This window comes from Pelodiscus sinensis, chromosome 5, assembly GCF_052426305.1.
Source record: "Pelodiscus sinensis isolate ZL-2025 chromosome 5, ASM5242630v1, whole genome shotgun sequence".
In the NCBI taxonomy this organism is placed as follows: domain Eukaryota; kingdom Metazoa; phylum Chordata; order Testudines; family Trionychidae; genus Pelodiscus; species Pelodiscus sinensis.
This window is the reverse complement of record NC_143056.1, coordinates 119,591,995-119,858,983: the sequence shown is the minus strand read 5'-3', so window position 1 is coordinate 119,858,983 and position 266,989 is coordinate 119,591,995. Positions and strand designations below refer to the sequence as shown.

At 43.0% G+C, this 266,989-nt stretch overlaps 2 protein-coding genes across 9 annotated transcripts; one reads left to right on the top strand and one right to left on the bottom strand.

Moving 5' to 3' along the window:
- Positions 1–13,988: 13,988 nt before the first annotated feature.
- AP2A2 (adaptor related protein complex 2 subunit alpha 2) lies at positions 13,989–120,987 on the top strand. Of its 8 annotated transcripts, XM_089778686.1 has the most exons (24): positions 13,990–14,169; positions 45,342–45,410; positions 70,923–71,065; positions 75,139–75,332; positions 78,175–78,304; positions 79,492–79,593; positions 82,187–82,295; positions 82,521–82,671; positions 84,966–85,134; positions 88,971–89,108; positions 91,527–91,709; positions 94,634–94,731; positions 94,939–95,170; positions 98,935–99,108; positions 100,837–100,962; positions 102,547–102,710; positions 105,082–105,159; positions 105,656–105,738; positions 106,810–106,899; positions 110,668–110,791; positions 115,235–115,351; positions 115,596–115,665; positions 117,333–117,467; positions 118,596–120,987. In XM_089778686.1, the coding sequence occupies exons 1-24, from the start codon at positions 14,103–14,105 to the stop codon at positions 118,671–118,673; spliced, it is 3,024 nt and encodes a 1,007-aa protein (XP_089634812.1). In that variant the 5' UTR covers positions 13,990–14,102; the 3' UTR covers positions 118,674–120,987. The 8 variants fall into 8 exon arrangements, with proteins under 8 accessions (XP_089634810.1, XP_089634812.1, XP_089634813.1 ...); XM_089778687.1 differs by lacking the exon at positions 100,837–100,962 and having other exon boundaries at positions 82,524–82,671; XM_075928223.2 differs by lacking the exon at positions 100,837–100,962.
- A 7,782-nt stretch (positions 120,988–128,769) lies between these two features.
- LOC102443629 (uncharacterized) lies at positions 128,770–247,874 on the bottom strand. Its single transcript, XM_089778837.1, has 71 exons — positions 247,748–247,874; positions 243,479–243,541; positions 240,545–240,574; positions 238,040–238,093; positions 234,689–234,923; positions 232,420–232,546; positions 230,073–230,160; positions 228,123–228,232; positions 225,191–225,398; positions 220,958–221,080; positions 219,244–219,364; positions 217,510–217,648; positions 214,926–215,030; positions 212,548–212,617; positions 212,208–212,345; positions 210,831–210,992; positions 210,316–210,410; positions 209,674–209,806; positions 207,787–208,036; positions 207,246–207,298; positions 206,733–206,842; positions 205,624–205,775; positions 204,365–204,506; positions 202,873–202,983; positions 200,622–200,807; positions 199,830–200,069; positions 199,236–199,392; positions 197,386–197,532; positions 195,934–195,996; positions 193,312–194,601; positions 192,323–192,361; positions 190,425–191,366; positions 189,436–189,474; positions 187,538–188,479; positions 186,549–186,587; positions 184,650–185,591; positions 183,661–183,699; positions 181,762–182,703; positions 180,773–180,811; positions 178,874–179,815; positions 177,885–177,923; positions 175,986–176,927; positions 174,997–175,035; positions 173,098–174,039; positions 172,109–172,147; positions 170,210–171,151; positions 169,221–169,259; positions 167,322–168,263; positions 166,333–166,371; positions 164,434–165,375; positions 163,445–163,483; positions 161,753–162,487; positions 160,558–160,596; positions 159,094–159,600; positions 158,669–158,998; positions 157,680–157,718; positions 155,790–156,722; positions 154,801–154,839; positions 152,911–153,843; positions 151,922–151,960; positions 150,023–150,964; positions 149,034–149,072; positions 147,147–148,076; positions 146,131–146,169; positions 145,065–145,547; positions 140,768–141,316; positions 138,287–138,805; positions 137,658–138,023; positions 135,610–135,639; positions 134,322–134,424; positions 128,770–129,010 (listed from the first exon to the last, which is right to left on the bottom strand). Exons 1-71 carry the CDS (start codon positions 247,797–247,799, stop codon positions 128,833–128,835), a joined length of 22,575 nt encoding a protein of 7,524 aa, XP_089634963.1. The 5' UTR covers positions 247,800–247,874; the 3' UTR covers positions 128,770–128,832.
- Positions 247,875–266,989: the final 19,115 nt, after the last annotated feature.

The following is a 266,989-nucleotide window of genomic DNA, read 5'->3' as shown; positions in this document are numbered from 1 at the left end:
TGTACTGTCTTCATATGAAATCCCTCGCATCACCGACCTGTAAAGTGGCCTACACTGGGATTGTGTTGTGTACAAGGCACTCCATGCTGTGGTACAAGATTTTCCTACACCACCCTATACTAGCTAGTTTCAGTTTGAGGGTAAAAAGAAGCCATAACAGGGCTGGGGAATCTGGCTGTTTCCACCACATGCCATCCAGTCAATAACTGTTTGAATACAAACAAAAGATTTAAGATTACTCATTTCAAACATTTGCCTTTCTGTGTCTTGTTTGGCTAGATTTTCCCTTTGAGTTGTTTCCCTGTATTATAGGGGTTTGTGGTCGTTAGAAATATTCCAGATTTTGAGACTTTTAGACTGCACTTACATGAGGTGGTTTAAAATGATTGTAAGTCCTTTGGAGCTTGGACTTTTTTCATGTATTTGTACACTGCCTGCCACAATGGTGTGCTGGACACCATGGCAACACAAATATATAACATAGTGGGAAGGTTTTAAGAGAGCAAAATTAAGTATTTTAATTTTTTGAACTCTGATTCACAATAGTACATCAAAATACAGAGGCTGATTCTCCATGGTCTTGCACTGTGTAGTCCAGTGGTCCCCGACGCGGTGCCCGCGGGCGCCATGGCGCCCGCCGGGGCATTTGTGTGCACCCGCCGACAACCTGGGCCGGCCCTGGCGTGCGGCGCACAAGGCGCTCGGGCGGCCCCAGGACGTGCGGCCCCACCCCCCGGGCGCCCGGCGCATGAGTGGCCCCACCCCCCGGGCGCCCGGCGCATGAGTGGCCCCACCCCAGGCGCCCGGGAGCCTCTAAAGGTTGAGGACCACTGGTGTAGTCAATTACATGTGTGCAAAATGAACACAATTCTGTTTCACAGCATTTCACACCCACTTCTCATTAATCCTTGTGAACACAGTGCAAGAAACTGTAAAGTCATGTTGGTTCACTACCCCAGCTAATTGCCACTTTCCTTGTTCTGATTTTATACACTGGGTACAATATGCAAGAGTCAAATTCAATCTGCAAACACAGATATAGAACTTCCATTGACTAGAATTATACTAGTGTAACAAATTAGAAATTCATCCTGAAGAAGCAGCAGAAAGTGTCATTTTGAAAAAGACAGAAGGCGTAATGTCACAAGCACTAGAGGTCTGAATTGCCAAGGATAATAATTTGGTGTTACTTTGATGCATGGAAGGTATCAGTTCATCTTTTTTAGAGATTGTATCCTTACTTGTCCTATTTAGTATTAAATCTGTCTGGGTAAAAGCCTGCTTGCAATGCTTCAAAGTTAATGCAATTCTAGCTAAGACAGAAATTTCCATTTATTACTCAGAACTACAAACTAATTCAGACCAGCCTTAAAGTCTGCACATAGCACTGACTATGATTATTATGAAGGAGGAAGGGAATTTATCTGGGTGAAGCCTGGGATTATGTTAATAACATACATTATAGTACCAGTTTATTCTCCAATGCTACAGGTTTTGCCGAACAAGGCAATGCAAATAAAGCGCAGATTAGCATTTTCTCGCACTACATTTGCATAAGAGGTTTTTGCGCAAAAACAAGCAGTGTGGATGTTTCATTTTTGCATAAAAATGCCTTCTTGCACAAGATCTTTATGCCTCTTGGCTATGTCTACACTAGAAACTTTTTGCAGAAGAGATTATGCAAATGAAGCATGAGAAAATGCTAATGAGTGCTTCATTTGCATTGTCTCTTCTGCAAAAAGTTTGTGGTGTAGACATAGCCAAGAGATATAAGTATCTTGCACAAGAAGGGTTTTTTGCGCAAAAAGGAAACGTCCACACTGCTTGTTTTCACGCAAAAACCTCTTGCGCAAAAAGCGATCGGAAGAGATTATGCAAATGAGGTGCGAGAAAATGCTAATCCTCGCTTCATTTGAATTGCCTCTTCTGGCAAAACCCATTGGCTGTGTCTACACTGGGCCACTTATTCCGGAAAATCAGCCGCTTTTCCGGAATAAGCTGCGAGCTGTCTACACTGGCCCTTGAATTTCCGGAAAAGCAACGATGCTGTACTGTACAAAATCAGCCGCTATTCCGGAAAAACTATTCTGCTCCCGCTCGGGCATAAGTCCTTATTCCGGAACACTGTTCCAGAAAAGGGCCAGTGTAGACAGCCCAGTAGTCTTTTCCGGAAAAAAGCCCTGATCGCGAAAATGGCGATCGGGGCTCTTTTCTGGAAAAGCGCGTCTACATTGGCCACAGACGCTTTTCTGGAAAAAGGGCTTTTCCGGAAAAGCAGCCTGCCAATGTAGACACTCCTTTTCCGGAAAAACTGAAAACGGAATAGTATTCCGTTTTAAGCAGTTCCGGAAATTCATGCCAGTGTAGACACAGACATAGTGTAGACGTAGCCCAAGGGAAATGTGACCCAAAAGCAGTAAAGAAATTTAATACAAAAAACTCACGCAGGGATGGTGCATTTGGCCACCAGGTGACACTGTCTTCTTAGGAGTGAAAATTAGATCATGAAATCATTTTGGCCATTCTGTTTAAAATATGGAGTTTGTTTTTTGTGTAACTAGAAATTAAGTACCTTAATCATAAGTCTGAAGCTTCAAAGGGAATTTGACCTTTTGTCAAGTGTCAATGTCTGATTTTAAATAAAATAGTCTTTGATCTATGCAAAAGGATAGTTTCTTCTCTCTGCTTAAGTTTGCAGGTAAGGAGAAACCAAACTGACTAAGAGACTGTCTTGATGTGATAATATGGAATATAAAATACAGCCTTTTGAAGTAGATTATGTTGATTAGCATTTCAGAGGATCTCAGAAGAGGGAGCACTGGAAAATTCAGATTTCATATGGCTTGCTAAAAAATATGAAATAATGGTTTTCTCACTAGTCTAGAATCTTAACATCTTCTATTAAATATTTTAGAGTGTTTGTGTGTCTGTCTGTATGTCCATTCATCTGTCTATGAGTCCATTTGTTCAGGAACTTCTGCTAAACAATAAGAGCTAAGACCACCACATTCAGTACACATCTTCCTCTTATAACTTAAAGCAAGTTCAGGATTTGGTTCTGCAAGGGTAATAGGATGTGCATGGAATCTGATTGTTTTGCACCAAATGGAAAGGGAAGGATGTGATCATGGGGGCAGTTACATTCATGAATGACCACAGGAGAACAGCAAGCATCCTAGCCCTGGGAGTAGCCGCTGACTGGCAGAACAGCCCCCACCACTCCAGGCTGCTCCCTCCACCAACAGTGCTGTGTGGTTTCTGCTGCCCCAAGCTGCCCCCAGGGAGAAGATGGTGGGCAGCTTGCATGGCCTCCGCTGGCCACCCATGGCTGGCCCCAGGGAGAAGCCTGTGGGCTGTGTGGCCCCCGCCACCCCTGGCCAGACCCAGACCCGAGCAACTCGGGTAAGTCTCCTGTTCCTCTATGCTTTAATTTAGCTCTTGACTCAAGGAGGATTAAATACATGGAGAAGCAGAAAGTCTTAACAAATTTGGTGAAATTGATATTACCTGGAAACAGTTTTGAGTCTGGCAAAGAAGATTCAATGAGCTAGTAAGAGAAACATGGAAGCACCACAGAAAAGTTTTAGATTTCTAAAAGGGTTGGGTTAGTTATATTCTATCTTCGACTTATCCTATTAGATCAGACAGGCCACTGACCAAATAAACTTAGGTCAGATTTTGAAAAGTCTTACATGAATGCACAGGAGAAGAGCATAAATTCAGTCCCAGTTTGTGCCAACGTTGCTTCTCTGTCCATTCCTTTAGGGCAGTGGTTCTCAAACTTTTTGTCCTATGGACCACTTGGCTCAATGCAAACTTTTCCATGGGTCACCAGTTGCCAATGGAAACTCACATGTACTGAGACCCCCACAATTCACTCACAAAACTCCCACAGTTACCTCTCCCCCAACATGTCACATAGAGATCCCCATAGCTACCCCCTCACCTACTGAGCGGCCCCACAGATAAACCCCCTCACTCACCATGATCCCCTGCCTTGTCCATGTCCCTGTGCTGAGCAGACACAGCCCAGCTCCCTTCTGTCTGTCTCCCAGCCACGTGCGGAGGCGGGGCAGGCAGGGTCTGTGCAAACACAAGCAGGGTACAGGTCTCTGCACTTTTAAGCCATCCCAGCAGAAAGCCCTACATTCCCCGAGCTCCTACCTTTGCATGAGATGGGACCTGGGGGGGGGGGGAGGGGCGAAGGGATTTAAGTGAATGGGCCAGTCCTGGGCACAGGAGGCATCAGGGGCCTGCTGGTGTGTCTAGGAAGGGGGGCAATTTCAGTAGCTCCTGGGGAAGCTAGGACAAGCCTCCGGCCAAGCAGAGAGGGGGAGGCTCTGTGCTAGGAATCTCCATCACCTCGAAATCCCTGTGCATCCTACTTTCACATTTCCAGGTGGAGTGGACAGAGAAGCGGTGAGAAATCCACATCCCACCCCTGCTGCCTGGTGGCCACGCTTCTCTGCACGCCCCCTCAGCCCCTCCAGGGAAACAGCCCTGCGGCCGGGTTTCCCCTCTGCACACGTCTACTTACAAGCCTCTGTTGGCAATAGGAAAATTCCTGGGAGCTGGAGTTTCTCTCCATGAGCTGGATCTGGCAGGGAAGATTGGGGCTTTCTTCACACCTTGCACCTACACTTTCCTAGCTGGAAGCTGGAGCTGCTGCTGCAGCCTCATGGCTGCGTAGAGGAGAAGGGAGACTGAGCTTGAGCTGCCGATCACCTGAGAGGTGGCCGTGGACCACTAGTGGTCCACCGACCCCACTTTGAGAACCACTGCTTTAGGGGCACTGTTCTAAATGAAGTGACATAGCCCATCAGAATGTTTTGCCAACCCATAAGGAAGTGGTGTTGACTTAACAATTTTGCCATCCTCATGACTCTCTGGAGATTGCACCAACCTCAGTTATAGTTCAGGGTTTAATAAATTCACTGGAGTCCTTTTTGCTGTCACAACTGTATATAATGAAGCATGTTGCTAGTTCTATTGGTTCAATGGGCTCTGTGAAGCAAAATTGTTATTTCACTCTGGGCAGCTGTAGAGGCAATTGTAAAATCAGTACAATGGACATTGTTAGCCTTGTCTGTGGTCTCAGCAGAGAAACCAAGGAGTGACGTGTCTGGCAAGACTGAATTATTCTTTCATCTCTATGGGTGGTCTGTCCATTTCAAGGTTGATTTGGGAAAGGTTATGTAGAAGATACTCCCTCTTCTCTGTGTGCTATGGCTGCATATAGGACTTCAGTCTGCAGCGTAGTCACACTGGTCAGCAAACAGATATTTAACTTAAAAAGGCTTACCTGTTTTCTTTAAAGTTAGTCAAGAAATGTAAAAGCGATGAGGAGTCCTGTGGTACCTTAAAGACTAACAGATTTATTGGTTTTGTGGGCAAAGACCCACTTCATCAGATACATGCAGTGGAAATTCCAGAGGCAGGTATAAATATACAGGCATAAGAAAAGAGTGCAGTCAAGAATAAGGCTAGAACTAAAGAGGTCAATTCAGTCAGGGAGGATGAGGCCCACTTCTAGCAGCTGATGTGGAGGTATGAATACCAAGAGAGGAGAAACTACTTTTGTAGTTGGCTAGCCATTCAGTCTTTGTTTAATCCTAAAATGATGGTATCATATTTGCAGATGAACTGTAGCTCAGCAGTTTCTCTTTGAAGTCTGTTCTTGAAGTTTTTTTATTACAGGATGGCTACCTTTAAATCTGCTACTGTGTGTCCAGGGAGATTGAAGTGTTCTCCTACGAGTTTTTGTATATTACCATTTCTGATATCTGATTTGTGTCCATTTATTTTTTTCAAGAAATGTAGGTTGCTGTTTCCTTTACCCTGTGACATTAATCTGCAGATAGGATGAGCCAAAGCCAGAGGAAGGATCTAGCTGTCAAAGGAGAAAGAAGTGTAAATCATTTCAGTTGCTTTCATTTGCTGTTTGAGTTTGACCTGGAATCAGAACTGATTTAAAGTGCAGCTCAAAGGAAGCCATTCAGTGCACAACCATAAGTATTTGTAATTAGAGATGTTAAATATCGGTTAATTGAATAGTCAATTAACCTCATGAATTCTTATCAGTTACTTGATTTTCTATAGTCTGTGGGGGTGAAGCTGGCAGCCAGTGCACTCTGGCCCCACTCCTAAGGAGTCCCTTGCCACTCTGTGCTATTGCCCATTTATTTAAAAAACAGCTCTCCTAGTGGACCAGCAGCCTGTCACCCTGTACTGCTGCCTCTGATAAAGAGGCAGCAGTGCGGGGTGGCAGCAGCCCCTATCTAGGGATGGGTCTGAACTCCCAGACCCAGCACAAGCCAGAACTGAGCCAGTTTGCCTGCCTGCTCAGCTCCTAATACACTTTAAATGCAGAGCTGCAACAGGGGTAGGTCTCTGAGCCATGTTGCTGGCCATCCTGCTAAAAAATTAACTGGCAAAGGGGGTGGAGAAATGCATGTAGTCTATAGCATTAACCTATAAGCTTTTGCTTATTGGTTAATCGGTTAATCAACTACACTATTACATCCTTATTTATAATGGGTGTACATATCCCAAGAATTATGCTACATGTTATTGAACACCATCTATTGCTTTATCTATTACATTCAGTAAAATCTCTGTTATCCGTCATGTTGGGAGAATGAGGTGCTGGTTAATTGACTACTCTGGTTAACTGAGAGTTATATTTTTAACAATGGAATCGAATTAGGAAAAAAGTAATAAAGTATAAAATCATATACAGTTGCTCACCAATATATTTGTAGTACTGCACTGCAGGCATGGCTGGATTAACTGTTCTGGGGGCTCAGGTCCACTAGATTTTGTGGGACCCCCAGGTTCTTAAGTGTGCTAAAAATAAGGGGGGGGTCAGTGTTCAGGAGGGGACTGCAGGCTTTTGGGTGGGAGGGAGATGAGGCATTGGGACTGCAGGAGGGCACTTGAGGGGTTTGGAGAGCAAGAGGTTGGAGTGGATGTTTGGGGTCTAGGTAGGAGATAGGGAGCAGAAGGGGGCTTAAAGTTGGGGAGGAGGGTCTAGGAGGAGCTAGGTTGCAGGAGAGGACCCACCTTAACCTTGGCCCTGGGCTGCAGCCCCTTAAGCCCCCTTTTTAATCTAATTCTGATTATCTTATATCACTATATATCCGTATTTCTGAAACTTTTTAAGACTGAGGAACACTAAACAATTTTTTTTTGGGGGGGGGACACCAAAAAAACAGCCCCCAGGAAAAATCTGTTGAGCAAAACAAACCCACAAAAAAAACTGGACCAGGAGAGAGGGCAGAGGAGGGTCTCGGGGCAGGGTGTCTGGCCAGGAGGAGGGTAGAAGAGGGGACTTGGGGCAGGGTGTCAGAATAATCTGGGAATGTGGGGTCTTGGCAGCGGGAGAGGAGTGAGGGGGGTTTGAGTGCGGGGTCTGGGCATGAAGCGGGACGCTTACCTGGCATGGCACCCTGCTGCAGCAGGGAAAGCCTCATGGGAGCATGCTCTTGTTCCTCAGAGGTGCGTGTGGGGTGGGGGGGGGGGGCGTGGATATATGCTGCTATATATCATTATGGGTAGGGTATGGAGTATACCCAAATCACTAAAAATACAATTAATACTAAAATTATACTGAACATAATTTAATCTTCTTTTAATTCAGAAGGCACTTCAGGATCTAGTAGTGCTGCAGGCTCATAATTATTAACATCAATTATCACTATAGACTGGGCTGGCCCAAGGGTTTTTGGCATCGAAGGAGAACAATGACTTTGGCGCCCCCCTCCACATTTATATAGAGAAAAATGAAAAGTCTAGAATAAATTTTACCTTTACTTATTTGGCATTTGAAGTGAGCAATGTAAAAATAAAAAAATGATAGAATTATTTTTATAGAACCCAATTATACTATATAGGGTAAAGTGTCCAGTTATATATCAAGTTGCAACTGACTTCCTTACAAAGGAACTGATTTTTGAGAAGCTATGAAAATCTTTATTCCTTGGTATTGAATGAAGTCTGTTTTTTAGTTGAAACCCTTTTGCACTGGGCCATCGATTTGTGTAAACATTTAGAACTTTGCTTTTCGTGCTTTGCTTTCACAAATCGGGCCATAATTCGTTTGAGACAGTTTTGAAGCTAGTTTGTGTTCTATCAAGATGGTGGACAGTCCAGCAAGCCTCTCTTTCAGTGTGGAAGAATGAAGATATGTCTTTATCAATTTTAACTTTGAAAAGCTACATTCCCCACTAGCAACAGAAACTGGAAGAGTCAAGAAAATTCGAAGAACAATGAAGATGTTGGAAAAGCTGTCTGTAAGTCTGTGTTCAGAAATAAACTTCAGTACATCTTGAGGCATAAGACATCTTGGAAGTTGTCGTGAAATAGCCTTCAATTTACTGCACGAATCTACTGCATCAATATATTTTGAATTTCCATGTTGTAATGCTGACTCTAGCTTTAAGCAATGTTCTAATATCTGTTTTGAAGTCTTATTTTGCAAACTCTGCTCATCATTGAGGTAACCAGATGTTGACTCAAGATGTTGTATCTGCTCAAATTCTTTAACTGACTGCTGCTAACTACTGACTGCAGTATCTAGGACACAGCGTCTTCGGGATCACGGCTCATAACACAGCAGAGTAGCTGTTACAGGTCACTGACTGGACTTCACTAAGCGGCAAGCAACACTTACTCATTTGTATTACTGTCCAATGCTGGGCTACTGAAAATGTTTGAACTGCCCCTAGGCAGCAAACCCAAGCATGCTCTTTTGAAGCTTTGCCGTGATACATTTTAACTGTATTTACATTTACAGCCGAGCTCCACAATGTGAAATAAATAATACAATTCAGCTTCTAATATGGCAGTGATGCACTAGAATCATAGAGCTGGAAAATACCTCAGGAGGTCATCAAGTCCAGCGCCCAGCCCAAGGCAGGACCAATCCAAACTAAATCAACCCAGCCAGGGCTTTGTCAAGCCAAGACTTAAAAACCTCTAGGGATGGAGATTCCACCACCTCCCTAGGTAACCATTCCAGTGCGTCACCACCCTCCTAGTGAAATAGTTTTTCCTAATGTCCAACCTAGACCTCTCCCAGGCTGTGTCTAGACTGCATCCCTTTTCCGTAAGAGGGATGCAAATTAGACACATCGCAATTGCAAATGAAGTGGGGATTTAAATCCCCCCGCTTCATTTGCATAAACATGGCTGCCGCTTTTTTCCGGCTTGGAGCTTTGCCGGAAAAAAGCGCCAGTCTAGACGCGGATCTTTCGGAAAATAAACCCTTTTCCGAAAGATCCCTTATTCCTTATTTTAAGAGGAATAAGGGATCTTTCGGAAAAGGCTTTATTTTCCAAAAGATCTGCGTCTAGACTGGCGCTTTTTTCCGGCAAAGCTCCGAGCCGGAAAAAAGCAGCAGCCATGTTTATGCAAATGAAGCGGGGGGGAATTAAATCCCTGCTTCATTTGCAATTGCGATGTGTCTAATTTGAATCCCTTTTACGGAAAGGGGATGCAGTCTAGACACAGCCCCACTGTTTTATGTTAAATATTTGATACCTTCTTTTATAAGAGATATGATATTAATATATGGTTTTCAAAGAGAAAAAAATTCACTTCTATTCGATTGGTGCCTCTTAAAGCCCAGCAACTTAGGTGACCACCTATTTTGCCTGTATGGCTGGGTTGGCCCTAATTGTAGATGTAGAATGTTTAGGAGATTGGGCTGAATCTGTAATGACCCTATGACACACTCCAGAAGCTGCTTTTTAAAATAAAATACCCAATTTCCTTACTTGTCTTTTGCATAAAAGTAGAGTGTAGACAGTGCAACTGCATAATGTGTCCCAGTTATTAGACTGAAGCTGTGTATTGGGAGATATCAGAAATGTCAGTTAATTGAGCTTCCTGATTAATTGAGTGCTGGATAACAGAGCTTTTACTGTATTTGTTTACAGGATTCCCATAACAACCCATGTTTCACCATGGGACACTGGATGCTCTAGTCATTTGGATTATTTCTAAACCTCCACACGTACTTGAATATTTCTCTTTTTTTTTTTTTGTACACCTGACTCTGGAAGGCTTTGACACTTTCAAATTCTGTTTACTTCTGTGGGATTGAGGGCTATTTATTTTGCTGGGTCGGACATTGATGGAATGTTAAGAAAGTTCAAGATCATTCTGATAAGGAATTGTGAAGTTTTAAGGCTTACATGATACGAAACAAATCCCTAGACACGTATTATAAGTGTGAGAAATGCAGTGATATTTTCCCAACTCCAAAGGAGGCTGTTAGAGGGAAAACCAAAAACTACTAAAACCAAGCAAGAAGCCATCTTGATCCAGACCAGTAACCACAGGAGACCAAGCCATTGCTCTTGCAAAAAAGAAAGAGACTATAACACTAAGCTACCCTCTGCTAGGTTCTTGACATATAGGTATACCTTTAACCTTACTCATCTTACTCCAGACCTGCGAAAAATGTTTTTATTACAAACTGCAATACATGGAATTCTAAAAGCTCCAACACTGTTAAAAACAACATAAAAACCCCCACCTTGGTTCCACATATATTCAGTTCGAAGTGTAATTTACATAAGTCTGTTTCCCCAAAGAACCACACAATGACAAAGCCTTTATTCTATTGCCCAGTTCTGTTTCAACTTCCCATTCCCTGCCAGACACACATCCTCTTCTATTCACATTGATTGTGTAGCTGAAGTTGAAGTAACTTAACTCGGCTTTTGGCGCTATCCACACTTCAGGAAGTTGAAGGGAGAACACTAGCCCTTCAACTTCCCTTACTCCTTATGGAAGCAGGACTACCAGCATCAACCAAAGTGCTCCTTTCAGTTTGAATTAGTGTGTCTTCACTAGACCTACTAATTTGAACCCTAGAAGATCGACAGTGGTAGCTGTGATCTTCTCTGTAATGTATGCATGCCCTTACTGACATCTTTCATAGAGTGAGAAAAAAGCAGGCTTTCCTATTGCTTTTTCTGCCACTCCTGAATATCTCTGTAATAAAGCCACACATCTGTGCTACTTTCCCAAGCAAAGGGGTTGTTTTCCTGCCAGCCCAGGAATGAGTCTGACACTTTATCACAAAGCAAATTATGGCTTTTTAATTATAACCACAGCAAATATATTTAACTGAATTAGACTAACAGTAGTAGCATCAATAAGAAAACAAAATAACAGCAGAAATTAATAGGGTTAGAACAGTGAGCAGATCCTTATTTATAAGCAACATATAGGCCATTTCAGTCTTAGATTCAGCCTTCATATTTAATCGCACCTCAACTGAATTCAGCCTGTTGAGTTGAAATCCTGCAACATGATGTGCATGACAGAGCCCTGTTAAAATAAATTGGATTCTGTGCAGGCTTGGGATCCACTTGCATACAACAAATTTCAGGATCATGACTTGGATTCTCTCAGGAACGTAAATTGCCACATACTGTCACCACAGTTTTTAGAGCTCTATACACCACATTTTTGTCTCCAGAAGAAATGTTTCCACTGTAATTTTACAAGATAACTACCATGCTATAGTTATCTCACTGGGAGAAAACCACCTTTTTGGCCATGAAGACAAAACCTTAGGCTCATCCTGATTTTAGGCTAATGCCTCAGATTCAGTGTATTTGGCAACAAGAAAAGCAATGAGTTTAGTCAGTCTTATTATTCCAGTAACACATCAATGCTACAGTTAGAATATGCTCTCTATTATGTAAAACTCCTTAAATCTATTAGGTCTTGGTAATAGATAAGCAAACTGGATTATTTTTCAAATGGAGGAGAAAGAGCAAGTTCTGACCTCTGTCTAGAGGATGTAAATGATGGATCAGGATAGAGCATAATAATTATTATTCTTCCTACTATTCCTAGAGCTAGACCAAATCTCAGGTCTAGACATGTTAATTCAGGTGTATGGATAGGCATAAAGATCATCAGGAGAATCTCATGATTGTCATGCTAGACATGAGATCTTCAGAAGGTGTTTGAGGGATGAATGGCCTGGATATTGCAATGTTCCATGATGGTGGTTTACATGACCAGAACCTTCCTTACCCACCTGCCTCTTTTTATCCATGTTCTGTGGCTCTGCTTCCTCCAGAGACGATTTAGTTAACTTAAAAATGAAAAAGCCTGCCAGGTCTATTAGCAGAACACAGAACCTGTGAAAGAGCCATTCAAGTGGCAATGAAGACTTTTAACAAGCATTTGCCACCCCCGGGTATATACTGCCAGTTTCTGAATTTACTGTGGGCTCATCTAGACTACATTCCTCTGTCAAAAGAGGAATGTAAATGAGCCCGATCGAAAGTGCAAATGAAGCGTGGATTTAAATATCCCACGCTTCATTTGCATATTCGTGTACGATCACTGTTTCACAAAAGGATGTTTCGGAACTGAAACCGCAGTCTAGACACAGGTCTTTTGAAAAACCTCTGTTTTGAAAGAACCGGTACTCCTCATTTTTTCAGGAGTATGGGTTCTTTTGAAAAAGGGTTTGTTTTTTTTGAAAGAACCACGTCTAGACTGTGGTTTCACTTTTGAAACACCCTTTTTCGAAACAGCGATCGGACGCGAATATGCAAAGGAAGTGTGGGATATTTAAATCCATGCTTCATTTGCACTTTTGATTGGGCTCATTTACATTCCTCTTTCGACAGAGGAATGTAGTCTAGACGAGCCCTGTGTTAGGACCTTAGTTTAAATTTTGCTTTAAAATATTTCATTAGTGGATTGCTGAAGATTATAAAATCCCACCTCTAAAAAAATCATCTCCCCCCCTCCCACCCCGGGGCTGCCATTGTGCATAGGGACAACAGTTTAATTGTACTGCATAGGGCAAAATGCATTGATTTTCTTTCAGCTAGCAAGGTTCTGGTCAGATAAACAGATTAATATTTTCAATATTAACAAAATAACAAATGCATTTGATGAGAAGTGGGTTGTTATGATGTTTTTCAAATGTCAGAACTGTGATTTACAGATTTAAAAGGTTTAAGGATTTCTGATACTGTCAAAACCTCAAACTCACTCAGCCTAATCGTCAAATGTATTGTGCCCCTTCATATCCATGGCTTTGGAAGTACAGTATGATGTGTGGGCTGACAGGAATGATTTTTTTGTTTTATTTTGATGAAATTAAAACACCTAATATTCTGCTGTTACAAACTAAATGATGCTATTGTGCTTTTCAGGTGTAGGAACTGAGAGAGCACACAGCAAAACTACAACAGATGATAACAATGAAGAAGGATGACGTTAAAGTTAAGATGCTAAATTGAGCCCTGGAGATTTCAGTTCAATTTCAAGCTTTGTTTCCAACATCTTGAGTGACTTTGGACAAGTCACTTAATCCCTCAGTTCCCTGTCTGTGAAATTGAGACAGTGTTTCTTCCATCTTCTTTTCCTCCACCATTTCCCTGTCTTGTCTGTTTAGATTATAAGCAGCTTGGAGCAGGAACTAACATCTCTTGCTGTGTGCACATAAAATATTGTGACCTGCCTCCCAGCACTGGTTGGGCACTCTAGTTACTGCCATAATGGAAACATGTAATAAATAAATAATAACATAACAGTAATAATAATAAATACTGATGCAAAGGCCAATGTGGACCACACAACGCTGTCCAGCGGGGGGTAGGAAGGTGAATTCCCGGGTCTGGTACCAGCAAGACAAGGTAAGGTAATATCTGTTATGAATTAGAAGACCAGTGATGATGAAAGGGACAAGTTTCCAGCCACAGAGCGCTGCCCTTCAGCGCTGGATACCGCTCGCAGGTGATCAGGTACCGCTGTGGCGCTCCAGTGTCCGGACCTTGCAATAAGCTACCCTCACCTAGAGAGTGGCAGGAGGGGCTGTGGGTATTTAGCCTCCTAACCCGTTTGCCTCCGTGGCTCACCTTCCCCCTCTCTACGCAGCAGGGGGCGCTGCAGCTCCCCTTCTCACTGCCCCCCCCCCTCCCCGTCAGACCTTGTTTTGCCTGCTGGGCGGTCCCGCGCCTGCGCAGCCGGGCGGCGGCTGAAGAGCCGGAGCGCAGAGGCGGCGGCGGTTGTAGCGGTCCCGTGGTGCTGACGGCTCCGGGCTCAGCTGCTGGGCCAAGATGCCGGCCGTGTCGAAGGGAGACGGGATGCGGGGCCTGGCGGTCTTCATCTCCGACATCCGGAACTGTGAGTGCGGCGGGGGGGTTCCGGTGGCTGCTCGGGGGAGGGGCTAGCGGGAGCTGCCCTAGGCGGGGGGGCGATGATTGGGGGAATCTGCCCGGAAGGGGGGGGGGGCGATTGGGGGAGGGGCTGTTGGGGGGGGGGGAGACTAGTAGGGGCCCTGCGGGGGGGGGGGTCATTGGGGGAGGGGCTGCCCTAGGCGGGGGGGGGGGGGTCATTGGGGGAGGGGCTGCCCTAGGCGGGGGGGGGTCACTGGGGGAGGGGCTGCCCTAGGCGGGGGGGGGGGGTCATTGGCGGAGGGGCTGCCCTAGGCGGGGGTATAATGGGTGGGGGCTGTTGGGGGGGGGAAACTAGCGGGAGCTGCCCTGGGAGGGTGATTTGGGAGCTGCCCTAGGCGGGGGTATCATGGGGAGGCTGCTGGGGGGGCACTAGCGGGGGGTCATCTGGGGGGAGTAGGGACTGTCCTAGGTGGGGGGAGGAGGAGAGATTTGGGAGGAGCTTCTGGGGCACTAATGGGAGCTGCCCTAGGAGCAGGGGGTGATCTGGGTGGAGTTGTGGCTGCCTTAGCTAGAGGGGGATTTGGGAGAGGTTGCTGGGGGCACTAGCAGGGGGCTGTCCCATGGGGGGCAGCTGTGCTGAAGAGGGGAGGCAGATTGCAGGGGGTGTTCATGCTGGGAGGGCTTGGCTTGTATGGGGAAGAGTGCTGTGTGGTCAGGGGATAAACTACTCTCTGTCGGTGGGTTTGGAGGGTTTCTATGATGCTAGTGTGTCTATTTCAGTGGGTGTCTGGCCTGTCCTCTCCTCCTCCCTGCCACATGCAGGCTTGTTTTGAGGTCTCCAAGGTCTGCTATGTCCTCTGACTTCTTTCTTAGTGACTTGTGCTGAGTGTGACAATCTCATTCGGGTGATGGTTAGTACCTGTACTGAGTTATTGGTTGTGTGAGTAAAATGTGGGATTGGGTGGTGGTGGTGGTGGTGGGGGGGGGGGGGGGTCACTTCAGCTCTTATGCTGTCATTCAGCCCATGGAAAGGAGTGTTCAGTGTGTTGTGGAGAGAGGCTTTGGCCTTGTTTGAGAGCAAAGGTTGTGGTAGTGGAATTCAAGTCTATCTTTCATTTGGTTTAAACAGGTACAGCCAAACAGCCTCTGTGGACATATTTAAATCTGTTTTATTTTAATGTTATGCAATTTAGCCTAATTCAGAATATTACTGAATTAAGCTAAATCAAATCAGTTGTAGGCCAGTTTAATTTTGCCTGCAAAGGGTGTTTTTTGCCAGTCTAAATTGATTTAAAAAAAATCTATTTTAGTTAAATGTAACATGCAGGCAGAGCTTTTATCCCTGATCTTTGGGAAGATCCAGGGTGAGGTGAAAAGAGTCATGAAAAGAAAACTGTGCCTTGGGGTGATGGCAAGGGAGGGTGTGAGTGAGTGAGACACACACACATGCACACATACTCTGCTGTGTCTGATAAAGAATTCAGACTTTTCTTTAACATGCACCATCTGCCCCCACCTTTTCCCTTTATGTGACCTTGGGCATTGGATTGAAGCACAGAGGTAACTCTTTTCAGAATGTTTGCAATCAAACATAGCATGTTCATGAGAACTCCTAACTACAAAATTAGTCATTGTTAGTCAGATATCAATCAGTCTTCCAATGTGTTAAGCTGAAGTGTTAATAACTTAGGTAAAACTTTCCTTATAAGAAATTCCCTCACAATGAAAGTGTTACTTTAATATTCCTCCATGATACTGATGAACTAATGGGATCATGGAAGCAGTTTATCTTCTTTTGACTATAGCTAATTTGCTTACAGAAACATTAGGAATTGTGGCTTGTGCTACATATATGCAGACTAGAGGAGAGGCAATATGATATTTCACAATCAGAGCTGCATAAAACCATAATTCCATGACTGGAAGAAATTAAACTTTGCATGTGGTAAGTGAATATGACCAAAACTCTAGGGATCCATGATAACTAAAAAGCTGGTGCTCATTTCTGCAGCTGAAATGATTCTCTTCATGTTCCATATTGATAAACTGAATCTAAAATACTAAGGAAAACCCACCCACTTCATATTTTTGAGACAAAATGCAATGAGTGGTAATGGAGGCAAGGGATGGAAGAATGGCTCAGTTGGAGTGTGGGTAAGATGAAAATAGGAGAAACATGGTCATTAAGTAAGATTGGATGTATAGTAGCAATGTTAGATATTGGGTAATTGAATAGTTGAGTAACCACACAAATTCTTATCAGTTACTTGACTATTCTATAGACCCCAGGGGGCAGGGTCAGCAGCCAGTGTTCTCTGGCCTCACTCCCAGGGAGCACCCTGCTGCTGCCTACCTATCAGAGGCAGTAGCATGGGGTTCCAGGCAGGAACTGGTCCGCGAGGAGAGCCACTTTAAAAACTAGCTCCCTGCCACCCTGTGCTGCTGCCTCTGACTCCGAGGCAGTAGCATGTCTATGGGGGGTCCGAGCTCCCCTTGGACAGAGGTTGCTCTGTCTCCCACGGAGCAGCCTCTGTTCATGGTGAGCCTGGGCCCATCGCAGGCAGAGGCTGCTCTGGCACCAGCCCCTGTCCATGGGGAGCTTGGGCCCGCCATGGACAGAGGCTGCTTTGTGGCAGCCTCTTCCCCTCCCCCCTGCACTGCTGCTTCTGACATGCAGTAACGTGGGTTAGGGCAGGTGGCACTGCAGAGCTGGTGCTGGGAGAACCAGCTTTTAAACCGGCTCTCCCCCCTCTTGCTGCCTCAGAGGTTGCAAGGGCAGGGGCAAATGCATGTAGTCAACAAGATTAACCAATAAGCCTAGGCTTATTGGTTAATCATATAGTTGACTACACATTGACATCTCTAATGTAGAGCTAATATATAAACAAAATAACAAGCTATTTGTTGTATAGTGATGACACTTAGGATGTCTAGCTTGCAACTGGAGAAGAAAGATGGTCTAGTGGTTATCAAACTAGCCTGCGACTTGGGGTAAATGCAGGTTCAATTACCATTCCTGCCCCAAGATTCCTATATGACATGGGGAAAATCCATATAATCCTTCTGCGTCCTCTTTTCATCTGTAAAATGGGGTTATTAGTACTTCCTTACCTTGCAGGTTGATATGAACATAAGTACATTGAGTAACCACGATACACTCAGATAATGTGGTAATGGATGTTAAGCAACTAGGAGAGCAGAGTCTAAGATGAGTTGTAAACAGATTTTCAAATATTTCATTGAGTATATTGTGCACCCTTTTCAACTGTACGTTAAAGATTTCCTGGGAAATTTAAGAGTCCCATATAAATTAGGTTTGTAATAATGTAGTTGATTAACTGGTTAATCAATAAGCAAAAGTTTATAGGTTAATACTATGGACTACATGCATTTACCTCCCTCACCCTTGCCAGTAATTTTTCTTAGTAGGTGGGCCAGCAGCCCAGCTCAGTTCTGGCTCATGCTAGGTTTAGAACCTACCCCTGCTGTGGCTTTTCATTTAAAGTATATTAAGAGCCAGGTGAGCGGGCAGACAGCCCAGCTCAATTCCAGCTTGCACCGGGTCCAGGAGCGCAGACTCCCCCTTAGGCAGGGGCTGCTGCCACCCTGTGCTGTTGCTTCTTTATCAGAGGCGGCAGCATGGGGCAACAGGCAGCTGGTCCACAAGGGGGAGCTGGTTTTTAAACTGTCTCCCCTCGTGAATCAGCCCCTGCCTGGCAGCCCCTGGTGGATCAGCCCCTGCCTGGCAGCCCACGCTGCCTCTGATACAGTGGTTGCCGGCCCCACCCCGGGGGACTATAGAATAGTCAACTAACCAATAAAATTTCAGGAGGTTACTTGATTATTCAATTAACTGATATTTAATATCCCTAATATAAATGTCACTGAATTCCCACAGTTTAACACCAAATATAACTGCTATCATTCTTAATACTGAGGTCTCTGTATTATTAAAATTGATTATTTTCAGGTAATTGTCCAATGGTGCTACTATTCTGTTCTTCATAAAGATTTGTTATGATAGGCCATATTCTGAGAACAGGTAACATTTTCCTTTTTATCTGGGTGCATTTAGTGGACCACAAGAAAAGTCAAGCTGGTGATAATGGAACCCAGAACAGATGAAACATAGAAGAGAAAATTAATGGTCTCACTAAGTTTTCTATATAAGCTAATATGATTTAGCCCTGTTAGTTTTGCACAAAGACTTGAATTTAAATGTATAAACGTCTTTGTAATATTATGAATCGTTTCTAGACTCTGTGCCAAGACAGTGTTATGATGCTAATAGACAGACATCCTCACTGTCATCAACCTCACTGGCACCAAGTTGAAGAGAAATAAAAAGGCCTCACGTATATTTGCTGCATGTACTAGATTGCAACATGTAAGTTTGTAGTAAAATCAATAAAATTCACCCTCTTGCTCTTCAGACAGGTTTTTACTTACTGTACAGATGCTGCTTTAAATTAATGAAGACTGAGCTTACTATTTATACCTTATTCATAGCTGCAATAGTGTTTCTATATGAAGGCTCTAGTGATATACAGTACTAGATGTTTTTCCTAGTATTAAATGTTGAATACTGTATCATTCTGCTTGCTATTAGTAAGCAAAATGTAATACAGAAGTGCATAATTCAAATGAAGATTGCCTTGACAAATAAAGCAGTAATGGTCACTTTAAGTATTTCACTTACCACTGTTGAATAAAATAGAAGTTGGTGCAATATAAGATACTGTCTCACCTACCTTGTCTGTTACTTATCGCTGTCAGTTATAGTAATGTTTGCTTAGAGTTCTCCACAGTGGACTTTGTTCGTCACATCTCTGGGGTTTTCCAGCTTTGAATACATTTTTCCCTTGTAATACTCATCTTTTGTGGCTATGACTGTAAAAAGATGGCCTTACAATGTGTTCTGAAAACAGCAAAACTCATGTTCAGCCCTGTCTTCTGGAAGGCACTTCTTCTGAAGTGGAGAAGCAGACTAGATTGAGTACTTTTCTCTGGATATTGGAAATGTCGATATGAAAAATGTAAGCATTGTTCCTCGGGAGTGTAGCTGTGTTTGGCTGCAAATTAAACTTTGGTTATGAATTAAACTTGGTGTTTAGGCCTTCAATTGGCAGGGCCTTAAAAGATTAAAATCAGGGGTTTGAATTCCTGTTGAAAGTGAACTGGGTTTCTGTAATGGGGGCACAATACGATTGTAATATTTTTCACAGGCCTTTCTTGTTAAGGATGCTAAAGTCCGCATGTATTTTTTTTCATTGCCTGTACCCTTGACCACAAATACAGTGAATTGTAATAATCTGATCCAGAGCTGATTAACACAAGTCAGTATGGTTAGAACTTCATCCTAGAAGAAAGAACATAATTCCATAAGAATGTTATAATTTCTGCCTGGATATTCATAATTAGTGATGAGTCCAGTAGGATCTTGGGGGCTTGTACTATATTCACAAATATAGATCAGAACTCGTGGTAGAAATGACATTGTCTTGTAGTTTCTGTATGCATTTTCCTTTTTCATTATTGCAAGTTCTATCTTGCTTACATTCTGTTTGTCAGTTCTTCATTCAGTTACTGATAAGCATCACAGTGTCTTGAAGGTCAGTTATTTCTTCTGCTAGAAGTTGAGATAAAGCTGATGCCATGAGTGTGTTGTTGGCAATGGCACTAGTTTCATTGCCAACATCTTGTAACCTCTGCCAGTAGTCAGAGTATACTAAGCTGTCACATCCTAAATTTAACTCTGATTTCAAGGGTATATGATGATAGTGGATGTCAGCATTGTTGGAATTTGGTTGATTGCCCTGGTAATCCTTGTCAAGGAAAAAGACTGGAAATGGGGTGGCAACTGAAGAAACTTTACACAATGAAGGAGAGTTTCTTCAGCTATCTAGTGACTATTGCATTTTTAGGAAGTTTTAAGTGTTGTCAATTCGTTGGCTCATCTACTTTTTGAGTAAAACTTTCAAGAGTGCCTATAACTTTTTTTTAAAGGGATCTGTTTATGCAAGGATTGGCACAGTCATTACTTTTTCATAATTAGGTGTTTTCTCTTTTACTTTATGCCATCTGTTTTCCCTGTTTTTTTTTAATTGGGAGAGGGAATAGCTTTTTTCCTTAATGTTGTCATTAACATACAAAATGGCAGAAAAGTCTCTGCTCTCAGACACAATATGAAATGTGTATCAAGAGTGCAAAACTGATGCAGTAACTAGGGTATGTCTAGACTACAGGTTTTTTTCGAAAAAAGTTTTTCTGACTGTGGAAAACCTCATTTTACGAGGAAGAACGCCTTTATTTGAAAGTGCTCTTTTGAAAAAAGGCGCTATGTAATACAACCTGTGCTTTTTTCAAAAGAGAGCATCCAGACTGCCTGGGTGCTCTCTCTTTCGAAAGTACTGGTTGTGATCTAGATGCTCTTTTTCGAAAATGGCTTGAAGTCTTGATGTAGCCTTAGTGGAGGCACAGACACTAGCTCTTAAGCTTTTATATTACACTATTACATTCCTACCTCAAACACTAACTTTTTTCTCTTGGGCTAAGTAATCCTTGATATTGCCGCCAAAAAAAAAATTAATCTTCTGTTAACGATGTAATAGTCCCCTTCAGCATTCCCCAATTGTATGGTGACAACTTAGACTATTTTTTCCCCCATTTTGTTTTCTTGAAACACTATTTTAAAAAGATCAAGAATATCTCTTACACATTGTAATACTTCAGACCATGGCTTCATATTAGAATAACTTGGAATCTCAAGCATTATAAGCAACTAAAAATAGTTCTTAAAACTTCCTAATTTTTTAAAATTAATTAGGTTCAAATTTTCCATGCAGGATGACTTGAGGATGAATTTAAGGAAATATTTTTGCCAATATTAAATTTAAATACTGCTGAGAAATTCTAGTGCCTTTGATTGAGGGATCGACACTGACTTCAGATATGCTATATATTGTCTCTGGAGTCCATTCAAACTTGACATCAGCCTCTGAAAATTGAGGTTTACTGGTTTTCTTGCTGCTGGGATCATTGTGGTCTGAGTTTCCCTTGCTGCTGGAATGGAGGGGTAAGCTGCGGAGGCAGAAGGGATGGCCTGCATACTGTTTGCCTACTTCTGAGTGCATTCCTCCAGAACCTGATACTGAACCTAGGATTCCTTAGCCCTAGCCTTCCAAAGCTGTTAGCAAATAGCTTGAACCCTCCCGTGGAAGTGTCTCACCTCTCTAGAGGCTGATCCATGAAGGATAATAGTCTGCTAGTGCTGCCTGTCCTTAATAGGTGCAGGTTTGTACTATGGCTCTAAAGGTGCTAATCTTGCTATTGACTTTTGGAAGGTTCCAGTATGATTCCATATGATATTTTGTATTTTCACTTTGCTTTTTAAAACTTTGAAAGAAATGCATACCAACAAACTACAACATTGAGGTAGGAAAATCAGGCACTCGAGATTAGAAAAGTATTAAGGTTGTCTGCAGCCTTAATTTACCTCCATATGAATATGTATGATGGCATATTTAACTGTGATTGCATACTATTTTTTTCAATGGATTCCTGCCTCACTTAGCAACCAGGACAGATGGTACTTGTTGAATAGCTAGCTATTCAGTATTTTCTAGACTTAATAAAACTCAAATTCTAGGCAAACTCCTAATGCATGAAACACTGAATATTACATTAAGAAGCTTGTTTACTATATCTGTTAAATGTGTTCTGTGCACAATATCAGATCACAACATTTCTTGCAAAACTAGAGATTTACTGAAGTAGGTTGGCAGACATTAAAAATTAGTTCAAGAAAATATTCAGTTAATGTACTTCTGATAACTTACTATGTCAAATCTTTGTGTGAACTGAGTACCTTAAACCCTATCTCTGAAGAAATTTCAGGTAATATCCCACTGGTCTAGCATGAGCACATCTTGATCAGTTATACCAATAGCAGATATATTGTTGTAGACCTCAGACAAGCATTTTTGTCTTTGTTTAGAGACTACAAATGTCCATGGCTGCTCTGTATTAACTCTAGTAACAGTGGACCGACAATAGTGGAAGGATTCTTTAAAATTATAGATCCAGCCTTATCAAAAAGTATTTAGTTAGGTACTTATGGGCCCATGGCACTATATTAGCCAAACACTTCAAAAATTAACCCTAAGAAAATCCCTGTAAAACAGGAGAATATCTCTATTTTATATTTTGTAAAGCATGGCACAGCTTCATTCCTAAGGTCATAGTTTTTGGCTTAGCTATGCATTGTACTCCTCTTCTGAGCTGAGGTCTGATACCTTGACCCCAAGAGCATCTTACCACAATTAGTTTTTCTGTATCCTGCCATCTTCACTTTAGTTACTATAATCTGGAGTCCTCCAATTGTTCTTGCATAATGTGGGGCTTCTCACTCTGTTAACTTGTTCTGTACCTTACTCTCCAGAGGAGATGCTGAATCTCTCCTGTTATCCTAGCAACAGGTTTGAGGCTAGGATAGCTATTCAAAGAGGAGCTCAGTCTTTTCCCAGGAAATTAGTGTATGTGGAACTGTCAAATGAAAAATAGAGCTTTTCTACACAATTTTCTGAGGATCCATTTTCAGCATGATTGTATGCTGTCAGTGTACAAATACAGTTTTGTGAGGTGGGCTGTTAAGCATAGGGAGACATTTTGTAGTTTGAGAAGAGGCTCTTAATATGGAGTTAATGTGTTTGAATCCTAATTGTTTAAATGATAATGATCCTTTACAAATGATTAATGTGACGTATAGAATTTTAATTTTTTCCCCCATAACATTCTGGAGAATCAGAAATTGAGTCTGAAATGAATTTTGGACTTGCATGAGATACTAAACATAGGATTGCCAAATCTGTTGACAATGGAGTCTTCTAAATGAATAATTAAGAACAGTTCGTTTACTCGTTAAATGTATTAAATTCTGAGTAGTAAAATACATATATTGGCATAAAAGATCTGTTAGAGAAGGATTACTGAATTTTACATGTGATAAGTCCAGGAACAGTTTAATCATATGATTGTGAGCAGTTGCTAAAGTTTGGAGTATGAAGGTGAACTTTGTCTCGTTAAAATTACTTGCTGCACTTAAAACTCAGCTCTTGCTAGAGCATGGTATAATGCAGTCAAGCGGTATACAAGCATCCCCTGATATACTTCTGACATAAAGCATGCTTAACTCCTCTTGATTTGGCCAGTTGGTTTAAAGTTAAATTTGACACATGGGCCCATCAAATGTGCTTAAGTTGTGACTTGATTCAAATTCAGACTTTGGGCTTCCAGCTGTGAAGGTAGTGTGTCAAACAAGAAGTTACAACACTTCCAAAAATATAAATATTTACCTTTTTTCTTTAAAAATGGTAAAATTGGAAACTCACATTATTCAAGTTATCCATGCTGTCTCTTATCATTGTCCCCTGCGATATGTTTAACAGTGCTATTTTAAATGTTAACTCTTGTTTAGACACAAATTATAGTAGCAATGTTCTGATGGCAACTTTGAAGAAAATTCAGATACCTTGCTTAATATACTGACTCATACCTAGTCACTCTATAATACCAGGCTTATAATTAATCTCTGTAGTTGTACATTAGGGGAGGGCTCTTAAGGGGGTTTGTCTCCCAGGAGAGGGCTATTGCTGGTGTGGGAGGCCAGCAATACCAACTGCCAGGAACTGCAGACTGACTGCTGTCTGGAGGTTGCTGAAGCAGTGGCTACTTTGGCTAGCTGCGGACTGCTGCCTGGAAGCCTGCCAAAGTGGTGACTGATCTGACTACCTGGAGACTACTTCAGCAGGGCTACCTGAGCAGCTGGCCACTGCAAATCTGACAGACACGGAGCAGCTAGCCATGAATCCTCACCCTCTTGATTGCTGATGGAAAAATGAAAGTTCAAGGCAGCAAGTACCTGTGAAAGAAAACAAAGCCATTACAAACAACTTATTGCATAGAACATGTTCTAAAATGCCCCTACTATTGTCCTTTGTCTGATAGGTCTTATGGAATCTATTTTTACTTCTGGACTAGAGAAGTTAACTAGTAGTTAATTAGCTAATCGAGTAGTTGATGGATCTACTCGATTAGCCAATAAGGGGAGTGCTTGCTATCCCTGCTGCAGCTCTGCGGTTTAAATGCAGTAGGAACTGGATATGTAGGCAGCCTGGCTCTTACTACATTTAAACTGCAGAGCTGCTTTGGGGTTAGGTGGTGGTGTGGGTGGCATGAGTTGGGCTTGTACTGGCTCCAGGAACACTCCAGCCTTGCTTCCCCTGCCCCCCTCTCCTGCACTGCATAGACAGTGCTAGGGGCAGACTGGCTTTTAAGCCAGCTCATAGAGAGGCAGGGTGTGGGGGGAATGAGGGAGGGAAGAGAGGAGCAAGTAGTCGAGTAGTGACTTGACTACCCGATAAGCCTAAGCGTATCAGATAGTCGACTGCTCGAATAGTTGCTTACATCCCTATTCTGGGCATGAGAGGTGATGCAAGGTAGTTAGTAAAAAGCTCTGAATGGAACAGCTTCATTTCATTACAGATCTGATAACAGTAGACAACAGAGTATACTATATCTAAGGAATCTAGCTTTAGATCACAAGTATTTACTTAGTTTTGGACCACTTTATGGAGACCTACATTTCCTGTTCAAATGGAAATAACCCATCAGATTTCAGAATTGTGGGATAATGTAGTCCTCCTTCTGACTCCAAATACTTTCAGGTGTTTAAGGGCTTGTCTAGACTGGGGGAGGGAGTAAATGCACTGTACGGAAGGGTGATTTCTAAAGCACAATAATGAGCTGTGTTATACTTGGTCAAGTAGACTCTGCTGGAGTGCACGAATGTTCTCTAGTGAGTGCTAGTGATGCAACTAGTTGCTTCCCCCCCTTGCTGCCTCTGCTAGAGGCAGCAAGGGGAGTGGGGAGCAGGAACTGGGGCTCTTGTACCTTTCAAAGGCTCAGGCACCGCAGGGAGCACAGGACCAGTCCCCAGCACGGGACCACTCCCTATGGGGCTTCTGCTTTTAAACTGTAGCAGTAGCCCGGTAGGGCTCTTGCTACAGTTTAAAGGCAGAGGCACCCTTATAGACTAATTGATTAGTCCATGGAAATCCCATTGACTATTGGGTTAGTACACACTAGGGAAGTTAAATTTAGACAGAGCACTGTATTACAGTAGGGTGTCAAAGTCTGTGTGGACCAATTAATGCACAGCATATTGGTGTAATTAGGAGGTCACCTCCCTGTCTCCTCCACTGTAGTGCATTATGTAGACAAGCTCCAACTCTAAAATGTTACTGTAACACTGCACTCTTGTTGCAGCTATCCTTGCATAGGCTTGCTAGTCTTGTGTTTTTGAAATGCAGACTTTGTCTTCCTATGGTACTGTGATTCTATTGCTCAGTTATCAGAAATTGGAGAGAGTGGCATTTCAGTTACTTAATCCTGACAACTGGTTCTGACATGCTTCTCCAGTAAAAGCAACATTCCATCTGTTTGCTAGGGTGCTATAGTAAACGGTGAATAGTGATGCTGAGGAGCTGCTGAAGGGTTTTACCTTAACTAATCTGAATAACTTAGGTAAAATTGTTTGTTAAATTTCTCTTGTCTTAGACCTGTTGGGCTTCGGCAACATATGGCCACACAGGCCAATGCCTTAGAAATAGCTGTCAGTATTTTAAAGGCACTCGGAGGAGAGGGGGCAGTCTTACAAGACTAGCTTCATGTTTCTAATCAGCAACATAGGTTTCTTAAGCTTAATTTTTTCTCAATGTGATTAGCAACACTTATCTCCCTGTCTCACAACTCTTCCAAATAGAGGCATGAAGTAATATTTTTAAAAAATACTATGTCCGCCCTGAAAGTGAAGACTGTGAACAGCCATATTTTTAGTATGGAAGCTTGTATTACATTGTACTACTTTAAAGTGCACACCGACTCTAACCGTAACCCTAACCAACTACAGTATCATCTTGATGGAATGTAGCTAGACAAGACAGCCAAAGCTGCTGCTAGAAACACAGGAAATATGGGATTTCCCTTGTCATGTAATCACACATATGAAGTGCCTATTATTATAGTAACTTTTACATTAAACACAGTCAGCAACTGGTGTAACTATGCTACCTATGAATGCTACCTGACCACAGGAGGCACCAGGTGCTCATCTACTTATTGTGTTTTTAGACTCGCAATTCCCATCCACTCCCATTGCTCCTGTAGCTGTAATAGTCATGCTCCCTAGGGAGGCAGTCTCATTCTGGGGAATGCAGGGGTGGGGTGTGGGTAAAGGGCAAAAGGGTGATGGGTGAAGGCATGGTGAGATCATGGGGTAGGAGGGTGTTGGCATGGGCTGTAGAGGTTAAAGGGTATGAGGGTCAAACATGTTAGGCACTGGGAAGCAAGGGTCTGGGTTGGGGTTAGGCAACCTGTTTGTATATTCATTATTCATATAATGAATATGCCAATACAATGTTGCCAGTCTACCAAAAGTTTATGAATGTGTTTGTAGGTTGGTGGCATAAAAAAGATTGGGAGCCACTGCTTTGGGGCATGTGCCCTATAGGCTTTCAGGAAATGAGGACTTTTTGGGTCGAGTATATTCCCTCCAAAGGTAGGATGTAGTCTAATGATATGGGTCCTAGAAGGACACTTCTGTAACATAGTATTTATAAAAAGTCACTTGCAGTGCATAACTTTGTATCGGGGTGGGGGGAGGAGGGAGGCTAAGTGGAGCTGTGGGGTTTGTTTTAGTTTTTTTGCATGGATGCTTGCTACATTGTGTAGCTGTCCTTGTTGATTTGACACTGCCTAACATGTGGTAGACCTTAATATAGAATTAGCCCATGTCTTCACTCAGCAGAAGATCAACACTTTCACGATTGATCTTCTGGAGTTCGATTTAGCAGGTCTAGTTCAGACCTGCTAAATCAAACTAAGAGGGCACCCCTGTTGACGGCCAGTACTCCAGATCCTGAAAGGAGTAAAGGAAGCCAACAGGAGTGTTTGCTGTCATCAGCCTTCCGCTGTAAGGATGGTGAGGAAACTCAGATCAAGGTGCATCGACTCCAGGTATGTAATTAACATAGCTGGAGTGCCGTATCTTGATTTGATCTTCCTCCTCAGTGGGATGTCGAATTTTGGTTAATCAGCTATTTGAGTAGTCAATAAGGGGTGTGTGTGCACACTATCCCTGCTACTCTTCTGCCTTTGAAATGTAGCGAGAGCACTGTTTCCCTGCTGTGCCTCTGCCTCTCCTGCCCCAACCCAACCCAACCCGCTGCAGAGACGGTGCCGGGTGGGGGTGGCAATTAGCTGTTAAGCCAGGTCCCCCCCAGCACTGGCTCCTGCTCACCACACTCCCCTTACTGCCTCTGATACAAAGGCAACAAGGAAGAGGGAAGTTGAGTAGTGAATTAACTACCCCATAAGCTTGTGTTTATCTCTATTAGACATTAAGAGATCTCGTACCAGTTTGAATTCATGTGAAGGGAAGAGTGCATTGGGATGCTTGCCCGTACTGTTACTGACCCAATCAACCATCACAGATAATCAGTGGGATGCACCCATAGTTTGCACTTATAGAACCTAAAGTAAGGCATGCTACAAAGAAGATAAACACCATGCAGGCAGTTGCCTTAGGGGTTCTACAGGTCTGTGTGGTCTGCTATTTTTTTTTCTTGCTGCTGTGCCAGATAACCAGCTGCATGTCAGATTAGGGAAAGGAGCGGGTGGAGTTGGCATCATACTTCATGAAGCTAATAACTTGCTCTCTGTGGAGGGGCTAATCCTTACTGTAGTTTTGGCATTAGTGTTATTCCATTGCTGATTAGAAAGAATAGTTTTCAGTGTCATGGTGCCAGAATTTTAAAGATAACTGTTCAGAATAGCATCAGAGAGGTAGCCGAGTTAGTCTGTAACTGGAAAAACTTAAACAAAGAATGGTCTAGCAGCACCTTAAAGACTAACAAAACATGTAGATGGTTTCATGAGCTTTTGTGGGTACAACCCTCTTCCAAGAAGAAATAAGAGAAGGTGGGGAGGTGGTGGTGGTAAAGAGAGAAAAAATAGTGAATTGGATTGTTGAAGTTACAAGAGGCTGATAAGAACAATTTGCACCTCCTATAAGTACCCATTGTTTGGTTGGTTGGTTAAGGCATTACAATGTGGAAGGTAGTGTATGAGCCAGTCAGTATCTTTATTCATTCCTCTCTGATACAAGTTGGATTTCTAAATGAAGTTGGGTTCCAACCAATTAGAGGCTTGTGGAATTGGCCTGGAACAACACAATGACTTTGAGATCCATTAATGAGTTCCCTGGGCAGGTTAAAGTGTTCTTCAACAGGTTTCTGTATGTTGCCTTTTTGAATATCTGATTCGTGTCCATTAATTCTTTACTGTAGAGACTGTCCTGTTTGGCCAATATACATGGCAGTGGGGCATTGCTGGCATTTGATAGCATAGATCACATTAGTGGATATGCAGTTAAATGAGCCCCTGATGTAGTGGCTGATGTGGTTAGGTTCAGTTATGAAATTGCTTGTGTAGATGTGTGGACAGAGTTGGCACTGGGGCTGATTGCAGGGGTGAGTTCCTGGGTGATTATGATGGAGGAGTGTTGCGAAGTTACTGGAGGTTAGGTGGTTGTCTGTAGGTGAGGATTGGCCTTTTCCCCCAAGGCCTGTGAGAGTGAGGGGTCACTTTCCAGGATAGTTGTAGTTTGTTGATAGTGCATTGGAGGGGTTTAAGTTGTGGGCTTTAAGTGATGACAAGTGGAATTCTTTTTTCTTTCCTTGGCCTGTCTTGAAGTAGTTCATGTCTGGCTACTCTTCGGCTACATCGACACTGGCATGATTTTGCACAAGATCGCACCAATGTAGACACAGCCTTCTGGCTCTTATCAATCTGTTTTCACTTCTCTGGGTAGGTATTTCAGTTTTCAGAATGCTCTATATAAATAGATCCTGTAGGTGTTTGTCTCTTTCTGTGGGACTGGCGCAAATCTGGTTTTGTTAGAGCTTGGCTATAAATAATAGATTAAGAAATGTGCCTTGGATGGAAGCTAGAGGTATTATGGTAAGTGTAGTGGTCTGTAGGTTTCCGGTATAAGGTGGTAGAAATGTGTCCGTCATGTAACTGTACTGTAGTATCAAGGAAGTGGATCTCTGATGTGGACTGATCCAGGCTGAGGTTGATGGTGGGTGGAAATTGTTGAAATCCCTGTGAAATTCTTCAAGGGTCTCCTTCTCATGGGTCCATATGATGATGTCATTGATGTAGCATAACTGGGGTGAGAGCTGAGGATACGTTGTTCAAGGTCAGCCATAAAGACGTTGGCATTTTGTGTTGCATAATCAGAATAGCAATTCAGCAGAGCATACATGGATACTTTAACTGCACATTTACACAAACGTTTGCAAAGTGCAAAGTTGCTGCTCAACGGCAGGTGAGGTGAGTAAAAAAACATTCTATGTATTTCAGTAAAACAAAGTTATCTTTTAATCTCTAACCTGGCTGACATCAAAGATCTGTTACTGCAGGGGAATTTTTAAAGCTTGTGTTCACTGTCAGTGGACAAGAGGAATTCCAGACTTCCTGTTCTCAAACCTATGTTTGGTCTACTTTTCCTTTGGCCAAAAAAATCACATTAGCTGGTCTTCTAGTTGGTGGCAGTTTTGATGATCTAATTTCATTGGAAATGGGCCTCACTGGATATCATTTGAAATTCCTTTCTAACATGAGCACAGGGGTACCAAACAAAACAGATCAGGAACCATTATGTAGCTAAATATTTGAGAAAATGTTCAATTTTGAATGTCTTTTATTTATACTTTATCAAACACAAAACCGAGAAGAGGTGAATCTGTGGTTTTATTTATCACTTTACTATGTTGAGTTGTAATGATGCACTAGGTAAGATGTCCGCACTCAGCCAGAAATTTGTGGAATCCATGTGAAAATGGTATGCCTGTACATAACATACATTGTTACATAATCACAATCCCTAAGTAATTTATAATAAAATTATTGTGCTTGCTTTGGTCTTGGTCATTTTAACGTATCAGTAGGGAGACAAAGGATTTAGCTGGTTCTTTGGTTGGTGCTGAAGAAGCCTGGTTGAACACAGCACTCAGTGAGATCTCATGTGCACCCATAAACTTTGAATTTGGCAAGGTTGGAGAGGAAGTACAAAAGTGCCAGTGGTGGGAAGACATGTCTTGTGCAATGTCCCGTTGCACGCATTATGAGAAGAACACTTGCTTCTTTTAGGGTAAACTGTGGAAGTCCAAAAGCATCCATTAAGAATGGTTTCAACACAAGACAGGTGAGAATCTGTATGGTGCAAACGTGCTTAAAAAGAATAGGTTAAGTGGGTACAATGACCAATGTCACCTCTAACTTTTTTCAACCATATGTGGATTTTTCCATCCATGTGCAAAATAATTTATATACATTGAGGAATGGGCATCACAAGTAGAAACAAAACCTACCTGTGGGTACTCTACTAATCAGCTGGGTGGCATTTGACTTTCTTTTGAGCAGTCGCATAAACGAACAGCTTATACCCATGAATATCGTATCAGTTGCTCCTGAATTTTTACTTCAGATAAGACTCAGAATTCAGAAATGCCTTGAGGAGGCTTTAGTAGATGGAAAAGTGGTGGAGATGGCTAATGTGGAGGCTAAGTACTAAGAGGGAAAGTGGTGGAGATGGCTAATGTGGAGGCTAAGTACTAAGAGGTAAAAACGATGTGCTTTGAATGGAATTGAAATGGAAAAAATATTCAAATCAGACAGAACAAGGCATATAAGCACAGCAAAAAGCAAACTAATGTACATCTTGCCTGCTCTTCTTAAACCATCACCTACTGATAACAATACTAGTACTTTATTCAGATGCACTTTAGCATAAATACAAGATCCTGACAAACTAGAAACTATTAACTCTTGTTGAGATTTGGCTGAACTTTTCATTATAAAGCTACAAAGAACTTAGTGGACCGTTGACAGTGTCAAGATCCTATGGACACACATGCAAAGGAATTGATTATAAATGTTATCAGGGAGAGGAGACGCCATTGTATTGCACCTGTTGAGTACAAAATAGAGTCCACAAACATCTCCAGTATTACAGTGAAGAAGCTGCTGTCTCGTACTTGCAGAAACGATGGGTTAACTATGTACTTTGAAAGAAAAATGATCCAGCATGTGAAGAATTGCTCAAAGAATTTAGTTGTTATATGGTATGATGATGAAACTGTCTTACTATTATTCAGTTGTTTTTTCATAGCTCAGATGAAGAGGCTGACTTTAAAATGATTTTGGATACCATCAGTGCATTCTACTGACTTCCAGATTTTTTGTAGATGAGATAGATGTTCTAGTGCTTTCTGTGAGATGCTATTCAAGATTTCTGTAAGATTGTTTTTGTGCCTTGTGGCTGAGGAACAGAATTGCAGTATGTCTGCAAGGACGAATTCTTTAATTCAGACCATTGAAAATTTCTGAACTACCAGGTTTTGGGGCTTTCAGAATGTGACACTACTGGAGGGTTAAGTTGGAGTGACCAAATTAACTTACTGGAAGGCATGTGATTCAGCCTCTAAAAGACACTCCTAGTTTTAAAGGTGCTTACACTAGCTGAAAGCACTAATGAAGTCATAATTGCACTGGAGAGGTACATACGCTAAGTTTACAGTTTTAAGACCAACAGTGTGATACTTGCAAAGAGAGAATTGGGGCAGATTTTTCAAGAAGTAGACAATGGAGAAAAAACTATACTTGCTATCAAGAGGGCAAATTATCAAGCAATAGAGTGGCTCTGTGATGATCAAGTACATCCAAAACAACCAACATGGATGGGTCTTGGAGGGTGGACTGAGCATACCAGTTATGTGTGAAATACCATATAGTCTATTATCAGTTCTTCAGCTAATCAAATGTTTTTGTGAAGACCAGATGCACACCACCTTTCAAATGTTTGGCCAGCATCTTGCCTTGTACAAAGATGTGTAGAATAAAGACAAGATCAGTGAGAAACATTTGGCAATGATGCTCTAGATGGAGACAACACTCTTGACTTTGAATAAAGGTGTTCAGTCCTGTGTCAACACTAGGGAAGTCAGCCTTATCAAAAATCAATATCCTTTTTTATGTAAGCAGTGCAACCCTGTATTAAAGTAAAGATGTATGGTTAATTATAAACATTTTCTCACAACTGTTCTAAAGTGATTCTTTTTCCATGTTTGGTACCATTGTGATTGTGAGAGTAAGAGCTTTTGGGTGATACCCAACTGCATTCCTTTCCAACAAAATGTATACAGGTTGTACTTGCCTAAATTGGGAGTCTTTGTTCCGGCATCTGGACCACGGATGTTCCTGCACCAGACAGCCCAAGGGCAGGGAGGCCATTGGTGGGCAGGGGGCTCAGGCGATGTGGGGAGCACAGCGCCAGAGGGTTCAGACAGCATGGGGAATCCTGTGATGCTGCCGAGAGCCATGTGACAGGGGGCTCAGGCAGCATAAGGAGCTCTGTGGCAGGGGGTTCGGTGGTCCAGTCAGGAGAACAGCAGGGGCTTAAGGAGAGCAGGAAGTTCCGTGATGCAGCTAGGAAGCCTTCAGAAGGGGGTTCAGGTGGCACAGCGGGGATTCCCAGGGCTGAGGGGCCCAGGTAGGGCTGGCAGCACGGCTGGCTGAAAGTAGTGAGTCAGCTGGGGCCAGAAGCAGGGTTGGACCTGCCCGGTCCTGCAAATTCCCTTGTTTGGTATTGGCCCAGTTCCAAGGGTGCCGGACCATAGAGATCCAACCTGTATTATCAAAATTTCCAGCAACTGAAGGACCTGAGATTGGGAGAACAGCAAGTTGCTCCTGTCATGTAACAGTGACGCCATCAAAACTATGATTATGTAAAAAAAAATGTTTACAGATATTATACTTCACTTTATCTTTCTATTTCTAACTTGCCTGTTGAGTAAGACTTTCGTACAGTACAGTCAGTCCCCGGGTTACGTACAAGATAGGGACTGTAGGTTTGTTCTTAAGTTGAATCTGTATGTAAGTCGGAACTGGCGTCAGCCGCTGCTGAAACTGATCAGTTTCAACCGCGGCTGAATCTGGATGCCAGTTCTGACTTACATACAGAATCAACTTAAGAACCCCAGGCGTCCCCAAGTCAGCTGCTGCTGAAACTGATCAGCAGCTGATTCCAGGAAGCCTGGGGCAGAGCAACTCTGCCTCGGGCTTCCTGTAGTCAGCGCTGGTCAGTTTCAGCAGAAGCTGACTTGGGGACGCCTGGGGCAGAGCAGCTGGGGTGCTGCTGGGTTGCTCCAGTAGCGCCGCTCCTCAGTGCTACTGGACCAACCCAGCAGCACCCCATCTGCTCTGCCCCAGGGTCCAAAACAAAAGCCTGGTCTGCTGGGGGGGGGGCACACTAGCTGCACCCCCCCCCAGCAGACCAGGGACACGGGAGCAGAGCCGCAGCGGCAGCGGGGTGCCGCGCCTCTGAGGCTTTGCTCTGGCAAAGTCTCAGAGGCGCGGGACCTTGCCGCGGCTGCAGCTTCAGTCCCGGTGCCTGTGGTCTGCTGGGGACGGTCCCCAGCAGACCACAGGCACCGGGACTGAAGTGGCAGCAGCGGCGGTTCCCCGCGCTCTGGCAAAGCCTCAGAAGCGCGGGAACCCGCCCGGTGCCCCTGGTCTGCTGGAGACGGTCTCCAGCAGACCAGGGGCACCGGAGCAGCTTACGAATGGGGCTTTCTCGCCCCGGAGCTCGCAGGTAGCAATCCGCCACCTCGACCTCCGGGGCGAGAGCCCCGTTCGTAAGTGCGGATCCGACATAAGTCGGATCCGCGTAAGTCGGGGACTGCCTGTATATTAACCCTGATTTCCCTTCTATCTCGGTCACAAATATGCTTATGAATTTAGCCACAAAAGGGTTTTGTGGCTCAGGTTTTCACTAGGTCTGCCGAAAGCTGTATAAAGTGGACTAGGTAACACATGATCAGGAAGAAAGTGTCATGATTCCCATCTTTTATATTGTCTTCTGTAACAGTTATTTCCTTAAGGAAGAGGCCTGGAAACATCTTTCAAATGAGATGTGAAATTCTTTTGTACAGGTCCCCCCCAAATAGGCTAGATAAGGTTAGATGTCAATGCCATAGAAATATTAATGGAGATTAGGTCCATCAGTGGCTATTAGCCAGGATGGGTAGAAATGGTGTGTCTAGCCTCTGGTTTTTTGGAGGCGAGTGACAGGGGAGGGATCACATGAGGATTACCTGTTGTTCCCTCCCTGTGGGACATCTGGTATTGGCCACTGTCAGCAGAGAGAATACTAGGCTAAATGGACCATTGGTCTGACCCAGTATGGCTGTTATGTTCTTATTTACTGATATCTTTGTCTGGAGTAACCTGAGTGTAATGGTGATTATGAAACCAGAGAATGTCTCTCCATTAAATTTCTGTGCAGTGTGCTGGTTAAGCTATCCAAAATTCAGTTGTGCTATGACAGTTCCTATAGAATAAACATGAGTCTGCTAAAATTCCTAAGCATATTGAACTTGAATACCAATCTGTCTTGCTGGTAATATAGAATAATGTCTTAAGACAGCAAATTATTTTTTGAAATCAAAACCTTTTAGGCTGAGTCAAATATAGAAATATACACTGAAGTGCTCTCTACTGGATTGTGTGAACTCATACTGGACCAATTTATCTAACTATAGCACATCTACACGCTGATAGTTAGAGGGGCAAAACCTACACAATTACAGTTAAGATGGTTATTCATTAAGATGCAAATCAAAGGAAATTGAGCAAAAATTCAAAGGAACTTTACCAGGAATTGTCTAAGTAGTCCAACTGAATGCCAGATATAGAGATGACAAAATAAAAAGCCAAAACAGTATCACAATGAGTAAAAGCAAAGCAAAAAAAAGGTCCTATAGAAATGTCCAAAACATAATCCAATAATAAAGGTTGAATTCTTGCAGTTCCGTATTAGCTTCTGTTTACGTTATACAATCTGTGGAGATCTTAATGACAAAACAACTTCCTAATAGGCCCTGTGTATGTTATAATCATTAATTAAAATTAATGAAGCCTTTACCGTATATAGCATATACTTAAAGCCAAAGCTGCTCCTTGGCACGCCTCTGTCCCGAGCAACCATCTAAAAGCTAGCAAGTTTGAATTGGAATCTCTACCTGCAACATGGGGTCACTTTAAGAAAAAGTACTGGCTTCGATCCCAAGGTCCTTTATCCTTCTCTTCAAAAATGCAAAATGGGTCTCTTTGAGAACTGTAGGATAATAGCTGTTAAATTGTGTAAGCTTCCTAAGACCATTCCATCTTAGCAGAGAATGAGTTGTCAAAGCAGAGTTCAGTGGATGTTTAATGTTGTGTTTCTTTGGAGGGTTCCATGTCTGAAGATATCTTAAGAAAGCTGATTAGGCATCTAATTAGGCAAAATGGTTTACAGTAAAAACTATTGGGTTAGGGCAGTAGTTCTCAATCTTTTTGGCCTGTGGACCATCTGACTCAATGTCCAGGTTTCCATGGACCACCAGTTTCTAATGGAAACACATAATTAATTACATAATTACCCCTGTGCCATTTTGCTAGTGCTACAGCTAGGGAGAGTGGTTTAATTTAAAGTATTAAACAGATTAAGCATTTTAACTTTCTCATGTTTATCAAACTTCATTTTAAATAAAGTAAAATATTAATTTATGTCCAACACACAAGGTGTCAGTGTTTATTTACGGCAGGAGTAGGGAACATTTTTTGACCCCCGGAAAAATCAATTGGGGACCACACAAGTGAAAAGCAAAAAACTCCAGACCTCACTGAGATACCTCATTCCTCTGGCACTCCAGCACTATGTGGCTCGAGGAAGGACTGATGTTCAGGGTTTATTTTTCTGGGGTTCCAGAGTTAGTGGATTTTGTGGATCCCCTTAGGCTCTGGGGTGAGGACAAAAATAAGGGGTTCAGTGTGACAGGACTGCCAGCAAGTGGGATAGAGATGGGGGTGCAGGATCTGGGTGGGAGGTAGGGTGCAGAAGTAGGCTGGAATTAGGGTGTCTGGCCAGGGAGAGGGTGCAGAGTGTGGCCAGGAGGGAGGGGGCCACTGACACAGCTGCTGATCCTCACACAGGGAAAGGGGCACCCCAATGTACTGAGATCCCCACAACTCTCACGCTCCCCAGTTACCTGTCCCCTCCACACTTCTCATAGAGATCCCCACATCTAGCCCCCTCACCTAATGAGACAACTCTGCAGGGGAAAAAAACCCTCACTCACCAAGAACCCCTGCCCTCCCCACATCCCCCTTGCCTGGCAGAGACAGATCAGATCCCTCCTGTCTGTCTCCCAGCCACATGCCGGGGCAGAGCAAGCAAGGTTTGTGCAAACACTGGTAGGGTGCAGGGCTCTGCGCTCCTAAACCATTCCGTTAGAAAGCCCTGTGTTCCTGCAGCTCCCACTTTTGTGTGGTACAGGGGAAGGGAGGTTGAGTGAATTGTCCCATCTGGGTGCAAGAGGCATCAGGGCGTGCTGGGGTGTCTGGGAAGGGTGGCAACTTCAGCAGCTCCCAGGGAAGCTGGGGCGAGTTCCATTTGTTCCCCAGGCTCTGTGAGCCCCCTCAGCAAATTATTAAACCTTCTGTCTCATTTCTGATTTTTGTAATGTAAACACACACCTACCCTACTTCCCTGATCTACAATGTTGAGATTAAATTCTGTGTTTAAAGTGTGACGAGAATCCTAATTTAAAAATGTTACAGAAAGTGTTCATTTTCTTGAATCTGAATTTAAAATATTCTTCTATCAAATCTTTATTTTTCACTTTTAAATAAAAGCATAGTACAGTAACCTACACAAGAACTAGGTATTAATTTTGTTTCCTCTTATAGAAACATCAAGGCTACTTAAATACATAACTGAGTTAAATGTAGTGATCGCTGACTGATGTGTGTGTTCAGTGGTGCCAAGTTATCTAGATGAACTTTCAAAGGAAGTGCAAAATCTCTTGTGACTCTATGATTCAGGTCTTAAAGGTCAGCGTTTCTCTCATCCCTTGGTAAAAGAGAAGTGACGAGCCAGCAGCTTTTGTCAGTAGTTACTGAAACTTACATTAATACTAGCTTTGTTTTAATGTTCTACCCACAATTATGGTCATTTGGAAATAAGTTGGATTGCTAACACCAGAATCCTTCTCTAAAGGAGAATTTTGTACTATGGCAATTTCCACACATTTCATACTTCAATACATTAAACCTTAAAAATATTTATTTTATTTGCCAACACTTACAATGATTTTTAATTCCAATTACTTAAATAATTTTCCTGTCAGGCCATCTTGTCATGATTTTGTTCTTTTGATGAAATCATGATCACAGAATAATTTACATGAGCTGAGGTTATGTCCCTAGATATCTGCCATTTTTTGAAATTGCCTTGGAAGATCAAGTGGCTAGAAAAAATATGCTCTATTGCAGTGATTTGGTCCTTACTGTTGAAATATTGTCCAGTATTCTCTTGAGGACAATGATATGTAGCTAGCTGTTTGAAGGGACACTTAAGACTGAGAAGGCTTAGGTTTAGAAGCCTTATTTAAACTTATTTCTGAGGATATCAGATTTTTAGTCTATTTTCAGCCTTAGCATCAAAATAAATCAATACTTTCCCAGAGCAAATTAGGTTCTCATTCACTAACACTGTGTTGCAATGGTTGGGTTGCCAGAACTACAGGGAACCATTTAAAACTTTGCTGATTACTTTAAAAATGCCTTGTTCATAAATTTGCCTTTATCATGTCTGAGAATACCTTTAAAGTGTTCCTTTAAAAACTTACTGTAGTATAAAATGTCTGTTAAAATAAATTAGCATATTTTTGAATGGCTAGCCGTTCATTATATTGAAACAAAGTTTTGGAGAATGTCTGGGACATCTATGTATATTTAAAAGACTTTGAAGTTTAAGATGTAAATAATTTGTGCATATTCATATTTACTACAAAATAGGAAGTATATGTTGGGAGTCATTCAAATAGCAAACAGTGGAATGACAAATTGAAATAAACTAGTAATCTAAAACCTGTCTAGGGAGTGGATCAGAATCTGCCAAAAATTCTGGAATAAGCGAAAAAATAGCAAAGCAAAAGTATTAAATCCTTTAATTAAAAGGTGGTGAGTCTGATTGTAGAATGAGCTTTGAAAGGTCATATAGAAACATGGAGTTTAAGTGGCAGGAATAGGTCTGAGCTGATTACTAAGAAGCAAAGAAACGTGCTTTGACCTGAGAGCTGTCAGTTCTAGAGTAAATTGGAGGCTTTCCTGCACAATTAAAAAAAGTTTTTGTGTAACCTTTTACATTTTTGGCTTACATTAAATGTGAATGTTCAGGTAAATTTAAAATATCACGAAATAATTTCAGTGTGTATTGATAAAGAACACCCAAGTATTGTATCTTGAGAACCAAGATTGTCTGCTATGGATGAAACGCATGAAAATCCCAGACCTTTCTTAAAGGTAGTGGTTAGGCCAGTGTTCTGGCCTACTTGTCTTGCTGCATTGTTGTACTGTCTAATGGAAGCATTCCCTCCCACAATTTGCCTTGACTTCACCACAATTTTGGTGCATAAATGGGCCTCTGTGTACCTTATTGATAAAGACTCTGGGTCTTACAGCATGAAAAGTCACGTAATAACTCTTGACAGTTACTACTGTCAAAATGATAAACGGAGACCTCATTAGGAATAGTTAGATTACCCCAGTGGCGCTATACTTAGCTTTATGTAATTGTACTTTGTTTCCCTTTGTTGGTACAGATTACAAAAGTACCATTCTGTGCTTTCATTATTCTAATGTAATAGAAGTATTGATGGCAGAACTGAGTGTTTCTTTATTCTTATACTTTCAGGTATTTGCAGAACTTGTAGAAAAGCTATAAACTTTTTTTCAGTTCCTCAAAATTTTATTTCAATACAAGTTTAAAAGTTGGATTGAATTGTATTGGCTCCTAGGATTCCATTAACTCCCAAAGCAGACCATATCGTGAAAACTTTTCCCTTGCTATTGTTCCCTCATCTGCATGGCCAGTTACCCTGTGTAGTGTTTCCTGGCCAACAGTTGTCTGGCTATCTTCTTTTGCATTACTGCCTATTGCCTTCCTTGCTGTTGAGTGATTTTTTTTTTTTTGGTGCTCCATGTAGCTTAACATTAAATTTGTGGCACTTTTGAATTGTGCCATAAATGGTGCAGCAAAGTGGCTGCATAGAGATCATGGGGCCTTGGTTACAGCCTTCTAGCTAAATGCACATGTGTGAGGGCAGAAGTAGTGCTGGCTTCTGCTGCTACCTGAAAATCTAGAGGCAGCTAGAGACCCAAGCTGCCTTCTAAAATGTAGAAATTATTGGCCTACATTTGCAGTCCGAGTTGAAATGGTCTATGCCACTTCTTCCATTTGTTTTCCTTCACCTGCAGGCATTACCTCAAGTCTCATTCTATAGTTAAATCTCAGCCAGTTGCATTATAGGAAGTAACTATAGTTGGCGTGAACACTAAGGATGTTCAATTGTGTTTAATCAGTGGAATTTCCATCAACAAGCTGATGTGGGGGGGAAACTGCAGAGCTGCAGCGGGGTTAGTTCTCAGCGAATGGAGCTAATCCTGCTCTGGCATTGTCTCTCATAAATATAAAGATGTGGAGAAATTGGAGAAAAGAGCAACAAGAATGATTAAAGGTCTAGAGAACATGACCTATGAAGGAAGACTGAAAGAATTGAGCTTGTTTAATTTGGAAAGGAGAAGACTGAGAGGGGACATTGTAGCAGTTTTCAGGTATCTAAAAGGGTGTCACAAGGAGGAGGGAGAAAAATTGTTCTCCTTGGCCTCTGATGATAGGACAAGAAGCAATGGGCTTAAACTGCAGCCAAGGAGGTTTAGGTTGGACATTAGGAAAAAACTTCCTAACTGTAGGATGGTGAAACACTGGAATTAGGTGTGTTTCTAACCTACTCTTAAATATCTCCAGAGATGGAGATTCCACAACCTCCCTAGGCAACTATCAGGGATGGTCTAGATGTTACTGGGTCCTGCCATGAGGGCCGGGGACTGGACTCGATGACTTCTCGAGGTCCCTTCCAGTTCTAGTATTCTATGATAGGTAGAGCCACCCAGCTCTAACTACATATAAGAGGTAGAGGTGCCGTGCCTGGTCCCCACTGCATCTCTGCCTGCCCTGCTGAGAGGGTGCTGGGAGGAACAAGCTTTTAGTCACCTCCTGCTCACCTCCTCTCCCTTGCTGCCTTTGATAGAGGTAGCAAGTTGGAGGTGGCAGGGGAGCAAAGGTGTAGCGTAGGAGGTGGCCAGGGGGGCAGTTGCCCCCGGGCGCCACACTGGGGGGGGGGGCGCCGGGCCGGGGTGAGAGCGAGCGCATACTGCTCAGGCTCGCCTGGCATGGGCAGCGAGTTATATGGCCAACCCTTCTCCCCCTTCCCCCGTGGCCCCGGATCGTTTCTGTCATGTGCAGCCTTCAGTCAGCTCCCCTTGCCTGTGCACGCAGCGTTCCCAGCTGACCGGGGAGATGCCCAGGCGTGATGTGACTTTAAAAGTATTCGGTGCCCAGGACTTTAAAAGTATTTGGTGCCGCATTGCCTAGCTTCCAGTTCGGACTCCGGCCCTGGAAAGTAGAAGGCAGAAGGTACAGCAGAGCAGGGGGAAATCTAGGGGCAAGGAGGACGAGCTTGGGGGGAGGAAAGATACAAATGCCAGGGGGACAAGTGCAGACAATGAGGAAAAGGGCAGGAGGGGATGTGTCGGGGGAGGAGGGACAGGGTGATGCTGTTCGAGGAGAGGGGAAGGGCATTGGGAGCTGGAGGGGGAGGTCCTGGGAGAAGGCTTGAAGAAAGAGGTGGGCACGAGGAAGGTGGGGATGGAACAAGTCATGTGTGAGGGCACAGAGGGGCATGAGGGGAATGGAGGCAGAGAGTGGTGGTGGGGGGCATCAGGAAAAAAGGGGGCGTGGGCAGTGAGGGAAGGGGGAGGCACCAGGAGAGTGCAGGACTAAGGGAAGGTGCAGGTGCCAGGTGATTCTGGGGGTGAAGCAGAAGGGCAGACACCTGCTGGGGAGGGAGCAGCTCCAGAGGAGAAAGGCAGGGCATGTGTAAAGGGAGGTGTTAGGAGAGGGGATGAGGAGGGGTAGCTCACCTGATCAGAGTGGGGCTACTGGAGCAGTGGGTACAAGAGGGAGAGAAGAGCTGGTGAAGCGGGACAGGTCACAGAAGGGCTGAGGGCAGTGAGAAGGGCAGGAGTCAGGACAGCAGAGGAGAGTGAGGAGGTTGGGGGGGGGGGGGGGCGGCAGCAGGCACCAGGGTAAATGATGGAGCAAGGAGAGGAGACATGGCAGCAGAGAGAAAAGGTAAAGGTTTATAAAATATTTATTAATAACTTGGTATGCTGCCCACGGCCGGTTTGTTTGCGCCCCGCTGTGCAATTTGGGTTTATGTGGGGATCAACACATGGCCGGCGAGTGGGAGCCAAAACAGAAAAGCAGTCAGTGTAATGATCTTCTGTTGAGATGTGTTTTAATAGTTAAATTCTTGGACTGTCATTGCTCCTGAAAAGTGCTGTGACATGGGTAGAAATCGGGGAAATGTTGCATTTTATTAATATTAGCGGAGCTGACTTAAATGGGGTCTGTATGTTGCATAGTCTTGCCTTAATCTTTGTATTCATGCCTGTCAGTATGAGAGAAGCTATTTGTATATATTTGCTTGCATATGCAACCACACTTAAGTTGAGGCCCTCAGCATTTTCTGTAAGTATCAGTGTGGCCCTTGGGGCGTCTAAAGTTGAGTTGCCCGAGCTCATCCCTGACAGGTGTTTGTCTAACCTGCTCTTAAATATCTCCAAGGATGGAGATTCCACAATCTCCCTTGGCAATTTATTTCAGTGTTTAACCATCCTGACAGGCAGGAAGTTTTTCCTAATGTCCAACCTAAACCTCCCTTGCTGCAATTTAAGCCATTGCTTCTCATCCTAACCTTAGAGGACAAGGAGAACAATTTTTCTTTCTCGTCCTTATGATACTCTTTTAGATACTTGAAAGATGCTCTCATGTTCCTTTTCAGTCTTCTCTTTTCCAAGGTAAACAAGGCCAATTCCTTCAGCCTTGCCTCATATCTCATGTTCTCTAGACCTTTCATCATTTGTGTTGATCTTCTCTGGACTTTCTCCAGTTTCTCCACGTTTCCTGGAATGTGGCGCCCAGGATTGGACATGATACTCCAGCTGGGGCCTAATGTAGATGGCTCATTCCCTGCCTAGGGGACGTGAGACTGGGCGGGTTAATTTCCAATCCCCCTGTTTGTTCTTTTCCTAAGCCAGGAGGGCACAGTAGTTCTGATGGGGGGGGGGGGGGGACTCTGCAGGAAGGCAACCCGCACTCCCCTCTGCCTGAAACCTTGTGCAGGTGTTAAACAGCTGTCCAGCCCACCCTAGAGGCAACTGCATTTCAGCATGGCTGAAGCAACACAGCACCAACAATGGACAGGAGGAATGGCTCCCGGGCATGGCTTGCTCGTGTCTGCTCCACTGGTTCCCATTGGGTGAGCCTCAGCCTCTTATTTCCCTTCTCCGCTTTGCAATGGGGCTGTAGACTCTGGGGGAAGAGGGGTGGAGGCAAGCAGAGGTGTCTCCCTGCAGCAACTGTAGACACATCTCTGTATTAATCATTCTCTCATTGAAGTTTTTAGCTTTGTATTGAGTCCTTTTACATGGAAACGTTGTATTACGTCTTGGTACAATAGTCCCTAGGACAAGTGAGGCAGAGACTCACTCTGTGGGGTGAACGAGGTGGGAATGTTTAAGACAGAAGGTGAGCACCTCTGCGCAGTTGCAAAGGTTGGAGAGGGGATGGAAGCCAGATCCAAGATCAATGAGCCTTGGGAAGTGGGCCCATTGAAAGGAGGCTGGATCTGTGGATGCTTTGGGGGTCAGAAGTAAGGGCCTGCTTTGGGAAGCCTGCTCGTTGGAGGTGAATGTCACAGCATTGAGTCACCACCCAGAAGCTGGCGCCACAGACAAGTAACTGCAGATTCATGGGTCAGCTCTCATAGATCGTGCACATGCATAAGATGATAGATCTGCAGGAGGGGGGGCAGTGGTGTAGTGAGGGGGCTAGAGGGGTCAGTTGCCCCTGGGCACCATGCTAGGGAGGCTCCAATTTAATCCCATTCTGCTCCCCCCATTATCCCTTGAGCTCACGTGCTCCTAGTCCGCCTGCCACCGGCAGCTGGAGCCTCCTCTCTGCTCCGAGCCCGACCCTGCTCCAATCCCGATCCTCCTCCATCTCCACTGGATGGTTAGTGCATGCGGGAGCCCGGCCCCAAACTGTAGGGGGTGGGGGAAGATGCGGTACAAGTTCCCCCTCAGCTGTGCACCAGGTTTGGGACGTGCCACATGGTGGCTGGGGGAGGGAGGAGGGCACAAATTTTTCCTTTGCCCCTGGGCGCATAACACCCTCACTACACCTCTGCGGGGGAAGAGGGAAGAGAAGTGACTAGTCTAGTAATGACTTAACTACCTGCGAAACCTAGGCTTATCAGGTAGTCAACTATTAAACTAGTCACTTACATCTCTAGTGAACACTGTTATAACTCCATATACTTGTTTAATATTCCTGAAACACCAACATCAAACAGTAAACTGATTGTTGTGTAAAGCTGATTGATACATTTGCATTCCCCAAACAAAAATATTCACAAACAATCACCTAAATGTCAAAACACAGACCATTTCTCTGAATGTCTGTGTATTTTTTTTCATCCTCGAATGAGAAAATATTGGATTTACAGTGTGCTTTTAAAAAAAGCTGTACACAGTGAAATCTAAATACTGCTTAACAGCTGTTAGAGTAGCTTTCTAGAAATTAAAGTCCTCCCACGGCCATGCCTTGCTGTTTTTGCAGGCAAGTAGTGTATTCATCAACATGCACATGCCCCTTTAAGTTCTTTGTTCCTATTCTCACTAAGGATATGCCTATACTACAGGACATGATCAAATTAAGATATGCAACTTCAGCTATGTTAATTGTGTAGCTGAAGTTGAAGTACCTTAGCTCGACTTTCCGTGCTGTTCACACTGCAGGAAGTCCAAGTGAGAACACTCTCCCTTTAGTCAGTGCCAGAAATCCTGCTTCCATGAGGAGTAAGGGAAATTGGAATTAGCTGTCTTAACTAGACCCACTAATTTGAACCCTGGAAGATCAAGAGCAGCAGCTTGATTGTTCTCTGTAGTGTAGATGTATACTAAGTGAGTAGATTGAGGCACAATATTTTCTGTTCTGCGAACTCCTGTAATAGCAGAGCAAACTCATGAACTTACAATGGCACTAGACTATAAAGAACTTTAAAGCTTTTTTCAGTTTGTTTGTTTTTGCTATAAATATTTTATTTAAAAAACCAAGTTTATAAAAATATGCAAGTTTAGCAAGAGGGTGCACAGGTGTACTGATCATTAAAGGCCTCTTTAATATCAAGAATTTAAGTTTTTTTTTTTAATGGTTTATTTTTAAGGACTTTGGTATAATGGTAGAAGATTTTGAGACCACAATTACTTGATAACTGAATTGCTCAGGAAGAGTTCAGAGGGCAATATCAAACTCTTGACTGAAATTAAAAAATCAGTTATAAGTTGTATTTAGTTACTACATATATTTGGAAGTTCATGCTCAGATTTGGTTTTTTTTACTATGTTCCTTACATATCTTGTCTCGTATCTCTTTTTGTAAAACATCACACACATGAAAAGCAATATGCAAATAAATTATAGCTCAGCTTTTAGAAAGCAGTGGTGTCTTTCTTTGCAAATTATGCCATGCATGATTTTTCCCTCCCTATGTTGTTGTTTTAAAAATCAGACACTTTGATAAACTTTTGGATGTTTGTCAGATGCTCTGAAACTTTGTTCTCTGGGCATGTTAACATGGGAGTACAGGTTGGTAAGCCTTTTTAGTATTTTTAATTAAAGGCTTTCAATTTTTCCAGAAGGTGCTAATGTATTACACTTGGTGTACATTGTGTTATGGGGAAGAAAGGTACTACCAGTGTCTGTGCTGAAAGAATTGGACAAATTAAATGTTTAAATGCCAAACTTTGATGTAAATTCTCTTAATTTCAGGCAAAAGCAAAGAAGCAGAGATAAAGAGAATAAACAAAGAACTAGCCAACATTCGGTCAAAATTTAAAGGTAAGTGCATTTTAACTACCTTCATATCTTTACCTCTAACTTTTACTTTGATCGCCTCTCGTCATGTGATACTTTTCTTTCATGTCTCCATTTTTTTCTTCCTTGTGAACAAAATGCTAGTGTCATCTATCAAAATATTATACAGGCAGTCCCCGGGTTACGTACAAGATAGGGACTGTAGGTTTGTTTTTAAGTTGAATCTGTATGTAAGTCGGAACTGGCGTCAGCCGCTGCTGAAACTGATCAGTTTCAACCGCGGCTGAATCTGGATGCCAGTTCTGACTTACATACAGATTCAACTTAAGAAACTCAGGCGTCCCCAAGTCAGCAGCTGCTGAAACTGATCAGCGGCTGATTCCAGGAAGCCCGGGGCAGAGCAACTCTGCCCCGGGCTTCCTGTAGTCAGCCACTGATCAGTTTCAGCAGCTGCTGACTTGGGGACGCCTGGGGCAGAGCAGCTGGGGTGCTGCTGGGTTGCTCTAGTAGCGCGGTTCCTCGGCGCTACTGGAGCAACCCAGGAGCACCCCAGCTGCTCTGCCCCAGGCGTCCTGATTCAGCCGCTGCTGAAACTGACCAGCAGCAGCTGAATCAGGACGCCTGGGGCAGAGCAGCTGGGGTGCTGCCGGGTTGGTCTGGAGTGGCGCTGCGGGACCAACCTGGCAGCCCCCAGCTGCTCTACCCCAGGGGTAGGCAAGAAAAGCCTGGTCTGCTGAGGGAGACACTAGCTGCACCCCCCCCCCCCCAGCAGACAAGGGGGACAGGAGCAAAGCCACTGAGCACGCCCGCAGCAGGACAGCCCGGGCACGCTTGGGCTGTCCCGCTGCAGGCGTGCTCTGCGGCTTTGCTCCTGTCCCCCTGGTCTGCTGGGGGGGTCCAGCAATTCTCTGTTCCTACTAGCTGGCAAATCAAGCTAGAGGCCACTATCTTTTACAGGGCTTCTAAAATTAGGTTCAACATAAGCAATCTTACATTTTATTACTGTTTTAAAATTTGAGTAATACTAGGTAGGGATGTAAAAAGTTGTTTAAAAATGTAACCATGTAATCACTAAAAATCCTTCTGGATACACGCACTGTGGGCCCTGCAACGGCTGCCAGCCACATTCCCAGTGAGGGTTCTCTGCAATCTCTGTGGCCAGCCCCACTCCCAGGGAGAGCCAGTGTGTGAGCAGCTCCCTCTCTTACCCCAGCCTGTGATGGGCATGAGGCTTACCAGTTAATCATTTACATCCCTAATGGCGAATTCTTATAAAATACAAAGCCTAGAGAACACTTAAATTCCATACTATTTAGTGTTAAAACTGTACCTTAAGTGTGTATTTTCAATATATTTTGTATACCTATTAATCTCATCCAAGATTCCTAAATTTTCTGGATTTATGTATGTGTTTGGAGTTGCCAGTGCTCTTTTGATTTCCTAATGCAGCACTTCACCAGTGCTGTCTTCACGCAATAAATGTTTATATCGTCTTATTATACGGAACACTGCATATATGATAATGTGTAATAGGGTGAAAGTTATCTGCATTTCAGAATATATTATATAGTAAACCTGTTTTTAATTTTTCTCAAAAGCTCGCCAAATGATTTACACTAGAAACAACACAATTTTTGACAATCAGAACCTTCACTTGTTTACTAACTTTAAATGTGACACTTTGTCTCCTAACGGTACTGAGTAAGGTGCAAACAGAAGATTGCTGAAATGCTAGTGATTTCAAAGGGACAGTACCATAATTTGGTTTAAAATGTTAGTGTAGTCTTAAAAGTGGAAAAAGGTTCCTTTTGGCCTGGGACTGCTAATTAAAGATTTAAAGTAAAAAGTACTAGGTCAGATCTAGGTGGGCCAGTGACTACATTTACCCCAGCAGAGCATTTTCATGTGCCACAGTGAATAGCTAGGAGATCCTGATGTGCACATTTTACTGATCTGCCTGCAATACATTTAAAACTTAGTAGATACGACACTTTGGGTTTCTTGATAACCTCGCAATAGTTCTAAGTTTTAGTTTATTTAAAACTGTAAAAACAGCAGACTTCAAATTTGTTTTAATGGGTTGTTTATTTTCTGAGGCAAGGTCTCTAGACATGAAGCATCTTGTTAATAAAGTATGTTGGGAAGCAAACAGTCTAATTCATATGCTAATTAACAGACTTTTGCACAAACAAATACCTGGGGAAAGTGATGTAGGTGGCTTCTAGTAGAGAAACAAGTTTAATGACTACGTGTAATAGACACCATACAAATGGCTTTTCTTGATAATTGAGTTTAATAGATACAATGCTCCATCAGAGATGTCTTCAAACTGATGGGAATGTTTACTGGTTTTAACTAAAAGATTTAATAAACAGGCAGTGTTTTCACAGTTCTCAGCAGCTGCTGTAACTTAAATTTCTTCTGAATTAGGAGTGTTGTACCCTAAATGTTGTACTTGTTGAACTGGAGCAGAAATTTGTACTGCAGTGACAGTACATCAGTGAAAAAAAATCTTCTTTTAATGAGAAGTGACAATCACAAGATTACATTTTGAGCATCAAACCTTTTTAATGCTAACTATGTAAAATGTTGTGTGCATGCCTGATCTAGACACAGAATATCAATATAATAGGGTTATGTCAATCTCTGAAGTCTTGTCTACAATTGTTGTTGGTGATATTTCTGGAGACTGGGCTATACAGTATTCTGTGTTTTCAGTAGTATACTTTTGCTTTGAACTTTAGCACAGTAATACTACCATTGTTGCCCATGGCACTAGTTACAGTGCTGTTGATGCAGTATAGAATGTGTTCATTATTTTATTTCTCCCCCTTACAAATCCTTCGTGTTGGTGGCTATTGGAGGGACGTATGGCAGTTTTTGCTGCTCTGTTCTCCTTCTCCACCTCTCCTTGTCTGTGCTTTGACGGGACCTCTCAGATTGTGCCACCCCCCTCCTGGATTACCACTCTCTACTGGGAACAGTCTTGGGTAAGGTTCTTTCGAGTGTCGACACTGATGCTGCTTTTTTTTTAATGTTTGCTTTCAACATGTCCTTACATGATTTCATCTGATTCTCCATGCTCCTCCGTCCTTCCTTCAGCTTGGAAAACAGCATCTGTTTTGGGAAGCGCTGATCAGGCACCAGGATCACATGACTAATCCAGCAAAGTTGTTGGTAGTTGACGATAGCTTCAATGCTGGTCATGTTCGACTCTTCCAGGATGCTAGTGTTTATGCGCCTGTCCTCCCAAGGGATATTTAAGATTCTCCTGAGGCAGCATTGGTGATATTGTTCAAGTGTCTTCAGATGATGCTTATATGTTGTCCAGGTTTCACATGCGTAGTACACAAGGTGCTTTGTCTTGGAATTGATGTCCAAGTTCTCAAAGACCCTTCGTCTCAGGAAAAAGCAGAGCTTACACAGCTCAGGCGATGCTGGATTTCTGTGTCTATGTTGACTTTTGCAGAGATGACTTCCAAGGTACAGGACCTGCTCCACGTTTTCCAGAAGTTCTCTGACATCAATAGACGGTACATTAGATTGTGCGGTTGGCGAGGGTTGTTGGAGCTCCTTGGTCTCTGATGTTGAGTGTGAGGCTGAGATTTTCATATGCTTCAGTGAAGGTGCTTAAGATGGGCTAAAGAGCTACAGGGGAAAGAGTAGCGACCATATTGTCATCCGTGTCCTGGAGCTCTGTGATCGAAGTCGCAACAGTCTTGTTTTTGGCCTTCAGTCTCCTGAGATTGTCTACGGAACGAACGGGAAACTTTTCAATCTTCAAACCACCTGGAAGCTTGCCATCAATGAGATGGGGGTCATGGCAATGACAATGCAAACCGGTGCTGGGGCAATGACACAGCCTTGTTTAACTCCTCTTTTGACCTCAAAGGAGTCACTTTGGGATCCGTTGTTGTTCAGCACTGTGGCAGTCATGTTGTCATGAAGCAATGTCAGGATGCTGCTGATTTTTTGTTTGGGGAGAGCAACTGATCTTTGAGAGGATGGTCCACAGGGTACTATGATTGATTGAGTCAAACGCCTTGGTCAGGTTGATGAAACTCATGTATAAGGCTTGATTTTGTTCACAACACTTTTCTTCTAATTGCCAAGCAGTGAAGATCATGTCTACTGTTCATTGGAGTGGTTGGAAGTCACACTGGGATTCTGGAAGAATATCTTCTGAAAGTGGCATGAGTTGATTGGCAAGCATTCGAGCTAAGATTTTTTTTCCCTGCTTTTGCCAGGAGTGGCGATGCCATCCTAGTTTCCACAGTCCCATTTGTCACTCTTCTTGAATAGACTGACGATCAGTGTGTGTCTGATCTCTTGTGGTATCTACTCCCTATTCCAGATCTCGAATCAGCTCTGGCCCACTGCCTTTGAAGACTTTGGTGGGGAGTCCGTCTCGTTCAGTTGCCTTGTTACTCTTTAAGCTGCCATCAAAGCAATGGACCTCATTCAGGGTAGGAAATATTTCAAGATAGTCCATAGGTGGTGGTTGAGGGATTCTGGGACTGTGGTGGAGGGGCGGTTCAGGAGCCCTCCAGCAAGAAGCAATTGCTTCATTATCTTTTTCAAAACTTGGGAACCATCCTTTGATCTCAGGGGATTAATTCCATGTTTCCTTGGTCTGTAAATAGATTTGGTTGCAGGTTTCCAGATGCATTCCTCACATGTGTATGGGCCACCTGAAGAGCCATTGTCTTTGGGTCCCTGCTCATTAGCAGTCATTGACTGAACAATTGTTCTTTGCATCAGGCAGTCCAGGCCATTGCTCTGTCTCGGGCAGAGAACATTCACAGTACCAGTGAAGAGCCCATATTCATAACCCCACATATAGACATCATCAGGGCTCGCCAAGCTGAGGCAAGCCCCGCTTGCCAGCCACGTGGAACTGCACACTGCACATGCACTGACTGCACTGCATGGCGACGCCGGGCTAAAATCTACTCATCACGGGCAAGTAGATTGCCTTAATTGTCAAGTCCTGGACATCATACAAGAACATGAGTAGCGTACATAGAATCAGTAGGACATAAGCTTTCATTTGACACCTCACATGGCCCTCTTTGTATAGACTTCGGGGCAAACACTCTCTTCCCCCCTCGCCCTCCATGGATGCAGCAGCGATCTGTCTGCTGCCCTTAAAATCCAATAACGTGACACCTTGTTTTGCATTGGACTTCTGCCTTGGCATTCACTTCTGTCTTCATTGCACAGTTGATGTCACTTTGTTAGGCCCTGAAGACTTTCCTTTTAGCCTCAATCAGACATTCATTTTCCACATCGTTCTCATCAAACCAGTCCTGATGCTTCTTGGACTAGTAGCCAATGGTTTCTCCGCAAGCACCAATGATGGCATTTTTCAACTGAAACCAGTGTTCTTTCATGGTGTACTGTCGACAGCTTCCTTTGGAGAGCTATCTGGAAGTGACTTCGTCTGATGGGGTCTTTCAAGCCTTGTACGTTGATCTTTCATCAGAACAGTTTCTTCTGAGTTCTCTGTTTGGTGACTATCCTAATTGCCATTGTGGATTGGATGAGGTGGTGATTTGTCCAACAGTCATCAGTGCTTACCATTGCATGCATGAGAAGGACATCGCACTGATCTCGAGTGGACGATGACATGATCTATGAGGTGCCAGTGCTTTGAGGATGTTGCCATGAAGTCTTAAATTTGTTCTTCTGGCGCCTGAGGCTGTTCATGATGACAAGCTCATGACCTGCACATTCTGTAAGGAGTAGTCCTCCATTGGAGTTGCTATTGCTGATTCCTTTTCCAGTGGTAGTCTGCCAGAGGTCCACGACTCTTCTGATTCTGGCATTGAAATCTCCCAAAAGAATAATCTTGTCGTCTTTGGGCATGTCTTTCAAGACTGTGTCCAATTGGGTGTAAAACTTCTCCTTCATATCTTCGACATCTAAAGATGGTGCATAAGCACTCATAACAGTTGCATGTTACTTTTTGGCAAGTTTCAAGCAAAGAATAATGAGATGCTCGTGGATGTCGACAGGGACTTCAGATAGGATCTTTGTCAGTTCATTCTTAATGGCAAATCCTACTCCATGAATTTGTTTTTCTTCCTTTGGGATTCCTTTCCAGAAAAAGTGTACCCTTCACCTTCTTCTCTTAGCTGTCCTTCTTCTGGTCTACATGTTTCTGCCAGGGCAGCTATGCCGATGTTAAATCATCGGTGCTCACAGGCGATAATTGCAAGGCATCTTGTGAGTTGTCCACTGTCTGGATTATCCATTAAAGCCCTAATATTCCAAGTTCCAAAACTTCCCCTTCGATTTTTACCACATAAAGGTGAACCCACTGGATGTGGCTATCCAGTCGGGGGGGGGGGGGATTGAGATTAGACTATGTTCAGGGCACCTTTTTTAGCCCCCTCCCCATACAGGGTGAACAGAGCGAATCCTAAATAGGGCTGCTCAGTCATGGATGCAGCTGCTGGACCGTTCTACCACCTTGGTCCTTGAAACAGAACGACTGATACACACATCCATGGTCTGCATGCTGGTCCATGACTAAAAGCTTCTGGATTTCACAATCCTGCTCCCATTGCTATTTGCTTGGACACTTTTGCTTGTTTACTTAAACCAGTGTTTCTCAACTTTTTTTTATAATGTACCCCTTTTTAAAATAAAAACTACCCGCAGTACCTACAGTTTTCTCTCTCTCTCAATTTTTTTTTTACCATTGCAACACCATTTGTTTAAACAACTTAATCATAGCTGGGCGGGCATTGAAATGTTTAGGTGCAAAAAGTAAAAAAAAAAAAAAAAAAAAAACCTACAATACTTCAAATTTCAGTTCTTGACATACCCCCTCCCCCCCCCAAGACTTCTCTTGAGTACCCCTAAGGGTACTTGTACCACTGGCTGAGAAACACTGACTTAAACTATACACAGAGAGGTAGCCATGTTAGTCTGGTCTTGGTAAAACAAAAAAGCAGTCATGTAGCACTTTAAAGACTAACAAAATAGTTTATTAGGTGATGAGCTTTCATGGGGCAGACACACTTCAGATCTGCCCCACGAAAGCTCATAACTTAATAAATTATCTTTAGTCAGTCTTTAAAGTGCTACATGACTGCTTTTTTTGTTAAACTATGTGGTTAGGCTCCTTTCTAAAATTCCTGCCACACTTGCTGGCAGAAGTACAAAAATTACTCATTAGGTGTATATGTGTGAACATGAGAGGCCATACTGGGTCAGACCAAAGATCCATCTAGGTCAGTATCCTGTTTTTCCCAACAGTGGCCAATGCCAGATGCCACAGGGGGAGTGAACAGAACAGGTAGTCATCCCATGATCCCTCTCCTGTCATCCATTCATAGCCTCTGACAAACAGAAGCTAGGGTTACCATTCCTACCCATCTTGGCTAATAACCATTGATGGACCTAACCTCCAAGAATGTATCTAGTTCTTGTTTGAAGGCCTAGAAGCTACCAAAATTAGATAAGCACTCATATTACAGCATGAAATGTGCTATGCCCAGATTACAGGTTGAACCTCTGTGGTCTGTCATTCTCTGGTCTGGCAACATCTGTGGTCTGGCATGATTTTAATTGGCCATACCCATGGTAAGTGGCTATCTGGTTAAGTTTCTTGCAGTCCCATAAAGTTTGTCCTAGCTCTCGGTGTCCTGTGGTGTTTAACTCTAATTTATCCCTAAGCTTCTTCTGAGAGCCCGGTAAGCAATAAAAGTGGTGGTAATGTTGCTAGACGATATTGATTTCCCGTGGTTTAGCAAAATCTCTGGTTTGGCACCGTCAGATTCCGAGGGTGCTTTACTAGAGAGGTTCAGTTTGTACTTAATCTGCTGGTACAGTGGAATGCTGGAACTAAATCACTGAATTGCTTAAACTGGCAAGCAAAGTTTCTTCCTTGAGTGGTCCCTAAGGGTGCTCCACTGATGCTGTCGGGCTGAAATTGGTCAGAAACCTCACACACACCGATAACCTAAGGATGTCTGGATCCCCAGGTTTTTAAAAAGTGGCCCTGTGTAGAGAACCCATGCCAGCTTCAGATGGGCATTCAGTGTGTATACACTGTTTAGGGGAGGCTCACATCTCCAAAAATGCGGGCATTGCTTGAAACTGACAGCCCATGCCCGCTGGAACAGAGAAATGCACCTGAAAATGCTGCTGTTTGATAAGGCGCTGGACCCACACTCTTTAGCTGCGAAGAAGAGGAAAAGCAGAACCAGGAGAAAAGCAGAAAAGAAGAGTCTTCTCCACCGAGTCCTCTCCACCGAGCCAGCTCCACAAAAGAAAAGAAAGCTGTTCCCTGCATGCTCATTGCCACCTGATCCTACAAATAGGATCAGCGCAGGAGATAAGCCAGGGACCTCCGGCTCTGCCCCTCTGTGCCAGTGCCAGGGTCAGGGGCAAAAATGAGGACGCTGGCCTCGGAGACATTTCTCTCGGCACTGAAGACGGCTTCAGTGCTAACATGCGGCATCTGTGTTTTAAAGCTGCTGGCATCGCACCATTTAACCCCGCATGCGGTGCCGGAGCAACGGCCACTCTCCGCAGCGAGATCGGCACTGAAGGGGACTCCACTGGCACTGACAAGCGGCCTGGCACTGATGCCAGCACTATAGGACGATCCCCCGGCGCAAACAGCAGAGAAAGAAGCAGAGCCGCTAAGCAGGCAGGATCCAGCACCAGTAGAGAAGCTGGAATCAGCACAAACAATGGCACCAGCGAAAGTGACTGGCAAAACAAACAGGGAGTCCCTGTTTCCTGTCTTCAGCATTCTCACCGGGTCCCTCCCCTTTGCCTCTACTATACCGATTGCCACTTCAGCATGTTTACCACCAGGACAGTCCAAGACATCAGTACTATGACAGGTCTCACTACTCGCCATACAAATCTCGCTCTCATTTCCATGATCACTACAGGCGACGATCCTACTCCCTGCCACACAGGCGGTCGCCACTTTACTCTTATTCTCTGCGTCGAACCCTGCATGCCAGTTATGACAGGTGATATCCAAGTTGCAGATCGTCCAGGTACTCGTCATCTCACCCATCTGACCGATACTATGACCACTGTCATGACTCTCCTTATTCTGTATGTCATTACTGTCACCAATCTCCATGCTCTAATCAACCGCCAGCGCAACATACTCCACCGCAGTTACCACATAATCGCCTGCCGACCCCTCCTTTCTGCAGTCCAGGCACAACCACACAGCAGTCTGAGCCTGAAGAGGGCCAATTGTCGGAAGTGGAGGACCAACAGATGGACTTCCCAGTTCCTGACCGTTGGTTTTTCTCTCCTGTTGAGGCGGTGTTCCCGGTGGATATGTCTCTGCCAGACGACTTCAAATGGATGGCCAAGTCCCAGGAGGTGCAATTAACAGAGGTGCAAACAAAGCCGTATCTGTTAGTGAAGAATCTTCACCCAAGACAGAGTGCAAAAATGCCATCCCTATCGACGAAGCCATCACGGAGGCTGCTCAAGTCACTTGGCAGACACCAGCGTTGGTCCCACAGACCTGCAGGAGAGCAGACAAGAAATACTTCGTCCATTCCAAAAATTTGGAGTTCCTGTTTAATTACCCACCGCCAAACTCCTTGGTGGTAGACGCAGCACAACAGAATGCCAGAACACCACAGTACAAGATGACGCCAGATGTGAAAAAATTAAACATATTTGGTAGGAAGGCATATTCTTCTGCAACCATGCTCTTAAGCATAGCAATTATGCTGCCTTGTTATCTAACCACAACTTTGATAACTTGGAGAAGATTGCTCAACTGCTTCAGTATCTACCAGAAACCAAGTATCCACCAGAAACCTCACTTGAAATCCTATGTGCAAGAAGGTTTTGCAGCAGCGCGAGCAAGCTTCCAATGAAATTTGTATGTGGCGCAGACAATGGCCTGCACCACTGCGACAGCAATAGCAATGAGATGCTCATCCTGGCTTACCTCTGCGGCAGGCCCCAAGGAGCTTCAAATGAAAGTAGAAGATCTCTCATTTGACAAACAAACTATTTGGGGGGAGGGGGGAGGGAAACAGATGAGGTCCTCCATTCAGGAAAGAATTCCCATTTAACGCTCCATACTTTGGGGATATATACACCTCCCTTTAGGCACAGAAGATACTATCCCTATCAGAAGAGGTATGACTACCCCTTTCAGAGGCAACAACATCATCAACGTATAGACCACTCACGCTCAAGACAATGCCCACAGCACAGATGACCCCAACCACCCCGGACAGCCAACCATCAAAATTCAAAGGAGCAAGTTTGATGGTTCTGTCGAGGGCATGCAGCAAGTCCTTCCAGTAAAGATGAAACATTAGGTCACCTATCTCTTTCACCATGGACTATGACCTTTTCAAGCTCAATGGGCGTCTATTATATCGGACCGCTGGGTATTACAACTCGTGGTATCCAGGCTCACCATCCCCTTCTCAACCATACCACCGACAAATCCACCAACTCTGTCCCTTTTCAGGGACCCATCTCATGAGATCCTGTTGAATGAAGAGGCCCAGTGTCTGCTGTCCATAGGAGCAATTGAGGCCTTTCCTCCCCATTTCAGAGGAAGAGGGTTCTATTCACAGTATTTTCTTACAGAGGAAAAAAACAGAGGGTGGAGGCTTATCCTCAACCTCAGAAAGTTGAACAAGTACCTCCACCTCAAAATGGTGACCTTTTCCATGATGATACCATCATTGGACAAGGACAGTCAGATGTTTCCTCCGCTTCATCAGTGGCGACTATCATTTTCAATATTGCATTCTACTTTTTGGCCTTGCATCGGTCTCCAGAGTCTTTTTGAAGACTCTGGCACTTGTGGCAGCTCACCTGCGTTGCAGAGGCATGATTATATTTCCATACCTTGATGACTGCCTCATAAAAGGCCAATCGAGGCAAGAGACATTACACATGATCATGGTAGCCAGACAAATCTTCCAATTGCTCGGGCTCATAATCAATGAGCAAAAATCAACTACAGATCCCATGCAGATCCTAGATTTTTATAGGTGCATGACTAGATTCCACCTGTGCTCATGCATCTTACCTTAAGAGAGTTTTCTGATTATATAGGAACTAGCCACAGTCATCATCCATGCCCCTACAGTGACTGTGCTCATGTGCCTCGACCTCATGGGTCATATGGCTGCCACCACCTTTGTGGTTCACTATGCGAGACTCCATTTCCGATGCCTACAGCATTGGTTGGTATCAGTATATACCCCAACAAAACACAGCACTCACAAGGTGATAAATCCAATCGCTGGGTTGGTGGTTGAACCCCCAAAATCTGCTAGCGGGGATTCCATTCCATCAGCAGCCATCAAGCCAACTGACTACAGACGCCTCCCTTGTGTGTGCCCCATCCAACATCAACGGCATGTCCATGCAGGGGAGATGGTCTTCAGCGGAGGCTGTTCTACATATCAGTCTCTTGGAACTAAAAGCCGTTTTCTTCGCTTGCAAAGATTTCTGGACTCACATTACCAGTACGACCATCTGGGTTCTGACTGACAACATAGCCACTATGTATTATATCAACTATCAAGGAAGCGTGCATTCCCGATTGCTCTGCATGCAAACAATTGGCTTATGCAATTTGTGTGTGTGGAACCACATCACCCTGATAGCATCTTACTTACCAGGCACAAACTATGTCATGGCAGACGCGCTCAGCAGACATTTGGCTCATGACCACGAGTGGAAAATCCATCCCGATGTCCTGAACCACATCTTCCATGCTTGGGTATCGTCTCAGAGACCTTTTCGCTACCTACGACAACAGAAAATGTCACCTATACTATCTGAGAGGGAGTATAGGCAAAGGGTCCCTTGGAGATGCACTGCTAGTCTGCTGGGATGGACCTCTGCTTTATGTGTTTCCACTGACGATGCTTATACTGAGGGTGATACAGAAAATCAGAGGCAGTTCAGCTTGAGTTAGTCTTCTAGCACCAGCATGGACGAGACAAGCTTGGTACCCGTTCCTTCACAGAATGTCCCTACAACCACCACGTCCTCTGGCCCACCTCCCAGACCTTCTTTCTCAGGTCCACAGCTCCCTGTTGCATCGGAGACCAGAGACCCTCCATCTGACAGCGTGGCTCCTAGCTGGTCTGACATAGAGGAGTGTCTTTGCTCAGATGGGGTGAAGGCGGTTCTTTTGCACAGTAGAAGGGAATCTACAGGGAAGACTTCCCTGGAAAAATGGAATAGATTCGTGGCTTGGTGTAAGGACAGCAACATCAATCCATACTCTTCACCGATACATAAGATCCTTGATTACGTACTATCTCTCGATCAAACAGGTCTCTCTATCTCTACCCTTAGAGTGCACTTATCTGCAATTAGCGTCTTCCACAGACCCATAGATGGGCATTTGATCTTTGCCCATCCACTGACTGAGACTGCTTAAGAGAATAGCAAATCTCCCCGAAGACCCCAACCCCCCTCTTGGAGCATGGACTTGGTACTATACACCTTGATGTACCTGCCTTTGAGCCTTTAGCCACAACATCACTAACCATGTTCACCATGAAGGTGGTATTTCTATTAGCAATTACGTCCACCCGTAGGGTCAGTGAACTGGCAGCACTAATGGCAACGCCACCCTTGACGGTTTTCAACAGACTCAGTTATGTTGTGCACGCATCCTGCTTTCATCCCTAGGTTTCTGCACAATTTCATGTTAACGAACCTATCGTTCTGCAGGTCTTCTATCCAAAACTGCATGCCTCCGCCAGAGAATCACTACTCCACACCTTAGATGTATGTCGAGCTATAGCTTTTTACATTGATAGAACGCAGACCTGGCGCAAAACGGATTGCCTACTAGTATCCCTAGCGGACCACTCCAAGGGCAACCCGTTATCCTCCCTGCCTGTTTCGAAGATCATAGTTGCTTGCATCACTACCTGCTATTCGATCCGCAACAAGCCCTGTCAGGCTTTAGCTAGAGTAAATTCCACCAGAGCAGTAGCAACATCCACTGCCTTTGTCCCCGGAGTCTCACTGCTGGACATTTGCAGAGCGGCCTTGTGGTCCTTAAATTTGGCATTTATGAACCATTATGCAATAGTTCAGCGGTGGGCAGCGGATTCTACGGTGGCTTCAGCAGTACCTTCAGTCATTAACAGATCCTAACTCCGAAAATGCAACATGGGATATTGCTACATAGTCACCATCAATGGAGCACCTACGATGACCACTCGAAGAAGTTACTCACCTTTGTTCAGTAACAATAGTTCTTCAAGATGGGTCCCCGTGGGTGCTCCATGTCCTGCCCTTCCTCCCCGTTCTAGAGTTGTTTTTTCTCTCTTTCCAGTTATTGAACGGTGAGAGGAACTGAGCGGGGAGCTGGGTACGTGCAACTTTTAAAGGGCACGAACGGCACGAGCTGTTGATCGTTCATGCGCAACCCGGCTGAACACCGCTATTGGAAATCTCCAAGCTGTGGCACTGGGACAAGCCCAACACCATCAGTGGAGCACCCCCAAGGACCCATCTTGAAGAACCATCATTACTCACCTTCATGCAGTAACTTATTCTTTTCACTATCATGTGTGTTTGAATTTATTTTCCCTCTCTTGAATGTAAACCATTATCTGTCTAACAAAAACCTGAAATTATTTACATTTCAATTGGTTACTAGTTCTAAAAAATTAAACCTTACTAATGCCCATATAAGCTGATGGGGTTAGTCAACTGTTACTTACATTTAATTTGTGTATAAACAGTTTATGTAGAATTAAGAGTTATTTTTTCTTAGTGTTCAACAGACCATACATTAAAAACTGCTGTGCAATTGCAGACAATTCAAGATTTCCCCCCCCCCTTTTTTTGTTGTTAGCTCACTTATAAACTGTCTGAATTGCTAGACTCTGCACATCAGACGTTTGTACAGTCTCCTTGTTTAGGTTTCTAGCTTTTGAAGTACTGTAATTATGTTCCTATGTTGTTCTATGTTTGAGACTAGTATGATCCACAATTACAATTTCTGTTGGTATGTGCAAAACTCTAATCTGCTGGTAAAATCTCTGAAGTGGTGGAGGAAAAAACAAGAAGAAATTAGAATAATTTGCCTTATTGTGCAACAGTGAAATTAGCCTTATAAATGGGTAGTAATTCCCTGCAGATGACAAGAACAGCAGCCTTTCCGAGGAAAAAAATTTATTTTTGTCCTGTTTGTTGTAGTCGAAACTGCTGACCAGAATTCTTTAGATCCTTCCTGTTTCTGATGAATTTTAAGCATAAATGTATACAGAAACTCATGTATATATCTTTCATTGAGGAGAACCGATCAGAAGAAAAACATTTCCTGTTGCTTTCTCTTTCCTGTGAGCAACAAAATACGAACTTGCTGTTGGGAGTTAGAGGAAACTATATAATTCTTTGTCACTAGAACATTGTGCAATGAGATTCATCACGAACAAGGGGAGAGTATGCAATTTTAGAGTAAATTGTGCAAAAATTTGGAATAGTGATAAGATGGAGACTTCAGTTGTACAAATTGAGTTTATTCTTGTACCTAGACGTGTGTTTAAAGTTGGGCTGTTCTCACAACATATTTAAAATATCAAAGCTTGTTTAAACTATAGTATGGGTATTTAAACTATACACAGTTTAGTTTAATCTTTGGTATTGGCATTTATATTTTAGTACAGACTGAAACAAACTACTCTACTTCCTTACTTTAGGCATCTCTGCTGCCACCTGTATAGTAGGATAAGTGGATAGTTGCTGCTGCTTTTTAAAAGCCAAGCTAGCTAAAAAAGGGAGTGCCCAATGTGAAATTTTTCTCCCTAATACTTCATTGAACACCATATAGTAGATGGAACATCTGCACTTGTCTTTCAGGACAGCTTTAAAAGCTTTGTTTTCCTGGTCTTGTTTTGAGAAGTTAAAAGTGTCCGGAGAGAGATCACTGGAGTCCTGCATGTATATAAAATTTGTATCCTCTTCTGCATCTGTATTGTAAAAATGAACCTCGTGTATCTGCATCTGCAAATGCGGATACCCACGGGTATAAAATGAATATCCATGGATTTGCAGGGTTCTAGAGGTCACTTTCCTTCCCTACTCAAAGAACAGCAAACTGCAAGGCCTTTGGCTATGTTGACCCATGAGCCTATATCACAAGAGGTTTTGGCTTTTGCTTGTGGCTTTTGGCAGGAGACCAAAATACCAATTCCATCAGACAATGGGGATGACCAATATGCTTCACTGCTATGTGGCTGTACAGTTTCAAGAAAGCCCCTCATCCATCCTAGAGGGCAAGCTGTGATGATCAGGCTCTTTTTCTTCAGACGCTATTGTTCATTTTCTCTGATTGGAAAGGTCTCGTGAAGCACTGACAACCAATATTAAAGGATGACAACAGTCCAGATCCTTAACAGCCAAACAAATCTTAAGGAATCTTTCTGATAGTCTTTTCCTTGTTACATGCCCTTGTTGGTAGATTGGCCTGCCTTCTTAAGCAGTGGAAGCCAACAGTCTAAATCAGTGTTTCTTAAACTTTTTAAGACCGAGGAACACCAAACAATATTTTTATATGAGGAACACCAAAGATTTTTTTTTGTCGTGTGCAAAAAAAGATGGGGGGAGGGAGAAGGGTAAGGTTGGGGGCAAGTTGAGCCAAAAAGTCATCTGCCCCTTTAAGGGCAGTCATTTTGAACTCTGTTGCGCTCTCTGGCACACCTCCAACTGCCTCATGGCACACCGGTGTGCCACAGAACGTGATTTAAGAAACACTGGTCTGAGTTGTAGAGAATACTGTTTCATTCCTTCCCCTTTCTTCCGAGATCATGAAAGCTCTATAGAGACACATACACACAGGTAACGTTATGTTTGCATTTAAAAATTGTTTCAGCATTTAAATATGTATCTCCAGCTCTGGCACATGGGGCAACCGCCTGCCATGTGGCCCTGCCCTGGGAACAGTTGGGCAGCCACCATGCTCCTCTGGCCACAGCTAAAGCCCAGGCAAGTCAGGGACAGTAGAGAGCTGCCCAGCTAAGCCCACCACCACCAGTTAACCTTTCATTGGTAGGATGTTGAGAGCAGGGGTGCAGGCACACTGCTATGAGGCTCTGCTTAGGAAGTGGGCAGCACTAGGTCTGTCTGTGTGCCCATGCAAGCACGCTTCCTAGAAGGAACTTGGGTAGGGGGGAAGAGGGGGAGAGAGTGTCAAATGTACAAGCAGGCATTTCAAATGCCCAAGAAGGAATCAACATTTACCCTACATGTGAAAGTCAATAACGTGGATTACTGTAATTCATTCTATTTAGGCCTATTCTAGAACATAGAATGGAAAAATTCAGTTAGTACACAATAGGGATGTCAGATAATTCAATAGTCATGTAACCGCACAAAATATTGTCAATTACATGATGATTTGATACTTCCGGAGAATGGGGCTGGCAGCCAGTGCGCTCCCAGCCCCATTACTGGGGAGCATCATGCTACCCTGCGCTGCTGCTTATGTAGTAGAGGCAGCAGTGCAGGGTGGCAGGCGGAGCTGGTCTGCAAGGGGAGTCAGTTTAAAAACCAGCACCCCTTGTGGATCATTTGCCTCATATAGAGTCCAACAGTGCAGGGTTGCAGCAGTCCCTGTCTTGGTGGAGGAGGGCGGTTCTGACCTCCCCATGGACAGAGGCTGCCCTGAGGGATATAGAGCAGTTTCTGTCCACAGGGACCTCGGACCCCTTCCTCCCTCCTTCCTCTCCACCCCCTCAAAGCAGCCACACCTGAGGCAGGCCCAGGCTCCCCACAGACGGAGGCTGCTTCACAGACCCCCTCTTCTCTGTGAGGCAGTGGGAAAGCAGCACCATGGAGCTGGTGCTGAGAGGAATTGGCCTTTAAGCTGTCCCTGTTGTCACCCCTGTCCTGCCTCTTTAGGGGGAAGCAGGCAAGTATGTGGAGCTGATAAATGCGGGGAGTATATTTGCTCTAGCCTACCTCCCGCCCCCTCACCTTCTGTGGGGAGGGCCAGGCGGATCCAGTGTTCATGGGGAGCTGGCTTTTCAGTGAGCACCTCACGGGCACCAGCTCTCACTCCTGTGTGACTACACGTTGACAAAGCTTTGGCCAACCTACCTAATGAGTTACATAGCCATGATTCCTTAATGCACCTACGCTCTGAATGGCACTGGGTTCCCATCCGCTTCTTGGTGGAACGGCAATGCATTCTCAGCCCATACAATTTTAAGAGTAGGGATTACCCTAATGAATTATTATGCCATATGAACAAATGTCAGTGCTATTTAAGAACAGTACCAGCCCTTAATTATGAGAATCTCAGACACTGCAGAAATTTAAGTGAACTTTGGGCTTGTCTATACTGCTGCTGTGTGTATACTACAGTTGTTTTTGTGCAAAAACCGGGGGAGCATCCACAAGTGCTTTTTTGCGCCAACAAAAATACAGTACATCAACAGGACTGAGGGCTTTTGCCGGTAGGGTTATTCCTCTCCCCACAAGAATAACTCCTTTTTGCGTTACAGCTCTTGCGGAAAAAGACATGTGTGGATGCTCTGCAGGGGTTTCTTGCACAGAAAAAGCACAGGTACGCTGCCGTTAACAGAATGGCCATCAGAGCTTTCTTGCACAAGAGCATCCATGCAGTGTGGATGCTCTCTCTTTTTGTGCAAAAGCACATCGCTTTTGCAATACGCTTTTGAGGTGTGGATGCGCTTTTGCGCAAGAAGTTTTTGCGGAAGGGCTCTTCCGCAAAAAGCTTCTTGCGCAGATTCCTGTAGTGTAGACACAGCCTTCCAGTGCACCAGGCAGAAACTTTTTCATTCAGAAGTTGGAAAAAATACACACCCTGGCTGTGTCTAGACTGCATCCCTTTTTCGTAACAGGGATGCAAATTAGACATATCGCAATTGCAAATGAAGCGGGGATTTAAATCTCTCTTGCTTCATTAGCATAAAAATGGCTGCCGCTTTTTTCCGGCTCGGAGCTTTGCCGGAAAAAAGTGCCAGTTTAGACGCGGATCTTTTGGAAAATAAAGCCTTTTCTGGAAGATCCCTTACTTTAAGAGGGATAAAGGATTTTTCGGAAAAGGCTTTATTTTCCAAAAGAGCCACGTCTAGACTGGCGCTTTTTCTCCGGCAAAGCTCCGAGCCGGAAAAAAGCGGCAGCCATTTTTATACTAATGAAGCGGGGGAGATTTAAATCCCCTCTTCATTAGCAATTGCGATACGTCTAATTTGCATCCCTTTTACCCAGTATAAACAGGCTTCCAGTGCTGTTAGCTACTTCCTTCATGGAGGAGGTTTACCTCCAGTGTAAAGAGCATGGTGTTATGACCCCAGTTCCATCTTAAAACACTGCAAGGGCCGCACTTTAAAATTAGCGGTGTAGATAAAGCCTCAGGCAGCTTCTACAGTGTATCTAATCACACAAGTTTGAGATGCCCATATCTGATTAAGATGTTTGGTATCAGATTTTCTTAATCCGGGTCTAACCACAGATTAAAGTTGGTTTTGCATCTTTGTCTTCAAGTAATCTAAATTTCCGCTCCCTTCCCGGCCCTTCCACATTGGCTTTTATCAAATAGAAGTATTTTTCTTTTAATTCATAGTGAATTCCATCATGTGTCTAGGTCTTCTGAAGGAAACCTGGAGAAACCTTGCTGGGAGCATTTGTTTTTAAGTAGTGAAACTCATGATTTGCTGATACCTGATTAAAGTTGAAAGCTACTAAATCTTCTCTTCCCTTGATGTGTTTCTTTAGGCTCCCCTTTTCAATGGATTTCAGGGTTCTGATCTGCTCCTGGATGTTCCCATATGTCTAGGGGCTGAAAGACTTTTTAAACTAAACGCTATATATTCTACTAGTGAGGAGATAATGTAGAGTGATAATGTAGAGGGATGTAAGATATTGGGTAATTGAATAGATGTGTAACTGCCTGAAATCTTTGAGGTTGCATGACTATTTGATAGTCCATGGGGGTGAGGCCAGCAGTCAATGTACTCTTGACTCCTCTTGTAGGGAATCTCCTGTCACCCCATGTTGCTGCCTCTATCAGAGGCAGCAGAATGAGGTGGCAGACAGAGCTGATCTGTGAGGGGTGCCAATTGGAAAAACCATCTCTCCATGCAGATGGGCTGCCTGCCATCCTGTGCAGTTGCATCTGATACAGAGGCAACAGCATGGGATGGCAGCAACCCCTCTCTGTGGGGAACTCAGCCTCTCACAGACAGGGGCTGCTTCACAGCAGTCTTCCCTGCCTTCCTCTTGCTGCCTCTCATAGAGGCAGTAGTGTGGGGTGAGGAGGGGAACAGGCAGCACTGTGGAGTAGGTGTTGGAGCGAACCAGCTCCACCTTAGCACTGACTCCTGCTCCCCCTCCTTGCTGCCTCTGATGCAGAGGCAGCAAGGTAGGGAATGTGTGGAGTTGAGAAGATTAACCTTGGTTTATTTGTTAATCATGTAGTTAACTACACGTTGACATCCCTAGTGCTTACTACCACTGTGTCCATCTTCCAGTTTTAAATCCCTCTGTCACAGTTCTCCCTCCTATTCCAGCTTTTTCCACGCATCTTTTCTTCCCACTTGTTCCTCGCTTTTCCATTCTGTTGTCATCTTCCCTATCTTCACTTTTGCTGCCTCTATTTGCTAGCCCTTCCCTGAATGCTCCTGTGCTTCTGTTTCACTAAGTAACATGAGTGTAGTGGATTTTTACTCTATGATATTGCTGAGAGAGTGCTATCTTTTTGCAGAATCAGCGGAGTTGTAGGTATGATTCATTGCTGGGGGGAGGATGAGGAAAGACTTTCTGTGCTCTTTTCATTCCCTTCTTTATAGATTGCCCCATCAGCAAAAGAGTATCCTGTCTGGCTGTACTGCTCTTGCAATACTGCTTCCCTAGCAAGAGCAGCATAGTAAAATGCTGGTATGGCTAGACTACACAGTTTTTCTGGGATACCAGAGGTGTTCCGGAAGAACTGTTCCGTGTTCAGTGAACTCGTTTGTTCTTCTGCTTTTTTTGCGAGGAATAAGGGGGTTCCAAAAAGATGTGGGGTTTTTTGTTTTTTTCTTCAGACATTTGGCCCAATCTAGACGGGCCAAATGTTGGAAAGGCCTCTTCCAACAAAAGAATCGGAAAAGCTATGCAAAATGCGGAGTGCATTTTGCGTAGCCTTTTCCGAAAAACTAGTGTAGTCTAGCCATCCCTTTGTCAGTTGATCAGTTAAATTCTGCACACAATTTAAAATTCTGCATATTTTGTCAAAATAACTCTATATAATGCCGATTTCAGTTATTTTTAGTAATTTATTACAATGTATGTCAGCAAATATGTCTGCAACAATGCAGACAACAAAAAAGTCACCCAGGAATATAGTTAAAGAAGCCACTATGACAATCCAGTGTCCTTTCTCTATTATGTGTGTGTTGGGTGCCTCCGTGTGGTGTATCTCACATGCGAATTGGGCACATCTGGGGGGGATGACTCCTCTGATCTCAGACACCTGCACCACCTATCTTCTCTGCCCCCTCTCTCTTCCCTCCCCCCCACCCTGTCCAGAGATCCAGAGAGAGAAACAGCTTGATGCTATGTCCTGGGCTTTATTGAGTTTCCTGCATGCTGCCACCTTTTTTCAGCACTTGCTGAGAACTGCAGCTTCCTGGAGCTCTCCATCTCTCCCTCCTCCCAGCTCCCCTTCAAAGTGACCAGTATTTGTGATCTGGAGAGCTAGGCTTTGCTGGGTCCAGTGGCCTCTTGTGGCAGCCTACAGCTCTGCAGCATCAATTCTACAAGGTAAAATTAAACTTGGCACAGAACATAATTCTGCATGGTGCAGTAGTGCATAATTTGCCCATGAGTACTGTATCCAGAAGCACAGGCATGGTTCATAGCTAATTTAAATCCTTGATTTAAGTGTTCTGGCACTCATGGTCTCCAAAAGTCAGGGTAGTCTAGTTTGCCTTAAGATAAAGATATCTTTAGACTATATATTGGGATTTTCTTTATGCTGGCTGCCAGGTTGTCATATCTACTCTTGTCTGATATAGGTTAGAAAACAGTGCCTTTCCACTACTGTTTTTTTCACAAATAGTATGATATTTAGTATTTTCTTTGAACCATAGTTTGTCGAGTGATAAATTGAAAATCTTTTTTATAATTTAAAAAAGTTAGCTTTCAAGCTTGTGTAGAAACTTGAAAACTTGGATCCTCAAGTCTGGGGGGGAAACAAGAGAAAGCAAATAACCCCTGCAAACAGTTTTGACTCTTCAGTATCTCATCCAGATTTTTTGAAAGCTTATGATTGGCAAATATTGCAGATGATGCCTACCGGTTGCAGTATGCCAGGTACTCTGCCTATGACTCTTTGTACTGGCGCTGAGCTTGCTATGTCAACTGCTGCTAATTGTATTTATGTAATAGCAGTTCTTAAATTTTTTGAAAATCTTTGTAGACTTGAATGATCAAGTTCCTCAATGTTTAGGCACCAAATAAATGGCTTGATTATCAGCAGATATCAGAGTTGTGGGTACTTGACAACACTTTCCATCCTTGAGCAGAGTGAGTTTGGTCTTGTGTACCAATGTTGAGGTAATTTGCACTTGTTCAGATTTGTGCCACAAAGGTTCTTATTTAAACATGAGTCTTTTTACTTCTGTGAAAATGACATTTTAATACATTTTATTAGCTTCTATTCAGTATGAAACAATTTTCATCCTATCTTACTGAGTTCATTACATATTTTCCTTAATATGGGTGTTTTTCATTAAAGTTCATTTGAAGAATATAGCTGTTAGAAACTTTCACAGTTTAGGAAATATAAAACAAAGAAAAGAACTTTAATCCAAGCCCCAACGTGTCTCACAAATGGCAAGTTTCAGTTTCCTTGCCTCTGTAAGGGGCTTACTTCAATTCTTGTCACTATCAAAATGTTCACAGGAGATCTACAATATGGTCTAGAAATTTACCTTTAGTGCTTTGCATTTTACATAATACAGTTATATAAAACAAATATACAACCATCCCCCCACGGTGATCCAAAAACTCCTCAGATACAATATAAAAATAGGGGGATCAAGAGTTTAGCCTATATAAAACTTTACATAAACCGTCTTGTTCTATCTGGGCATTTGGGTGCTGAGGAAAGTCTGTTTAACTGAGTCTTCCCAGAGCTGATGAGTGAACCATTTAAAAGGCTACACTATTACATCCCTAGCTCCAAGCACCTGAATCTGTCACCTGCATCTACTGGCAGAATTCAATGGTAACAAGAGTCAAGATTGAAAAGTTGAAGGGAAAGTGTTTGAAGTTGTTTGGTAAATTGCTTAATGGCTAGTGAACATTCAGAATAGAGAGTTGCTTTTGTAAAGATTCACCCTTTCATCTGATAAAGGTGTTAATTGTCACAGCTATCCATGATCTTCTAAACCCTTCCATAGATATCAGATGAATGTTTCTAAAAATACTCTAACAGTAGAACCCCTATACACTAAGTTAAGGAGTGGTAGAGAATGTTCTACAGAGTTAAAAGGTAATCTGCCAAAAAAGTTTAAATATTGTCCATCTTTCTCTATAAAGTGAGAGCTCTACAGTTAGATGAAGATGCAACTTCTATATAATTCAGATCAAAGAGAGAGAAACACTACCTTTCAGTCAAGCAGTGTTACATCTTTTGAATTGAGCTGTTTTTAAATATATTAGATCCCTTCTTATCCAAGTTGGGGAGAGGGAGTGGAGATGAACCTTTATCTGGGATTCCATTTCCCAAATTCTCTCTAGCTGGGTTGGATGCTGGTTTACTCTGAGAGCCCGGCCCTTAGGGCCACAGCATAGCACTGCGTACACCCTGGCACACAAGGTAGCTACATATTTTATTCTTGCAAAGGACTTAGGCTCAATGGCTGCAGGTCGTTACGGATGTCTGTTCCAGTCCCATGTCTCCCAAATGTCAAAATATCCCAATTACTGGCAAGCAGACGGCTACACAAAAAGTATATTTTCTTGATCAATAGGTGAACAGGAAGGGGTACCCCAAGCCTGGAGCATCCCAATGGCAGAACAGACCCCCCCCCCCGGGGTTCATTGGCAATTTGCGCTGCAGCTGAATGTCCCATTAGCTCCCCAGAGATCTCCCTCCAGGCTCAGTGTCCCCCATAGGCTGTGGCAGGCCCTGTGTCCCTTCTGGCTCAGTCTCTGGCACAAGTTGCTGCACTGGACCGCATTCTTTTTTCTCCCTGCCAGGTGCTGCTGTTGCTGCTGGGCCCTGGCTTTCCTGTCCATTCCTGCCGGCCCCTTGCCACTTCCCAGCTGCTGCCTGCCCGTGTTTCTTGCCCTTGTTCGCGGCTGCCTCGGCATCCTCCTCATGCAGCTTTTTTTTAACAGCATGGGTCATGTTGATTGGTGGCTTCTTGCTGCTCAGGCCTCGCAGCAGTTCCAGCTGCCGTCTCCTCTTGGCTACCAGGTCACTGGGCAGCAGTTCAAAGTGCCACTTTTTGCTGCCCCAGGGCAGAAGTGCAGCACACTCCTCAGGGAGTCAGGGCTGGAAATGGCCGAGGAGATGGAGAAATAGGCAGGCCGCCATGTGGCCCACAACCCCAGTCCTGGGGAATAACTTGAAGCTAGGGCTAAGCCACCAGCCATATGGCCCCACTCTGGAGTAGCTGCTGAGGAAGTGGACAGGTCTCAAATTTTTGGTGCACGCCCGTGCAGGCATGCACCTTAGGGAGCCCTGCTTGAAACCTCTGAAAATCAGGGCAACTTCTTCAAATACATAAAATGGATTTGTAAACCTAACTTTAGACACACATGTTTGAAAGCATTGGCCTGTTTGGTTAAGTTGCTGTAGATTTAGCTGGTCACTTCTCAGCAGTGAGTTGGAGTTTTGCCTCTTTATTCTTGACAGGAGAAAATTTGACAAAAATGTAACTTTTCATATAAGGCTTTATTTCCTACAGTCCTGTGCTGATTAATGCTGCTCATCAAAAAAGAATGGTCATTGATTTGACAGATGTATCTATCTGTTTCACTCTGAGTAAGGCAAAAAATAGCTGAAGAGTTTTATATAAGCTTCTGGGAAGCAGCTTTTGTTACACTAACAGAAACCCTGGGAATCTGTCTGTCTGATCATCAAATATTCCCTTGTAGGCTTGAATGGAGAGAGGAAGAGGTTGTTGGCCAAAAGCCATGATGTTCATGTTGCTCTACAAGTAAATAATTCCTACAGTGTAACAGATCATCTGCCGGAAACATTGCACTTACAGCCAGATGGCTTTGGCTTTGCTGTTCAGTACATAAAAATGACCATACTGCATAGACCAAAGATCCATTTAGTTCTTCCAACAGCAGCTGGTGCCACATGATTCAGAGGGAATGAATAGACAGGGCAATTTACTGAGGGATCATCCCCTGTTGTCCAGTGCCTTTTTTCTGGCAGTTGAAGGGAGTTGGGAAAGACAGAGCATAGTGTTGTGTGCCTGACCATCTTGGCTAATAGATCCATTGATGGCTGTCTTATGTGAACTTACCTAATTGTTTTTGAACCTAGTTTATACTTTTGGCCTTCACAACATCCCCTAGCAATGAGTTGCATGGGTTGACTGACTGCCAGATGTGAAGAAGTGATTTCTTATGTTGGTTTTAAACCTATTGCCTATTAATTTAATTTGGTGACTCCTGCTGCTTGTTTTATGCCTTCATTTCTTCATACCACTCACGATGCATTAAGATTTTAACGAACATAATGTTAGAAAATAATGCTGATGAGCTTTCAGAAATACATACTTTAGAGTTCTGTATGTAAGCTGTTTTAGAGCACACCCTTTGTTTAAAAAACAAACCTTAACATTATCACTTAAATGATTTTGAAATTTGACTTGTAAAGCTGCCTGATAGCAGGTGTTTAAGGAGAACTTAATTTTTCCTCTGGCCTCTACACATGATAGTCAATTTAATGTTTCAGATTTTAATAAAACATCAACATTTTTTGTCAAAGATTCATCTGCTTTGTGTGTGTGTGTGTGTGTGTGTGTGTGTGTGTGTGTACACACTCTTGTAGAATACTTAAATGCCTTAATCCGAAGTATTGCGGTTTTGCCCTTTCCATAGATTGTGGGGCAAAACTGACATTTTGTTTGTTCAGTTACTGGTGTTAGGGTTTTGTAGAGATATCTGATCACTGTGCTTTCTTTGCAGCTTAGTTCAAGGGTATTGTAAGCCACTTGCAGTTGTTTTAAATCTACATGTATTAATAGATTTTTACAGTCAGAAGGTTCTGTGAGAATATTTAGTCAAGCTACCTAATAACTTTTACATTATGTAATAAACACTTGCATAGATTCTCCGATCAATAGATCAAAAGAGCCTTAAGCATTAACAATGAAGCATGATAGGATAAAACTAGAACTGTTTTGACACAACATTTAGCACATGCTGCAGTACTTACAAGATGTACAATACTGGACTGCTTGCATTGTGGTCATTTCAATATATACAAATGTTGGCCTGTGCTAAATTTTAAATAGTCTTGGTTTTCAAATATGGCTTTTCTTCATTCTTTGCTAGGTGACAAGGCTCTGGATGGTTACAGTAAGAAAAAGTATGTCTGCAAGCTACTCTTCATCTTCCTCCTGGGGCATGACATTGACTTTGGCCACATGGAGGCTGTAAATCTACTGAGTTCTAACAGATACACAGAGAAACAAATTGTAAGTAATCTTTCAACTCTGAAGAAGGAAATATCTATGAAATGTCACACTATCTTGTGTTACCTCACTGTATAGCTTAAATGAATAGTCTTTTTTTTTTTCCCCCCATTGCTTTCTTTCTGCATAGTCTTAGCATGGTTTTAGCTGGGCTGCAGAGTAGCTTTTAGGTGTACAGATGAGTCCTTTACTTGTTTGGTTAAGTAACTTGAAGAATTTTGTTGCCTTTTTTAACCTCTAAAATAAATGCTGCACTAACTGCAACAGAAGTCATGTCACATTTTTAATGTAACAGTACCAAGGTGCGCACACTCCATTATACAAGCTAAGTAGAACATTTAGACATGTTATGGAATCCCACTCTGGAAAAAACCTATGTGAAGGATAACTGACAGGGTACAATCCAAGCTTAAAAAAATTCAGATACTTGAGATCTCTATTAAACCCAACATTTGGGGCTGGTGAGGCGGAAGTAAGAATGAGTTTAGTTAAGTGTCAGAATTGAAAAGATATACTCTGCTTTTTTATATATAAGGTGGTTGCATAACTGTCTGGATAACCATTTTCAGAGAGCAGTTAACGGTTCACAATCAAGCTGGAAGGGCATAATAAGTGGGGTACTTCAGGTCTGTTTTGGGACCGGTTCTGTTTAGGGATGTTAAAGGCTAGTAGATATCCTCCCCTCCTCCCCCTTTGCTGCCTCTAAGTGGTAGCGCCGCACAGCCCAAAGGGCAGCACTACCCTGGAACCCGGGATCAGCTGGGGGAGTCCTGTGCATTTCAAAGCAGGCACACTGCGTTCAGCCCAGAGTCAGCAGACTTCCCAGGAGGGGCTCTTATACATTTCAAAGGAGGAATGCAGAAGTGTATATTGACTAGTTGATTGAAATTCCGTAGACTAGTCAATTAACTGCATTTTAAAATTCTTAGTTCTGTTCAATCTCTTCATCGATTTAGATATTGGCATAGACAGGGCTCGACAAATAATACAATCTTCTCACCCACGGCAAGTAGATTGCAACCCAGAAGAGCCAGGTTTGGGCAATCTGCGCATGCACAGAATCATCTGTGCATGCGCAGATCGCTGGACAGCACGGTTGGCGAGCGGGGCTCGCTGCAGTTCGGCGAGGCCTGGGCCTAGAGTACACTTACTAAGTTGGCAGATGATACTAAGCTGGGAGGGTTTGCACGTGCTTTGGAGGATAGGGTCATAATTCAAAATGATCTGGAGAAATTGTCTGAGGTAAATAGGATGAAGCTTAATAAAGACAAATGCTAAGTACTCCACTTAGGAAGGAACAATCAGTTTCACACAAACAGAATAGGAAGCAACTGTCTAGGAAGGAGTTCTGCAGTAAGTGATCTGGGGTCATAGTGGACCACATGCAACAGTGTCACACCGTTGACTCATTTAGCAAAACACACAAAGATGATTCTGGGATGAATTAACAGGAGTGTTCTGTCAAGACACTAGAAGTGATTCTTCTGCCCTGCTCTACACTGATTAGGTCTCAATTTGGAGTATTGTGTCCTGTTGTGGGCACCATATTTCAAGAAAGATGTGGAGAAGGTCCAAAGAAGAGCAACCAAAAATGATTAAAGCTCTAGAGAACATGAGCCATGAGGGAAGATTGAAAGAATTGTTCTTCTTAGCTGTGTCTAGACTGGACACTTTTTCCAGAAAAGCAGCCGCTTTTCTGGAAAAACTTGCCAGCTGTCTACACTGGCCGCTTGAATTTCTGCAAAAGCACTGACGATCTCATGTAAGGTTGTCAGTGCTTTTGCGGAAATACTATGCTGCTCCCGTTCAGGCACAAGTCTTTTTCCGAAAAACTTTGCTGTCTGCACTGGCCCTTTTGCACAAGAGATTTGTTTTCCGCAAAAAAGCCCCAATCACGAAAATGGCGATCGGGGCTTTTTTGCGGAAAAGCGCATCTAGGTTGGCCACGGACGCTTTTCTGCAAAAAGTGCTTTTGCGGAAAAGCGTCCTGCCAATCTAGACGCACTTTTCTGAAAATGCTTTTAACGGAAAACTTTTCTGTTAAAAGCATTTCCGGAAAATCATGCCAGTGTAGACGTAGCCCTTTAGTTTTGAAAAGAGAAGATGGAAAGGGGACATGATAGTGGTTTTCAAGTACCTAAAAGAGTGTTACAAGGAGGAGGGAGGAAAAATTGTTCTCCTTGACCTGTGACAATAGAACAAGAAGGAATGGGCTTCAGCTGCAGCAAGGGAGGTTTAGGTTGGACATTAGGAAAAACAACCTAACTGTCAGGGTTAAACACTCGAATAAATTGCATAGGGAAGTTATGGAATCTCCATGTCTGCAGATATTTAAGAGCAGGTTAGATAGATAGATACCTTTATCAGGAATGGTCTAGAGCAGGGCTACTCAACATGCAGCCTGTTTGTGTGTGGTCCATTGTGCGTTTTGGGTTTACCCAGGGCTCAACAGGCAGCCTGCGGGTGAAATCCTTTGAACATGGCCTCCACTGGGAACATGCTCCACAACAGCAAGTCATTATAATGGGCTTCTGTTGATATGTGTTTTAGTAGTTAAATTCCTGGACTGTCATTGCTCATTAAAAGTGCTGTCATATTTGTGGAAATGGGATAAATATTGCATTTTATTAATATCAGCAGAACTGACTTAAATGGGGCCTGCGTGTTGCGTAGTCTTGCCTTAGTCTTTGTATTCATGCCCACCAGCGTGAGAGAAGCTATTTGCATACATATTTGCATGTGTACAGGCAGTCCCCGGGTTACGTATAAGATAGGGACTGTAGGTTTATTCTTAAGTTGAATCTGTATGTAAGGCGGAACTGGCGTCCAGATTCAGCCGCTGCTGAAACTGACCAGCGGCTGAGTACAGGAAGCCCGAGGCAGAGTTGCTCTGGCCCAGGCTTCCTGGAATCAGCCGCTGATCAGATTCAGCTTGTTGAAACTGATCAGCAGCTGCTTCCAGGAAGCCCGGGCCAAAGCAACTCTGCCTCGGGCTTCCTGTAGTCAGCGCTGGTCAGTTTCAGCAGCGGCTGACTTGGGGACGCCTGGGGCAGAGCAGCTGGGGTGCTGCCGGGTTGGTCCAGTAGCGCCCAGAGTGGTGCTGCGGGACCAACTGGCAGCGCCCCAGCTGCTCTACCACAGGCGTCCGGAGAAAAGCCTGGTCTGCTGGGGGGAGCGGGGGCATACTAGCTGCGCCCCCCCCCTCCCCCCCCCCCCCCCCCCGCAGCAGACCAGGGAGACGCGGGCGGCGGACCGAGACGCACCGCGGTCCCACTGCCCGGGTCCTCCGTGGCCTTGCTCTGCGTCTCCCTGGTCTGCTGGAGACCAGCAGACCAGGGAGACGCGGAGCAAAGCCTCTGAGGACGCCGGCAGCTGGACAGCCACGGTGCGTCTGGGCTGTCCCGCTGCCCACGTGCTCTGCGGCTTTGCTCCACGTCTCCCTGGTCTGCTGGAGTCCAGCAGACCAGGGAGACGCGGAGCAAACCCCGTTCGTAACTGCGGATCCGACATAAGTCGGATCCGCGTAACTCAGGGACTGCCTGTATATGCAACCACAATTAAGTTGCGGCCCTCTGCATGTGCTGAGAGTATCATTGTAGCCCCCAGGGCTTCCAAAGTTGAGTAGCCCTGGTCTAGACAGTGCGTGGTCTTGCTGTGAGGGCAGAGGACTGGACTTGATCTCTTGAGATCCCTTCCAGGTCTTTTGTTCTATGATTAATGTCCCTAATGGGAGAACATGCATTTACTAGATGTATGTGATGTGATGGTGTGTGAAAAGAATAGAATAGCGCTCAGGCCTTTTAGGAGTAAATACATTATTTAGGTGGCATGTACACGTGATTTTTTTTTTTTTTAAGACATTGCTGTATTCAGTTTTAGACCTTTTCTGTTATTGGACTGAAATTTCATGGACTTATTTACACAACTCCTAGGAGAGCTGTAAGGATAAGTATTGCATGAGGGGATGGCATGAAACCCTAGAATACTCTACAATATTAGCAAAAGACATAAAATTAGTTTTAATTGGCTTGATTTATCAGAAATAATACTTCTCTTGTCCCTTTTCTGACCCACAGGGGTATCTTTTCATCTCCGTACTAGTGAACTCCAACAGCGAGCTGATTCGTTTGATAAACAATGCAATCAAGAATGACCTGGCCAGCCGCAATCCTACCTTCATGGGACTAGCTTTGCATTGTATAGCCAATGTGGGTAGCCGTGAGATGGCAGAAGCATTTGCTGGAGAAATTCCAAAAATACTTGTAGCGGGGTATGTATCTGAAACAATAACGTAACAATAAGTAGTACTAGTGGTTCTCAACATAAAGTTAGGAGTGTAAGGCCCTATTTAGGTACTAAGTGACCTGATGTTTTATATGTGCCAATTGCCATCCGTTCCAAGTGCTCAATACATATGAAAATCAAATTGCTTGCTTCAGTGACTGAACATGAATATTAAAGCTTAACATTTGTTGTCCCAGAAGTGTGATCCCCATATTTTGCTTGGGAAAACACAAGCTGTTCCCTTTTTTCTATTCAGATAAATCATATTAAAAGGCACAGTGAAAGCATATGAAAACGCCAGACTTCAGCTATAGATTTCCTTATTAGAAATGAACTCTACTAAAAGCTTAATATTATTGTGAACTTTTTTTTGCACCATATATTTGAGCTTCCTCCAGAATCTACGTTTCCTTTCTAGGTGAGCATAGGACTATGCCAGGTTTTATATCTACAGAAAGTCATTTGAGTGACAGTTTTCTTTTAAGTTGCCACTAATCTCTTTGCCCTGTTTTGCCCGCCAAGTTCATGGTCGAAACAAAAGCTTTGCAACCATTATCTGACAGGAATTCACCACAATAACTGTGTAATAAGAAATTATGATCATAGGACTAAGCCTGTCAGAATTCTCAGGACTCAAGAGAAATGAAAACATCCAGGTAGTAACTCAATTCTGTTCTACTTTGTTGATTTAGTATTAAGTATTTTGTATGGATCCTTCTCATACATTTTTTTTCCCAAATACAAACTAGATTTTTGACTGTTTCATTGACCTTTCATCATTGTAATAGAAAAATGATTAACTGTTGCATATTCAAAAGATAATCGGATTGTGATGTGAAGCCCTCTAGATGCACTTCTTTGTGCAAAATTAATTTTATTTGTGTACTGGTTGAAACTCTCTTAACCAGGACACACTGGTCCAGCAACATCTGTGGTCCTGTAGGACCATGGGTGTTGCCAGACCAGAGAGGCCCAGTGAAGGGCTAATGCCTGGGAGTCCAGCAAGCTGGCAGGGCTGCAGGAGCCCTGTGCATGCCAGCAGAGCTAGAAGGCAGGCCAGCCAGTAAGAGGGGGGAGCCAGCTTGAGAGGGCAGCGGTCAGGCCAGGGCTGGAGGAGACTGTTGGCAAGGGGTCCAGAAATGACCACCCCTAGTCTGGCAAAATTGGGTGCCGGTCCAGGGAGGTCCAACGTGTACATCCAGTGCAATGAATACACCAAAGAGTCTGTGGAAAAAATTGCATTTGATCTTGTAACTTGAGAAATGTATAATTGCACATATACAATTAAAGTTGCCTGTACATTATGATTCTAACAATTCCGAACTTAAGAGTTTGACTTTTCCACTTTAAAACTCATTCTTACAAAGATTTTTGTATGCAACTTCCTCAGTTGATTTTAATTATTTTTACCTGTTCTCATTGTGTGCAACTAACGATCCCCTATGATGTATCCTGATCCACAAGAATCTCTTCTTCTTCCTGCTCGCTGTCATGGATACTTTGGCATTTTTCAGTTGCTCCTAGTGCCATGTGCCAGTGATACTGTTGCTGTGGCATGGGCCTGGCTTATTAGAATTACAGACTAAAATCTGAGTAACCTGAAATTCCACAACAACAACGAAACCCCAAGGGCTGAACTTCCTTTTGCTGGTCTCATGAACAATTCTGTTCAGATTGGTCTCAGCTCTGCAATGTTAAATCACCAGCGCACATGAGGAAAACCAAAGTAACGGACGTGCACTGGTGATTTAACATTGCAGAGCTGAGACCAATCTGAACAGAATTGTTCATGAGACCAGCAAAAGGTAGTTTAGCCATTGGGGGTGGTGGTTGTTGTGGAGTTTCAGGTTACTCAGATTTTAGTCTGTAATTGTTAAAAATCAGGAGCTGTCCTTTGGCACCTTAGAGACGAAGGGTGTGTCTACATTGCAGAGCTTAACTCGAAATAAGCTATGCAAATTGGGCTATGTCAATTGTGTATCTTATTTTTAAACCGCTTATTTCAAAATAGAGCACTCTTCCTCCGACTTCCCTTATTCCTTGTACATTGAGGGCTATAGGAGTTGAGGAAGAAGTCCTCAAGCTTGACAGTATTTTGACACTATTTAGAAATAACTGCCTGCTGTGTAGATGTGGACTAAGTTATTTTGGATTAGTGCTAGTTATTTTGAAATAGTGTTGCAGTGTAGATGTACCCTAACACACATGTATAATATCATAAACTTTTGTGGGTAAAATCCACTTCATCCGATGAATTGAGGTGGCCCCCAACTTTGATGGTGATCTACAGACAGCATCTTTTGACATTTAATTTCTAGGAAATAAATATTGTAGAATATTTGTAAATCGTTTTTCAACTACAAATATCTATTTTGAGATCTTGGTTTCATGTTGATCCCCTCTCTAACTTCAAGTCATTGTTTTTGCTTTACTCTGACTTATCACATCTCTAACACCAGTGTGTTTCCATCTGTAGAATAGATGTGTATTGTCCCTTTTAGAAGACAAGGGAGTGTTGAGAGTCTCTCTTGGTTTTTATGTTGCCAAGTAGTGTTAAGCAAGGGGTACAAAAGGAATTATGCCCATTAGCATAATTAGCCAACTTTTCAAACCGTTTATCAAAATATTTAACTTCAAATGTAAAGTAGTTGAAAGTAATTTACATAATTAACTAGGGGAATCAAATACTGTTTAATTTTAAAAAAAACTTTCTTGTGCTGGGTTCTATTCTGGTTTCCTTATGGAGAATAGTGTTTAGTGACCTGTGAAAAGCATGAGCACGTGGTCTATTGTGTAGTTCCAAGTCTCTCTCATGTGTTACCTTGCAGAGACACCATGGATAGCGTGAAGCAGAGTGCTGCTTTGTGCTTGCTGCGTTTGTACAGAACTTCTCCTGACTTTGTTCCCATGGGAGACTGGACATCCAGGGTGGTGCATCTCCTCAATGACCAGCACTTGGTAAGCTTATGACAGCATTATTTCTTCTGGGATTCCATTCAGTGATCTAGCCCAATCACTGTAGGGGAAATCCTAGTTTCTGTCAATATGTCAAATGAAGGAAACTGCTTAAATTGCTGGGTGACTAACTCATATCCACTATTTGCATTTTTTTGCATATCTGTTTTTTTTTAATAAAACAGGCTGAACTGTAGTTCTCCTAAAACAGGAGTGGGCAAACTACAGTCTGGGTATTTAATTCTGCCAATGGGATTACCAAACCAGTAGCATAGCAGCCCTGCCTATCCCAGCCATGCCTCACATTGCTCCTAGAAGTGACTGACATGTCCCTGCGGCACCTGGGCACAGGGTGGGATACAGGGGTCTCTGTTAGCTGCTCCTGCCCTCCAGGTACCTTCCCTGGCAGCTTCCAATAGCTAGAAACAGGGTACTGTGGCCAATGGGAACCAGATGGGTGGTGCCTGTGGGTGGCAGCAGCACATGGCACTGCCTCCTCAGCCTCCCAGGAGCTGTTACTGGACATGTCAGCTGCTTCCTGGAATCAAGGGAGGGGCAGAGGTTCAATAGTATACTACAGCAAATGTGACGAAGAGTCCTGTGGCACCTTATAGACTAACTGAAGTGTAGGAGCAAGCTTTCGTGGGCAAAGACCCACTTCGTCAGGTGCCACAGGACTCTTCGTCGCTTTTGCAGATTCAGACTAACACGGCTACCCCTCTGATACTTGTACAGCAAATGTGTCAAGCAGTAGTGCAGTAGCACTGAGCTAACAGTACTTTTCAGCAAACATAAATATCAAACAAAAATCAGTAACCAGTAAACAAAACCCAAAAATCAATAACCATTTCAACTTGGGGCTAAAAGGGAGTGTTAATGGTTCTGGGGCTATGCAGTGGGGAAAGGTGGATGCGGGGGGGAGGGTGAACCAAGAAGTCGCATTACTTTTCCTTTTCCTACCTGGAAAAAAAAATAATACCTTAAAATAAGATATCACTTACAACTGTGGATTAATTCAAACTGGATTTTTCCTTTAGACTTAATAGCATACACAAAAGGAAGATAATAAAATTAAGGTTAAATTTGAGTGCCAGTTACATAATAAATGTCCATTTTTCATTTGAAACTTTTAAACAATTGCAGGTGTTAAGTATATGAACAAAAATATTAGTAATTCTGTTTATTTCCAGGGTGTGGTTACTGCTGCTACCAGTCTTATCACTACCTTGGCACAGAAGAACCCGGAAGAGTTTAAAACTTCAGTCTCTTTGGCTGTCTCTAGATTAAGCAGAGTAAGTGTTTTGTTAAACAGCCATAGTGAAATGTAAGCAGGTCTGTTTAACTTTATAGATCAAATTGATTTCAACTAAGTTAAGAGCTTAGTTAGTCGGCTCTAAAACAGGCTTGCTATATTGCATCTGAAAGTGATTTCAGTTTCTGTTGAATATTAATGTTTGCAAAGTACTTGTATATGTTAATATTTTATTGGTCCATTGCTGATTAACTTAACATCCATAAACATTTCAACTTGTCGCCTGTGTCCTTCAAGGTGAAGAAATCCACTAGCACATAACATAATTGTAAGCAGTGACTTGTTACTAAAAATGTTTCCACCACACGTCCAGCCAACTTGACATTCAGAAACCATTCTCTCTCAGCATGTAGAGATACATAGACTTCTGAGAAGTCTAAGTACTTGCTCCTCTAAAAAAGAATTGCCAGGAATTCTGTGCCTCCAAAGTGACAGACTTCAGAGCTCCATTTATTTAGCCTTTCAGTGGACTTCTAAATATTGCTGGCTGGCTGACTTATTTTTTTTAGGTTTCTTCTGTTCTAATTAAATGTTAATCTCAGTCTCAAACATATAAGAGAGGCACTTGTTGGTTGGTGGCCAAACCCTGACTACAGCGGCACTGAGTGGCAGATACTGCCTCAGGATCAAAGGTCATAGCAGTTTGGAACTCATGGCTTTGGAACTCTGGCTTTGTATAGGAGGTTCACTCTGATAGAGAACTTGCCCTTTGAAGGGCCATACTTTCTTCCAAAATAGATGATCATCTTCATTTGCCAAAGGTGTCACTGACCGCACTTCATTTTGTTGGGTCTAAACTCCAACTGCTAGAAGAAAAATACTTCAAGTATGCTTACATGGTCTGCAGAACAGCCCAGGCACAAGCACGAGACAAACTCACTCAAGACATTTTAGATTGTGGCTACACTTACCCTGGTCCTGTTTGATGCTCAGCAGTACACAAGTGTCAGGTCTTCTGTTTTGTTACCATCTCAGGCTCCAGTTCAGTTGCTTTTTCTAACTGATTATTATGGCACAAGCATCTCAGTTTTTGTAGTACAGGCAGTCCTTGGGTTACGCGGATCCGACTTATGTCGGATCCGCACTTACGAATGGGGCTTTTCTTGCCCCGGAGGACGCGGGCGGCAGGACCGCCCAGACGCGCCGCGGTCCCGCCGCCCGCGTCCTCTGGTGCGAGAAAAGCTGCTCCGTGGTCTCCCTGGTTTGCTGGGGGGGGGGGGGGGGAAGCGCCCCCAGCAGACCAGGGAGACGTGGAGCAAAGCCGCGGAGGACTGGGGCAGTGGGATCGCGGCGAGTCTCGGTCCCACCACCCGCCTCTCCCTGGTCTGCTGGGGGGGCAGGGGGGCGGCGCAGCTGGTGCGCCCCCCCCCAGCAGACCAGGCTTTTTTCAGGACACCTGGGGCAGAGCAGCTGGGGCGCTGCTGGTTGGTCCTGTAGCGCCGCTCTCGGCGCTACTGGACCAACCCGGCAGCACCCCAGCTGCTCTGCCACAGGTGTCCTGATTCAGCCGCTGCCGGTCAGTTTCAGCAGTGGCTGAATCAGGATGCCTGGGGCAGAGCAGCTTGGGTGCTCCTGGGTTGGTCCAGTAGCGCCGAGGAGCGGCGCTACTGGAGCAACCCAGCAGCACCCCAGCTGCACTGCCCCAGGCGTACACAAGTCAGCCACTGCTGAAACTGACCAGCGGCTGACTACAGGACCTGGGGTTCTTAAGTTGAATCTGTATGTAAGTCGGAACTGGCGTCCAGATTGAGCCACTGTTGAAACTCATCAGCGGCTGATTCCAGGAAGCCCGGGGTAGAGCAACTCTGCCTTGGGCTTCCTGTAGTCAGCCGCTGGTCAGTTTCAGCAGCAGCTGAATCTGTACGCCACTTCCGACTTGCGTACAGATTCAACTTAAGAACAAACCTACAGTCCCTATCTTGTACGTAACCCGGGGACTGCCTGTATATGGGTGAGGTCTCAAAAAGCAAATGGTTGATAACCCCTGGAGTAAGGAACATTTCAGGGATCACTCTGTATATAAAGAGCCTTGAAAACCTGAATTTGAATAGCTACAAAAAATTCAAAACTGCCAAAAAAAAAAAAAAACCTCCCAAAATGAAATTAATAAGCCCAGAAAAAGAGAAGCCCTGTTGACTTTTTGCAAAATGAGTTAAAGCGTATGATTCCACACTTTGCGGTCTAGAGCATCTACTGATGGATGGGTGCATGTTTTTTTTTCTCCTGCATCTGTTTTGTTTTTTAATAGACTTTCTAGTCTTCATTAAATTAGGTTTCTTTAATCCTATAAAACCAAATCTAAGCCATTTTAATTGGTGGAGTTATTGATTACTGATATTGGTACAGCTGAAACACTTCAATAGTTTATTTAGGTATATTGATTTTGAAATTTTTGTATTTGCACAATATCCTTTTATGGTAATTATTCAGCCTATTAAAAATGAAAATTTTACTTTGCATTTGTAAGCTATGGAAGAGTGTGTAAATGGATTTTCAGTCAGAAATAAAACATTTTAATAATGTCAGTGATCTTACCAACTTCTGTTGTTGAGATGCTGAATATGTTTCCACAGATTGTGACATCTGCATCAACTGATCTCCAGGATTATACTTATTATTTTGTCCCTGCTCCTTGGTTGTCTGTAAAGCTTTTGAGGCTGTTACAATGCTATCCACCTCCAGGTAATGTAAAGAATTGTGTTAGTTGTCAGCATTGTTCCCTGCAATGTATAAAGACTTCTAATTCCACACTTATGTTCATTGTACTGAATTATTTGGTAAATTTAGTGCTAACACCAACAATTTTCTTCTAAATTGGACAATAACTTAATTTGAAGGTAAGTATGCTCATTTAATCAGTTTAGAGGAAAAAAAAGTTGTCCAACAGTTTGTTTTGTTTTTCCCCAGAAGATGCTGCGGTACGAGGTCGTCTCACAGAATGCCTGGAAACTATCCTTAACAAAGCTCAAGAGCCCCCAAAATCTAAGAAAGTGCAACACTCAAATGCAAAGAATGCTGTGCTATTTGAGGCAATAAGCTTAATTATACACCATGACAGGTGAGTCTACTACTTGTAGTGCAATGTTTAAGGCTAGCATGCTTGACATGTCATTAACATTACTTTTCCATCTAATAAAATGGTTTCATTTTCTATTATCTGGAAATTGCTGCTACTTCTTCAAGAGAGATCCCTGTGAGTGCTTCACATTAGGTCAGTGTGCCGCTGCTGAGCCTCGAAGTGGAGATTTCAGAGCTGTGCTCCTGGGGCCACATATGCGCGCACCAGCAGCTGCTCGCTGGTAGGCTGCAGGCATTGCACATGCGAGAGCCTAACCACGCTCCTCAGTTCCTTCTCTACCGCCTCCAACTTCAGACGGACTCAGCAGTGCTCCCTAGCTTCTTTGCGTCTATATGATTATACTTAAAACCAGTTAAATTCATTGTAGTAGTTGATTAGTGAGTTTTAATAATTAAATAGTTCATGAGTTCAAAAAAACCCCCAAAACCTTGATTAGCATAGGGGTTTTTTGTTCTCCTAGTTAATCCCTTCCTTCAGTCCTCTACTGCTTCCATAGGCATGCCTGGCTCTCTGGGATTTAAGTGCTGCACCTCATGTATAGAGCCTATCCCGATATCGGATGGTCATTCTCAATGCGTCCGCTGGCTCAGAGAGCAGCATAACTCTTAGAAATGCTTTCATTGTGCAAAACTAAAATTGTGGGCACGGAAAGACAGAGACTTCTGCCTCAAGTTATTTTTATTAGAAAACTCTTAGACCAGCGTCTGACCTGGGCCAGCAGCCTGATGAATATAAACAGTGGGGATCCAAAAAGTGAGCCTCCTCAGCACTCCAGGGGGCTACTGCACCAAAACGACCATCTCCCTCACAGCTGGTGCTGACAGCAGCAGCGGCGGCACCGCGCCTCAGCACTTCTGACAATGGCGTTTCTGAAGCCCCCAGCGCAGATAAACAGCAGGCATATGCTAGATCACACTCTGAGGAAACCGGCTTTAAATTGCTTTTCTCATTAGCTGCAGCACTGTCCAGCACTGAAACAATCTTGCCATGCAGCATGGAGCGCGGCGCTGACCATGTTAACGGGTGCCTCAGCTGCTGCTAAGAGGTCCCTGATGCGGTGCAGGTGCCATTGGCACTGAGGCATGACTCAGCACCTCAGATAGTAGGACAAAGGCTATTGAGCATTAGACCTAACAGGGACTTATTATTCTCATCGACTTTTAATTCACCATTTTTAGAACCTGAGCACTCTCCCGTTGTTAACATCACAGAAATCACTCTCTCAGGAAAGATTTTCATCTGAATCTGACGATGACTTCTCTAGGGGTTTTTCATTAGAGAATTCTTCTTACACAGATCAGTGTATTTACTCTTCAAGATTTGAGCTTATGCCTTCATACTATGGCAATCTCTGGGTACCTCCTCCTGAGTCCTACCTTTACTGGCAATACTGGAACAAATGGCAATATCAGAAACACCAGCATGGCCAGTGGCAACACAATGCAATATACCCCCTCCAAACAAATACAAGAAGGAGACCCACTTACACAGGAGGCAACACCCCCTCATGACCAAAATGACACCCCCCCACACAGTGGAGGGAGGCTCTCTGGCCCCTGCTTCAACTACTTCAGATGACACTGCACATTTCCAAGCCCTTTTTAAATGTGTAGCTGCTGAATTAAACATTCCTTTTCAAGAGGTTGTGGAAAATCAGCATGAGCTAACAGATATAGTACACTCAGTAATAACATGAAAAATAGCATTGCCAATTAATCCAGCAATAATGGAACTGGCAAAGATGGTGTGGCAAACTCCGGCGTCAAGTTCTTTTACAGCTAAGAGAACAGATAAGAAATACTATGTCCCACCTAAGGGATCTGAATTTCCTTTTTCTTACCAAGCACCTAATTCCTTCTTGGTGGAAGCTGCACAACAAAAATCCAAGCAGCAACAATACCGGTCTACTCTATCGGACCGTGACAACAAAAGGCTTGACGCATTTGGGCGCAAGAAATATATGTCTTCTGCTTTACAATTTTGCATTTCGAATTATGCAGATTTATTGAGCAAATACGATTACAGAAATTACACCCCCTGCCTCTGTAATTTCCACTCCAACTCATCTGATGAAGTGGATTTTACTCTCAAAAGCTTATGCCCTAACAAATCCCTTGGTCTCTAAGGTGCCATAGGACGACTCATTGTTTTTGTAGATACAGACTTGGTTACTCCTGAGACTTTTTTACTCTAGGTAATTACTCCACAGGTGTTTTATTATTTTTCTAATTTGTTGCTTTTTACCCTCTTTCACTTTCTCTCCTGTTGTGTAGTGAGCCAAACCTGCTAGTCCGGGCCTGTAATCAACTAGGACAGTTCTTGCAGCACCGGGAGACTAATCTGCGTTATCTAGCACTGGAAAGCATGTGCACACTTGCCAGCTCTGAATTTTCCCATGAAGCTGTAAAAACTCATATAGAAACAGTTATCAATGCTTTGAAGGTAAATATCAAGCGTTTAAAAATTCTGGAACATATTCTGCATCAGTTTTGAATCTGTTGCTCTTGTCCGAAGCTCATCAGAGTAGTCATATTGAGTTTTCTTAAGTCACACAAATAATATTCAAATGGCAGGAGACAAGACTTGAAAGGAATGAAGTATTCATCTGTAATGTCCAGTACTGTAGGTTTTTATCAGTGGATAGATGTTGAAATTGCAGTTGTGACTTAAACCTTGAATGGGGTACTATTCTAGGCACAATTGTAATTCAGGTAGCCACTGATTAAATGCCAACTAATGAACTTGCCCTTGTGTTAAGATTCCAAAAACAGCACAGAATTAGTTTTATCAGATATCTTGGTTTCTTCAGTGTTTTGCCCAGCAGCACTTCTGAAGTGTGTTGCATAACAGCAGAAGAATGACCATACTGGGTCAGACCAAAGTTTGGTTTAGCCCAGTATCCTGTCTTCTGACAGTGGCCAGTGCTAGGGATGTTAAAGGATAACTGTTTAACTGGTTATCCTGTAAATATTTAGGCTTACTGGAATGCTTACTGAGTAACTGGTTTCATGGCTAACTACGGCAAGCTGGAGCAGCCCTGGCTGAGTCCAGCTTACCATGGTGTGGGGGCCAGGGGTAAGCAGGCAGGACAACCAGAACCCTGCATGGGATGAGAGGTGGGACACCAGCTTTTCCGACGCAGGATGGGAGCAGCCTGGCAGGACTCCGGCCCTAGCCCTGCAGGCAGTTAAACTGGTGAAATGTTAACATTTTAGTTGAACCAGTTAACTATTTATAAACACTTTTTTACATCCCTACCTGGGGACCCCATTCATTCCCAGATTCTGGCAAACAGAGGCTAGGGACACCATTTCTGTCCATCCTGGCTACTAGCCATTGATGGACCTAGCCATGAATTTATCTAGTTCTTCACTTTTGGCCTTCACGACATCAGATATTTTTCTTCTAAATTTATAAGATGGCCTGCATGCTCTGGTTAGTCACAGCAAGTACCCTTAACACATTTATTTGCAACTTCTATTAATGTTGAATGTCTGATTTTTAAATCTCCCGGACTGACAGAACAAGGGGCAAAAATTAACTATCTGGCCATCTTAGTAATGCTCATAGGGTGGCAAATATTTAATTCTATACAAAGACATAACCGGCTATAAGAGTTAAAAAGTCTAGTAGTATCTCTATATTACATGGTAGTTTATTGATTTGATATTTCTCTTAAATGAAGTACCTTTCTTGTCATCCAGGCATTTGTACACATTTTCAAATATAGCTTAGAAAAACAAAATAAAATAATTGAAATAGCTGAAATTTTTTACACAATAACTTGTGCCCAAAATAAACCATTGAGGCCTCAACTAATCCCTTCCCTAGTTGTGTGATAAATGTGAGAATGAAGCAGCAACTTTGGCAAACACTACTAGATTCTTGGTTGCAGAATGAACTTGTATAATACCTCTGTGTAGGAATAATACAGATAATAACTGTGGCAGTTGTTATAATCAAGGCTTAACAATAATATAAAATACAGGACTATGTAGTACTTTAAAGACTAACAAGATGGTTTATTAGATGATGAGCTTTCGTGGGCCAGACCCACTTCCTCAGATCAAATAGTGGAAGAAAATAGTCACAGCCATATATACCAAAGGATACAATTAAAAAAAAGTAACATATATGAAAAGGACAAATCACATTTCAGAACAGAAGGGGGATGCGGAGGGTGGGGGGGAGAAAAGGAAGATGAATTCCTGTGAGTTAATGATATTAGAGGTGGGGAAGGGTAGTTGTCTGTGAGTTAATAGTATTAGAGGTGATAATTGGGGAAGCTATCTTTGTAATGGATAAGATAGCTGGGGTCTTTGTCAGCCCCCCTGCGGAGAGTGTTGAATTTTAGCATGAATGCCAGTTCAGAGGATTCCCTTTCAAGTGCAGATTTGAATGTCTTCTGAAGTAGGATGCAGGTGAGTAGGTCATTGAGACAGTGTCCTTTCTGGTTGAAATGGCAAGCAACTGTTTTTTCTTTGTGATCCTGTCTAATGTCTGTTTTGTGGGCATTGATTCTTTGGCGAAATGTCTGAGATGTTTGTCCAATGTACATAGCAGACGGACACTTTCGGCACATGATAGCATAGATTATATTTCTGGAGGCGCAGGAATATGTATTCTTGATCTTATAACTCACTTGGTTAGGCCCAATAATGGTGTCAGCAGAGTGAATATGTGGACAAAGCTGGCAGCGGGGTTTGTTGCAAGGGAAAGTACCAGGGTTGGTATTAGTGTGGTATGTCCTGTGGTTGTTGGTAAGAATCATCTTGAGGTTAGGTGGTTGTCTATAGGAGACTATGGGTCTGTCTCCCAGAGCTTCTTGGAGTTTAGTGTCCTGTTCCAGTATAGGCTGTAATTTATTGATAATGTGTTGGACAGGTTTAAGTTGGGAGCTGTAGGTGATGACAAGTGGTGTTCTATTCTTAGTTTTCTTGGGTCTGTCTTGTAGTAGATGGTTTCTAGGTATTCGTTTGGCTCTTTCAATTTGCTTTTTTATTTCTCCAGGTGGGTAGTTGAGGTTTATAAATGCTTGGTAGAGATCCTGAAGTTTCTGGTCTCTGTCAGTGGGATTAGAGCAGATGCAGTTGTATCGAAGGGCTTGGCTATAGATGATGGATCGTATGGTGTGTGCTGGATGGGAGCTGGAAGCATGTAGGTAACTGTATGAGTCAGTGGGTTTTCTGTAGAGGGTGGTGTCTAATTTTCCATTGTTGATTTGTACTGTGGTGTCCAGGAAATGGATCTCTCGTGTGGAATGGTCCAGGCTGAAGTTAATGGTGGGGTGTAGGTTGTTGAAATCTCTGTGGAATGTCTCCAGTGTTTCTTGGCCATGCGTCCAGATCATAAAGATGTCATCGATGTAGCGTAAGTAGAGAAGGGGTAAAAGAAGACGGGAGTTGAGGAAACATTGTTCTAGGTCAGCCATAAAGATATTAGCATACTGTGGGGCCATGCGTGTACCCTTGGCTGTGCCGCTGATCTGGAGGTATAAGTTGTTCTCAAACTGGAAATAATTGTGGGTGAGAACAAAGTTACATAGGTCTGCTATCAGGTTGGCAGTGGTGTCCTCTGGGATAGTGTTTCTAATAGCTTGTAATCCGTCTTCATGTGGGATGTTGGTGTATAGTGCTTACACCATCCTTGCCACCATGGATGTAATATTGGGGAGGTTATTGATGTTTTGTAGTTGCCTTAGGAAGTCACTAGTGTCTTGGAGATAGCTGGGGGTGTTGGTTGCGTAGGGTTTGAGAGAGTCTACATAGCTGGATAGACCAGTAGTGAGTGTGCCAATACCAGAGATGATGGGGTGTCCGGGGTGTCCAGGTTTAGGGATCTTGGGAAGCAGATAGAAAAAAACTCACAGGCATTCACCTCCCATCCCCCCCCGCATCCCCCTTCTGTTCTGAAATGTGATTTGTCCTTTTCATATGTGTTCATTTTTTTTAATTGTATCCTTTGGTATATATGGCTGTGACTATTTTCTTCCACTATTTGATCTGAGGAAGTGGGTCTGGCCCACGAAAGCTCATCATCTAATAAACCATCTTGTTAGTCTTTAAAGTGCTACATAGTCCTGTATTTTGTTTCAGCTACACCAGACTATCACTATTCTAACAATAATATAGTGTTCATTGTGAAAGCTGCATCTTTTCAGTAAATTATCTACATTTTGCAAATGGAGGTGAAGTAATTTTGGATTCTCTTGCCTTTTGCATGATTTTTAGTAGAACTTCTGCTTTGAGTGAGCATTATGGCTGTGGTTTCTCTTACAGACTGAAAGGGATGTGAGCGTAAGACAAAGAGCAGTAGACCTCCTGTATGCCATGTGTGACCGAAGCAATGCCCAGCAGATTGTTGCCGAAATGCTAAATTACTTGGAGACTGCTGATTATTCCATTCGAGAAGAAATTGTGAGTTATTTGTGTCCCTTTCACCAATTTCTGATAACCTGTGTTGGGAAACACAGCATGCAATTGGATGTTGTGTAATCTCTCTCTATTAAAGATATTTTCAAGGTAGCAAAAAATAAAAACATGGGATCTGAAAGGCTGTTGTAGTCTAATAATTTATCCTTCTATTATTAGTGTTCTGACCTTGGGAGGAGTATATTAAAAATTGTCCTGCATTTTGCTTCAAATACCCCAGACTAACACGGCTACATTTCTATCACTATATTAAAAATGAAACTCTTGTTTTCAAATTGTGGATGATGCAGAACTGTATGCTGTACTGTAAAATTTCCTTCACTGACCTGAAGATTTTGTATTAGGTTAGTGTTAAATAGAACAATATGCAACAGAGTTCCAGTTTGTTTATAAACTCAGTGTGATTAAAGCAGTGACAATTTATTTAGTATTAGCGCACATACCTGGCATTTCTCAGGACCTTAAGGAAGGAATCAGGGTAGGGTCCTGGGGCAGTGCAGGAGTCAGAGCTGTGGGGTGAGGAGAAGCTCTAGGCAGAGGACTGAGGGTGTGTGTGTGTGTGTCTGTATAGATGAAAGGGTGGGGGAAAGTCTGAAGCCCCTCCTAGAATCTTATCAGGTTGCTTGTTTTTCCCCTTCCTGTTCCTTTCAGGGACAGCTTATTTGCCCCCTGCACTCCTCATCCAGAGTCACGAATGCAGCAACCTGTGCACTTTCCCCTTGTTCCCTGAGGAAGGGGAACAGCCAGCTATGTCCTCATACAGATCTTGGGGGAATCCTGCTGGGGCTCTTGTACATTTCAAAGGCAGAACATGGAAGTGATTATCGACTAGTTGAGTAATCAATGGAAATTCCATCCACTACTTGACTAGCAGATTAATCACTACTTAACAGCCCTATTTCTGATGGGCAGAGGCTAGCGACACCATTCCTGCCCATGCTTGCTAATAGCCCTTGATGTATCCCTGTTCTTTTAATAGTTCCAAAACATAGAACTGTCTTTCAATCCAGAGCACTTCTTGGAAATCAATACTGTAAATGAGGTTAGAGTTAAAGGAAATAGAAGTACTCATGTATTTTCTTGGCACCCTAAACATACTGGCAAGATTTGAGTGAAGATTAGTAATTGAAATGTCTATTCTGGGCTACCTGCTGTAGTATTAAGTATTGGCCTCCAGAACCCACTGATCGCTATAACCCTTTAAGGCTTTTGCTTGTGTGTATGTTTTTTCTGTGCTGGCAATCTGGAAATATTTTTTTCCCCTCTGTAGAATTGTAGCAAATTGAGTTCTCTGATCAAGCATCCTTAGTTGGCTGGTTTAAATTGATCAAAGATCTCACTTCTTGTACTGTCGTATTAGTCCAGGTTGAGGACAGAGTTTAATTACACACATAAAGGATACGATAGTTTGATACATAATAGTCCAAAAAAGGTATCCGTAATAGCAGTTTTCGAAAAAAGAATAAACAAGTTAAAGCAGACTATCTCCAGGCTGCTGCATGTATGACGAATGCACTCTGACATTCAGATCTATATTTTTCTATGCTGCTTGGCCTGCCTTTATTACAAGCCCAGTTGTGTATTTAGGCAAAACTCCCACTAACATTCTATAAGGCCTTTCTTTATTTGAACAAGGATTTCTGAAAGCTTGCCACTATATACTGTTTTCTACATTACTCATGGACTCCATGCTTATTTGTGAACAACTCTTCACATTAATTTTTTTGTCTTGGATTATACAGTAAATTTCTGATAATCCAGCACCTTTAGGACCCAGGGGGTGTCGGATTATCCGATATGCTGGACTATCGGAAGGGGGGGCTATGAGGCGTCTGGGGTAGGATGGGGGGATGCTACCCCATACCCCTCATAGCCCCCTCCTTCTGATAGTCCGGCTCTGCCCCAGGCGTCCCCGATTCAGCTGCTGCTGGTCAGTTTCAGCAGCGGCTGAATTGGGGACGCCTGGGGCAGAGCAGCTGGGGTGCTGCCTGGTTGGTCCGGTAGCACCACTATTCGGCGCTGCAAGACCAACCCAGCAGCACCTCAGCTGCTCTTGGGGACGCCTGGGACAGAGCAGCTGGGGTGCTGCCGGGTTGGTCCCGCAGCCCTGAGGGGGGCAGCACTATGGGACCAACCCTGCAGCACTCTAGCTGCTCTGCCCCCGGCTTCCCCGATTCAGCTGCTGGTCAGTTTCAGCAGCGGCTGAATCAGGGAAGCCAGGCGTAGAGCAGCTCCAATTGTTCAGCAGCTGGAGCACTTCTGGGTTCCTGATGGTGCCGGACCATCAGAAGTGCATGCCGGAGCATTGGGTGCCGGACCAATGGAGTTTTACTGTACCTTTTAGCTAAGGATACCTTTTCTTTGGAGATTTCTTAATTTACTTCTGTTTCCTGTTTTGGTCAGGTACTGAAGGTTGCAATTTTAGCTGAAAAGTATGCCGTGGATTATACCTGGTATGTGGATACAATCTTGAATTTGATTCGTATTGCTGGGGACTATGTCAGTGAAGAGGTGTGGTACAGAGTTATTCAGATTGTGATTAACCGGGACGATGTGCAAGGATATGCAGCAAAGACAGTCTTTGAGGTAAGTGACGGGTTTTTTTACATTTCTAAGATGAAAAGTCCTATGCTTCTGTATCTGAGTGGAAATTAGACATCATAATATCTAATTGGAAACAATATTCGTGTTCAGAATTCCCAATGAAATGTTGATGGCAATTAAACAGCAGTCCTCGAAAGAGAAGAATGACTTCAGCCATGCACTGTTGAAGCTTTGTGTCTTGAATCTATGGATAGTTTTGTTTTGTACCAGAGACCAAAATTCGTGGGAAACCTCTATTTCTGATTTGGTTTTTCCTTGGTTTTCATAGGAAATGCACAAGACCTGGAGTACTTGTTGTTTATAAAGCTCCTATATTCAGAATGGTTTTACAAACACCTTTCTGGTGGTACTGATAGTGAACACCCTTTAATCCAAGTACATAGTACTTCTGAGGCTATTCCATAATGGCAATATCTAGTAAACGTGAGACTTAAGCAAGCTTAAAACAAGCAGCTGATTTCTTCCATTTTATTAGATGGTATCATCATCTTATCCTTTTTCTACATGGTCATATCACACATACAAAAATATAACCTTGAATTACTTTCTTGTGCTTCAGAAATATTGTGTTCATTGTTGTACCTCGCCTATCAAATTTTCAATAGCAAAGTAAAGGATGTAGCATTATGGTGCTGCCTGCTTGGAAGCAAAGAGAAAGTCCTGAACTTGCACGCAAGATTCCTCCTGCATTTCCTGCTCATCTTGCTGTCTTGTCAGGGCTCTATGGAATTAGGGGAAAAGAAAACAAGGACAAATGCAGCTCGAGACAGCTCCCTGCATGGTGTCAGAACAATCAGCACTAAGAGATGGTGCTCAGTCGGGTACTGTGACTCTCACCTTCTGTTAAGTGTTGAGATGAGATGCTAAAATATCAGTCATGATTTCACTGGCTCTGTAGTGATTCAGTTGCTACTAGACTATAAACCTGGTTATTGATTCTTTTCCTCTGCGTTCTCAGTGGATGTTGCCTGAGATTCTAGACTTGTTCTTTCTGGGCCTGTGTTCTATATCCACCTTAGCCTTTGGTGTGCTTCACACTAGTATCAGATCTGGAAGATATTCATTAGTTGCTCGGATATCAGGAATGTTGCTGTCCAGATTTGGTAACGCCAGTGTCCCGGGACTTCACAGTTGAATTTCAAAAACCATAAGTCATTTAGTGATCCCTAAGCGGGATATGACCCTCATCCTGCAGATGTGTTGAATATCCTGTTTGAGTTCTTAGAGCAGATTCTGTTTCCTTTAGATGATTTACCTTTATTGCTGTAATCCTTGTCCAGATGAGAGAGTTGAACTTTCCTATTTCTTGTTGCCCGCCTTTCTGGAAAGCCAGATTTATTATTTTTTTCCAGCATCCTTGGGGATTTATTCCAGAGAGGAATACTGGATTGCCCCTTCACAAATTTCATGCTTATAACTATGACACAATACTACTCTTGTATGTTGAGGATGTTCTCCAGTCCAGTTCTCAATGGGTACGAAGAAGCTGATCAACTGTTTTACAGCTGTAGCAAGGGAAAGGTTACAGATGAGTTTATTTTTAGGTGGATCTGAGGTCACACTTAGTCTGGTATGCCTCATCCTGAGTTGAGGCCATTTAATTTGGGAAACCTTCACTTCAGAGATGAAAAGCTTCAATGTTTTAACTTCTTCTTTTTCTGTAGTGGTACCATAAAATACTTTCCTAATATTCACTATTGTAGGATGGCAGAATAGGAAAATAACTGTTGCTAGTCAATAACTTTCTCTTTTCCCATTGCCTGTCTTATGCATATTGCTACCTATGCATATTCCACTTTGTATGTATGGGACACAATGTGTTACCTGCAAAAGCGACGAGGAGTCCTGTGGCACCTTATAGACTAACTGAAGTGTAGGAGCATAAGCTTTCGTGGGCAAAGACCCACTTCGTCAGATGCATGTAGTGGAAATTTCCAGAGGCAGGAATAAATATGCAGGCCAGGATCAGGCTGGAGATGACCAGGTGGATCCAATCAAGGAGGATGAGGCCCACTTCTAGCAGCTGATCTGGAGGTGTGAATTCCAAGACAGCAGAAGCTGCTTTTGTAGTTAGCAAGCCATTCACAGTCTTTGTTTAATCCAGAGTTGATTGTGTCAAACTTAAAGATGAACTGTAGCTCAGCAGTTTCTCTTTGAAGTCTGGTCCTGAAGTTTTTTTGCTGCAGGATGGCTACTTTTAGATCTGCAATTGTGTGTCCAGGAAGATTGAAGTGTTCCCCTACAGGTTTTTGTATGTTGCCATTCCTAATATCCGATTTGTGTCCATTGATTCTTTTACGTAGGGACTGTCCTGTTTGGCCGATGTATATAGCAGTGGGGCATTGTTGGCACATGATGGCATATATTACATTGGTGGATGTGCAGGAGAATCTACCAGTGACAGTATGGCTGATCTGGTTAGGTCCTGTGATGGTGTTGCTGGTGTATATATGTGGGCAGAGTTGGCACCGAGGTTTGTTGCAAGGATTGGTTCCTGAGTTCGAGTTATTATGGTGCGGTGTGTAGTTGCTGGTGAGAATATGCTTCAGGTTGGCGGGTTGTCTGTGGGCAAGGACCGGCCTACCTCCCAAGGCCTGTGAAAGCGAGGGATCATTGTCCAGGATGGGTTGAAGATCACTAATGATGCGTTGGAGAGGTTTTAGCTGGGGACTGTAGGTGATGGCCAGTGGTGTTCTGTTGGTTTCAGTGTGTTACCTGGCAGCTCTTTGCAAACATTCAAATGCTTTATGGTTCATGCTTATGAACATTTCTCCTAAAAGTTGCAAAGTAAAATAACATCACTATACTGATTATATAGAGCAACATAATAGTCTGTCTTTTGGTCATATCATTGATCCTTGATTAAATTATTTGTCTAATGGTTTTGACTGAATGCTCTTTTACAGGCCCTTCAGGCACCAGCATGCCATGAAAATCTGGTAAAAGTAGGTGGTTACATCCTGGGAGAATTTGGAAATCTAATAGCTGGTGACCCAAGATCCAGGTACAAATACCACCTTCTAAAACAGACCATTTCATATATTATAATTGTTTATCATGGAATCTTAATGCATTTTTCACAATGAATTCTTCTTCCCCTATCAGGTATTATAGTGATCATACAGCTAAGAGTTGAACTGTTACTTTTAACTAATGCATGTGAGTTATGATCTCTAGAAAACTGAACAAACTATATTTTTTCTTCCTTAAGTCCTCTGATTCAGTTCAACTTGCTGCATTCCAAGTTTCATCTGTGTAGTGTCCCCACCCGTGCACTGCTTCTGTCTACCTACATCAAGTTTGTGAACCTATTTCCAGAAATCAAAACTACCATTCAAGATGTACTGCGCAGTGACAGTCAACTGAAGAATGCTGATGTTGAACTACAACAGAGAGCCGTTGAGTATCTGAGGCTCAGTACCATTGCTAGTACTGATATCTTGGTAGGTAGATCTGTTAAATATGGAAAATTCTTTGCAAGTGGGTGACTATCCAATCCAATTCTAGATCTTCTGCCTGGACAGGATTCTACTTAAATGTTTTAGTGGATGTTGCTCAGTAAATAAACAGCCTAGACCTTTAAGATCAAGTTAAAGTAGCCCAGTATTGTCTTGTGCTTTTCCAGAAGATCGAGTTCTGCAACATTGTAAAGGTAGGATATAAAGCAGATGTAAACTTCTGAAACAGAGTATAGGGATGCATGCTACTCTGGCAACCCAGCCTTAACTCTGCCCTTCGGATCTGGCAGTAGTTACAGGAATGGTTCAATACGTGTGGAGCTATAGTAGGTAAACTTGAAGAGTCTATGGGAAAGTGCTGGCAAGTGTTAATATTGGTTTGCAAGGGTGGTGTATATCTTAACTTGTGTTCTTGTGTTAATTTTCGGAGATTACAGTGTAACTCATCTTGATGATCTGGAGTGGCATGAAGCCTCATCAGGCAACATTAATGCCGTATCAAAGTGTTTTGATCCAATAAAGCCCTTCCCACCTCCATCTTCCTTTTTGTTTCTGCTTTGTTAATATTTTTGAGCTCCTAAAGAGCAATGGTTAGAGGCATGGCAATTTCACTGAAGGATCATAGTAAAAATATTTTTGGAAGGTCAGTTCATTAGTTGTAGCCATTGAATTGGGTTTAAAAATCAGTGTTTGGATCATTCCTTATATTAAGGGTGGTGTGCACAGAAAAGTTACATCAGCATAGTAGGGATGTGAAGGGTTAACCAATGGGTTTCCAGCCCCATGGATCCCATTGCAGGCAGGGGCACTCCAGCCCAGCTGGAGCAGCCCCTCTTCACACTGGGCCTAGCAGTACACTTGCTGGAGCAGCCTCTCTGTCCAGTCCCCCTTTAATCGGTTAACTGTTTAAATATTACGATTAACCAATTAAATGGGATTTTACATCACTATAGCACAGCTATCTTATAGGATGAGGGTTTTTCATGCCAAAGAGATTCTATTAAGCTGATCTAACTCCTTGTGTAGACAGTGCTACGACAATGAAATAATTCTTCCATCAGTCTGGCTACTGCCTTCAGGCAGGTGGATTACCTACAGAAGAGGTTGTCAGACTGAGGACATGAAATATATTAACTGAGTAAGGGATGAGAAGCCACTTAACCTTTAGAGCAGGGAGTCTGGAGAGCAGTGGCTGCTGGATGAGCATGCAGCTTTGAAGGCAGTACTGTCGACCGCAGCACTGAAGTGAAGGTGGCAATGCCATACCAAGCCATCCTTTTCTGTGTTGCTGCTGCTGGCTGTGGCCCTGCCTTTATAGCTGGTCACCTGTGTGGCAGCTACTGCTCTCCACTCTGCCTTCAGAGTTGGACAGCTGTATACATGCTTATATGGGGGGAGGGATGTGGGTGTGTGAAATGCTACAGGAACGAAGAAGGGGAAAATGATCAAATAAGTTTAAGAACAACTGATCCTACAGCAATGGTGGAACCCCTCCCTTTGCTGTAGTGTCTGTTCTCAAGCACTAGTGCAGCACAGCTGTGCCGCTGTAGCACTTGTGCCGATATGACCTAAGGATTTTTTGTTAGTGTGTGCTAGCCCCTCAGTAGTTGTCAGAGCACAGCCCTAGTGGGTGAAGATGAGTAAAAAGGTAGAGACCCTGAATTGCTTCAACAGCTCTTACACATTTCACCTCACAGTTCCAACCCCATTCTCACCCCATTGTACTCCCTTGCCCTACACCAAAAAAAGTTAGGAATGTGAATGTTAGAGTGGCTGTGTATTAGGAATCTGTTGAGCAAATATCAGTGACTGACTTGCCTTTGATTGCACCGGATTGAAGTGTATAAATCATAATGATTACTTTACCTGATCTGCTTACTGTGACGGGGCACCCCCATGCTTTATGAAATTGACTTATGAACACAAATATGCATAGCTCAAATATGCTTTGGACAAAATGCCTCAATAACCTATCAATCTTAATGTCATTAATCTGCTGGAGGTGCATAGCTTATTTTGGCGTATGTATCATTCTCGTTTGGTGTTAGCTATATGGCATATGGAATGCTTTATGGTTTTAAATGTGCAAATGAAAGCCATCAAGGGTGTTTCTGTCATGTCTGCGATCACCTGTAAACGGCTTCTTCTGTCGTTTCAGTCTTAACAGTAGTTGGTCTTCGGCATGTGATCACCTCCAAATGGTAGGGTCTGACCAGGTAATTTACCATAGAAGGTGGGGGAGAACTCCAAGTCTCTGCCCAAAATGGAATCTGTAAAATAATGGGAAGCTAGCTGTCCCTGGGGTCTTTGGCTGGCACGCCGTTTTCCAGAGAATGAACCGGATACCCCAGGGAAAAAGAGCTTTTCTGGCTTGGAGGTTTAGCTGAAATAAGAGCAGTGTTAGGGTAAGTTTGTAGTAAGTGGTAGAACTAGCTATGCATTTTCATCTGAAGAAGTAGACTGTGCCCACGAAAGCTCATACCACCATCTACATTTTTGTTAGTTTCTAAATGCTGCAAGACTATTCATTATTTTTTAAGTTTTATGCATTTCTGTTTTAAATTTGTAATCTGCCTGTAAATTTGCTTTGCTCTGCCTGTTTTCACTTGTAACCACTTAAGTCCTATTGCTTGTATTTAAAAGTAATTTTATTATTTACTATCAAGCCCAGTGTGTACATCCTCCTTTCAGTGTTAAAGGGTGCTTACCTGAATAATTTATTTGAGGTTCTGATTCCATTTGGGGATTGGTTTCTCTGGAAGCTGGGCCCAAAACTGCATTTTCCTTGGAACTGAAGAGTTTCAGTGCCTGTACTGTATTGTTCCTATGGGGCAGTGAGCTCCACTCTGTGCCTTGGCTGGAGGAGACAGGAGACCTGGCCCAAGGAGGACAGGATGGTGAAAAGCCTCAAAGCAAGAGAGGAGAGGCACTCTGTGAAGAACCCCTAAAGGGTCTTCTTTGACTGCACCCTCTAACATTTATTGTATATGACATTAGTGCTTATTTCATTGACTGCTTCTAAAGTAAAATCAGAATCACTTGGATTTTGGAGCACTTTAAATCAGAAGAAAACTTTAAAACAGAGAATGCAGGCAAAGAACTACTAACTTTTATTACACAGATTCTCCAAAACTACCATGAGTGGGACTTGAACTCATAGTTCATGAGGAACATTAGTGTTGCTCAGATGCAGTGTCTGCGTTATGTCACCTTGCACCATCAAGTACTGTGATTAAGATGCACTGCAAACCCTCTGCCTGTGTTGTCAGTTTAGATCAAATTGACCTGAAGGTCTATACTTATTAACTCTCAATACTGCTACCTCAAAGGCACTGAGTGCTCTGGTCTACCTGAGAGAGATCTCAATGGGTGATATCAGTTTGCAGGATGGATCAAAACCAGGTGATACAGTGCCCTTAAAATATATACATGTATAGTATCTCAGAAATTGCTTGCTCAAATGACCCTATATTTGGATCACAAACCCTTCCGTGCATCCCCATCAGAAACAGCAAATCTTAAAACTGTCAGTCAGCATATGGCCTTAAAGCACCTAATTCTTTTAAATGGTAAGCAACTCTCAACTATAGCTATTGCTCTGCTATAATGTAACTCTTGTGTAAGTTTTTTGTACTTTGGAACAAAAAGCAATGCTGTAGTTGTGGATCCCTTAAATGACTGGAATGATCTATCTGTCTGAAGACAAATGTGTTGTACTGAAAACTAATATTATCTTATTTCATGAAAAGGCAACTGTGCTAGAAGAAATGCCTCCATTTCCAGAGAGGGAATCCTCCATTCTGGCTAAGCTGAAGAAGAAGAAAGGCCCTGGCACAGTTACTGATCTAGAAGATATCAAAAAGGAGAGGAATTCTGACATGAATGGAGGCACTGAATCCACCCCTGTTAATGCCAGTACTGCGGTATGTTTCTTTGCTTATCACAAGTGGAATAATTATTTAATGCCAATTATTATGATTTTCTAGGATGGAAATGCACAGATTCTTTACATTTTGCTTGTCCAGTGGCTTGTATTGTGCATTCAGTGTTTGAGCCTGCTGCTGTTTCTATAAAGTAGCTGGAAAACCTATATTTTAATTCCAACAGTGAGGGAAATAGTGTCTACAATTTGTAGACATTGAAATCACTGCGGGGTGGAGTGGAAGGGGGCAAATTAAACAAAGACTGTGTGCTGTTGATTATCTGGGTATAGTTAAATATATTTTAACATTTTGAAAAGAAAATGTCGACATTTTCTCGTTTTTGGGATTGGAAAAACTGGGTTTGAATAATTTATTAGCACTTAGGCTAATTGTCTTAGGTAGTTCTGTGAAACATTTTAAGGCTAGGTGTTCTAATTTTCTCTAATATACATTGACTGTTTTACCTTTTTCTATTTCAGAGCATTCAGGACATTGCAGTACTTCTTTGTACTTATCTAATGTAGATGCTGATTTAACACTTCCTTATATTGGTTTATATGAAGGCATAACTCGTGTGAAACTGGTGCATATTTTAAGTGCAAACATCATCAATTCTGGGATTTCTCTGATCCATAGCTCCTCGTGCAGTGGTCCCCAACCTTTCATGGCTGCCAGGCGCCCGGGGGCGGGGCCACTCACATTCTATGCTTCTGGGGGTGGGGTCACACATGCACTGCGCGCACGGGAGGGGAACCACCCATGCGCCCGGGGCCGGCACCGTGCATCTGCCACGGGCAGGGGCCGCCCATGCACCCTGTTCCCAGGGCCGGCACCGCACATGTGTGGCATGCTGGGGTCAGGGGCTGCCCACACGCCCTGCACAGGGGGCCGGCACCACACATGTGCTGCATGCTGGGAGGGGGAGCGGCCCGGATGTTTCGGCAGGTGCCATGGCGCCCACGGCACCACGTTGAGGACCACTGTCCTAGTGATACTTAATTGCAAGGTGGTTTTGTGATGAAACGCTGTCTACTAACTGAGATTCATTATCGCTTGTGACTAAAAGCAAAACCAAAATCTTTAGCTATTAGGATACCTTTTTTAAGCTGCTTAACATTCCTGGACTATCATACTCTTGTAACACATTGTGTACATCTTTTTAAACACTTCTCCTTTCAGACATAGTGAAGAAATTGTGCTTTACTTATTGAACTCTCATAGCGAATGGTGCAACTCCACTGTCTTTCCTGTTTGAAAGTTAGTGAGTGTCTCAGATTTCCATCCCAAGATGATGATGTCCTCCATTTCTATTGAATGAATTGAGCCAACCTTATTGTATACTGTTGATGCCTCCATGCAGTGTTCCATATTGCATTGTTAGGGAGGCTTCATGGTAGGGAGAGGTTCCAAACATCTTCCTAGTCAACTAACTTCACTTTTATGCCGCTGTATTCATAGAAGAGTTCAACTTTCTTATTGTATGGAAATATAGAATGTGGGGGAGTCTTATCTTCTGAAATACTTGTTTTATTTTAGTGTTCTTTTAGTGAAAATATAAATAAGCGTCTGCTCATAACTTTCAGTGCATAATACCAAATATTGCACCGCTGAGATTTGGATTCATAGGCTGAGGTTAAATACTTCCTTGTTTTGTTATTGATTATTTGATTTTTCTTAATTCCATTTTTGTACATACTGTTGAAAGCCTTGCCTGATCTTCCACTTCAGGGCTCACTGGCTGAACTGGGTACTGGGCCCAGACCTCGCCCTTCTCGACTGAATTCTTCTCATTTAGCCAACCACAATGTGCAGACAGGAGTTCCTTGCTTGCTTAAAGGATTCTTCACTTCTGAGGTCTTTTAATTAGTTCATTTGCAGGCATGACATTTAAAACTTTTTGGCGCTTGCAGTTATTCATGACAAGGCCTGTGCTACACTGGGAAATGGTTTGGCAGTGAATTAACACATGCATGCCTATTTCAGTTTAAATATCCAGTTCTCTTAAACACTGAAAAATAGTGAACTAAGAAATTCAAACTTTTCATGAGTAATCAGAAGTTTATTAGTGTGAATTGTTTCTAAATCCTCCTATTGCTCTTTCTCATTTTCCCCGATCTCCATTATTTGACAGATGTTGTTATACTGTTGTGGGTTTCCCTCATAGCTACTCTGCAAATGCAAGAAATGTCACCAAAGCACTTCTGTCCTCTTGCAGGGAAAAAATTGTGAAATAGTTTAAAGTCTTGTGGCCCTGCTGCATCTGTTAAGTAACTGTAAATTCCTCTTGACATAAGTGCAGTTGGAAATTTCACAATTCCCAGTAAAGCAGGATCTTACTCTACTAATGGGGGAAAAAATGAGAGATCACATACCTAATACTACTTTACAATCACTTACTGCTTTAATTCCTTCAGAAAAGGAAGGAAGGAATATTTCACCTAAGACGATAAATGCTTTGCATGTGTCTTCCCTTTACTAGCATAGCATTGATATTATTTTTTGTTGGTTATGTTAATTCCCTTCAAATTTTAACATTTTTTAGTATTTTAATAGAAGTAAAGTATACATAATTAGAGTAAATTACCCCTATATGTCCTCTTACTAATATCTTGCTTTTTCAGGAGACTGAGGGAAAGGTCATTAACAATATCCTTCCCTTTTTGAGGAAGGGGGAAATTACCTATGAATAGTCCAAGAAACATAAGTTTCTCAAACTTTTAATGCCAGATTCTCCATCCAGTGAAATGCCTCGTTCATCTTACTTCATTTGTGTCTAAGTGTTGTTTATGTCCTTGTTCTAGGAAATATTACGCTAGATTTTATTGCCTTTCTTAACTAATTGTAATTCAGGCCCATTCTAGTTTGACTTACTAGTTTGAGTACTTGCCTTTTGAGTGTGTGCATGATTTCAAGTGTATGAATAAAGCTATATCTATTAAAACGAAAGGGTTTTTAATAATTAGGAAAACTTCAGTTTTTTGGCATCTGCTTATCAGAATATCCCGAAATTTAGTTTACAGAATAATGTGTCAGATTGGAACACAAGTATTTTGGAATAGTCATGTGAAGTCAGAATTTGCAAAATAGTACAGATTAACCTGTGCTACTTTTAATGCTCAAAGGTAAAGGAGGGAGAGGTCTTAACGCAGCCTAGTTCTTCATGGTATCTGGCTTAAAACTGGCTGTATGGGAAGGTACAATCTAATTACAGGAAAACAGCATTTTGGATATGAAACATTTCCTTTCTGAGGCCATTTAGAGATCCAGGTGATTAGCCACATGTGGTAGATGTTTTGTTTGTAGGAAATACTGTTTTTAAAATCTGAGCCAGTTTCAGTTGGGGACAGAGGGACAGATGAGGCACAGTTTTGTTTGGGCTTTGGACTACTATATATGAATTAAATACAACTTGAAACCGTTCCATTTTGTCTTCTACAGTCTACACCTTCTCCATCAGCAGATCTTCTGGGCCTTGGTGCAGCTCCTGTTACCAGCTCTGCTCCTCCACCTTCATCTACTGGCAGTTTGTTGGTGGATGTATTTTCAGACTCTGCTTCCGTGGTTGCACCTCTTGCTCCAGGCTCTGAAGATAATTTTGCAAGGTAATTTTAGAATAATTTGAGTTATAAAATTGAGTTGTAAGTTGGTGGTGCCTGTATCTTCCACCTCTGTACCTTTCATAAAGGTATGGTGGAAAGCAATTGAAAACTAGCCACTCCTTAAGAACAACATAGCTTTGTCAGTCCTACTTCTATGAATAAGTTCCTTAATGTCATTTAAATATTCATGTACTGATATAATCACCCAAAGGCAAGTCTAAATTTTGTTGTTTTATGCTTAATCTCCAGATAATATTGATTACAGTAAGACTTTAAGTGCAATGATATCAGAAGATAGTTTTAGGTCTTGGTGTGAACAATAGTTTTTTTTTATCAGTTTCAGTTTTAGATGCATAAGGTAAGCTGTTATTACAAGCATTTCCGTAGCAGGTTGTAGGTATTAATGTATTAGTTTGTAGACTTGAACTGTTTTACATTTTGTATTATCTATCTTAAATTGCATAGAATTTCTTTCTTACTCCTATGCCATGCAAGACTCTGGCAAGGGTGTCCTTGCATCTATATGAAAACACTATTGGCACAGGGTGGGTAGGTTATTGTTCATTTGTCTCTGAGAGCAGATCTTCTGGAAGCTGTTAAACATAGTCTGTCTTAATGCAATATATCAGTCATAGACCTGAAGGCACATTTAATTTGGCTCTTATTTATGACCTAACTACAGTTCATGGCTTCATTGTGCAAAGTTATTCTTGCTTCTTCACAATGTCCCTTGTAATTAAAAGCACATATTACCCTACATTCCAGTGTGTGTTTTTAATTTAATCATCTTTAACTTTTTATTGTGTAGGCAGCATTTTAGGTGTAGTTCTCAATATAAATCTTTCAGGCACTGATTACAAGACTTTAAATTCTTGGTTGTTAGTTTGAATATCATGAGAAGATCTATCTTACGGCTAACTTTTTTAGTAGAGTTCTAGCGTTAAAGCAGTGCATGCACTATTAAGTAGAATATGTAACCAGAATCTCTTGTATCAATGAACACAGCTGAATACGGTTAAGACTACTGCATAATTAGAATGTTTAAAAAAATCCCACTGTCAGATCTCTGCTTTTAATACCTACTAAACAAGATTTAATACTGTTATGGGCCAAGTCTTTAAGGCTCGCAGTACGCAGCAGTCATACTCTCTGTATTCCTGCTGTCTTGTTGAGTATAGGTGTTATAAGCAGGGCTCACTGAACCACGGCAAGCCCCACTCGCCAGCCGTGCTGTCTGGCGATTTGCGCATGCGCAGATCGCCCGAACCCAGCTCTTCCGGGTTATAATCTACTCGCCACAGGCGAGTAGATTGTATTATTTGTTGAGCCCTGGGTATAAGAATGTACTCGATCACAGCTTCATAAAATTGCCAAGAGAAAGTACCAGCCCAGGCAGGTCAGTCTACTTTCCTGAAGTTTGCTATGGTTGAAAATGTTCATCCTAAAAATTTCTTGCAAAGATAGTAAATTGTATTAAAACATTTAAAGTGTCTTTCTTACATGGTAAGCATTAGCCTGTGGCAGCAAAGTTAAAGATGTTTCAGAGCTGGCATCTGCTGATCCTCTTTTCTGTCCTTTCTCTTCATTTAACATTAGGCTAGTAGTTCAGGAGTCATCTGCAAGGATGAAGCATTAATGCTTTATATGTAGACATTTGCTGCAGGAAAAATGCCTAGCATTGCCAATCCCTAACCTGTTTGTAGTCATTGCATGTGATGAAGTGGTTATCTAAGATAGTAATTGCCTCAGTATTTTTGACAGAAACCTCTGCCACTTTTCCCATAAGTAAGGTGATCTGTTACTTTAAGGGACATTCTGGACAGTCTACCAGTGTATTTACTGCTTCATAATTGTTTTAAAATGTTTTGGCAATACTTGTTCTTTCATTCAAGCAGTGTAATTTTATTCAAGTGTGAGAAAAGCACAACTGTAACTAGAAATACTACCAGTGGCAATGAGGGCCTGACATCCATATGTAGATCAATGAAAGTTAATGGGCATTTTAAAATGTGGACTTAATCCAAAAAAATTGCACAATGGTGCCTGGATTTAGATCCATGGAAAGGATTTTGTTGCCTTCAGTGGTATGATTAAGTACTGAACACTTCCATTCTCATTGAAAACAGTGGGGACTGCAGGTGTTCAGTGCCTCTGGAAAAAATCCAGTTACTTAGATGGCTAAAGTCTTTTAGGTACCTAACTCCTAGGTGCCTTAGTTAAAAAAATGGAGGCCTTCATGTGTCAGATCCCAAAGTGCTGTTCTAAGGGAGGAAATAAAGGAAATTACTAAGCTCTTTTTTTTTTTTTAAACTAACTTATAACTCTTGCCATCTCTATTGCTACATCCTTTCTTCCTTTGTGCTGCTTGAATTAGTTCTGACCTGGCTTCATCTGAGGTAGTTTCTGAGGAACCAGCTGATACTGTGCATGATGCCGATGAGCTTTTTCACAAGTAAGCAATACTAAAATCTTGCAAAGATGGGCAACTTCCAGGGCATTATCACAAAATAATCAGAAATCACAAAACCAGGGATTAAGCTACATATCAACCCACTGTTTTTCAAAATGGAAAGTTTTTTCTAGACATGCAGATAGGTCAAACACACTAGTTCATTAATCCACTAGATTTAATGCTGGATTGGAAAATCTGTTGCCTGGTTCTTATATAGCATGTCCCTATTTTCATTTTAAGCATAAACATTGTTAAATCGTTAAAATAATGATATGTTGCAAGAAATGTGTGGGCTATCATGTAAACTTAATGCAAACGAATTTATAATTTTTCTGTTGTCTGTTCTTCTATACTGTCTGCTTCAAGGCACCTTGTCCCACAATTCTCTATTCTGTCCACAAAACTTTTAATTCCCTGGCTTTGACTGCTTTGTCATAATTTTTCTTTGAGTTAAAATATAAACTCTTATTTTTCAAATGTGTCCCTTCTTCTCTAGGTTTGTATGTAAAAATAATGGAGTTTTGTTTGAAAATCAGCTGCTACAGATTGGACTGAAATCTGAATTTCGACAGAATTTAGGTAAGATCAATAATTGTATGTGATAGATCAAGGTGTTAACATGTCTGTTGTACAATCAGCAATGTTAGCACAACATTGGAAATAAAATAATTTTAACTTTTTGGTGACAGATGTTCAAAACGTCAAAAGTAGATTATATTTGAGGCCTAACCTATGTAAGCAACCCTTTTTGTGTTGATGGTGGAAAATAGTTGTTTTAGGCTGTCTACTCTAAAGCCTGTGTCAGCAAAACTTATGTCGCTTAGGTGTCTGATTATTCCGTCCTCCAAATGACATAAACTACCTAAGTGCGTGTGTTCATTCAACTTTATGTTGGTAAGAGAGCTTCTCCCTCTGACATAGCTTCTGCCTAAGGATGTTAAATATCGACTAATCGAATAGTCAGTGCGTCTTGCATTAACTATTCGATTGGTCAATAGGGTGCCTCCACCTTTGAAGTGCAGCAATAGCCCTACGGCTGTTGCTATACTTCAAAGGCGAACGTGCCCCGTGGAGCTCAGGGACAGCTGGGGACTCCCTGGCTGATTCCGAGCTCCGTGTGGCACTGCCACTTTGAAACGCTGCGGGGAGCCTGGGGACACCCCAGTTGGCCCCCAAGCTGCATGCGGCATTTCAAAGTGGCAGTGCCATGTGGAACCTGGGGTCTGGCCCCAGGTTTCAAGCAGCGCTGCTGCTTTCAAGTACCCCCTCCTCTCTGTCTGCCCTCCCCCTTGCCACTTCTTTCTCAGAGGCAGCAAGTGGGGGCAGGAGGAAGCAACTAGTCAACTATCTTGTTGATCCGATAAGCATTTGCTTATAGAATAGTCAACTAGTCCTTCACATCCCTATTTCTGCCACTTGCAGAGGTGGATGGGTTTTTTATGCTGAAAGGAGAGCTTTCTCCTGTCAGCATAGTGTCTTCCCCAAGTGCACTGCAGTGACCTCCCTGTACCTTTACAGCTGCACTGTAGCAGCCCTGGATATACAGGTATGGGCTTAGACTCTTGCTCCAAATGCAGTCATATTTACATAATGTTTATATACTATACTTGAAGATTTTATAATTAAATGTTTTTACCCATTTCTTTGCAGGTCGGATGTTTATATTTTATGGTAATAAGACTTCTACTCAGTTCTTGAATTTTACTCCAACACTAATCTGTTCAGATGAACTTAAGTCAAATATCCTTGATTTAACTGAGCCACTTGATATGCAAATAGCAGTGTATGCACTAATTACAGTATGTCAAATGCATAAATAAACAGGAATGAAGAAATATTTTGACGAATGCAATAGCTGCTAGATTCAAAGTATTATAATTTTCAATATCTGGAGGTTGTCACCTTTTAGAGTCTTGTAGGAAAAGATTAATTTAGCATAGATTAATTAATCTATGTCTCTAAAGAAAATACTACACATTGAAGAATCATGTGGCATACGTATAGGGATGTCTTCTTGTTGTGAGGTGTTACCAAATACACTTTTGACAAGATGCACAGTATTGCATAGTTACAGTTGCAGACTACTAGCTTTCAGGAGAAGGGTGCATATTAAAAACAGATATTTGATTAATTAACCACAGAGTTATTGTGTATTGCCAGCATCAGTTTAGGTCTCTCTGCTGATACTGAAGTTGAAATAGTTTTTAAGTCTTTGGTCCCTACAGAGTTAATTAGAATTTAATCACAAAATATATTGCGCATTAAAAGGAAGGAGTCAAATTGGACAAATGCAAACCAGATAAGGGTTTGTAAGCTATGCAAGCTGATGTGGAGAGATTATTCTCTTCTTTTAAAAAAATATTTATTGTACTATCAAACACATCACTTTTAAACAATTAGTAAAAGTCTAGTTATGAATTTTGAATATACTTGATATTATGAAAGAAAATAAGGAAGCTTTTTTAAAAATCCATGACTATAAAGTGGTAATCACTTTGCCACATCACAACATTGCTTGGTTAGTTTGCTGAAGTGAACTAGAAAGCTACAAAATATGTAGCTAAGCCTTTGGTTACTAATTAAAGATCTTGATGCTAAAATACATTTTTTTTGGCAAGCAAGCTTTTTAAAAAATTGTTCAGAAATGGTTAGATTAACTTTTTCACTCCTTCCTTGTTTTCTTTGTGAATTGAAAATATTTGTTCTGCTCAGTCTTGCTTCCCTAAGTGGTAATTTCCACTAGGGATGTTAAATATCGGTTAATTGAATAGTCAATTAATCTCATGAATTCTTATCAGTTGCTCAACTATTCTATATACCCAGGAGCAGGGCCAGCAGCCAGTGCACTCAGCCCCACTCCCCAGGAGCTCCCTACCACTCCACACTGCTGCCTGCCTGCTTGGCTTCTAATACACTTTAAATGCAGTACTGCAGAGGTGGTAGGTCCTAGGTCCAGCATGAGCCAGGATTGAGCTGAGCTGCTGACCAGCTTGCTAAAAAATTTATTGGCAGCGAGAAGGAAAATGCTTGTAGTCTGTAGCATTAACCTAAAAGCTTTTGCTAATCAGTTAATCAACTATACTGTTACATCCCTAACTTTCACTGAGACTTGCAATTTGTGTGGGGATGGGAGAGGAGCTTGGCCCCAAACCTGTCAGACCGAGCCAAATGTTCAGTGAAATTATTTTTCTAAATACTTCATGAGTTATTCAAGACCCAATACAAGGAAAGATTGATAAGAAAGAAGTGAATAACCATACTGCTTCAGACATGGAAAGGACATGGTTAACACTTTTATGAACTTGGATCTTGTATTAGAAAGATCATGTGAAATGGGGATCAAAATATTGTGGTTTGTTAATGATATTCAAAAAGCATCTGTGAGCATCTGTCTGAGTCCCTCTGTCTCAGAGTCCATTTGTTCAAAAACTCTTCCTAAACCATAAGAGCTAGGGCCACCAAATTTGATGTGCAGCTTCCTCATAACCAAAGCCTGACCTTGATTTTAATTAGGATGTGCATAGAAAATGGGAAGTGCCGGGAATATGACTCCTTTCCATGTTATGGGGGGCAGAAAGGGGAGGAATGCGAAAGGGAGGGGCACAGAGAGGAGGGATGCAATACTGAGTGACCACTGGGGACAGCTGCAGTGCAAAGTGGAGTGGCTAGCATGGCTGGGACTTCACTATCTTGTCTGCCATCAGACCAGATGAGTAGCCCCTCTGCCCCAAACCTGAAGCCCTCCCCCACACACTCTGTGGAGAGGCTGCAGGGGGAGGGGCCGCTGCAAGGGATGACCACCAAAGCCTCACTTGTGCCCCCTGCTCTCCCACAATCTGCAGGCTGCAGTTGGGAGCCATTGGAGGAGGGGGCAGCCCCTGAGTTTCTCCTCCCCCCTGACAGCCTGCAGGCTGCAGAGGGGCTGTTAGACACAAAGCCTGGCCTTCCTCCTGACAGCCTGCAGGCTTTGAGGGGAGGGACCTAAATGCTCGGGGCAGCCCACATAGCCTGTCCAGCCCTTTGGAGTGCCCCCCCAAACAGGATGTAGGGAGCTGCTGGAGGCTGGGAGTAGCACTGGAAGCCCGACACCCCCTCCAACAGGGCGCAGCAATCGGGGGGGGGGGGGGGACTAGTGCCCCAATTTAGGCCCCCTCTGTAGCAGCTGTAGGCCAGGGGCAGGAGCAGACTGCAGGCTATCCCCTTAATTCCCAACAGGCTGAAGTCTGGAGAGGGGCATCTGGAGGCTGGGGAGGGCCTGCAGAGCCCCAGCCTCCACCTGACAAGTGCACAGACATGGATCCTCCCTCCTGGGAGATCCAGATGGGGAGCACATCCCTAGCCCCTCAGGAGGAGCCACTGCCACTAGAGCAGTGTCACTCTCGCTGCCCCAATAAGCCTCCCTCACGTCCCAGCCCCCTACACTGAGTCCTGCACCTCCCACTTGACTTGACTACTACACACCTATCTCCTTCCCTCTGAGCCCCCGCACCTGTTTCTCCCTGCCCTAAACCACCCACCTCTGCCTCTTTACCCCTGAACCCTCACTTCAGCCTTCATTTTTCTTGAATTTTTTAAATTCAACCATTGAAATAAAGCACGTACATTTTTCATTTATTTAAAAGAAATTACTTCAGGTAAAGCCCTGAGCAATGCTAGATACATCTGCTAGTTAATATATTAAGATTTATAGGATTGATGGATACAAAATGTGAGTAATATTGCATATTCCTAGCAGCTTAGAATTACTAGCTATAGCACAAGACTTGTTTGGACATCTTATGTTTGCATGCATTTTATGGAGTGTTTAATATTCATTAAGGGTTACTGGCAGAAGTAGTGTGTATCATATTATCATTAAGCTGTATATTGGTACGGTGATTGAGAAATTATCCGTGTACCATCTAACTCAGGGCTACTCAATGCATGGCCCATAGGACACATGCTGTCTGCAGCCTGTTTGTTTTCAGCCTAGGGTTTGCATGGGTCTCAACAAGCGGCCCACGGCGGGGGAGCGAAGACAAAAAAGTAGTCCGTATAATGGTCTTCTGTTGATGTGTCTTAGTAGTTAAATTCCTGGACTGTTGTTGCTCATTGTAAGTGTTGTCATATGGGTGGCAATCAGGTAGATACTGCATTTTATTAATATCAGCAAAAGTGACTTAATTGGGCCTGTGTGTTGTGTAGTCTTGCCTTAATCTTTGTATTCATGCCTGATATATGCAAATAGCTTTTCACACTATATTTGCATGTGTATGTAACCACACTTAAGTTGCAGCCCTCAGCATGTGCTGTGAATATCATTGTGGCCTTCGGGGCTTCCAAAGTTGAGTAGCCCTGATCTAACTGGTATTGTGGTGTTTCATAGGGCCATTTAATTTACTGGTAAGTTATTTTTCCCCCAAAGGACAGTTTAGCCATATGAAGATGTAAATCTATATTTAAATCTAAAGATAATGATTAAAAGCAGTCCATTTTTTCTGTGAATTGGTTTCCTTAACAATTTTTCACGCCTGAACCTGCAAACAAAACCAGTGGACCCCACAGTGGAAGGTGGTGCTCAGGTGCAGCAAGTTGTCAATATTGAGTGCATATCAGACTTTATGGAAGCGCCGATCCTAAACATTCAATTCAGGTAATTTTAATGGAATTTTTTTGGTCTTGGCATAGACTTCTGAATCTGAAAATGAACTGGAAGCACAGAAGAATTAAAACATATTCTGGAGAGAAGATTTGCTTGAGGGCTTGTTCTAAGAAGTTGCTGAAGGCCTTCAATTCAGGCTTTGTCTTCATTTCTAAGTACAGAAGGCATAACTTTAAAGTGTAACTGTGGCCATGGCAGGAGTGCTTGGAGAGAGCCATCTACATGAGGAGTAGCTAGCAACAATAGGAGCCCATTTATGTTGACACTTTGCAGCACTGTAAATTGCTATGCTTTGGATAGTGAGTGTGTTTTCACACCCCTGAGCCAGAAAGTTGCAGTGCAATAAAGTGACAGTGTCGACTTAGCCTAGGGAAGTGATACTTCCTTATTGGCTCATCAGCTGTTGGTGAAAGACAAGCTTTTGAGCTACACAAAGCTCTTTTTCGGGCCTGGAAAAGGCATTCAGTGTCACAGCTAAATACCAGGTGTAACAGTGTTTTAGCATAGAGTTAACATTTCCTTGGACCATTCAGTGTGAAGTGGTTGGGTAACACACCAGAGTTAGACTGTTGTCATAAGCCATGAATCCAGCATCATTAGTAGGAGTATGATTTTTAGTGTGTGGCGGGGTTAAGAAATTAAGCTCCCATGCTCATCTTTTGAATATGTTGCACAGGTTTCCTCTGAAAACAAGGACTGAGGGGTTAGATATGAAAGGATCATTTTGTGAGAAGTTTGCCCACAGATGATATGTCTGTCCTTTATCATTTTTTGAGAGAATCCATTCAAGAGCATAGAGTTAGTCTATCTGGTTTCAGCCTTCTAGTTGCTATTGGAGCACTACATGCGCTGGTGAGCTATAGCAAATATGATAAGCTTGTGTAAGACCTATTGATTTTGAAAGGTGCGTTGGGGTGGGGAGTATTGATCTTGATAGCAGTGGAGATATGTCTACAGGTTTTGCAACTGTTATGGCAGGACATGGAGCCAGTCTGAGTTTATGGGACAACCTTGTAGGTAACTTCTAACTGATCATGTCTAACTTATCTTTCCATTTTATTCAGTAAGTTTGAACTTTAGATTGAAATCTTCCTTTCTGTATTTAATAGCATACATGAAAGATATAGATTAACGTGTCCAGAAATATGTCCATAATACAATGTAATTTTTTTAATTGGTTTTCTACCATGCTTACAGTAATTCATCATTTAATACTATAGATATGTTTCTGAAAATGATCGTGTTAAGTGAAAACGTGTTATGCTGGGTCAGTTTTCCCATTGAAAATAATGGAAAAGGTGGGGGTTGCATTTCAAGCAATGGTGTCTGTGGGGACCGGGACATAAGTTTGAGGGAGAAAAGGGACTGGGTTACAACAAGAAGGGGGAAGGCAAGAGGAAGAGGGGGGAGAGGGATTGGGTTGGGAGTATGCCCCTGTGACAGGTCTGCCAGGACCTGCACTGCGTCCGGCAAAGGGGAGTCACCGGGGAATGGCGCGGCAAGCAGCGAACCGTCCGCTGTTTTGCAGGGAGGTGAGGGAAGCCCCATGCAGCTGCTGGCGACGGGCTGGCTGGGGAAACCCAGCCCTCCGCCTGCAAGTGCGGGCAGAGGAGAGGGGGGGCAAGGAGTCTGGCGAGGGGGAGTCAGTGGGGAATGGCATGGCAAGCGGTGAACCCTCTGCTGCTTTGCAGGGAGGTGGGGGAAGCCCTGCACAGCCGCCAGCAATGGGCCGGCTGGGGAAATCGTGTTATTCCGGGGATGGTCGTGTAATTACAAAAATATTCCCTTAAAAAAAAAAAAACGTGCTATTGCAAAAACGTGTTAAGCAGGCATGTGTTAAATGAGGAATTACTGTACAACCAATACATGTGCTCCCAGGATATTCTAATAACAAATCTAAAAGTGAAACTTTTAGTATAAGCTGCGTGAAATGCAAAACACATGCCCCATGGAGCTGCTCCAGCCCCCACCGGTAACTGGAACTAGTATCCATTATCTGTTAAGGGTGAGGCTTACTAGTTGACCATTCACATCCTTAGCAGACAGCTTCCTATATTTGCCCACACTTCTGCCACAGACAAACTGTCATCTCTTCTGGGTATAAGACACCCCCCATCTGAGAATATTTTGAAGAAATTCATTCTCTGGGTTAAAAAAGGAAAACTTGTCAGTATATGCAGTGTAAGATGATGGAGGGCCTAGTTGCAAGAACGAAACATGATGAGTGAGCTAGTTGTAGAAGTTTTAAAGACACTTTCATGACTTGTATGTTAGAGGTAAAAAAAATTGCCATCAGGAGACAGCTGCAATTGCAAATATGAAAAATGTAATATTTAGTTTAATAAAATATAAGTGCTATTGTGTTTGTGTGACACTTTTAGTTCTGACCATTTCTAATGTATTGAGATTATACACTCCTTTTTGGAGAGGCAGTATGTGGGAGACAGCTTGACACAGATCTTGATTTTATTAATTTAGGAAATAGCATTTAATTTTCGTTATCTAAATAATTACGGAAAGTATGCCCTCTGAGATGGTGTAAAATGCTGTAGTGTGTTGTAAATTAACATGTTTTAGTGATCAGATTTGCACCATTGTTTAAGAAATATGTGAAGAGTATCAATGAAAAACTTGATTTAAATCATTATTTAAATCACTTTGGTTTAAATCAATCCACCCTGGTAGTATTTAAGGAGAATGTTAAAGATGCCTCAAAAAGAAATGTAACTTGGTAACAATGTTTAGGTGGCGCATTGTCCAGATGAGCAATAGACTTTGTTCTGACATGCCTACTTAATTTCAGCATTGATATCATCAGCCTTACACAGGAGAGATGCTAGCTTTGCATTAATTTTATCTAAATAGTGATATTTTGCATTGGTTAATTTATTTCCATAGAAATAAATGTGACCGCCCTCGTGTGGTTACAGTGAGATTGTACCTTGTGAAATGTTTGTATGCATGTTTCTACTAGAGTGTAAACCTGATACATAGTGGTTATTTTCCTACAGGTTTTCTGTTGTTCTAGTCATTCTGTTGCTGTGGATGAAAATTAACATTTGTACATGTAGGAAGCCACAGTTTTAAAATAAGCAGTAATAGAAACTACTAATTGTTTGCAGTTTTTACAGTTAGCCTTAATACAGGGAGACTGTAGTTGGGAGTTATTTCTCATTGTTTATTTGGCTAGCATTATCTAAAATGTCAGCACTTTAAATGTAAATTTATATTCAGCTGAGATTCATTACATTTTTACTAAGGTGCTGATGCGTTTAACTATTTCTGCCTTTACAAGCATCTAAAAATGAGTTATTTGTAAATTTCTCTTCTCATGAGTATGAATACTTACCTTTTCTCCCATACACTGCCCCTCCAAAAGGGAGTTTATAATCAATAGTCTGAGTGTTAAGATTATATTTACTTCCAATTCTTTGTGAAATAGTGAATGGCCCCTTGATATGGCAGTATAATTATGTTGTCTGAAGTGGCTCGTGATTGAGAATGCCGACCTCTGGGCAGACTGTTGAAAGTAGGACAGATACTCCAAATTGGTGGTATATTCTATAATTAGATTGCACCAATTTAGTAACAAATGTTAACTCCTAGATTACTGTAGCATTCTTACAATAAAGTCAGACAGTCTTACAATAAAGACTCTCCAGTCTCTTGCCACCCAGGCAAGCAGAACTTAGTGATAAATAGTCATTTACACCAAAAATCACAAAATATTCTAGTAGCTTCCAGTCCCAATAGACCAGTTACTTACCTCTCGTCAACTTTTACCTACAGTTTAAAACAAGCCACCACATACACACACGAATTAGTTTGTCTGATTCAAAAGGGGGCAGATGTATTAATCTGGCAGCATTTAATGTCGTTTTAGATCTTAATCCAGGATGATCCGGGGGACCTTATGAAAATCTTCATGTCATCTGTTTTTATTTTCCTCTTTCTGTATTCAAACTGGCCTGCACATACTTGTCATGAGTGGATGAGGCAATTAACAAAGCTTTTGTTTAATTTTTGATAGACCTTCTAGTTAGGCAATGGGAGTCATTCACATCCGAATTCACACATTCCCAGCATGAATTTTTATTATTGTAAAATGTTTTACTTTTTACTTTGCAGTATGGAATAAAGACATTACAAGTGAGATTACTGCATAAAGCATCTTTCAGTCCTTTCACAGAATTTGTATACTACTTACAGTTTTGTTCAAAACAGGCTAACATATAGGTGAACTTTTTTGGTTTCCAACTATGAGTTTCAGTTCTTAGCTTATACCTACCTGTAGTTGTGGCCACATTTAGCACTTTGTTTACCAGCATCACAATAATGTGTTTCAGTCTTTCACTTTAAGAGAAAAGTGGTTCTGAAATATAGTCTGTAATTAATCACATCTTGTACCACATTTTCTCTTTGTTCTTCATGCAGATATGGGGGAACATTTCAAAATATTTCAGTAAAACTACCAATCACACTGAACAAATTTTTCCAACCTACAGAGATGGCCTCTCAAGACTTCTTTCAGCGTTGGAAACAACTGAGCAAGTAAGAGTTGAACTAATATTATACATTTCTCAGGATTACATCAGTATGAAACATAAGAGTGCTAATAGTTGTAGAAGTTTAGACACCATACATTTAATGATCTGAGGACAATATCTAGCTTAGTCTTGCTTCACTTTCGATTTTGTGGCTTCAGTATAAGTAAATACTACTCTTGAATTTCGGAATTCTACCAGCCATACTGTTATGTTTTATTGCGTGATGTTGACTTATGTGTTTCTCTCAGTCCTCAGCAAGAAATGCAGAATATCTTTAAAGCAAAGCATCCAATGGATACAGAGATTACAAAGGCAAAGGTAGGTAACAGCATGTTTTAACAGATGAATTTCAGATTTGGAACAGAGGCATTAACAAATGTAGTAATTCTATTGATGCTGACATTTTATTTTGTCCCTGTTTATTCCTACCCTCCCCTGTTTGGGGCATTTGGGTTATAGTGTTTAGGCATGAATTAGTGAGGCAATTGCACTTAACAGCATGGAAATATCTGGAGAATTTATATAGGTTTTAATCCATAATCGTTTATTTCTAAAAATTCTAGGGCTTGTGAAGAACCTTGAACTGATTTATACTGAAATGTGAACTTTATTTCTAAAATTTGAGGGAACTTCAAATCCTACTTTCTACTACAGCTATTAAAAATAGATTTTTTAAAATTGTTTTTCATGTAATTGTTCCCTTTGTTTCAGAATGTTTTGACTAAGTCTAATTGGTGAAAACTTTTCTCTGTTGACATTATGAAATTTGAAAACCTCCAATCCACGACTCCTTTGTAGCATTCAAACCCTTTTTTTATTTCTCAAGTGTTTGCTGTGATATTTGGGTACTTCATGAAATCATATTAGCATGATTAAATATTCCAGTGAAAACTTTATTGCATGCCCTGTAGCAACTGAAGTTTTGTGACTAATACTCAGCTAGGGTGACTATTATCTGTTATCTTGACACGCCTCCCATAATAAAAGGCTAAGGCAGTTTTGGGCAATTCTTGTTTAGTGCCCATTCACAGTACATCCATTTTTATAAAGTTTGAAAGGACAACATAACTGGCTATATTGCTTTTTATCCTTTCCAGACTGAGATTTCTTGTATTAGTTGACGTTCCTTGTTTGAATTCCCTTACTTAATAAAAGCAAGCAAATGTGTGAATGTACAATATTAATTTGCTATTCAATTATCATACCTGCTTGCTCAAAAAGAGACAATATTAGGCTTATCATGCTTCCAAATAAATAGGACTGAAGTATAATTCCAGATGTAGAGTCTTCTCTTTAAACTCTAGAAAGTTATAATTCTGATAATCATGTTTATTGCACTACTGCTTAGGGTCAAGCAAGATCAGGACCCCCACTTTCCTGGGCATTGTACAAAGGATAGCTGACAGTTCCTGCCCTGAAGATCTTAAATTAAACAAAGAAGCCAAAGGGTAGGGGAAAGGGATAGAGCATACAAGCAGAGTGGTCAGTATGACAGGGCAAGTATAATGTTCTCTTGAGTCTTTTATTAACTAAATTCCATTAAGAGGTGATTTCAAATGAACAGTCTGTGGAAGGGGGGAAGGATTAGGGAAATGGAGCAGGTGAGGAGAGAAAAAGGTATGAGGGACATGTGTGGAGAAAAGACTTAAATATCTGACTCCAGAGGACTTGGTATTCTATTATGTCCTTCTCCTATTTATAAGTGTTGTTACTACTTTAACTGGTTGGCATGCCAAACAAGTTTATTTTATAAGCTCAGGCAGTGGTATAGAGATAATGTTAAGATGTCAGAATTCTTATGCTATTGCTGCTTTAACTTATTTTCAGAGTTAAAACATTCTTTGTCCATTTAACTAAATTAGTTACCTGGTGACCACGGTCAGGTAAATTGCTGATTCATGAGCATTCTTGGACACTTTGTATTTTTGGCTTCCTGTCTCTGCAGTGTCTCTAAACATAGTCTCTTTTGGGGTTTTCTTTGACAGATCATTGGATTTGGCTCTGCCCTCCTTGAAGAGGTAGATCCCAACCCTGCAAATTTTGTTGGTGCTGGTATAATACACACAAAAACCACCCAGATTGGATGTTTACTACGTCTTGAACCAAACCTTCAGGCACAGGTACTTGCTTTTTGTATCTGCACGTTAAATATAAGTTCTGGTTTACAGAAACTGAATACAGCTTACCTTACCAGTGCATCTGACTACACATAGCTTACCTTTAGTAATAACTTACAATAGAAGTAGTTATGTGATCTCAGACTCAATTGTCAATGTCAGTAAACATAGGTTAAAAACTGAAGCAGCTGGTTCTGGCTTTGGGTTTCAGCAGGCTACTTTCCAGTGGCATCTGCTGTTTTGCTTGCATGCTCACATGTGTTACTCTGATTTTTATCCTGTCATCAAACTAACTCCCTTAATATGCAAAGGACACTTAATTAATCTCAATAGTTTTTTGTACTTGTTTGAGAGCCTCTTGAAAGTTAAAAGTTTCTTACTACATTTTCCCTTCATCTTAAAAAAAATGAATTTTTTTGCCCCCTCTGTTTCTAAATGAATAAAATATATATCTCTGCTTCACTCTTTGTGAAGCAGCAGAAGAAGAATGCAACTCTGTAGAAATAGTGTTTGCTACTGTTGTAAAGTCAAAGGGACCACATGTGACAGCTGTGTTTTTATATTTCCTGGTGATATATGGGGGAAGGAGGGGATTGAAGAAAATCTGTATTTTGGGAGGTTGTTGATTTTCAGAGGTAATGAAATGTATTGCCTTGAGAATCCATGTTTTGATTACAAATCTCTGCTTCCCGAGTTGGAGGTTAGTGAGAATACCTTGAGGAGATCAAAAGCAATTCCTCCTCTTTCTGCTACTGAGTTACGGGCTTTCAAGAATTCTTTGTTTGTCAACACCAAAGTATGGTAACAGATTTGAAATTTCGTGATAGGTAATAAAAAATTATGTATTTTTAGAGTTAGATCTGGGGAAAGCCTGGGGAAAGCCTGGTGGGAGAGGTATGTTAAACACTTTCAGAGCTCAAAGGACCTTTCCTAGCAGATGTTAAATATTGTTTGTCTGAATGTCAATGTCTCACATGAAAGTTACTAGCCACTGCTCAGAACATGACCCAGTGGCATCTGTACTTTGGCTTTAAGTGCTTTTGTTACTTAATCTGATAAGTCAGTCTTAATGCAGATATGTTTTACTGTTGCCTTTATAATACATAGATTTTTTTATGTGCTCTTTTTCAGATGTATAGACTCACACTACGAACAAGTAAAGAAACCGTATCTCAGAGATTATGTGAACTGCTCTCAGAACAGTTTTAATAGTAGCAAGATCAGTCCAGTTTCTCCATTTCTGCCATAGTTGTCCTCATCCTACTGCAAATAATGTCTTGTACGTCAGTGTCTAAGTACTGCAACATTACCCACCATCAACTCCCTGCCTTAAGTCTTGTCCCTTTCATATGAAATTAAGGATATAAAATGTACGGTATAAAAGGACTTCTAGATCTAAAAAAAATCATGTATTTTTAGCTTATGCCATAGAAAGGATGTGGGAGGTGCCTGAGCTCAATTTTTTTTGAAGTTGGGCTTTTAAAATGTTAACAAAAGGGAAATGGATTATTTTCATTGAAATGCCACTGTATATTGCTGATAGCATGGTGCTTTAGTGCCTTTACTAAATGCACCTTTCTGCTTTGCGCTAAAAGAAACCAAATGTAAAGTTGAGTAAATTTAATACATATGTTAGCTTAAGATCAGATTAAGCAATCTACAAGAAATTGATATGACGCTTCTGTTCTGGATTAAGATCTCCAGAGTGATGTGACTAGTTGACTGAACTTATGAGTGGAGTTTCTTAAAGCTATTGGAACCAAGGTTATGATGGGTAGAGAGGACAGATTCCGAGGTATGTTTTTTTTAAATCTTGTTGTTCAGTCAGAACACTGCCATATCACACAGTAGAATATATTGCTTAGTCAATGTAGTATAAATATTCAGTTGACTTCTACTGCACATGTACATTTTTATAAGAGGAGGGGGATGGAAGAAGTTGAAAATGAATTGAATGGGAAATGTGTTCGAGTCAATATTAGGTTATTCATCTATACCATCTATTTTTTTCACGTTGAGAAAAGCACTACCTTTGTGTTCCTGTTCAGAGTCAAATGGAGCAACCGAGGATAGAAAGGTTGTCCATTTATTTCTATGTTCCCTGTCATATTGTTCCTTTGTAACATTGATGGCATAGTTAACACTGCATTAGTCACGGAGAGCAGGTTATGATCATGCGATACCACAACAAAAGAGAGAGCATAAGGAGAAGTCATCCTATCTGATCTGCAAGTGCATCTGAATTTTAGGAAATGGAAGCACAAGATCTATTTTTAAACAATATTTACTCAGATAACATTTGTTTGCTTGGCGCTGAACAATTAATATCTATATAGTTCCTTCTCTGCAGTGCAGAGAAGCATAGTAGTGGTGAGATGAATCTCCTACAGTCGGTTAGGCATGTCTGTTGGTTTCTTTTGAGGTTGGGAGTAGAAAGGCTACAATCAGCTTTTACAGTGGCTTTCCCAACTGTATGTATTGCTCATTGTTCTACCACAGCAAAGATTTGCATCTTCTCTGAAGAAATCAATTAAGCATAGTTATCCTGTTTATATCCTTCAGACTTAAGTTATCGAAGCAGATTGGGCTCTGTCTGCAGTTGAATTGGCAGCTATCAATAGTAGGAAAGTATGGGACTGATTTTAATGCGAAGGAGCATGTCTATCACCACTGGAGTCACAAGTTACAAGCATCCCCACACACTCAAGCCCTGTAAAATTAATCTTTAAGTCAACATATCACTGTCTTTCGGTGTATACGTTTGTAACCAAGCACCCCATACCATGATGGCTTGAGATGCAGTACTTATCAGATGTTGGAAACGCATATGAAATGAGGCTTCTGTTATCATGCAGCACAGTGTACTTGTGATAAATTGCGTTCTGCATGACTGAACATGCTTGTGACTTCTTACTCAGGCAGTGGAACTGGAAAGGAATGAACTTGGTTTAATCAAGGGCCAATGATATATTTTGAATGCAAGTTAAAAATGAAAGACACAATCCTCCAAAAGCAACTCGAGATTGTGGATGCCACAATTTACGGGAGCCCAAGTTGAGACTGCTTACCAGGGCCAATTTTTCTGGCAGTGTTGAGTACCTTTGCCGAAAATTAGCCCCTTTAGGGTGTCTCCGGTTGGGCACCAAAAAAAACCTTTAATCACTTCTCGTACAAGCAACTTTGTCTAGGTAAACAAGCACACTATGCTAAACTATTTTCTGAATGTCAGTTAAAAATAAAGGACAGTAATTAAGACCAATGAAGTCCCAAATGACCCTTTGTTGAGGGGTGGTGGTCCCAAGAAAGTCCTTTTAATGGGCACATTTTAGTACCCTTGGAACCCTATGCTGTTGTTTGCTCTATTATAAAATTTTGAGATATTAAACCATGCTATGTTAAAGTTAGTGCTGCAGCAGATGCAAGGAAAGAGCTGCTATTTCATTCTTCCAAAACCTATTGTACATCTTTCCCTCTTGAAATACAGATCCTATACTTTCATTAAAGGACACCCTGGGACACTGTTGTTGTTGTGTACTGTTTTAGTTCACTTTGCTTTGGTTCAAGTTGTGGTGAATTCTGTATTAAATGTAGGAAGGAGAAGGATTTATACATATCTTAGAATGCTGGATGTATAAAAAAAATCAAGCTTTATTCAAATGTCCACAATGTGATGGATGAGATGGATCAAGAGTCATACTAGCAGTGTTGTGAACAAAACTAAAGACAAATGTTTGCTTTGTGGAATGATGGCTGGACATACCAAAGTGACTGTGTCCTCTCCCAAGCAGTTTATGCAGTGAAAACAGTATTATTGTTCAGAGTACAGTATTAGGCATTGACATATGAAAGTAACTGAACAGCTAGACAGAGTATTGTGCACTTTTTGATCTACACTCCAGTGTGTAACACGGTGATCATGACATTTGTATAAATCAAAAGAAAATTCTGATGACTTGAAGGATTTTCTTTATTATGACTATATAGACTATTAAAAAAATGCATCAAAAGAATTATCTTGAAATGAAAAATAAATGGTTAGAACAGTAACCATATACATTTATCCTGTCGTCCGTATTACTTTCCTGTTTTACAGGGGAAGGGGGAAATGTTAAAAGGTATTTGGATGTAGTACATCAGTTTATTTTAAAAAAACTGCATTGTACTCTGTCTGCAAAACAAAGGCCTTCTGCTCCTACATATAATGTGGGAAATAATTATATAAATGTTATATATATTTTGAAAAGTGACTTAGGGTTAGACTTAGTGGTAGTAACTTGGGGTTCTATAATAATCTCTTAGAATCCTTTACTTGAAGCCAGACTTGAGGTCTGCTTCTGAATTTCACATGGTGACCAGTTATTACAAATTACTTCATTTGAAACTCTGTATAGGAATTGGAGGAGAGGATCATAAATCAAAATGACCTGGACAAACTGGAGAAATGGTCTCAGGTTAATAGGATGAAGTTTAATAAAGACAAATCCAAAGTACTCCACTTAGAAAGGTACAATCAGTTTCATGCATACAGAATGGGAAGCGACTGTCTAGGAAGGAGTACTGCAGAAAGGGATCTAAGGGTCAGAGTAGACCACAAGCTAAATAAGTCAGACACTTGCCAAAAAAAAAAAACCTCCTCCACATGATTCTGGGATGTATTAATAAGAGTGTGGTATGCAAGACATGAGAAGTGATTCTTCTGCTCTACTCTGCGCTGATTAGGCCCCAGTTGGAGTATTGTGTCCAGTTCTGGGCACCACGTTAAAAGAGATGTGGAGAAATTACCACAGGTCCAGAGAAGAGCAACAGAAATTATTAAAGGTCTAGAGAACGTGAACAATCAGAGAAGACTGAAAGAATTGGGCTTGTTCAGTTTAGAAAAAGAATTCTGAGGGGGGACATAAGTTTTCAGGTATCTAAGAGGGTGTTACAATACAAAAAGGAGGGAAAAAATTGTTCTCCTTGGCCTCTGATGATAGGACAAGAAGCAATGGGCTTAAATTGCAGCAAGGGAGGTTTAAGTTGGACATTAGGAAAAATTTCCTAACTGTCAGGGTGGTTAAACACTGGAATAAATTGCCTAGGGAGATTTTGGAATCTTCATCATTGAAGATATTTAAGAGCAGGTAAGATAGATGTCTAATAGGGGTGATATAATATATATGGTGCTTGGTCCTGCCGTGAGGGCAGGGGACTGGACTTGATGAAGGGAGGTCCCTTCCAGTTCTAGTATTGCATGAGCTCTAAGACAATCGAGCTCACTCTCCCGTGATAGGTCTTCAGTGCCAATACACTACAGGAATAAAGTAATGAAAATATCTCCAAGTAAGCTGATGGAATGCTGAATACACACAAGGGCCAGTCTAAAGTAGTCATTTTTTTGATCCCATCACCACTTCATTTACCTATGTCAAAACTCTTTCACTGTGGTGCAGATTTTCATACTAAGTTTTTTTGCATTATTCTCATCAGTTATGATTTGCCAAGTAAATTGTGCAGAGTTATAAAAAGTTGCACTCCTTTTACACACTGTCACTTACGTGACATTGCAGGTAATTGATTTCGAAGGTCTGTGTTTTTAAGAATTGTTGAGTAGCCTGACCCTAAATCTAATGGAAGCTCCAGATGCTCATCTATTCTAAAAATCAGGCTGTTAATTCAGGTGCTCCCATTCTCTAAAATATTTTGTTCTGTTTACAGTTACCCATAGTAAGTAATAAGGATATGAATGGTTAACTGATAAGTATCATCCTTATTGGGTGATGCTTTCCAGTTATGGTTAACCACTGGAGGCTGCTTCATCCCAACAGGGCCTGTTACAGGCACGGTGCTGCTTCAATGCCACCAGAGCTGCCCCTGTCTGTGGTGGGCCCAGCCCGATGGGAGCAGCACACTGTGGACCCAGCTGGAGTAGCCCCCCACACATGGGTGGAAAGGAGCACCCCCCCTGCCCTTCTTTATGTGGTTGTCTGATAAAACAGAACTTTAAACTGATTAAACAGGATTTTACACTCAAACCAGTGAGATGTCCTGTCACTTTGGCCTTTTGACTGTACAACTATGGGTTACATTCTTGACACCAGTAGCCAAACCACAAGCACAAGTTCTCAGTCTGGCTCTCACCAACGCAGATCCCCGAGCAGTGTGACCTCGTGCCCCTGCAAGTTTTGATTAATCTGAGCCCAAAGGAAGTCTCTCCTTCTTTTACCTACCCACTCCCTCCCATCTTCAGTACTAATATTCCAGCCTGGGTCCTTTAAGACAACAGACCTATATGGATCTCATGTGGAAAGGGATGATAGATTTATGGGGGTCTCCTATCCTGCATATATGCCTTTTGAGGATACCGTGGTTGAATGCCAGCCTATTCATTTCGGTTACATCTACACTTCATAGCTATTAGTTATCCTTCGTCTACACAAGCTGCCCGTTATTTTGAAATATTTTTCAAAATAATGGTCGTGCTATTTCACCATCCCAGTAAACCTCGTTGCACAAGAAGTAAGGGATGGCTTGAAATAGCGTGTTATTTCGAAATGTGGTGCTCTGTAGACATGCCACATTTCAAAATAAGCCGTTTTGAAATAGGTTCGAAATAAAATACGCAATTTGCATAGTGCAAATTGCGTATCTTACTTTGAGGGTAGGGTGCTGTGTTGACACATCCTTAGACACAAGTGGGGCTCGGAACAGGCGAAGATACAGTCACTCCTCCCCCCGACTCAGGAATGTGAGCATAGATACAAGCCAAATGAAAATCAGTGGAGGAAATCAGCCATCTGAATCAGGCTCAAATATTTAAATAAAATGAACTTTTCCACTTAAAATGCTGTTACAGAGCAGTTCTGTTGCTACCCTAAATAAGCTGTAGTTAATTGTCTCTCTTCCCCCTTTCCTGAGAAGGTATGATGTGCATGGCTACAAATTCCTATGCCTAAATTATGAAAACTACTGGGCTTATGTCCTCGGATGCTGCTGTGGCATGACCCTCTCCCAGCTACGTTCTGGAGCAATAGAATTTTCAACTTCTGACCTCAAAATGTGTACAAAGAAGAGAATGTTCTTGGACTTGGCTATGAATCTGGAACAAACCATTCTCCACAGAGAGCCCCTGAATCTCAGTATAATCAAACCCAAACATTAAACTCCCATCAAACTCTTTTTAATTGTACGGAAATAATACAACACTAGCCTCCCCTGCCTGTAGAGGGTGAGAGTGTGTGTGAAAGCACAAAAGATACTAGTAGCGGGAATAAAAGATACATCAGTAAGAGTATGTCTAGAGTGCCCTCTAAAATCGAAATAAGATATGCAATTTGCTATTTTATTTTGAAATTTGTTGCATCTACATGGTGCCAAATTTTGAAATAAAGCACTATTTCAAAACATTCCTTATTCCAGTGGTCCTCAATGCAGTGCCCGTGGGTGCCGTGGCGCCCGCCGGGGCATTTATGTGCGCCCGCCAAGTGCTCGGGGCCAGTCCTGCTCTGGGCACGCGGTGCTGGTCCCGGTCCCGAGTGCATAGGTGGCCCCGCCCCTGGGTACGCAGCGAATGGGCAGGCCCGGGTGCATGGGGAGCACCGGCCCTAGGTCTGTGGCAAATGGGTGGCCCCACCCCCGGGTACGCAGTGCATGGGGAGCGCTGGCCCTGGATGCGTGGCTATGGGGGGGGGCACTAGCCCCGGGCATGCAGTGAATTGGCAGCCCTGCCCCCGGACGCGCAGCACATGGGGTCGCTGGCCCTAGATCTGTGGCGCATGCGTGGCCCCGGCCCTGGGCGCGCAGCACATTAGTGGCCCCACCCCCAGGCACCCGGCAGCTCCAGAAGGTTGGGGACCACTGCCTTATTCCTTGTGCAACGAGGTTTACAGGGATGTCAAAATAGCCTTGCAGCCTAGACGTACCTTAAAAGGACATGTGCTTGTTGCTGTGGCAAATGCCTCCTCTTCTGAGAAACGTGGCTGCTAACCCTTTAAGAGTTGTTGGAGCCTGAATAGGATGGGCAGAGTAACCGAGATCCTGAAGTTAGCAGGTCTGGAGTCCTGGGAAAGGTGGGAGTTAGCTAGTCAGTGTGTCTGCTTTGAGGTGGTGAAGGAAGAAACAAGTCAGTGGAAAAGCCTGCAGACTGAGAGGGGTAAAGGAAATTAAGTTCCATAGATGGAAAGGAAATTAGGATGTAATCAGAAATGGCGAAGTTGCTTGCACAAAGCATGGTTAAGGATGGCATCGCGGCTGCCATAAGAGAACTTGTCAGAACACTTTATTGCATGGATCAGTCTTTACTCCCACTTTCTAATATTTGATTTCTCCCCAATTTTCTTCATTTTCAATTTTGTTCCATTAAATTTATACATGGCCAGGTGGCTTCCTCATTAATTCATTTGTCATGAAACCCAGGTTCAGTAAAAGGATCTTTACTCTGTGCCAAAACGATTGAGTTCAGAAAACTGTGAGGAGAGGCTGACAAAAGTCAGGGCTGAGCTGAAGTGACTGTTGAGTAGAAGAATAGGATTTTATTTGTATGCACTAGGGCTCGGAGAACATAAGAATGGCCATACTGGGTCAGACCAAAAGTCCATCCAGCCCAGTATTGTGTTGACCGACAGTGGTCAATGCCAGATGCCCCGGAGGGAGTGAACCGAACAGGTAAGGATCAAGCCATCTCTCTCCTGCCATCCATCTCCACCCTCTGACAGAGGCTAGGACACCATTTCTTACCCATATTGGCTAATAACCATTAATGGACTTAACCTCCATGAATTTATCTAGTTCTCTTTTAAACCCTATTATAGTCCTAGCCTTCTCAACCTCCTCAGACAAGGAGTTCCACAGGTTGACTGTGTGCTGTGTGAAGAACTTCCTTTTATTGGTTTTAAAAGCGTCACAATGACCCACTGTACCCAAACACACACCCTTGTATTGGGAGTAACATGACTTTGGCCTCTCAGGGACAGAAGAATTTGTAGTCTTCACCCTATTTTTAGATGTGCCTTTTCCCATTGATTGGCTGCCTTCCCCAATTGGTCCTCTTTGGGCTGAGAACAGCCAATCAAAGCTGCTGCAGGAAACAGAGTGCTTTTGCTGCCCTATTCTTCCTTAGAAGCAGACACACGTTGGCAGGGGAGAGGAAGCAGCAGATACTGTTTACTTAAGAGGCAGCAAGGATACAGCACTCAGGGCAGCCTTGCAATTTCCCTCTGCGCTACTGTGGGGAAAAAAAGAGTGAACTCCCCCTCCCCACCCTGCTACTCAACAGTTGCCCTAGGTCTGACGTGGAAGGTAAAGTAAAGAGTTTCCACAGTTGAGGGAAGAGTCAGGGTTTAAGGGACAAGCTCATAGATTCCAAGATCAGAAGGGACCATTGTGATAATCTAGTCTGGTCTGCTGTGTAACACACAAATAAAACTTCCCCAAAACCATTCCTAGCACAGATCTTGTAGAAAATCATCCAATCTTGAATAAAAACTTGTCAGTGATGGAAACTCCACCATAATCCCTCAATTTCCAGCCGCTGGGTGAAGTTATGCCTTTCTCTGCTAGACTGCACAGCCCATGGCTAAGTAGTTGTTCCCCATGCATATATTTATAGCATGTAATCCATCTAGTCACCCGTTAACCTTCTCTTTATTAAACTAAATAAACTGAGCTCTTTGAGTCTAGTCACATCAGGGCATGTTTACTAATCCTTCAGTCATTCTTGTGTCTCTTCACTGAAAGGTGTGGTTGAGGGGGCAGAGTTCAGGTAGTTCTGGGAACTGGGACAGATATCAGGTCTGGAGGTACAAAATTGTGAGAATGGGACTGCATGCTTCTGGGGCTGGGGGAGAAAGAAATTTTGCTATACTTTGTTGCTCTAGGTTGTGAACATTGTTTTAAATGAGAAATGGAACAGGAAACTATTGAAGGATTACACAGATGACACCACTGCTGTGCTAGCTTTTTATTAGCAATTTATTGAACATAATTTGAAAATGCATCTCTAACCCATAAAACTGCAAGTGAGAGTGCATGTCTTGATAAAAGGCACTGAACAGCTATGGACAAATTGTGTTAACAGATCCCTCTGCTCTCTTCAGTTCTGGCTCCTCCAGGCATGCCTATACTAGGGAATTATTTTGAAATAACTCCCAAAATAACAATTTTAAAATATGCTTATTCCTCTTCCCAAGCAGGAGTTATTTTGAAATAAGCCCTTTATTTCCAAATAATGGGCTTGGTAGTGTGGACGCTCGCCTGTTATTGCACAATAACTCCATAGTGTAGACATGCCCTCCTACAAAAATGCCTCAACCGACTTCAACTGTCCATCCTGCCAAACTGTCCTGCAACTCCCAAGCAAATTACTGAAACCTCTACCTGTCTGACAAGAGAATCCCCACGCTTTTCTAGCTGTTAAATTTTCCTGTAATAGCTCCCATTGGCACTCACGCGCCCCGGAGATATGCCTTAATCCAACCCTCCCCTCTCTTCAGAATGCCTGCCTCCCAGTTTGCTATGTAGTTGTCGACAAACCCCTTTAATATCCATCTACTAACTCACTTTAAGACACAGTGAGCACACTGGACTCTCCTGAAATCCCCTCACTACAGAGCACCCCACATGTGCCAGCTTTTCCTTTTTTAGCAGAATATTTTTCAGTTGTTGCTCATCCAAACAGTTCCCCCAGCCTGCTATTTCACTGCCATGTATAACGTTTGTGTCTTTCTATAGTATTCATGTGTTGGCAGATATGTTGTCTTCATCTGTGACACTCTCAGCAGACCATCAACACTCATAAGTAAGCATGATGACCTCTCTCCTGGATATCATACCATTCTCTCACTCCCTGGCCAGCCCCTTGCTTCTCTATTCTCTTCTCTCCCAGCTATTCTTTGTAGATGTCATCCACTTAAGACATTGGCTAGCATTCTATGGATTAACAGATCATTTTGTGAATTTACAGGAACACTTCAGCTGTTTACAATAGAAAGTGCATTCTCACCCAATTGCCACTTGAACATAGAGGTAAAGAATTAGCAGTTCATCACATATTATTTGAAAGCACAAACCCTTCATTAGTATATAGTACACAATCAGTCAGGCCAGCCTTCAGCATTTGCTTAAATAATGCCCTGTGCAAGCCAGACACCTCTGGATCCTCCCCTTCAGCCCAAAAATTTAGAAATAAATTATTCACATCATTCTAACCCTATAGTTATCTGTACTCCAAATAGCTGCCCTGGTCGTGTCCCAGAAAGCTGGCCCATGTAATCAGCAGAAGTAGATATGAGAGGTCATGGTAACGAACAGTCATTGTTTGCAATGTTGTAAATTGTTATAGTATAATTTTATTAAAAACAAATCTGGTTTGATACTGCTTGGAAAGGCCGGGCTAGTGTGTGCAAACATCATAGTTACATTTGCAGCCACCAAATATGATTATCTCCATAATGAGCCTATTTTCAGGGTGATCTGGGTCTTGGCAAGGCATTTTCAGTTCCTTTTTATGCATTGTGATTGGTGTACAGCAGCCGCATTCCACATCTACCATCATCTTTGCAACATTCAGCCTGTTAAAATGAAGACAAATCAAGAATTTAATTAGATGAAACAGCTGTTTGCAAGCCCTTTGCTCAAGAGATGGGTTTACAGACCATGTTCTATCTTATATGGAAAGTACATCTCAAGAACATGCCTGCAAGTTTGATCCAGCTTGTTCTGAAGGGTTGTGTCATTTGTACTTCTGACAGAATGACATTGTAGGGATTTTGGCTGTAGTATGCTGCTGGGGTGGCAGTTAGAACCACAAATGTTTATGGCATGAGTTAAAACCCTTTGTGCTTCAAACATTTTAAAACATAAAAGGATACATTGAAATAAATATAAAACCCTGGGCCAGATCCTCAGCTGTTTTAAACTGCCAAGTCAGTGATTCATACTGTTTTGAGTATTTGGCTATAAGATTCAAAGATACACATAGATAAGCTTACAAATTAGAGGTGTATATATTTAAAATAATTTGATCATTCCCTCTAGGTAACAGCTGGTATCACAGAGACCTGGTGGGAAAATACACACAATTGGAATATTGGTATAGCAGGGTACAGCTTGCTCAGGAAGGATAGGCAGGGGAAAAAAGGAGGAGGTTTTGCCTTATATATTAAAAATGTACACACTTGTACTGAGAGAGTTGGATGTCGGAGACAGATTTGTTGAGAGTCTCTGGGTTAGGTTAAAAGGGGTAAAAAACAAGGGTGATGTCATGCTAAGGGTCTACTACAGACCACCTACCCAGGCAGAAGAGGTGGATGAGGCTTTTTTTTTTTAAACAACTAACAAAACCGTCCAAAGAGCAGGATTTGGTGGTGATGAGGGACTTCAACTACCCAGACATATGTTGGGAAACTAACACAGGAGGGCACAGATTATCCAATACATTCTTGGACTGCATAGGAGACAATTTTTTATTCCAGAAGGCTGAGAAAGCTACTAGGGGGAAAGCTATTCTAGATTTGATTTTAACAAATAGGGAGGAATTATTTCCTTCCAAACTATTTAGCTTGGGTGAAAGTGATCATGAAATCATAGAGTTCATGATTCTAAAGAATGATAGAAGGGAGAGCAGCAAAATAGAGACAATGGATTTCAGGAGGGCAGATTTTAGTAAACTCAGAAAGCTGGTAGGTAAGGTCTTATGGGAAGCAAGACTAACAGGAAAAACAACTGAAGAGAGTTGGCAGTTTTTAAAGGGGCTTTATTAAGGGCCCAAAAGCAAACTACAATCTCTTCCTGACTTACGAACCGGTTACGGACCAAGAAATTGGTCGTAACTTGGTTTGTTTGTAAGTCGGACCCCATAGAGTTACATGCAACTGCACTGTTTGTAAGTGTGGATCGCGTTCGTAACTCGGGGTCCGCCATTTATGACAGCTTCAGTCGTAACTGTGAATGGTCGTAAGTCGACTGTTCGCAACTTGGGGACCGGCTGTATTCTGCTTCATAAGAAAGATAGAAAGTATGGCAAGAGACCACCTTGGCTCCACCAGGAGATCTTAAATCATCTAAAAATAAAAAAGGAGTCTCATAAAAAGTGGAAACTATGTCAAAGTACAAAGGATGTATATAAGCCAATAACATAAATATGCAAGGGCAAAATTAGAAAAGCGAAGGCACAAAATGAGCTCAATCTAGCTAAGAGTAACAAGAAGACATTCTACAAATATATTAGAAGCAAGAGGAAGACCAAGGACAAGGTAGGTAGGCTTACTGTTCGGTAAAGAGGGAGAAACAATAACAGGAAACATGGAAATGGCAGAGGTGCTTTTTGATCTGAGGAAGTGGGTCTGGCCCACGAAAGCTCATCATCTAATAAACCATCTTGTTAGTCTTTAAAGTGCTACATTGTCCTGCATTGTGCTTAATGACGACTTTGTTTTGGTATTCATCAAGAAGATTGATGGTGACAGGATGCCCAGCACAGTGAATGCTAGTGGAAATGGGGTAGGTTTAGAAGTTAAAATAAAAAAGAACAAGTAAAAAGTTACTTAGAAAAATTAGATGTCTGCAAGTCACCAGGGCCTGATGAAATGCGTCCTAGAATACTCAAGGAGCTGATAGAGGAGGTTATCTGAGCTTTTAACTATCACCTTTGAAAAATCATGGAATATGGGAGAGATTCTAGAAGACTGGAAAATATAGTGCCCATCTATACAAAGGAAAATAAGAACAACCCAGGAACGACAGACCAGTCAGTTTAACTTCTGTGCCAGGGAAGATAATGAAGCAAGTAATAAAGGAGTTAATATGCAAACACCTGGAAGATAATAAGATGACAGCATGGATTTGTAAAGAATAAATCATATCAAGCCAATTGAATAGCTTTCTTTGATAGGATATCAACCCTTGTGGATAAGGGAGAAGCGGTGGATGTGGTATACCTAGTCTTTAGTAAGGCATTTGATACAGTCTTGCATAGCCGCCTTATCAATAAACTAGGGAAATACAACCTACGTCGGTGCATAATTGGCTGGATAACCATTCTCAGAGAGTAGTTATTAATGGTTCACAATCATGCTGGAAGGGCATAACAAGTGGGGTTCATAGAGGGTCTGTTTGGGGCCAGTTCTGTTCAATATCTTCATCAATGATTTAGATATTGACATAGAGAGTACACTTATCAGGTGCGTCTAGACTGGCAAGATTTTGCGCAAAAGCAAGTGCTTTTGCGCAAAAACTTGCCAGCTGTCTACGCTGGCCGCTTGAATTTGCGTAAGTGCACTGACGTTCTAATGTAAGAATTCAGTGCTTCTTGCACAAATAGTTTGACGCTCCCGCTCAGGGATAAGCCCTCTTGCGCAAGAAGGCCAGTGTAGACAGGCACCTTAATTTTTTGTGCAAGAAAGCCTGATGGCTAAAATGGACATCGGAGCTTTTTTCTGCAAAAGCGCGTCTATACTGGGCACGGATGCTTTTGCACAAAAGCACTAGACGCTCTTTTGCGGAAATACTTTTAACGGAAAAACTTTTCCATTAAAAGTATTTCCACAAAATCATGCCAGTCTAGACGCAGCCATTAAGTTTGCAGATAATACCAAACTGGCAAGGGTTGCAAGTGCTTTGGAAGACAGGTAATAATTCAAAATGATTTGGACAAACTGGAGAAATCGTTTGAGGTTAATAGGGTGAATTTTAATTAAGACATTTAGAAAGAAACAATCCATTTCACAAATGCAGAATGGGAAATGACTGTCTAGGAAGGAGTACTGCAGAAAGGGATCTAGGGGTCATAATGAACCACTAAATGTGAGTCAACAGTGTGACACCTGCAAAAAAAAGCAAATATGATTCTGGGATGCATTAATAGGAGTGTTGTGAGCAAGACATGAGAAGTGATTCTTCCTCTCAACTCTGCGCTGATTAGGCCTCAGTTGGAGTATTGTGTACAGTTCTGGACACCACATTTCAAAAAGATGTGGAGAAACTGGAGAAGGTCCAGAGAAGATCAACAAAAATGATTAAAGGTCTAGAAAACCTTTGAGGCAAGGCTGAAATAATTTGACCTGTTTAGCTTAGAAAAGAGAAGACTGAGAAGGGACATGAGAGCTGTTTTCAAGTATCTAAAAGGGTGTCACAAGGAGGAGGGAGGAAAAATTGTTCTCCTTGGCCTCTGAGGATAGGACAAGAAGCAAGGGGCTGAAATTGTAGCAAGGGAGGTTTAGGTTGGACATTAGGAAAAACTTCCTAACGGTCAGGGTGGTTAAACTTGGAAATAAATTGCCTAGGGAAGTTGTGGAATCTCTGTCACTGGAGATATTTAAGAGCAAGTTGGACAGAATCTATCAGGGATGATCTAGAAGGTACTTGTTCCTGCTGTGGGAGCAGGGGACTGGACTCTGACCTCTCAAGGTCCCTTCCAGTTCTAGTCTTATATGATTCTAAGAACTAGGAACACAACTCCAATGAAAATTTGTGGGATTTGATTGCACAGTTTCCCTTGAATTCCTTTAAGCATTCCAACCTAAATATAATTTTTGTACCTTCAAGACTGTCCATTAAATTGTAGTGGGTCTCTGAAATAGCTGTTGTTTACACAGAGGTTATATTATGCATTACCCATTAACAACGTCTTTTAGCACACTTTAGAGGTTTAAATATTTATTTTCCTAACTCCAAGCACCAAAATCTCAGCTAGAAATCTGAGAGTCAAGCTATGTCACTTTCTGGGTCTGATGTCAATAATAGAGTATGAAATAGGAAACTTCCTGTGCTCTAGCTGTACTGATGTTACAGAGCTAATGAGTAAAAATAGTAAAAAATAATTTTAGACACTAAATTAAGCAGGTAAATCTTGTATTCTACCTTGAAGGTGCTATTTCTCATAGTTAATTTTCTGCTTATAGCCAGCTACATTTTAAAGAGCAAATTCTGTCATACTTAATATTTCCAATTAAATTAATGAGGAGGAGAAGCCTATGGTAGAATTTGGCCTAGAGCTCACAATTACATAAGCGTTTCAAATAGAGGAGCTGGAAATGGGTATAAAAACAGTAAAAGGAAAAATATTTTTTCCATGTAAGCTAAAAAGAATGGAACAATCTGCTCAATATACCTTAAATTATCTATGTTTTAGCCTCTCTTTCCTTGGTGATTGTGAATATCCTTGGAAATACAAGTTATATCTCTCAAAAATAGTTCCATACTGTGCACCCTAAAATCTTTCTCCAATCTAAAGGGCTTGTTTGTTTACTACATATGGTATTTGGCTACTAATTTGTATAATTGCTGATGAAGAACTATGCTTGTTTCTAAGAATGAAGTATCTATTCACTGTTTTCTTTTTAATAGCCTTGTTCTGTATGTTGACTACTGTTGGGGATATAATAAACACCTCTATGTTGTTCAGAATTAGTGTACATCACAGTTGGACATCTCCATTCAAGTTAAAGATTCCTAGTTTTATCAGAGCCCTGGACCTTTTGCTCATGTAGTGCTATTTATTCACTGAAGTTGTTTGCTTGGGAAAGCCTTTTCATAACTGTAAATAGCATTGATCCATTCACAGCGTGATATCGTGGAGACTACTGAAATACCTTTATATGTAACATCACTGAATATCACTACGTTGGGAGACATTACGTTGTACAGTATGGTGACCTCCTCTGAACTAAAGAGAAAATCGGCTTGGAATCCTTAGAAGTGATCTATGTCTTGGACATAGATGCCCATACTTTTATTTTAAAGAAGTGGGAAAATATAGTTTTCTGCTTTATGAAGCAGTTCGGCAGACTACTACTTAACAAAGCATGTACTTGTTTAAAAAAAAGATAAAATAAAACTGTGGTTTAGCTTCTCTTTGTGGTGCAGTTTCTCATTGATCCTTACTTTGCTGAAGATGGACACATTCCTTCACAGCGGGTCAAGGTGACATTTGTAGTACACCCTTTGTAAGTCACTTGCTCATCATATTCAACCTCTCTACACATTTCTGTCAAATGTTAAAAAAAAAAAAAAGATAATTATCAGAAATCTAACCAGGAAATACTCGATTAGCTCTGATTGACTGAAGGCATAGAGGTTAAATATTCTGGGAAAAAATTTCAGTTAGACATTTTGAATAGGTTAAAGACAAATGATAAATTACAAGCCAATATAAAACAAGTAATTTTTAACTTAAACACTTAGGTTGAGTCTGATGCTGAAATAAGAAAACACATTTGAGAAAAGGGAAAGCAACTGGAACCACAAATGGACAAAATGGAACTCAATTTTAAACAACAAATTTAAAATGACACCCAATAGGGAAAACACTCAAACTGAATTACTGATGAGAATGAAAGGAAACAAGTAACATAGGCTATCAAACAAGTTCTGGTTAAATAATCTTTGATTTCTTTGCCTTCTAAATATTGTAGAGATTGATGGATTAAAGTACTTATAAAACTGCCTCTTCGATATAACATGTCCAAAAACAAATGGCAATCTGATATACCCAGCACACAGAATGCCAACTAGAGGGCCTGTGCATCAATCAGGCTAATTTTATAAGGATTTACTTCTCGTCTTCCCATTAGACTTGCATTCTACGTGAAACACACAATGTTACTTGTTGCTTAGTGACTATACTCAATAACGTTACTAAGTGAAATATGTTGACATTTTATATCATGAGGTAACTCAGATTAACACTTCACACTGAGCAAATGGACTGAAAGGTCCCATGGCTAGTAATGCTGTGAACATGGATTGCTTTCCCCCCTGGGACTCAGCCCCTCCTAATACGCTTAAGTGAGCATCCCTGATGGGTCCTTAAACTAGTGCTAAGCTCTCATCCAAAAGAAGGATTGCTGGGCTACAGAGCCAGTTAGGCTATCGTATTGACAAAGTCAATTGAATACATTTTTAGCAAACTTAACACCTATTCTATTAGCCACAAGGATGGGACGCCTCCTTCCAACCATTTTATTGGTTGAATCTCAAGAGCAGTATTTGAGCCCTTCACTTTGACTAAAACTTAGCTCTTTGAAAGGCATTGGTAATGTCCTGAAGGTTAGGAACTATATATGAGATACACACATAGGGGATGAACAAGTGTTAGAAGAAAGAAAATAGCAGAAATCACCATGGGAGCCAACACAGTTCAATTACCTTGCCCAGTGGCTGAAGAACTTACCTTTTAAAGGTGCTGTAGGAGGTATTTTGTCTGTGAAAGAGGAATACACAATAAATCATGTGAATAAAAAGAAACAAAGCAGATAACAAAACTTTAAAGATCAAATATCTGAGGAAATATTTTGAGATTTATTTTTTCTCCCATTCCAACAAGGGACTCTCAACCTGTGTGACATCAAAGGAAATACAGGATATTTTAGTTTGCTATAAATAGCAAAATACCATAGCCTTTAATCAGGGGGCCCAATCTTTGCACTGTAAAAATGATATTGGATTTATACAGTCTCTTCCCTACCCAGGCTATCAGAAAACACTTGACAAAATGAGTTATGTAATCCATTTCAAATGATTTTGGATGCATGAAACAAGATATTTTTCTCTTTCATCCAAAAACTAAACAGAGCTCTTAATGCTTTTTCACCTCAGTTACCAAAGGTGGTCAGTACTGCTGTGCAAAAAGAGCATTTGGTTGTCAGACACGTAATATGAGTGACTGCAGAATTGTGGTGGACACTACTGTGTAAGCAAGCAAAGATCTTCAAAATAGAGAGCTACTCTGACTGCAGTTCTCCTTGAGCAGACAGGGTTTTAAAGTACAATTTTCATAGGTTATATTTTGAAAACAATTACTAACATACTTTTGGAAAACATTTTTTCCCTACCTTTTCCAAATATCCTATCAAAGGAAAGATCTGAATGAACAAGTAGTTAACCTTGGAGAGACTGGTGTAGTTATCAAATTCTTAACTGGTATTCTCATGCTACATGCACTAACTCGCAAACAATTGGGAATTTATAACTCAAACACAATATTCCCATGCCCTTCATGCAAAACTGGTGAATAAGAGAAGTTAGGAGAAAAGGAAGACTTGTACAAGTGGACAATTTAAACCTTCCCATCCTATAGTGTCAAGTACCAGTTTCAAAAGTGGTCAGTGGTACTTCTAGCCAATTCTAATACCTTTTCTACATTAAAGGCTGAGAGAGGGGCTGTTTAGTTGTCAAAATTATTTTTATTACAGTGAGTTGAAGATGGTTCTGATGCTGACAGCACAGCAGATTTGTGGCAATCCTATTTTTTCCTCCTCTTATTAAAGGAATTATTTTCACAGTAGGAAAGGATATAAAATTGAAAAAGCATATTAAGTTAAGGTATAGCCAATTAATGTAATAAACATTTAGGATGTTTCTTGGCTGTTTTTACATGAATAGTCTACTTAAAAGTGAAAATTGTGTCCTGGTAGATGGCTATTTTGATTAATCTCTAAGGGTGTGTCTAGATTACCACGTTTTTGTCGACAAAAGTGGACTTTTGTCGATAAAACTATACCTGCGTCTACACTACTGTCGAGTTCTGTCAACCGTAAGTTGACAGAACGCAGCAGTTTTGTTGATGGCAGTAAAACTTATTCTACGAGGAATAATGCCTTTTTTCAACAGAGTTATGTCGAAAAAGGTGCTATTGCATCCATACTGTGCTTTTTCAAAAGAGAGTCTAGACTCTCTCTTGAAAAAGCGGCTTGCTTTGTTGACAGAACTGGCTGTAGTCTAGATGCTCTTTTTTGACAGAGGCTTTGTCGACAAAGCCTCTATTGAAAAAAGCCTGTAGTCTAGATGTACACTTAATGTCAATGTTCTGTTCAGAATATAATGAAAAATAAAAAGGTTTTGAATAGAACACAAATGGCATTATTATATCTTCAAGAAATACTGATGATGGTTGTTACGCATTTAGCGGTGGGATCTTAAAAATGCTGCCTAACTAAATACATTCTAAACCCAATAATATATTACTTCACATAAAGCCCATATTTTTCAGCTGCAGCAGCATGAGTATCAAAAAGGAAAAAGTGGAACGGAGACCATGAATGCAATTAGGGACATTTGTTAATTCTTCATTAGATCTCATCTGGTTTGAGGCTTGTGACTATAAGGTGTACTCTTATGTAAGCACATTTCAAAATGAAGTAAAAGATGTAAAAAGTGATTGCAGTCTATAAAAGTATGAAAAACTATAATTCATTGTATAATAATACATTTAAAACTTACAAGTGGAATGCAATATTGTAGCGATTATGGTAGAAGGAGTAGTTGTTACATTGAATAGCGCTGTGGTTTTTGTTGAGGTTGGTGCTATATATGTAGTTGATTTGCTGATGGCAGTCTCAGCTGATGAACTAGTTGGGGTAGTTGAAAAAGTTGTGGTTTTTGGAGTAGTGGATGTTATCATGGTGTGTGTTGAAGGCGTAGATGTGAGGGTAGTACTTTCCGATATAGTTTTTTTGGTGATTGAGGTAGTGACAGGAGGCAGAGTTGAAAATTCTGTTGAGGTAGAACTTGGAGTAGCTGGTGAAGTGCTCATTGTGGATTTAATAGAAGTACTGGAAGTTGTAATTTTTCTGGTTGGCTCTTTCACTGCAAAGTAAGAGAAAGGGAAAAAGTGAGCGTGTGATGGGGCTAAATGAAGATACCTTCTCAAACTATCAAACAAGCAATTTAAATTCACATATATACAATATTTTGGACCAGTGAGCTTTCTGAGGTGATAAAAAAGGTATCAGAGTAATGATTCCAAAATTCTTGAATAAAGAAACCCATGTAGCGTAAAAACATTTGAAAGACAGATATTGTACCAGTAATTTCCCATGCACAGAATAAAAGCAATGACTAAAATCTACCGGTTGGTGTGGTCCTCGTTGTGGACTTAGTTGAGGTAGCAGTAGAAGAAATTCCAGTCAGTGTTGTGGGTTTTATGGTGCTTGGGGTAATGGGCTCCATCGTTGTCTGTGTGACAGATGTGAGTGTAGTTGGTGTGGTGGTTGTGCTGGATGTGGTAGAGGTAATGGAAGGTATAGGGGTTGTCAGTGATGTGGTTTTTGTGGTGGTAGAGGTGGTGGTTTGCGGGGAAGTGGACTTCGGTATTACGGTCTCTGTTGAACTAGTGGTCAAGGTAGTAGTCGTCAGAGTGACTGTTGTAGGTGTAGCTGGTACGGCAGTTGTGCTGGATTCTGTAGACATAGTAGGAGTACTTGTTGTCAGAGTTGTGGTTATCAGCCTAGTTTTTGGTGAGGAGGTTGGAGTGGACTCTGTAGAAATAGTGGTTTTAGACGTTGTAGAGACAGATGTGGTTGGTGTGGTTTTCGTCGTACTGATGGGGGTAATTCTTTGTGGCGTTGTGACTTCTATGCTTTTTGTTACTGTGAGGAAGAAATGAGTTGATATGGTAAGACTGACAAGAAAATGGTGGATTGCAGAAGAAGAGTTTACTATAAAAATATGAAATAGGTTTTCAGAGGGAGCCCGACTTTGTGTTAGATTAAGCAAAAACATTTTTGGAAATAATTGATAAGTGGCCCTTTCTCATCCTTCATTAAAAAGAAATGGGGAAGCACTTGAATAAGGAAGTCCTGACTTGAGGCAGAATTGTAGGCCAAGATGACTCTTTTCATACAAAGCAAGTATAAAGAAAACAAAAGAAAACAGTTTGAATGCTGTGTGACTAAAGGAAATAGGCCTTCGCTAATCTTCAACCAAGGCTATTACACTGATCTAACTGGAAAATGAAATCTCACTGATGTACTCGTATTCCCAGACAGAAAGTACCCATGTTTTTTTACTCTTCTCTACAACCTTTTTAAAACTCTCTGGGTCTGTTTCCTTTCAATCACATTAATTGGAAATGCTTTTCAAAATGTGTCTTTCTCATGAAGGCAAAGAGACTGCAATTTGGGGTATTGGCCTCTATGTCCAGACCCAATAATTAGTTTGAGTAAAATATCTACACAATTCTAATAACTAAGGCCATGTCTTCACTAGGAAACAATTCCAAAATTACTAAATTTGACTTAAAAACTCCTAATATAACAAATTTGAACTAGCATGTCCTCACTACGGGGCTGCATTAATGTGGACATGCTACCTTGGACTTAAAAGCCCCAGAAAGCACTGGGGAGTAATTAGATTGAATTACTCTGTGGAGAAATTATTTAGAAATAGTGGCATTGGAGTGACCACACTCCTGTAATTTCAAAATAATTATTTTGGAATTAGTGTTACTCCTGATGCAAAGCAGGAGTACAGATTTCAAATTCTGTGACTTGTTATTTCAAAATAACGTACTTGGTAGTGTGGGTGCTCCACTTATAAATTCGGGAGGTTATTTTGAAACAGACTCCTAGTGTAGACCAGGGCTAAGAGTCTAAAAAGGAGGGGGACAATGGAGGAAGAGTAAGCTTTGCACAGTGAGTAAAAGCAAGTAAGAGACTAGGAAAGAATGCTATTTTTGCCATGTACTTCCCATATGAATGACATTCAGGGTACGTCTAAACTACATGCCTCCGTCGACGGAGGCATGTAGATTAGACAGATCGGCAGAGGGAAATGAAGCTGCGATTAAAATAATCGTGGCTTCATTTAAATTTAAATGGCTGCCCCGCTCTGCTGATCAGCTGTCTGTCAGCAGATCGGGGCAGTCTGGACGCGCCGCGTCGACAAAGAAGCCTTTCTTGATTGGCACAGGTAAACCTGGTTTCACGAGGCATACCTGTGCCGATCAAGAAAGGCTTCTTTGTCGACGCGGCGCGTCCAGACTGCCCCGATCTGCCGACAAACAGCTGATCGGCAGAGCGGGGCACCCATTTAAATTTAAATGAAGCCGCGATTATTTTAATCGCGGCTTCATTTCTCTCTGCCGATCTGTCTAATCTACATGCCTCCGTCGACGGAGGCATGTAGTCTAGACACACCCTCAATGTCCTATGCTGGAGCTTTGTGATAGGGGCTACTTTCCTCTCAAAGTCCCACTTCTCTATAAGATTCCAATTATCCAGTATCCTGCAACCTGTTTCCTCCACTTCCTGGCAACAAGCACCACAGCAAGGAGACTTGGCTTTGCCTCCAAAGGGGGAGATTGGGCTCCCTGGCTGTGCCAGATAGGAGTGATTGCAAGGTGACTTTTTCCAATTGACCTAAACAGGCCTATATGAGAGAGCAGAAAGCAAGGCCAGTTAATAAAAATGTTGCAATCATTTTCATAGGTGCAGGTGCCAAAAAGTAATGGTCACAATTTTTTTATTAAAAAGCCTAGGTAGCTTAAAAGCAATTGAAATACATTATCATGCCAATAGTTACCCATGCACATAATGAAACCAATGACTTACATGTACCAGTTGGTGGTGGTGATGTCCTGATTCTGAAGGTAGTTGGAATAGCAGTAGAAGAAATTTCTGTCATTGTTGTGGCTTTTATTGTGCTCAGGGTGGTGGACTCTGATTTCGTGCTCTCTGCAGAAGCATTGGTCGGGGCTGTTGTTATCGGAGTAATGGTTGTCTGTGTAGTTGGTGTGGTGGTTTTGCTTGTAGAAGTAAGGGCAGGAGTTGGGGATGTCAGCATTGTGGTTTTTGTGGTGGAAGAAGTTGTGGTTTGGGTGGAGGTGGAGATCTTCGTTGAACTAGTGGTCAAAGTAGTTGTCGTCAGAGTGACAGTTGTGAATCCAATTGGTGTGGCAGTTGAGCTGGACTCATTAGATGTAGTGAAGGGAGTAGTTGTTGTCAGAGTTGTGGTTATCAACCTGGTTTTTGGTATGGAGGTTGAGGTAGATTCTGATACAGTGGTTTTGGATGTTGTAGAGACAGATGTCGTTGGTGATGTTTTTGTTGTACTTATGGGGACAGTTCTTTGTGATACTGTGGTTTGTATGGACTTTGTTTCTGTGAGAGAAAAATGTGAGTTGATATGGTGAGATTGACGAGAAAATGATGGATTGCACAAACAAAATATAGAATGAACATATAATAGCCTAAATATGAACAGGCTTTTCAGAGAGCCCTTTGTGCTAACTTGGTGCTAGATTAAACAAGAAAAATGTTGGAAGTAATTGACAAATGGCCCTCTCTCATCCATAGTAATGAAGAAACTGGGTAGCACTTGAAATAAGTAACATTTCTGCCTATCCTGTTTAAAAAAAATATGCAAGCCTACGTACAGACTTGAGAAAGGAACACAGTGTGTGCCAGAGTGTGAGTGAGCTGGAGTTACTTACTTCCTATTGATGGAACATATATAAGGAGGGAAGAAAATCTGTCTCACTCTTTTGAGTTAGTGTAGGAAGGTTTTGTGTTACATATGTTCCTGCCTTAATGTCCATTGCCCCAATCCATTTGGGGTTGAATAGTTTTCTATGGGGAAATGAACTCTAGTCTCCTTGAAACCTAATAATTTTTATAAGATTCCACTTGCACACATGTGTCAACCCACTGCAAATGAACACAACATTATTTTAGTTTGCAAGTGTCTACCGCTATCCTTCGGAGAAGTTGAATGATTTCTGTTCTAACACTTGCCTCTGGTGGCAGGAGTTGGGGGCTCAGGGGAAAGATCAGCATGGGGTGGGAGCTTGGAGAGAATATGTAGCATTCAGGCAGAGGGCAGGAGGAAAGGGGCAGTGCTGGGGACGGGAGAGGTGGGGAGAGCGGCATTGGGAGAAAGGGCAGTATATGGACAGACCTCAGTAAGAAGTAGATGTGCAGGGACAGGATCTCAGGAACTAAAAGGAGTGGAAGGGTAGTTTGTTGAGGTAAGTGGCAGCATGGGATCGGTGGGGAAAAAGTCCAGACTGCAGTGGTCCCGTCTTGTACAATGTTTCCACTTGGCATGTAAAATCCAGTTGAAATGTTAATCGGGTAAACGATATGTTTAACTGGTTAGCTGGCCCATGGCATGGTGGCCCCTGCAAACAGGGACTGCTCCGGCCAGGCCAGGCCGGGCGGGGCCCATTGCATTGTACCATTAGTGGGGGAGGGCAGGCTGCTTCAGCTCGGCCGAGTACCAGTTACCCCGGTAAACATGTTAGGTAATGGGGTTAACCAGTTACCCATTTACATCTCTAGACTCCACTGTCACTGACTTATAGAGACCAGGGATCTGCTGCTTAAGCCCAGTAAGCATACTGTATTTTGAGGACACTATATCAGCTGTAAGAAGTTATTTTGCATCTATTGTTTAGGATCCAGATCTCAAGGGAATCAATTTAAGAAACGAAAACCAAAACAGACCAAAAGAATTTGATAAAGCAAAACTTAAGCAAGGCTGAACCACAATAGGGATGTTAGCTATTGACTAATTTAGTTATCGTGTAACCACATGAACTTTTAGCAATTGCACAATTATTTGATAGTCAATGGGGGCAGGGCCAGTAGCCAATGCACTCCCAGCCCAACCCCCAGGGAGCCCCCTGACACACCATGCTGCTGCCTCTGTTTCAGAGGTAGCAGCACGGGGTGGCAGGTAGAGCCAGTCCATAAGGGGAGCTGCTTTAAAAGTGTGTGTGGGTGGGGGATTCCCCCCAAGCTGCTATCTCAGTCAGGGGCATCAGCATGAAGAGAGAAGGGGAGGCTGCTGTGGAGCAGCCTTTGTCCGTGGTGGGCCCGGGCTCACAGCAGACAGAGGCTGCACCAGCATCACCACTCAGCAAGGGGAGGAGCAGGTGGCTCAGCAGGAGATGATAAATGTGCACAGGCAGACGGCTTAAAAGCCAGCTTCCTGTTTGTACCTGCTCCCCTCACCCTCTGCGCTGCTGCTTCTCTATCAGAGGTAGCAGCATGGGGATGAGGGAGGGGCAGATGGCTCCATGGGAACTGGCACCAGCTCCCGCCTTCCCCTCTTGCTGCCTCTAATGCAGAGGCAGTGGGGGGGCAGTGCGTGTAGTTGATAGGATTAACCGATAAGCCTAGGCTTATTGGTTAATCATGTAGTCGGTTACACGCTGCCATCCCTAATCCACAACTCTCATTTTACTCACTTGAATCTGGAATTTTCACCTTGAGATAGAAGTAGTAAATATAGGGACTCTTTTCATGCAAAGCAAAAGTATAAAGAAAAGAAAAAAATCCTATATTCTTCTGTGTGAGACTAAATTAAGTAGGCCTTTCCAAAACATCCACCAAGGCTATTATAGTGGCATGAATCGAGAAAGCACCCACATTGTTTGACTTTATCTAGAGTTCCTTTAAAAATGTCTGGATCTGTGTCCTTTCAGTCAAAATGACAGGAAATGGTTTTTGGTCTGTGCCATTCTAAGGAAGGTCGACTGGATTACACTGGAATGAAACTAATTTATTAACCTGTGTTCGTATTCAGGAACTAAGTTGAGTGAAATATCTATGAGGATGTATGCACATCTAATGAGTAAGCATCTGAAAAAGAGGTGGAATATACTGGAACAGTGAGATTGCATTATGAGAAAAAGCAAAGAAGAATGACTCAGAAAATTGCTGTGTTTACCCCACGCTTCCCAGAAGAGTGGCTTTTAATTTTCTATGATGGAGCCTTGTGTCAGGACCTGCTCTTTTCTCAAGTCTTTCATACAAGATTCCACTTTCCCCCAATCCTATAACCTCTTTCCTAACTTTCCTTGGCAACAGGAACCACAGCAAGAAGACATGGCTTTGCCTGATAGAGGTAAGATTGGGCTCCCAGGCTCTGCAGTACTGGAGTGACTCCATGTGTCTGTGGAAAGGGACTTTTGCCAATGGGTCTAAATAGAGGAATGTCAAGAAGAGGAGGGAGTGGGAGGTAAATAAAAATGCCAATGAATAGAAATGATGCTATGGCCTTCCTATTAGGCAAATATGAAAAAATAATGGTTCACAAGTTTGGATAAAGAGGCCTATGTAATGTACAGGTTGAACCTCCCAAATCCAGGTCTCTCTAGTTGGGCAACATCCGTGGTCTGGTCTGCAGTAACTAGGTCAGGTGGTAGCTGGGGAACCCCAGCCCAGCTGTGGAGCCCCTGGCATCACTGGAGCCAGGCGGGAGTGAGGAGCTCTACCCTGGCCAAAGAAACCCTGGCATTTAGCAGGACCAGGTAGCAAATGGGGCTGCCCAGCTGGGGAACTCCCAAGCATTATCTGGGCCAGGGAACCCCAGGAATATCTGTTGGCAGTGGAAGTAGGGTGGCTGGAGAACTCCTAGTGGCAGCAGGCCAGGTGGCCCTGGCTGGGGATCTCCCCGGCATCATCGGAGCTATGGGGAACTGGGGAGCCCTAGCTGGAGAATCCAATCCCCAGTGACAGTGGGGCTGGTTGCCTAGGTGGACCTGGCCAGAGAACCTGGTGTCAATGGGGCCAGGTTGCAGCAGGGAAGTCTTAGCCAGGAATCCCCAGTGGCAGCTGGGAAAATGGCTTCTGAGCAGGGCTGGTGGCAGCCGCTTAGCCCAAGGAACCCTGGGGAACAATGGCAGCAATGGGGCCAGCAGCAGGGTGGGAGCCCCAGCCTTTGGAACTTGGAGGTGGGGCAGCCAGTAGGGGAGCACTGACTTCTCCTGGTCCAGCAAATTCTCTGATTCGGGACCCCTCAGATCCTGAAGGTGCCAGACCAGGGAAATCCAACCGGTAGAAGCAGGAGCACATATACCAGTAATAGTCCAAGCCAAGAAAGAAAGCAATAACTAAAATATACCTGTTGGTTTTGCCCTTCGTGTGGATTTAGTTGACCTAGCAGTTGAAGAAACAGTTGTTAGTGTAGTTTTTAAGGTGCTTTGGGTTGTGGATGCTGATTTGGTGCTCTCTGTTGATGTACTGGTCGGGGCTGTTGTTGTCAGAATGACAGTTGTGAGCGTAGTTGGTGTGGTGGTTGTGGTGGGCATTTTAAATGTAGTGGAAATGGTAGCAGTTGCCTTTGATGTTGTGGTCTCCATTGAGCTGGTGGACAAGGTAGCTGTGGTCAGAGTGACTGTGGGAGTAGTTGGTGTGGCAGTTGTGCTGCTTTCTGTAGACGTAGTGGAAGATGTTGTCATTGTCAAAGTTGTTCCCGATAGACTGGTTTTTTCTGACGTGGTAGGGACAGACTCTGTTGATGCAGTGGTTTTGGACATTGTGGAGACAGGTATGGTAGGTGTTGTTTTGCTCGTACTTCGTGATGTACTTTTGATGATCTTAGTTACTGGGAGGGAAAAATGTGAGTTGATAAGGTGACATTGATAAGAAAATGGTGGATTACACAAATATTATTTATAAATCATTAGATAAACATGCAAAAGATGATTAGAATGAGAACCATTTTCTGCTATATTAAGAGACAAAATTGGACAAAAAATTGACAAGTAGCCCTCACACATCTTTAGTAAAAAAGTAATGGAGCAACATAAGCAATAGCTAATTTAACTGACAATCTTGTAAAACAAACAAAATTGTATAAATTCAAGTGCATGTACTGTTTTATAAACAAGACTAGATGTTTTGGGAAAGGAAAAGGTTGTGGTCTGTTTCAGAGGTTTAATCCTCCTGATTCAAGATTTATAGGGCATGAATAGACAATATTTGACAGTTCTCAGGCAGTATATGTGATCATGGAAGGTTTTCTTATGTTTGTTGCTGCTTTGCCATACATTCATCTCATACTTTCTTGGACACACCATACCTCTGGAGAAATGTACTGTGCCATCTAATCTTGAGGGTCTCAAATCAAAGGAGATGAGCAATATTCATCTTTACCTCTTACTTTACAAACTGGCTGTCTGACTCACCAGGTGAGGTTGGAGTAGTAGGTTTAGTTGGCTCTTTTCCTGCAAAGGAATAGTGTAAAGAAAAGTAAAATGGTTGGATCCTGTCAATGTGACAAAATGAAGACGGCCTTCCTAAACAATCAATCACTGCAATTTCATTTGCCTCACTGGAAACTGAAATGTGCAGCTAAAAGTGATGAGAGGCAATGAGGGAGACAGTAGTCCATATTTTGATTCTTACACTCAACACATTTTTTAAACTCTTTGGATGTGTTTCACTCCAGCCACCTTGTGAGGAAAGAGTTTTCAGTGTGTGCCTTTCTCAGGAAAGCATTGAAACTGCAGTGCACTGGAATGATTAGGGTATGTAGGTGTCTGTGTTGTGAGCATAGCAAGCTAGAAAGAACAGAAAAAAAGCTGTTGACACCATACACTTCCCACTAGAATGGCATTCATTCTCTTATGGTGGAGATTTGACACAGTGACTGCCCTTTTCTCAAAGTCTCTCTTCCTTACCAGATGCCAATTTTGTAACCTCTTTCCTCACTTTCATAGGCAGCGCGCCCCAGAGCAAGGAGACTCTGTTTGCCAGCGCTCCCTCTTTCTGATGGATTGGAGTGACTGAAAGGCACCGTAGAAAGGGGCCTTTGCCACATTGTCTAAATAAAAAAGTCTCAGGAAAAGATGTGGATCAGGACTACAGAGCAGAATTTTTTGTAAGCTAAGCACTAATGCAGACACTCAAATAGCAGCCACAGTTAAATATTTGTATGAATGCACAGTCTCACATGCCTACATACAAAAAAATGTATTCTGCATGCAATGGTAGGAAATAATTGACCCGTGGATGGAAAACCTTACAAGAAAAACTGGTAGACCAAAGACAAGGACGAGAATGAATAGAAATATTGCTGAAGCATTCCTTTGCAAGGTACCAAAGCAAAACTGTTCAAAAGGTTTTGGATAAAGATGCCAAAGAGGGGTAGAACTCGGAGAAATTTCCGAAGCCCAGAATAAAAGCAATGACAAAAAAGTACCTGTAGCTGTTGCCATTGGTGTGAACTTTGTTGATGTAGCACTTGAAAAAACAGTTGTGATTGTAGTTTCTAAGGTACTTGAAGTGGTGGTCTCTGAAATACTGGTCAGGGTACTTCTGGTCAGAGTGAGAGTTGTGGGTGTAGTTGGTGTGGTGGTTGTGGAGCGTGTGGTAAAGGTAGTGGAAACAGTAGGCGTTGACTTGTATGTTGTGGTCTCAGTTGAGCGAGTGGGCAAAGGAGATGTGGAGAGAGAGTGGGTTGTGGGTGTAGTGGGAGTGGTGGGTGAGGTAGATGCAGTAAAGCTTGTGGAAACAGTAGGAGTTGATTTGGATGTTGTGGTTTCGGTTGAGCTAGTGGGCAAGGTGGTCGTGGTGACAGTGAGAGTTGTGGACGTAATTGGAGTGGTGCTTGTGCGGGGTGTGGTAATGGTAGTGGAAACGGAAGTAGTTGGCTTGGGTGTTGTGGTCTCAGTTGAACTAGCGGGCAAGGTAGATGTAGTAAGAGAGAGGGTGGTGGGTGTGGTGGATGAAGTGGATGTAGTAAAGGTTGTGGAAACAGTTGGCATTGACTTGGTTGTTGTGGGTTCTGTTGAGCTAGTGGGCAAGGTGGTCTGAGTGACGGTTGTGAGCGTAGTTGGTGTGGTGGGTGTGATAATGGTACTGGAAACAGTAGGAGTTGACTTGGATGTCGTGGATGAGGTGGTAGCGATCACTGTGAGCGTTGTGGGAGTGGTCGTTGTGGTAGTTGTGCTGGTTTCCGTAGAACTTGTGGAAAGTGTGGTCGTTGACAGAGGTGTACTTGTTGATTTGATTTTTACTGAGGGGGAGCTGGACTCTGTAGACGCAGTGGTTCTGGACGTTGTGGAGACAGGCGTGCTGGGAGTTGTTTTGCTGGTACTTGGTGGTGGTGTACTTTCTACCATCTTTGTTACTGCAAGGGAGAAATGTGAGTTGAGAGGGCGAAATTGACAGGAAAGATTTAGATTACCGAGAAAACATTTGCAATTCCTTAATCATTTGGTAAACATGCCAAAGATGTTTTAGAGTGAGTGCCACTGTCTGCTCGATTGGGAGAGACCAATTAAGTAAAAAACTGACAGGTGGTCCCCTCACACAAATTAGTAAAAATGTAATGGGGCACCACTTGTGATAATTCCTTCAACTGCCAAGCTTGTGAAAGGAACACAATTGCGTAAATGCAAGTGCATTCACAGTTTTGTAAAGGAAACCAGATGTTTCTGGAAAGGAGTGGGCTGTGGGCTGCTTAGGGGCGGGGGGTTAAATCCTCCTGACAGAAGATGTGGGGCGGATAAGCAGGCCACCTTTGACTGTTGTCGGGCAGTATAACGCTTCTTGGAATGTTTTGTGTAATGTCTGTTGCTGCTTTGCCTTGTGCGCATTTAATACTTTCTTGGTCACACCATAGGTCTAGGGAAACCTCCTTTCTTCGCTATGCCACGTAACCTTTCTGAGACAGACTATGCATGCAAATATTGACCAAGCCATTGAAAATGAAGGCTGGCTTATTTTGTCTTGCAAGCATGGGTCCCTATTCCTGGAAAATGTTGAATGCCTTCTGCTGCCTTTTGTGGGCCCTGAGGATGGGAGCTGGGATCTCTTCCCCTCACAGGGTAGTTCCTCCATGCTTTGTTAATGTTTCCCCTCCATGTAGCTCTTCTGCTCAGAATACAGCAACATGTGTGGAACACAGTGTCTGCTTCCTAGCCTCGGAAAAGATGCAGGGAGCGATTCTAGCTTTCAGAGGGCACCTTGCCCCTCCTGTCTTTGCAACCTGATCTGGCGGGGATCAATGTGAGGGTCTCAAATCAAAGGAGATGAGCAATCCTCATCAGCATCTCTTATTTTAGAGACTGGCTGTCGGACTCACCAGGTGAGGTTGGAGAAGTAGGTTTAGTTGGCTCTTTTCCTGCAAAGGAAGAGAGTAAGGAAAAGTAAAATGATTGGATCCCGTGAATGAGAGAAAACGAAGATGGTCTTCCTAAGCCATCAATCAATGCAATTTCATTCGCCTCACTGGAAAACTTGACGTGCGGCGAAGAGTGCATCGACGGGAGAGACAAAACCCCATTTTTTGATTCTGATATTCAACCCGTTTTTCAACTCTCTGAGTTTGTTTCATTCGAGCCACAGTGCAAGGAAATAGTTTTCGGTGTGTGCCTTTCTTAGGAAGGCATAGAGACTGTAGCACAACAGAATGGATGCGGCGTATGGGCCTCCGTGTCTGTATCGGGAGATTAGTCCTAGAAGAATATGTACAGGAATCTCTGGAAGTCCCAGGGGCTAAGAATTAGGAACGGAGGTGAGATACGACGGAAGAGCGAGGTTTGCGTTGTGAACAAAGCAAGCTAGAGATAACAGGAAACGTACACTTTATCCCCACGCACTGTCCACAAGAGTGGCCTTCAGTCGTCTACAGGGAAGCTTTGTGAGAGGGACTGCCGTTTTCTAAAAGACGCTCTCTTTTACAAGATTTCAATTTCCCCCTTCCCACAACTTGTATTTACCGTTTCTTAGGCAGTGAGCATCACAGCAAGGACACTTGGCTTTGCCGGGTAGGAGTAAGGCTAGGCTCCCTGGGTATGTCGTGTAGGACTGACTTTAAGGCACTGTGGAAATGGACCTTGGCAATTGATTGAAACACAGAAATGTCAGAGGGAGCTGAAGGGTGGGTTGGGAGTAGAGAGAAAGGCCGATGAATAGAAATGTTGCCGTGGCCTTCCGATGGCTTGGCGCCAAAGCCAACCAGCGTAGACATTCTTGGATAAAGAAGCCTACGTCGCGAAGGAGCAATTGAAAGAGAGCTGTTACACCGGTCGTTGCCTAAAGACCCGAAGGAAAGCAGCGACTGCAATTTACCTGTTGGTGTGGTCTCAGTTGATGTAGCAGTGGAGGAAACAGTTGTCAGCGTGGTTTTTACGGTGCTTGGAGTGGTGGTCTCTGATGTGGAGCTTTCCATGGAAGTAGTAGTCGGGGTTGTTGTGGTCGGAGTGAGGGTTGTGAGCGTAGTTGGTGTGGTGGTTGTGGTGGGTGTGGTAATGGTAGTGGAAACAGTAGGCGTTGACTTGGATGTTGTGGTCTCAGTTGAGCTAGTGGGCAAGGTAGATGTGGTGAGAGAGTGGGTTGTGGACATAGTTGGTGTGGCGGTTGTGGGGGGTGTGGTAATGGTAACGGAAACGGTAGGAATTGGCTTGGGTGTTGTGGTCTCAGTTGAACTAGCGGGCAAAGTAGATGTGGTAAGAGAGTGGGTTGTGGGTGTAGTGGGTGACGTGGATGTAGTAAAGCTTGTGGAAATAGTAGGAGTTGATTTGGATGTTGTGGTTTCTGTTGAGCTAGTGGGCAAGGTAGATGTGGAGAGAGAGTGGGTTGTGGGTGTGGTGGGTGAGGTGGATGTAGTAAAGGTTGTGGAAACAGTAGGCCTTGTTGTGATTTCAGTTGTGCTAGTAGGCAAGGTGGTTGTGGTCAGAGTGAGGGTTGTGAGCGTAGTTGGTGTGGTGGGTGTGGTAACGGCAGTAGAAACGGTAGGAGTTGGCTTGGATGTCATGCTCTTCGTTGAACTGGTGGACGAGGTGGTAGCGGTCACCGTGAGCGTTGTGGGAGTGGTCGTTGTGGTAGTTGTGCTGGTTTCCGTAGAACTTGTGGAAAGTGTGGTCGTTGGCAGAGGTGTACTTGTTGATTTGATTTTTACTGAGGGGGAGCTGGACTCTGTAGACGCAGTGGTTCTGGACGTTGTGGAGACAGGCGTGCTGGGAGTTGTTTTGCTGGTACTTGGTGGTGGTGTACTTTCTACCATCTTTGTTACTGCAAGGGAGAAATGTGAGTTGAGAGGGCGAAATTGACAGGAAAGATTTAGATTACCGAGAAAACATTTGCAATTCCTTAATCATTTGGTAAACATGCCAAAGATGTTTTAGAGTGAGTGCCACTGTCTGCTCGATTGGGAGAGACCAATTAAGTAAAAAACTGACAGGTGGTCCCCTCACACAAATTAGTAAAAATGTAATGGGGCACCACTTGTGATAATTCCTTCAACTGCCAAGCTTGTGAAAGGAACACAATTGCGTAAATGCAAGTGCATTCACAGTTTTGTAAAGGAAACCAGATGTTTCTGGAAAGGAGTGGGCTGTGGGCTGCTTAGGGGCGGGGGGTTAAATCCTCCTGACAGAAGATGTGGGGCTGATAAGCAGGCCACCTTTGACTGTTGTCGGGCAGTATAACGCTTCTTGGAATGTTTTGTGTAATGTCTGTTGCTGCTTTGCCTTGTGCGCATCTAATACTTTCTTGGTCACACCATAGGTCTAGGGAAACCTCCTTTCTTCGCTATGCCACGTAACCTTTCTGAGACAGAATGTGCATGCAAATATTGACCAAGCCATTGAAAATGAAGGCTGGCTTATTTTGTCTTGCAAGCATGGGTCCCTATTCCTGGAAGATGTTGAATGCCTTCTGCTGCCTTTTGTGGGCCCTGAGGATGGGAGCTGGGATCTCTTCCCCTCACAGGGTAGTTCCTCCATGCTTTGTTAATGTTTCCCCTCCGTGTAGCTCTTCTGCTCAGAATACAGCAACATGTGTGGAACACAGTGTCTGCTTCCTAGCCCCGGAAAAGATGCAGGGAGCGATTCTAGCTTTCAGAGGGCACCTTGCCCCTCCTGTCTTTGCAACCTGATCTGGCGGGGATCAATGTGAGGGTCTCAAATCAAAGGAGATGAGCAATCCTCATCAGCATCTCTTATTTTAGAGACTGGCTGTCGGACTCACCAGGTGAGGTTGGAGAAGTAGGTTTAGTTGGCTCTTTTCCTGCAAAGGAAGAGAGTAAGGAAAAGTAAAATGATTGGATCCCATGAATGAGAGAAAACGAAGATGGTCTTCCTAAGCCATCAATCAATGCAATTTCATTCGCCTCACTGGAAAACTTGACGTGCGGCGAAGAGTGCATCGACGGGAGAGACAAAACCCCATTTTTTGATTCTGATGTTCAATCCGTATTTCAACTCTCTGAGTTTGTTTCATTCGAGCCACAGTGCAAGGAAATAGTTTTCGGTGTGTGCCTTTCTTAGGAAGGCATAGAGACTGTAGCACAACAGAATGGATGCGGCGTATGGGCCTCCGTGTCTGTATCGGGAGATTAGTCCTAGAAGAATATGTACAGGAATCTCTGGAAGTCCCAGGGGCTAAGAATTAGGAACGGAGGTGGGATACGCATGAAGAGCGAGGTTTGCGTTGTGAACAAAGCAAGCTAGAGATAACAGGAAACGTACACTTTATCCCCACGCACTGTCCACAAGAGTGGCCTTCAGTCGTCTATGGGGAAGCTTTGTGAGAGGGACTGCCGTTTTCTAAAAGACGCTCTCTTTTACAAGATTTCAATTTCCCCCTTCCCACAACTTGTATTCACCTTTTCTTAGGCAGTGAGCATCACAGCAAGGACACTTGGCTTTGCCGGGTAGGAGTAAGGCTAGGCTCCCTGGGTATGTCGTGTAGGACTGACTTTAAGGCACTGTGGAAATGGACCTTGGCAATTGATTGAAACACAGAAATGTCAGAGGGAGCTGAAGGGTGGGTTGGGGGTAGAGAGAAAGGCCGATGAATAGAAATGTTGCCGTGGCCTTCCGATGGCTTGGCGCCAAAGCCAACCAGCGTAGACATTCTTGGATAAAGAAGCCTACGTCGCGTAGGAGCAATTGAAAGAGAGCTGTTACACCGGTCGTTGCCTAAAGACCCGAAGGAAAGCAGCGACTGCAATTTACCTGTTGGTGTGGTCTCAGTTGATGTAGCAGTGGAGGAAACAGTTGTCAGCGTGGTTTTTACGGTGCTTGGAGTGGTGGTCTCTGATGTGGAGCTTTCCATGGAAGTAGTAGTCGGGGTTGTTGTGGTCGGAGTGAGGGTTGTGAGCGTAGTTGGTGTGGTGGTTGTGGTGGGTGTGGTAATGGTAGTGGAAACAGTAGGCGTTGACTTGGATGTTGTGGTCTCAGTTGAGCTAGTGGGCAAGGTAGATGTGGTGAGAGAGTGGGTTGTGGACATAGTTGGTGTGGCGGTTGTGGAGGGTGTGGTAATGGTAACGGAAACGGTAGGAATTGGCTTGGGTGTTGTGGTCTCAGTTGAACTAGCGGGCAAGGTAGATGTTGTAAGAGAGTGGGTTGTGGGTGTAGTGGGTGATGTGGATGTAGTAAAGCTTGTGGAAATAGTAGGAGTTGATTTGGATGTTGTGGTTTCTGTTGAGCTAGTGGGCAAGGTAGATGTGGAGAGAGAGTGGGTTGTGGGTGTGGTGGGTGAGGTGGATGTAGTAAAGGTTGTGGAAACAGTAGGCCTTGTTGTGATTTCAGTTGTGCTAGTAGGCAAGGTGGTTGTGGTCAGAATGAGGGTTGTGAGCGTAGTTGGTGTGGTAACGGCAGTAGAAACGGTAGGAGTTGGCTTGGATGTCGTGCTCTCCGTTGAACTGGTGGACGAGGTGGTAGCGGTCACCGTGAGCGTTGTGGGAGTGGTCGTTGTGGTAGTTGTGCTGGTTTCCGTAGAACTTGTGGAAAGTGTGGTCGTTGGCAGAGGTGTACTTGTTGATTTGATTTTTACTGAGGGGGAGCTGGACTCTGTAGACGCAGTGGTTCTGGACGTTGTGGAGACAGGCGTGCTGGGAGTTGTTTTGCTGGTACTTGGTGGTGGTGTACTTTCTACCATCTTTGTTACTGCAAGGGAGAAATGTGAGTTGAGAGGGCGAAATTGACAGGAAAGATTTAGATTACCGAGAAAACATTTGCAATTCCTTAATCATTTGGTAAACATGCCGAAGATGTTTTAGAGTGAGTGCCACTGTCTGCTCGATTGGGAGAGACCAATTAAGTAAAAAACTGACAGGTGGTCCCCTCACACAAATTAGTAAAAATGTAATGGGGCACCACTTGTGATAATTCCTTCAACTGCCAAGCTTGTGAAAGGAACACAATTGCGTAAATGCAAGTGCATTCACAGTTTTGTAAAGGAAACCAGATGTTTCTGGAAAGGAGTGGGCTGTGGGCTGCTTAGGGGCGGGGGGTTAAATCCTCCTGACAGAAGATGTGGGGCTGATAAGCAGGCCACCTTTGACTGTTGTCGGGCAGTATAACGCTTCTTGGAATGTTTTGTGTAATGTCTGTTGCTGCTTTGCCTTGTGCGCATCTAATACTTTCTTGGTCACACCATAGGTCTAGGGAAACCTCCTTTCTTCGCTATGCCACGTAACCTTTCTGAGACAGAATGTGCATGCAAATATTGACCAAGCCATTGAAAATGAAGGCTGGCTTATTTTGTCTTGCAAGCATGGGTCCCTATTCCTGGAAGATGTTGAATGCCTTCTGCTGCCTTTTGTGGGCCCTGAGGATGGGAGCTGGGATCTCTTCCCCTCACAGGGTAGTTCCTCCATGCTTTGTTAATGTTTCCCCTCCGTGTAGCTCTTCTGCTCAGAATACAGCAACATGTGTGGAACACAGTGTCTGCTTCCTAGCCCCGGAAAAGATGCAGGGAGCGATTCTAGCTTTCAGAGGGCACCTTGCCCCTCCTGTCTTTGCAACCTGATCTGGCGGGGATCAATGTGAGGGTCTCAAATCAAAGGAGATGAGCAATCCTCATCAGCATCTCTTATTTTAGAGACTGGCTGTCGGACTCACCAGGTGAGGTTGGAGAAGTAGGTTTAGTTGGCTCTTTTCCTGCAAAGGAAGAGAGTAAGGAAAAGTAAAATGATTGGATCCCATGAATGAGAGAAAACGAAGATGGTCTTCCTAAGCCATCAATCAATGCAATTTCATTCGCCTCACTGGAAAACTTGACGTGCGGCGAAGAGTGCATCGACGGGAGAGACAAAACCCCATTTTTTGATTCTGATGTTCAATCCGTATTTCAACTCTCTGAGTTTGTTTCATTCGAGCCACAGTGCAAGGAAATAGTTTTCGGTGTGTGCCTTTCTTAGGAAGGCATAGAGACTGTAGCACAACAGAATGGATGCGGCGTATGGGCCTCCGTGTCTGTATCGGGAGATTAGTCCTAGAAGAATATGTACAGGAATCTCTGGAAGTCCCAGGGGCTAAGAATTAGGAACGGAGGTGGGATACGCATGAAGAGCGAGGTTTGCGTTGTGAACAAAGCAAGCTAGAGATAACAGGAAACGTACACTTTATCCCCACGCACTGTCCACAAGAGTGGCCTTCAGTCGTCTATGGGGAAGCTTTGTGAGAGGGACTGCCGTTTTCTAAAAGACGCTCTCTTTTACAAGATTTCAATTTCCCCCTTCCCACAACTTGTATTCACCTTTTCTTAGGCAGTGAGCATCACAGCAAGGACACTTGGCTTTGCCGGGTAGGAGTAAGGCTAGGCTCCCTGGGTATGTCGTGTAGGACTGACTTTAAGGCACTGTGGAAATGGACCTTGGCAATTGATTGAAACACAGAAATGTCAGAGGGAGCTGAAGGGTGGGTTGGGGGTAGAGAGAAAGGCCGATGAATAGAAATGTTGCCGTGGCCTTCCGATGGCTTGGCGCCAAAGCCAACCAGCGTAGACATTCTTGGATAAAGAAGCCTACGTCGCGTAGGAGCAATTGAAAGAGAGCTGTTACACCGGTCGTTGCCTAAAGACCCGAAGGAAAGCAGCGACTGCAATTTACCTGTTGGTGTGGTCTCAGTTGATGTAGCAGTGGAGGAAACAGTTGTCAGCGTGGTTTTTACGGTGCTTGGAGTGGTGGTCTCTGATGTGGAGCTTTCCATGGAAGTAGTAGTCGGGGTTGTTGTGGTCGGAGTGAGGGTTGTGAGCGTAGTTGGTGTGGTGGTTGTGGTGGGTGTGGTAATGGTAGTGGAAACAGTAGGCGTTGACTTGGATGTTGTGGTCTCAGTTGAGCTAGTGGGCAAGGTAGATGTGGTGAGAGAGTGGGTTGTGGACATAGTTGGTGTGGCGGTTGTGGAGGGTGTGGTAATGGTAACGGAAACGGTAGGAATTGGCTTGGGTGTTGTGGTCTCAGTTGAACTAGCGGGCAAGGTAGATGTTGTAAGAGAGTGGGTTGTGGGTGTAGTGGGTGATGTGGATGTAGTAAAGCTTGTGGAAATAGTAGGAGTTGATTTGGATGTTGTGGTTTCTGTTGAGCTAGTGGGCAAGGTAGATGTGGAGAGAGAGTGGGTTGTGGGTGTGGTGGGTGAGGTGGATGTAGTAAAGGTTGTGGAAACAGTAGGCCTTGTTGTGATTTCAGTTGTGCTAGTAGGCAAGGTGGTTGTGGTCAGAATGAGGGTTGTGAGCGTAGTTGGTGTGGTAACGGCAGTAGAAACGGTAGGAGTTGGCTTGGATGTCGTGCTCTCCGTTGAACTGGTGGACGAGGTGGTAGCGGTCACCGTGAGCGTTGTGGGAGTGGTCGTTGTGGTAGTTGTGCTGGTTTCCGTAGAACTTGTGGAAAGTGTGGTCGTTGGCAGAGGTGTACTTGTTGATTTGATTTTTACTGAGGGGGAGCTGGACTCTGTAGACGCAGTGGTTCTGGACGTTGTGGAGACAGGCGTGCTGGGAGTTGTTTTGCTGGTACTTGGTGGTGGTGTACTTTCTACCATCTTTGTTACTGCAAGGGAGAAATGTGAGTTGAGAGGGCGAAATTGACAGGAAAGATTTAGATTACCGAGAAAACATTTGCAATTCCTTAATCATTTGGTAAACATGCCGAAGATGTTTTAGAGTGAGTGCCACTGTCTGCTCGATTGGGAGAGACCAATTAAGTAAAAAACTGACAGGTGGTCCCCTCACACAAATTAGTAAAAATGTAATGGGGCACCACTTGTGATAATTCCTTCAACTGCCAAGCTTGTGAAAGGAACACAATTGCGTAAATGCAAGTGCATTCACAGTTTTGTAAAGGAAACCAGATGTTTCTGGAAAGGAGTGGGCTGTGGGCTGCTTAGGGGCGGGGGGTTAAATCCTCCTGACAGAAGATGTGGGGCTGATAAGCAGGCCACCTTTGACTGTTGTCGGGCAGTATAACGCTTCTTGGAATGTTTTGTGTAATGTCTGTTGCTGCTTTGCCTTGTGCGCATCTAATACTTTCTTGGTCACACCATAGGTCTAGGGAAACCTCCTTTCTTCGCTATGCCACGTAACCTTTCTGAGACAGAATGTGCATGCAAATATTGACCAAGCCATTGAAAATGAAGGCTGGCTTATTTTGTCTTGCAAGCATGGGTCCCTATTCCTGGAAGATGTTGAATGCCTTCTGCTGCCTTTTGTGGGCCCTGAGGATGGGAGCTGGGATCTCTTCCCCTCACAGGGTAGTTCCTCCATGCTTTGTTAATGTTTCCCCTCCGTGTAGCTCTTCTGCTCAGAATACAGCAACATGTGTGGAACACAGTGTCTGCTTCCTAGCCCCGGAAAAGATGCAGGGAGCGATTCTAGCTTTCAGAGGGCACCTTGCCCCTCCTGTCTTTGCAACCTGATCTGGCGGGGATCAATGTGAGGGTCTCAAATCAAAGGAGATGAGCAATCCTCATCAGCATCTCTTATTTTAGAGACTGGCTGTCGGACTCACCAGGTGAGGTTGGAGAAGTAGGTTTAGTTGGCTCTTTTCCTGCAAAGGAAGAGAGTAAGGAAAAGTAAAATGATTGGATCCCGTGAATGAGAGAAAACGAAGATGGTCTTCCTAAGCCATCAATCAATGCAATTTCATTCGCCTCACTGGAAAACTTGACGTGCGGCGAAGAGTGCATCGACGGGAGAGACAGAACCCCATTTTTTGATTCTGATGTTCAACCCGTTTATCAACTCTCTGAGTTTGTTTCATTCGAGCCACAGTGCAAGGAAATAGTTTTCGGTGTGTGCCTTTCTTAGGAAGGCATAGAGACTGTAGCACAACAGAATGGATGCGGCGTATGGGCCTCCGTGTCTGTATCGGGAGATTAGTCCTAGAAGAATATGTACAGGAATCTCTGGAAGTCCCAGGGGCTAAGAATTAGGAACGGAGGTGGGATACACATGAAGAGCGAGGTTTGCGTTGTGAACAAAGCAAGCTAGAGATAACAGGAAACGTACACTTTATCCCCACGCACTGTCCACAAGAGTGGCCTTCAGTCGTCTACGGGGAAGCTTTGTGAGAGAGACTGCCGTTTTCTAAAAGATGCTCTCTTTTACAAGATTTCAATTTCCCCCTTCCCACAACTTGTATTCACCTTTTCTTAGGCAGTGAGCATCACAGCAAGGACACTTGGCTTTGCCGGGTAGGAGTAAGGCTAGGCTCCCTGGGTATGTCGTGTAGGACTGACTTTAAGGCACTGTGGAAATGGACCTTGGCAATTGATTGAAACACAGAAATGTCAGAGGGAGCTGAAGGGTGGGTTGGGGGTAGAGAGAAAGGCCGATGAATAGAAATGTTGCCGTGGCCTTCCGATGGCTTGGCGCCAAAGCCAACCAGCGTAGACATTCTTGGATAAAGAAGCCTACGTCGCGTAGGAGCAATTGAAAGAGAGCTGTTACACCGGTCGTTGCCTAAAGACCCGAAGGAAAGCAGCGACTGCAATTTACCTGTTGGTGTGGTCTCAGTTGATGTAGCAGTGGAGGAAACAGTTGTCAGCGTGGTTTTTACGGTGCTTGGAGTGGTGGTCTCTGATGTGGAGCTTTCCATGGAAGTAGTAGTCGGGGTTGTTGTGGTCGGAGTGAGGGTTGTGAGCGTAGTTGGTGTGGTGGTTGTGGTGGGTGTGGTAATGGTAGTGGAAACAGTAGGCGTTGACTTGGATGTTGTGGTCTCAGTTGAGCTAGTGGGCAAGGTAGATGTGGTGAGAGAGTGGGTTGTGGACATAGTTGGTGTGGCGGTTGTGGGGGTGTGGTAATGGTAACGGAAACGGTAGGAATTGGCTTGGGTGTTGTGGTCTCAGTTGAACTAGCGGGCAAGGTAGATGTTGTAAGAGAGTGGGTTGTGGGTGTAGTGGGTGATGTGGATGTAGTAAAGCTTGTGGAAATAGTAGGAGTTGATTTGGATGTTGTGGTTTCTGTTGAGCTAGTGGGCAAGGTAGATGTGGAGAGAGAGTGGGTTGTGGGTGTGGTGGGTGAGGTGGATGTAGTAAAGGTTGTGGAAACAGTAGGCCTTGTTGTGATTTCAGTTGTGCTAGTAGGCAAGGTGGTTGTGGTCAGAATGAGGGTTGTGAGCGTAGTTGGTGTGGTAACGGCAGTAGAAACGGTAGGAGTTGGCTTGGATGTCGTGCTCTCCGTTGAACTGGTGGACGAGGTGGTAGCGGTCACCGTGAGCGTTGTGGGAGTGGTCGTTGTGGTAGTTGTGCTGGTTTCCGTAGAACTTGTGGAAAGTGTGGTCGTTGGCAGAGGTGTACTTGTTGATTTGATTTTTACTGAGGGGGAGCTGGACTCTGTAGACGCAGTGGTTCTGGACGTTGTGGAGACAGGCGTGCTGGGAGTTGTTTTGCTGGTACTTGGTGGTGGTGTACTTTCTACCATCTTTGTTACTGCAAGGGAGAAATGTGAGTTGAGAGGGCGAAATTGACAGGAAAGATTTAGATTACCGAGAAAACATTTGCAATTCCTTAATCATTTGGTAAACATGCCGAAGATGTTTTAGAGTGAGTGCCACTGTCTGCTCGATTGGGAGAGACCAATTAAGTAAAAAACTGACAGGTGGTCCCCTCACACAAATTAGTAAAAATGTAATGGGGCACCACTTGTGATAATTCCTTCAACTGCCAAGCTTGTGAAAGGAACACAATTGCGTAAATGCAAGTGCATTCACAGTTTTGTAAAGGAAACCAGATGTTTCTGGAAAGGAGTGGGCTGTGGGCTGCTTAGGGGCGGGGGGTTAAATCCTCCTGACAGAAGATGTGGGGCTGATAAGCAGGCCACCTTTGACTGTTGTCGGGCAGTATAACGCTTCTTGGAATGTTTTGTGTAATGTCTGTTGCTGCTTTGCCTTGTGCGCATCTAATACTTTCTTGGTCACACCATAGGTCTAGGGAAACCTCCTTTCTTCGCTATGCCACGTAACCTTTCTGAGACAGAATGTGCATGCAAATATTGACCAAGCCATTGAAAATGAAGGCTGGCTTATTTTGTCTTGCAAGCATGGGTCCCTATTCCTGGAAGATGTTGAATGCCTTCTGCTGCCTTTTGTGGGCCCTGAGGATGGGAGCTGGGATCTCTTCCCCTCACAGGGTAGTTCCTCCATGCTTTGTTAATGTTTCCCCTCCGTGTAGCTCTTCTGCTCAGAATACAGCAACATGTGTGGAACACAGTGTCTGCTTCCTAGCCCCGGAAAAGATGCAGGGAGCGATTCTAGCTTTCAGAGGGCACCTTGCCCCTCCTGTCTTTGCAACCTGATCTGGCGGGGATCAATGTGAGGGTCTCAAATCAAAGGAGATGAGCAATCCTCATCAGCATCTCTTATTTTAGAGACTGGCTGTCGGACTCACCAGGTGAGGTTGGAGAAGTAGGTTTAGTTGGCTCTTTTCCTGCAAAGGAAGAGAGTAAGGAAAAGTAAAATGATTGGATCCCGTGAATGAGAGAAAACGAAGATGGTCTTCCTAAGCCATCAATCAATGCAATTTCATTCGCCTCACTGGAAAACTTGACGTGCGGCGAAGAGTGCATCGACGGGAGAGACAGAACCCCATTTTTTGATTCTGATGTTCAACCCGTTTATCAACTCTCTGAGTTTGTTTCATTCGAGCCACAGTGCAAGGAAATAGTTTTCGGTGTGTGCCTTTCTTAGGAAGGCATAGAGACTGTAGCACAACAGAATGGATGCGGCGTATGGGCCTCCGTGTCTGTATCGGGAGATTAGTCCTAGAAGAATATGTACAGGAATCTCTGGAAGTCCCAGGGGCTAAGAATTAGGAACGGAGGTGGGATACACATGAAGAGCGAGGTTTGCCTTGTGAACAAAGCAAGCTAGAGATAACAGGAAACGTACACTTTATCCCCACGCACTGTCCACAAGAGTGGCCTTCAGTCGTCTACGGGGAAGCTTTGTGAGAGGGACTGCCGTTTTCTAAAAGATGCTCTCTTTTACAAGATTTCAATTTCCCCCTTCCCACAACTTGTATTCACCTTTTCTTAGGCAGTGAGCATCACAGCAAGGACACTTGGCTTTGCCGGGTAGGAGTAAGGCTAGGCTCCCTGGGTATGTCGTGTAGGACTGACTTTAAGGCACTGTGGAAATGGACCTTGGCAATTGATTGAAACACAGAAATGTCAGAGGGAGCTGAAGGGTGGGTTGGGGGTAGAGAGAAAGGCCGATGAATAGAAATGTTGCCGTGGCCTTCCGATGGCTTGGCGCCAAAGCCAACCAGCGTAGACATTCTTGGATAAAGAAGCCTACGTCGCGTAGGAGCAATTGAAAGAGAGCTGTTACACCGGTCGTTGCCTAAAGACCCGAAGGAAAGCAGCGACTGCAATTTACCTGTTGGTGTGGTCTCAGTTGATGTAGCAGTGGAGGAAACAGTTGTCAGCGTGGTTTTTACGGTGCTTGGAGTGGTGGTCTCTGATGTGGAGCTTTCCATTGAAGTAGTAGTCGGGGTTGTTGTGGTCGGAGTGAGGGTTGTGAGCGTAGTTGGTGTGGTGGTTGTGGTGGGTGTGGTAATGGTAGTGGAAACAGTAGGCGTTGACTTGGATGTTGTGGTCTCAGTTGAGCTAGTGGGCAAGGTAGATGTGGTGAGAGAGTGGGTTGTGGACATAGTTGGTGTGGCGGTTGTGGGGGTGTGGTAATGGTAACGGAAACGGTAGGAATTGGCTTGGGTGTTGTGGTCTCAGTTGAACTAGCGGGCAAGGTAGATGTGGTAAGAGAGTGGGTTGTGGGTGTAGTGGGTGACGTGGATGTAGTAAAGCTTGTGGAAATAGTAGGAGTTGATTTGGATGTTGTGGTTTCTGTTGAGCTAGTGGGCAAGGTAGATGTGGAGAGAGAGTGGGTTGTGGGTGTCGTGGGTGAGGTGGATGTAGTAAAGGTTGTGGAAACAGTAGGCCTTGTTGTGATTTCAGTTGTGCTAGTAGGCAAGGTGGTTGTGGTCAGAGTGAGGGTTGTGAGCGTAGTTGGTGTGGTGGGTGTGGTAACGGTAGTAGAAACGGTAGGAGTTGGCTTGGATGTCGTGCTCTCCGTTGAACTGGTGGACGAGGTGGTAGCGGTCACCGTGAGCGTTGTGGGAGTGGTCGTTGTGGTAGTTGTGCTGGTTTCCGTAGAACTTGTGGAAAGTGTGGTCGTTGGCAGAGGTGTACTTGTTGATTTGATTTTTACTGAGGGGGAGCTGGACTCTGTAGACGCAGTGGTTCTGGACGTTGTGGAGACAGGCGTGCTGGGAGTTGTTTTGCTGGTACTTGGTGGTGGTGTACTTTCTACCATCTTTGTTACTGCAAGGGAGAAATGTGAGTTGAGAGGGCGAAATTGACAGGAAAGATTTAGATTACCGAGAAAACATTTGCAATTCCTTAATCATTTGGTAAACATGCCAAAGATGTTTTAGAGTGAGTGCCACTGTCTGCTCGATTGGGAGAGACCAATTAAGTAAAAAACTGACAGGTGGTCCCCTCACACAAATTAGTAAAAATGTAATGGGGCACCACTTGTGATAATTCCTTCAACTGCCAAGCTTGTGAAAGGAACACAATTGCGTAAATGCAAGTGCATTCACAGTTTTGTAAAGGAAACCAGATGTTTCTGGAAAGGAGTGGGCTGTGGGCTGCTTAGGGGCGGGGGGTTAAATCCTCCTGACAGAAGATGTGGGGCTGATAAGCAGGCCACCTTTGACTGTTGTCGGGCAGTATAACGCTTCTTGGAATGTTTTGTGTAATGTCTGTTGCTGCTTTGCCTTGTGCGCATCTAATACTTTCTTGGTCACACCATAGGTCTAGGGAAACCTCCTTTCTTCGCTATGCCACGTAACCTTTCTGAGACAGAATGTGCATGCAAATATTGACCAAGCCATTGAAAATGAAGGCTGGCTTATTTTGTCTTGCAAGCATGGGTCCCTATTCCTGGAAGATGTTGAATGCCTTCTGCTGCCTTTTGTGGGCCCTGAGGATGGGAGCTGGGATCTCTTCCCCTCACAGGGTAGTTCCTCCATGCTTTGTTAATGTTTCCCCTCCGTGTAGCTCTTCTGCTCAGAATACAGCAACATGTGTGGAACACAGTGTCTGCTTCCTAGCCCCGGAAAAGATGCAGGGAGCGATTCTAGCTTTCAGAGGGCACCTTGCCCCTCCTGTCTTTGCAACCTGATCTGGCGGGGATCAATGTGAGGGTCTCAAATCAAAGGAGATGAGCAATCCTCATCAGCATCTCTTATTTTAGAGACTGGCTGTCGGACTCACCAGGTGAGGTTGGAGAAGTAGGTTTAGTTGGCTCTTTTCCTGCAAAGGAAGAGAGTAAGGAAAAGTAAAATGATTGGATCCCGTGAATGAGAGAAAACGAAGATGGTCTTCCTAAGCCATCAATCAATGCAATTTCATTCGCCTCACTGGAAAACTTGACGTGCGGCGAAGAGTGCATCGACGGGAGAGACAGAACCCCATTTTTTGATTCTGATGTTCAATCCGTATTTCAACTCTCTGAGTTTGTTTCATTCAAGCCACAGTGCAAGGAAATAGTTTTCGGTGTGTGCCTTTCTTAGGAAGGCATAGAGACTGTAGCACAACAGAATGGATGCGGCGTATGGGCCTCCGTGTCTGTATCGGGAGATTAGTCCTAGAAGAATATGTACAGGAATCTCTGGAAGTCCCAGGGGCTAAGAATTAGGAACGGAGGTGGGATACGCATGAAGAGCGAGGTTTGCGTTGTGAACAAAGCAAGCTAGAGATAACAGGAAACGTACACTTTATCCCCACGCACTGTCCACAAGAGTGGCCTTCAGTCGTCTATGGGGAAGCTTTGTGAGAGGGACTGCCGTTTTCTAAAAGACACTCTCTTTTACAAGATTTCAATTTCCCCCTTCCCACAACTTGTATTCACCTTTTCTTAGGCAGTGAGCATCACAGCAAGGACACTTGGCTTTGCCGGGTAGGAGTAAGGCTAGGCTCCCTGGGTATGTCGTGTAGGACTGACTTTAAGGCACTGTGGAAATGGACCTTGGCAATTGATTGAAACACAGAAATGTCAGAGGGAGCTGAAGGGTGGGTTGGGGGTAGAGAGAAAGGCCGATGAATAGAAATGTTGCCGTGGCCTTCCGATGGCTTGGCGCCAAAGCCAACCAGCGTAGACATTCTTGGATAAAGAAGCCTACGTCGCGTAGGAGCAATTGAAAGAGAGCTGTTACACCGGTCGTTGCCTAAAGACCCGAAGGAAAGCAGCGACTGCAATTTACCTGTTGGTGTGGTCTCAGTTGATGTAGCAGTGGAGGAAACAGTTGTCAGCGTGGTTTTTACGGTGCTTGGAGTGGTGGTCTCTGATGTGGAGCTTTCCATTGAAGTAGTAGTCGGGGTTGTTGTGGTCGGAGTGAGGGTTGTGAGCGTAGTTGGTGTGGTGGTTGTGGTGGGTGTGGTAATGGTAGTGGAAACAGTAGGCGTTGACTTGGATGTTGTGGTCTCAGTTGAGCTAGTGGGCAAGGTAGATGTGGTGAGAGAGTGGGTTGTGGACATAGTTGGTGTGGCGGTTGTGGGGGGTGTGGTAATGGTAACGGAAACGGTAGGAATTGGCTTGGGTGTTGTGGTCTCAGTTGAACTAGCGGGCAAGGTAGATGTGGTAAGAGAGTGGGTTGTGGGTGTAGTGGGTGACGTGGATGTAGTAAAGCTTGTGGAAATAGTAGGAGTTGATTTGGATGTTGTGGTTTCTGTTGAGCTAGTGGGCAAGGTAGATGTGGAGAGAGAGTGGGTTGTGGGTGTCGTGGGTGAGGTGGATGTAGTAAAGGTTGTGGAAACAGTAGGCCTTGTTGTGATTTCAGTTGTGCTAGTAGGCAAGGTGGTTGTGGTCAGAGTGAGGGTTGTGAGCGTAGTTGGTGTGGTGGGTGTGGTAACGGTAGTAGAAACGGTAGGAGTTGGCTTGGATGTCGTGCTCTCCGTTGAACTGGTGGACGAGGTGGTAGCGGTCACCGTGAGCGTTGTGGGAGTGGTCGTTGTGGTAGTTGTGCTGGTTTCCGTAGAACTTGTGGAAAGTGTGGTCGTTGGCAGAGGTGTACTTGTTGATTTGATTTTTACTGAGGGGGAGCTGGACTCTGTAGACGCAGTGGTTCTGGACGTTGTGGAGACAGGCGTGCTGGGAGTTGTTTTGCTGGTACTTGGTGGTGGTGTACTTTCTACCATCTTTGTTACTGCAAGGGAGAAATGTGAGTTGAGAGGGCGAAATTGACAGGAAAGATTTAGATTACCGAGAAAACATTTGCAATTCCTTAATCATTTGGTAAACATGCCAAAGATGTTTTAGAGGGAGTGCCACTGTCTGCTCGATTGGGAGAGACCAATTAAGTAAAAAACTGACAGGTGGTCCCCTCACACAAATTAGTAAAAATGTAATGGGGCACCACTTGTGATAATTCCTTCAACTGCCAAGCTTGTGAAAGGAACACAATTGCGTAAATGCAAGTGCATTCACAGTTTTGTAAAGGAAACCAGATGTTTCTGGAAAGGAGTGGGCTGTGGGCTGCTTAGGAGCGGGGGGTTAAATCCTCCTGACAGAAGATGTGGGGCTGATAAGCAGGCCACCTTTGACTGTTGTCGGGCAGTATAACGCTTCTTGGAATGTTTTGTGTAATGTCTGTTGCTGCTTTGCCTTGTGCGCATCTAATACTTTCTTGGTCACACCATAGGTCTAGGGAAACCTCCTTTCTTCGCTATGCCACGTAACCTTTCTGAGACAGAATGTGCATGCAAATATTGACCAAGCCATTGAAAATGAAGGCTGGCTTATTTTGTCTTGCAAGCATGGGTCCCTATTCCTGGAAGATGTTGAATGCCTTCTGCTGCCTTTTGTGGGCCCTGAGGATGGGAGCTGGGATCTCTTCCCCTCACAGGGTAGTTCCTCCATGCTTTGTTAATGTTTCCCCTCCGTGTAGCTCTTCTGCTCAGAATACAGCAACATGTGTGGAACACAGTGTCTGCTTCCTAGCCCCGGAAAAGATGCAGGGAGCGATTCTAGCTTTCAGAGGGCACCTTGCCCCTCCTGTCTTTGCAACCTGATCTGGCGGGGATCAATGTGAGGGTCTCAAATCAAAGGAGATGAGCAATCCTCATCAGCATCTCTTATTTTAGAGACTGGCTGTCGGACTCACCAGGTGAGGTTGGAGAAGTAGGTTTAGTTGGCTCTTTTCCTGCAAAGGAAGAGAGTAAGGAAAAGTAAAATGATTGGATCCCGTGAATGAGAGAAAACGAAGATGGTCTTCCTAAGCCATCAATCAATGCAATTTCATTCGCCTCACTGGAAAACTTGACGTGCGGCGAAGAGTGCATCGACGGGAGAGACAGAACCCCATTTTTTGATTCTGATGTTCAATCCGTATTTCAACTCTCTGAGTTTGTTTCATTCAAGCCACAGTGCAAGGAAATAGTTTTCGGTGTGTGCCTTTCTTAGGAAGGCATAGAGACTGTAGCACAACAGAATGGATGCGGCGTATGGGCCTCCGTGTCTGTATCGGGAGATTAGTCCTAGAAGAATATGTACAGGAATCTCTGGAAGTCCCAGGGGCTAAGAATTAGGAACGGAGGTGGGATACGCATGAAGAGCGAGGTTTGCGTTGTGAACAAAGCAAGCTAGAGATAACAGGAAACGTACACTTTATCCCCACGCACTGTCCACAAGAGTGGCCTTCAGTCGTCTATGGGGAAGCTTTGTGAGAGGGACTGCCGTTTTCTAAAAGACACTCTCTTTTACAAGATTTCAATTTCCCCCTTCCCACAACTTGTATTCACCTTTTCTTAGGCAGTGAGCATCACAGCAAGGACACTTGGCTTTGCCGGGTAGGAGTAAGGCTAGGCTCCCTGGGTATGTCGTGTAGGACTGACTTTAAGGCACTGTGGAAATGGACCTTGGCAATTGATTGAAACACAGAAATGTCAGAGGGAGCTGAAGGGTGGGTTGGGGGTAGAGAGAAAGGCCGATGAATAGAAATGTTGCCGTGGCCTTCCGATGGCTTGGCGCCAAAGCCAACCAGCGTAGACATTCTTGGATAAAGAAGCCTACGTCGCGTAGGAGCAATTGAAAGAGAGCTGTTACACCGGTCGTTGCCTAAAGACCCGAAGGAAAGCAGCGACTGCAATTTACCTGTTGGTGTGGTCTCAGTTGATGTAGCAGTGGAGGAAACAGTTGTCAGCGTGGTTTTTACGGTGCTTGGAGTGGTGGTCTCTGATGTGGAGCTTTCCATTGAAGTAGTAGTCGGGGTTGTTGTGGTCGGAGTGAGGGTTGTGAGCGTAGTTGGTGTGGTGGTTGTGGTGGGTGTGGTAATGGTAGTGGAAACAGTAGGCGTTGACTTGGATGTTGTGGTCTCAGTTGAGCTAGTGGGCAAGGTAGATGTGGTGAGAGAGTGGGTTGTGGACATAGTTGGTGTGGCGGTTGTGGGGGGTGTGGTAATGGTAACGGAAACGGTAGGAATTGGCTTGGGTGTTGTGGTCTCAGTTGAACTAGCGGGCAAGGTAGATGTGGTAAGAGAGTGGGTTGTGGGTGTAGTGGGTGACGTGGATGTAGTAAAGCTTGTGGAAATAGTAGGAGTTGATTTGGATGTTGTGGTTTCTGTTGAGCTAGTGGGCAAGGTAGATGTGGAGAGAGAGTGGGTTGTGGGTGTCGTGGGTGAGGTGGATGTAGTAAAGGTTGTGGAAACAGTAGGCCTTGTTGTGATTTCAGTTGTGCTAGTAGGCAAGGTGGTTGTGGTCAGAGTGAGGGTTGTGAGCGTAGTTGGTGTGGTGGGTGTGGTAACGGTAGTAGAAACGGTAGGAGTTGGCTTGGATGTCGTGCTCTCCGTTGAACTGGTGGACGAGGTGGTAGCGGTCACCGTGAGCGTTGTGGGAGTGGTCGTTGTGGTAGTTGTGCTGGTTTCCGTAGAACTTGTGGAAAGTGTGGTCGTTGGCAGAGGTGTACTTGTTGATTTGATTTTTACTGAGGGGGAGCTGGACTCTGTAGACGCAGTGGTTCTGGACGTTGTGGAGACAGGCGTGCTGGGAGTTGTTTTGCTGGTACTTGGTGGTGGTGTACTTTCTACCATCTTTGTTACTGCAAGGGAGAAATGTGAGTTGAGAGGGCGAAATTGACAGGAAAGATTTAGATTACCGAGAAAACATTTGCAATTCCTTAATCATTTGGTAAACATGCCAAAGATGTTTTAGAGGGAGTGCCACTGTCTGCTCGATTGGGAGAGACCAATTAAGTAAAAAACTGACAGGTGGTCCCCTCACACAAATTAGTAAAAATGTAATGGGGCACCACTTGTGATAATTCCTTCAACTGCCAAGCTTGTGAAAGGAACACAATTGCGTAAATGCAAGTGCATTCACAGTTTTGTAAAGGAAACCAGATGTTTCTGGAAAGGAGTGGGCTGTGGGCTGCTTAGGAGCGGGGGGTTAAATCCTCCTGACAGAAGATGTGGGGCTGATAAGCAGGCCACCTTTGACTGTTGTCGGGCAGTATAACGCTTCTTGGAATGTTTTGTGTAATGTCTGTTGCTGCTTTGCCTTGTGCGCATCTAATACTTTCTTGGTCACACCATAGGTCTAGGGAAACCTCCTTTCTTCGCTATGCCACGTAACCTTTCTGAGACAGAATGTGCATGCAAATATTGACCAAGCCATTGAAAATGAAGGCTGGCTTATTTTGTCTTGCAAGCATGGGTCCCTATTCCTGGAAGATGTTGAATGCCTTCTGCTGCCTTTTGTGGGCCCTGAGGATGGGAGCTGGGATCTCTTCCCCTCACAGGGTAGTTCCTCCATGCTTTGTTAATGTTTCCCCTCCGTGTAGCTCTTCTGCTCAGAATACAGCAACATGTGTGGAACACAGTGTCTGCTTCCTAGCCCCGGAAAAGATGCAGGGAGCGATTCTAGCTTTCAGAGGGCACCTTGCCCCTCCTGTCTTTGCAACCTGATCTGGCGGGGATCAATGTGAGGGTCTCAAATCAAAGGAGATGAGCAATCCTCATCAGCATCTCTTATTTTAGAGACTGGCTGTCGGACTCACCAGGTGAGGTTGGAGAAGTAGGTTTAGTTGGCTCTTTTCCTGCAAAGGAAGAGAGTAAGGAAAAGTAAAATGATTGGATCCCGTGAATGAGAGAAAACGAAGATGGTCTTCCTAAGCCATCAATCAATGCAATTTCATTCGCCTCACTGGAAAACTTGACGTGCGGCGAAGAGTGCATCGACGGGAGAGACAAAACCCCATTTTTTGATTCTGATGTTCAATCCGTATTTCAACTCTCTGAGTTTGTTTCATTCAAGCCACAGTGCAAGGAAATAGTTTTCGGTGTGTGCCTTTCTTAGGAAGGCATAGAGACTGTAGCACAACAGAATGGATGCGGCGTATGGGCCTCCGTGTCTGTATCGGGAGATTAGTCCTAGAAGAATATGTACAGGAATCTCTGGAAGTCCCAGGGGCTAAGAATTAGGAACGGAGGTGGGATACGCATGAAGAGCGAGGTTTGCGTTGTGAACAAAGCAAGCTAGAGATAACAGGAAACGTACACTTTATCCCCACGCACTGTCCACAAGAGTGGCCTTCAGTCGTCTATGGGGAAGCTTTGTGAGAGGGACTGCCGTTTTCTAAAAGACACTCTCTTTTACAAGATTTCAATTTCCCCCTTCCCACAACTTGTATTCACCTTTTCTTAGGCAGTGAGCATCACAGCAAGGACACTTGGCTTTGCCGGGTAGGAGTAAGGCTAGGCTCCCTGGGTATGTCGTGTAGGACTGACTTTAAGGCACTGTGGAAATGGACCTTGGCAATTGATTGAAACACAGAAATGTCAGAGGGAGCTGAAGGGTGGGTTGGGAGTAGAGAGAAAGGCCGATGAATAGAAATGTTGCCGTGGCCTTCCGATGGCTTGGCGCCAAAGCCAACCAGCGTAGACATTCTTGGATAAAGAAGCCTACGTCGCGTAGGAGCAATTGAAAGAGAGCTGTTACACCGGTCGTTGCCTAAAGACCCGAAGGAAAGCAGCGACTGCAATTTACCTGTTGGTGTGGTCTCAGTTGATGTAGCAGTGGAGGAAACAGTTGTCAGCGTGGTTTTTACGGTGCTTGGAGTGGTGGTCTCTGATGTGGAGCTTTCCATGGAAGTAGTAGTCGGGGTTGTTGTGGTCGGAGTGAGGGTTGTGAGCGTAGTTGGTGTGGTGGTTGTGGTGGGTGTGGTAATGGTAGTGGAAACAGTAGGCGTTGACTTGGATGTTGTGGTCTCAGTTGAGCTGGTGGGCAAGGTAGATGTGGTGAGAGAGTGGGTTGTGGACATAGTTGGTGTGGCGGTTGTGGGGGGTGTGGTAATGGTAACGGAAACGGTAGGAATTGGCTTGGGTGTTGTGGTCTCAGTTGAACTAGCGGGCAAGGTAGATGTGGTAAGAGAGTGGGTTGTGGGTGTAGTGGGTGACGTGGATGTAGTAAAGCTTGTGGAAATAGTAGGAGTTGATTTGGATGTTGTGGTTTCTGTTGAGCTAGTGGGCAAGGTAGATGTGGAGAGAGAGTGGGTTGTGGGTGTCGTGGGTGAGGTGGATGTGGTAAAGGTTGTGGAAACAGTAGGCCTTGTTGTGATTTCAGTTGTGCTAGTAGGCAAGGTGGTTGTGGTCAGAGTGAGGGTTGTGAGCGTAGTTGGTGTGGTGGGTGTGGTAACGGTAGTAGAAACGGTAGGAGTTGGCTTGGATGTCGTGCTCTCCGTTGAACTGGTGGACAAGGTGGTAGCGGTCACTGTGAGCGTTGTGGGAGTGGTCGTTGTGGTAGTTGTGCTGGTTTCCGTAGAACTTGTGGAAAGTGTGGTCGTTGGCAGAGGTGTACTTGTTGATTTGATTTTTACTGAGGGGGAGCTGGATTCTGTAGACGCAGTGGTTCTGGACGTTGTGGAGACAGGCGTGCTGGGAGTTGTTTTGCTGGTACTTGGTGGTGGTGTACTTTCTACCATCTTTGTTACTGCAAGGGAGAAATGTGAGTTGAGAGGGCGAAATTGACAGGAAAGATATAGATTACCGAGAAAACATTTGCAATTCCTTAATCATTTGGTAAACATGCCAAAGATGTTTTAGAGTGAGTGCCACTGTCTGCTCGATCGGGAGAGACCAATTAAATAAAAAACTGACAGGTGGTCCCCTCACACAAATTAGTAAAAATGTAATGGGGCACCACTTGTGATAATTCCTTCAACTGCCAAGCTTGTGAAAGGAACACAATTGCGTAAATGCAAGTGCATTCATAGTTTTGTAAAGGAAACCAGATGTTTCTGGAAAGGAGTGGGCTGTGGGCTGCTTAGGGGCGGGGGGATAAATTCTCCTGACAGAAGATGTGGGGCGGATAAGCAGGCCACCTTTGACTGTTGTCGGGCAGTATAACGCTTCTTGGAATGTTTTGTGTAATGTCTGTTGCTGCTTTGCCTTGTGCGCATCTAATATTTTCTTGGTCACACCATAGGTCTAGGGAAACCTCCTTTCTTCGCTATGCCACGTAACCTTTCTGAGACAGAATGTGCATGCAAATATTGACCAAGCCATTGAAAATGAAGGCTGGCTTATTTTGTCTTGCAAGCATGGGTCCCTATTCCTGGAAGATGTTGAATGCCTTCTGCTGCCTTTTGTGGGCCCTGAGGATGGGAGCTGGGATCTCTTCCCCTCACAGGGTAGTTCCTCCATGCTTTGTTAATGTTTCCCCTCCGTGTAGCTCTTCTGCTCAGAATACAGCAACATGTGTGGAACACAGTGTCTGCTTCCTAGCCCCGGAAAAGATGCAGGGAGCGATTCTAGCTTTCAGAGGGCACCTTGCCCCTCCTGTCTTTGCAACCTGATCTGGCGGGGATCAATGTGAGGGTCTCAAATCAAAGGAGATGAGCAATCCTCATCAGCATCTCTTATTTTAGAGACTGGCTGTCGGACTCACCAGGTGAGGTTGGAGAAGTAGGTTTAGTTGGCTCTTTTCCTGCAAAGGAAGAGAGTAAGGAAAAGTAAAATGATTGGATCCCGTGAATGAGAGAAAACGAAGATGGTCTTCCTAAGCCATCAATCAATGCAATTTCATTCGCCTCACTGGAAAACTTGACGTGCGGCGAAGAGTGCATCGACGGGAGAGACAAAACCCCATTTTTTGATTCTGATGTTCAATCCGTATTTCAACTCTCTGAGTTTGTTTCATTCGAGCCACAGTGCAAGGAAATAGTTTTCGGTGTGTGCCTTTCTTAGGAAGGCATAGAGACTGTAGCACAACAGAATGGATGCGGCGTATGGGCCTCCATGTCTGTATCGGGAGATTAGTCCTAGAAGAATATGTACAGGAATCTCTGGAAGTCCCAGGAGCTAAGAATTAGGAACGGAGGTGGGATACGCATGAAGAGCGAGGTTTGCGTTGTGAACAAAGCAAGCTAGAGATAACAGGAAACGTACACTTTATCCCCACGCACTGTCCACAAGAGTGGCCTTCAGTCGTCTATGGGGAAGCTTTGTGAGAGGGACTGCCGTTTTCTAAAAGACACTCTCTTTTACAAGATTTCAATTTCCCCCTTCCCACAACTTGTATTCACCTTTTCTTAGGCAGTGAGCATCACAGCAAGGACACTTGGCTTTGCCGGGTAGGAGTAAGGCTAGGCTCCCTGGGTATGTCGTGTAGGACTGACTTTAAGGCACTGTGGAAATGGACCTTGGCAATTGATTGAAACACAGAAATGTCAGAGGGAGCTGAAGGGTGGGTTGGGAGTAGAGAGAAAGGCCGATGAATAGAAATGTTGCCGTGGCCTTCCGATGGCTTGGCGCCAAAGCCAACCAGCGTAGACATTCTTGGATAAAGAAGCCTACGTCGCGTAGGAGCAATTGAAAGAGAGCTGTTACACCGGTCGTTGCCTAAAGACCCGAAGGAAAGCAGCGACTGCAATTTACCTGTTGGTGTGGTCTCAGTTGATGTAGCAGTGGAGGAAACAGTTGTCAGCGTGGTTTTTACGGTGCTTGGAGTGGTGGTCTCTGATGTGGAGCTTTCCATGGAAGTAGTAGTCGGGGTTGTTGTGGTCGGAGTGAGGGTTGTGAGCGTAGTTGGTGTGGTGGTTGTGGTGGGTGTGGTAATGGTAGTGGAAACAGTAGGCGTTGACTTGGATGTTGTGGTCTCAGTTGAGCTAGTGGGCAAGGTAGATGTGGTGAGAGAGTGGGTTGTGGACATAGTTGGTGTGGCGGTTGTGGGGGGTGTGGTAATGGTAACGGAAACGGTAGGAATTGGCTTGGGTGTTGTGGTCTCAGTTGAACTAGCGGGCAAGGTAGATGTGGTAAGAGAGTGGGTTGTGGGTGTAGTGGGTGACGTGGATGTAGTAAAGCTTGTGGAAATAGTAGGAGTTGATTTGGATGTTGTGGTTTCTGTTGAGCTAGTGGGCAAGGTAGATGTGGAGAGAGAGTGGGTTGTGGGTGTGGTGGGTGAGGTGGATGTAGTAAAGGTTGTGGAAACAGTAGGCCTTGTTGTGATTTCAGTTGTGCTAGTAGGCAAGGTGGTTGTGGTCAGAGTGAGGGTTGTGAGCGTAGTTGGTGTGGTGGGTGTGGTAACGGCAGTAGAAACGGTAGGAGTTGGCTTGGATGTCGTACTCTCCGTTGAACTGGTGGACGAGGTGGTAGCGGTCACTGTGAGCGTTGTGGGAGTGGTCGTTGTGGTAGTTGTGCTGGTTTCCGTAGAACTTGTGGAAAGTGTGGTCGTTGACAGAGGTGTACTTGTTGATTTGATTTTTACTGAGGGGGAGCTGGACTCTGTAGACGCAGTGGTTCTGGACGTTGTGGAGACAGGCGTGCTGGGAGTTGTTTTGCTGGTACTTGGTGGTGGTGTACTTTCTACCATCTTTGTTACTGCAAGGGAGAAATGTGAGTTGAGAGGGCGAAATTGACAGGAAAGATATAGATTACCGAGAAAACATTTGCAATTCCTTAATCATTTGGTAAACATGCCAAAGATGTTTTAGAGTGAGTGCCACTGTCTGCTCGATTGGGAGAGACCAATTAAGTAAAAAACTGACAGGTGGTCCCCTCACACAAATTAGTAAAAATGTAATGGGGCACCATTTGTGATAATTCCTTCAACTGCCAAGCTTGTGAAAGGAACACAATTGCGTAAATGCAAGTGCATTCACAGTTTTGTAAAGGAAACCAGATGTTTCTGGAAAGGAGTGGGCTGTGGGCTGCTTAGGGGCGGGGGGTTAAATCCTCCTGACAGAAGATGTGGGGCTGATAAGCAGGCCACCTTTGACTGTTGTCGGGCAGTATAACGCTTCTTGGAATGTTTTGTGTAATGTCTGTTGCTGCTTTGCCTTGTGCGCATCTAATACTTTCTTGGTCACACCATAGGTCTAGGGAAACCTCCTTTCTTCGCTATGCCACGTAACCTTTCTGAGACAGAATGTGCATGCAAATATTGACCAAGCCATTGAAAATGAAGGCTGGCTTATTTTGTCTTGCAAGCATGGGTCCCTATTCCTGGAAGATGTTGAATGCCTTCTGCTGCCTTTTGTGGGCCCTGAGGATGGGAGCTGGGATCTCTTCCCCTCACAGGGTAGTTCCTCCATGCTTTGTTAATGTTTCCCCTCCGTGTAGCTCTTCTGCTCAGAATACAGCAACATGTGTGGAACACAGTGTCTGCTTCCTAGCCCCGGAAAAGATGCAGGGAGCGATTCTAGCTTTCAGAGGGCACCTTGCCCCTCCTGTCTTTGCAACCTGATCTGGCGGGGATCAATGTGAGGGTCTCAAATCAAAGGAGATGAGCAATCCTCATCAGCATCTCTTATTTTAGAGACTGGCTGTCGGACTCACCAGGTGAGGTTGGAGAAGTAGGTTTAGTTGGCTCTTTTCCTGCAAAGGAAGAGAGTAAGGAAAAGTAAAATGATTGGATCCCGTGAATGAGAGAAAACGAAGATGGTCTTCCTAAGCCATCAATCAATGCAATTTCATTCGCCTCACTGGAAAACTTGACGTGCGGCGAAGAGTGCATCGACGGGAGAGACAAAACCCCATTTTTTGATTCTGATGTTCAATCCGTATTTCAACTCTCTGAGTTTGTTTCATTCGAGCCACAGTGCAAGGAAATAGTTTTCGGTGTGTGCCTTTCTTAGGAAGGCATAGAGACTGTAGCACAACAGAATGGATGCGGCGTATGGGCCTCCGTGTCTGTATCGGGAGATTAGTCCTAGAAGAATATGTACAGGAATCTCTGGAAGTCCCAGGGGCTAAGAATTAGGAACGGAGGTGGGATACGCATGAAGAGCGAGGTTTGCGTTGTGAACAAAGCAAGCTAGAGATAACAGGAAACGTACACTTTATCCCCACGCACTGTCCACAAGAGTGGCCTTCAGTCGTCTATGGGGAAGCTTTGTGAGAGGGACTGCCGTTTTCTAAAAGACACTCTCTTTTACAAGATTTCAATTTCCCCCTTCCCACAACTTGTATTCACCTTTTCTTAGGCAGTGAGCATCACAGCAAGGACACTTGGCTTTGCCGGGTAGGAGTAAGGCTAGGCTCCCTGGGTATGTCGTGTAGGACTGACTTTAAGGCACTGTGGAAATGGACCTTGGCAATTGATTGAAACACAGAAATGTCAGAGGGAGCTGAAGGGTGGGTTGGGAGTAGAGAGAAAGGCCGATGAATAGAAATGTTGCCGTGGCCTTCCGATGGCTTGGCGCCAAAGCCAACCAGCGTAGACATTCTTGGATAAAGAAGCCTACGTCGCGTAGGAGCAATTGAAAGAGAGCTGTTACACCGGTCGTTGCCTAAAGACCCGAAGGAAAGCAGCGACTGCAATTTACCTGTTGGTGTGGTCTCAGTTGATGTAGCAGTGGAGGAAACAGTTGTCAGCGTGGTTTTTACGGTGCTTGGAGTGGTGGTCTCTGATGTGGAGCTTTCCATGGAAGTAGTAGTCGGGGTTGTTGTGGTCGGAGTGAGGGTTGTGAGCGTAGTTGGTGTGGTGGTTGTGGTGGGTGTGGTAATGGTAGTGGAAACAGTAGGCGTTGACTTGGATGTTGTGGTCTCAGTTGAGCTGGTGGGCAAGGTAGATGTGGTGAGAGAGTGGGTTGTGGACATAGTTGGTGTGGCGGTTGTGGGGGGTGTGGTAATGGTAACGGAAACGGTAGGAATTGGCTTGGGTGTTGTGGTCTCAGTTGAACTAGCGGGCAAGGTAGATGTGGTAAGAGAGTGGGTTGTGGGTGTAGTGGGTGACGTGGATGTAGTAAAGCTTGTGGAAATAGTAGGAGTTGATTTGGATGTTGTGGTTTCTGTTGAGCTAGTGGGCAAGGTAGATGTGGAGAGAGAGTGGGTTGTGGGTGTGGTGGGTGAGGTGGATGTAGTAAAGGTTGTGGAAACAGTAGGCCTTGTTGTGATTTCAGTTGTGCTAGTAGGCAAGGTGGTTGTGGTCAGAGTGAGGGTTGTGAGCGTAGTTGGTGTGGTGGGTGTGGTAACGGCAGTAGAAACGGTAGGAGTTGGCTTGGATGTCGTACTCTCCGTTGAACTGGTGGACGAGGTGGTAGCGGTCACTGTGAGCGTTGTGGGAGTGGTCGTTGTGGTAGTTGTGCTGGTTTCCGTAGAACTTGTGGAAAGTGTGGTCGTTGACAGAGGTGTACTTGTTGATTTGATTTTTACTGAGGGGGAGCTGGACTCTGTAGACGCAGTGGTTCTGGACGTTGTGGAGACAGGCGTGCTGGGAGTTGTTTTGCTGGTACTTGGTGGTGGTGTACTTTCTACCATCTTTGTTACTGCAAGGGAGAAATGTGAGTTGAGAGGGCGAAATTGACAGGAAAGATATAGATTACCGAGAAAACATTTGCAATTCCTTAATCATTTGGTAAACATGCCAAAGATGTTTTAGAGTGAGTGCCACTGTCTGCTCGATTGGGAGAGACCAATTAAGTAAAAAACTGACAGGTGGTCCCCTCACACAAATTAGTAAAAATGTAATGGGGCACCATTTGTGATAATTCCTTCAACTGCCAAGCTTGTGAAAGGAACACAATTGCGTAAATGCAAGTGCATTCACAGTTTTGTAAAGGAAACCAGATGTTTCTGGAAAGGAGTGGGCTGTGGGCTGCTTAGGGGCGGGGGGTTAAATCCTCCTGACAGAAGATGTGGGGCTGATAAGCAGGCCACCTTTGACTGTTGTCGGGCAGTATAACGCTTCTTGGAATGTTTTGTGTAATGTCTGTTGCTGCTTTGCCTTGTGCGCATCTAATACTTTCTTGGTCACACCATAGGTCTAGGGAAACCTCCTTTCTTCGCTATGCCACGTAACCTTTCTGAGACAGAATGTGCATGCAAATATTGACCAAGCCATTGAAAATGAAGGCTGGCTTATTTTGTCTTGCAAGCATGGGTCCCTATTCCTGGAAGATGTTGAATGCCTTCTGCTGCCTTTTGTGGGCCCTGAGGATGGGAGCTGGGATCTCTTCCCCTCACAGGGTAGTTCCTCCATGCTTTGTTAATGTTTCCCCTCCGTGTAGCTCTTCTGCTCAGAATACAGCAACATGTGTGGAACACAGTGTCTGCTTCCTAGCCCCGGAAAAGATGCAGGGAGCGATTCTAGCTTTCAGAGGGCACCTTGCCCCTCCTGTCTTTGCAACCTGATCTGGCGGGGATCAATGTGAGGGTCTCAAATCAAAGGAGATGAGCAATCCTCATCAGCATCTCTTATTTTAGAGGCTGGCTGTCGGACTCACCAGGTGAGGTTGGAGAAGTAGGTTTAGTTGGCTCTTTTCCTGCAAAGGAAGAGAGTAAGGAAAAGTAAAATGATTGGATCCCGTGAATGAGAGAAAACGAAGATGGTCTTCCTAAGCCATCAATCAATGCAATTTCATTCGCCTCACTGGAAAACTTGACGTGCGGCGAAGAGTGCATCGACGGGAGAGACAAAACCCCATTTTTTGATTCTGATGTTCAATCCGTATTTCAACTCTCTGAGTTTGTTTCATTCGAGCCACAGTGCAAGGAAATAGTTTTCGGTGTGTGCCTTTCTTAGGAAGGCATAGAGACTGTAGCACAACAGAATGGATGCGGCGTATGGGCCTCCATGTCTGTATCGGGAGATTAGTCCTAGAAGAATATGTACAGGAATCTCTGGAAGTCCCAGGAGCTAAGAATTAGGAACGGAGGTGGGATACGCATGAAGAGCGAGGTTTGCGTTGTGAACAAAGCAAGCTAGAGATAACAGGAAACGTACACTTTATCCCCACGCACTGTCCACAAGAGTGGCCTTCAGTCGTCTATGGGGAAGCTTTGTGAGAGGGACTGCTGTTTTCTAAAAGACACTCTCTTTTACAAGATTTCAATTTCCCCCTTCCCACAACTTGTATTCACCTTTTCTTAGGCAGTGAGCATCACAGCAAGGACACTTGGCTTTGCCGGGTAGGAGTAAGGCTAGGCTCCCTGGGTATGTCGTGTAGGACTGACTTTAAGGCACTGTGGAAATGGACCTTGGCAATTGATTGAAACACAGAAATGTCAGAGGGAGCTGAAGGGTGGGTTGGGAGTAGAGAGAAAGGCCGATGAATAGAAATGTTGCCGTGGCCTTCCGATGGCTTGGCGCCAAAGCCAACCAGCGTAGACATTCTTGGATAAAGAAGCCTACGTCGCGTAGGAGCAATTGAAAGAGAGCTGTTACACCGGTCGTTGCCTAAAGACCCGAAGGAAAGCAGCGACTGCAATTTACCTGTTGGTGTGGTCTCAGTTGATGTAGCAGTGGAGGAAACAGTTGTCAGCGTGGTTTTTACGGTGCTTGGAGTGGTGGTCTCTGATGTGGAGCTTTCCATGGAAGTAGTAGTCGGGGTTGTTGTGGTCGGAGTGAGGGTTGTGAGCGTAGTTGGTGTGGTGGTTGTGGTGGGTGTGGTAATGGTAGTGGAAACAGTAGGCGTTGACTTGGATGTTGTGGTCTCAGTTGAGCTAGTGGGCAAGGTAGATGTGGTGAGAGAGTGGGTTGTGGACATAGTTGGTGTGGCGGTTGTGGGGGGTGTGGTAATGGTAACGGAAACGGTAGGAATTGGCTTGGGTGTTGTGGTCTCAGTTGAACTAGCGGGCAAGGTAGATGTGGTAAGAGAGTGGGTTGTGGGTGTAGTGGGTGACGTGGATGTAGTAAAGCTTGTGGAAATAGTAGGAGTTGATTTGGATGTTGTGGTTTCTGTTGAGCTAGTGGGCAAGGTAGATGTGGAGAGAGAGTGGGTTGTGGGTGTGGTGGGTGAGGTGGATGTAGTAAAGGTTGTGGAAACAGTAGGCCTTGTTGTGATTTCAGTTGTGCTAGTAGGCAAGGTGGTTGTGGTCAGAGTGAGGGTTGTGAGCGTAGTTGGTGTGGTGGGTGTGGTAACGGCAGTAGAAACGGTAGGAGTTGGCTTGGATGTCGTACTCTCCGTTGAACTGGTGGACGAGGTGGTAGCGGTCACTGTGAGCGTTGTGGGAGTGGTCGTTGTGGTAGTTGTGCTGGTTTCCGTAGAACTTGTGGAAAGTGTGGTCGTTGACAGAGGTGTACTTGTTGATTTGATTTTTACTGAGGGGGAGCTGGACTCTGTAGACGCAGTGGTTCTGGACGTTGTGGAGACAGGCGTGCTGGGAGTTGTTTTGCTGGTACTTGGTGGTGGTGTACTTTCTACCATCTTTGTTACTGCAAGGGAGAAATGTGAGTTGAGAGGGCGAAATTGACAGGAAAGATATAGATTACCGAGAAAACATTTGCAATTCCTTAATCATTTGGTAAACATGCCAAAGATGTTTTAGAGTGAGTGCCACTGTCTGCTCGATTGGGAGAGACCAATTAAGTAAAAAACTGACAGGTGGTCCCCTCACACAAATTAGTAAAAATGTAATGGGGCACCATTTGTGATAATTCCTTCAACTGCCAAGCTTGTGAAAGGAACACAATTGCGTAAATGCAAGTGCATTCACAGTTTTGTAAAGGAAACCAGATATTTCTGGAAAGGAGTGGGCTGTGGGCTGCTTAGGGGCGGGGGGTTAAATCCTCCTGACAGAAGATGTGGGGCTGATAAGCAGGCCACCTTTGACTGTTGTCGGGCAGTATAACGCTTCTTGGAATGTTTTGTGTAATGTCTGTTGCTGCTTTGCCTTGTGCGCATCTAATACTTTCTTGGTCACACCATAGGTCTAGGGAAACCTCCTTTCTTCGCTATGCCACGTAACCTTTCTGAGACAGAATGTGCATGCAAATATTGACCAAGCCATTGAAAATGAAGGCTGGCTTATTTTGTCTTGCAAGCATGGGTCCCTATTCCTGGAAGATGTTGAATGCCTTCTGCTGCCTTTTGTGGGCCCTGAGGATGGGAGCTGGGATCTCTTCCCCTCACAGGGTAGTTCCTCCATGCTTTGTTAATGTTTCCCCTCCGTGTAGCTCTTCTGCTCAGAATACAGCAACATGTGTGGAACACAGTGTCTGCTTCCTAGCCCCGGAAAAGATGCAGGGAGCGATTCTAGCTTTCAGAGGGCACCTTGCCCCTCCTGTCTTTGCAACCTGATCTGGCGGGGATCAATGTGAGGGTCTCAAATCAAAGGAGATGAGCAATCCTCATCAGCATCTCTTATTTTAGAGACTGGCTGTCGGACTCACCAGGTGAGGTTGGAGAAGTAGGTTTAGTTGGCTCTTTTCCTGCAAAGGAAGAGAGTAAGGAAAAGTAAAATGATTGGATCCCGTGAATGAGAGAAAACGAAGATGGTCTTCCTAAGCCATCAATCAATGCAATTTCATTCGCCTCACTGGAAAACTTGACGTGCGGCGAAGAGTGCATCGACGGGAGAGACAAAACCCCATTTTTTGATTCTGATGTTCAATCCGTATTTCAACTCTCTGAGTTTGTTTCATTCGAGCCACAGTGCAAGGAAATAGTTTTCGGTGTGTGCCTTTCTTAGGAAGGCATAGAGACTGTAGCACAACAGAATGGATGCGGCGTATGGGCCTCCGTGTCTGTATCGGGAGATTAGTCCTAGAAGAATATGTACAGGAATCTCTGGAAGTCCCAGGAGCTAAGAATTAGGAACGGAGGTGGGATACGCATGAAGAGCGAGGTTTGCGTTGTGAACAAAGCAAGCTAGAGATAACAGGAAACGTACACTTTATCCCCACGCACTGTCCACAAGAGTGGCCTTCAGTCGTCTATGGGGAAGCTTTGTGAGAGGGACTGCCGTTTTCTAAAAGATGCTCTCTTTTACAAGATTTCAATTTCCCCCTTCCCACAACTTGTATTCACCTTTTCTTAGGCAGTGAGCATCACAGCAAGGACACTTGGCTTTGCCGGGTAGGAGTAAGGCTAGGCTCCCTGGGTATGTCGTGTAGGACTGACTTTAAGGCACTGTGGAAATGGACCTTGGCAATTGATTGAAACACAGAAATGTCAGAGGGAGCTGAAGGGTGGGTTGGGAGTAGAGAGAAAGGCCGATGAATAGAAATGTTGCCGTGGCCTTCCGATGGCTTGGCGCCAAAGCCAACCAGCGTAGACATTCTTGGATAAAGAAGCCTACGTCGCGTAGGAGCAATTGAAAGAGAGCTGTTACACCGGTCGTTGCCTAAAGACCCGAAGGAAAGCAGCGACTGCAATTTACCTGTTGGTGTGGTCTCAGTTGATGTAGCAGTGGAGGAAACAGTTGTCAGCGTGGTTTTTACGGTGCTTGGAGTGGTGGTCTCTGATGTGGAGCTTTCCATGGAAGTAGTAGTCGGGGTTGTTGTGGTCGGAGTGAGGGTTGTGAGCGTAGTTGGTGTGGTGGTTGTGGTGGGTGTGGTAATGGTAGTGGAAACAGTAGGCGTTGACTTGGATGTTGTGGTCTCAGTTGAGCTGGTGGGCAAGGTAGATGTGGTGAGAGAGTGGGTTGTGGACATAGTTGGTGTGGCGGTTGTGGGGGGTGTGGTAATGGTAACGGAAACGGTAGGAATTGGCTTGGGTGTTGTGGTCTCAGTTGAACTAGCGGGCAAGGTAGATGTGGTAAGAGAGTGGGTTGTGGGTGTAGTGGGTGACGTGGATGTAGTAAAGCTTGTGGAAATAGTAGGAGTTGATTTGGATGTTGTGGTTTCTGTTGAGCTAGTGGGCAAGGTAGATGTGGAGAGAGAGTGGGTTGTGGGTGTGGTGGGTGAGGTGGATGTAGTAAAGGTTGTGGAAACAGTAGGCCTTGTTGTGATTTCAGTTGTGCTAGTAGGCAAGGTGGTTGTGGTCAGAGTGAGGGTTGTGAGCGTAGTTGGTGTGGTGGGTGTGGTAACGGCAGTAGAAACGGTAGGAGTTGGCTTGGATGTCGTACTCTCCGTTGAACTGGTGGACGAGGTGGTAGCGGTCACTGTGAGCGTTGTGGGAGTGGTCGTTGTGGTAGTTGTGCTGGTTTCCGTAGAACTTGTGGAAAGTGTGGTCGTTGACAGAGGTGTACTTGTTGATTTGATTTTTACTGAGGGGGAGCTGGACTCTGTAGACGCAGTGGTTCTGGACGTTGTGGAGACAGGCGTGCTGGGAGTTGTTTTGCTGGTACTTGGTGGTGGTGTACTTTCTACCATCTTTGTTACTGCAAGGGAGAAATGTGAGTTGAGAGGGCGAAATTGACAGGAAAGATATAGATTACCGAGAAAACATTTGCAATTCCTTAATCATTTGGTAAACATGCCAAAGATGTTTTAGAGTGAGTGCCACTGTCTGCTCGATTGGGAGAGACCAATTAAGTAAAAAACTGACAGGTGGTCCCCTCACACAAATTAGTAAAAATGTAATGGGGCACCATTTGTGATAATTCCTTCAACTGCCAAGCTTGTGAAAGGAACACAATTGCGTAAATGCAAGTGCATTCACAGTTTTGTAAAGGAAACCAGATGTTTCTGGAAAGGAGTGGGCTGTGGGCTGCTTAGGGGCGGGGGGTTAAATCCTCCTGACAGAAGATGTGGGGCTGATAAGCAGGCCACCTTTGACTGTTGTCGGGCAGTATAACGCTTCTTGGAATGTTTTGTGTAATGTCTGTTGCTGCTTTGCCTTGTGCGCATCTAATACTTTCTTGGTCACACCATAGGTCTAGGGAAACCTCCTTTCTTCGCTATGCCACGTAACCTTTCTGAGACAGAATGTGCATGCAAATATTGACCAAGCCATTGAAAATGAAGGCTGGCTTATTTTGTCTTGCAAGCATGGGTCCCTATTCCTGGAAGATGTTGAATGCCTTCTGCTGCCTTTTGTGGGCCCTGAGGATGGGAGCTGGGATCTCTTCCCCTCACAGGGTAGTTCCTCCATGCTTTGTTAATGTTTCCCCTCCGTGTAGCTCTTCTGCTCAGAATACAGCAACATGTGTGGAACACAGTGTCTGCTTCCTAGCCCCGGAAAAGATGCAGGGAGCGATTCTAGCTTTCAGAGGGCACCTTGCCCCTCCTGTCTTTGCAACCTGATCTGGCGGGGATCAATGTGAGGGTCTCAAATCAAAGGAGATGAGCAATCCTCATCAGCATCTCTTATTTTAGAGGCTGGCTGTCGGACTCACCAGGTGAGGTTGGAGAAGTAGGTTTAGTTGGCTCTTTTCCTGCAAAGGAAGAGAGTAAGGAAAAGTAAAATGATTGGATCCCGTGAATGAGAGAAAACGAAGATGGTCTTCCTAAGCCATCAATCAATGCAATTTCATTCGCCTCACTGGAAAACTTGACGTGCGGCGAAGAGTGCATCGACGGGAGAGACAAAACCCCATTTTTTGATTCTGATGTTCAATCCGTATTTCAACTCTCTGAGTTTGTTTCATTCGAGCCACAGTGCAAGGAAATAGTTTTCGGTGTGTGCCTTTCTTAGGAAGGCATAGAGACTGTAGCACAACAGAATGGATGCGGCGTATGGGCCTCCGTGTCTGTATCGGGAGATTAGTCCTAGAAGAATATGTACAGGAATCTCTGGAAGTCCCAGGGGCTAAGAATTAGGAACGGAGGTGGGATACGCATGAAGAGCGAGGTTTGCGTTGTGAACAAAGCAAGCTAGAGATAACAGGAAACGTACACTTTATCCCCACGCACTGTCCACAAGAGTGGCCTTCAGTCGTCTATGGGGAAGCTTTGTGAGAGGGACTGCCGTTTTCTAAAAGACGCTCTCTTTTACAAGATTTCAATTTCCCCCTTCCCACAACTTGTATTCACCTTTTCTTAGGCAGTGAGCATCACAGCAAGGACACTTGGCTTTGCCGGGTAGGAGTAAGGCTAGGCTCCCTGGGTATGTCGTGTAGGACTGACTTTAAGGCACTGTGGAAATGGACCTTGGCAATTGATTGAAACACAGAAATATCAGAGGGAGCTGAAGGGTGGGTTGGGAGTAGAGAGAAAGGCCGATGAATAGAAATGTTGCCGTGGCCTTCCGATGGCTTGGCGCCAAAGCCAACCAGCGTAGACATTCTTGGATAAAGAAGCCTACGTCGCGTAGGAGCAATTGAAAGAGAGCTGTTACACCGGTCGTTGCCTAAAGACCCGAAGGAAAGCAGCGACTGCAATTTACCTGTTGGTGTGGTCTCAGTTGATGTAGCAGTGGAGGAAACAGTTGTCAGCGTGGTTTTTACGGTGCTTGGAGTGGTGGTCTCTGATGTGGAGCTTTCCATGGAAGTAGTAGTCGGGGTTGTTGTGGTCGGAGTGAGGGTTGTGAGCGTAGTTGGTGTGGTGGTTGTGGTGGGTGTGGTAATGGTAGTGGAAACAGTAGGCGTTGACTTGGATGTTGTGGTCTCAGTTGAGCTAGTGGGCAAGGTAGATGTGGTGAGAGAGTGGGTTGTGGACATAGTTGGTGTGGCGGTTGTGGGGGGTGTGGTAATGGTAACGGAAACGGTAGGAATTGGCTTGGGTGTTGTGGTCTCAGTTGAACTAGCGGGCAAGGTAGATGTGGTAAGAGAGTGGGTTGTGGGTGTAGTGGGTGACGTGGATGTAGTAAAGCTTGTGGAAATAGTAGGAGTTGATTTGGATGTTGTGGTTTCTGTTGAGCTAGTGGGCAAGGTAGATGTGGAGAGAGAGTGGGTTGTGGGTGTCGTGGGTGAGGTGGATGTAGTAAATGTTGTGGAAACAGTAGGCCTTGTTGTGATTTCAGTTGTGCTAGTAGGCAAGGTGGTTGTGGTCAGAGTGAGGGTTGTGAGCGTAGTTGGTGTGGTGGGTGTGGTAACGGCAGTAGAAACGGTAGGAGTTGGCTTGGATGTCGTACTCTCCGTTGAACTGGTGGACGAGGTGGTAGCGGTCACTGTGAGCGTTGTGGGAGTGGTCGTTGTGGTAGTTGTGCTGGTTTCCGTAGAACTTGTGGAAAGTGTGGTCGTTGACAGAGGTGTACTTGTTGATTTGATTTTTACTGAGGGGGAGCTGGACTCTGTAGACGCAGTGGTTCTGGACGTTGTGGAGACAGGCGTGCTGGGAGTTGTTTTGCTGGTACTTGGTGGTGGTGTACTTTCTACCATCTTTGTTACTGCAAGGGAGAAATGTGAGTTGAGAGGGCGAAATTGACAGGAAAGATATAGATTACCGAGAAAACATTTGCAATTCCTTAATCATTTGGTAAACATGCCAAAGATGTTTTAGAGTGAGTGCCACTGTCTGCTCGATTGGGAGAGACCAATTAAGTAAAAAACTGACAGGTGGTCCCCTCACACAAATTAGTAAAAATGTAATGGGGCACCATTTGTGATAATTCCTTCAACTGCCAAGCTTGTGAAAGGAACACAATTGCGTAAATGCAAGTGCATTCACAGTTTTGTAAAGGAAACCAGATGTTTCTGGAAAGGAGTGGGCTGTGGGCTGCTTAGGGGCGGGGGGTTAAATCCTCCTGACAGAAGATGTGGGGCTGATAAGCAGGCCACCTTTGACTGTTGTCGGGCAGTATAACGCTTCTTGGAATGTTTTGTGTAATGTCTGTTGCTGCTTTGCCTTGTGCGCATCTAATACTTTCTTGGTCTCACCATAGGTCTAGGGAAACCTCCTTTCGTCGCTATGCCACGTAACCTTTCTGAGACAGAATGTGCATGCAAATATTGACCAAGCCATTGAAAATGAAGGCTGGCTTATTTTGTCTTGCAAGCATGGGTCCCTATTCCTGGAAGATGTTGAATGCCTTCTGCTGCCTTTTGTGGGCCCTGAGGATGGGAGCTGGGATCTCTTCCCCTCACAGGGTAGTTCCTCCATGCTTTGTTAATGTTTCCCCTCCGTGTAGCTCTTCTGCTCAGAATACAGCAACATGTGTGGAACACAGTGTCTGCTTCCTAGCCCCGGAAAAGATGCAGGGAGCGATTCTAGCTTTCAGAGGGCACCTTGCCCCTCCTGTCTTTGCAACCTGATCTGGCGGGGATCAATGTGAGGGTCTCAAATCAAAGGAGATGAGCAATCCTCATCAGCATCTCTTATTTTAGAGACTGGCTGTCGGACTCACCAGGTGAGGTTGGAGAAGTAGGTTTAGTTGGCTCTTTTCCTGCAAAGGAAGAGAGTTAGGAAAAGTAAAATGATTGGATCCCGTGAATGAGAGAAAACGAAGATGGTCTTCCTAAGCCATCAATCAATGCAATTTCATTCGCCTCACTGGAAAACTTGACGTGCGGCGAAGAGTGCATCGACGGGGGAGACAAAACCCCATTTTTTGATTCTGATGTTCAATCCGTATTTCAACTCTCTGAGTTTGTTTCATTCGAGCCACAGTGCAAGGAAATAGTTTTCGGTGTGTGCCTTTCTTAGGAAGGCATAGAGACTGTAGCACAACAGAATGGATGCGGCGTATGGGCCTCCGTGTCTGTATCGGGAGATTAGTCCTAGAAGAATATGTACAGGAATCTCTGGAAGTCCCAGGGGCTAAGAATTAGGAACGGAGGTGGGATACGCATGAAGAGCGAGGTTTGCGTTGTGAACAAAGCAAGCTAGAGATAACAGGAAACGTACACTTTATCCCCACGCACTGTCCACAAGAGTGGCCTTCAGTCGTCTATGGGGAAGCTTTGTGAGAGGGACTGCCGTTTTCTAAAAGACGCTCTCTTTTACAAGATTTCAATTTCCCCCTTCCCACAACTTGTATTCACCTTTTCTTAGGCAGTGAGCATCACAGCAAGGACACTTGGCTTTGCCGGGTAGGAGTAAGGCTAGGCTCCCTGGGTATGTCGTGTAGGACTGACTTTAAGGCACTGTGGAAATGGACCTTGGCAATTGATTGAAACACAGAAATGTCAGAGGGAGCTGAAGGGTGGGTTGGGAGTAGAGAGAAAGGCCGATGAATAGAAATGTTGCCGTGGCCTTCCGATGGCTTGGCGCCAAAGCCAACCAGCGTAGACATTCTTGGATAAAGAAGCCTACGTCGCGTAGGAGCAATTGAAAGAGAGCTGTTACACCGGTCGTTGCCTAAAGACCCGAAGGAAAGCAGCGACTGCAATTTACCTGTTGGTGTGGTCTCAGTTGATGTAGCAGTGGAGGAAACAGTTGTCAGCGTGGATTTTACGGTGCTTGGAGTGGTGGTCTCTGATGTGGAGCTTTCCATGGAAGTAGTAGTCGGGGTTGTTGTGGTCGGAGTGAGGGTTGTGAGCGTAGTTGGTGTGGTGGTTGTGGTGGGTGTGGTAATGGTAGTGGAAACAGTAGGCGTTGACTTGGATGTTGTGGTCTCAGTTGAGCTAGTGGGCAAGGTAGATGTGGTGAGAGAGTGGGTTGTGGACATAGTTGGTGTGGCGGTTGTGGGGGGTGTGGTAATGGTAACGGAAACGGTAGGAATTGGCTTGGGTGTTGTGGTCTCAGTTGAACTAGCGGGCAAGGTAGATATGGTAAGAGAGTGGGTTGTGGGTGTAGTGGGTGACGTGGATGTAGTAAAGCTTGTGGAAATAGTAGGAGTTGATTTGGATGTTGTGGTTTCTGTTGAGCTAGTGGGCAAGGTAGATGTGGAGAGAGAGTGGGTTGTGGGTGTCGTGGGTGAGGTGGATGTAGTAAAGGTTGTGGAAACAGTAGGCCTTGTTGTGATTTCAGTTGTGCTAGTAGGCAAGGTGGTTGTGGTCAGAGTGAGGGTTGTGAGCGTAGTTGGTGTGGTGGGTGTGGTAACGGCAGTAGAAACGGTAGGAGTTGGCTTGGATGTCGTGCTCTTCGTTGAACTGGTGGACGAGGTGGTAGCGGTCACTGTGAGCGTTGTGGGAGTGGTCGTTGTGGTAGTTGTGCTGGTTTCCGTAGAACTTGTGGAAAGTGTGGTCGTTGACAGAGGTGTACTTGTTGATTTGATTTTTACTGAGGGGGAGCTGGACTCTGTAGACGCAGTGGTTCTGGACGTTGTGGAGACAGGCGTGCTGGGAGTTGTTTTGCTGGTACTTGGTGGTGGTGTACTTTCTACCATCTTTGTTACTGCAAGGGAGAAATGTGAGTTGAGAGGGCGAAATTGACAGGAAAGATATAGATTACCGAGAAAACATTTGCAATTCCTTAATCATTTGGTAAACATGCCAAAGATGTTTTAGAGTGAGTGCCACTGTCTGCTCGATTGGGAGAGACCAATTAAGTAAAAAACTGACAGGTGGTCCCCTCACACAAATTAGTAAAAATGTAATGGGGCACCACTTGTGATAATTCCTTCAACTGCCAAGCTTGTGAAAGGAACACAATTGCGTAAATGCAAGTGCATTCACAGTTTTGTAAAGGAAACCAGATGTTTCTGGAAAGGAGTGGGCTGTGGGCTGCTTAGGGGCGGGGGTTAAATCCTCCTGACAGAAGATGTGGGGCTGATAAGCAGGCCACCTTTGACTGTTGTCGGGCAGTATAACGCTTCTTGGAATGTTTTGTGTAATGTCTGTTGCTGCTTTGCCTTGTGCGCATCTAATACTTTCTTGGTCACACCATAGGTCTAGGGAAACCTCCTTTCTTCGCTATGCCACGTAACCTTTCTGAGACAGAATGTGCATGCAAATATTGACCAAGCCATTGAAAATGAAGGCTGGCTTATTTTGTCTTGCAAGCATGGGTCCCTATTCCTGGAAGATGTTGAATGCCTTCTGCTGCCTTTTGTGGGCCCTGAGGATGGGAGCTGGGATCTCTTCCCCTCACAGGGTAGTTCCTCCATGCTTTGTTAATGTTTCCCCTCCGTGTAGCTCTTCTGCTCAGAATACAGCAACATGTGTGGAACACAGTGTCTGCTTCCTAGCCCCGGAAAAGATGCAGGGAGCGATTCTAGCTTTCAGAGGGCACCTTGCCCCTCCTGTCTTTGCAACCTGATCTGGCGGGGATCAATGTGAGGGTCTCAAATCAAAGGAGATGAGCAATCCTCATCAGCATCTCTTATTTTAGAGACTGGCTGTCGGACTCACCAGGTGAGGTTGGAGAAGTAGGTTTAGTTGGCTCTTTTCCTGCAAAGGAAGAGAGTAAGGAAAAGTAAAATGATTGGATCCCGTGAATGAGAGAAAACGAAGATGGTCTTCCTAAGCCATCAATCAATGCAATTTCATTCGCCTCACTGGAAAACTTGACGTGCGGCGAAGAGTGCATCGACGGGAGAGACAAAACCCCATTTTTTGATTCTGATGTTCAATCCGTATTTCAACTCTCTGAGTTTGTTTCATTCGAGCCACAGTGCAAGGAAATAGTTTTCGGTGTGTGCCTTTCTTAGGAAGGCATAGAGACTGTAGCACAACAGAATGGATGCGGCGTATGGGCCTCCGTGTCTGTATCGGGAGATTAGTCCTAGAAGAATATGTACAGGAATCTCTGGAAGTCCCAGGGGCTAAGAATTAGGAACGGAGGTGGGATACGCATGAAGAGCGAGGTTTGCGTTGTGAACAAAGCAAGCTAGAGATAACAGGAAACGTACACTTTATCCCCACGCACTGTCCACAAGAGTGGCCTTCAGTCGTCTATGGGGAAGCTTTGTGAGAGGGACTGCCGTTTTCTAAAAGACGCTCTCTTTTACAAGATTTCAATTTCCCCCTTCCCACAACTTGTATTCACCTTTTCTTAGGCAGTGAGCATCACAGCAAGGACACTTGGCTTTGCCGGGTAGGAGTAAGGCTAGGCTCCCTGGGTATGTCGTGTAGGACTGACTTTAAGGCACTGTGGAAATGGACCTTGGCAATTGATTGAAACACAGAAATGTCAGAGGGAGCTGAAGGGTGGGTTGGGAGTAGAGAGAAAGGCCGAGGAATAGAAATGTTGCCGTGGCCTTCCGATGGCTTGGCGCCAAAGCCAACCAGCGTAGACATTCTTGGATAAAGAAGCCTACGTCGCGTAGGAGCAATTGAAAGAGAGCTGTTACACCGGTCGTTGCCTAAAGACCCGAAGGAAAGCAGCGACTGCAATTTACCTGTTGGTGTGGTCTCAGTTGATGTAGCAGTGGAGGAAACAGTTGTCAGCGTGGATTTTACGGTGCTTGGAGTGGTGGTCTCTGATGTGGAGCTTTCCATGGAAGTAGTAGTCGGGGTTGTTGTGGTCGGAGTGAGGGTTGTGAGCGTAGTTGGTGTGGTGGTTGTGGTGGGTGTGGTAATGGTAGTGGAAACAGTAGGCGTTGACTTGGATGTTGTGGTCTCAGTTGAGCTAGTGGGCAAGGTAGATGTGGTGAGAGAGTGGGTTGTGGACATAGTTGGTGTGGCGGTTGTGGGGGGTGTGGTAATGGTAACGGAAACGGTAGGAATTGGCTTGGGTGTTGTGGTCTCAGTTGAACTAGCGGGCAAGGTAGATATGGTAAGAGAGTGGGTTGTGGGTGTAGTGGGTGACGTGGATGTAGTAAAGCTTGTGGAAATAGTAGGAGTTGATTTGGATGTTGTGGTTTCTGTTGAGCTAGTGGGCAAGGTAGATGTGGAGAGAGAGTGGGTTGTGGGTGTCGTGGGTGAGGTGGATGTAGTAAAGGTTGTGGAAACAGTAGGCCTTGTTGTGATTTCAGTTGTGCTAGTAGGCAAGGTGGTTGTGGTCAGAGTGAGGGTTGTGAGCGTAGTTGGTGTGGTGGGTGTGGTAACGGCAGTAGAAACGGTAGGAGTTGGCTTGGATGTCGTGCTCTTCGTTGAACTGGTGGACGAGGTGGTAGCGGTCACTGTGAGCGTTGTGGGAGTGGTCGTTGTGGTAGTTGTGCTGGTTTCCGTAGAACTTGTGGAAAGTGTGGTCGTTGACAGAGGTGTACTTGTTGATTTGATTTTTACTGAGGGGGAGCTGGACTCTGTAGACGCAGTGGTTCTGGACGTTGTGGAGACAGGCGTGCTGGGAGTTGTTTTGCTGGTACTTGGTGGTGGTGTACTTTCTACCATCTTTGTTACTGCAAGGGAGAAATGTGAGTTGAGAGGGCGAAATTGACAGGAAAGATATAGATTACCGAGAAAACATTTGCAATTCCTTAATCATTTGGTAAACATGCCAAAGATGTTTTAGAGTGAGTGCCACTGTCTGCTCGATTGGGAGAGACCAATTAAGTAAAAAACTGACAGGTGGTCCCCTCACACAAATTAGTAAAAATGTAATGGGGCACCACTTGTGATAATTCCTTCAACTGCCAAGCTTGTGAAAGGAACACAATTGCGTAAATGCAAGTGCATTCACAGTTTTGTAAAGGAAACCAGATGTTTCTGGAAAGGAGTGGGCTGTGGGCTGCTTAGGGGCGGGGGTTAAATCCTCCTGACAGAAGATGTGGGGCTGATAAGCAGGCCACCTTTGACTGTTGTCGGGCAGTATAACGCTTCTTGGAATGTTTTGTGTAATGTCTGTTGCTGCTTTGCCTTGTGCGCATCTAATACTTTCTTGGTCACACCATAGGTCTAGGGAAACCTCCTTTCTTCGCTATGCCACGTAACCTTTCTGAGACAGAATGTGCATGCAAATATTGACCAAGCCATTGAAAATGAAGGCTGGCTTATTTTGTCTTGCAAGCATGGGTCCCTATTCCTGGAAGATGTTGAATGCCTTCTGCTGCCTTTTGTGGGCCCTGAGGATGGGAGCTGGGATCTCTTCCCCTCACAGGGTAGTTCCTCCATGCTTTGTTAATGTTTCCCCTCCGTGTAGCTCTTCTGCTCAGAATACAGCAACATGTGTGGAACACAGTGTCTGCTTCCTAGCCCCGGAAAAGATGCAGGGAGCGATTCTAGCTTTCAGAGGGCACCTTGCCCCTCCTGTCTTTGCAACCTGATCTGGCGGGGATCAATGTGAGGGTCTCAAATCAAAGGAGATGAGCAATCCTCATCAGCATCTCTTATTTTAGAGACTGGCTGTCGGACTCACCAGGTGAGGTTGGAGAAGTAGGTTTAGTTGGCTCTTTTCCTGCAAAGGAAGAGAGTAAGGAAAAGTAAAATGATTGGATCCCGTGAATGAGAGAAAACGAAGATGGTCTTCCTAAGCCATCAATCAATGCAATTTCATTCGCCTCACTGGAAAACTTGACGTGCGGCGAAGAGTGCATCGACGGGAGAGACAAAACCCCATTTTTTGATTCTGATGTTCAATCCGTATTTCAACTCTCTGAGTTTGTTTCATTCGAGCCACAGTGCAAGGAAATAGTTTTCGGTGTGTGCCTTTCTTAGGAAGGCATAGAGACTGTAGCACAACAGAATGGATGCGGCGTATGGGCCTCCGTGTCTGTATCGGGAGATTAGTCCTAGAAGAATATGTACAGGAATCTCTGGAAGTCCCAGGGGCTAAGAATTAGGAACGGAGGTGGGATACGCATGAAGAGCGAGGTTTGCGTTGTGAACAAAGCAAGCTAGAGATAACAGGAAACGTACACTTTATCCCCACGCACTGTCCACAAGAGTGGCCTTCAGTCGTCTATGGGGAAGCTTTGTGAGAGGGACTGCCGTTTTCTAAAAGACGCTCTCTTTTACAAGATTTCAATTTCCCCCTTCCCACAACTTGTATTCACCTTTTCTTAGGCAGTGAGCATCACAGCAAGGACACTTGGCTTTGCCGGGTAGGAGTAAGGCTAGGCTCTCTGGGTATGTCGTGTAGGACTGACTTTAAGGCACTGTGGAAATGGACCTTGGCAATTGATTGAAACACAGAAATGTCAGAGGGAGCTGAAGGGTGGGTTGGGAGTAGAGAGAAAGGCCGATGAATAGAAATGTTGCCGTGGCCTTCCGATGGCTTGGCGCCAAAGCCAACCAGCGTAGACATTCTTGGATAAAGAAGCCTACGTCGCGTAGGAGCAATTGAAAGAGAGCTGTTACACCGGTCGTTGCCTAAAGACCCGAAGGAAAGCAGCAACTGCAATTTACCTGTTGGTGTGGTCTCAGTTGATGTAGCAGTGGAGGAAACAGTTGTCAGCGTGGATTTTACGGTGCTTGGAGTGGTGGTCTCTGATGTGGAGCTTTCCATGGAAGTAGTAGTCGGGGTTGTTGTGGTCGGAGTGAGGGTTGTGAGCGTAGTTGGTGTGGTGGTTGTGGTGGGTGTGGTAATGGTAGTGGAAACAGTAGGCGTTGACTTGGATGTTGTGGTCTCAGTTGAGCTAGTGGGCAAGGTAGATGTGGTGAGAGAGTGGGTTGTGGACATAGTTGGTGTGGCGGTTGTGGGGGGTGTGGTAATGGTAACGGAAACGGTAGGAATTGGCTTGGGTGTTGTGGTCTCAGTTGAACTAGCGGGCAAGGAAGATGTGGTAAGAGAGTGGGTTGTGGGTGTAGTGGGTGACGTGGATGTAGTAAAGCTTGTGGAAATAGTAGGAGTTGATTTGGATGTTGTGGTTTCTGTTGAGCTAGTGGGCAAGGTAGATGTGGAGAGAGAGTGGGTTGTGGGTGTGGTGGGTGAGGTGGTTGTAGTAAATGTTGTGGAAACAGTAGGCCTTGTTGTGATTTCAGTTGTGCTAGTAGGCAAGGTGGTTGTGGTCAGAGTGAGGGTTGTGAGCGTAGTTGGTGTTGTGGTTGTGGTGGGTGTGGTAATATGAGTGGAAACAGTAGGAATTGGCTTGGGTGTTGTGGTCTCAATTGAACTAGCGGGCAAGGTAGTTGTGGTAAGAGAGTGGGTTGTGGGTATAATGGGTGGGGTGGATGTAGTAAAGATTGTGGAAACAGTAGTTGATTTGGATGTTGTGGTTTCAGTTGAGCTAGTGGGCAAGGAGGTCATGGTGAGAGTGAGAGTTGTGGACGTAATTGGTGTAGGGGTTGTGGTATTGGTAGTGGAAACAGTAGGCCTTGTTGTGATTTCAGTTGTGCTAGTGGTCAAGGTGGTCATCGTTAGAGTGAGGGTTGTGAGCGTAGTTGGTGTGGTGGGTGTGGTTACGGTAGCAGAAAGTGAAGGAGTTGGCTTGGATGTCGTGCTCTTCGTTGAACTGGTGGACGACGTGGTAGCGGTTACTGTGAGCGTTGTGGGAATGGTCGTTGTGGCAGTTGTGATGGTTTCCGTAGAACTAGTGGAAAGTGTGGTCGTTGACAGAGGTGTACTTGTTGATTTGATTTTTACTGAGGGGGGGCTAGACTCTGTAGATACAGTGGTTCTGGACGTTGTGGAGACAGTTGTGATGGGAGTTGTTTTGCTGATGCGTGGAGGTGGTGTACTTTCTACCATCTTTGTTACTGTAAGGGAGAAATGTGAGTCGAGAGGGCGAAATTGAGAGGAGAGGTGCCTCCAGATTCGATGTGTTTGCAGTTCATAAATCATTTTTAAGAATTTTAACCACTAGAGATTACTCATTTCTAATTTCTTAAAATATTCAATAATCACAATCCCACAGTATCTTTTTTTCGAATGTTTTGTGTCTTACTATGTAATACCAAGGTATTTTTCACCATTGCATCTTAAAGATTTTAGAGGAAGGTGAAATAATCTTACAAGGACAAGAATGTTTTAACTATTGAGAGTGAGAAGACAGTAACTTATATCTTAAAGATAAATGTAACTGTTACATCACATTTATTTCCACTAACTATGGGACTAACACATTTATGGTTTATTAATTGTAGGGGTGATTCTAGTAGGCTCAAGTCCTGCTATGTAAAGATAAAAAAATGTTACATTTGAGTGAAAACAAATTAAGAAGCTATTCCCAATAGAAGAGTTTACAGAATGAGCAAAAATTGAAAAAATTGAAACAATCAGCAAGACATCCCTTAAATGTTGAATTGTTACATTTTTCATTGGCAATCTATTGCTGTAGACAATATTGAGGAAATCAGTACTTTGTTTTAATGGCCATCCTTTTGTAACATTTGTCAGTATGTTCATGTTTAAGGAGAACTTTATTTCTCAGGAATATGTACATATGGATTATCTGCAGATGGTATAGTGCTAATAACGAGGAGCCTGTAATTGTGATTGTTGTTTTATAACTTTGAAATGGTCCAGTAATATCCATCATCTGAATGCATAATAACTTTTTTTGCATGTTTGATCCTATCTCTAATATTAACTTCCTATCTATTTTTTCTCAGCTTGCCCATCACAGTGGTATGATGGGCATCACTTAATAAAGATTTGAAAAATAGTAAAAAGCATGTAGGTGAGGAAAAGGAACTTGTTAGATAAAGTTTAGTTACTGGATTCTATCCAATGCCAGAAGTTAACTCACTGTTGGAAAGAAAAGGTGTCAGGGAGCCAGTTATTTTCAGGAGTACTGAGATACTATAAAATGCTCAAGCTTATACATTTCATCACAACTATTAAAATCAACAAGAGCATTCCAGCTGCTATTTAATTCATAGTGCTTCATAGCCTGATATTTTTTAGTCACCTTTAACTACCCATATGATGTCAAGTTAGCAGTAGAACAACCCAGTTGTTCCAGGGGGGCATTGTGTTTGGATCAATAGTCATTATTAACCAATTGTTATTAAGAAAAAACCTCTCCTTCAAAATATTAGCTTAAACTTTTGCAGAGAAACAGGGTGACTATATGAATTTCTACTTACCGCAAGATTTACATTGTCCTTCCTCATGATCAAAGTATTCATTATGTGAGCAGTTGTAACAGCCTGGAGAGGGGGGGGAGAGAAGTATGTTATTCATTCCTCAGATTATAAGTATTTCCTATAATCTTTCTTCTAAATATGTAGTTACCTGCATATTATAATATGAAGTTAACAGATGATGAAAAGTGGTGTCTGTCATTTTAACCCGTGACAGCTTCAAAATTCCTTAAAGAAATTTCTCTTCATATGGTAAAAATCAGAAGCTTCAAATTTAAAACAGGCTGAGCTCATTAAAGCGCTCAGTATACGATGGATTATGTCAGTTGTTTATCATTGTGATAGTAGTAGTAGAAGGTAAAGATGAACATAATACAGTAAAACTATGTAATCACTGCTTCAGAAATTATGACACTGGAAACATCATTGTCTTAACCACTGGTTAATATAATAAAAACAACTATTCTGTTATTATTTTCAGCTTTGTAAAGTTATTGTGAGAATTACAACCACATACAATATTTTTGGGGACCATGTTATATTAAGTTTATGAATGGCCTATATCCCATTGTAATCTAGGGTTTGTATGTAACTCCAGATGTAACACAGCTCCTTCTCCAGAATCAGAAACAATGAGCTGTGTTTAAGGTGAATCACACAGGTTGTTAAAACCTCCGGAGAGGTACCACACCCAGGTGAACTTTCATATTCGGGTTCAAACTGTGTTTTTCAGAGACTGCTTGACAAAGAAAGGACTTCTGGTATAAAATGTCTGAGTTTAGACTAACACAGGACTGCCTTCTGACTCAGAAAATGGACAGGACCCTTGTGGAAGAGTTGGAAGAATTTTGTCTTACTAGGACCTTGAAGGCTGATGGGTGATGTCCAAGAAGCTTTTAGCATGCATATTGGAACTTTTATTGCTTTATGTGTTTTCTCTGTAATGCTTTTATCCTAAGAACACATTATTTAGCTTTTGTGAAGGCTTAATGGTAATTGGTATATACTCTTGTATCCCCTGGAGCAGTGTTTCTTAAACTTTTTGAGACCATGAAACACCAAAGAATAATATTTTTTTATGTGGAACACCTATGAAAATTGTCTTAAAAAAATTGTTGTCGCACAAAAAAAGACAAAAACAAAGAAGAGGTTGAGGCACACCTGCGAGTTGTTCACGGAACTCCAGTGTTCCGCGGAACATAGTTTAAGAAGCGCTGCCCTAGAGGATCGTTATCCACAGGTACAGGACCCTGGTCTGACCTGATGAGGAAATTGCAGTGAAATGCAAAGGGTCTGCAAGCCTAAACCCCCAGTCTAGCAGGAGACAGACATAGATCTCTACCTGAAAGGTGTGATGACAAGGAGCTTGAAGCCATGAGTGAGTGTCCTTGAGGAAGACTTGGGGTGGGAGTATAGTCAAAACTACAGTTAGCCCTGAAACTGTGAAATAATTACCTTCAATGTTGACATATTTGTAGTTCTGGTTTGGGCAATTACAGGGTCGGTAATGCCAGGTGCAATTTTGTTCATTCCAGTAATTGTAGCTGTAGGTGCCCTCACTGCCTGCCTTTTGGTGTGTGTTGAAGAAGTCACAATAGACAGCTGAAAAAAGCAATAACAAAAGAAAAGGTTGAAATTTTCAATTTCAATTTGAGGAAAATAATTCCGCAAAAGATTCAGAATAGGGGGAAGAAAGTCACTCAGTAGTACTTGGTAACTCATTGTAAACTCCCCGACCTCGACTCTGGGTGAAATGATTTGAATTTGTCTTCTAATAAGATGACTTAATTTCTTCCTTTCATAAGAAAAGGGGTAAAGGTATTTAGATATTTGTAATATATAATATACCAATGTACTGAATAGAAGCTATCAAGAACTATTGCTTTAAAGGTTTGTTTATAATGCTCTGTGAAACCAGTATATAACATTTATTCTAGATAGCAACTATAGATAATTTTTCTTTTTTTATGGAGCCCCAGTCAATATGCTTTCTCTGTTTATTTCTTTGTAATTTCATCTCAACTATGGGAAAAGATTGATGTTGGGTTTTTTTTGTAAACAACTTTGTGTTCCCTCTACTGCAGGGATGGGCAATAAGTGGCTTATGGGCCAGACAAGGTTCTTCAGGGTTAGCCCCTAGAGGGATGCTAATACTTTATTTACTGTGCATCCACAGGTATGGCCACTTGCAGCTCCTATGGATTATGGACACTGTTCCCGGACAATGGAGCTGCAGGAAGCCGTGTTCCAGTCTGCACTGCTTCCTGCAGCTCCCAGTGTCTGGGAAAGAGCGATGTGTAGCCAATAGGAGTTACAAGTGGCTGTACTTGCAGACGCACAGGTGAAGGAAGCATCTGGTTGGCCTACCAGGGACTAAGTGTGGTGAATCACCTCTGGCTTATTGCCCACCCCTGCTCTATTAGTTAGATGGCTGTCAGTTCTGCAGTAGCAACAAGGGAAATATATTGCCAGATTAGTATTTGTGACTGCTTGTTTTTTCTCCATTTCTTTGATGCAGTAATGTGTTTTTAGTGAATTTGGAGCTCATGAAATATGCAAGGTTAACTGTACTAGAGAATGAAACTATACACGTATCTAGAATCAGGGCTGGAGACAGACTTTGCCAGGCCCTAGGCCAGGGGTGGTCAAATAGCAGCCTGCAGGCTGGATTCAGTCTGCCAGGATTGGCCCCAGGCAGGCCCCCACACCGCCATCTTTATCTGCACCTCTGCAAGTACGTGGGATCACAGCTCCCATTGACTGCAGAGAGCCATTCCTGGCCAATGGGAGCTTTGATTGTCTGTACCTGAGACTGGATATGTAAATATATTGGCAGCAGCCCACCAGTAGCTAACCCTGGTGAACTGCTACTGTTTTATTGCCTGCCCCTGCCGTAGGCAATGGGAGGGGGGCAGAGTTAGGGACAGCCAGCACTCAGTGCCACTTGGACTGTTTTGCACAGGGCTCTGTCCACCACTGATGCCATGGTAGTGACAGCAGTGGCCTGGAGCACCAGGCTCTTTTAAACCACTGGACCTTAGGGCAACTTCCTCCTTTGTGTCCACCTTCTCCCATCAGCAGCCCTGTCTAGAGCACAGATACAATATTGGAAAATGGCTATACAAGCAATCCCCCATGCTGCTCCATCAGTGCACCTTGACATAATAATAAATAATAAATAATAATAATAATAAATGTGTCCCTTAAACACCTTTATAGTTGGGCAAAGTATAAAATGAAATGAAAAGAAAAGCTAGAAATAAAAATCACAGATGTTATTTTTTAAAGGTGGTCAAGAAACTTACGACAGAAGTCTGGGGTTCTCCAGTCAATGCAGACACCTACATCTAAGCACGCCTTGGCGTACACTGCAATGGCATCACACATGCATTCACAATCTCCTCCGGTGTCACACCCACAGGAATCTCGGACACAGGCTTCATAATACTGTGCCTGGTATACCTTTGGTGGAGAGAGAAGGAATAAATTAATTAACCAGGAATTTCTTGTATTCATGTGTTGGTCAATAAAGTGTCTTTCTTGTTTCTAGCTGGGCCAAGCCATACAAGTTAGCTCAAGGTGAAAGGAGAACATTCAGAACTCTGCTAAGTTATGAGTATCAATTATTCCTCTACTTGTTGTGTAGTAAAATAAGCACAGCAATCGTACAATTCTGATTCAAATGGTTATCTTTTGTAAAAGCAGAGGCACTGCAAAATATTAATGGAAAATTATGACATTTGAAGGATGTGCACAATATTTATGGTGAGGCAGGTCAAAGAATATATTTCATGCATGTAGCATGAATACATCTTGTGGAAGAGGAAGTGTTGAAGTGTGAGTGGATCATCCTTGGAAGAATATAGAATAAGTATAAACAAGGCCAAAAACTTGCTTACCTTACTGTGACAGGGAGCAAACACCTGGCTGTTGATGATGGAACACTTCCTCTGTGCCCAAGCTTTACGATAAGGGTTCTTGCTACAGGGATCAACTATAAATAACACATCCCCACACAGAGGATTTTCCTTCCACGAATTTACAAACTCCAGTTCATTTGCTGCCACGTATTTGCTTCGGGTTTCAAAGTCATCTTTCATGTTCCCATTGTAATTCCCACACAAACCACAGAGATGATTCTAGCGGAAGAAACGACAGCATTAATATTAGATCATCCCCATTTGCTAATTACAACCAATTGTCCGAATTCTCCTTTTTATCTGCATTACTTCCTCTGAAGTACTGTGCCTGAAGTACTGTGCCTCATAGTTTGTTTCTTATAGATGGGGCCTTTCTCGTTAAATGAACAATGTAAGGAAATAGTGGTGTGCTTCCTCTATAATGTTCACACCCACAGATATTATTTGCTCCTTAAAAGGTCAAAATCAATCAAAATGTCCTGTACAAATTTTCCTGTCATGTTGATTAATGAAAGAATGTGCTGTCATTTGGATAGCATATTAGCTATCAACCCAAAGATTCATGTTGTTGTGAAGTTGGGAATCAGATAAAAGCATCCTTCACTGAAGATCTCAGGAGGAATGGGAGTTATGAGTGACCTTTCTAGAAGACCCCTGCTCCTGAAGAAAATTGCAATTGTTCTTTCATATGCAGTTTGATTTGAATGTGGGGATGAATGTACTTAAAAAAGAAAGTTAAGGAAAGTTTATCAGGAAGTTACTCTGAATTACCTGTGCTTCTCTGAAGATCTTGATGAAAACATTCATGTGCTTGTTCCAGATAAGAGTCATGTTGTATTTTCCTGGGATAATGATATCGAACATCAGGTGAAGGGCATTCTTTTTCACGTGGAATTGTGTCAGAGGATTTTCCCCATATACAGAGTAGGTTTCATCTGCCAGTATAACTGTCATGTTCTGAAAGCAAATTGGCCTGTAAGTTATAATATTGCTCTCAGTATGTCTCAGATTGTTCTATCTTTATGTCATTACTAGGACTCACTAAAGGGTTCTGCTACAGATTGTCTTTTCTCTGTTTAGCTGAATCTGTTGTGGTTAGATCTTGGAGAATTATTTGTCAGGTGAGTCACAGTTCTTAGATGATGAGCATCTCTGCCTGAGATCTGGTCTACACTAGAGACCTATATCAGTATGTGATGACACAGTCGGGGTTCCCCCGATCCTCCACCCCCATAGCAGCAAGAACAGAATCCGCCAGCAGTAGAATAGCGAGGTTTTATTGCTCCTTCAGGATACAGCACAGCATAGACGTGGTGTGTTGACAGGATTCAGGGCCAGAGTGTTTCGGACCCCTTGGCTTAGGGGTCCATTACCCCTAGCCCTCAGCCCCAGCAACCTCAGTCTGTCTCCCTCATGGTTCCAGCCCCAGGCTGACCTTTTCCCCAGCGCACACTTCCTTTGTCCTGTCTCTTCCCTTAACCAGTAGAACCGGTTTGGCCACTGTCCTGAGGTCCCTTTTGCTGGGATGTGCTTATAGACAACCGCCAGTGGGTGTCCTCCACAGCCTACCGCCCAAGCATAGCAACCAGGAAGGTACTCACACTACACCGCACAGTATAACTATATTACTCAGCGGTGTGAAAAATCCACATCCCAAGTGACATATTTAGACTGACCTATCCCCATGTGTAGACAGCGCTGAATCAATGAGACAGCTTTTCCCCTCGACATAGTTACTGCCTCTCAGGGAGATGAATTAACTCCCCTAATGGGAGAGTTCTCTCACATCGGTATAGATCATCTTCATTGAAGCGCTACAGCAGTGCAGATACAGCTATGTCCATATGATGTTTTAAGTGTAGACTTGTCTTCATGAGTGTCTATCTCTCAACATAATTTCTGAGGTGTAAATGTAGTCTGTTATGATTTTGTATGAAAACAAAGTGCATGAATCCAAAACATTATTCTCTTCTTTCATTTGCACCTATCCCATGCAAAGATAAAACCTAGTCTGCCCCCAGCTGCCTGGATTTGTTTTATGAGTATGCAAATTTTGATGAAGAACATGAAGGAAACTCATCACGTTTCGTGGTCAGTTTAGGGTGCAGCAGCTCTTTGTAATGGACTGTTTTGTTGTCTATATCACTGACATCGCCCTTGTATTATTTGTGTGCAGTTAGCTGAAGCACACAGTTTTATTTCCATTATTTTAAATGAGTAGATGCAAAGTCACCTAGAGAAATGGTAGCTCACATTGACTTGATCAGTTCTACTTTTCATTCATCCCTGTACCTTTACTTATTTCCTGAGAGCAGAGGTGCACAACAACAGTTATCTTTGGAAAGCAGTGCTCCTCTGGAGCAAGTAGTTAGGAGTTAGATGCAAAAGAAGCTACTGCTAGCTTCTTCAGTAAAGCCTTGCTGTTGCTCATTAACAAGCTGGCAAGTGTGTACTGTAGGGAGTAATAGTCCCCTGGTCAAGAATGCCACTGTTGTCTGTGGTCCTTGTTTGATTTTCTGTTGAAGCGTGACTCTGGGGTAATCTGATATTGCTGTACTTTTGGCTCCCTCAGGACTCAGAACCAAATGTCAAGAGAGGATGGAACTTCTCAGGTCACAAAGGAAATTTTAGTCACTTTTTCTTGTATACATGTGCATCAACAATGAGTTATTAGAGGAACTAGAGGCAGTTGGAGACTGGATTAGAGTCACATTTCCTGTCCATGATGTGACTTCCTTAATGTCATACAACTGCCTTCTTGGTTTCATTCTATGCCCCATAGTTAATACTCTTCTCCAACGTGAAGACAAATTCCAAGGCTTTACTCTCATGACTTCTAGAGAGGCCATAACTCTGGGGACTGTAAGACTGTGATAGGGATTTCAAACTGAGATATTATGTTTACAAACAACTTCAAAATTCTAGATCATCAAGTAGACTGTCCAATAGGACTTGACCATAGATGCCTACACTGATAATGAAGTTTGACCTGGATGGATAACAGCAGCATTAATGTTCTTACCCCAAGTTGGATCTTGATGGATCTGGAGCAGGTGACTCCTGATTTACCACAGATGACATTCTCAGTCACAATTTTAAAGGTGGAATGAGAGCTATTCATACCACAGCCATCCTAAAGAAGAGAAGTAAGAATTGCTTAACCCTTTGAGAAGTTAAAGTAACAGAGTGAACAAGAAGATGCAGTGTGCTGGGTTATCACTTCAGGGTGTTTGCCTCTCCACATAAAAGTCTCAAACGATATCTCCACTCACTTTGTTACAAGGTCTAATCCTAACTCTGACTGACTTCAAATCCAATTACCAGAGATCAGTGAAATCACTGCAGGGGAATTTATGTACATTCATTCCTCAGCAGCTGGGGTATTCAAACTACTGATTGAGTGTTAAGAATTACATTGCTTTACTAGAAAACACCAGCTCGTTTGTGCAATGTATGTGGATAGGTCATCCACAGACACTCAAGTGTGTTAGATGTTATGAAAGATCCTAAGATTTCTTATACAATAAAACTCCATTGCTCCGGCATCCAATGCTCCGGCACTCCTGATGGTCTGGCACCATAGGGAACCCAGAAGTGCTCCAGGCAGCCGGACAATTGGAGCTGCTCTGCGCCCGGCTTCCCCGATTCAGCCACTGCTGAAACTGACCAGCAGCTGAATCAGGGAAGCCGGGGTGCAGAGCAGCTGGGGTGCTGCCGGGTTGGTCCTATAGCGCTGCCCCTCGGGGCTTCAGGACCAACCTGGCAGCACCCTAGCTGCTCTTGGGGACGCCTGGCAGCTAGGGTGCTGCCAGGTTGGTCCTGAAGCACTCCAGCTGCTCTGCCCCAGGCGTCCCCGATTCAGTGGCTGCTGAAACTGACCAGCAGCTGATTCCAGGAAGCCCGGGGCAGAGCAGCTGGGGTGCTGCCAGGTTGGTCCCACAGTGCCGAGGAGCACCCCAGCTGCTCTGTCCCAGGCGTCCCCAAGAGCAGCTGGGGTGCTGCTGGGTTTGTCTCGCAGCGCCGAGGGGTGGTGCAACCAGACAAACCCAGCAGCACCCCAGCTGCTCTGCCGCAGGTGTCCCTGATTCAGCTGCTGCTGAAACTGACCAGCAGCGGCTGAATCGGGGATGCCTGGGGCAGAGCCGGACTATCGAAAGGAGGGGCTAGGAGGGGTGTGGGGTGGCATCCCTCCACCCCACCCCAGAGCCCTCATAGCCCCCCCTTCCGATAGTCCGGCGTATCTGATAATCCGGCACCCCCTGGGTCCTAAAGGTGCCGGATTATCTGAAGTTTACTGTAACATGTTTGATTGGTGTTTTTGTTGTTGTTGTTTGTTTTTGTATGTGTGACAGCTTTTGAGCTGAGGTATTGAAATGAGCACTAAATATGTCAGAGTTCATATTGTCCTGGTACATATGGTATCTTTTTAGGGTATTTCTATAACCCGCAGTTTAAATCAAGCCATTTCCCGGCTATCAGTACTTTGCCATCAGAAGCAGTAACACTGACATTACCGTAGCAAGGGTGTATTCACAGTTGCCATCAAATACAAAGCGCTGTCCATCAAAAGTGGTGACATGTCCTTCGCCATAGAGGGTACACGTTGAGGAGCATCTAGATTTCTGAACACATTTCCATTTTCCTCTTGCGCAGGTGCTAGTGGTGAGAAGAAAATTCTTGTTAGGAAGATTTCGAAGACATGCTGCTTTAACTCATCTCTGCAGATACATATTTTGTGTACATACTGTATTAACTACATTGACCTAGTTTATATATGCAGTGTGGTCAAATTATGACTAAAATGGCAACTGTAACTTCAAAATTTCTTCACTTTTGTGAAAATTAGTGCACGCTAAAGATGAAGTATATTTTCCCATAATTTACCTTAAAAAGAGAAAAAACATGAGGCAATTACAGGTTACTTTGCCTTGAGTAAACAGCAGACACTAGCTCTTTTTGTTGTCACTAAAGCAGATTTGCTGCCCTTTTTAGGTTATTTTAATAAGAAGGTAGAACTGGAAATGGAGCAACTGCTGTTGCTCATTAACTCATGTTAATGAGTCAGTTGATCTTTCTAGGGAGAGGATGCAGATTGTGCTTGCACCTTCAGTTATGTGGAATTGATCCACTTTTCTAGTATGGCTTATAGTTTGAAGGTGCTCTTGGATCCCCCACTGCTTCTGAAGGTCAGATAGCAGCAACTATCCTTAAAGCTTTATCCTTTTTGTGGCTGATGAGGAGACTACAACGTTTCCTGTCAAATATAGACATTGTCACATTTATCCATGGCTCTATCACCTCCATGTTTTATCACTATGGCAGCATTTATTTAACGCTGACCCTCAACTGCTGCTGATCCTTCTCCTTGAAACCATACTGTTGCACTGTGTAATTGTGCAGGCTAGACAAATAGAAAACTGGCAAAGAGTATGTCTAAACTATGTTCTATTTTGGAAAGAAGATTTTCTTCTGATCTCACTTTCGAAAGCAGAGCTTTTGAAAGTGAAACTAGTCTGGACACGGGTTTTTTTTGGGAAAAAACCCCTTTTTCGAAAAAACCGTGTAAAACTCATTTTTTAAGGAAGAGTGGTTTTTTTTTAAAATTTTTTTTTTTTTTTTTTAAACGTGTCCAGACTAGTTGCACTTTAGAAACCTCCACTTTTGAAAGTAAGATCGGAAGAAGTTATGCAAGTTCCCGCAGAATTTGCATATCCTCTTTTGAAAATAGAGCGTAGTCTAGACATAACGAAAGAGAAAACTTGTAGAGTCTTACCAGCTTTTGCATTCAGTGTGGATTTCTTCTCCTTTTTTATAAGAGATGCCCCCATATTCACAAGGACACTTATCTGGTGGTACACACATTCCATCTAGATTTTCATATAGCCCATCAGCGCAGATACAGCCTGATTCACACTTAGTGGGTACCTGGAGTAGACCAGAAAAGTGCAACATGAGTCATAAAAAATGATGCATGAAGGAAATGAATGTAAAAAGAATGGACTAAAATATTTTGTTTTTGTTTGACCTATAATCTCTCTTCAATTTTGCTCTGTGTGATTTATTTAGTGCCAAGAGTCAGCCAAATCACTTTTACCTGTGCACTAGTTTAACTGCAGCTGTAAAATTTAGCTAATGTCTATGTCAATAAGCTATTTCATGGGTACCAACTTCTCAGACAATTGGAGAATAATATGTGTGTCTTTACAGCCTAGAAATCTGTTAGATTATAATTCTGCTAATTGATCTGTTTCTTTATTTACTAAGAATTCTTTATTACATCATTATATATATAAATTGATATATACTGTGACTTATAATTCTTTTCCTGTAATCAATCAGCATTTGATTCACTCAACATTTTTTAAAAATGGATCTATTTCTTGATATAATCTTTTATTGTTTGTCATGGAAATCTACAGGGTAGATTATTAAATAAGTATTGCAGTTTTCATGAAGATTCACTGTCACACCATTATCAATTGATAGCTCTTATATGGCCTCCAGTACTATGGTATTTGAATACCTATCTGAAATATATTTATCCTCAGAACACTTCTATGACTTAGGCAAGTACTACTACCGAGGAGGAACTGAGAAACAGAGAGCGTGTCAGATTTTTTAAGGCATTTAGGTGCCTTGTGCAATTTTCAAAACTAATTGATTTTAATGGGTATTAGGCTCCTAGATGCTTTTGACAATTCTCTTATGGATCTAAATGTATTTAAAAATCTAGCACTAGGAAACTTGCCCAAGACAGCATAGGAAGTCTGTGACAGAGAAATGAATTGAATGTGGGTCTTCCCAAGCCCCAAAATTGCTTCACCCTTCCTCTCACTGTACGTTTCCATTACAGAGATGTGATCATAGAAATGTGGAACTCACACATTTAATTCCAGTGGCCAGCATCTGACAGGTAGGGGAACAGGCGGCTCCATATTTGTTATCTGAACGCTGTGAACATGACACATATTTTTTAGGAGGCTTGCAGTTTTCTAGTGAGGGAAAAAAAGAGAAACAGGAAGTTATGAGGGGATAATTCTGTAATATGGGAACAGGCCCACCGATGGGAGGAGGCAAAGCAGGCAAATGTCCCAGAGCCCATGGTTCGAAAGAACCACTGCAGCAGCAGCAGTTGGAACTCTGGACCCTTTAAATCACTGCCAGAGACCTGGGTGGCACTAAGGGCTGACTGAATATGGGGACGCAGCATAATCCAGGTGGCACTGAGAGCTGGCTGCCTCCCTTCTGCCTGAGGTGCCTTCTCTTTCAGAAATGTGGAGCAGGACTCCCCCACACACACCTTGCCCAGGAGCCTAGCAATTCTGTCCCCTCCCCTCTTTGCATGGGAATAATAATGCTTTTGAAGGTGAAAGTAAACTGTACCCAAATACATACCTGCAGGGTCTTGAGGTCTGCCAGTGCAACTCAGGTTTCCATTAACACAGTAGCTAGAAAATAAAAGAGAATTTCATGGCTCATCCCTTATGGGACAGTTAACACTCAAGTTGTTCCATGGTTTTAATTTTTTCTTTTTGAATGTGATCTCCTCCTAAGAAAACAATGTTCAAGCTTTTTGTCAAATAACTTCACACTTTTGCAAGAAGCAAACACCAGCTGTGCCTCTTGCTCCTCCCAGTTCCTCCAAAATGAAATACAAGTCAACATGCTTTCTCTTTTGACTGCAAAAATACAATCAACAATGTCAGTTGTGTATGCAATTTATTTAGGTGTTGGCAGAGCACCAACCTAATTCTTATACCTCCTAGTGCTTCTCTAGCAATACCAGAGAAGACTAGATTTTATCTGCCTAATATTGCCAGGGTAAAAGAGAACAAAACAATTTAAAAAACCCACCTTTTCGATCCCTGTTTCCAAACACGTGAACAAACACCCTTCCCTTTGCTTTATGTTCATTTAATTTAACTCTCAAACTTACCAGGTAATACCACCAATTATGGTTGACTGATCAGGCAGAATGAACCTCTTATCTTCTAGGTAGCAGGGACACATGGATTTACGAACACATTCACTTCTGTGGTTCAAGTAGGTACCCTTGGGACAGTTGCAGCCATCAATAGGGATGTCAGTAGGATAACATTCCAAAGCTTGGTTGGAAAGTGACAGGCATGTCCTATCACAGGCTTCAGTGTGGTAGCTGAATGTCTGATTGCCAGTACAGGAAATGGCTGTAAAATGAAGACAAGAACGGGAGTTGTACTTTATTTCCCTGATCTTCCCCAGAGTGGTGCTGGAGCCAGGGGAACGTGCTTCATTATATAAGGCCAACAATTTCATTGTCAACTGTTTTCTCTTGCTTCCCTCTCTGAATGTACAACCAATCAAAGCACAGTTCCTCAGTAAGCTATGCTGCCAGCAGAGTCTCTGGGAGTAGAGTAGTCTCTGCAGCCCATCCTTGTAAAAACCTCAGGATCTGAAGGATTTCCCTGAGATGTAAAACCAGCTGACCTTCTGTGTGATTCGCCAGGATGGTGATTATGGGGTTGTGTGTATTGAAGCACTCATAGTTGTATGAGAGACTTTTGCATCTTTGTGCTTCTTCCTTTTGAGTAGGTGATAACGCTCTGAGAACATGCCACTGTTTTGCATATTTTGCATTTACAGTCCTTCTGAAATCAAGCCACTGCTAAAATGCAAATTCAGTAGAAGTGTGGTGAGGCAGCAGCCCCACATTGACTGGAAAGGGTTAAAGCTGGCTGGAGGGGGGGGGGGCATGCACAGCCCTGGCTAATCAGGGAGAAGTTTTTAAGGAGCCAATCAGGGTGTAGCTTGTTGAGGCAGCCCTGTATAAAAGAAGCTGCTCAGCAGAGAGGGGCAGTTAGGTCCTGACAAGAGAAGGTACAGGACTGGTTTCCTCAGAGAAAGCACCTTTAATAGAGCAGTGCAGAGCAGGCTGAGAGGGGCTCAAGAGAAATGCTCTAGCCTAATACCTGCCAGGCTGCAGGCCTTGCTAGAAGAGTTAGGAGGGTGCAAAAGTCACAGGTAAAGTGGCCTAGGAAAATAGAGGCAGTAGAGGGAGGGCAGGACAAGGCTGCCACTGGAGGGTCCCTGGGTTGAAACGCAGAGTAGCAGGCAGGAGTGGGTTTCCCTTGCCCCCTTGCAGCACACCTTGCTATCAAGGCATGGCCTATACAGACTGTGGTTTGCCCATGAGTTAAGGGGCTGGACATTAGAGTCACAATTGGCCACAGTGGCGGGTAGAACTGAGAACTGCTGATATCACCCTGGGAAGAAGGTGTGGCCTTCACATACAGACTGTGGCTTGCTACTGAGACAGAGGGGATAGTCTTGGAGGCCACAGTTGGCCACAGTGGCAGTAGAGACTCAGGACTGCTGATGCACCCCCAAAAGGGAGATGAGAGAACACTGGAGTATGCACTGCTGGAGGCCAACGTACTGCAGAGGACGCCAGGGTCTGGGAGCGATTCAGGTCTAAGACACAAGTGTGGATCACAGATGGGTGAGAGAATGTCAGAAGGGGACACCCTGCTGAGAAAGGACTAATTCCTCAGAGTTACCAGCATGTGGTGCTGCAATGGTGAGTCCCCGCCCCATGACAAGAAGTATCTACAACAGTGATTTTTTGTGTGCCTGAAACTACTTCATGATGATGACATTTTGGTAGATTACAGAGAATTTTGGAATTGGTCTCAACTCAGGAAAGGTCAGCACAGGCCTATTTTATCCCACATCAAACAATGGAATTTTCCAAATGGAAGTATGGTTTTCTTATTTCTCTAGGTAATGGCAATGGAATATATACATCTGATTACAAACTTTTAAGAGCCAGACGGGGCTCACTTACTGCAGTTGTCCATAGCATCCCTCCAGTTTATGAGGATCAGTCCCATTGAAGCACACACTCTTGCATAAGATCCCAGGGTGGAGCAAATATAAGGAAAGGTCTCCTCATAGTTACAGGCTTGGTAGACGCATCTCTGAAAGCAAACATACAGAGTATTGTTAGGTCAGATGTTTGAAGTGATCAGCATGCTAAGAAATCAGAAATGGAAAATAATATAATTCACAGACTACAAGTAAGAAGTGCAAATGAATATATCTGTCTGATGTACATAAAAATAAACTTAGCACTTTAACTTTTACATTTCTTTTCATCTGTAGATTTCAAAATGTTCACAAAGCTGAACGAGTATCATTACCTCTATTTTACGATAGGAAAACTATGCTCAAAAGGGTTAAGTAACCTCAAATATGTCTGCTTGGGGAAATTTCTTGGGAAATACTCAACTCCTTAGCAGTGTGAAAAAAAACCCCTATCCTCTTGTTCCAGGTACCTAGGAGACAGCAGTCTCTGATCATACCAGACTTTGCCTGTCTAAGGAGAGAGGTGTTTTTAAATGATTCTTGGTCCAAAGCCCCTCTTGTGTTTCCAAACAATGTAGTATTTCTCACTGCCTCACCTCAGGACCTTAGCAGAAGTTCCTACCTTGTAAAAAGGAGCAGGATTCACCACAGAGTGGCATTTCTCAAACACTGTGCCCTTCTTAGTAAGAATGGAGCAATGGGTCTCTGCAGACATTTCTAAATGAGAGAAACAGTCATGGATGTTAAGAAACAGAGGTATAAAGAAGAAAAAGAAGGCAGAATTTGTCTTATTTTAATTTACTGAGAAGGTAATACTGGTTGTCAGTCATATCACTGGAAAGCCAGAGACTTAAGATCTCAAAGGACTTCATGATATCAGGGGAGTACTAATGGAAGTCCTCCAATTTATCAAGGATACTTCAAACCCCCATTCAGATCTTTAGAGAGGGATCTTATAGATTGGTTTAGTAAAATTATAGTCTAGAAATCTACATCTTCCTATAGAAGAAGGAATCAGTGATGTATAGTCTTCTTCTTCTCCCTTAAACTCTATTTCCTTGTGGATGAAGTTTTAGTATTCACTCAGAAAGAGGTAGCCAAATTGGCTGGTCTGATAGGTCTGGGTATCCTACTTACTGTTCAATTGACTCATAGAGCAAGGATCAGTGTCCCTATCTGCTGTGGGGTGACAGTTCCCTGCTCTCCAAGAGTCCACAAACAGTGCTGCTGTTCCTTCAATAATATCCATGCTGGTCATGAAGTCATCTGTAGTGTCCCCATTGTAATTGCCACACAACCCTGATCACATATGGAACACAAGGGATAAGTGAAAAACAAGGAACATTTATACACTTACGATGTGTTATTGCTGAATAGTAATAATAAAATGTCAGTAATTATAACTGGAGTAGTAATGACTATTATAGATTAACTGGGTTAAGCATTTCTGTTATACATTTCTGTTTTCAGTTACTCATAATTTTGCCTCTTTCGCTTGGTAAGTTAAAATTCACGAACTCTGTTCACTTCCCTTAGGTGAATTTGCATGGAAAGGTTTTTTGGAAGAAAATCACTTAGCTCTTTTAAAACATGAAAATAAAATTAGAAAATATTCTCCCAATTAAAAAAAAGTTATGACTTTTAAAAATTGCTGTAACACCAAAGCAATTAGAATATGACATGGAAAATAGGCCTCTCTGAGAAGTGTTATTGATCGTTCCAGTAAAAGTTAGCCTTGATTTGGCTGTGTTATGAGAGCTTGAAGAAATTGATCTTCCAGCACATGAAGTAATCTGGCACTGGTTACAGCACTCTAAACAAAAGGAGGTTGTGCAGAGTATGCGTTTTTGGTTAAACCTGCCAAAACATAGTAAACACATGTATCCCCTAATATGACCGCTAATTAAGAGATTGAATTCTTGTATAATTGATGTGATCTTCGAAGGTGCACATTGAATTAGGTTGGGTTATGTAGGTGCTCTGATTCATCTGATGTGTAGTAAAGTATACAGATAGTCCCTGACTTACGAACGAGTTACATACCGAACACTTGGTCGTAACTTGATCTGTTCGTAAGTCAGACTCCATTCATTTAAACGTGACCATGCTGTTCATGAGTGTGGATCACACGTTCGTAACTCAGGGACTGACTGTAATGTGCTTAATGCGAGTTTGGTCGTAAGTATGAACGGTTGTAAGTCGATGCGTTTGTAACTTGGGGACCACCTGTATGTTGAATGAGGCAGGGCTTTACCGGCCCTCTTGCCTTTTTCAAAGCACACCTTATAGAAGATAGGTTGGGAAAACAATGTTATTACAAAATAGCACAGATGCTATGCCTACTCTGTGATACTTCTAATTCTATCAACTGTTTTTATTAAAGTTGCTGGGGAACAAAATCTTATCAACACACAGTAGCTTGCCATTGTAGCTTTTTAGAATTGACTATTAAAAGGCATAATTTCACTGCTTCCTTCCTTCATAATCAGATGTGGAAGAGACTGGATTTCTTACCTAGGGTTCTGCCTTTGAAGAGAAGTCCAACTTTTATATAGACATGGAACACTGGCCACAGTTGAGCTATTAGCTCCACCCCAAAGGTTGTATACATTTGAATGTGGGTGGAGGACTGTCTGAAAATGGTGATGTCACCTAAAATAAATTAGATGATTTAAAATAATTAATTTGACTTATCTACTTATTTAAAAAAATCTGTTTATGTATATATGTTTCCTTCACATGTGCCACTGCACATTTGGGTAAGTGCATTATGCATTGCCAGAAGAAGGATGCTGGATCAGATGAATTACATTTCTAATCCAATCTTACACATTGTGGTCTCCCTTGCTCTTACCTGAGCTGAAAGGTAGGTGCTTGAGTTCATCATCCATGAGAAGCTCATTTTGAGAAATCATAATTTTGTCCTGTGAAGAAGAGGGCATCAGAGTCAGAGAATCACAGAAAGGTAGGGTTGGAAGGGACCTTGAGAGGTCATTTAGTCCATCCTAACCAGACCATTCAATGCAGGGTTTGTCCACCCCATTCTTTAAAATCTCCAGTTATAGGGGTTTCACAACCTTCTTTGCTAAACTATTCCAGTATTTAACTATTGTTGTATTTAAAGTTTTTCCTAATTATAGATTCATAGAATACTAGAATTAGAAGGGGTCTCAGGAGGTCACTGAGTCCAATCCTCTGTCCTCACAGTTGGACTAAGCACGGCCTAGATCCCTGATAGTTGTCTATTCAACCTGCTCTTAAATATTTCCAGTGCTGAAAATTCCAGTCTCCCTTGGCAATTTATTCCAGTGTTTAACCACACTGACAGGAAGGTTTTCCTAATGTCCAACCTAAACCTCCCTTGCTGCAGTTTAAGCCCATTGCTTTTTGTCCTATCATTGGAAGCCAAGGAGATCAATTTTTCTCCCTTCTCCTTGTAACACTCTTTTAGATATTTGAAAAAAGGTATCATGTGCCTTCTCACGCTTCTCTTTTCTAAACTAAACAAGCCCAGTTCTTTCAGTCTTCCCTCATAGGTCATGTCTTCTTGATTTTTAATTATTTTTGTTGCTCCTCTAAGGACCTTCTCCAATTTCTCCACATCTTTCTTGAAATGTGGTGCTCAAAACTGGACACAAAACTCCAATTGAGGCCTAATCAGCACAGAGTAGAACAGAAGAATGACTTCTCGTGTCTTGCTCACAACACTCCTGTTAATGCATCCCAGAATCACGTTTGCTTTTTTGCAGCAGTGTTACACTGTTGATTCATATTTAGCTTGTAGGTCACTATGACCCCTAAATCCCTTTTAGCAGTACTCCCTCCTACAGAGTTGCTTCCCATTCTGTATGTGTGAAACAGATTGTTCTTTCCTAAGTGGAGTACTTTGCATTTGTCCTTATTAAACTTCATCCTATTTGCCTCAGACCATTTCTCTAGTTTGTCCTGATCATTTTGAATTATGATCCTGTTCTCCAAAGCACTTGCAACCCCTCCCAGTTTGGCATCATCTGCAAACTTAATAATTGTACTCTCTCTGCCATAAACTAAATCATTGATGAAGATATTGAATAGAACTGGTCCCAAAATAGACCCCTTCTAAACTCCACTTGTTATGCCCTTCCAGCATGATTGTGAATCATTAATAACTACTCTCGGAGAATGGTTATCCAGCCCATTATGCACCCACTTTACAGTAGATCCATCTAAGTTGTATTTCCCTAGTTTATTGATAAAAATGTCATGTGAGACCGTGTCAAATGCCTTCCTAAAGTCTAGGCATACCACATCTATCGCTTCTCCCTTATCCACAAGGTTTGATATCAGATCAAAGAAAGCTATCAGATTGGTTTGTCATGATTTGTTAGTTACAAATCCATGCTGGCTGTTACCTATCACCTTATTATCTTCCTGGTGTTTGCAAATTGATTCCTTAATTACTTGCTCCATTATCTTCCCTGACACAGAAGTTAAAGTGACTGGTCTGTAGTTTCCTGGGTCGTCCTTACTTCCCTTTTTATAGATGGGCACTATACTTGCCCTTTTCCAGTCTTCTGAAATCTCTCCCAACTTCCATGATTTTTCAAAGATGATAGCTAAAGGCCCAGATACCTCCTCTATCAGCTAATATTTCACTTATATCTCCCTTGATGCGGATTAAGCTGCTTACTGCTTGTCCTACTTCCAGAGTGCATGGAGAACAATAGATTACAGTCCTCTTTATAACAGCACTTAACATATTTTGAGACTGTTATCAGGATTCTTTTCTCAGTTAATCCTCATTACAAATATCTCAGACTGGACATTGAGTCATTATTGCATAGCTGGGCTGAAAGCCAAGTGCCTCTTATTACTTGAGATCTGCAGGCAATCCCGTGTACCCAAGAAGTGGGAGAGAGTGTTTATATTATCTTTGTTTTAATCAACAATTACTGTCATAATATTTAGTGGGAATAGATTAATTATTTTCCTAGCAGAGCTCCTGCTCTCCCCTTCTGATTTTTCACTTTGTAAAATTGGTCACTGTGTGTTCAGCCATCCCAACTTGCTAAACTGATGTAACATCCTACATTTCTCTGAAGTCATTATTTTATCATTCTGGAATATACTTGCATCGAAGTAGCTACCCTGCCTTCCCCCCAGATTTTCATATGACAATGCCTCCGAATATTAACTTTGACAAACTGGCTACTGGAATGTTGCATAGGACTTGTGAACTGCACTCTTATTTACCTTTGTAGAGAGGTAAATTATTGCACTCAATGATGTTTCAGAATGAGAATAACCAGATTTATCATACACAGCCATCAGGGTTCCATTGTGTGGAAGGCTCGGACTCTGAAGGAAAACAAAAAAAGCATGTTTGTGTATGGAAAAAATAAATTATACCCCAAATCCATTTATCATTGTGAAATCATGTAATTGTTCTTGCTGTTCTACCCTGAACTTGTGCTTTTGGGTGGTGTTTGTATAAGATTCCTTGTAACACTTCTCATTCTCACAAAACATAAGTGAACTTGAAACATTGGAGGCAGAATGTGTTCTGTGATACATTTCCAATATATCTTTAATGTCTTATTTCTAAAGAGTGACTCTTCTTAAAGCCCAGCACATTTCCCAAAGTAAACTAAGATTGGGATTAGCCTGGTCTCTCCAACATCTCTTTAAAAGAGAATATGGTGGACTCACTTTTCGAGCATGGGTTCCTTTAATGCAGGATTTGAACATGTTACGTAAAAGCTCAAAAATTGGCACTTAGGCACAAATATTTAAAGTTTTTAAAATAATTAAAAAGTCAATTTTTTTAGTCATTATCATCTTAGATACTGCAGTTTTATCCTATTCTCCCTAGAGGGAAATACTGTGGTGTCTCAGATACTAGTATGTAACTGTTAGCAATGTTGATTTTAATGATGGCCATTGTAATGTACAGGGAGAAATGCAGAAATTTGAGTTTCTTGTGTAGTTGTTCACATCCAATATCTTATCAACATTTGTGCCAAGGAAGCCTTTTTTTGATTAACCTTGGATTTTGGGTATTTTTAATTTTTCAGTTTGTGTCTTTTACTAGTTACTAAGACAATTTACTGGTAAAATAAATGCCAGAGACAGCTTAAGCCATTCAAGTCCTTGGAGGTCAATTGCTGCTTAAGTCTGCTCCTATAACTAAAACTGTACAGACCATGCAAATCTCCCCTTCTCACCAAGACTTCAACTAAACTATGAGGAGTGTGTTTTCCTCTAACAAGTGGCAGCCCTTTCTAGGACAGATACTCAACTTCTGTTACAGTGGAATTTCATTTCGAGTTCTCTGTTTGTTCCAAGTTGACGAATAGGCTAAGGCATCCTCTACTTGTCCAAGGGTAGGGAGACCCTGCCAATAAATACTGTTTACTTATGGCAATTGTGGGTAAATCTTACAATGAATTACAAAATTTCCATTTTGTAATTATGCCTACTTGCAAGTTGGAGCCATCCAGTGTAAATTGTTGAAATGTTATCAAATAACAACAATAAGGATTTCATTTTACATCTATATAATCTTTCCCTTTGAACCTAGAAGTGACATTGGTAGTAAATTTAAAAAATGAACTTTTGTGTGATACTATCTAGGACAACAGTCTGTGACAGCTTCAACCATGATAAGAAGTTATAACATGAGAGATTTGTCTAACAGTGCGATACTCTAATCAGCATTTGCTTTACAGGGGAAGTTCTTCTTGAATCTTTCATCATGGTAGAAAAAGTCTCACTAAAAAGCATTGAGTTTAGAAAATTAAAAAATTTACTTTGAAATAAAACACGTACCAAAACGCCTATCCTTATAATGATTATACACGTTGAACCTCCCTAGTCCGGCACTCCTGGTTTGGCAACATCTGTGGTCCAGCATCATTTTAGTTAGCCAGATGTCCACTTACCATGGTTGAGGCCAAGTTTCCCGCAGTCCTATAAAGTTTGTTTACAACCACTAGTCCTGGCTGTCAGTGTCCCGTGCTGTAATTTAGCTCTAATTTATCCCTAAATGTCTTCTAAGAGTCCAGTAAACAGTGGAAATTTTGGTAATGCTGCTAGACAATATTGACCTCACATGGTTCAGTAAATTCTCTGATTTGGCACTGGTTAGGTCTTGAGGGTGCTGTACTAGAGAGGTTCAACCTTTAGGCTGTATCTACATTGGCATCCCTTTCCGGAAAAGGGATGCTAATGAGACACTTCGGAATTGCAAATCCGCGGGGGATTTAAATATCCCCCGCGGCATTTGCATTTACATGGCTGCCGCTTTTTTCCGGCTCGGGGTTTTTGCCGGAGAAAAGCGCCAGTGTAGATGCGATTTTCCGGAAAATAAGCCCTTTTCCGGAGGATCCCTTATTCCTACTTGAAAGCTCTTGTGGCGCTTTTCTCCGGCAAAAACCCCGAGCTGGAAAAAAGCGGCAGCCATGTAAATGCAAATGCCGCGGGGGATATTTAAATCCCCCGCGGATTTGCAATTCTGAAGTGTCTCATTAGCATCCCTTTTCCGGAAAGGGATGCCAATGTAGACACAGCCTTAGTGTATTACAAAGTGAACTAATTATCCCAAAGCTGATTGTGCAGGGTATCATTTCTTAATGTTAAGAGTTTGGGGTTTCCTGGCATTGTATTATGCACCAATGCAAAACACTTGGCATCTTTTTCAATAACAACATGCTACTTGGCATTACATATGATATATGGAGGTCACTGGAAGATTTTAGCAGGGGAGCACAAAGGTAGTTTGTAAGTATGACACTTCCTTTCAGCTGATTTTGTGTGGTTCATGATTTCAGCAACTTACCTTCATGAGGATGTATGTGCAAACGCCATGGAATCGGTATGACCTGGAATCAAATGTGGTGACAAAGGAGCCTCCTTCCAGGGAACATCTTCCTGGGCAGGGTAGATCCTTGCAATCCCACTGGCCCATTCTACACTTACTAGGGAAAACAAAAGTGTACATTAAATGACTAATACCAGTCTAGCAGGATTTGGTCCCACCATCTGGCATTTTTGTGATTCGTTGGCTGCCTGACAATGGCATGTCTGTGGACATATCTCCGTGCAGCAGCATGTTGAAGGTGACAGCCCTCGGCTCTTCCACTGTGGAAATCTGAGGATTAGTGAACTGATAACCGTGGATAATGATACATGCCATAATGAGTAGCCAATATGAGATAGTATATTTCATGTTCTAAACTTACATTTCTGCTATTTCCTGATTTTTTCCCCTTTGGCTATAAATGTTCACTTACTTATCAGGAAGGAAACATATAAAAATGTGTATATAGTTATTTTTCTCTGTGAATTTTTTGTCTTTTCCATTATCATTTGCTAAACATATTATTAGACACTATTTATCTCAATCTGTAGGTGATGAGACCTTTGTGTCAGGGTGTCCTCTTCACACAGGGTTGGAAGGAAGCAAAGTGGTAGAGTAGGTCAATTAATTCCACAGGCTGCACCTGGAGAAGTCAGGGGGCAGGGAGTGGAGTGAAAGCAGGCCCACTTGTGCAGGAACTCAGGGAATGGGCTACAGATATGGCTGCTGGGAAAGGCAGGCAGCAGTTACTCCCTGGGAAGACAGAGAGGGTTGTTGGAGCTGGTACACTGAGAGGCAGTGGGAACCAAAGAGTAGGAAGAAGTCCAGAGAAGGAGCCGGAGTGCAGAGAGAGGTAGCTCAGAACTGCTGAGCTGAGTGTTCGTGGACTGAAACTGGGTGAAGATGGAGGGCCTGGGTTCCCCTACCAAGTGTGTGGCATAGAATTTGGCAGCCACAGGAGAAGACTGCTTAGGAGTGCTGATGGACTGTTCCCTTCAAGGGGAGGACCTTAGTGACCTCGCCAGAGGGCCCAGCCACAAACAGAATGCAGCAGTTCCTGAAGCTGAGAGCAGGCTGCAGAGGGACACAGAGGGAGAAGACATCAACAGAGGGAAAGCATCAGCTGGCAGAGCTAATCCCCATGATGGCCAGCAGGAGGCACCACTGAGGTCAGTGAACCCTGTGACACCTTGGCTCTCCATTAGTCATGTAATTTCATTAATAAATCACCATTGAAAAATGTTGTACTGATAGTGCTGGAGACCAAATTCCTTTCTTTCTCCATAGCATAGATTCAGCATGGGAAACAGTACAGCAATATTCTCCATCTTGAAACATCACATTATTAAAACACTTCCCTAGTGGTCAATGGGGAGTTAAGTCTGCATGGCCCATTCAGTGCTTAATGTGTCTCTGTTCAGATTGCCAGCAAAATGGGCTATTAGTGATAACTCTGGTGATAGCTCTTGTAAATTTGCACAGTATAAGGCAGAGTTTTTTTTGTACACACAAATCAAGAAATCAGACATACATTACTTTGTCAGCAATTGCAGTTGTAGGATTCTGAGTGTTCAGAACAGATGTGTGCACAGATGATGTAAGCACATTTGTGGCTGTCCCCTGAGAGTCTGTGCCACAACTACGTCAAATTTTCCAGCCACTTGGTAAGGATGCTTTCTATGCTTTTTTTCAGAGAAACTTGCCACCACTCACCAGGTTCTGCATGTTGCTTTCATGGTAGCACCAGGATCATATCTCTCCCCATTCAGAGTGCATGGGCACTGGTTAATGGAAACACAAGTTCGATTTTTTGAGATGTCGTCAAGAACAGTGCCTGTCAAGAGAAACAAATAAATTAGGTAAATACATTTTCGGTCGCTTAGCTACCACTTAACTCCTCAGCACTCAGAGCTGTAATGTTATATCCCCTGTGTACCATGCCTTGCAGAGACAACATTTCTGAGAGTGATATTTCTGCTCAGCCTTTTGTCCAGACTCAAGCGTATTATATACAGTGTGCTGAGACTCTACAAAGAATGAGCGGTGTTGATCGCTCATTGGGAATGAATTAGCCTTATATTCAGGGGTACCAGGTTTGTAGAAATGTTGGTGTGCCCTGAATGTCCAGAGCCTGCTCTTTGCCCCCATCCAAAATGCCCCCCATACACACACTTGCCTCAGGCACTGGGAGAGAGTTTGGGTGGGGAAGGGATAAAGGCTCTGGGCTGGGGCATGGCACTGCAGTGCAGGAGAGGGTGCAGCGTGCACTGTCTGGGAGGAGGCAGAAGGGGTGACATGCCTGGCACTTTGAAGACATTTGGGTGCAGGAGGGAATGAGGGATCAGATTCTTGGAGGGAATATGGGCGTGGGAGGGGATCTGGGGTACAGGCTTTGGGACAGAGTCTGGGTGCTTGGGTGCAGGCTCTGAGAGGGAGTCTGGGGGCAAGAGGGGTGTGAGGGAGGGGAGAGTGCTGGAGGGAATTTGGGACAGGAGAGGTAGGGCTGTTGGGAGGTGAGGGCAGGGTGTGGCACCTACCTGGGGCACCCCCCTATGGCAGCAGAAGGTTGTGAGGGGGGGGTCTCCACATGCTGCTGCCAGAAGGCATCGTCCTCTGCAGCCCCCATTGGATGCAGGGGCACTCAGGGTGGGAGCAATGCATAGAGATACCCCCATCCCAGGGCCACAGGGATGTACTGGTAGCTGCATGGAGCGAGCAGGCATAAAACTGCTGGGGATAGGGGCAGAGGTCCCCAGGCTCAGTTAAACCACTTGGGGGGCTGCAGGTAAGGCCAGGGAAGAGACCCAATTCCAAACTTTGTTGGTGCCAAGCTCCCAGATTAGGAATATTCCTGGAATCCAGGCACTATGGGCCCATATAACTTGCCCATCTGCTTATAGTTTATTGCTGAAATTTCAGGAAATACTCCACAATAATGGTGATAAATTAAATTTTTGTAGAACAGTTCAACCTGAAGTATGCTCGAAGCTTTTACCAATTGTGCACAACATACCACAATCTCTCTCTTCACCAGTGAAATGCAGCCACTTCTGGCATCAAACATGGCAACTGTCTTAACAGCGCATGGCACCACTACATACAAGATTAGCACAACAAAGTTAATGGTATCCAATCCAATTTAAACTATTGGAGGAAACTTTAGTAAGAAGGGTAAAATTATCCCATATTGGACAGTTACTTCTCTATTCTTGCAGCAAGTGCCAAGTGATCTTTAAGGATGCCAAAGGGTCAGGACCTCAGTTTTTATATCTCATCTGAGAAATGGCCCTTCCAGCACCATAGTGCCCTGTATCACAGTGTAGTGTATTAATTTATTGGACTCTTTCTACTTGCTTGACAGGTACCAAAACTGTGAGCATGAATGATTTATGATGAAATTAATATTAGTTTTATAGTGATACTTTACCTTCTGGGCAGAAACAACCATATGTACAGTAACTGGAACAGCTGTAATCTGGGTTGGAGCAAGTTTTAACACAGGAAGAACCACACTCCTTGTAGATTTGGTTAGCTGAACATTTTCCTACAGCTGCAATACAATGAACAGTATTAAGGCACCTTTCTAGGTAGGAATGAAGGAAAACGTCTCACAGGCCATAGAGACTAGAGATGAGTCTCTCTCCTGCCCTCAGAGTATCTGGCACTTCTGTTAGCACAACCACCTTCACTCCCCATCTCTACTCTGTGAACACACCATGGCCCAGACACCCACTCTATTCATTTTTCATTCTTTAGCTCAGACTTACCAGAATCCACATATTCCAGACAAAGGCTTAGAGATCAGATCACCTTTTCTGAATGCACCCTACACTTATAGGTGTCAGACCCCAGAAACGAGACACACTTCTGAAAGATGAGCCTAAGGTCCCCTATATCCGTGCCAGGCAGGGAGAGTGATAGCAGGTTATACCCGTGTACAATAAAAGCCATAGGTGTGAATTTTTAATAGTGCCCATCTGATTTAAGGAACAGACTTGTTACTTTTCAGTGGGGTATGTGCTCCAAAGTCACTTAGGAGCCTTTGAAAAAAATCCCACCCTTTATCATTATTAACATACAGAACAGGGAACATATAAGTGTTTCATGTGACAACTAGTAGGATTCTCCCGTCAAGAAGTGGAAGAAAAATGGGAGAAGGAAGAATTAAGATTAGCACTGGAATTTTAAGCAAGAGATCATCTACCGCCTTGCACTTTATGTAGACATTCTTCCTAGCAGAATGGCTGCAAGTCTCATTTCATAACATTTCGCACCCATTGTGCCCAAGTGCAAATTACTATGAAAAGGTGCAGGGCAGTGGATAATCAGATCTCACTGTTTTCAGAGATTCTGGCACTTGTTTTTTGAAGCCTGATATTCTTATTTCCTAAATTACAAAGATTTGTTTTTTAACCTTTACTCTGAATATCCTCACTTTATATTTTTTATAACTACAAGGTCTAGTAATATTTCTTTAAGTTGATGGCCTGCTCACAATACTAACATTGTCATAAAAATGGGTAGACTGGGGATACTATTTTAGTATGAGTAATGAGCATTATTATACAGCATTGTACAGTGCCTTACAAATATCGAGTGGGACAGGTTTGCTGCCTTAAGGCATTTACAATATATGACAAACAAAACTGGGATGCTAATTTGTGACTGGGGAGAGAATATTGAAGGGATAAAGAAGAGAACAATTCCAAGAAGGGAGATTTAGAGAAGTGGAAGGGGGAGGTGGCACTTGGCATGCAGGAAGCAGGAGATTTCCCTGAGCACAGGAGGAAGCATGACAGAAGGCAGAAAGCCAAAAGTATAACAGAGATGGAGAGCAGCAGTACATGAAGACAGGGAGGAGTACAGGGAGTGAGAGAAGAGATGGATATGAGATCAGAGGTGTAGGCAGGACAAGATGATACAAGGCTTCAAATGTGAGGATAAAGAATTTGTGATAAAACATTGGAAGTCAAAGAAATAATGGATTCAGGAATATAATTCTGTTTGGATTCTATTCATCCCCCTTCTAATGTTAAATACCAAATGATGTTGACGTCACAAGTAATAGTAAGGAGCAAGGAGAAGGATGTTCCTGGTACTGCAATTTATTTTATTAATTATCCACTGATGAAAGAAAATGACCATATAAATACATAAAAGGTAAACAGAAATATGGTTAAATAATGTTTTAAAAAGACAGCCTGATATTATGAAAGAACATTTGGAACGAATCTCTCTCTTGGCATTCATTATCTCTCTTATAATTTAATATGTGTTGATTGAGAAATAATAATCACTTCCAGTTAGCCATCACTTGCATTTGTTCAGAACTTCAGAGATTCAGCCAGATTTTAAGGGATTTCGTAAACAGGTACTTCTGTGTGTCTGCTGGTGAGGTGCTGCTTTTGGAGTGGTCTGCAACGCAGCTCTGAAATCAGCACGGAAGTAAGGGTTGCAATTCTATGACCCCCTTGAAATAACTTATGGCCCCTCTCTGCAACTCCCTTTTGGGTCAAGACCTCCAATTTGAGAAACAGTAGTCTCCCCCAGTAAAATCTATATGGTATAAGATAAATGCACACAAAAGACCAGATTTCACCAAGAGAGACAACAGGGTCAATCACCTGGAAGTGGGATATTTAGGAGTAATTTAACTCCCGTGAATAATGACTTTTTGGTCTCACATTCATAACTTTATTTTCCCCCTTGTCTTTTATCTCCTTCCCACTGTAAGACTGTCAAGGTCTGTAGGTTCAGAGCAGTGGAAGATTTTGAACTGCCAGGTGCTACAGCTGTGGCACCTTAAACATTTGCAAATAATTTTGAAGGTTGTTTGTGGACATGTTCCTGCTGATATGAGGATGCATGTTCCTTGAATGAAAACCCAGGGAATGTTCTCAAAACAGAGTTTTAATCCTTCTATTTCTTTCTGGTAAGGATTTTGTATGCCTGAATTTAGAGGGAGGCACCTATGGACAATCTTTTAGATAATCTCATATGTGTGAGAGAGGATTTATTTGGGTGGCACTTCAGAGCAAAAGCTGATAAACTGGTAGAGGAGATGATGAGAAGACTTAGGGACCCTTTAAAAGTTAGCTCTTTTCCCTGGTCGATTTATGGGAGGACTAGAGAGTATAGTGAATAAGATGTAGGGAGCAGAGAAAGCAGCCTGATGGTGTGGGGCTGGGAAGTGTGCCTGGTTTCTTCCCAGCCCCACACCAGGTTTCACTTGTGGGTATTTGTTCCTTTAAGTTTTATGCCTGGGGATCCAAATCCAGGACAATTCTACTGTCTTTTGTCTTTCTGCTTTGGAGAGGTGAGGTAGCTTGTTTTCCCTTTGTGTTCGGACTTTGTGTATAATATCACTGCAACAGTGGTGGCTGATCTGCATAAATTTGGCTTCTCCTTAACTACTGGCTAGTAGAAAAATCAAATGCCTCTGTACCAGATACAGGCAGTCCCCGAGTTACGCGGATCCGACTTATGTCGGATCGGCAGTTACGAACGGGGCTTTTCTCGCCCCGGAGGACGCGAGCGGAGGGACGCCCAGATGCGCCGTGGCCACCCGCGTCCTCCGGGGCAAGAAAAGCTGCTCCGCGTCTCCCTGGTCTGCTGGGGGGAGCAAAGCCTCGGAGGACACTGGCAGTGGGACAGCCGCGGCGCGTCTGGGCTGTCCCGCTGCCCGCGTGCTCTGCGGCTTTGCTCTGCGTCTCCCTGGTCTCCTGGGGAGAGTCCCCCCCAAGCAGACCAGGGAGACGCGGAGCAAAGCCGCGGAGGATGCGGGCGGGACCGCGGCGCGTCTCGGCAGTCCCGCCACCCGCATCTCCCTGGTCAGCTGGGGGGGGCACAGCTAGTGCGCCCCCCCCCCCCCCCAGCAGACCAGGCTTCACTCGCCGACGACGCCTGGAACAGAGCAGCTGGGGCGCTGCCGGGTTGCTCCCCCAGCGCCGCTCCTCGGCGCTACTGGACCAACCCAGCAGCACCCCAGCTGCTCTGCCCCAGGCGTCCCCAAGTCAGCTGCTGTTGAAACAGATCAGTGGCTGATTCCAGGAAGCCCAGGGCAGAGCAACTCTGCCTCGGGCTTCCTGTAGTCAGCCGCTGGTCAGTTTCAGCAGCAGCTGAATCTGGACGCCAGTTCCGACTTACATACAAATTCAACTTAAGAACAAACCTACAGTCCCTATCTTGTACGTAACCCGGGGACTGCCTGTAGTTAATTCCTGCATATTTCTTTATAGATGAAATATTACTTTGCCTTTAGTGGCTTGTCAACACTGTAGTTTAGCTGACAGAAGAATTAAAAGCAAGCATTTCAGAGTAAGGGGTGTGTGTGTGTGTTTTAAAGAAATAGATTTTAAGGTGTTGGATAAAGAAATAGCTTTAGGAGTGTATGGCCTGGTCAGCTGATTTAACTGTTGAATGATGGGGCCACGACTTGGGCTATAAATTCATCTTTTTGTTTTTGTTGGGTACCAAGCTCTGACTCTTGAAAGTTGCCATGTGCTCAAAGATCATCTCAGGATCTAATATTCAACCCAACCAGATCGCTCCTTTGTTTGTGAGTGTGGAAGATTTTCTAGTGGCTTTTAAAAATGTCATTAATTATTCTTTAGCTATAGCATATATATGTAAACTTATAGAGTAAAACATTATAACTTACAGCAAAAGTCTGTACTCCTCCAATCAGAGACTGCTTGATGGGACATGCTACATTGTCTAGAGTACTCTGATAGCGTAGCACAAGTACAATTTCTTTGTCCTGGATCATTACAGTCCTGCATATCAAGCTGACAACGAATGACAAATGCTTTCTTTGACACGTTGCAAGCTGGAGACACAAGGTTGAGTAGCTGGGAGCAGATCCGGGCCTAAATAAATAAGAAAATACAAACAGAAAGTGAATGCTAGTAATCTCCCCGTTATAATAAAATCTCAGTGAAATAAGAACACTATGTGTTTTCCATTACTAGAGAGATTGTCTGTAGCTATTAATTATACTAGTGTATTTATTTGGATCAAAGTGCATAGGGAATTTTGGAAATGGAAGAGAATACAAATGATGCATTTTAAAGGAGAAAGTATCTGTAAATATTTAATTTTCCCTTTAATCATATTCAAAGCTAATCATTCTTTTATTGCTATCATACTTCCATGACCATGGATTACAATGTTCCATGCAGGGATTATGTTCTCTCTTGAAGCATTAGCAGGAGGAAGAATATATTTTGGAACAGTGAAGCTATGGACATCCCCTAAAAATCCCTCAAAGTGCAGATGTGCCTTGCATCCCAAGAGCATATTAGTCATTGAGTGAACCTATGCCTGATTACAAGAGAGAACACAATGTGTTCTATAGGGTTTCTGGGTGACATTAGTTCTTATCGTACAGATAGTGGTGCTTTTAGGAATATAGTGAAATGTTGAGTTTTTGAAAGAATGTGGTTTTATTTTGCTGGCATTGCGGATAATGTTATTTGCTGAAGAGTACAGCATCTCAAAGGAGAGCAATGTTAAAGGAGCAAATGCTTGGCTGACTGAGCCAAAAGAAGTACAACAGTGGCTCTGAGCACAATTCTTTTAACGAGCCATGCTAAAACTCTACCCCTGTTCAGCTCCTCATGTCCACATGACTATTTCCCACTCAATGAAATAGAGGGGCTCTTGTTCAAACAAATAGCTCCCTTTCTTAGATCCTGACATTAGTTGCCTTGCCCTTCAGGATGGGGATGAACCCATGATTTCTCTCTCCTCTGTTCTGCTAAAGTGATGATCCTGAGAAGAATGGTATTGTAACTGCCTGCTTGTTCTTTGGAGCACTAGAGACAGCAGTTCCAGGAGAACGTAAATCTAATGGAATGCTTGGATTGTCAAATGAATGGTAAAAAAAAATCTTTTAAATATTAGGGATAGGGGGAAGTGTCATGCTGTCCATTTCAAGAGAAAAATCCCTGTTCTTTCAGCACACACTATTTATATAGTGTCCATGTACAGTAAAACAGTAACCACTTTATAACAGCTGTAAAGTAAGTGCATATTCTGACATACAGTTATAATTAGTCCAAAATGAACAGCCATATCTGTAACCTCAGCACCATTTAGAAGACAGAAATAAGTGTTTGCTTTTAAATATGTGGTCGGTCTTAAGCAAACTCCAGAAAATCTTCAACACAAGAAAGTTAGTGTAAGGAACAGAAATCTTCTTGATTTCCCCTGATGAAATGTCATAGTAGATAGAAGAATGAAACTGCTGAGTGTTCTGCAGATCCTTGGACTTCTATGGAGTCTTTCACCTTTCAACAGCCTCCTGCCTCCTTTGCCCCTGCCTCCATCATTCATAATAAACTGTACAGTTGATTCTATGCTTCTGTGCTTGCAGGTGCTCATCTGAGTACTCCTCTTCTTCCCCCCTTTCTTTGTCAATGTAGACAATATCACCATTCTCCCATCACTCCAGTCAGAAATCTGGCTACCATGTTTGACTAACTTCACTCACAGGTGAGAGGCTGCTGCCTGGAAAAACGATTGCTGCACACTGAATGGCTTTGAGTTTACACAGTGCTTAGTGGGAAGTCATACTGGCCTAATACAGAGAGCAGTGTAAGCACACTGACCTCAGCAGAGTTTGTATAATGTGTGAACTTTCAGAAAGCTGTGCACTTAGCTTCTGTGTTTCCATTTGCGAGCCGTATAAATCCACACTTGGTGGAATTTCTGGTCTGTTTAAAATATGCAAACTTGTGCAAAGAGCCTCTTTTCCTTGCTCCAAACACTATGGCTGTGTCCAGACTCAGGGTTTTTTTTGAAAAAGTAGCCTTTTTTCGAAAAAACCTCACCTGCGTCCAGACTCAAGCCACGTTCTTTCGAAATTAAATCGAAAAACGCGGCTTTTCTTTGATGGCGGTAAACCTCATTTCACGAGGAAGAACGCCTTCTTTCGAAAGTTCTCTTTCGAAAGAAGGCGTTCTTCAATGTAAATAGGGCTTCTTCGAAAGAGAGCATCCAGACTCACTGGATGCTTTCTTTCGAAAAAGCAAGCCGCTTTTTCGAAAGAGATCTTTCGAAAGAGGCTCTTTCGAAAGTATCTTTCGAAAGAGCCTCTTTCGAAAGAGGCTTGCAGTCTAGACATAGCCTATGGGTACATCTAGACTACAAGCCTCTTTCGAAAGATATTTTTGAAAAAGCCTCTTTCGAAAAAGTGAGCCGCTTTTCAAAAAAGTGAGCCGCTTTTTTGAAAGAGAGCACCCAGGCAGTCTGGATGCTCTCTTTCGAAAAAGCACAGTTCGTGTTCAATAACACCTTTTTTCAAAAGAACACTTTCGAAAAAAAGCGTTATTCCTCATAAATTAGGTTTTCCACGATTGAAAAAACTGCTGCATTTTTTTCAATTTACTTTGGAAAGAACGCGGCAGCAGTCTAGATGCAGGGGAAGTTTTTTTTTAAAAAGGCCATTTTTTTCTGAAAAAACCCTGTAGTCTAGACACACCATATGTCTTTTGGTGATGTTAACCACTGTCTTATCAGCTGCCATCTCATGATTCCCAATTCTACTTCTCTGTTCAAGCAGTTGAAAAGGATATAAAAGTGATACTTACATATTTTTGGCGAGGAATGTTGGGAATTGCCATCTCCTGAGATGGGCAGATCTCTGATGGGTCATCCATTTTTTGTAAAGCAGCAAATTGTTGTGCATCCAACAATTTACCTGCAAATTGAGGTACACAGTAGATCAGAAAAAGTCTAGAATAGTTTGATGAGCAAATGCTCGTGTTTCTGCATTGCCATGGAGAAAAGCTTATGTTTTGTTTTCTCACCATATAATGTGCTTGTGAATAACTCTGTAGTAAAATATGTTGCTAAAATAATGGAACATAGTTCATAATAGAACCATACCTGCCTATCTACACTGAAAGAAAGTGTACAGGTACTTGATGAGAGACATAACTGCAGGTTATGGACTGGGTTTGGGGAAAAATTAGAGTCCCATGATTTATAACAGTTGTGTTTGAGGCTGTTGCTTGCTCTCTCTAAAAGCAGACATCAGCCTAGGACATCGAGATGAAAATAAGAATGTGTGTGCCAGCTCCTACATTTATGAGGGCTGAAAGGCATTGTATGATATCAAATGGTTTTAGTCAAGTTCCTATGCAACCTGCTAAGACGTAGCTACATGATGCTACTTTTCTACTGTCTTCCTCTGTTCAAATCCAAATCTCAGTGTGTCTTTTAGATGGCTCCTTATGGATGTCCGGCTCTCAAGTTTAAATTCAACTGGGCCAAAACTGACAGTCAATGTCCACTAAGTGCTCCTCTCTCCTCCTTTTCTTTGTCAATGTGGATAACAGCACTATTCTCCAATCACTCCTGTCTGAGATCTGACTATCATTGTTTACTAACTCTACTCCCTAGACCCAAGATGTGCCTAAATTGTGAAGATTCTTCCTACCTGATAAATTTAAGACCTGGCCTCCTCCTCCCCTCTCTCCATATCTCCAAAACTCAGATCTTGACCACTTGCAACCGTCTTTTTCCCTGGCATTAATGACTACAGCTATGCCTCTCCTTCCCTGCCCCCTCCAAAGTCCATTCAAAATGCTGTTGTTAGTATCCTCCATTTGACTCATTGCTCTGATCTATTAGCTTTCAACAATGCCACTTTTTACTGCCAATTGGAATGAAGGGGTTTGTAGAAGAAGTAAACTTTCTCCGATGCTGTCCCCCACAGGTGGGACAAAATTAATCAAACTCTTTAAAGCTATCTTATTACCTTTCAATTCCCTCCTTAAAACTCATCTCCATGATGTGTGCAGGAAACTGCATCTGATAAAGGCTTGTCAAGTGATGAGCTAAGACAGTAGAATGTTGAACAAAAACATGTTTGTTCTACTGTTACCTCATTGTCCCCTCATTGGCTGTTTCATCCACATGTCATGTTTTGTTATTAACCTAGATTGTGTACATTTCCCAAGGCAGGGTGCTTGCTCTATACCATGTTTGTACAGTGCCTAGCACAATGTGATTTGATAACTGATTTTGGGACCTCAGATGCTATAGTAATACATATAGAAATTGGTCCTGCTCTTCCTGTTCTGAAGAACCAGGATGTGACGGTTGATAGGCCTCTTGGAGAACTTCTACACAGCAGCATTATTTCGGAATAACTAATGTTAGTCCAAAATAACATAGTGTATGTCTCCACTACAAACTTTTATTTTGAAATAATGGTGAGCTGGAAGACTTCTTACTCTGACTGCTGGTAACCCTCATTTTATGAGGAGTAAGGGAAGTCGGAGGAAGAGTGTTCTTCCTCCGACTTCCTGCTGTGTAGACAGTGCCAAAAGCTGAATTAAGCTATTTCGACTTAAGGCACACAATTAACATTGCTTAATTCAACTTTAGCCCTGCTGTGTAGACGTACCCGGAGTGAATTATGTGGGGTCCTATTGACTTCAGAAACAGCCTAGATAATCAGAGTACAAGAATCTACCTATTCAGTGTGCTCAGTGATCTGGTGTAGTCCCTTATGGCCTGGCCTCAGATCTTACCTTCACTCACAAACTCATTTAGTTCCTGTCCGTCAAAATTACCACACATTCCACAAGTTTTCCTCATATATTTTCTCTCAACCATAACCTAATATAAAAAAACCAAAGGAAATATCATAATTAAGAAATATCTGTGGGCAATATTTCTTATCAACTAACCATAGTTTGGACACCTAGATAAAGTCATCCCTTTTTAGTTAATTTCTGTGACTTGAGGGAAGAGAAGTGAAAGTGATATGCTTCTTTTCCCAGTCATATATTCTCAGTACAGGTGATAATATACATGAGTCTACCATGTCACATCTATACCAGAGAAAACCCACATACTGAGCATTTTAAAAGAACATATTTACCAGGATTTCTTAAATTTATCAATACATTTTATATATCTGGCTTCTTTTAATGAGGTAGTAGCTTTGGTACTCTTTCAAACGAGGACCTATTAAGCTAGTTCTAAAAAGGCCATGTGCTAGTTTCCACCATAGAGCATTATCAATGCATCTTAAACCTGACCTGCAAGGATTTATTGCTGCTACACTGTGTTGAGTTTCTGCTAAACAGGCATTGTGTGGCTGTAGTTTTCTGCTATGGACATGAACAAGGTGCATAATATTTTTGCTGCAATGATGCCTTAGGTTAGGGCTTCATAGCATCAGTTGCTTTTCTATCTTCCAAGCCAGTGGAGAGAGAGAAAGAGGAAATGGGCATCGCCTCAACGTATCTGTTCATAAAAGGTCTGAAGACTTGGTAAGTTTTTGTCCTTGCCCATTAGATTTGTTTTACTTTTCTCCCTGCTTTCTCTAAACTCCACCTCCATCATAGTCACAGCTCTGGACTCTGGATAAACAGGAGCTTTTCTTAAATATGGAGCATTTAATTGTCCTTATTTGTTTCATTTTTGCTCCTGTGTCATTCTATTTATTCTCCTGACTTTAATGAAGTTGCTGCCAATTTACACCTGTGTACACCAGAAGAGAATTAGGCCTGAATTTCCAGCAAAGTGTAGGAGAGGGTGCTCCAGGCTAGACCCGTACCTATCATATACTGTACTACAGGGGTTCTCAAACTTTGTGATACTGCAACCCCCCTCCAAATTGCTCACAACCCTCCTCTAAGTTGCTCGAGACCCCCCTTTCAGTTGCTCACAACCACCCTCTAAGTTGCTCGAGACCCCCCTTTAAGTTGCTCATGACCCCCCTCTAAGTTGCTGGTGACCCCCCAGGGGGTCGGGACCCACAGTTTGAGAAACACGGCTGTACTACGTTTATTTACAGACAAGTATCTGGATCACATTCTCAGTAGAAAACTGTTCTTCCACCTAGTCCCAAGCAATTTATTCCTATATCCATGGAGTGACCATCTGTCCCGTTTTTAAGGTCTGTTGCCGGTGTCCCAACTTTTTTTTAAAAAAACAGGCACATTGTCCTGTATTTCCCCTGCAGCAGGGGAAGAGCTGCCAGGGATCAGGGCTTTAGCTGCTGAAGCCTCAAGCACCAGTGGCTCCCCTTCCCTCCCCACACTGCATGCTGCAGGGCTGAACTTCATTCCTGCAAAGGGGCAAGGTTGGCAGGGAGCCGCAGGCACTCAGAGCTTCAGCCACTAGAGCCCCAAGTGTTGGTGGCTCCTCCTCCAACCATTCTGGGGCTGGAGCTCTGAGTGCTCCCGAGCACCGGTGGCTCCTTCTGCCACCCCCGCTTTGGGGCTGGAGCCCCAAGTGCTGGCAGTCCCCCCCCCCCTTTGGGACTGGAGCCCTGAGTACTGGCATCCCCTCTTCCTCTTCCCCTGCGGAACTGGAGCCCTGAGAGCCAGTGACCCCCCTTTCACCTCCTCCTGCGGGGCTGGAGCCCTGAGTGTCGCCCACCCACCACTGTAGGGCTGAAGCCCTGAGTGCCACATGTCCCCCTTTTGGGCTAAAGCCCCAAGCACTGGCAGCCCCTCACCCACCCCCCCGTTGGTGTTCTGTATTTGGCGTGGGGAAATATGGGTACCCTATATATCTAGATCTCCAATATGACTCCCTCTACCTCTCTGAAGTATCAGTGAAGCACTTAATAGTAATGACAACATCTTCTACTAACCTGCATTATGGCCAGTGAGAAGAAAACTGTGATTTATGTATTTTTATATACTTACATCCATTGAAATGGTGAGTAAATGCCTATACTGTCCTCACCTTGGAGGCTTAGGAGCCATTATTCCATACACTTAAAGACTTTTAAAGGACACATTTACAATCTCGGTATAAATAACAACAATACATGCACATAAAAACACCCATTTAGGGCTAGCAAGTTTTTAGTTTTCCAGCAAAAGTTTCTCTTTTGATTTGTGACAAGATTTTACTCACCATGAGATAGTCGTCGTTGTTCCAGACGACTATCAGCTCCATCTCCATCAGCTTGGTCACCAGGCGGACAGTGCGTCCAAAAGGTGCAATTTGGAGTCCATTGCTGGTATATGGCAATTTGATGACACTGTTAAGAGAAAAAGTTTAATCCTATTATGTAAATGTACGTATGGTAGGATCTGGTACTTCTAGGCAGCCATTGTTTTGTATTGAGATATTGCATAGCTATCTGTGTACCCCATGGGTATTTTGTGGCAAATTAAGAAAGAGCTTTGTTTGTTCCCTCGTAGCTGGGACATTTCAGGATATTTGAAAAATGCTACTGAATGCCAGACAATTTAAAAAAAGACCAACAATATACAGCTAAGGCCTGATTATTATAATAAAAATCAGCATGGGAAAAGCACATATGGATTGAGGGGGAATAACTGGTTTGGATTTTATAAAGCAATTGCTAATCTCTTCATAGGTATCTCCACACACACATTGTCTGAGTAGCAGTAGCTGTCACTCATGACCCTGAAGAGGTCATGAGCATCACAGTCAGTGTTCATATAGGAAATCTCCTAGTGCTGAGGCTTGGCACTGTGAAGGGGAATCACATAATGAGAGCTAGGTAGCAGGAATGGGACTGGGATCTAGTGGCTAAACCCTAATGCTACAGACCAGTGATGATAAAGTGTAAATATATATTGAATACATTTCATCATTGTAGTATGGGGACACCAATTTTAAAAAGCAGTTCCATTCATTTATAATTGTCCTTGCAAATCAATCATAAGCCGAGTATTTTTCAGTGTAGTTTGCCATATGGAAGTATAAGTTATGAGAACAGCTAGGTGAATTAATTTTTTTGGCTCGCTGGCAGTTCCAAATAATTTTAAAAAATTGGCTCGGGTCTAACTGAATTTGAAAATTGTAAAAAAAATTAGCGAATCAAAGAAGTCCATTTCAGGTCTCATGCAATGTTTTGTATGACCTGAAACATTTTGTTCCTGGGTGTTTTTAAAGGGGCTAGAGCCACATAATAGCTGAAGGTGCTGGTGCTGATATAATTTCTCTGATAAGCTTTAGGGTTAGGGCACTCATGTGGGAGGTAAAAGTTCAGTTCTTCCCTCTGCCTAATGGTGATAAGGGGTCTGAACTTGGTTTCCTCTGTTGCATGAGAGTGCTCTAGCCCCTGGCCTATGGAATATTCTGATGTGGGACTCTGCAGCCAAAGCTGTTTCTACATGGATAAATAATTAGTCATTCAGCCAGAGACACAGTGTGATTCATTAGCCAGATTATTAGGATTCCTTCCCTGGAAGGTGGGAAGCTCAAGTCCCTGAAACAATGACTATTAATTTATACAAAGTGAGTTTACTATTACAGTAGTTGAAAAACTGTCCACTTGGAGGAACAAGACCTGTTTTTATTTTTAGTTGTTGGGTGTGGTTTTTTTTTTGCAGACTATAGTTGTAAATACACAGGGGAATATAATAAAATATGAAATTTCTATAGCCATCCATATCCTTTCTCTGTGTTTACCACAGGCAAAAACTCAGAGTTGCCTAATTCATGAACATTGCTGAAGTTTCGTTATGGGAATGTCAGCTTCTGGAAGGCAATTGACACATTTCTCAAAGCTCCCCAGCAATCTGTTTCCCTGATTTTGTTGTATTCTTCATATGGTAGTTATAGGAATAATGAGAACAGAAAGTAGCCATGGCAGGTATGGTGTTCCAAGTAAGTCTCTAGAGGTTCTCCTATTTTCTGCTCCCCTACAAAAGTGCAACACTCAAAAGTTTGGTTTCACAGTCACTGAAGTTCAGGTTAAAATGAGCTCAAAACAAAACATATTTAACCTCTAAATTTCACCTAATTTTGTGAGCTGGCCCAGAGGAATTTGAAACTAGAACTAGTCTCACAGAAGACCTCTGTAAGGTTTATGTCAATAGAGTTTTAATTTGGGAATTATTGTGAGATGAGATATTTTACCTGCTTTTTGGCTTCACACTGAGTATTTTCCATAGGTGTAGTCTACATTTAATGTACATTTATTTGGCAATTATAATCTGCTTTCATAGGAGGAGAAAAAGTTGGTGGCTAGGTAGATAGTTTGTGTCTAATTTCTATAATTTATTAATGCACTTTGGGCATGAAATGGATAACTGAAATGGAGAGACTGAGCTGTCTCTACAGTACCATCACAGAGCTATCTAGTGTATCTCACATAGCTTCTTGCCTTTCATTACTCACTGTGATTTGATATATCCCTGAAGCTTACCCAACACCTTTGATTACAATGATGCTTTTTTCAACTATGACGATGACAGCTCCCATCTCAATGATGATTCTTTCAATTTTTTTGTTCATCCCACGGCGGAACTGGATGTTGAAGTCTGGGGTAACATCATTGCATACGGTAGCCATGATGTAGTTGCAGGTCCCAAAGAAGTCATACAAATAATTATCAAAGGTAGAGAAATGCCCTGCACCCCAGGTAGAACATGAGCCCTTGTCTAAGAAAGGAAAGAGAAAATGTATTTAGGTTGTCTTATGCCATGTTTGATGAGGCTGACAGTCATTCCAAACATTACCAGAGGTGTTCTAATAGCTGGAAATGCTGACGAGCTTGACATTTAAAAAAACTCTCAGAGAAACTGAATTTATGTTTAAGTTCGGATCTATTCTTTTTCCAGAGTATCTATATACCTGTAATTCTTCTCCTTTATTTTTTGTCTCTGAATGACATCTGCATTGGGTCATCTTATTTTTTTCTCTCTTTTAAATTTTAAGTGAACACAGTGTTTGTGAAAGATGCTCTGACACACATTTGAGCTGGCTATTTATATACAGGGGAAATACAGCTCGGATAACACCATAGCAATTTTTCTTCTCACTGCCCCAGAAAATGTGTCTTAATACCAGGTTTGTAGTGTGCTTTCTCTCTCTTGTGATATTAATATGTAGAGGTAGGTGACCTTTTGTACAAAACTTTTTTGGTGAAAAATGCCAATTTGGCAATACAGGAACAGTCCACAAATTCATGTTGTTTTGGGAAAAATTGTTTTGGCTGGAAACTTTCCCTCAACTCAAAAATATATATATATCATTTATTTACATCTTCAAAACAAAATGCTCCAATATTTTATTTCAAAATTATTCTTGTTCCATAATTTCCTTTAATTGTATTTAAAAAATTGAATATTGGAAAATAGACAAAAATTTAAATGTTTCATTAAACGTTAAATGAAAGAGGAAGATTTTTTTGTGTCAAATGATTTTTTTTCTACTTTTTGATTTGCTGAACATTAAAATATTGTTGGTGTAACTGAAACAAAACTTCCTTTTTTTGATATTTTTTGGAATTGCCAGTGAACTGAAAAACTTGTTGTTTGTGCAGTTTGTCTTCGATGGAACCAACTTTGTTAAAGGCATGAGATACTTTTGAAGAAAAACTGGAATGTAGATGCAGTGAACCTATCACAGAATAATACTGAGCTGGTAGAGACATGTGGTTAGGCCTCTTCCAGACATGCCACGAGGGACTTGGAGGAGTATAGAAGAGATAAAATATAGTGAACTGAACTGTGCTGTGGTTTGCCAAAACCCCCTAAATTCAATAAAGGCATTCGAATAATTCACTCATGGTCAGATTTCTAAAAATTGTCAGTACCCAGATTGGGACACGTTTTTCTAAAAAGCTCAGTTGCCATTCAGACAGTAAAAGAAATGGTCAGATTTTTATAAGAGCTGAGCATGTTAGCATCAGTGTCAGTGGTCTTTATTCTAAAATGAAAAATCTGGATGATATTTTTTCAAATATTTTTGTCAAAATGAAATATTTTTTAAAAAGCCCTTAAAATGTAATGATTTTTTCCCAACATTTTAGTCAATTTTTAATCAAAACAGGTATTGAATAATTAAAATTCAATATTCAAATAACCATTTTGGTAATGGGCTTCATAATATTTTTAGTAACCATTTCAGCTATTAGAAATTGAAAAAGAATGCCTTCATTTAGAATCAGAATTTGTAAAAATTATACTTTTTTAAAAACAGCATACAAACAAACGGTATTTAAACTGGTTTTAAAAGGATTTACATGTTGTAGGTGTTTGAATTTTATCTCATTTCAGTGTTTTAGATTTCTAAAGAGGGTATTTTGTACTCGGTTCTTTAGTTTCCTATGTTAGACATTCAAATTTTACCAAGAATGTTCACATTTAAATCTTCATTTATGTTTAAAAGACTTTATCATGGTCTTATAAATATCTTGATTCTAAAAGCAGGCTATCCCAGGGTTTGTGGCTTAAAGTCACAGGCGCACAGCATGTAGAGATGCACATGACCCTGTAGTTGGCTGCTTTGGGCATGGAGGGGCGCAGCAGGCAGGGAGCCTGTCCCAGGATCCCATTGGGCTGAAGGCCAGGAGGCACCTAAGGTAAGCACTTCCTTGATAGAGCCTACACCTGGCACCCCACTCTCTTCTGCACCCGCACTCCTTGCCTCAGGTCACAAACCAAACCCTCTGCATCCCCTCCTGCATGTCTCAGGTCAGTGGTGCGCAACCTTTTTCCTGGTGTAACTCTCGGGAAAATTTTGGTAGAACAACAACAAAAAAGCGTGGCCCCTTTAAATAAATGCCACTCCCTGCACTACTGACTGTCTGAATCACAGTGCTGTGTCACCTCCCCTCCCCCCCACAGAAGACAGCTACAACCCCCACAGGTTGAGCACCGCTGTCTCAGGTCACAACACAAATCCTCTGCGGCTCTGCTCTTGTACCCATACGCACTCCCAGATCCTGCACTCCTCTGCAGCTCAGTCCTCTGCCCCAGGTCTCAAGTCTATCCTGCCCTAGCCCACAACCCCTTCCCAGACCCTGCTCCTCTTCCTGGACCCTGTGTCCCCTCCTGTACCCCAATCCAATGGCCCATGTCACAACCGTTTCCTTCATCCAAACTTCTTCCCAGACCCCACACCAGCTCCTGGACCTCAATCACCTACCCTTAGCTCCCTTCTTCACCAAATCTCCATCCCAGATCCTGCACCTCCTCCATTAATATCATGGAAGAGTGCAATCCTTGACCATTTACCCAATTTTCGGAGAGACTTCCCGTCAAAAATTATTGTCCACCCCTGCACTAAGAGGACTTTAAAATAAAAGAATTTTAGGTCTTGATGCTGCAAACATTTAGGGGTACATACTTAAGCACCTGAAGTCAATGATGCATGAGAGCTAACTTGATAAAATTGCTAACAGGATTAGAACCTTTATTTTCAATAGTTGTTTTGGGGGGAGGGATTGCTTCAAAGAACATTTATTATAAATTTTAATCTAATGTTGTAATAGCACAAATTTTAAGACTATTTTTAGAAAACCTCAACCTCATATACATTGATTATTTTTATAAAGATGATTATATGAGTCACCTTGCACTGAATCACCCATCCTATTTCAAATCTGCAGACTGGAAACAACTTCAGAACATTTGGAATTTTCCATGACATTTTTGTTTTATTTTTCAATCAACTTTAAAGCATATAACGGTCACCTCCTACCTCCTTCTGAAAGAAGGTGCTTACAAAATATTCATCTATTTTATCCAACAAGTGTAAAAGAAACTATTACCTGAACGCAGCATAGTCTCATCTTGTCCACTCCAGGACTCTTCATTTTTGTCATCTGGAAAATAGGAGTTGGTTAAACATTGCCACTGATCCTTCCAGTCAAACCTTGCATATTTTACCATGAATACAATGCTCAGCTTTGAGCTTACATGGCTAGCTTGTTTGGGTCTTGCCAGTTTTCTACTAAAAAGGTATTAGTGGGACATATAAGGTGCATCTAGACAACATTCCTCTTTTGATAAAGGAATGCAAATGCTGATTTACAAATCTCTTGCTTCTTTTGCATAATCTCTGCCGATTGCTTTTTCGGAAGAGATTTAAAAAAAAAAGCAGTCTACATGGGATTCTTTCAAGAAAAAAACCCTTTTTCAAAAAAACCCTTTTTCCTGAAAAAATGAGGTTTACAGGGTTCTTTCGAAAAAGGGGGTTGAGAAATGCTGTTCTATAGATATAGGGAATGCTGTGATAGGTAGAAGTAAAGTGTTTCAGTGAAAATTTGAATGTAGGTAAATAATAAATGGGAATGCCAAAGCCATATAATCAGTATATTGAGTATAATTTTTGCTGAGTGACTTTAGCAGACATTCATTCATTTTGTATATAGGGAAGAATAAGGCTCAGTTAATTATTGTAAGAAATCATGATTGAGTTGCCAACTGTCTAAGACTTACTAAGCACATAACCCCAAATATCCTCACCCAAAGCCTCACCCTGCTCACCACATCCTCCCTTCTTCTGTCACTCACTCTCTCCTACCCTCACTCATTTTCATTGGGCTGGGGCAGGAGGTAAGGATTCAGGAGGGGATGCCGGGAGCAAGCTCTGAGAAGGTGTTTGGGTGCTAGTGGGGGGAGGCGGGCGGGTCCAAGCTGGGGAAGGAGGTTGGGATGCAGGAGGGAGTTGGACCTGCTGGCTCTGAGAGGTGCCTCAGGCCTGAGGCAGAGAGTTTGGTTTCTGGGGAGTTTCAAGGTTGGGCCAGGAGGTTGAAGTGCAGGAGGGGGTGTGGAGTGCAGGCTTTGGGAGGGAAATTGGGTATAGCTGAAGCTCTGATCTGGGGCAAGGAGTTTAGGGTGCAGGAGGGGTTCTAGATAGTCCTTGCTTTGGGCTATTCCTGGTTGGCAGTGCAGTGGGGCTAAGGCAGGCTCTCTGTCTGCATAGGCACAGGAGGTTTGAGTATGGGAGCAGGTGCAGCACCTCCAAGTTTTGCATCCAGCTTCCTCGTGCCCAGAGCCCAGCCTTGCTGCTGACTCACTGTTGGCTTCGCTAGTCCTGGATCCTGACAGCTTCACCCCCCACCCCCGGGGTCCCACCATCCTCATGGGCTCTGCAGCCCACCATCCCTGGAAGTATCCCTGCTGCTTGGGTTGCTACTGCCAGCTCAAAGTTCTGCAGCCACCTCCAGCTGTGGCTATGTTGCCAACTGTCCCAGACTGGCTACCAGATATCATTTGCGGCAATGACATCTGGTCCATCCAGTCTGGGAGATTTAACAACTTTAGATGCCACCCCCCAGACTGTGGCAGTGCAGGGCACAAACAAGTGTGGTGGGCACAGCACAGCACCCCTACCCTCAAAATAGTTCCAGCATCACTGCCTGTCTGCCTGGCCCTGTGCTACTCCCAGAAGTGGCAAGTACCTCCCTGCAACCCCTGAAAGTGCGGGGGGAACAGGGAGCTCTGTGTGCTTCCCTCACCAGCAGGCACCATCCCTACAGAGCTGGTGCTCAAGATGGGGGAAGTGCATGGAGACCCCTTTGGCCCTCCCACTTAGGGGCTGCAGGGACATGCTGGCTTCTGGGAGTGGCACTGGGCCAGAGCAGACAGGAAACCTGCCTTAGCCCCACTGTGCTGCTAAACTTTTAGCAACTTAAAATCTCCTGGATTGGCTGTAGTAGCCTCTAGGGGTGTGTCTAGACTACATGCCTCCGTTGACAGAGGCATGTAGATTAGCCAGATCGGCAGAGGGAAATGAAGCCGCGATTAAAATAATCGCGGCTTCATTTAAATTTAAATGGCTGCCCCGCTCTGCCGATCAGCTGTTTGTCGGCAGATCGGGGCAGTCTGGACGCGCCGCGCCGACAAAGAAGCCTTTCTTGAATGGCACAGGTAAACCTGGTTTCATGAGGCATACCTGTGCCGATCAAGAAAGGCTTCTTTGTCAGCACGGCGCGTCCAGACTGCCCCGATCTGCCGACAAATAGCTGATCGGCAGAGCGGGGCAATCATTTAAATTTAAATGAAGCCGCGATTATTTTAATCGCGGCTTCATTTCCCTCTGCTGATCTGGCTAATCTACATGCCTCCGTCGACGGAGGCATGTAGTTTAGACGTACCCTAGGAGACTCCTGCCAAAACCGGGAGTATTGATAACCCGAAGTCATGAGCAGACAAAGGGATGACAGAGGAAAATATTTTTCCTGCTTAATCTCTTCTGCACAGGAAATTTTGTTCCCTTCAGGGTTCTCTTTTTATAGCTTTTACCTATTTATGACAGATGAAATACTCACTTAAGTCAAGCCAATCATTTTCATGGCTGCCTGAAGGAAAAAAAATAGTTACAGTTAAGAATCATCTTAATATAAAAAAAATCTAACATATATAGAGTGCCTTTTACCCTAAATCTCTTTGCAAACTAGGTTCAGGAATCTCATCATCCAATAGTGAAAGACAGCCAATTCTGGGGAGAACCTAGCAATTCGTTAACTACACATGGGGTATGTCTACACTATGGAATAAGGTCAACTTAAGATGCACAACTTCAGTTACATTAATTGCGTAGCTGAAGTCAAAGTACCTTAACTCGACTTTTGGTGCTGTCCACACTGCAGGAAGTCGAAGGGAGAACACTCTCCCTTCGACTTCCTTTACTCCTTGTGGAAGCAGGATTGCCATCATCGACTGAAACAAAAGACAGAACTACGTAGCACTTTAAAGACTAACAAGATAGTTTATTTATCATTGACTGGAGTGCCCCTCTCATTTCGACTTAGCTTGTCTACAGTAGAGCCGCTAATTTGAACCATGGAAGATTGATAGCAGCAGCTTCGATCTTCTCTGTAGTGCAGACATACGCATAGAAAGTGAAGAAAACAGAATACTGTATTTTTTCAGGAAGAATTTTAAATAAGCCGAATATATGATATGATTTATTCTGAATACAAGAACTGATATGCAGAGCCATATTTATTTCATCTTTGCAGCTAAAACTTTTTTTAAGCTCTAAGTGCTCAGAAATACAACGGTGTGAAATTTTCACACAAAACTTTTTTTAAGAAAAAATGTAGTTAGCAGCAACAGAATTTGTGAATTCAGATTAATTTCATTGAATTGTTTGATTTAAAACCCCCTGAAAAATTCAACAAAGTAAACATTTTATTTTGACATTTTTTAAACAAATCTTTTCAGTTCAAAATGACTTTGTGCAAAATTTCCTATAATTATATTGAAAAACCCAATTAAAACATATAAAAATGTTTGAAACCAAAATAAAACATTCAGCTTAATGACTTTTTGAAAACTTTTTGATTCATCAAATATTTTTAGAAATTTCATATTCCGTTCCATCTTAAACCATTTTTTTTAATTGCCAGCAAGCAGAAAAATCTGTTTGAGCAGCTCTGCTCATCAATCTGGACCCTTCTGTATTATGTCTTGAGAGACCAGGGCTGGTCCACAACGTTTTGGCACCTGAGGCAGGGAGCTTAAATGACGCCCCCATGCCCCCTTGCTGCACCTGCAGCAGACACAATTTTCTACACTCTGGGTCCTAGTGGCACCGCCCTACCCCCCCACAGTCTGGCACCTGAGGTGGCCGCCTCAGTTCGCCTCATGGAAAAGCCAGCCCTGGAAGAGACTGAGAGAAGCTTCAGCAGTATCATGACTCTTAGCTCCATGTTGTCATTGTTTCAATGACAGAATAACTTTGATGGACAGAAGCAAAGTCATCTGGGAAGACCACTAAAAACTAAATATTCACTGTCCTCAATGCATTCAGAAATGTGGTATCTTCATGCTCTTGGACTAGCAGGTATCACAATCACTGCCAGGGAGCAAATGCTCAATTTTTAATGCTATCCAGTGTATTAATATTACTACAAATATATTAATTAGTAATAGTAAAGCACTGTGACCATATAAAGCGCTAAGGTCCAGATCCCAAAGGGTTGTAGGCAACTCTACACCATAATCAAGCAAGGAAGGTCCTAACCAAATAATTCTGCCAAACAGTTCAGAAATTAGTTTTCAAAATCTGAACTTTTATATGTACACAGCTTTTTAAGGAGCATTAAACATTACATATTAAGTACCGTGAGTCCAGAAGAAGTGCTTGTGATTTGATTTATGTCTATCATATTATTCACTCTTTCCAACTCTGTGGTAAACTGTGGTGCCAGAAACAGTAGTGCTATGGCTGAGAGGCAAATTATGGTATTGGTAATAGTGGTTCAGGAAGCTGCCTTATTGCCACTTTATGAGTGTGTTGCTATGGGAGCCATGGCCTAGTAAGACTGGCTGCAAGACTGATCAGTTAAGGCCAGCTCTGACAGCAGGGCTGCAGGAGACTGGCTCCCTGCATTGACACGGCAGAACAGGAGGGAGCTCCCTGCATAGCTCAGGGTCCCAAGACACCAGACCACAAGGTGCTGGGGAGGTTGGAGTTGTCCTGGGCTGAGTAGAGACTCAATTGAGAACTGCAAAGACAAGGATGAGCACCTGATCTTTTCTGGGGATGACTTCCACACTCCTGGCTGATGAATGAGGGAGTGGGTCCATGACACTGGATCTTGCAAGCACAAGGTGCAGAGGGGAGGCTGAAGCCCTGGTGGGGCAGAGCTGAGACCTCCCAGGCAGCAAGGAGGAGGATAAATATTGCTATTTGTGAGCCTTTGTGGTATGCGCTTCACTTGCCATAAAAGTCACCAGGTACCATGGCAACTAAGCCCAGTTTAAGGCATCACGGCTAACCTCAAGACCCCCATTCCTCTGCCACCTAAAACTGTAAATACCTAAACTTACTTGATACCTTCATTTTTATTGTAAAAGTTCCCAAAGCTGTAAGCACTGAGGTGTTTGCCTGCCTCGAGTCATGTGCACTGCTACCTCCCTCTACGGGAATGTATACATAAGGATAAAATACCTACATTTGGTCTGAGTCATTTGATTTTGGCTCAGGGGCTCAGGTTCTGAGATGGAAAAAGGTCTCTGTAAACATTTGGGCATGGGGGGGAGCCAAGCTCTGGGATTCTGCAAGCTAATATTTCTTTGTAGGCAAATCCTTCAGTCAGAATTCATAAAGGTAGCCCTTTACATGAGCTCCTCAAAGCAGGGACTTTCTGAGAATGTGTTTTGTTCAGTGCCTTGTACAATAGGGCCCTGATCCTGATTGGAACTTATTGGGAACAACTTCAGCTTAATTGTGTAATAACAGTCAACGTATTTACCTCTTTTCAGTAGCTCTTTCTGCCTGTGGAGAAATTGTTGGGATATATAACTCCCTTCAAGCCCTGTGAAAACAGAAGGTATGGATAAGTCATCATCTCAACACAAAACAGGAAAGCAGCATCAGTTTTTAAAATCTCCATCTTGTTCTTTGATTTACTGTACACCACAGTGTCACATGGACAACAATCAGCATGCTTGTGCCAATGCATGCACAGCTTGTAATGAACTACTTTTGAATTTTATACAACATGCATAATGTGACAAAACAAGCTAAAGATTTGTTAATCATATGTAACACACAAGGCCTAGCTACATGCATACACTGCTGTTCTACGGAGGCTACTAAGGGCATGTCTACACTCAAACTATTTCGAAATAACTAAAATCGATTTAATAACTCCCAAAATAACAAAATTGAAATGGCATGTCCACACTATGGGGAAGCCTCGAAATTAGTCAGAGGCAGGCTCTGTTATTGTGGACATGCTACCTTGACTTAGAGCTCCAGGAAGCACTGGGGAGTAATTACTATGAATTACTCTGGAGAGTAGTTATTTTGAAATAGCAGCAGTGGTGCGTTCACACTAATGCTATTTTGAAATAACAATTTTGAAATAAGCATTATTCCCTGAGGAAAGCAGGAGTACAGATTTTGGAATAACCAGACCGTTATTTTGAAATAATGGGTTCGGTAATGTGGAAGCTCTGCCTATTATTTCAAAATAAGGAGGGTTATTTCAAAATAACTTCCTAGTGTAGACCAGGGCTAACGGGCTCATTAACAGCCACTGAGGGCCCAAGGCCAGGTAGGGAAGGATGGCTCTACACCCCCGAAAGGGGCAAGGCCCGGAGTGGAAGGGGTAGAGCCGACAGCTGTAAGCCTTTAGTACCACACAGAGGGTGTGTCTAGACTACAGGGTTTTTTCGAAAAAACTTCCCCTGCGTCTAGACCGCTGTCACATTCTTTCAAAAGTAAATCGAAAGAATGCAGCAGTATTTTTGATCATGGAAAACCTCGTTTTATGAGGAAGAATGCCTTTTTTCGAAAGTGCTCTTTTGAAAAAAGGCGCTATGTAATGCAAACTGTGCTTTTTCGAAAGAGAGCATCCAGACTGCCTGGGTGCTCTGCTTTTTTGAAAGTACTGGTTGTTGTCTAGACGCTCTTTTTCGAAAGAGGCTTGCAGTCTAGATGTAGCCAGAATGAAGTGTGATCCTCCTAGCTCTCAGAGCTGCATGGAGTGTTGCTCTGGTGATCTTGGGGTAATTCAAAGGGGCTGCATTGGTAGCTGGAAGCTCTGGGCCCTTTTGAAACTCTAGGCCCAGTGGCAATTGCTCCCTTTGTCCCTTCCTCCTCCCCTTCCCCCCCCCCCCCGGGTCAACGGGCCTGTATACAACATCTGTGGAGGAGCAGGGTTCAAGAGAAAATTCCCAATTTACTGTGAATGTGTGAGCTAACATCATCTTACTCCACATTTCTGTTCCCTATAAGTCTGACTCTAGCCATGTGCTTCACAAGCAAAAATAAATTGTATTCCTCTTAGCACAGTAGAGCCATTAGAGCTATCGAAGAACAACCTGGGCTCTAATTTACTTCAGGCTTCCTTAATGAACTTACACTTAATCTCGCTTTTTTAAAAATGTGGATTTAGTATTCATGAAAGGGGCAGTATTTGATAGGCTTGGTGCCATAGATGTAGATTCAGAGGGTGCATCTAGACTGGCAAGATTTTGTGAAAAGCGGCCGCTTTTGTGTAAAAACTTGCCAGCTGTCTATACTGGCTGCTTGAATTTGCGCAAGAGCACTGACTTTGTAATGTACAAAATCAGTGCTTCTTGAGCAAATACTTCACGCTTCCGCTCAGGAAAAAGCCCTCTTGCACAAGTATTCTTGCGCAAGAGGGCCAGTATAGACAGGGAAGAATTGTTTTGCGCAAAAAAGCCCCAATGGCTAAAATGGCGATCAGGGCTTTCTTGCGCAAAATCGCATCTAGACTGGCCACGGATGCTTTTGCGCAAAAGCACTTTTTGCGCAAAAGCATCCTTGCTAATCTAGATGCTCTTTTGTGGAAATACTTTTAACGGAAAAACTTTTCCGTTAAAAGTATTTCCTCAAAATCATGCCAGTCTAGGAGTATCCATAGAGTTCAGGCCAGAAGGGGTCATCTGATCATCTAGTCAGAACTCCTGTATATCACAGACCACCAAAAAGCATTCATCCTTCCCCTGAAGTTCAATGCTAAGCTTGACTAGCAGATTTAGACCACAGTATTTAAGGCCACAGGAAACTAAACAATTGTATGCCATAGTCTGAGAGCAGGAGGGACTGAGGTACCTCAAAGCCTGAGGCCTGTACAAGTGGCAGGTAATTGATTCAGTGAGAGAGACCCAGATGATAGCAAGTGATTTAAGTCCTTTATATTAGACACACAACTGCATTGTCTCATCAGTGTGCCTCAAACTTTGACTGGGATGGTTTATCCTAGAGGTAAAAAAGTTTAGCCTTCATATTTATTAATTCCTTTGTCCTCTGTAGTGACAGTCACCAAGGATGTCAACTGTAAGGAACTACATTGAAACTACTACCTAAACTAACCAAGTAGACTTGCAATAGTAGTAGCTTTTGGCTACTGTCTATTTGGGCTTGTCTTGAAACAGTGACAGTGATAAGGGCTCTATATCAGAATCTTTATTACTGGTGGTTAGGTGAGAAAAAACACAGCTTCATTTTTCAAATTCTAGGTTGATTGAGCAAGGATGCCTGTAAGACAAACAATTCTTTGTCTTCAAAATTGGACATATTTGATCAGTGACACTGCTCAAATATGGAACCCGAAGGTGTAACTTTTACAGCCAGCTTTATTTTTATTAAAACTGCACTTTAGGCCTCTTCTGATGATGACTTATTACAGAACCCAAATCTCCGTGTTGATTAGTAACTTGGAATGTGGCCCCTGAATTAGATTTAAGATTCATAGTCCCTATTCTTGCCTTGGTTACAATGGTGCTAATGAAGTCAATGGACTTATTGTGGGATTTATACTTGTACAAGTAGGATCAGAAATTGGCCCTCAGAGTTTACATAAGGCTTTAATTGTTCATATTTTTCTTTTTCCAGTTACAGCACAAATCTCTGATCTAAGAATAATATGTACTGTTACTGGAGTCGTATTATATGGGCCATTAAGTGTGGTAAACACAATACAGAAGAAATAAATTTAGCTTTGTTCAAACTAAGCTGAATAAATTATGCATTTTAACAGCTTGGACCATGTGCTTGAAACATTTTTGGCAGCCTTCATAGCAATTGTAAAAACTGATAATTATGGAGTAGACATAGAACAAATAGTAAAAAAGGAAACCAGAGTCTTAAACAACACAGAAATTAATCACAAAATAAAGATGGCCTTCAAATAACCCAGTGCAAGCACTTGGGGGGGAAAGAGGTTCATTACAGATTCAATGTGTTTACATGTCTATGATATCCAAAAAGGTTGGGCCAGAAAGGGGTGGAAGGGCAGATCCCTTAATGAAACATCATTTTTTTAGTTTTATATACTGAGCTAGAAAAACATTTTGAGAGATTTCATTTTGACACTGCATTGATTTGAGCAATCTGCCATATTTCAAGCATGGACATTCTCTTTTAAAGAATGGCTTTAATAAAGAAAAATGTCTTTTTTTTGCTAACAATTATTTAACACCTTGTGCAGTGTACTTAACAGGCACAATTCTGCAGAGGGTACATATACTGATCTCCCACTACTATGAATATGAGTGCTGTATGTCGAGCTACTGCAGGGTGGAGAGCCTTTGCTGTTTGCAAACACAATACACAATTTACCATCAGCCAGGTAAGGCTCTGTGTTTTTTAAGTTAGTGACATAATTCACTCACTATGTACCATGCAGTGAATGATCCTCCAAGAGTTTCAATCACCAGAAAGTCCAAATAGAGAGAGTAGGGAGGAAAAATAATTTAAAATTGTTTTCCTATGTTGTATTTTCTATCACATTTGTGAAAGATGCAGCTTCATATTTTTAACTTCTGATGAGAAAAATATAAATTGAAAAGACTGTAATTCCACTGAGGATGGGGAAAGAGAGAAAAAGGTTTGCATCCCATGTACTGTTAGTATAATAATGGAATCTTCTAACATCCCACACTGCAGTCTCCCCTTTTTTCACTAAATATTTAGTTTCCTTTGATTAACACACAGTAAAACATCCATCAAAAGAAGTCTCATGTCTAGCTAAAGATCTTAGACTTACCTGTGCAGTGTAGAAAACTGCAGAAAATTAGTAATAGTAGTGCCAAAAGCATGGTGTTTGCCTTGAGTGGAAAGTTTCTTTTTCAGGGCTCTCCGCCCCTACCTGCTCAAAAGGGGCAGTGCTGCTGCTGCCACCTTCAAGCCTTGCCTTTTCAAGCTTGGATGCTTTATATATAGAAGGACAAAGCCCTCCCTCATTCCCATGGACTTCAGAAATTGCAACAGCTGGAAAAGTGGAGTAACCGCCAAACAGGATCTTCCACCTTATCAGGCTAAACACACCTAAATGCCATTTATAAAAGAAGAAGAAAAAACCCTCCGACATCACTTCTCCAATTCATTATCATTTTTCCAAGGGCAGTTTAATGGATGCTTTGCAACAGTTCAAACACATTTAACTATATCTATTGTACAAATTTGGTATCACGTCGAAAAAATACAGATTGGTAGTGTGTAAACTGTGATTGTACCAGATAAAGAGAAGAGTAATGTTGGGATCAATAACCCAAAGGCAAATAAGAGGTAGGGTGAATTTGAATGGGTGCAGAGAAGTATGGAGAAAAGTGCTATTGTATGAGTGAATAGTATAGCTCTCAGACCTTCTAATCAACTCTTCTTTCTTTCTTTCTTTCTTTCTTTCTTTCTTTCTTTCTTTCTTTCTTTCTTTCTTTCTTTCTTTCTTTCTTTCTTTCTTTCTTTCTTTCTTTCTTTCTTTCTTTCTTTCTTTCTTTCTTTCTTTCTTTCTTTCTTTCTTTCTTTCTGTCTTTCTTTCTGTCTGTCTGTCTGTCTGTCTGTCTGTCTGTCTGTCTGTCTGTCTCTCTCTCTGAATGGCCTTATTCATCCTTTCTTTGACTGACTTCTCCAGCAAAATGATGTGAAACTTTTCCTCAACAAAATTGATAGCAGTTTCCTCTTGAGGGATGGGGGAGTTTCAATTAGCTCTGGATATCCGATTTTCATTTGTACTGATATTAGTTTCCATGCTGGGCTGTCCCATTGTAATACTTTTTCGCACTCCTTCTAGAAGTGATCCCTTCAGCCAGAATTGAGGCATGTGAAGTAGATCAAGCATGTTATGAGTCAACAGTGTGTCCTTATTTCCAAGAAAGCTAACAGCATATTGGGCTGCATTAGTAGAAGCATTGCTAGCAAATTGAAGGAAGTGATTATTCCCCTATATTCGGTACTAGTGAGGCTACTACTGGCCTATTGAATCCAGTTTTGGATCTCTCACTACAGAAAGGATGTGAACAAATTGGAGGGAGCCCGGCAGAAGGGAAAAAATGATTAGGGGGATGGAGCACATGACTTTAAGTCCTTTTTGTTCAGCCTTTCCTCTAAATAGAAGAGAAGAATGAGGGGGAATTTGATAGCTGGAGGGGAAGGGGTTTCAAAGAGGGTGGAGCCAGGCTATTCTTGTTAATGGTGGCAGATGACAGATCAAGGAGAAATAGTCTCATGTTGCAGTGGGGGAGGTCTAGGTTGTATATAAGAAAAACCCTTTTCACTAGAAGGGTGGTGAAGCACTGGAATGGGTTACCTAGGGAGATGGTGGAATCTCCATCCTTAGAGGTTTTGAAGGCCAGGCTTGACAAAGCCATGGTTGGGATGATTTAGTTGGAATTGGTCTTGCTTTGATCAGGGGGTTGAACTAGATGACCTCCTGTGGTGTCTTCCAACTTTAATCTTCGATGATTCTGTGCAATTTTGGACCAATTCTATGCATAGAGGACTTAAGTCTTCATGGTGGTTGACATCTTTGAGACAAGAAGTAGTAGAATTAAGCTAGGTATTTTCTTCCATTATAACAATACTAAAAGATTTCCCTGCCATTTCTTGGGTCCTTATCTGAAATATTTTTTGTTTTTCTTCATGTATATCATTGCTGTGGTGTGTGGCTATGGATGAGGGTCTCAGTATGCAGACTATCCTGGGGAAAGAGGACAACCTCAGCCCCCTCTCACTGCAACAGCTTAGGGCCAGGTGAGAAGCACCTCTCTATGATCGCTGCAGTTGCAGTGGACACACCCGGGAGAAGGGTTCATGTCCCCTGGCTAGGGAATAGAAAGACGTATAGACACTTAAACTCTCCCAGATACATAGTAGATAGCTGTCCCTTTCTCCACCCCTGCTGCTCCAATGAGAGTCTAAGGATACGTCTAGACTACATGCCTCTGGCGACAGAGGCATGTAGATTAGGCTACCAGGCATAGGAAAATGAAGCGGTGATTTAAATAATCGCTGCTTCATTTACATTTACATGTCTGCCGCGCTGAGCCGATCAGATGTTTGTCGGCTCAGCGCGGTAGTCTGGACGCGCGGGTGTCGACATCAAAGGCATTTGTCGACCACCCAGGTATGCTTCCTGGGATGAGGTTCACCTGGGTGGTTGACAAATGCCTTTGATGTCGACACCCGCGCGTCCAGACTACCGCGCTGAACCGACAAACATCTGATCAGCTCCGCGCAGCAGCCATGGAAATGTAAATGAAGCGGCGATTATTTAAATTGCCGCTTCATTTTCCTGTGCCTAGTAGCCTAATCTACATGCCTCTGGCGACAGAGGCATGTAGTCTAGACGTACCCTAACTGTCCTGGTGCCAGCTCAGACTCACTGACAGACAAACCCTCTCAAATATATAGTAGATGATATATAAAAAGGTGCCTTTCACTGTGAAAATACCACATTTATGGGTAACTTCTCCATATGCATTCTTCTCGGCATCTTTTTTTTTATATATGTAGATCACACCTTCAGTGGCTTCTCATGTGTTCTCAACAGGCTGATGGGCAAAAGCAGTGCAGGCATTATTTTTAGTGGAATATTGTTGCTTTCATTGTCTCCATTGCTCCCCTCCATTCCTTACATTCATGCACCACTGTAGTATTTTGTTCAGTAGTATTTTGTCAACATTTAAAAAAGAAAGAGTAGGTGTCCTGGCCTAGTAATCTGTCCATGTTTCCTTTTAATCACAATTGCACTCACCTGCTGGCATCTTCAATGAAGGCTCTCTTCTTTTGGCTGATTACAGGATTAGACTCCCTGACAAAGAGTGGAATATATGTAGGACCACTGGAAGTACATCCACACTGATATACTTACCACAAGGAGTTCTAAGCACAGATGACTTGTATTCTTTGCTTTAAGCATAATATCAGAAGTTCTGTTTCACTTGCCCCTCCAGTATGGAACATGGGTAGCTTGCAAGGATAATTTAGTGTTTTCTCACTATGTTAAGTATCTTCTATTACAGGGTTCTTGGGCATTAGTGCATCTCAGTCCCTCCTGTTCTCTGTGTGTGGCATACAATATATTAGTCCCCCAGGGATCATAATCTTGATCAAATTCTGATTGTTGGGCTTGGTATTGGTGTGACTATATATCCAGGAGGTCAGACTGGGTGATCTGTTGGAGCATTCTGGCCTCAGACTCTGGATACATCTACACTGCATGGCTATTTTGGAATATCAGAGGTATCCCAAAAATGCTACCCCATGTATACACAAGCTGCCCCTTATTTCAAAATATTTTTTGAAATAACGGGTGTGCTATTTCGCCATCCTGGTAAACCTCATTACATGGGTGAGCTTGAAGGCTTGAAATAGCATGGCTTGAAATAGCATGTTATTGAAGGGATGGCTTGAAATAGCATGTTATTTTGAAATTTGGCGCTGTGTAAACATGCCAAATTTCAAAATAAGCTATTATGAAATAGATTCAAAATAAGATATGCAATTTGTGTGGCACAAATTACATATCTTATTTCGAGTTTAGGGTGCTGTGTAGACACACCCTTTGTGACAAAGTTGTGCATTCCTACACCATGGAGAGACCGTTCCCATATACTTCACCAACAGGTGCATATGGTTACTCATTATGAGTGTATCTGGACCCAAGCAAATCTGGGTAGATTTGTAGTAGTAATGCAAAAATAAGTGTTATCTGGTGATTTGCTTTTATGGTTATTTTTTATCAATAGAAAAGATATAAACTAAGTAAAAATCAATAGGAAGGTAAATTTAAAAATACCTCAGTAAGAAAAAAAGCTTAAAACAGGAAGAGAAATTCCTGAAGACTAATTTTTCAGAGATAGTAACTGGAGCTGATGGGAAAGTGTTTTTTTTTCTCTACAACACCCCCCCCCCCCCCCCCTTTTTTTTTTGAAAAGCTTATTTGTCTTTTCAACATCTGAAAACCAAAACATTTTTGGCCAAATCCTAAAATATTCAGCTGAAAAATCTCTGGGTGTGGGTTTCCAATTAAAAAATCTAATACTTTTTGCAGAAATGTTTTTAAGAAAAAACATCTAATTTTCTATAGAAAAAAATTGATAGAAAATTGTTGAACAGCTGCTAATACTGATGACTAGCAGAGTTGTGGTTACTCAGCACATTTAAAAATCCAACCCGTGATTTTTTTAGTGACAAGTTTTGAATGATGTTTTTCATTTCTGTGTGTGTATCTTTACATTCTGGCTATCATTGGCTGTTCTTAATGTTATACATTATATGCTAACATATTGAATATTACATTGTGTATAAGATACCTCTTTTCTGAGCTATCTAGCTGTTTCATAAATCTTCCTTTTATGATTTATGCAAAAATAAGTGTTTCCTAGTTATTTGCTTTTATGGTTATTTTTCATCAATAGAAAAGATATAAACTAAGTAAAAATCAATAGGAAGATAAATTTAAAAATACCTCAGTAAGAAAAAAAAAATGCTTAAGTCAGGAAGAGAAATTCCTGAAGGCTAATATTCCAGATTTTTATGAGCTTTTATCCAGACGTTTTTATCTATTAATCCTTCCTGTTGTCCTAAAATCTTGTAATTTAATCTGGATTTTATTTGAAAATATAAATGAGAATATAAATTTAGGCCATCATTTTTAAAAAGTGATTCATAATGGTGAGTGTTCCTAGACGTGACATGCATTATTAAAGGCACTTGATTTAAAAAAGAGAGTGCTTATTACTCTCTGAAAAAGTGGGGCCTTTTTAAGGTACGTCAAAGTACATCCTCTTGTCTTTTAGAATTTAACCACACACTCATAATCAGGAACTATAGAATTCTCTATACATTTATCTACCAAATCACTGATATTTTCCAAATATGTGTCTTCCTTCTCCTTGATAGAGTTCATGACAACAACATGACATCATTGTTGTCAAATAGGTATTTCTTCTTAGAGTTATTGCACATGTCCGTTTTATCAAGGGCACCCCTTGATCCTGCAATTTTGCCAGTTTCGCCATTGCAGCCTCAGAAAGTTGGTCCATAGCATTGGTCATTATGATATGTAGATGCTCCTGGCCTCAGTCAACCAGTTTCTCTCAAGAGGCCCAGCAGACCATATAAGACCTGCCCTTTGAGGGTCCATCACTTTGTTCAGTGCAGACCAATGACATGCTACCCAACTTAAGTACTTGCAGGTGATGCTCTAATGTAGGGCATCCTTTTCTGAATAGAAAGCTGTTTTGTACTCAGCAGTCTCACTGGTATCTTAAATTTAATGCATCCAGGACCTAAACAGAAAAAAAAGGCAGAAGTTACAGGAGAAGACCATGGCCGCCTCCTCCTTCACAGCTACCATTTCATCCAGGCAGCCTGGGAGTTCTAAGAAAGCATTTTGATGTGTTGGTTGAAAACAGTCTACCAGTTTCCAGAGTGTCAGCCATTCCTACCCTGCTTCTTGCCAACTGACTTTTTGTATATTATTACTCAGAAGCATTCTCCTATGGGAGGTGAATCTGTCCTCCAAGTGGCAACCATAGAGTAAGTTCCTTTTTCTCAGAGGGAAGGGATTTGATTATGACTGCTTCCTAATCTTGAAAGCAACAGAGAATCTCAGGCCTATCTGAGTCCTAAGAAAGGCCAACATGTTTCTGAAGGAAATAAAGTTCCAAATGGTCAGTCTGGCTTCCATTATCCTTTCTATAGACCTTGGGGATTGGTATGCTACCCTTGACTTAGAAGGTGATCATTTCTCTGTTGCAGTACCTCAGAGCCACAGGAAATTGTTCAGGTTTGTGTTCAACAAATCCTACTACAATTTATAGTGTTAACATTAGTACTGTCTGCAGCTCCCTGTGTTCTCCAGATCTGGCTATGCACTGTATTTGCAAAGAGACCACTCTGCAGCTACGTCTAAAACGCTGCTTTTTATTAGAAAAGGGTACACAAATCACGCTCTGCAATTTGCATTCCTTTTTCCGATAGTTTTGTTGGAAGAAGCTTTTCTGAAATTTGGCCTGTCTATACTGGGCCAAATTTTGGAAAAACCTCCTCTTTCAGAAGAGCCCTTCTTTCTCGTGACACGAGGAAGATAAAGCTTCCAAAAGAGCGCATCTGCTCTTCCACAAAAATGTGCCACCATTAATTTGGAATGAATATGTGTAACACATCTCAGAACCACAATTAAGGAACAGGTTAGTAACCCTTTCTTCTTACCATTTATCATAAAATGTTCTTTATCAAGAAATGATGAGGAAGTCAGGTTGATTACAATGAAATTTGCAGGGCTAGACATTCAACAGTAAATTTAGTGCTGATGTAAAAGTATTAGACTGACAACACTAGGAAATCTTCAGAGGAGTAGCAGAGTTAGTTTATACAGGATAAACTTAAAAAACAACAAATGGTCTGGTAGCACTTTAAAGACTAACAAAACATGTAGATGGTATCATGAGCTTTCGTGGGCACAGCTGAAAAAGTGGGCTATGCCCATGAAAGCTCATCATACCATCTACATATTTTGTTAGTTTTTAAAGAGCTACCATACTATTTGTTGTTTTTTCTATTTGTTGTTTTTTAAGTTTAACACTAAGAAATGAAGTCCTTTATTTATTGACAAGAGAAGTATAATATGGCGATCCGTGTTGCTGCCGGCCATACTCTGCTCACCCAATGTCTTAACACTGATGTGCAGGGGTCACTGTAGGCAAGACATCTTATTTTATTTCCTGAAGATGTAAGTGACTGCATCAAGCCTGTTCACTTCAAACTAGAATAAGGCAACCCTCATTTCATAAAGGCATCAAATAGCCATCAGACATTAGCAGCTCAGTTTCTGTAGGCATGGCTATATCTAGAGGTAGAAAGTTTCATATCCCATTAACATTCCCCTGAATCTGCAGCCTTCCTTTGTAGTTAAGTTTTTACAATGTTTTAAATCTTGCATCCATCATGTACTATAAGAAAATGATCATAAAGTACACATGCCGGTAAATGCCAATAAAAACATTTCCATCAAAGGATTACTAGTTTTATCGTCTCTGGTTCATTATAATGTTCTTCGCTGCCATTCATTCTATCAGAGAAAATGCAGTAAGTTCAGCTATCTAGGAAAAGATTGCTATTAAATCAAGTTTAGTACTTATGTCTCAAAAATCTGCTTAATATTATATGAAGACATCTAAATATAATAATGCTCTAGATAAAATTAACTAAAAAGTAATACACAGCAGAATATTTAATTTATGGGGACAGACCAAGATTGAGCATCAACAATGAAACATTTATTGGTGGGTCAGAGGGAGGTCATATGATTTTATTGAATGAATAGCTGTTTTTTCTTACAGATCTCTGAGAGAAGTTAACATATCTGGATGTTTATATGGACATTGCCATTCTCACTCTGATGATTTCCCCAATTTTGTCTAACTCTCTTTTTCCAGTGGTTATTATTTGGCATTATGTTTTTTTCATGGAATCCTTATGATCTTCTGGCTGTCAGCATAGCTTTTAGGAATCAGAACATGTCATAGGAGCCAAGGTAATTCAATACTTCTGTATTACATTTTCCAGTGAAAAGCTCTTAATATTTAATTGTATTTCAGTTTCCATAGCAAAACATATTACTTGAGTATTTTGTAGTGATAGAGAAACTTAAGGAAAGATCTGAACTGTTTATCTGGAGACAGTTAGCACAGTTTAATTTGGTGACAGTCTTTTATTGTACACTATATTTTAGATAGGATTTTCATTAAGATATGTCTGGTTTTAGAAAACATTTGCTTTCTAAGCATTCTGTAAGAAGTTTTTCCATTTCCTGTGTTGTATATATTTCTCCTCTCATGTTCTGGCTAGTAGGCCTTGAGAAGTTCCGATACTCATTCAAATTTCATGTCTGAGGACCAATCTCCATAGTGAGTCAAACCAAAATCCAACACTAGATTGCTTCCTTTCCTTGACCTTCAAAAAAATTTCACATTAAGTTCCAAATTTTATACTTCAGGGCTAACTCTAGTTTTCAGGCTTTCTGGCCATTGTGAGGATTACTTTACTCATTCCTGAATTTATTGAGATCAGCTGCAACATGGCAAGAACCAGCAGTTGGTTTGATATTTTGAAGAGGCAAAATTCTTTTGTGTATAACTTAAACCATAGATTTTACTGTACTTCCAAGTTTGATTGGCAAAGAGAAACTTGTGTTTTCTAGATGGGCTTAAGTGGCTGGCCTTCAAACAAAATCGTTCAAAAAATTGATGCTCGTGTTTAGTCATTTATGCTAGCTAATTATATATCTTCCATATCTCAGGCATATTAAGTCTTAATCAGGCTTTTGAGAACCAACATGGACAGTGATGTAAGGATTTAAATGTCAGAGTTTATACTAGTTGTGGTTACTATTCAGTTGGGCTGTGTCTAGACTACATGCCTCTGTCGGCAGAGGCATGTAGATTAGACACATAGGCAAAGTCAAATGAAGCCGCGATTTAAATGATCGCGGCTTCATTTACATTTACATGGCTGCCGCGCTGAGCCGACAAACAGCTGATCAGCTGTTTGTCGGCTCAGCGCGCTAGTCTGGACGCTCCCCTGCCGACATCAAAGCCCTTTGTCGGCAGCCCCGTTATTCCTCGTGGGATGAGGTTTACCGGGGCTGCCGACAAAGGGCTTTTATGTTGGCAGGGGAGCGTCCAGACTAGCGTGCTGAGCGGACAAAGAGCTGATCAGCTGTTTGTCGGCTCAGCGCGGCAGCCATGTAAATGTAAATGAAGCCGCGATCATTTAAATCGCGGCTTCATTTGACTTTGCCAAACAAACAAATCTACATGGCTCCGTCGACGGAGCCATGTAGTTTAGATGTACCCTTGGAGTTATCTCTATTTTTCGTGATTGAGATGCTTACTATGGTTGCCATAGCCATTCCAGGTTCTACCTGCTATCAAGTAGACTATGACTCTTCATTATGGTGTTTGCCATTTCAGGGAAGGTTTTTATATCTATAGCATTTTATAGGTAGCATGACAATCCATTCTTCTTTGTGGCAGGTAGATTAGAAGGACGTGATTTGTTATGATAACATCTTGATTTCTTTGGTACAGACTGTTTCAACTGATTTTTTTTATTTTCTCTTGATGTACTTGGACTAAATCCGCACTTGAGAAAGAGTAGCTTAGATGCAATTTTTAAAAGAAATTTCAAATCTTTGACAATTCCCTATGTTCCTGTTTCATGGTCAATATTGGAGTTCTATCTCATCCAATATACTGTCTCTGGCAGTGACCAAAACCAGATTCCTCAGAGAAAGGTGCAAGAACTACATAGAAAACATGTAATATAATCTGCCTCCCCCACGAAAGTCTCATTTTAATCCCTGAAAGTTGGAGATTACTTTAAATGCTAAACCTTGGGGGTTTTATCTTTTCAATCTGGCTCATATATGGAAAAGAGTTTGACACTGTATGTAAGAATTTTGGCCTCAGCCTAGACAAGCTACAAATTCAGGAAGAAAATCTTTTTTTGCAAGCATTTTGCATAGGGATTTTAGTGTATGCCAAACTCTGGAGAAAGAAAGTTCTCAGGAGGCATTCTTAGTCTGTAGACACATTGTACATTTCATATCCAGTTTCTAGAATTAGGCTCTGTCCCTGACTTCTGTTCTCACACTAACACCTTAAGTGAGGAATAAAAAGAAAGAAAGTGTTCAGAGTTCAGTGATTTGGATGAATGCTTTGGAGAAGAGCCAACAATTTCAGCAACACTAACATTTGATGGGGATTGAAAAAAAAGGAATGAAATCTAAGAAAAGACTGGTAAAATAGAGTTAAACTATATGCTCTAGCCACCTTAAATATAAACAACCTAATTATAATACCATTTCAAACTAAACCAAAACATCAATAAGCTGAGTGTAATTCAATAAAACATAGATAGAACAACTTCCTTTGCCTTCTTGCTTCTCAACAGCATTGTCTGTGTAAATTAACTGGGTGGTTGCATGCTTCATTGCTTAAGTAAGGCCGAGCTCACTGCACACACTTCAGGAGCTCCTGTTAGTTGTCTGGCAAGAACACAGGCAGGTAGGTAGGCTGGCAAGTTGGTTAACTCGCCTGATATTAGGGATGTAAAATCCTGGTTAATCAGTTAACTGGTTAAACCTTAGATTAACTGATTAAGCAGGATCCTGCTCCCAGCCCCCTGCACATGCAGGAGTGATGCTGCTGGCTACCCTTTGCTTGGGGCTCTGCTGACTGCTAATGCTGGTCCCACCATGATTAGGGCTGCTAGTTGCTGCTGCCAGCTCGCCTGTGCTTGAGGTTGCTGGCTGTCACCCCCTTGGGCCTGCTGGCTGCTGCTGCCTCTGCCCCATGTGGGGAGCTGGTTCTCGACCCCCTGCTAGGCTGGAGAAGCTCCTCACCCAAGATAATAAGCATCTCCCAGTTTAGGTGATACTAACCGGGAAACCAGTTAGCCGGTTGCCTGTTCACATCCCTAACAAGTATTAACAAAATCTTATTCAAAATTGACACATTTCCATGGAATGTGTTTATTTTGATGAGTCATCATTTCCAATGACTCCCTCTAGCCGGGGAGACTGACCCACAAAGGAGCATGAGGCATGTGAACTATCATTCCCATGAGCCACTACGAAGGCATTTCTAAATCAAACTTTTTGGTTTTAAACCAGAAATAATGGGCAGGAAATTTTCAAGTTATGTTTTTTTTTTTCACTTAACAGTCAATGTTTTCTTCGGGGAATCAAAAACTTTTCTGACCAGCTCAATGTCAGTCTTGATCATGTTGTAAAATTTATCCTGTCAGGTGAAACATGTATCCTCATTTCAGAAGCCTCACATTTCTCCATCAGTTTCAGTGGGGTATCTGTGTTAATCTGTAACTGAAAAAACTTAAACAGTGAGACTAACAAAAAAGGTAGATGGTATCATCAGCTTTTGTGGTGGGCTGTGCCCACAAAAGCTCATACCGTCTACATTTTTTGTTAGTCTCTAAAGCTACGTCTACACTGCAAGCCTCTTTCAAAAGAGGCTTTTTTGAAAGATACTTTCGAAAAAGCCTCTTTCAAAAAGAGCATCTAGACTACAACCAGTACTTTCGAAAAAACAAGCAACTTTTTCGAAAGAGAGCGCCTAGGCAATCTGGATGCTCTCTTTCGAAAAAGCACAGTTTGCATCACATAGTGCCTTTTTTCGAAAGAGTACTTTCGCAAAAAGGCATTATTCCTTGGGTGTATCTAGACAACAGGGTTTTTTTCCCGAAAAAGTAGCCTTTTTTTGAAAAAACTTCCCCTGCATCTAGACTGCTGCTATGTTCTTCCAAAAGTAAATCAAAAGAATGTGGCAGTTTTTTCGATCGCGGAAAACCTCATTTTACAAGGAATAACGCCTTTTTTCAAAAGTGCTGTTATTGAACACAAACTGTGCTTTTTCGAAAGAGAGCATCCAGACTGACTGGGTGCTCTCTTTCGAAAAAGCGGCTTGCTTTTTCGAAAGTACTTGCTGTAGTATAGACGCTCTCTTTAGAAAGAGGCTTTTTCAAAAGATTCTTTCGAAAAAGCCTCTTTCGAAAGAGGCTTGTAGTCTAGATGTATCCCTTGTGAAATGAGGTTTTTTTGTGGTTAAAAAAACTGCTGTGTACTTTCGATTTACTTTAGAAAGTACGCGGCAGCAGTCTAGATGCAGGGGAACTTTTTTGAAAAAAGGCCACTTTTTAAAAAACCAACCTTGTAGTCTAGACACACCCTAAGGCTATACAGCACCCTTACTTCCAAATAGCTTATTTCAAAATCTGGCGCTGTCTACGCAGCACCAAATTTCAAATAAGGCACTATTCTAAAATGTTCCTTATCCCTCGTGCAATGAGTTTTACAGGGACATCATAATAGTGAGCTCATTATATTTCGATATAAGGGGCTTGCTCTTAAGACATGGAATAGCTATTTCAGGACGTCAGAGGTATCCCAAAATAGTTCTGCTGTGTAGACGTAGCCTAAGGTGCTGCAGGACTACTCACTACTTTTTAACTTCTCCATCACTCCTTCAGTTACGCTATACTTAATTTCTCTCATACCGGTGCACCTCAGAAATGTAAGTGGTATGGCTTGAGTTTATATAAGAAATTCTGTAATATCAGAATGGAAGACTCCTTAATCTCTTAATTCTAGGAGCTGAGGGTCTAAGAAATACAACAAAACCTATGATATTCACAATAAAATAATAAGAATTGTCAATGCCTGGATGGTTGGTACATCATTGGTTGAGTGAAGTGGATTACAGCCTGGCTGCTAGACGAAGGACATTTACCTGATTCTCCCCAGCAGGATGAATCCATACATACTAGGCCTAGCACTGCAGGCATCCACAAGCCCAGTTTGGAAAGGGGCTGGATCTGATAAGGAGCAAAAGTCCTTGTAGAGTTTAAGCTGGTTGTCACCCAAATAATGCCTCCTACTTCCAGCTAAACCTTTAGCTTGTGTTCAGCCATAATCCAAGTAAGAATTAGCAGGAACTTTGAATGTATAAAACAATTGATAACATCTAGCCTTTCAAGCTCACCACAATAGATGAAAACAGACATCATTTATGACTCATATAATGATTTTCTGTCATTTAAATAATGAGAAACATATAAGTAATAATTATGGTGGTTCCAGTGTGTTTTGTTTTAGATAACTATTTAAAATCCTGCTGTGTTTAAAGAGGATGTTATACTTGGACATTTTGGGCTTTCTTAGACACTTAAATTAAGCTTGTCAAGACCTAAAACAAATACTTAAATATAATTTTTTTAAAGAAAGTGGTATGTGAACTAATATAGTTTGGGGAAACTTTGGTTTTGGAGTGTTTTTTATCTTTCAAGTATGTAAAGGGAGAAAAGTAGAGAATTAATGTTATCAAGTTTAATTTCTATGCTGATTTGTTTGCATGCTATGAAATATTTTTGCCAAGCCTTGGTAAACATACGTTGCACATCCTGTTGCTCCATTGGAAAATCTATGCTTGTTTCCAATGAGTCATGACTTAAATCTGCTTTGGAGATCTGTCCACCCAAAAGGCACAGGAAGAGAGCATTCTTAGTGAGCTCCCAAGTGCAAAGACTGAATCCGTGCCTGTACTTTATGTGAATTTCATTGGGTATGGCTCTTCACACATTCTGTACATCTACATAAGGGCCGTGCATAGCGTGAGCTAAAGAGAGTAAATCACAGCTTCAGGCACAAGGAGTCTAAAAATGGCCTGATTTAATGTACACCTTGTGATTCTGCTGACAATTAAAACATGATTCTATGACATATCTCTGGATCACTACCATAAACAATACCAGTTTATGTGACTCCCAGTCTAGTTTCTATTAATCTCCCCCGCACACACTTTTATTCCTCATTGGCTCAAGCTATATATCTCAGTATCAAGTACTGTTAAATTTTCCTCAGATTGCTGTTTCTTCAACATTTTGATGATGATGTATATTCTTTCTTCATACCCTCTAATTGATTGGCAGCGTAGTGTGTGTGGGGAAGAATAATACTCATTTCTTCTAAGTGCTATGTCACCAGACAGATAAAGAAAGACTATTAGTTAGTTGTTTGCAATAATTATTCCTACAAATAACTTATAAAGCAGGGGTGTGCAATAAAATGGTGGCAGTTCACCAAGGTTAGCCCCTAGTGGCTGCTGCCACTATTTACCTGCACCTCTGTGGGTACAAGTGATCACAGCTGCTATTGGCTGGGAACAGTGATTTCTGGCCAATGGGAGCTGTGATCCCTCATACCTGCGAAGGCGCAAGTAAATATGGCAGTGTGGGGGCCTGCCAGGAGCTAACACTGCCAGATTGGATCCGGACTATGGGCTAGTGTTTGCCCACCCCTGCATTAAAATGTTAACATATTTAAAACATTATCAGATTGGTATCCAGTAATATATCCATGATTTCCTTACTGTTTATAAGGAAGTAATAATACATGAATTTGTTGGTATACCATAGCATAGTATACCATGCCTTATTGTTTACAATTGCTTCAATAATATGTTTTAGAAATATTAAAATGAAATTTAAGAATGGCAAAGTCAAGGGAATTTGCAGTTAAGCCTGACATGCCAACTTCAGTTCAGCTGGCTGAACTAGAATTTTGTTAAGCTTAACTTCTTTTAGTTATCTGAGTTTTTCAAAGGCATATTAACAATCATTTATGACCACTGGTCTGTGCAGGACTTTTAAATGGTATCTTTTGTTTCATCAGTAAAAATAGGAGTTGTTACAGTAACTGGTTGGTAAATAGCATACAGGATGATTCAGTTACAGTTAATTCAAAGAGCGGAAAAAGGGAGTTGGTCAAATTTTGACATTAGGTTAAGGAAAAGCAACAAAGTAAGCAGAAAAGTTAATCATTTAAATTTCAGTACACAAAAAGAATCATACCAGTGGCATAGCTATATACACAAGAATGAACGATTGTAAGTAAAAGGATGCAAGTTCTATCTACCCTGCAGTTTCTAAGGAAGGAGATGATTAGAAGCAATGCAAGGCATTCAGGCAGGGCTGGCCTTATGGGCAGGTGACATGGGCAACTGCCTAAGGTGTAGTGGTCAGTGCAGTGCACTATGGTCAAGATGCTGCAGAAGGCCTGTGCCCATGTGGGAGATGGGAGGAGGGAGATAAAGGAAATTGTGGGGTAGGAAACAGGCAGCATGACCGAGGGCGCCATTTTGGGGGGGAGGGGGTGCAGCTGTGTACTCTGAGGTGCAGCTTGCTTTTCTTCCCATTCCCCGGGCTATCAGGGGGAGAGGGGAAAGTACTTGCATTCTGTGCATGTCTCTCACACCTGGCTGGTGAAGGGAGCTCACCGGCCAGGTGTGAGAGGGATGAATGAAATGCAAGTACTTTCCCCTCGCTCCCTCATAGTCCAGGGAATGGGATGAAAAGCAAGCCCTATCCCAGAGTGACCAGCTGCTGCCCCTTCCCCTACTCTGCTGAAATGGCACCTTTGAACATGACACCTGCAGCTTCACTGCTGCCATTCTGACTGCTGAATGGCCGCCCACTGATGTGTGAGTAGTAGTTAAAGGATGTCAAAAAGTTCGGCAGGGCTCCATTTTCCCCAGGGCCAGCCCTAGCTACAAGGGCTGAATTTAAAATAGTTCTTTTAGGCCCTGTTGGCCTAGGCAGTAAGGGACTGTGCTTTCACTCAACTACCATATCAGCCAAAAGCCTGTTCTTAAAGCTGTGTTAGTGAGAAACACCATCACTAATCTGTCCTCTACTTTCTTCAGCTCTGTTACACTTTTATTGTATCCCTGCGATCATTGTTATAATCTTAACTTTCCCAGAAGAAGAACAGGTCAGGAGGAGGAGTTGAAAGCAGGCTTCCAAACGTCTGAACAGGGGATGAGTGTCATTTTCGAGTCTCGTTTTCAAGTACCTTTTCTACTCTCCCCACAAGTCAAGCAGCTTTAAAAGGTAACTGCTGCTTCTTGCCTTCACTCAAGTCAACTGATAAATATAGGATTGAAGGAAAAATGACATGCAGCAATTAAAGGGTGAACCAAAGTGCGCACTTGAAAGAGGTATCAGTGATTTCTTAGCAGATAATATTCTAGCATTGAGAGAGAGAAATCCTAGCTATGGGAAAATACACACAGATAAAAGGGCAATGTAAACATCTGATTACCACTGGCAGCTTGTTGCCAACTCTTGATATTTGTGTAAATACTTTTTTTTAGTTCCCTTCATCAGAAGTAAAGGTCTTAACTTGTATTTAATGGATTCCCAATTAATATTTCCTGTTTGCTTTTCATTCCACATGCAGTAATAATCAAACCTTGTTTAATTATAAAGTTAGCAGACCAATTCGGTCCCGGTAAATGATTAAGAAAAAAAAAGGTTAGTTTTATCTGACTCCAATATAAACATTAGTTACAAACCAGAGCTTTGCACAGTGGGCTAGCAAAGGGTTATGCTAAATAGCAGTGTGCAGTAGCAGATGCGTCATGGGGTTCTTTTTCTGAGACACAATGAAGTGGTTCTGATTAAACACACCTTTTAGGTATGTTCATGAAAATAATTTATTGAAGTCTAGAGTCTTTTTTTCTTTTTCCCTTTTATCCACTTGCTGTAATGCAGTAGAAATATGTGCCCACAGTTTTCCTTATACACAATTCAGGTTGATGGCTGGATTTTACCATTCCTACCCTCTGGAAGGAAATGGAGAGAGCAGTCCAAGTCTAATTATTGAATACACTTGTTTCTGCACAAGTGTGAACCTGTAGTGTATATCTTCCATGCTAACACAACAGAGAGGAAACCCAAAGTGAGGTGCTGGGGATACTTTGGTGCTAGTCTTCACTTTAGTTCCTATATTAAGGGAAAAGGGGCACATCCTAATTGGGACTGGTTCAGGATTAACTGTAGTGGGACCCGCACTTGGTTTTGAGGTCATAATTGATACCAAGGTTATAGCAGACAATTTTTTTCTTCATTCTCCCTATTTAAAGCAAATAACATAATGAAGGGTATTGCTCTATGGGCCAAGGCAGTCACTAGAAAGTAAATTACGTATCCAGAGGTGATATGTTGTGATTGCTGATTGCTGTATGTAGGGTGATGAAAGAGAGGGAGAGCCACACATACAAGGAAGGCAGAGGATGGAGGAAGATTATCAGTAAATGGGAATTCTTGTGTAGATGTGCAGTTTCCCCCTCTCTTCTTCCTCTGTTTACTGTCTCCACTTCTATTTTCTGCATGGTGCTTCTCTATTATTTTTAACCAGCAGCAGCAGCAGATTTAAATTGACACGAAGCACCTTTGCAACACAAATCACAGCAGAGATCAGTGTTCAAGCCAATTTGTGGCCTCTGTGAGCAAATATAAAACGCACCAGTCATCATTATAGCTTGTTGTGCCAAAGCTATAGCTAAGACTGTGTTGTCTCTTTTCTTGAATAATTCCTCAAGAGTACAAGATGTTGACAGATGGCATGGTACCAGACAATGTTCAAGTGCTTGCCCCTGCTCTACACATTCATATTTTGGGTGCTTCCTCAACTTCCAGTGGGTAATATTGTCACTTGATTTACAGTACACCAGTATTTTCATTCAAGGTCAGTGCCTGGAGGGAGTTGTTTTGAAAAAAAAAACCACCCATGTGGGAGAGGAACCCAATGCTGGAGCTTAGAGAAAGGGGTAGACCTTCCCCTTGCTCCCAGTCAAGCACAGGACAGCAATTTTACATGTCTCTTGCCAGCTATCTACTGAATGGCTACTGGTTTGTTTTTTTTTACTTCACACTGCTTGTTCTAAAAATGTTAACAGGTTTTGTCTGGGTTCCTGTCTGAAGGCCAGCAGACATGCTCCAGAGAGTGACAAGTTCTCTGTTTCTCAACGCTGGCCTTAGCAGAATATTAGCATTACTGACACCAACAGAGGTCCCCACACCTGTGGTATCTGAGATTTTGGTCATGGTGAGTGTCACAGGCACACAGCCAACACAGGGAGGTCTGAGGCCATTGTCCTCCAGTAATTATGATTAAAACACAGGCACAAAATGGTGATATCTTTGCCACTTCAGAGAAGCATATTTAAAAAAAAATAATTTCTCCATTTTAACAGGTTTGAGAAACGGAGTTGGCTCTAGAGCCACTGAAATACAAAAGGACAATAACTGTAACAATGGAAGAAAATTCTATAGAGTTCAAAGTTTATGTACACTATGAAAATAAAATCCGGTACAACAATTAGAGCACTTATTTTTATGTTGTGCAACAAATACAATTTAAAAGAAATGTAATAAATGAAACCACCATTAGCTATTAAAATCACAAATTGGAAGCATTGGGGTAGCCTTCAGAAAGATGTAGGGTTGTAAAGGAGAAACAGGAAAGATGATGTCGAAGAAAGAAAATGAAGAAAGATGAAAAATAGCAAAGGGAAAGAAGTAGAATAATAGGAGAAAAAGGAGCTTCAGGAGGTAGCTGAGTTAGTCTGTTACAGAAAAAAACAATAAATGGTCTGGTAGGACTTTATAGACTAACAAAATATGTAGATGGTATCATGAAAGTGGGCTGTGCCCATGAAAGCTCAGGAGAAAAAGGGAGCAAGATATTTAAGAAAGATAAATATCTGGAAAAGGAGAAAGATATTTAAAAAAGAATAAGGTATGCAATATGGAGATTAGTTTTCTAACTTGACAGTGACATTGAAACCTTATAAAGGACAATCACATTTTCCATTTGGATGGTTAAATCAGAACTTAAACTGTTTAGTTTTGTTACTTACCTGCTGGAAGAACTGATTTGAGCATGCAAATGCTGTTTAAGATTGGAGGTGGTCAGAAAACCATTTTTTTTCTGAGAGAAGTTTCAAACCAAAAACCCTTTTTCATTGAAATTTTTCCATTTTCAAGGAAGTGTTAAGCCATTTTAATTCAAACGTTTACATTTTGAATGAACATTTAGAAATGAAACAAAGTCATTTTGATTTTATTTAAAAAAGAACCAAAGTTACGTCTTTAAAACAAAATGGACCAAACATGCTTGTTTCATGCCAAAATGTTGATTTTCCTACAAGAAAAAAGACTTTTTTTGTTGGAATTGATATTTTCCCATAAAAATAGTTTCGGTAAAATTTCTTGGCCCCAATCCCAGGTGTGAAATGTACATATTATTTACCTTACATATCACATCAACAGAGGATCTCAGCTTTCATTTTAAAAAATAGATGGTTTTAGCTGTTATGGTTGCAGAGAAAATCTTGAAAATGTGAAGTGAATTCAGAAAGTGGAAGGCAAATTTTAATAACCCCCAAATTTTATTTAAAAAAAAACCCTTCTGATTTTTGAATGTTTGAGATCAGCAATACTATTACCCTTCACTCCTCAATATCCGTGCAGAAATAAGAGGGAATTTCTTATATAACCTTGACTCCTAGGTCTGTAGGAACAGTGTTGCAGCCTCTTGTTCTGCAGCAGTTTCCTCGTGATGCTTCTTTGATCTCAGGGCAGG

What these genes read in the sequence shown, in the direction of transcription:
- AP2A2 (XM_089778686.1), top strand. Translation starts at nt 14,103, where the DNA reads ATGCCGGCCGTGTCGAAGGGAGACGGGATGCGGGGCCTGGCGGTCTTC. An exon ending in ATTCCATTCGAGAAGAAATT is followed by an intron (nt 89,109 to 91,526) that starts GTGAGTTATTTG and finishes TGTTTTGGTCAG; the next exon opens with GTACTGAAGGTTGCAATTTT. An exon ending in AAGGATTCTTCACTTCTGAG is followed by an intron (nt 100,963 to 102,546) that starts GTCTTTTAATTA and finishes TGTCTTCTACAG; the next exon opens with TCTACACCTTCTCCATCAGC.
- LOC102443629 (XM_089778837.1), bottom strand. Translation starts at nt 247,799, where the DNA reads ATGCTTTTGGCACTACTATTACTAATTTTCTGCAGTTTTCTACACTGC. An exon ending in AACTGAGACCACACCAACAG is followed by an intron (nt 177,924 to 178,873) that starts GTAAATTGCAGT and finishes CTTCCTTTGCAG; the next exon opens with GAAAAGAGCCAACTAAACCT. An exon ending in ACCAATGGCAACAGCTACAG is followed by an intron (nt 146,170 to 147,146) that starts GTACTTTTTTGT and finishes ATTCCTTTGCAG; the next exon opens with GAAAAGAGCCAACTAAACCT.